General features: G+C 32.5%; 9 protein-coding genes and 1 long non-coding RNA gene across 21 annotated transcripts in view; 5 read left to right on the forward strand and 5 right to left on the reverse strand.

Annotated features, from left to right (window-relative positions):
* Positions 1-1857: 1857 nt before the first annotated feature.
* Positions 1858-56116, forward strand: LOC130903677 (putative uncharacterized protein DDB_G0277255). Its single transcript, XM_057815903.1, has 10 exons — positions 1858-1902; positions 18815-19054; positions 19790-20262; positions 20319-20786; positions 20847-21657; positions 48095-48436; positions 50096-50252; positions 50312-50438; positions 50630-50824; positions 54946-56116. The coding sequence occupies exons 2-10, from the start codon at positions 18897-18899 to the stop codon at positions 55044-55046; spliced, it is 2832 nt and encodes a 943-aa protein (XP_057671886.1). The 5' UTR covers positions 1858-1902; positions 18815-18896; the 3' UTR covers positions 55047-56116.
* A 12460-nt stretch (positions 56117-68576) lies between these two features.
* Positions 68577-75255, reverse strand: LOC130904106 (uncharacterized). Its single transcript, XR_009060814.1, has 3 exons — positions 75141-75255; positions 74945-75034; positions 68577-70579 (listed from the first exon to the last, which is right to left on the reverse strand). It is a non-coding gene; the product is annotated as an uncharacterized LOC130904106 (long non-coding RNA).
* Positions 72781-96698, forward strand: LOC130904104 (ATP-dependent translocase ABCB1-like). Its single transcript, XM_057816664.1, has 20 exons — positions 72781-72860; positions 75481-75551; positions 76660-76720; positions 77682-77981; positions 79348-79448; positions 80514-80685; positions 81046-81360; positions 82776-83000; positions 83701-83826; positions 83974-84348; positions 85003-85260; positions 86374-86544; positions 87049-87153; positions 88000-88161; positions 89331-89534; positions 90211-90449; positions 91509-91668; positions 91797-92195; positions 95232-95378; positions 96397-96698. The coding sequence occupies exons 2-20, from the start codon at positions 75487-75489 to the stop codon at positions 96586-96588; spliced, it is 3777 nt and encodes a 1258-aa protein (XP_057672647.1). The 5' UTR covers positions 72781-72860; positions 75481-75486; the 3' UTR covers positions 96589-96698.
* Positions 96699-100272: 3574 nt separating this feature from the next.
* On the forward strand, positions 100273-129826 carry LOC130904105 (multidrug resistance protein homolog 49-like). 5 transcript variants are annotated; one of them, XM_057816665.1, is made up of 20 exons: positions 100273-100426; positions 103875-103926; positions 106796-106853; positions 106932-107231; positions 111323-111423; positions 111958-112129; positions 114557-114871; positions 115778-116002; positions 117285-117410; positions 117465-117839; positions 118002-118256; positions 118311-118478; positions 118535-118639; positions 118705-118866; positions 119836-120039; positions 122578-122816; positions 122903-123062; positions 126234-126632; positions 129378-129524; positions 129604-129826. In XM_057816665.1, the coding sequence occupies exons 1-20, from the start codon at positions 100420-100422 to the stop codon at positions 129793-129795; spliced, it is 3762 nt and encodes a 1253-aa protein (XP_057672648.1). In that variant the 5' UTR covers positions 100273-100419; the 3' UTR covers positions 129796-129826. The 5 variants fall into 5 exon arrangements, with proteins under 5 accessions (XP_057672648.1, XP_057672653.1, XP_057672650.1 ...); XM_057816667.1 differs by lacking the exon at positions 114557-114871 and having other exon boundaries at positions 100365-100426; XM_057816666.1 differs by lacking the exons at positions 100273-100426; positions 103875-103926 and adding an exon at positions 104064-104244.
* Positions 129827-130154: 328 nt separating this feature from the next.
* Positions 130155-158385, forward strand: LOC130904103 (ATP-dependent translocase ABCB1-like). The gene is made up of 20 exons (XM_057816662.1): positions 130155-130353; positions 130667-130719; positions 132473-132551; positions 132604-132903; positions 136961-137061; positions 137137-137308; positions 137366-137680; positions 139598-139966; positions 142901-143026; positions 143098-143472; positions 144356-144613; positions 145509-145679; positions 145734-145838; positions 148694-148855; positions 150130-150333; positions 151255-151490; positions 151550-151709; positions 154246-154644; positions 157156-157302; positions 158145-158385. Exons 1-20 carry the CDS (start codon positions 130309-130311, stop codon positions 158343-158345), a joined length of 3978 nt encoding a protein of 1325 aa, XP_057672645.1. The 5' UTR covers positions 130155-130308; the 3' UTR covers positions 158346-158385.
* A 1295-nt stretch (positions 158386-159680) lies between these two features.
* Positions 159681-162934, forward strand: LOC130903111 (E3 ubiquitin-protein ligase siah2-like). 3 transcript variants are annotated; one of them, XM_057815377.1, is made up of 3 exons: positions 159681-159877; positions 160419-160741; positions 160790-162934. In XM_057815377.1, exons 2-3 carry the CDS (start codon positions 160423-160425, stop codon positions 161221-161223), a joined length of 753 nt encoding a protein of 250 aa, XP_057671360.1. In that variant the 5' UTR covers positions 159681-159877; positions 160419-160422; the 3' UTR covers positions 161224-162934. The 3 variants fall into 3 exon arrangements, with proteins under 3 accessions (XP_057671360.1, XP_057671354.1, XP_057671358.1); XM_057815371.1 differs by having other exon boundaries at positions 159687-159877; positions 160419-162934; XM_057815375.1 differs by lacking the exon at positions 159681-159877 and adding an exon at positions 159908-160290 and having other exon boundaries at positions 160419-162934.
* Positions 162935-165070: 2136 nt separating this feature from the next.
* LOC130903120 (INO80 complex subunit E) lies at positions 165071-166937 on the reverse strand. Of its 4 annotated transcripts, none has more exons than XM_057815380.1 (5): positions 166705-166937; positions 166456-166640; positions 166268-166400; positions 165836-165996; positions 165071-165179 (listed from the first exon to the last, which is right to left on the reverse strand). In XM_057815380.1, the coding sequence occupies exons 1-5, from the start codon at positions 166837-166839 to the stop codon at positions 165098-165100; spliced, it is 696 nt and encodes a 231-aa protein (XP_057671363.1). In that variant the 5' UTR covers positions 166840-166937; the 3' UTR covers positions 165071-165097. The 4 variants fall into 4 exon arrangements, with proteins under 4 accessions (XP_057671363.1, XP_057671362.1, XP_057671365.1 ...); XM_057815379.1 differs by having other exon boundaries at positions 165836-165999; XM_057815382.1 differs by having other exon boundaries at positions 166268-166397; positions 166705-166916.
* Positions 166938-167800: 863 nt separating this feature from the next.
* LOC130903164 (uncharacterized) lies at positions 167801-205451 on the reverse strand. 3 transcript variants are annotated; one of them, XM_057815383.1, is made up of 8 exons: positions 205117-205451; positions 202724-203823; positions 176103-177129; positions 173852-174085; positions 173318-173482; positions 173185-173256; positions 172920-173120; positions 167801-171727 (listed from the first exon to the last, which is right to left on the reverse strand). In XM_057815383.1, the coding sequence occupies exons 2-8, from the start codon at positions 203800-203802 to the stop codon at positions 171686-171688; spliced, it is 2820 nt and encodes a 939-aa protein (XP_057671366.1). In that variant the 5' UTR covers positions 203803-203823; positions 205117-205451; the 3' UTR covers positions 167801-171685. The 3 variants fall into 3 exon arrangements, with proteins under 3 accessions (XP_057671366.1, XP_057671369.1, XP_057671367.1); XM_057815386.1 differs by lacking the exons at positions 202724-203823; positions 205117-205451 and adding exons at positions 189990-190456; positions 193063-193353; XM_057815384.1 differs by lacking the exons at positions 202724-203823; positions 205117-205451 and adding exons at positions 189990-190436; positions 193063-193318.
* A 921-nt stretch (positions 205452-206372) lies between these two features.
* Positions 206373-208818, reverse strand: LOC130903200 (uncharacterized). Its single transcript, XM_057815387.1, has 2 exons — positions 208179-208818; positions 206373-207509 (listed from the first exon to the last, which is right to left on the reverse strand). The coding sequence occupies exons 1-2, from the start codon at positions 208604-208606 to the stop codon at positions 207446-207448; spliced, it is 492 nt and encodes a 163-aa protein (XP_057671370.1). The 5' UTR covers positions 208607-208818; the 3' UTR covers positions 206373-207445.
* Positions 208819-279604: 70786 nt separating this feature from the next.
* LOC130903924 (putative leucine-rich repeat-containing protein DDB_G0290503) overlaps positions 279605-288358 on the reverse strand; it is an 18834-nt gene continuing 10080 nt past the window's right edge. Inside the window, exon 2 of the mRNA XM_057816317.1 lies at positions 279605-279804. Within this exon, the coding sequence (XP_057672300.1) occupies positions 279747-279804 (58 nt within the window). The 3' untranslated portion in view covers positions 279605-279746. The remainder of the gene's footprint in view (positions 279805-288358) is intronic.

The following is a 288358-nucleotide window of genomic DNA, read 5'->3' on the forward strand; positions in this document are numbered from 1 at the left end:
TATTTGGAGATAGGTCTGGGCTGCAGGGAGGCCATGGCATACCAACTCTGTGAGGTCAAATTATTTTAGAACATTCCTTTAACTGGTGGGATGTATGACAGGTTACGCCGTCTTGGTGCATCCAAGTTCTATTGATGGAACTTTGAAAATGATGTTACTGTTATTGAAAAATCTCTCGTAGCATTTTCACATATTATACAGAGTTAATAGATACTGAATTTCGAAAAAAGTAGGGGTCAATTATGCCCTTTATATTGCCGTCCAAACCGTCACTTTTGAACAATGCAAGAGTTTTTTTGTCCTAAAAAATCTGCTACTTTATTTATTGACAAACACGTCTAACCTAGGATATAGGAGTAAAGTTGAAAAAGTGTTCGGATGTGTATGCTAAATAACATCTCAAAAAACTTTCCAGAAAGGCGCTGGTGTTCACAAATGGTATGGTTTGAATGTTACAGTTGTAGATTAATTGACGTATGCCGAGTTGGAAAATTAAATATCATAGTTTTTTGAAAATTTCAACAACTTGCGTCGTACAAAAGTCTGAAAAGTTTGGGGCTTAAATAATTTGGTGCATCGTTTAAAATCCACCCAGACGTTAATGTGGCGCCAGATTCATTTAACGCATTTGGACGGACACTCTTCCATGTACAGTGTACATTGTACATAGATTATTCTTCTTTTTTTTTCACTCTCCATAGCCAATTCCTTGGATCTAGACAAACTTGGATTGTCTCGCAGATACCAATTTACTTGCCCCGCGGTTTCTTTGCTTCTTCTGATCTGTGGCCGCCCTATTTGTTTTATATTTATAGTCGTGTCGGCTGCTTTAAGGTTTCCAATCCATTATTTAATCAAATTTTAGCTCCGACATTGATTAATATTGTATAATAGGTAATACGAATGGAAGTGTGAGTAAAGGGGTGAGATTAATTGTTTCACACAGAAAGTGTGGAATATAAGCAATCCATTGTGTTTAGATTTCTAAGAAGCAGCTTCGACCTTTTTTCCTCGCAGTTCCAATAAAACTGTATGTAAAAATGTATGACTCATCTTGTGTATATTGAAAAACTGTCCTATTAAATGGTAAACAAACTGCATTAACAGTTTGTCCAGGATTTCGCCGTACTTCACGTTGATGTATATGGAGAGAACAACTGCCTTTTACGTTTTGTATTATCATATAGGAACCATTTTTTGTCTCCAATGATCAAGAAATCTATATATGATTCTGAATAGACTCAAAACACTTGCTCTGCTTATTTTACCAATCAGCTGCACATTTTTTTCGATAGTCGACAAAGGTTGGTTAAGGCCATGAAAGTTTCTCGTTTCGAACTAGGTTTGCTTTCAATTTTCAATCGATAGAAGACAGAGAGATCAAAATTACTGGATCTAAACTTACAGAATCATCTTTGGAGTTTAATGCCTTGGATAAAAAACTTTTGTGCGTTACTAGCTTAGCGAAACTGGCCATTTTTGCTCAAAATTATACACAATAAACTGGCAATCAAATATCAACAGATACAGAAATATTCCAACAGTACGAATGACTAAATATTCATAGTTTGAACCTGCTGTCTTCCATCCACGACGCCTTCCAGCCTCCTTTCTATTCCTAATAACAAAGCTGATTATGTTATTCCAATTTGTTCTAAGGATAATTAGTAGAAATTGATAGTGGGAAGATTATTATAAATTAATCTATAATAACGCGAAAAATTGGGTGTTACAACTTAAAATATATTACCGGTAATTGTTCAATTAGTAACAATGGATTGTCAAGAAAGGTAATTAGCTAATTTGTTCACAGTCATAAAATGGTCTGCTCTTGAATTCAGGATAGTCAGTAGATAGATTTTGAGTAAACGAGTTTGATGATTATGTGAATTAATAATAAAGGTAAATATTTTCTTTATTTGAGTCAGATATGGGCAAATTTTTCTTTAAAGGGGTCGTTAACTATAATTTGCGGGTGATTTTTTACAATAAATTTTTCAAAATTTGATTCATATCAACTTGAGACAATTCTCGAAGATGATCAATTTCATAAATGAAAATATGGATTCACATAAAGACACATTGCAACAATTATTCTAATTGTTATTGATCCATTTCTATTTAGTCAAAACATTACATTGTGACCTTTAACTTTATTTATTTGATTTTTATCTTCATTACCTCTTCTTGCAAGTTTGCTAAATGTGTAGTGCCAAGAAAGTTGCACAGTTGTTGAGTTACATTTTCAATATCGATGTTATCATTAAATGGAGAAGACAAAATGCTGGCGCTGGCAAAATCTTCAAGATTACTTCATATTAAAAACCTTTAGTCAATGTCTTCTTTAAAATCTTCTAATTGTGTAGTAGCGAGACAGTTGATTAGTTTTGTTGTTACACTTTCAATATTCATGTTATCATTAATTGGACAAGACTAAAAACTGGCAAAATCTTCAAGATTACTTCATATTAAAAACCTTTAGTCAATGTCTTCTTTAAAATCTTCTAATTGTGTAGTAGCGAGACAGTTGATTAGTTTTGTTGTTACACTTTCAATATTCATGTTATCATTAATTGGACAAGACTAAAAACTGGCAAAATCTTCAAGATTACTTCATATTAAAAACCTTTAGTCAATGTCTTCTTTAAAATCTTCTAATTGTGTAGTAGCGAGACAGTTGATTAGTTTTGTTGTTACACTTTCAATATTCATGTTATCATTAATTGGACAAGACTAAAAACTGGCAAAATCTTCAAGATTACTTCATATTAAGAACCTTTAGTCAATGTCTTCTTTAAAATCTTCTAATTATGTAGTAGCAAGACAGTTGATTAGTTTTGTTGTTACACTTTCAATATTCATGTTATCATTAATTGGACAAGACTAAAAACTGCCAAAATCTTCAAGATTACTTCATATTAAAAACCTTTAGTCAATGTCTTCTTTAAAATCTTCTAATTATGTAGTAGCAAGACAGTTGATTAGTTTTGTTGTTACACTTTCAATATTCATGTTATCATTAATTGGACAAGACTAAAAACTGGCAAAATCTTCAAGATTACTTCATATTAAAAACCTTTAGTCAATGTCTTCTTTAAAATCTTCTAATTGTGTAGTAGCGAGACAGTTGATTAGTTTTGTTGTTACACTTTCAATATTCATGTTATCATTAATTGGACAAGACTAAAAACTGGCAAAATCTTCAAGATTACTTCATATTAAGAACCTTTAGTCAATGTCTTCTTTAAAATCTTCTAATTATGTAGTAGCAAGACAGTTGATTAGTTTTGTTGTTACACTTTCAATATTCATGTTATCATTAATTGGACAAGACTAAAAACTGCCAAAATTTTCAAGATTACTTCATATTAAAAACCTTTAGTCAATGTCTTCTTTAAAATCTTCTAATTGTGTAGTAGCGAGACAGTTGATTAGTTTTGTTGTTACACTTTCAATATTCATGTTATCATTAATTGGACAAGACTAAAAACTGGCAAAATCTTCAAGATTACTTCATATTAAAAACCTTTGGTCAATGTCTTCTTTAAAATCTTCTAATTGTGTAGTAGCGAGACAGTTGATTAGTTTTGTTGTTACACTTTCAATATTCATGTTATCATTAATTGGACAAGACTAAAAACTGGCAAAATCTTCAAGATTACTTCATATTAAAAACCTTTGGTCAATGTCTTCTTTAAAATCTTCTAATTGTGTAGTAGCGAGACAGTTGATTAGTTTTGTTGTTACACTTTCAATATTCATGTTATCATTAATTGGACAAGACTAAAAACTGGCAAAATCTTCAAGATTACTTCATATTAAAAACCTTTGGTCAATGTCTTCTTTAAAATCTTCTATTTGTGTAGTAGCGAGACAGTTGATTAGTTTTGTTGTTACACTTTCAATATTCATGTTATCATTAATTGGACAAGACTAAAAACTGGCAAAATCTTCAAGATTACTTCATATTAAAAACCTTTAGTCAATATCTTCTTTAAAATCTTCTAATTGTGTAGTAGCGAGACAGTTGATTAGTTTTGTTGTTACACTTTCAATATTCATGTTATCATTAATTGGACAAGACTAAAAACTGGCAAAATCTTCAAGATTACATCATATTAAAAACCTTTAGTCGATGTCTTCTTTAAAAAGTTTCTAAATGTGTAGTAGCAAGACAGTTGATTAGTTTTGTTGTTACACTTTCAATATTCATGTTATCATTAATTGGACAAGACTAAAAACTGGCAAAATCTTCAAGATTACTTCATATTAAAAACCTTTAGTCAATATCTTCTTTAAAATCTTCTAATTGTGTAGTAGCGAGACAGTTGATTAGTTTTGTTGTTACACTTTCAATATTCATGTTATCATTAATTGGACAAGACTAAAAACTGGCAAAATCTTCAAGATTACATCATATTAAAAACCTTTAGTCGATGTCTTCTTTAAAAAGTTTCTAAATGTGTAGTAGCAAGACAGTTGATTAGTTTTGTTGTTACACTTTCAATATTCATGTTATCATTAATTGGACAAGACTAAAAACTGGCAAAATCTTCAAGATTACTTCATATTAAAAACCTTTGGTCAATGTCTTCTTTAAAATCTTCTAATTGTGTAGTAGCGAGACAGTTGATTAGTTTTGTTGTTACACTTTCAATATTCATGTTATCATTAATTGGACAAGACTAAAAACTGGCAAAATCTTCAAGATTACTTCATATTAAAAACCTTTAGTCAATATCTTCTTTAAAATCTTCTAATTGTGTAGTAGCGAGACAGTTGATTAGTTTTGTTGTTACACTTTCAATATTCATGTTATCATTAATTGGACAAGACTAAAAACTGGCAAAATCTTCAAGATTACATCATATTAAAAACCTTTAGTCGATGTCTTCTTTAAAAAGTTTCTAAATGTGTAGTAGCAAGACAGTTGATTAGTTTTGTTGTTACACTTTCAATATTCATGTTATCATTAATTGGACAAGACTAAAAACTGGCAAAATCTTCAAGATTACTTCATATTAAAAACCTTTAGTCAATATCTTCTTTAAAATCTTCTAATTGTGTAGTAGCGAGACAGTTGATTAGTTTTGTTGTTACACTTTCAATATTCATGTTATCATTAATTGGACAAGACTAAAAACTGGCAAAATCTTCAAGATTACATCATATTAAAAACCTTTAGTCGATGTCTTCTTTAAAAAGTTTCTAAATGTGTAGTAGCAAGACAGTTGATTAGTTTTGTTGTTACACTTTCAATATTCATGTTATCATTAATTGGACAAGACTAAAAACTGGCAAAATCTTCAAGATTACTTCATATTAAAAACCTTTAGTCAATATCTTCTTTAAAATCTTCTAATTGTGTAGTAGCGAGACAGTTGATTAGTTTTGTTGTTACACTTTCAATATTCATGTTATCATTAATTGGACAAGACTAAAAACTGGCAAAATCTTCAAGATTACATCATATTAAAAACCTTTAGTCGATGTCTTCTTTAAAAAGTTTCTAAATGTGTAGTAGCAAGACAGTTGATTAGTTTTGTTGTTACACTTTCAATATTCATGTTATCATTAATTGGACAAGACTAAAAACTGGCAAAATCTTCAAGATTACTTCATATTAAAAACCTTTGGTCAATGTCTTCTTTAAAATCTTCTAATTGTGTAGTAGCGAGACAGTTGATTAGTTTTGTTGTTACACTTTCAATATTCATGTTATCATTAATTGGACAAGACTAAAAACTGGCAAAATCTTCAAGATTACTTCATATTAAAAACCTTTAGTCAATATCTTCTTTAAAATCTTCTAATTGTGTAGTAGCGAGACAGTTGATTAGTTTTGTTGTTACACTTTCAATATTCATGTTATCATTAATTGGACAAGACTAAAAACTGGCAAAATCTTCAAGATTACATCATATTAAAAACCTTTAGTCGATGTCTTCTTTAAAAAGTTTCTAAATGTGTAGTAGCAAGACAGTTGATTAGTTTTGTTGTTACACTTTCAATATTCATGTTATCATTAATTGGACAAGACTAAAAACTGGTAAAATCTTCAAGCTTACTTCATATTAAAAACCTTTAGTCGATGTCTTCTTTAAAAAGTTTCTAAATGTGTAGTAGCAAGACAGTTGATTAGTTTTTTTGTTACACTTCCAAAATCGATTTTATCATTAATTGGACAAGACTACAAACTGGCACAATCGTCAAGCTTACTTCATATTAAAAACCTTTAGTCAATGTCTTCTTTAAAATCTTCTAAATGTTTAGTAGCAAGACAGTTGCTTAGTTATTTTGTTTTCACTTTGAGTTTACCAAATATTATAAATCGTTTATCAATATTTTTAATAAGCAAAGCAGATTTTGATAATGTTTCAAATCACGGCATTTTCATTTTATTGCAATTATACTTAGTCTCTTTTCAAATGACCTCAAAATCCTTATCATATCTATGATAGCTTTATCTCCGTTTTTGTAGTATTCTTGATAATTGACGATATATAACAATACTGAAAATTAGATAATACTATTGGATACTGAATAAAACCAGAACTTTTGAATAAATTTAAATAAAAAATGACTCATTTTGTTTGTAAAGAATGAAGGTAACATAAAATATTTAAGATGCCGTTCGTTTTAAATTTTTAATCGGTGCTTTAACAAAAAGTTTTTTCGAAAAAGTGATTTTAATTCTATAACTAAAATCTCCTAATGTATAAGACTGATGATAAATTGTTGATAGAATCATTTGATCCCAATTTCTTTTATTTTTGTTTATTCAATCGACGAATTTCAAGATATTGCAAATTATGAGGCGTTACTTCTTTTACGAGACCACAAAATTTGTGATATGACATTTGCATACTTAATTTTTTGTAGTATAAATATAATTTGAATAAGTGTTTTTGTAATTTCCACTCTTGAAACAATAATTAACCTGCCATACATTTAAATGCGAATCATTTATTTCAAAATCCACCGAGAATGTTATTTCTTCATTTCTGCTAGTTAACAACGGTCTACTTGATTTAAAACGGTTCTAATTAATCAATTGTAAATCAAATGCAACAAAGAAACATACACTGTTCATTAAGAATTGACAGGATGTATTACTAAATCGAATTATTTAAGGTTACGACGAAATATAGAAAAAGAACCCTGTTATCCATTCTACCAGATAAAAAACAATTCGATTTATGTAAATGTTAATTCGAAATGTCCATTGTTGGTAAAACTTTCAGTTATATCTGTAACAAATTGGAGAATATCCATGTCTATCAGTATTTTTGAACTCTAAATTAAATCAAGTGGGAATACATCTAATAAATGGAAAAGAAAGACATGTAGAGAAACGAAGCTAAAGGTTTATGGAACAATATATTGTGGAAGTTAGAGGTTATTCAAGAGGAAATTACACATTTGAAGAGGTTATTAGGATAAACGGCTTCCTAGAACGACACCCAGAGCTCTAAAATAGAAAGCCTGAAAAAACTTCCAGAGCACTGTAACGAAACGGGGGTTTCTGTTGGGCCAAAAACAAATTCAAAGATAATCGCCAAAAGAGGACGGAATCGGGCTGGGAATATAGTTTCAGCAGAATGAAGACAGACGGTAACGGTCAAGATATGCTTCAGTGCAGCTAGAAACTACAGGTTATCTTTCCATTACTCCAGAGCTGATGATGAATTCACAAGCTGGTGCTTGAGGCACATGTGGTGATTCGGACTGGATTATTTCCCAGCTGTTCCTTCAATGGTTTAAGAGATTTGTGATTTTCTGTGGAGCATCTAAAGACCGGTGCCTCTTTTACTGGATGGGCCCAGCACCCACACTCTAATATTGACCTGATTAATGAAGCCAGAGCCCATGGTGTTAGTATCTTATGTTTTCCTCCAGAGATGAAACACTGTTTACAAGTAGCGTTACATCCTGGCTACGTTCTAACCCTGGACTAGTCCTTACTAGCCGCCATGTCTAGTAAATGGATTCCAAAGCAGATTTTTTCACTTTTTTGACAGTTGTACATATTCAAAGTTCAGCTTGTTCACAAACTTTCGAAATGGCCCGGATAAAATTTAGAAATTTTGTGGAATATTCATGAGATTCATATTCATGAAAATTCTCATTGAATTGGGAGACGTGGTTTAATGGAATAGCCACGAAGATCATCAGGCAAAGATCAGAGGATTATGGTAACTAAGGAAAGTTGTATTGATGTTTAGAGGAAAGGATAAAACACAACACAATATTTTATGTTACAATTCAAATATTGTGAATAACACAATTCAAATTCAAATGTATTTATGCATCGGTATTATAAATGACTAATTTCATTTTTAGTTTGTTAGACTATTGTAGCAACGGATCGAATTGGAAATTATAAATTAGATGAATCAAGATTTTTTTGCAGCTTGACCCTGGTAAACTCCACTCGAAGTATTTCTTTACAACTTTTCGGTTAATATCGATTTTCACGAGGTAATTAATTATTTCTTTTCAAGGTGAAGCGTATTTTGTAAATCTTCTCGTATGGTGAAATATAATAAGGGAAACGATTTTCATAAAAAAGTTTTTCTCTAGATATTTTTGTTTCAATTGTGAATATCATTTCACTTTTATTGGTACAGTCAAAATTGTTATTTTAACAATACAGGGTGGTATATTTGAAATAACAAAGTTGATTATTTTTTCGGAAAAAGGAAAGATCCGACAACAATGTACATACCACCATAATACCGGCCGTACAAGCCGATTCCGAGCTAAACTCACTCTGTATTGTAGCAGTTTTTTATTTAAATTTTTGTCTGGCATACCCCGAATAAAAAAATTTCATGTGTTATCCCTTCATAATGTTATTACACCATGAGGGCAGTAATCGTTCATGGAATTGTACATTTCCTTTCATAAAATCCGAATGGATCGTGTGTTTTGGCAAATATTTATAAATATCCCACTCTGCAGGTATATCGTGTCTATAGCACCTTTATCCATTCAATCAAAGTTATATTTTAACAGAAATTACGAGTGCATGTTCACTTGGTCAGCTGACCGACCATTATTCGATTATCTGGTGAACTTCATTGCCAACATGAACTTGCTGATAAAAATGTAGTTCCAAAGAACGGTTTCTTTTATAATGCAGATATCAAGGTTGCTTTAAAAAAGAAAAGAAAAGTAGAAAAAAAAATAAGCAAAAAGAATCAAATATTAATACAATCAGATTCTTAATCTGCTAAACAGATTTACTGTTTTTAGTTTTTTTATTGTTTTACCAGTGTCATCTGTAAACTTAGTCAAGTATGCTCAAACTTGGACCTAGTTGGAAGATATCCTTTGTAAATCGACCATCCATCGCGTCGACGGTCGTCCACTGTATGCTGTATACCTCTGACGCCATTCTAGTTTTACCTTCATCCATCTATTATCTGACAATTTTGCGACTTGCCCAGCCTAGCTCCATTTTAAATGTTGACCCTTTCAATTACATCCGCGTAACTTTTCTTCTTCTACGCAGTTCTTCGTTCCAGTTTCTGTAATATCACTCGTATCATGGACCTCTCCATGGCTCGTTGAGTATGCTACAAGATTCAATATATCCGACATACAGAAGAAAGGTTTGGCAAGAGACAATTATAACAAGAAGTATGTTGAGAGTGCTTGAGGAACATGTGGTGATTCGGACTGGATTATTTCCCAGCTGTTCCTTCAATGGTTTAAGAGATTTGTGATTTTCTGTGGAGCATCTAAAGACCGGTGCCTCTTTTACTGGATGGGCCCAGCACCCACACTCTAATATTGACCTGATTAATGAAGCCAGAGCCCATGGTGTTAGTATCTTATGTTTTCCTCCAGAGATGAAACACTGTTTACAAGTAGCGTTACATCCTGGCTACGTTCTAACCCTGGACTAGTCCTTACTAGCCGGTCGACGGTCGTCCACTGTATGCTGTATACCTCTGACGCCATTCTAGTTTTACCTTCATCCATCTATTATCTGACAATCTTGCGACTTGCCCAGTCTAGCTCCATTTTAAATGTTGACCCTTTCAATTACATCCGCGTAACTTTTCTTCTTCTACGCAGTTCTTCGTTCCAGTTTCTGTAATATCACTCGTATCATGGACCTCTCCATGGCTCGTTGAGTATGCTACAAGATTCAATATATCCGACATACAGAAGAAAGGTTTGGCAAGAGACAATTATAACAAGAAGTATGTTGAGAGTGGTAGATGGGAGAAAAACTAAAAAAGATGAGACCAAACACACAGATATAATGCAGAGAGAGAGAGTTTAAAAGACAGGATCACTTGAAAGAACATCCAAGATATTTCATAACGATTTCATAACAAAAGAATAACAAAATTTTGTGAAACTACAGCTTAAACTAATGATGCACTAAGAGAAATGTTTCACGACCAAGTTTTTTTGTGTTTTTGAATGGTTTTAGTTATAAATCTGTATTCTGTTTGTTTAGAAAATTATAATTTCTTACAAGATCCTCAAGGTTATTTTGGAAAAAGCTTTTTGTCTCATTTTAAGATCGCAGCCCAAATCGTCAAAAGGAAAAGTTGAAAATATCAAAAAATCATTTGACCTCAAGTATTCGTGCGATTGCTGGAACTGTAGAAATTGATGAAGAACAAGGCGTAAGCTCAATCCGCTTTGTTTCTAGCCTAATTAATAGTCCCTCATGCTAGACAATTCAGTTCTTGCTCCGTGCGATTACCATCTGTTTGCTAAGGTGAAATTTTCATTAAACGGATCAAGATTTGAGTCCGTTGAGACTTTTAAATTTAGCAGGTCCCGACAGAAGCTTGCAGAAGAATCATTTTATTATTTATTGTACAATTTTCAAATTTGGATTGTCGTAAAACTGGAGAGCATGTTTCATTCCTTTTTTTAGGTACTTTGGAAATTATTTCTATTAATCTGAAAAGATTTTTCGGAACTGGAAACGTCAAGATTAATTATTATTTTAACACATGTTAAACACAAGCTCTCCAGACATCATTGCCAAATCCTGATAGAATTTAACTTTCAATTGCTACTGCAGTTAAGCGATTATATTTGGGCACTTTCCTTTTAAGGTATTTCAAACCATTTCTAAAGGATTAAACACACAACAATACGTTGGTGGTATGTCCATGAATCTCGTAGATTCTATTAATAACACTGGTTTTACAAATTAAAACTTGAAATTAGAAGGCAAAATATTTGGTAGAAGCTGAGCTTTTTTGAAATTGTGGGCATGAATGTATGCAGCACCATGCAGCGTGTGTTTCAAACTCGCTTTAGTATATCAGTTTCGTGGTAGTATCTCTTTGTATTCTTTCAAGTAAGAATATGTACACTTCAGATTGCTACTTATTTGTAAAAAAACTCAATTCCAATTATTTAACATAACAATGAAACATGTGAAACATTGAACTTTACGTTTTTTGTTAGCAATTAAATCTGTTTCATCGACCAGCAATATGCGCAAATATCAAGGAATTTATCAAACGATCTTATGCAAATGATCATCTTAAAAAGTTTATATTTCCTGACTTCAAAAAGAAATCACAATATGGATAGAAGCGAATGCCAAGTTTCGGGCATATTTATGATACAGGTAACGACTTCCAGGTTACAATGAATAGTGGGAAATAAAATTATACACAGAATAACTTTCGAATTCAGAACGCAACAACTTCCACGAGTACAATGACATATTTAAAGTGACTAGATTTGGAAAATTATGATGCACTCACGACGTGTGTATATTTGTGTCGGAAGAGAAAGTTTTTATAGAGAGGAAGGTTTATTGGCCCTGATTTAGGAGCTGCTCCTCTGCAGGGCTGGGTGTGGTGATAGGTTTGTGATTGCGCTGCTTCAGACTGAAAAAAGAAAGAAAAACGAACGACTACTTGGCTCGAAGAAGAAGCAGAAGAAGAAGAAGTAGAAGAAAAAGTAGAAGAAGTAGAAGAAGAAGAAGATAAAGTTCCAGTCTAAAAAACAAACGGTTCGTTTGAGGTTTAGGGATACAATTTTGTTTTTTTTTCATTGGAAATTTATTATTTGATAGGAAATAGGGGGGGATACAGCTGCGGCTGCATTATTTCCTATCATCGGCCACACAACGAATTGCAAAATGTTTAATTTATGTGTTTTCCCATTTAAATCTTTTTGGTGTTTTCTACCATATTAAAAAAAACTTTGTGACCCGCATTCGTTTCCGTCAACGTACTGTGCTAGTCAATTCTACATTCTCGAAGACAAGTCAAAATAACGAGGTGCAAGATTAGGAAAATAGGGCGGATTAGGGGAATGAGTTGAGATAAGATAATTATTGGGCATAGTTTCGTATCTGCCCTGTCACACGTTAGTTTAGAGTGTCCGAGGTCTTAGAATCCTTTATTTATTGAGGCTCATGATGTCTGGTGTCACTAATAATTGGATTGGTCGATAAATTTTCAGGAAAAGGACGCTTGGCTGAAAAGGGGAAAGAGCTATCGTAAGAAAAAAGTCAAAAATAATTGTTGTTCACTTTTTTTTAATGCAACTGTTCGAATTTGAAGGCGTGCGCCAACTCGTGATTTTATACCTTTCATAAAATTTTAACTTCTTTTATATGTGCCAACTCGTGATCGTGGTTGTCATGAAGATTAGGCAACTCGTGACGGAAGATTATATATTTACAGTGTATTTCATTAAAAATTGTTTTCATTCTATACGCATAAAACAACAATAATCAATATTACATTTTGTATCTATAAGAAACCTGTTTCCCAAATTCATATTGTGTTATTTTAATTGGCAAACTTAACCTAACCTAACCTAACCAATTGCATGTGTTCATTATTATGTTAAATAAAACAAATTCATTCTTTTGCAAATTTTAAAAATTCATTTCTCTATTGTATATTGTTCCTACCTTATGAAACTTATAGGATTTAGAAATTCTAAGTTTTAATTTTTGGATTTTCCAACTTTACAAAGTGGATTCGGCATTAAATTCCATGTAATACTCTTAATGAATCCGTCACGAGTATTATGTATTCGGACTACCTTTTCGTTTACCTGAAATCTCTCCATTCCGAGTTGGCGCATCCTTATCTCATCAGCTCATCTGAATTTGAAACTGAATATATAAAGTGTTTTCCAATAAGAGGTGTTATTTTGAACAGCCCGCTATTTTTTGACATTTTTTGACATTTGACAAGTAGAAACTACGCCATTAATGAAAATGGAACGATACACGCTTCAACAACGCATTGAAATTATTAAAATTCACTATAAAAATTGGGAAAATTTGGCAGAGACGGTTCGTAAAACTAAAACATTTTTGGGTCGACGTGAAGCACCTTCTCGAACCGCAATACAGAAATTGGTGGAAAAATTTGAGCTGTTGGGACAAGTTAGTGATGTAAAGAATATAACCCGTGCACGTCGCTCAAGAACAACTGAGAATATTGCTGCTGTAGCCCAAAGTGTTGAAGAAAACCCAGGTTTGTCCATTCCTCGTCGTTCTTTGGAATTAGCCATTCTACAAACGGCATTACACCGTATTTTGCATAAAGACTTGGGTCTTAAGGCCTATAAAGTTCAGTTAACACAAGAACTCAAGCCGGCTGATCATCAACAACGTCGTCTCTTTGCTGATTGGGTCCTTGAATTGCATGAAAATGATCCGGAATTTCATCGAAAAATCATCTTAACTGATGAGGCCCATTTTCCCCTTGGTGGTTACGTCAATAAACAAAATTGTCGAATCTGGGGCTCGGAAAACCCAAGAGTTATTGTTGAAAATCCTCTCCATCATCAACGCGTGACTGTTTGGTGCGGTTTATGGTCTGGCGGTGTCATTGGACCTTACTTTTTCGAAAATGAGGCTGGAGCAACAGTTACGGTGAATGGATTGCGCTATCGAGAGAGGATTAATGATTTTTTATGGCCGGAATTGGATGGTATTGATTTGGACAACGTTTACTTTCAACAAGACGGCGCTACGTGCCACACAAGCAACGAAACCATCGATCTTTTACGGGAAAAATTTCCGGACCGTGTTATCTCTCGAAGAGGTGATCACAATTGGCCACCGAGATCTTGTGATTTAACACCTTGCGACTTTTTCCTTTGGGGCCACGTGAAAGATAAGGTCTACGCCAACAGTCCAGCATCGATTCAAGACCTCAAAGATGGAAATCGTGAGGCTATCGAGGACATAGGGCAGCCGCTTTGCAATTTGGTTACGGAAAATTTCATGAAAAGGATATGGTCCTGTAAGCGCGGTCGTGGCGGCCATTTGGCTGATGTTGTGTTCCATTATTAACGGCATACCCTCCTCTTTATAATGAAATAAACATCTGATCATTTATCTCAAAAAATGGCATTTTTCTTTGAATATCAAAATAACACCTCTTATTGGAAAACCCGCTATATATATATATATATATATATATATATATATATATATATATATATATATATATATATTGTTGCGCAAGATGAGGAACGGATTCAGTTTTTGATTAGGTTAGTTTTACTTTTGCTAAGGAGAGGTAGGAAAACCCCGAGAAAATATGTGTTTTTCCTTTAAATAAATATATGTTTCCATAATTGAGAACAACTACCATTTTGTGTAATTTATAAATCAAGTTAAAATAGCCGAACCGAAAGTAAATCAATTTAATAATTTGTAAAGCCAGAAGTACAAATTTTTGACATTTTTATTATCTATGATACTGAATTATGTCCCAATAACCTTCGGCGCTTTTGTTGGACTTTTTTTTTAAAGTTGTGTCAAAGTTTAAAGGAAAACAACAGTTTGGTTTGGTCCAGTTCAGTTTCAGTTCAGAAGATAAAATCTTTTCTATTGACCAGAAACAAGATTCGTAAACTTTTTTTGGTAAAACTTATACGTCCCTTTTCCAAGAACATTAATTCACGTTCAACACTGGAATGTTCCCGTTGACTTTCCGTTTCCACGTATTATTCTCAATTACACAAAACCAAGAGGAGAGTCATTGTTATAAAAAGAAACGAAGTGCTGCAGCTTTTAATTGAATGCTTTTATGTATAGTACAACTTTTTAGTTTTTTACATTACAAACATTTTGTTTTTGATATTAACTGAGCACTGGGTTTTTGCTTTTAACTTAATTTCGAACATAAACCGTAACTTATAAATCTATAATTAGTACTAAAACTTTTTTGATGAAACGCGTTTCTTTCATGAAAGAAAAACTGTCATTGCCGTTGAATTCTAGCATAGATATACATAATTAACATCTGCGCATTTCAATAATAAAGTTTTTTGTAAAATGCCACGTTTTAAATCTAGTTCTAGTTCCTGCGAAAGAATCAGAACGTAGTAAAAAGTAATTAGTTAAGTGTAAACAAGTACAATTACTTTAACAGTAAACTTTTATCAAATGAGGGCAAGTTTGTATGGTTAGTAGTTTTATAAAATACTTAATGATGATAGATTGACGGAATGAAGTTTCAAAAACATGAATTTGTAAATAATTATCTTCATAAGGAGTTTACAAAATTGTTAATATTGAAGACAGAAATAAAATTGAAGTTTTAATGAATAGATATAAAAATAGACGATGTTTCCTGAATAACTTGTGCACATATTTAACAATACGAGGGATGTCGAAAAAAACATTTTCCAAAATCATCTGTATTTGTCTTTCTCTTCAAAATACGTCTTTACGTATGCGATAACGTCCTACGTTTTCTTCAAAAAGCTTCAACCGATAGGCAGATCCAGCGAAGCATTTCAAAGTGTCCGCGAATTCTTCTTCAATTACAGCACGGAGTACGTGGTCATCTTGCAAAAACGCGGTCCTTGAGAAGGCTCTACAAGAAGAAATCACACGGTGCTAGGTGATATAACCGTGCATATCATCAAGTACGGACCCACGAGACCCGAATGGATACCTGTCTTTATTCTCACTACACATATATACGCCATATTTCTATTTATTTATGAATTAAATAAATCTCACCAAGCCACGCCACTGTTATCGCAGATTGTCAAGTAGGAATATCTCAAAGAAATTGTGTACCAACAGCTTCGACCAATAGAAATGCATTTATGTTCACGATTCGATGTTTTCATTGGTAAACAGTGGAGATGATTAGTCCACGTGGATTGACGGTTTGTTAGATGTTTGCAAATTAGTTGGTAGTATTTTAATATATGAGTAACTTTATTGATGCCCTGCAATGCTATTTGGTTCGAAAATTTAAATGCTTTTTATGTTTTAAAAATTTTGTTTCCACATTTAGCTTTTAATCCTTTTAAACCTTGAAAATAAGTACGTAAAAAATGTTTGGTTAGAAAATCTGAAATATTTTCTCGGTTAACTGTAAATTTGATAAACAGTGCTGGATGAAGTCTAAACTTTCTACCACCTAATAAAATTTTTCTATTAAAAGAATCATAAAACGTTTAAAATAGCACCTTCAAGTTGAATGTGCTCTGTGGATTAAATTTCATATTTCCATTAATTCGTTTATAGATTGAATTAAAGATTAAAATCAAAAATAAATTATAGTTAAATGACTAAATTCCAAATTTTAAATTCAAGAAAATCTCATCGTTTACTAATCCATTTCGTTGAAATATCCATTTTTATCTATTATCTCTAGATAAAATTAAAAAACAACAGCTTCCTGGTAAATCCAAATCTATTAATAAATATTCGTTTATAGCCCACTTTTTATTACTGGCTGGCGACGAAAAAAGTACATCCTGTAAAGTGTACACAATATGAATCAAGCTCAGACTTAATTTAACTTAAGTGGAAACTCAAGATGTTCCTTTCTGGGATTCTAAAAATACCTAGGTACTAGAATTAGTTTCCGTCATTTTTGGATACGTGGATGACAAATATTACATCTTTCTTGTAGAAATAAGTCTGTTCTACGAGCACGATACAAAGATACAAGCCTTTTAGAACGTATTCGTTAATCTAATAAACGTTTTATTTTACGAGGTGTATTTAAAAAGTTCCGGTATCTTATCGAACGTGGTCAGTGTGAGAAGTAGTATCATTGTGCAATGGAGCAACAAGTGAACATCAATTTTTGTAAAAAATAGAGAAAGACGACTATAGAGCGTGACATAACTACTATTTCCGTTTCCCCGCATTAAAAAGGTCCTAACAGAGCAACTTTTACAGACGTGCTAGCCACAGAACATACTCTAAGAAGAAATGTTGTTATTCAGTGGAAACAACTGGCGGATTTTCGATGCCAGTGCCCTCGATGATGCGTAGCAAAACTAATCTATTTTCGCGGTTAATTTGAATTTACGAAATAGAATATCTACTGTGTTCTATAATATTCATTTCCGCCCAGTTCTTTTTACGCAGTTTCCTGAATTCACGATAGAAAATATCTTAAATCTGGACAAGTTTTATCCTATATAGTTCATCGTTTTGCTGTACCTTGTCTATACATTCAAATGTTCCAATTTCACACATCTTCTTCAACATCTATCCCTTTGTCACTCTTTTTTCAATTTTGATATTTTGGATATTGTATTCCGATGATCTTGATACTTTACCATTTCCCTAGATGTTATATTGTTTTTATTAGTTGCAATTACAGTCAAAAAATCCGATTTTTCTTTGTCAAAACTACTAATTTCCTCTGTAACAAAGGAGTCTGAAAATTCACTTGAAAACTCAAAAGGTTCTTCTATAGGTAAATTGCCAGATGTTAAGACATGAACACTCGGACTATCAACTTAATGCTCTTCGATGATCATATCAGTGTCTAGTATCCGTGTATTTACAGCATGTGAATCTTTTTGTTTATTATACAGTCGGTCATTTCCTATAGAAATTTCTGGAATCACTTTCCAGAAAATGGTTTTCACACAAGCGATAATTGATGTTGAGCACTGAATTTTACAAAATTTTTCACATTTAGGACACACATCAGTAAAGCGTTTGGGAAATTGAAAAAAATGCTTATTCACCTTGACATTTGACATTGACAGTAATGACACATTTTTATTATACTAGCGCCACGATTGGTAAGTGGCAGAAATAAATTTGTGTTGACCAAATTTTTGAGGCTATATGAACGTTGTCAAAAGTATGGTATGCTTATTTTATGGAAGTATGACATGAGAAACAAGCACTTGAACAGTTAAAGAGAAGCCAGAAGTATGGTTTACTTATGATAAGATATGAGAGAGCGTATTAATGTCGATTAAGTGTTCGTACAGATCAAATTCTGTAATAACTCAAAATATACGCATAAATATGCAAATTATTATGTCAAAATGTGAACAAAAATGTTGAAAATACGCAAAAAAATTCTTAAATATTTATATTACAAAAAGTAAACTGTCTTTATTTATAAAAAACAGTAAACCATTGAATGGTTTCCCAAGTTCTCAATTCCCAATAAAAAAATTCTATCTCCAGTCTGATTATAAAAATTTATAAACGGAAAAACTTCTTTCCAAATTAACTGATGCGTTTTTGATGACAAATTTTTAACAGACAACGAAATTTGACAAGTTTATGTATTTAATGTATTGAATATAAAACATGTTTGGATCTATCGATAAAAATAAAATGTATTATATTATTACTTAATGTAAGCACGGATCTGTCTTCAAGAGGAACACCTTTTCGAAGGCGCTGATACCCCTTACTGCACTACAGGCTTCAGTTGGGTCTTCTGTTTTATTTCTTTACTAATATTAGCCACCGAAATTTTTAGAAATGTCTCGTACTAGTGGTGTACGTTGTGAACATCAGCTGTGCAAATTAATTTTACAATTATTGATCATCTTGTTTCAGACGATATTTCAAGTATTATAAACATTGTTGGAATGAAACCAAAAAGATGTCATTTCCAGCTCCCTAAATTTGGTTTAGTAAAATGCGACCACCAGATACTCGCCAAGTTGCGCCACCTAGAGCTGGGAAACAATTCGAAGATGAGCTCCAACTCCACTATTTGGCACCGGGAGCCTTCACCGTATTACCGCCAGATAATAGAGGAAGACCGGATCCTCCGCCCGCACCTGAACAGTACAGGTAAATAATTATATCAAATATAAATTATTGCTGTATAATTTTGCTTAATTGTGTCGTAGATGTCGTTTTGAGGTTTAATCTACTGCATTGTATACACGCTTTTCCTTGAGTATATTTGATAGCTGAAACTTTGGGCGAAACATTTGTCCAAAATCTGTTCTAGAAATATTGAAATTCCGATACGAAATCAAAAAATATTTAGCCCAATCAAATATTTCATATAGCCTTTGCTATGTAGACTTTTGTTAATTATCGAGGTTCTAAATCTTAAGAATAATTTAATTATTAATTTATATGAAATATTAGAAAAGTAACCAATGGATACAATAACTTATTTTTTTTCGAAAATGAAATAGATGGAAGAATAAGAGCCTTGAAAAGAAACTAGAATTTCTTCTATTATCAGAATTTACCTCCAAAAATTCATATCATTTCATATTCAATTCAAATTTTTGCGGAGTAGTTCCTAAAAATAAAAGTTATTTGCTGCAAAATAATAATGATGACTTAACATAATATCGTAGAATTTATTTCTTATTAGTAATTTATTGTTGAGTTTTTAAATATCTCTCATTTAAACACGAATAAATTTCTTACTGCACATATTCACGATTATTTTTCTAATTTAGCTCACGGGAACGTTCAAGGTAAGTATTTTCCAAACAATCTAAACACGAGCAATTTCTCTGAATGAAGCAAGAATTTCTTATTAAGTTGATTCAATGTGATTTCCAGATATGTGCCGAGTCAAAGACGGAACAAGAACCAAGCATTCGCTATCATAGCAGATTCTGATTCAAGTAGGCCCGCGTCGAGAAGCTCATCACCTTCCGGTCGAATAAGTCCTTTTAAAGGACGAGGATTCAATCCAATCGGGTCTAGACATGCTTCACCAATGCACTCTCCCCCTCCGCCACCAGAGGATGTACGACTTAGTCCTCAAACGATGTCTCCGAAACATACCGTTTCCAAAATTCCTCAGCTTAGAAGGAAAAATAGTACAGCGGCTTTCGGCGAGAAAATATTTCATCAGGAAAATCCATCAACATCGAGGATTACCAGGAGGTTAAGTCAGAGTATGTCGAATTTGGATACAACAGAAACGCAACAACAACAACAACAACAACAACGTGGAAGACCACCGCCTAGTCCAAATTCAAGGAAACAGGGTAAACAACCTGCATTTCAGAGACTCTCACCAATTGTAGGTGAGAAAACTTGTACTCTTCCCTAGTACATAGTTCAAATTAAACTTTTATTCCAGGTAGTTCTCCAGAACCAAGCGTTGGAACCCCATCTAGAATACCACGAAGTAAAAGTACCCCTCCGAGTAGAAGAACGTCTCCACAAAGAGCACTGTATAAACGTCCAAGCAAACCTCCTCCATCGAAAACTTCTCTTCTGAGGAGCCAGTCAAAACCCAAACTGAATACTGCCAGCAGGGAACCGAGCCCAACTAAAGACGTTGCCTCACCAACTAGAAACTCTTCAAAAAAATATAGAGACGTTCCAGCTAAAGTTAACTCTTTTAGTAAACCTAAACCAAAAGTGCTTCCTAAACCTCAAGTGCTAAGTGAACAGTCTGAAGATTCCGATGTTCCAAAATATAAAAATAAAACTCCATTAAATAGAAAAGAGAGTGACACTAGAATACGAACTGATTCTCATTCTAATATATTGCCAAAAACAGGAAATATCGTTAATAATACTTACAGTAGTGATAGTTCTACAAGTACAGTAACAAATAAAAATTCTAAAAATATTATTAATAATAATAATAACAATAATATAGTTGATACTTCTGGTAATAATAATACAACTACAGATGATAACGTAACAAATAAAACTGATAATATTAGTGATGTTAATAATAAAACTACGAACGGAGTTTCTTTATCGGATTCAGACAATAACATTGATAATAATGATAGTTCTAATAAACCCCGACATCTTCAAACACCATTTTCAACAAATCAAGTAATTATACCATCAGCTACAACCGTTGTGTCTAATACAACTACAACTGTTACCCAACCTTTGAAGATTGAAACCAATTTGAATAAACTGCCTCATTATTACGAAGAATCCAGAAACATATCACCGATGGTAGATGGAAGGGTTCTTAGTGCCACTAGCGTCACACACGCCATTAACAAAATGAACGATACCGTATTAGATACCCAAACTTTGATAAAAGATAGTGGATTTTCGAAATTATCACCAGCGGCTAGTGCTATAATATCCATGGCTAACGAAAATAGAATCAACAACCCCGCATTGGATACTAAACATGCCACAAATGCTCTACCGACAGTAGAACCTTCATTGAAAACCGTAGAAAACTCTAATCACACCAACCATGTCATGCACGTTATGAGTTCGAGAGAACTGGAAGAAGAAGTACAACGACACATGCATAAATTATTAACTCCCGAACATAAGTTAACGAAACCAGTTGATGATAAAACGAAAGAAGCTAGAACAGTAGTGGCCTCTGATGTTAAACCCATCCGGATAACCGTTAGAGAGAAACCATCAGATAGTGAAGTATTGAGTGGAAATGTCAGAATACCCGCGATAAATGGAATTAGCGAACGACCAGGGTAAGTAATTTTAAACATTTTTTTAAAATAGAAAGTCTAAATAAACGTACCAGGATGGTCCCAGAAGTACTTGGCACAGCAAAGGAAACAAAAATTTTGGAAAAAAACATATTTATTTTTCAACGTAATCTTCTTTTAGCTCCATACACTTCTCCCAGCGATGTTCAATATGTTTTTCACCCCTTTTTTTATTATAAGAATCGTTAAGCTCCTCAAAATAGCCATCACTTCTTCATTGTTGGAAAATCTTCGACCACCAAGCCATAATTCATTAATTTTGGGCATTGCAATAACGGATGTGTGAGCTGGTGCATTGTCTTGATGAAACAACACTTTTTTCTTAGCCAAATGCGGCCGTTTTGACTTGATTTCCTCGCTAAAACTTTTCAATAAGTAAGTATAATACTAGCCGTTGATAGTTTTTTCTCTTTCAAGATAGTCAATGAGAATTTTGCCACGCGCATCATAAAAAACCGACACCATGACCTTGCCTGCAGATGGAACGGTCGTTGTTTTCTTTGGAACCGGTTCTCTCTTTTCATTCCAATATTTTGATTAATCTTTTGTTCCGGGTGTGGAGTGATGGACCCACGTTTCATCCATGGTTATGAAACTGCGCAAAAATTCGGTTTTATTTCTATGAACCATTGCCAAACACTCGATGGAAACATCTTCATGACGCTGTTTTTGTTTCATTGTAAGCAAACGCGGCACCCATCTTTCGCACACCTTTCTCATGTTCAAATTTTCAATTAATATGTCTTGTACCTTACTCTTTGAAATGCTTACTATGTCTTACTATGTCTGTCGACGATCACCCAGCACCGCTTTTTGGATTTTCTTTTTGGAGTCGTCAACTCAATTGGTCAACCACTGCGATATTGGTCTTCACAGGCGGTACCGCCTCGTTTAAACTCTGCTACCCAATATTTTACTGTTGGCAACGAAGGAGCAGTTTCACCTAGAGTAGATTCTAGTTCAACTTTTATATTGGTTGGGCTAAGGCCAATTTTTTCCATGTTTACAAATTCATTGAAAAAGTTCACTATTAATGGTTGTCAAACAAATACTAAACAACGTAGTGTCTTCAAACTTGAAACATATGCTGTATATATTGTGTACTTTCTAACTCAGTGGTATTTTTGAAACAACTACCGCCATCTCTAGGTCAGGCCAGGTACTTGTGGGACCATTTTGAAAATATTATCTACTCTAAATCTTCGGGTTTATGTTGAAACTAAATAAAATACTGCAAACTACAGGGTATCTTGTATAAGTACCTAAGAGAAACAACTCTTGCATTTCTTGGGCATGATATGGATGGATCATCAATGATATCCAAAATAAGTTCTTCATCTAGCGGATTCATTTGAACAGGACGTACTCGATTTACAATATAAAACTTTACTGCTTCTCGAGCCCGTCTATCAACATTAAAAAATGTTTTTTTGTGAATTTAACGGCATTAACTTCATCACCGGCTCTTGATTCTTGTCAAATAAAACGACTTTTTTCTGTATCACTAAAAATTTGATCGGCCGAATCACATCAAGAAAGTGCTAGGAGATAACTTTTTGAGTATTTGGTCAGTAGAGTTAGTTGTTTACTCTAGAATCAAAATGTTTGTGATTCAGTTTTTTTCCCTCGGATATTGCTTTTTTACCTCTTGGGTATTTCCTGTAACGGGAGGTTTTTCTACGATAGCTTGATGCGTTTTTCAATCCGAAAACTCTCGAGCAACATCCACATACATATTATCATTGATTGATTCTTCAACTCGTTGTCAATTAAATGGAACTATATTACAAAAAATAATCTCCTGTAAACCCCTGTCGAAACGTCTCATCTCGAGGAATCATGGAACGTTTTCTGGAGCAGCAACAGGCGATCAAATTTTGTGTAAACCTTAGTTAGGTTAGGTTAGGTTGGTAAAACGGACAAAGAGATTGAAGATATGATGCTGCTATGGCTATATCAGGTGTTTTTGAGTTGCATAAGCTGCTCCGAGATGATAGGCAATGATTGGAAGAGGATAACTGCTCTGAGCCCCCTTCAACAAGCAAGACCAACGAAAATGTGTCATTGTTCAAAACCAAGTTTCGAGAGCGTGACACAAAACTTAGCCATCGACCGGAAACCAATCTGCCAGGATCTTCCTGGCCACACCACACTTTCTCCTATTCCTGAAAATCGACGCTCTACGGCAGGTACTACGGCTCGTTAGAGGTGGTCCAACAGGCCGGGAAATTCGGATCGAGGCTTTCCTGGAAGCTTAAAAAAAGTGGAAAACTCGTTGGCAGCAGTGTGTAGATATTATTTTCAAAATTCTAATTTTTTTTAAGAAAGGAGAAGAATAACAACATTTCAATAGCCAGTAGAGAAAGATAAAGAGTGGTAAATTGATGTTCTTTCTCTTTATTTCAATTGTACAGTTCCACTGAACCTCTCTCTATCTTCAATATTAACTTTATTAAATTGCCAAATAAAGATTTGCTTTTGTAGTCTTCTTATCTTTGTTTATTTACCGTTTTTGTATCGCTCGCATTTACTAATCTTGAAATTTTCTATTTTTTCTGATATTTGCAAGGCACGTTGACGACGTTGTTATCAAAACAATAATCGACCTTCTAAGAATAAGAGTAAAATAACCAAATAGAGCATGATTAAAAAGATTTTACTGCCACGCTATTTTTGTGATTAACAAAAACAAAAAAAAATGTAAATGAATATTTATCCATGATGTTGAAATTTAATTCAGGGAATTAGAGTTCAAAAAACTTCTAATTTTATTGACCTCTATTAGAATAGATGAACAGGATCGTCCATCTTTTCGAAATTTCAAATAGGATGAGTCAAAAAGTGTTTACGAGAATTGTCGGAAAAGTTTCCAGCTTGACAGCCACATTTGTTCCATAATTATTTTTATTTTTCAACATTGTCTCCTTAATTCAGCGATGCTTCTACTTTCTTAAGCCTTCGAAATGATAATAAGCGTCTTTCTTAACAAAAAAGTTTTCGATAATGTCCTCGACTGCTGGACAAACTTCAAGGTAACGAAACAAATGAAATAGCTGGTAACCAATTCGAAATGCAGCTCGCTACGGTTATTACCGACGTGTCAGAGGGTGCGTTGTCCTGATGGAAAAGCACTTTCTTTTCTCATATTATTGTTATACATTTTTGAAGATTGTCGATTAACATAATCCCATAACTATCCCATAAATCTGTCGCTATCAGTTTTCCGGCTGATGAAAATGTTTTTCGGAGTAGGTTTTGCCTTTTGTAATCCATTGTCCTGATTGTTTTCTCGTTCCAGGAGCATAATAGTGGATAAATCTTTCATCTATGCCATCTATTTATAATTCCACCCATTTTGCTTAAGCCGCGCAAATAATAATGTCCATTCGAACGTGGACCTGTATTTAAGAAAAAATGAGGAAACTGATAACACTGGCTTGGATTTTGGAATGAGTTTAGTGAAATTCAGGATGATACAGAATTCTTCAATTTGATAGAAGCAACTGCACCCTATGGTTGAGTTATCTCCCTCATCCAGTGGAGCAAAGAATATATGTCGGTGGTACAACGATGAGTTTGGTTCCTATCAAATTTTGTTGATGAGGGTTCTCTATTTACTTTTGTTTCTTGATATTTCTGTACCCTATTTGTTATATGATAGTTCTTCTCCATGTTTGTATAGGTCTGCTCAATCGTTTCTTCTATTTTCTATTCTGAAGATGTGCTTCAAAGATGTTAATTAACTACTTATCGTGTTTGGTCAAGAAATTTTATTGATGAACGCTTTAAGTTCAAGGAACATCTGTCTATTATATTTCGAAGCTTCAGCCCCATAGAACAGATTTCGCATTGGTCTGAAACCGTCTTAGTTTTGTTGTTCGTGTTGTTGACCATATTTTGTTGTGTCGTAATAACTGGTGTTAAATTCTTATTTAGCCTGTAAGATTTCTCTTGCATGTGATATCTATTTGTTGTTGATATTTACAATCCGTTACAATCCGTTACAGGATTGGCGACAGAACACATCTTTGTCATAACAGTCCTTTGTATTGTATCCTGGCTGTGCAAATTATTCCGTTAGTTTGTATGCTTTAAATATTTTACACATTACTCCCTTGTTTATCGAGTCGAATGGTTCTTAGAAATATATCAAATTTAACCAGCTATGATCTACGATCACTTCTGAATTCAGCTTGGTTTCGCGTAGTTTGTCGCTTAGAGGTTCTCTTATTCTTTCCAGAATGATTCTAGTTGTGATTTTACTCACACGTTCGGTATCGTGATAGGTTGGCAGTAATCTCGATTAGATAAATCCCATTTTGTTCGATAGTTTGATAATTGTTTCTTATTTCCAGTCTTTTGGAATTCTCTCATCATTCCAGAGATTATTGACGAGTAGGTGAAATATTTAGTTGAGCTGTAGTCAAATTTTATTGATATATACTATACTGAAATGCTATTTCGGCATGTAGACGAATAATAATTGTACTTTTCACTTGTATGCTAATAAAAGTTGCAAAAAATCAACTGCATATTATATTTTTCGACAGTTTGGACATTTTAGACTATGATGTAAAACATGAAAATAGCCTACGACGTATTGCGTGACCTTAAGTAATATCATAGAACGAGTCACGTGATTTACCCTGAAACTCGACTGACCCTCAAGATTTCATTAAATCCGCTCTTTTCTCGACCATCATTAGTGAAATATTTCCTCGCGTAAGCGCTGACTAATATCAACATGTTCACGAATTTGTGGATGTGCATGCTTTGGATATTTCCTCACTTCAATATAACTATGCTAATATTAGTGATAGTCCAGGATATTGCCATTGACATAAACACAGAAAATTACGTGGCTTAATGTCTTTACTATGCCCAATCTTTAACTTATGTATGCGTCTTCAACAAGCGCGCAGTTGCAGACTAACAAAATCAAAATGCAACAATCCACACATTTATACATATTAAAGACAGATTTAAAATAATAAATTGAACTAAAGAGCAAGTCCAATTTCAAATGCAGCTTAAAAACAATGGGACAATGAGACACACACTTAAAGAATTAGTTATCCCGAAGAATAAAAAATAAATTAAATCAAGTCCACTTTTTGTCATTTGTGAATTAGTACCGCGATAACAAGCACCTGTGTAATAATGAACCAAGACGTAGTTCTGATAATATCTTAGCAGCAGATTACTACTGAACCATGTCCAGGAGATTTTTGTTGCAGCAACTGTGACAAGTTATTTCAAAAAATCAGTGCTGAAACGGTTGAGAAAAGGATAAGAGTTGGAATAAGTTGCCGCGATAGCCTGGAAGGATACAAAATATGTTTGCGATTTTGATCTTCAAAAGTCATTGGCTTTTCCAAAACTCACAACAGTCTACTGCAAGAGAAATCTTTATGTCTACAACTTTGGTATTCTTTGTTTTGATAAGAGCAATGCAGTATATGCAGGTTTGAGATGAGATTACTGGTGAAAGGTACTCAGAAGATCTAGCTTCATGAAAACAATCGTATGAATATGCCAGGACATTCAAACATGTTTTGCTTTTTGACTCACGCACCAACAAAACAGGAATTTAAAAATTACTTGTTCAATACCCTATGTTGGGTGTGGAAACAATTGGAATGAAATATATGATACCTACCTGATTCCTTCCTAACGATACTGATATCCATAAAATGGAGAGAGCAAGCAAGAAACATGTGCCTGGGTTTTTGAACACAAAACCCCTCGAAGATTCAATCACAAACGGGTAAAAGTCAAATGAATCTTTCAGTGACATTTTGTGCTCCCGAACCTTGGACATTTCGATAAAGACTAGTAGAAAATCTAGGTCCGAAAAGACCAAATCTTGATTACTGTACATCAGGGTCAGCTTTACCCAACCAGAAGACAAATCTTCTTCCTTTTCAACGTATTGTAGAAGACAAATAACTTTCAAAAAAAGGAGGACATGTTATCCATTCTCTGATATCCCTATCTATCATGGATGCTTCAAAAACCTTCAAGTGAATCAGACAAATCGTCAAATGGCAACTGAAGTAAATGAGACCAAAAATGAATTTTTTATGTAAATTTATTTTTCTTTCCATCTAAGAAATGATTTTTTAAATATTTCTAATTGGATCTCTGATCAGATGTGAAAACAAAGTGTAATAACAAAAATTGGAATTCGTTCATTATTTTCCTAAAATTCTTTGGAATATATTTGAATGAACCAAATCCACTATTTTGGATTTTTTGAGGTTATAATATAAAATTTGTCCAATAAAACCAACGTAAATGTTTAAATTACTTTTAAACCGAATATATACTTTTAAAAAATTGTTAAAGGTAGTTTTGTTATAAAACCGCAGCTCAAAAGTATCATTCAAACTATTTATTAGTAGTAGTAATTCCATGAATCTATTAATTCATTTAATAGTTGTGGAGCTCGCAATAGAAAACGAAATTCAAATTTAAATCAATCTTTAGTTGTGCGAAAAATGTAACGGCAACCGTACTAAAATTATTATATGCTCACCTTGATTTGAACCAATTTTGGACATTTATTTGGGTTAGTGGTCCAGTCTGATCCATAATTCAAATGATCGAATTTGTTTTGCGTGAGTACGAATACGGCTAAAAACTTGGGGTGAATACGGTTAAGGCCGTTACGCACTGGATTACTTTCCGTTTTATTTACGAAAAGTTTTCGTAATAGAATTAGTTAATTAATACAAGGTCAACACGATTTCAATATATGAAATATATAAGTATATAAATATCGTGAATGAATTATCTTGATTTTTATTTCTAATTCAATGAATAATTTATTTTTTAAAAGGAAATATTTTGTAGGTTTTGATTAAATTTCGATCTTTATAAATTACATTGACAACTCTGATAACACTATGTAATATCGAAATAATTCATGAAAAACTAAAAAAAAAGTTTTTTAACAATAATCTATCTAAAATGTAAATAATAATTATTTGTATGAGAGTAGGGATATCAGACCCAATAGATTTGAGTCTGATTTCCAATCCTGGGATTGGATTAGTGAAAATTATTAGTATTTCTTTCATGCCATGTCACAACGAATAGATTGTCTTCGAAAAGGATTGGCAACTCGTTTCTTTAAAAGTATCATCCTCCATTGAATGTCTCATTAAAGAAATGGTCCAATTATTTGTCCGCCTAGAATTCCACACCCCTATATTTGAAGAACAACCACCCTAATGTCTTGTATCTAACGGGGATTGGTTTCGGACTAGTAGTGATTAATATGGCGATTTACTCTACCATTACTATGAAACGTAGCTTTATCTGCCCACAAAATTCGTTTAGGACTCTAGTGTCTTCTTCTTCAGGTACAATTTTCATTTAATGAAGGTTGGTGTCTAATTTCGGCATACTTATTACGGTCCTGAGTGGTGCGAATTAAAGATAATGTATTCATACCAGTCCAATCGTGTATGTTTTTTAACCATGAATGTTGTCTGCGACCAGATCCACGTTTTCCTTCGATTTTTTCTTCTATTTTCTATATTTTTAGTAGTCTAGGGAAGATCCACATTTCCAAAGCCTCGAGTGTGTTTATGGTATCCACTTTTAATGTCCATGTTTCTGTTCCATACAAGAGAATTGAGTGCACGAACGCCTTTAAAAAACGGAATCTTAAGTTTAAGGTTTTTCACCTTAGGCTCTAGGTTGTTCTATAAGTGATCTTTCTTTGACGTCAGGGTCTACTCTAATGAAAAAAATATAACACAACATAGTTCATCAGCCTACTAAACTTTTGAAGGAAAATTTCTGCCATTTACATATTTTTAAGACGTCTTGGGATAAAAAAAGATATCGATATGCAATTTTGGAGATTTTAATGTTAATCCAGTTTATTACATCATTCAATAAGTCGTGTGACTGACACAGAGATGGCGATGCCATTGTCAAATTTATATGACGTTTATGAAGTACCAACTTTCAAAAGACTATGCATCATGACATTTCGATAAGTCAGAAAAAAGTGACAGCCACTTAAGTGAAGCTACTTTTGCCTCTTGATGAAGAATATACTGTACAATCTCCAAAAGTGTTATCTGCTCTATGGAAAATAAAATAGGTTTAGTTGAATTTAAACTTGGTCGTACAGAAACCGATGATGGTGTACGTTCTGGTCATACAATTGAGGCAGTTACTCTAGAAAACATAAAAAAATCCATAAATTGATTATATCTACTCGTAAATTGAAATTGCCTGATAGTAGAGGCAGTGTGTTTGCAATTATACATGAACATTTGACTAAAAGAAAGCTTTTTTTTCAAAGTGGGTGCCGCGTTTACTCACAGTCGATTGTAAGCCACGTGTGGCGTGGATGTGAAGGTGGCTTAAGCAAACCAGAAGTCTTGAAAAAGATGGAAGATTTACCATCATCTGCTAAAACAGCACAAGACAGTATAGCTAAAATGTCTTCTAATGTAACATATCTGCCTTATCCCCTTGTTATCGATGCGACATAAAAGACACGGCACAAGTTGCTCTTTTTATGAGATATATGTTTTCCCAAGATCCAAAAGAAGAACTTCTACCATCGCTACCACTCTCTGGACAAATTAGAGGGAAAGACACAGCGAATGCAGTGCAAAAATGCGTTGAAGACAATGGGATTAGTTTAAATAAAACTGACGGAGCCAGAAGTATGAAAGGAAAAAATAAAGGGGCATCAGCGATTCTTCAGAGTAAAATAAATGACGAAATTCTGAAGTTTCAGTGCATAATACACCAAGAAGCACCAAACATTTCCGGCCCAAATAGTTGAGGTTATGAATTTGGTACTCAAAATTGTTAATAGCGTCTTGTCAAAAGCACTATACCATCTCCAGTTTGAAGAATCATTAAACGGAATAGAGACCCCGTATTCCAACCACCTTCTTCATAATAATGAGGTGAGATGGCTTTCCAAGGGTGAAGTTTAGTGTTTGTGGTGGTTTGTGTTTGAATGGAATAAATACATTCCTAAATGAAAAGGGTGTTAATCATCCTGAAGTAAAGAGTGACAAAAAGTTGCGAAAATTTTACTTTATGGTGAATATCACTGCAAAATTAAATGAACTAAATCTAAAATTGCGAGGGAACGGAAACCCAGCCTTTATTTTGGTTTGTTTTGAAGAGAAATAAATTACTTCTTTATAAATTTTTGAAACAATATCACGATGAAACCACTGCAACTGTTGACAAATAGTGATGAATAAGTCAACCAAAGTGTTGAAGACTTCCACATTTTGAATTTAATTTCCAAGTAAACTAGTAAAACTCTTTCTGTAAAGCTGTTTATGCCTTTTTAAGTAGGTACGCTACTACATTTAAAGAATTATATTCCTTTAAATACTGGATTCCTCAGGGAGAAGATTCATTGTCGCTGCAGTTGCAGATTCAACAACGTCTTCTGGTGTGAAGTTTAAACTTTCTTCACTATTACTCTCCATCACAAATAATAATACTACATTCCTCTTAATTAGACACAAATCGATTTTTCTTGAAGGAATATCAAGAAATAAAAGTGTGACAGTTTATCGGAGAAACGAATTGATATAAGAAAGAAAGCGTTCACAGCCCACATTCTTTATGAATGCGAATATATGATAACAGACGTAACGCATGGAATAGTCTTCTAGATTGCTACACTGAGGTGAAGAAGTTGACAATTCGAGTGCTGTAAAAGTAAAGTTGAAGATTGAAAGTTGAAAAAAGTTGTGTGCCAAATTTATCCAAACTTTCTAAAACCATGGAAAGCCAATGCTTCCATTGAATTTGCTCAGGTGTATGTTATTGAAGAACAAGCAAGGAAAATAGAACAAAGAGGAAGACGGCATTAAAATAGAAATACCAAGTGAAGAAGAATTAAAACCTATAAAAGCAGAACAAAAAAAACAACAAGAAACCAGGGGAAAGTGAAATTACAGCTGAAATACTGAAATACGGAGAAGAAAAGTTGCAGAGAGATTTATACGAATTAATCTAAATAATATGGGAAGAAGAGAGCATGCCACAAGAAAGGAGGAAAGCACTAATATGTCCGATTGCAACAAAGGTGATAAACTGCTTTGCGGAAACTATAGGGGAATTGCATTGTTAGATATCTGTTATAAAGTGCTAACGAAAATGATAAAGAACAGATTAGAAGAATATGCCGAGAAAATACTAGGGAAATATCAAGCAGACTATAGAGCTAATAGGTCAACTACGGACCAGATTTTCTCCCTAAAGAAATTACAAACCACCATGTTTATAGATTTTAAGCAGGCATATGACAAAATAAATAGGAACAACATGTACGCAGCATTAAGCAAATTAGGAGTAGCAACAAAAATAATCAGATTAGTTAGACTAGCCTTGGATAAAACATGATAAAAAATGAAGTGATATGGAAAGGGTATAAGTCTGAGGAATTTCATGTCAATAGAGGACTCCGACAAGGTGACCCGCTCTCCACTGTACTATTTAATATGGTTTTTGAAGTAATTATCCAAAATTCTAAATTGAAATGCGATGGGACAATCTTCAATAACGAATCCGAATGTCTAGCTTCCGCAGATGACGTAGCGTTGATAGCAAAATCCAAGAAGCATTTAAAGATAGCAGTAATAAAATTGGAAGAGGAAACCAAAAATTTTGGATTAGAAATAAATCAAGAGAAGACAAAATATATGATCATGGGAGATACACAGAGAGAAACAGAAAATTACTTGTCCTTTAGGACAACCAGACACGAAGAGTACAATTTCGAAAGAGTTTCCATCTTTGTGTATCTAGAAGAAGTAATAGAAGATAAGGGAGTAGAGGAATTAGAACTTAGAAGCCCTGTTGGAAAGATGGAACAGGAAGACACTAAGAGGAATCTACGGAGGAGTACACACAGAAGAGGACTGGAAGAGAAGAACTAATAAAGAATTGGAGGAACTTTGAGGAGAAGCTACAATAAGGTCGTTTATTAAGGGACAGATAGTGAGATGGTTGGGATATGTTGAGAGACTAAATAGATAACGGATGCCAAAATTAGTCCTGCAAAGACTGTGTAATGGAAGACCTAAAAAATAATCATGTTCAGAATTGGAGAGAAAAATCTGTGAACAGGAAGGAATGGAAAAATATTGTGTGGAAAATGCAAAATAGAGAACTTTGTTTTATAGTATATAAAACTATGTAATATTGCCATTCTTGCCCTAGGTCTCTAGAGCATATTAATAATATGTTATTGAAGTACTAGCTAAGGCTGTGAGTAAACGTTTAAATGTTTTATTTTTTTCTTTTACTTAAAATTAAAGGTAATTATCTAACAATTCCATGTATATGTATGTAAATTATCTAATCTGTTGTGAAAAACACTACAAATATATGAAAAAAAAGATTATCAAAAAACTTTATTTATGCGAGTACTACAACAAAAAATTTTGTGCCTCTATACATCGGTTTTAGCGAATAGTGTATAAAAATTATATTATGTAGACATAAAAATCTCGTGCTGAAATTCTTCCTCAAATTAAAATTCAGTCAAACGATGACGCTAACCGATAACATTACAAGTTCTTTTTGCATATACCTAATCGATAAATTTCATAAATATTAATAGTATTTTCTTTGTGTTTTTCAAAGGTAGTGTCTACTCGTCGGCCCTTGGAAATAGATTGAGGAAAATTCATTATATCGAATTTGATGATTAATGATCTCTGCGAAATTTCTGAACGTTTCTCACAACAATAATTACCACTTTGTGGAGTAGAGAGTCGTTTTTTAACACTACTAATGGAATTTCAGTTTTGTATGAAATGAATGAAGATTCGTATGTACCATGACATTGAAAGATTTGTTCGACGTACCTACCTGTGCTTAGGACCATTTCAAGTTAATTGGTTTCTTTTATAACAAAAGCGTTGGATAAAATTCCTTTTTTTGAATCTTATCCACTACCCCAAAGATTTATAAAAAGCAAATAACCGACAATAATTTATTCTATTATAGTTTATGTGGATTTGTTTATTATTATAATTTTGTGTTTGAGCGGTGAATTTAAAGGATTTCAACTTATAATTTCCATCCAATCTTTAGTTATGCAGTATTAGTATCCAATTCACTCTTTCAATTTCATTTATATCTAAAAATATAGATAATTTTTAGGGGTCGAATGAAAACAGAGCCTTAAACTGATAAGTCCGCACTTCCTCGAATTAGAAGTGCAGTAGTCTATTTGAAATTGGCTAACGAGATGCAAAATATGTTGATTTATTGGTATTACCTTCAAAGCAGGTCACTTTCGCATTCTTCCTTAAGATTCTATCGACAGTAAATAGGTTTATAAAAAACTACAAGTCTTTTAAGAAAATGATTTTATTTATGTCATCTGTTGAATGCTGTCTAAAAATTGATGGATGGATTTATTAATCTCATTCCCTGTATGTATCACTATGAAGTATTTCATAACATTTGCAGATTCGCTATAACTCAACTGTAGTCAGAGCTTACTACTTAAGGATAATGGTATTTGAAAATGTGGTGTCGCATCTTTCCTATATTGCTAAAAGTACACAAAAAACTGTCGGTATTATCTTATAATTTGGTCTCAGTACAAAATGAGAAATAAATACAAAAATTTTTTATTTATGTTTCATTATAATTTCCTTTGGGACGTATACGTTTTTTCCAGTAACTTAAAACGTGAAATTTTAATTTTGAAACATTGTAATATGAGGACCGTTTTTATTCAACCTCCGATCACTCCGTGCAGACGCTCCGTGGGCAGAAGAAAGCGGGCATTGGGTATAGGCGACTGCGAAGCTTTCGCACTACACACTCCGCTATTGTTGACATTCAGGTGGCAGTCGGCGTTGTGCTACAGGCTGAAGGCAATAGTGCTGCAGAAATCGATCGGAGAATGAGTCGTCTGGATGGGGAAAAGTTCATGAGTGTTTTGTACGTGAATTGTGTCGAAAGTTTAAAGATGGTAGTAATGATGTACATGATGAAGGGGGCCAAGGAGGCAAATCTGTCGTTTCAGATGACCTGGCTCAACGAGTTAACAGAATGGTTAAAGAAAACCACAGATTAACCATTATCTACGGAATTTCCAGAAGTTTCAAGGTCTGTTTTGTACTTTATTGTTACTGAGCGGTTAGGATTGTCCACAAATATGACAAATGTCTCAATTTATTCGCTGATTATGTCGAAAAGTACCAATCTTTTGGTAATAAAATTATTGTTTTATATGATCTAGTCTTTTATATCGGAGGTTGAAAAAGAACGGCCCTCGTAGTTGATAATACTTATTCGGTTAAGTTATTTAGTAGTTTACAGTCTATAAAACATTATAGATCACAAAGTAACGTTATTCATTGACCCCTGTTGACGCAATAGCTGCTCGTAACCGACCAATCTATTAACTCGACCATTTACTTTTAACAATTATTTGAAACAGTGAAAACTGATCAATGCAAAAAGTGGCAAAGGATTATAGAACAAAGGGCTTTGTTCTCAACCATTATAATAAATTTTTATTTCTCTTTTAAATAGTCATTACCGCCTATATCACTTCTTCGTTGTTGAAAAATCGTTGACCCCTGAACTATTTATGTTAGATTGAAAAGGTATTTATCCAAGGGAATAAAATCAACGGATGAAATAGAAATTCAACGATTTCATTTTATTTAAATGGGATGTTGTACCTTAATTTCTAGTTAATGAGAATTATAACAAAAAAATAAAGCTATGATCTTGCCTACAGATGAAACGGTATCCCCCTATATAGATTCCTTTTCAGTCCTTTATTTTGTTTGGAATATGAAGTGATAGACTCATGTTTCATACACGATTACGGAACGCGAAAATTCAGCTATAAAACACTCAATTTAAACATCTTCACAACATTATTTTTCCTCGAGACTGAGCAAATGCGGCATCCAGCTGGAACGTAGCTTTCTTATGTCTAAATTTTCAGTTAATATGCGAGTTGTCACCTTGTTGGGTCGACCCTAGCTCATATTATATCCTATAACGATGACGAATTTTCTTCATTTTCAAATCCATTTGAAACGTCCACTATTGATGGGGTCAAAACAAATACTAAACAAAGTAGCGTCTTCAAACTTAAAACATATACTTTGCTTATGGCCGGTATACACGGCAACGATAAAGCTGCGCAAACGAACTGCACAGTTTATCTAACGTTGGTAGTAGTCCGTCCACATATCTACGATATCTGCGTCGATCTCGGTAGAAACTCTGAAGGAAGCCTATCGTACGCAGCATTTTTCTTGTTGCGGTCGTGATAATCTTTACTTTTCTTATTCCAGAAGTAAACTTCATCTTTATAGCACTGGATAAACTCTTCCAATAACTCAAGGATTCCACTACAATCTTCTGGAGACATGTTTTAACGTACCTACACTACGATAAAACTGTGCAAACGCGATCGACAACGTTTTATCGAATAAATTTTGAACCTTGCTCCGATGACTTTCACCAACCAAAATATCTGAGCCTATTTTTGTACATACGTTGAACTGTGCAGTTCGTTTGCGGAGTTTTATCGTTGTCGTGTATACCGGCATTTGTAAAAAATTTTCGTAGCACCATCCTCAATTAAGATAAAGAAGATTTATGGATTCTTTGGACAAAAAGGATAGACTTGTGTTTTTTTGGAAACGGAGAATATTTGGAGCTCTTACTCCAATTGAATTTCATTTTATATCTTTATTTTATTATGCTACATACAAGCCATCTAGGACCAAATCCTGGTAATCATTTTCTTCTATTATTTTCTATTTCTTGTCTTAGTTTTCCAGTCCCCTCTCTCTCCATTAGATCTCCTTGTGTCTCCACATTCCAGCACGTTTTAGATCTTCCTTTTTTACGTGTTCCTTCCAGATTTACATCAGTTATTCGTTCTTGTTTCCGGTATTCTTTCTAAATATCCCAGCCATCTTAGTCTTCTGGATCTTATGATTTCTTGATTTCATATACAAGTTCTTCATTTTCTGGTTTGTCCCTCTTCCCCAAATATCTCCCTCCTTTTTCTCTCTTAACTAATTTCCTCTCCCATATATGAAATTTGTTTTTCTCGTTTTATTTAGTACCCTCGTTTCGCTTTCATGAAGTATAATCGTACTGATAACTGTCTGATATAGATGTAACTCAGTTTTTTGAGATATGTTCTTGGAGATTCCATTCTAAGATTTTTCTTTGTTCATTCATTTTCATGAAATTTGCTATCTCCTCGTTTACTGTTAGGTACGCCGCTTCTATCATTTCTATGAAAGCTCTGCACGTATTCTTCAATTCTTTAGCCCTATCTTTGTGTTAAAGCTCTTTGTTTTCAATTTTTTTAAGTGTTTTTGAGTATAATTTTCGATAACTTTATCGGTTTTACTGATTCTTTCAAGTCTTTTATTATTTTGTGGAGATTATCTCTTGTAAATGTGTCACATGTCTTTTTGAAATTGATAAAAATTGCTACTATCGACAAGCTGTTACTGATCTTCTAGATCGAAATCTGCACTCGTATTCTCCAAGCAGAGCTGCTCTATATTCTTCTAGTTTTCAATCTGGTCACTTTGTCATTATTTTGTACACTGCGTCCAAAAGTGTAATATCTCGGTACTTTACACAGTCGTTCTTTTTGGTATCATTATCTCATCTTCCTATATACTTTTAATCAATTGGTGAATTTTTTATTGTTAGAGCGTGACCACCAGATTTTATAAATGGGCATTCGCCGTATTTTTGAATTTGATTATTTTTGTTATTACTTCCTTAGTTGGTTGGTTGGTGCTGAGATATTTTTTTCCTTTTGAGGCATTGAGTTGCTAAGTCTTCTTTATCATTTTCTGTTTCTAGCATTTCCTGGAGCTTCGTTTTCATCTGTTTTGTAGTTAATAACTTTGTCATTTTTTTATACCAGCATCGGTTATTGCTTCATTATCTATCCTAGAAACGGGGTTACCTTATTTTTGAAACTCTGTAGATGTGTAATTACCGTCAGAAGGGGTACTTATGGAATCACCCGGGTAGATACCATTCCAAAATTTTTTAAATTACTTATTAGACAAAACTGGATATTGTATGCAAATTATTGACATTAAGTCGCGTGTATCATACCTTACCGTCATATTACTAATGTTTCGCATCACAAAATAATTTGATGTATTATCTAGCCTCAATTTCCCTCTCCACGATTATTAAATGTGTTTAATTTGGCGCTATTCGAAGTATTCTTTGCGATTTTCTTAATACCCGATTGCGTGATTCAAAATCTGGAGTGGTCAGCAAGTGGAGAATGGCGTGTTGAGATTAGAGACTCATAGGCGTATCTACATTGTATAAAAATGACTTTGATAACCACATATTTGAAAAAAAAATTTTGTAATACATAGTTTTGTTGCAAATAGTATTTAATACTACTAGAGAAGGAGGAGACGTGCCATTATGTTTTAGACCAGACGCGACAACATAAAAGATGAGAAAAAAACATGAAAAGAGATCGTTCGAAGGGATAAAATTCATAATAAAACCTTAATGACAAGAACCAACATTAATGAATCATCAAAATCATGAATAAAAACATGTAAAATGTACAAAACATGCGTATCGTATTCAAGATAGACAAAAAGAATATTGAAATGTAGAAATGTAGAAAACAAAAAAATTGTAGAAAACTAGATAAACATAACCAAAGATAGATACCGATAATGATTATGAGAATCAGATTCACTTATTTATATTTAACAAACTAATAAATCACACACAAAATACCAGTAAATTAATTTTCATTTCCTTGTTCAGTTTTATTTAGAACGAATTGGTTAGGTTAGGTCATCTCTTTACCTGCATTTCGAAAAGTATCGCTACTAAGGACATTTAAATTCATCGCTGGATTTTTCGTGACTACCGACTATACGAGGTCTGGCTATTAAATAACGAGACTGCGCCCCTAGAGGGCGCACTAGACGGGTGGGGTAAAAAACGAATAGTGCGTTGAGTATCTAGATATTTGAAACGTATCAATCACAAATTTCTCATTAAATTGAAAAAAACTCTAGCTTAGTGCTATAAATTGTTGTAAGAGGCCTATGGGGACGATTCTCTATCACGTGCGCGTGTTTTTGCGTGGTGTAAGCGCTTTAGTGAGGGCCGAGAGAGCAAGTCAAAATTCAAGGCAATGTTGATCGTTTTTTTTCGACATAAACGGTACCTTGATGACTGAATAGGTTCCAGAGGGTGTCAGACTGTCAACCAGACTTATTATTTGTCAGTTTTGTGGAAGAACAACTCACGGATTTTGCACCAGGATAACGCATCTGTATTTGGCCAATAAGCGCACTCCAGTGCTCTAACACCACCAGATTTGGCACCGTACGACTTTTTTTTGTTTCCGAAGATAAAATCTGCTTTGAAATTGACCCGATTTGAGTCGATGGAAGCGGTAAAGCAGAGCTTCTAAGGGCATTCACCAAAGAAGACTTCCAGCACTGCTTCGATCAATGGAAAAAACGTATGGAAATATGTGTGGCGAGGGGAGGATAGTACATTGAAGGGGAGCAATCGAATGTAGAATAATTTTTATAATTAAACCCTTTTTCGTAATCAGTCTCGTTATTTAATAGCCAGATTCAATCGATAGCTTAGTTTTTGGTTCACAAATGCTGATGCTAATATCTTTCTTCTAATCTCTCTAGATATATCTTTATTCCTGACTCTTTTCTCCAGAAATATCCTCGCTTTAAAGATTTTATTCAATACTGTTTCTTTCTATTTCTTCAAACAATGCCAAACTGCTTGTCGTTGTTGATTCTGATCGATGATCTACCATAATGTGATCTGAATGCAAGATGTTTAGCTCTTTGCAGTGACTGGCATCAGTATGTTTCTTATTTATTCGTATATAAGTTACACTTGTCCCCCAAAACAAAAATACAACTAGTAGTTAACATATTCCGAGAAATTACCAAATTATTAGAGCCCTCCGCTAGTACTGGAAGGTTTAGAAAAGATTAAATCAACGTATTTGTTGAGAAAATGAGCGAAACTATAAAAATGTACACAAAACAAACGTATTTTCTTTGATTATGCCGACATTTCTAAAACCTCAACATTGTAATGTGTTCGAGATGAAAAAACTATTATTAATAGTAAATAAACTGTAAGTGATATATTTGGATTGTTTTCTGGAGAGCAAATTTGAAACTTGTCCTATAAATGTAAAGAAAACTACGACACCTACAATAAAATTACAAAAAAGGAGGAGCCAATTAGAGATGGACTCAGTAATATAGGAGAATCGTTTTTACCAATTTGATCAGATTCCAAATAGACGCCATCTATTGGAAGAGAATGAAAAATCATATCCTAACGTATATGTTCATTTATCTATGGAAACAGGAAAGAACAACACTATAGAATTGACATATCATCTATGTTTACGCCCGATCACAGACATTGCACTTGAAGAACTGAAAGAAAAGGTGACAAAAGATAATAACAAACTATTGGTCATATATGTAATAACTATTACATATATGCACACAGATATGTCACAAAAAGAACTAGAAGACAAACTATTGACGACAACGATAAATTGTATATTAAGAGGAGAGACTATACAACAGAAGTGGAGGTTTGATTCATTTCGAAACAAATTTCGAAGTGTATTTTTCAATAACCTATTATTTGATTCTTATTTACTGAATCATTCATTCATTTACATCAATTTGAATTTCTAACAGTTAGATAGTCCAAATATTTAATATTTTCGTTGGTGACAACGTACTTTTGTGGATCTTTCTTGTCGAAAGCTGTGTTTCATACAGAGCTACTAATTTACATCTCAAAATCTATATGTGTGACTTGGTCTAAGAAATTATCCGATAAAAATATTTTAAACTATTTTCTAAGCGGTCACACGGTTAAAAACATAAAAAGAAACCGGTCAATATGAATAAAAATAATATAATATTACCGTAGAGATAATAAGTTTTCAAAATGGCTTTGCTTGTTTCATGGAGTATAGATACAATGGTCCAGACGTAATGTTGAAGAAATAGCATCAATTTGAGGGGGCGGACTTTTTACCAGTAGAGAGCGCTACTTTTCAATAAGTACTTGTTCTTTTCTAAAGCATGCGTTAATATTCTTTTATTTAAGATTGAAAAAGGAAACAATATAGAGATTAAAATAAATATTTGGCAAGCGATGAAGACGTGGTTCGTCGGCTCGGCTTCTTCGTCGCCTCGGCCATAAATATCTATCTCGTATCGTACTAAATCACTTCCCGGACTTATAACGTAAATAACCGTTACATACTTCGTGGCTTGGATTCAAGTGGGCGGACATGTTTTATAAAAGATGTTTATTCATTAAATATGGACTTTTATTGTGACATACACAAGGCATCATCCGAGTTAGTTACAGAAATGTAATATGTGAACTATTCAATATTTATTAAGAATGTTAAAAAAAATAACAAATTTCCTTACATTTTCAGAAAAATGGAAGATATGACAACAATGTAAATAATACTATAATTAATCTCTACCATATTATGAAATGGTTACGAACAAATATTTATAAAAATCATACAAACTATTTTCGAAATCATAAAGGTGTTTCATATTCAAAACATATTTTACTAAAGTTAGTAAATAATTTGATGTTGTGTATGTATTATTTTTTATTATAACAGATTCTTGTTTATTTGAAAGCCTTATCCGAATATTGTGTAATCCAGGTTCAGTTTTATGGGACAATTTCAATTATCAAAATGTAATGTGCAAATTGAAAAACTAAAAATTTTTCTTATGAAATTTCCAGACCTGAACGACGGGGCTTAGCTTGTACCAAAGCTGGAAAACTCGGTCTTGGCAAATCAATAATGGCCCAAGCCTGGTTGAGGTCTGGGTAACTTAGCATCGGCCATTCTATAGTCAACCAAGCCTGAGTGAACTCTGGCTGAATTCTTTTATGCATGAATGAGAATCAAAAATAAAATAATAAAAAATAGTATCATTTCTTTATATTTTTAATTATTGAAAATCTATTCTTACAAGCAACCAGCCTGGCCCAGGGCTACAGACCAGTCTTGGGTTTATCTAGTCCCGCCAAGTCTGGGCCAATAATGGCTTCCAAGCTAGGGCTAGAGTTGTATATACTAGGTCCAATACTGGGCCCATCGTAAAATCCTATATAGGTCGCCTTAATTAATGTCTCTTTTGATGGAAAATGAGTTATAAAAAACAGGTAAAAATTGCTGAAATAGATCGAAACTTCAATCCTACCTCTTCTTTTTTCTCTATTCTTAAGACTTGGTGTTGTTTCTTCTACAATTCATCCTCTTGAGAACTAGATATCTAACTTTCGTCCCATTTCTTAGGACGGAAGGTCTTTATTTTTATTTTTTCCTAATTTTCAATTAGAAGAGATCTAAAATCTATTTATCAAGAAAAACATATGAAAAGGTCTAAGAAGAAAAAAAATTAGAGAAACTTCAATAATTTTAACCACTAAAATTGTAGTGTTCACTCTCAATTAAAATATACAATCAATTAATATGTATGAGAAATAGAACAAAGCGAAAATAATCGATATTGAAGCAGTCAGTGTGAAGAAGGTGTCTGAGTACGCCAATGTCTAATGGATAACGTGAGGGTTGGCCGTCGTCCAGCTTTTGTAACGAAAGACTTTTCGACCGCATTGAAGTCGTGAGTGTGAGTGACCATTGACGCGATTTTTGCTTACCAAAAAATAAAAAATCTTTAAACCACAATATACTTTACATTAACAAACAAAAATATTTAATTGATAGTGAGTGTTAAGTGTTGACCTCCCATACTTTTTTAAACTTAAAAATATGACCCTGATATCTGTGAGCGTTATCGACAAATATAAATGGTTTGTTGATGTCATTTAGATGTTTAATTTTGATTAAATGCTGTTTGTCTAGTTAACTGTAAATTTACTATAGATTGTAGATGTCGGTAGATGTCAGCAACGTTTGAGTTTACTTTTAAATTTTAATAACCTAAAAAAAAGTAATTGGGAATCTTGTTTCTTGATTACTTTTAATCTGGGGAAGTTAGTTCAGAAAATCAACTGTTTCCCAAAAGGGAAAACATATTCAGCCACGATCATTTTCCTAAATTAAGCTGGAGCTTCCAAGAACAGCATTCAGCACTTAGAAAATAGAGTCTTTCATTTTGGTTCGCACAAAATGTTGTAGGCATCGAAATAAATATTTTATTCATATATTATAAGTTTAAACTAAAGAGCATTTTTTTTTTCAAAAATTGATTTCAGCTGTAAATTATAAAAGATAGATCTTCAAAAACCATACAATTTGAATTTTTTTCAATACGATCATTAGCAACCGAGATGTCGAAAGTTAAAGTTTGCAGACAGAATACTATGGGGATTTTTGATTTCGTGATTGATTCATTAGACTCGAATTTCGAAAGGACTAAGCAGTACTTGCAAGCTGCATCGCAAGCACGTACAAAATTTGCTAGAGAATTTAGGAATATGATCGTTGGTCGCAATATTTTCGATTGAGGAGGAAAGTTGATGATTATTAAGACTGTCGCTTTCCAATATACAGTTTATTTATTGAATAATCATACAAAAAGGAAACCTCAACATTCGAGTATAGCCTATCGTATTCTATGCTTTTTTAAATCCAATATTTAGCAAGCTTTTTGAAATCTTGATAAAGTAATTCCTTAAGTTTTGTCGCACTGCATTTCCAACATCTCCTTTGGATTCAAAAACTAAATGTTAGGAGTTCAATACTACCAAGTTCTTTGATCTAATTCAGAACAACTTTCGCAGTATATAGCTTAACATTATCTTGTAAGAAAACTAGCTTGAGCTAAACCGATAAACCCCATTCACCGGCATTGATTGCTCAACCAACTGGAATGATTTTGAAGTCCTAAACAACAAGATTCTCCGTTCGAACGGATCTCTCTTTGTCAAGTAGCAATACGTCTAATAGAACTATCATATTTCAGCAGGACAAGGAGTTGTTTTGTGTGGCCATATTCGACAACTTTTATAGATCTTACTTAATGGGTTTGAATGATGTATTATGGTATAGGAGACCGATAAACGACGACTGCTGGTACTAACTTGACTTTTTATAGTGCTTTACTTGTAATCGGAATATCTCACGGACAACTTGAGAGCGAACTATCTTCAAGCATCAAATCTCCATTATTGAAACGATTAAATCAATGCCGTTCCTTCGTTAACAGTGTCCTCCTCTGAACTTCACATATGTTCCTTGCTGCCACGGCTGCTTTAAACTTTTTTCTTCAAATTTTCAATTTATTATAAAAAAGTATTGGATCTTCAATAAACAAAGAATGATTTCAGCAAAACTTTTTTGCTTAACTTAACATGTGGTGACTCAGTTGGTATTATTCGCGTTTCTCTACCTTCTGCTCTATAATTGTTGATTTTTGACAGCGTGGTGCACATTTAAGAATCGATATGCGGTTCATGTATTTGTCTGTAAAAAATTACTTTTCCATTACCGTTACTACAAATGAAAATACAATCTTTTATTTATTGTTTAAGAGCTCTTCAAAATTTGTGATGGTTTCTGTGAAATAAACTTTTTTCGGGTCCTGTATATGCAGTTTTATCAATTTAAGTCGGGAATATAATAAGTCACTTTAATTAGAAACTTCTGTCTAATGTCTATAGCATAAATGAAAATAACTCGAAAGTAGCTGACAGGTTAGAGAAACAAAAAAATTATGTGGGTAAACATTTAACAATTCTCTAATGTCGCGAGTGTGAAAGATAAGAAATAATGTGAAAATGACTTTCATATATGTAATGCCTTTGCATGAAGAGTACAACGGCTACGGAAATATCGAGAATGGCGGGTACGAAATAAAAACCATTTCATGATCCATATATTATTAATATGTAGAGCGTGCTGGTCAAGATGGAGTAAATCTAATATTTCCAAGAATAAAGCGTGCAAAAAATTATATTTACCAACACGAAACTTCATAATAACTATAGAATTTATATAACATTACAAATTATAATTTTTTTTTTCCTCAGAAAACGGAGAATAGTGCATTATGAAAAAAAATTGAAATAATACTTAACGTGATTATGAAAATTACTCAGAATCTCTTAAATTTTCTTGTAGTACAGTGAAATAAGATTTTTGACATGATACACTAAAAATTCGCACACACTTTCTTGATTATAAGTATTTGAATACTTTGTATAACGAAATGCTTAGAAAGAAACTAATATAATTGAGATTATTGAATTTCCTACTAAAATCCTTTTTTTAATACAATTGTTCGTTTACTTAAAAAAACGATTACCTTCTTATTTTGCAGCTGTACGTGAAAACAAACTTTAATAACTTCTTGAAAATCATGGTAGATAAAACATCAAAGTACGTTGGGTTTTCCAAGACCTCTACATTGTTTTCCAAACAAAGATTTTTGGAAACGCCACCGTAGAATTGGTTTTTAATTAGTTTTAAGTAAACTTTCCGTGTTTTTCCAGGTGCATTATTAAAATTGAAGAAATTCTTAATCAAGTTGTATTCACAACTAATGATAACTAGATCATCCTCGAGGATATTGTTAACAAATTAAGCTCGAAGTTCGTTGTTATTACTTACCAGGGATAGAAAAAAATTGAGTTGTACGAATCCCCATTTACTTGAGTCGAATAAATTTCCGCAGTCAAAGTTGAAAATAATTTTTAATATGCGTTTTACGAGGATATAGTGAAAAATACTTAGCCTACTATAGAACCAAACAAAATTTCAATGTGAAAATATTTTATTACTCAACATATTCTTCTCTAAATTGGGTACATTTATTACAGCGAACCTGCAACGTCTTTACACCTTTCAAAGAAAAAATGTTTCTTCTTGTTATGCAACTCAGCCTCCCACAACTTTTATTCACGAACTTTTAAACTTTTTTTCAGTTGAGGAAAGAGATGATAGTCGGACGGAGCCAAATCTGGTAAATAAGGAGGTTGATTTAGTAATTCAAACCCTGAATCACGGATTTTTTGAGGGGCAACATGAGATTTGTGTGCAGGGGTGTTGTCCTGTAAAAACACATCACCTTTGGATAGTTTTCCGCGTCTTTTCTCTTTTATTTTTTTCCGTAGAGTGGTCAGTAATGTTAAATAGTAATCTCCAGTTATTCTTCTACCCTTATGCAAAAAATCAACCATGATTACTCCATGACAATCCCAAAAAACTGAAGCAAGAATTTTAAGGCTGATTTTTGGATACGGAACTTTTTAGGTCTTGGAGAACCAGAGTGTCGCCATTCCATCGATTGTTGCTTTGTTTCTGGATCGTAGAAAACCATACAAGTCTCATCCATAGTAACAATACGGTTTAAGAAGTCTACATCGTTTTCCAATCGAGCAGAGATCGAACGCGATGCTTCTACACTTTTACGCTTTTGGTCAACATTGTCTCTTGTCCAAATTGACGTGAACGCGTTCGTATGGAATATTCAGTGCTTCAGATATTCGTTTTAGCCCGTTTTAGACGGTCGGATAAAATCATGTCATGAACAGCATCGATATTTTCGGGGACTGACACAGAAACTGGCCTTCCCAATCGGTCATCATCTTCAATGATGACCGATGATGAATTTACCTCTTTTGAAGCTTGAAGGACATCGATCACCAAGGGTATTAAGCATATCTTCGTAAATCTGCTTACCTCTTAACCCTTTTAAATACAGGAACTTGACGATGGCTCGATACTCCAATTTTTCGATTTTCGCAATTTCGGTGGACATTTTTTGTCTTTTGATTTAATGCGAAGCTCTGGTTCACTTTTTTGACGTCAAACTTTACACTCGTACATGAAAAGTAAGATAAAATGAATTACAAAAAAACATTTTATTTCAACGGTAACATTTTATAATTTTAAACTGGTATTTATTTAGTAGCAATAAAATATAAATAATAAAAAAACTAATAATAATAATATGTCATATTATTCCGGTTACTCGATAGCTGAAGAGATGGTACTAGAAGAATTATCATTAAGATTGCGGATTGAGCCTGCAGTGATAAGGGTTCTATTATTTACTTTGTCAATAATATATTTATCATATTTGGTTTCATATTCATTCAACATCCTCAAAAGTTTCGATATACTTTTTAAACAAAATCTCTCTTGTAAAAAAAGTAATTTTTCCAGCTTTCTTACAATGGTGATCGCCCGTTTTTTTGACTCAAACACCCATAAGGCGTCGGGGTCAAAACTGGTTTCACTTTCTATGCTGCATACTATCAACGTTTTTTCATTTCCTAGAAGAAGATCAATTTTGTTCTAGTCGAAAGTGACAAAACTGTTTATTTCAGTTTTGGTAGAATTTACATCAATTCAATGATCTGCAAATTATCTTGTTTACAGACATACGCAGTTTGTTGATTGTCTAGTGAGCGAATCAGTAACTATCCTTAACTTACCATTGCTTAATGAAAGGGCTTTTTGAAACCAAGCAATAAATCTCTCCGATTGCTTCAGACCTGGGGTCTTATTGCATGTTTCTGATTTCTTTTCGTTTTCCCACGTTTTCATGACCATAAGTTGATGGTTTTTTAGGAAACCTGAAGGTCGTGGTCTTCTGAAACTAATTCTCCCTGGTTTCTCCAGGTGATCAGCTTGTTCATTACCGTGCACTCCGGTGTGGTTTTTCTTTATAAATTTGTTTCAAAAACAGGTAAAAATTGAGGTGTCCACCTGTTTGAACTTTATCAAAATATTAATTTATTTGGTTTGGGTTTTTTTTATACTTTTTACTGTATTTTCAAGGTATTGTTTTGAATTTGAAATTTTATCCGAAAATAGAATACAAAATTTTGTTAAAAGACGCGTTATGGGGTAGAATCCGCAATGAGGTGATAGAGGATCTTTGATGCGATTTTTAAGCGCGTCGTGAAACTTCTAGCGACTTTTTATTGTATGTATCAACGAAATATGGATTTTAAAACATAATTATTGTATACCATTTAATTTTACGTAAAAGAAATAACAGATAATAATCTTAAAATGCCCATCTTTAGAAACCAGTAAGCCTAGACGTATGAAAGAATTTTTACAATGAACATTCTATTGTATTTTTTCATAACTTGTGAATATTCATTTCATTTTTTGTCTTGATTCTTCATCCTAGTTGGTGTTTAGCGTATTTTATACACCAAGAATCTAATTTTTCAACGTTCTAGGAAGGGTGCAGTATTTAACAATAGTTGCCACAATCTATTTAGTCGTATTTTGAGCGATTTCTTTCGATATAGATAAAACTAACACCCTAGCTATTAAAAAATCACAGTAAAATAGTAAAGTAGCGACTATTTTTCTTTACAGTTTGCCTCCGGGTCAAGCTACACCGCCAAATGAACCTGAAAAGGAACCTCCTCCGAAAAATGCGTGTTCCAGATTCTTCACAAACTGCAGTTCTAAGATGTGCGGTTGCTGTAAAATAAATTCTAAATCAAAGACTGATGCTAGTTGCTTCAATTGCTTTAAGAGGAAACAAGCACCCGCTTCCATTGTTGTTGAAGATGAAACTCAGAAGAAACCTAAACTAATTGAAAGATTTAACTGTTTTAAGAAGCAAAAAGTTGGAGACGCTTCATCGTGCTTTCCAGTTGGAAAGAGGAAAGAAAGTTGGGTGGAGAGAGCTGATAGTCTATCCCATCCAGCAAGGTAACTCATGATTTTGAAATTGTATTAATTCCTCATTTTATCATTCTCCCAGCTAAACCACTCCAATTGTTTCAATAAAATTATGAATTATCAAAAGTAATTTATATTTTTTCTTAGGTATTTGATGACTCTTATTCAAAGATGAAGGATACTGTACCTACCTCTTGTTTTGTTTATTGTTATGCATTTTTTTATTCCTAAAATTATTTAGTCCTTGAAAGTATCTTCAATAATGACTTTTGCAATCTAGTATTCGAAACTTGAAGAGTTGTTTTTTCTATTTTTGAGTTCATTTCAATACAAGGTTTCTGTTTTTTTTTGTTTTCCCTATTTATTAATATTGCCATATTAGACTATTATTTCTTTCTGTAAGAATCTGCATAGGTTAAGATGTAATGACATTGTATTAATGTAATGTACGAGGATGGTTCCAGAAATACCTGACTTAACAAAAAAAATAAAAAAAATGTTGAAAAAATATACTGGTGCATTGTCTTGATGAAACAACACTTTCTTCTTAGTCATACTCGACCGTTTTTGCTTGATTTCTTCGCTCAAATGTTGCAAGAAGTTGGAATAATACTTGCCGTTGAAAGTTTTTCCTCTTTCAAGATAGTCAATGAGAATTATCCCAGGCGCAACCCAAAAAAACCGACGCTATGACTTTGCCTGCAGGTGGAACGGTATTTGTATTCATTGGAACCAGTTTTCTCTTTTTAGTCCATTGTTCTCATCCATGGTTATAAAACGGCTCAAAAATTGGGCTTTCCTAGTGTGAAATATTGTCAAACACTCGATGGAAACATCTTCACAAAGTTGTTTTTGTTCCATTGTGAGCAAACGCGGCACCCATCTTGCGCAAAGCTTTCTCATGTCCAAATTTTCAATTAATATACGATGCACTGCACTTTTTGGAATGTCTACCATGTCTAATAACTCGCGCATTTTCAGTCGACGATCATCCAGTACCGTTTTGTGGATTTCTTCAACATTTATAGAGTCGTCACTTCATTTGGTCGACCACTGCGATGCTGGTAATTGCAGGTCACACGGCCTCGTTTGAACTCTCTCAGCAACACAATATTTTACTGTTGATAACGAAGGAGCAGTCTCACCCAGAGTAGATTCTAGTTCAACTTTTATATTGGTTGGGCTAAGGCCAATTTTTTCCATGTTTACAAACTCACTGAAAACGTTCACTATTGATGGTTGCCAAGCCAAACAAATACTAAACAACGTAGCGTCTTCAAAATTGAAACATATGCTTTATATTTTTTTGTACTTTGTAATACAGTGATACCTATTTTTCAAGCAACAACCGGTCATCTCTAGGTTAGGCTAGGTACCTCTGGAACCATCCTCGTAGGAAATATTTCATTTAGTTCTTTTGCATCCTAATTTTTAACTTCAACTTTTCTTCCAATTATCTCCATTAATCTCAATATTTCCATTTTTTCTGTATTCACTATTAATACTGCCTAGCAATTTGTTTTTTTTTGTATTTGTAATGTGAAATTCTTAGATTCCTTCTATTTTATTCTTTATTTATTAGCAGGTGTTACTTGTAATATTATTTTTTCTTCTTTATTAGTAATTTCTAACATGATACTCTTTTCCCTTCTATTCCTTTCAATCATTGGTATACTAATCTACTTACAGGAATAAATGTTCGAAACAATGTTGCAAGAACTTCATGGCCACAGTATGTTGTATGAATTTGTGCAGAAAAAATAAACCACTCGAAGTGCCCGAAAGAAAAGCTTCCATAATTAGTAAGAAAAAAAGTTTAACACCGACTACTGCTCCTCCTCCGGAGGTAATTGTATACCAGGTTTTTATTAATTATAATCATTTTGCTAACATATTTTTTTTTAGGATGTTCGTCCAAACATAGATTTGAGTTTGGTTGAGCACTCTTCACATATGAAAGGGGCTATCCCAATTCTTCCAATCTGCCTGGCTTGGTTCTGTTTAATTCTCAATTGTATTGGTCCAGGATCAGGTAAAATTAATATTTGATATATTCATTTATTTTGATTTAGGCATCAAAAAATATGGTGAGGTACATTTGTATTAAAATCAACAATAGAGTAGAAAACTTTATCTTGTTGCTGAAATGAATATGTTTCTTTCCTACAAGATTTGTTGCTTCACATTTAGTAATGATGGATAGAATGAAAATCTTTGTTTCAGGAACTATTATCAGCGGAATACTTAATCTATGTATTGGAATACCGAGGTTTTCCCAGAAAGACGGACCCAGGCCAAGAATAGGAGCTTTTATCATCAATCTGATCATAGGCGTCAGCCAGTGTTTCACAGTTCTATTTTGTTTAGTGGGATGGGGATGGTCCATTTGGTGGGGTATAATAATGATTAAAATAGCAAGTAAGCAACTGTTTTGACTACTTTTACAAAACCGGTTAGAAAAGGACTGAATTCCTTTAGCTCCTTATTTTTTTAGGAATTACATAAAACATAATTAGAAACTGATTTTACGAATATATACAGGTCAATAACATATTAACACAACTCTATATCTGACGGTCGCCAAGAAAAGGGACCTAATATTTTTCACTTAAAAAACGTCTTTTGACACTTTATATTTTGTAAAATGACGTGGAAATGTTGAAATTTCTCGTCTAGGTATATACATACGATAAAAACGTACAAATTTGTCTGAAGATTTTTAATAAACGCCGAAAAAAATGTAATAAAACGATTCAAAAGTTGAAAAAACAAAATCAAGATGCTTTTTCTAATCGATAGTTAAGCACCACCTACAAATTCTAATAATTTACCATTTTGTCAGATGTTCAAAATCGTTTTTTCCATTCTATCAAAATTTTATGAAAAAGGGATGAAAAAAAATGGCACAAAATATTCTAAATTGTTAATTTTCATTTTGTTTTTCGAATAAATCAAAAATATGAACATCTACTGATATAAATTTGAAATACAGCTGCTACCAGTGCATGCAGAGGCAATAACTAAAGTTATTGTCACTGAATAAGCGGAAATAAAATTAGGTGAAATAGGAAGTGACGTCATAAAAGTAATATTCATTATCACGAATAAAGCTGAGAAAATAATGAAAATATTGCAAAAATATGAATGTATTTCTGATTTTAACACACCGAATGTCTTTTTTGAGACCATCACATATATTTTTTTCTTATTTTTTGGTGTCTATTAACCATTAATACATATTTTCAAAACGAAAGAGTTGTATATCACCCTGTATATATTTCAATTGTGAAATCACTCTGAAAAAAATGTATTTGTATGTAAATATATTTTTTAATGGAATTTTTTTGGAATCAATTTCATTTATCTCTATTTTAAACAAAGCTAGAAAGAAATTTAAAGCGAAAAATCCAGTACATTGCATACATCTATTTTTTATAACTCATGATCATGCTGTACATAATTACCATGATAAAACAAACTATATATTCTTATCTACGAGGGTTGTTTTTATAAAACATCTCATCGCAGAGAATGATGGCCAGGAATACAGCAGGTGTTTGGTGTAAGTAGCAGGCAATTGCGCTCAAATCACTGGCTATTCCAACAGGTAATTCCCGTTGAGTTTCTATCACATAAGCATGGCCGTGGTTATTATTAGTTTCTTGGAGACAAAAGGGAACAGGGAATTCGTCGAAGAATGAATCCAGTGTTCAGCGAGTTGACCAAGGGAAGCTCGAAGGTTCAGCGTAAGTGTATTATTGAAGCGTTAGTTGGGTCCCAACGGTGTTGACTGACAACCCCAAAACTCCCAAATGAGTGCAGCTTTAGAGTTTTTCGACCACTACAATACTGATGCAGAAGATTTTATTGAAATGAACGAACAATTACTACAAAGGATGCACACAAATTCTCAAACGAGATCCACAAAATACAAACGAACCTTCCTATTCAAAACAAACGAAGAGACATACCATGACTTTTGGAATTGTTCTGATCTGACAATGCTCGTCCTCGAAGCGCTCGTATAATCCAACGACTCCTTTAGAAATTTACACGGGATATTTTCGAACAACCATCATACAGTCCCGACTTAGCACGGAGCGGTTTCCATAGTTTTTTTCCCGAATTTAATCAGTGGAGCTCAAAGAAACCGTCACAACTGACTTCCAATCAAGGCGGCTAATTTTATGAAAAGGATATTGGAAAGCTTCTTCACAGATATGATAAATGACATAATTATCAAGGTGATTATGCGGAGAAATAGAATGATGATAGAATCTTTTTGTATAATCACCCGTTTCTTCTTGACAGCCCATCGGAGGTTAAAATACAAACAACCCTCGTTTAAAAAATTACTAATTGACTTAAAAATTAGTCAAAATAACTAACATGTCCTATAAAAGAAGAAGTTGGTTCGAATAATCCTCTTTTTTTAGAAGACTATCTGTGAATGACTTGTTTTTAAAATATTATCATAATCTCTGAACTATAGGAAAAGCGGCAAATTTGAAAATTGGAAAACCAGAGAGTTCAACTAAAGAAGATTTAGTAGCAAATACAAATGAAACGAAAACTAACGAGGAAAAAATAACTCGACAATATGTAAATAAAGTTACGCTTTTGAGAAAATTTAAGAGGTAGGAGTTTGTCCTAAAACGGTATGGGTATTGACATCAATCACCAATGTTTATTTGAACTACTGATGCACCTAATATTGATCAAATTCAATTGCATGAATTTAGTGATAGAGGATGTTACAGAAATTGTTGGAATGGAGAATGGACTACGATGCATGTTGATTCTAGAAGTACAAATAATGTTTAGTAGAATGCCTAAAATCATTTGGGAAAGTGGCATGTCTACATTTAGTGAATGATCAAAAAAATGAAACCAAAACATATTTTCCACATTATATATATACTAGCGGACCTGACATACGTTGTCCTGCATGATATGTATGAAATGAAAGACAAATAATATGATAATTTCATTATTCTTTATTTTGAAATAACAACTAAAAACAAAATTCGTTCCAATCAATTATGTTTGTTTAATTTTATCTTAATGAGAGTTGATGAACAATATTTTGAGTATAAATGAATAAACTTGACGGTTTTCCAACGCGAGAACACGCCATGTGAAAAGACCGAATTTTCTATATCCAATCCACAAATCGACATTGTGACTTATTGATAGCAAGTGCCAAGCGAATTGGAAATTGCTGACGACTGAATAGAATTTGCCGTTCAAAAACATTGCCCATATTTTTTTATGAATAATCTTGTACCGTTCTATAGCTGGCATTTAAACTCCGAAGCAAAATAATAGTGAGTCAATTTTTAATAGCAAGTTATGTGTTGCATTCCTGGTAAATACAACGAATTGAAAAATTCAACAGGACAGTTGACTGCTTTGTCAGTGTCGATCTATTTGAACAATATCATCCAAAAACCGATCCACTCGTATGCACACAAAATACAACGCTACCTATCGTACTTATTTTAGAATGTAAAAGCTCTCACTTGAATGCATACAGTTATAGTATAGATTAAATAGCCTAGACACTGATTACAGTGCCATCTGATGGGCTGATTTGTGAATCTAATCCAGGACGCCACCCAAACGCATACAAATAAATTCATTCAAATCGGTCCAGCTGTTTAAGAGTTCATTGACATACACACGTACAGGAGAATCATATATGTAGCAATTACAAGAATAATAAAAAAAATTGAATATTAATTATTAAGAAAAATTCAAATTGTTTACTACTTAAGTAATTTTTTGAGATGTGTACAGTTGGTTTGATGTAAAACCATATTCACTTATGAGCGAGAAGCTATGAGCGAGAAGGATGTACCAGTATCTGTTGGATAAAGTTTTTTGGTCAAAAATAATGTAAAATCCGCGGAAATTTATTACTGTAGCGATTCGGAGATAAGTGTCCCTTCAAGACTCAAGTGTATGAATGGTGTTCCACTTTCCGAAAAGGCCGAAAAGTGGTGGCAAACTTATCACTTGCGCTACACCCCTATGAGAATGTCAGCGTTGTAGAAAAACTTTTGGTGACGTAACAATCCGAGAGGGTGTGTCAGGAATCACCCTTGTTTATTCAAGTTTATTCAAGTTTATTCAAGTTTATCCAAGTTTATCCAAGTTTATCCAAGTTTATCCAAGTTTATCCAAGTTTATCCAAGTTTATCCAAGTTTATCCAAGTTTATCCAAGTTTATCCAAGTTTATCCAAGTTTATCCAAGTTTATCCAAGTTTATCCAAGTTTATCCAAGTTTATCCAAGTTTATCCAAGTTTATCCAAGTTTATCCAAGTTTATCCAAGTTTATCCAAGTTTATCCAAGTTTATCCAAGTTTATCCAAGTTTATTAAAGTTTATTCAAGTTTATACAATTTTACTCAAGTTTATTTAAGTTTGTTCAAGTTTATCACAACGTTTTATCGAAATTGTGAGTTAGATTAAAGTGTTTATTTTGTAATTTCAATGTTTCTACCAACTGTGTATGAATAACTTGATTTATTGCAGGAAAACATAAACGTTTCAAGCAACTACAAGCTGTAGAAGAAGCAGCTACAGTACCTGGAACAACTTCAAATCCTCGACAACGGGACCTAACAAAACGTTGAGAAAATCTGGATAAATTTGAACTTAATATATATGCTAGGAAATACCGGTCAAATAGTGTCAAGTCAAAAAAAAATTATCGAGTAATAAGCGTTTGAAATTAATCCTTGACTTGACCCACATAATTACCGCAATAGTAACTATGTACATGACAAAATTTGAGATTAGTTTTCTGGCACTAATTGCACTCTTATTTTTCGACTTATTGACACTAATTGAGCGGAGGTGCGATGTGTAATGAAAGTCAAATAAATGCAATTATACAGTTGATTAATAGTACCACACTGTGGAAACTTCTAAATTACAGGTATTACTGGGTTTTATATATCATCAAAATGGATTCAAGTGGATATGAAATCAGATATTTGGTAGAGTGCGAAATCCGAAGCTATGAATATGAAGATGTTAAATTGATTATACTTAACATTAACATCACATATCCACTCAGTGAGGAAACATTCATGAATACATGAGATAAAAATTCGAATACAAACTAGAAATTACAGAAAATGGTTATAAGAATTATTTTGAACGGATTTCACTGATAAATATTAATTAAGAAAATTTCCAATTGGTAATTTTTAAATAAAAAGAAACTGGAAAATTGGACTCGATGCCTCTAAAGGAGCCAACTTACAGCCTCCAATAGACGTGGCAGATAACACTGGTCTCAATACACCTAAGCTACATATTTCTAGCTTTGAATCTGAAAATTTCGTGGAAAGTATTCTATTCGGTATACTATTAATTGATTCTGAATATCATTCGATTCTCTCAATACAACATAAGATGTTCCATAACCTAACAATTTTGCAGCCTAGGGTAAAACTTGAGATTAAATTAAGGTTTAAATTATGGCTTAAACTTTAGTTTAAACCAATAATAAACATTATTGCTCTATTTCACAACTCACAGTTAAGCAGACATTTTTCTGTCAGTTTTCACTAGCGCCGAAATATAATTAAAGTTTTTCCGATATTTGTTTTAAATTTGTCTTGGTAAAATTGAATAAAGAACAATTTGCAATTTCTCTAACAATGAAGTAGTACTTCGGGTTAACCTTATAAAGAAACACAATGAAATTTAAAAAATAATTTAGAGAATTTGAGGATTTGCTCTAGGACGAATAACTTTTTGGTTTCTCGGCGCGTCGACATTATCAATAACTTCTTCATCATCATCGTTGAGTTCATCAAATATGAAGTGCAAATTTTCATCAAAACTCTTTATAATATCGTAAAAATGTGAGCAATTTGAAAAAGTTAGGTTCGGATCCTCCATTTCTAACTGACCAACGGTGATGTTTAAACCAAAATTTGTCGTTAACCGCCATGTATAAAACGTGAAAAAAAAACAGGATCTGTGATTTAAAGTTACGTTTGAGGTTCAAACCTCACTTGTAAAATTAAGCATTTTAGCTTTATGCAATAATTAAAAGTTTAAGTAGAAGCATTATATATATTAAAATGATATATTTGGTGTCTTTTGGACAAATATTTGAAACTTTTCTTATATTGATGAAATAGTCTGTTTACAACGGTAGTAAACTTTCGAAAATTTATTAGTCGAATTTAATGTCAATTTGCAGGGAAGCTTCAGTAGAATCACAGTTTCATTGATCTTCTTTCTAAAACTAATAAGGATTCTTTAGATACGATACGGTAAAATTTTACACGAGGAATTACACATAACAAAAGTCTGTGCGAAGTTGGTGCCATAAAATCTGACTCCTGACCGAAAGCTCTCGCGTCAACGGGTCTGCTCAGATTTCCTTGAAAGGTCAGAAAAAGATCTGCTTTGAAAAGGGCTCGATTTGAGTCGATGGAAGCGGCGAAGCGAAAAACGGCAAAGCTCCTAAAGGCACTCACCAAAGAAGACTTCCAGCACTGCTTCGATCAATGGAAAAAACGTATGGAAAGGTGTGTGGCGAGGGGAGGGGAGATTATTGAAGGGGAGCATTCGAATGAAGAATAATTTTTATAATTAAACCCTTTTTCGTAACCGGTCAGGTTATTTAATAGCCAGACCTCGTATATCAGAATTTCGTAGCATATATATTTAGTTTTCAGCATTTGAATGTAATACTACATTTTTGCTGGTCAAAAATGACGTTATATTTAAAATTATATTAACTTGTAACAATAGGAACTAACGCAATAATATTTTTTGTAACATGTAGATTTGTAAGTTATCAAATTTGTATAAAATGTAAATAATAACATTTCTTCGATATATTCAGACACTTTTAAGGATTTTTAAAGTTGAATTGTAAGTTGTTTTTATATAAAATATGAGGTTTAAATTCACTGTTTATAGTGATACGTTCAAGTTTTGATTACAAGTATATCGTCGGCTTAATCGGCGAAATGCGTAATAGCCCAGTCATATTAGGTAAAAAAAAGGATCAACCTCGGAATGAAAGATAATAATCTCAAAATTGCTACAAACCTTTGTTTTGTGGTTATAAATATTGTCTCAAAAGTAACCATTACTATCGTGTCCGCGTATTAAGATCAAAGGTCATCAAAATCGGTTTTTTGCAAATATCTCGGTTCATATTGCTCAAATGAGATTAGTATCTATAATATAAGTTGTAGAGTATAAAATTTTCTACAACTTTTGCTTAAACTTTTTTTACATACAATCAACCATTTTTCGTGTGGACCGCAGTAGAGTGCGCAGCGTATAGTCATGACTGCCGTCATCATAGGAAAAGATACTGACTTGATCGTTATTTTAATTGGACGTACTCAATCACATCAACCGGAAATTTTCTTTAAAAAAGTTGGCAAAGGCAATATTGAAACACAAATTTAATCTTCCAAAAGTTTTTGACCAATATCTTCGTACTAAAATGCACACTATACTTCTGCGCTGTTTAAAAAAAAACTGTTTCTAGAGCATTGGAGGAAATTTCCAATTTGGATAAACTGGTGTCTACTATCAAATTCAAACGTGGTTAGGGAAGAATTTAGAACATCAAGAATGGGGCTGGGTACTGGACTTCCAGCATCAGTCGAACTACTTAACATAATATTTTGCAATTGCAAAAATGGTTGTGGATGCAGAAAATTAGGGCTACTATGTTCTTTAGCTTGTGGCAACGGATAAGCTTGCCGTAACGCTCCAATATATCCACGTAATCCTGATGAAGAAAGTACATACGATCCTGAAATTCTGGAGATTAATATGACCGATAATAAGGAAGATGACAATTAATTGAACATTTTCGAGCGACAACAAGAAGAAGACGACGAAGAAGAAGAAGATAATTGACATTGACATTGACAATCAATTTTCATATTTAATCTCACATTTAGTAATATGTCATAGTTTTGGAAAATCATTTTAGGAGGTAAGTTCAGAGTCTAAGAATCGGAAATAATACTTCAATAAAGTGTAGAAGTGTTGGAAAAGTCGTAGGAAAGAAAGATACCAAGCATTGAATGAAGTTTTACTGAATAGGTTAACAAGCATACTACTGTTAAGTTGAGTGACGACAGTAAAAACATCAAATGGAGAGAGGAAACATTTTCAAAGAATTTTGGCAATATACCTTTGCAGAAAAGAAGTTATTTGTTTCAAGAAGATCATACACGAATAAATTTTATTTGGGCAAAGAGAAACTAAGGGTATGTAAGACGATGTTTCTCAATACCACAGGAACACAAGAGTGGGTGATCAAGAAATGGACAAAAATTGATGAGTTAAAGACCACAGACAGAAATATAAATTCTTCAACAAATTCAAATGAAATTCCCAATACCAATACCTCTTTGAGTCTCTACCGAAGATGGAATCATATTATTGTAGAGCTTCTACATCAAAACCTTATCTAGAGCCCGTTTAGGGCTCTAAAGACCATTTGATCAAGTTCTATAAATATGATTACTGAAAGACACACAAAGTTCATGTCTCGATTGCAACATTTCATAAAGAATTCGATCAAAAACGGCTATCTCTGTACAAACCAAAGAAAGATATCTGTGATACGTGTGTAGCTTTTGAAACTAACAAATTATCAGAAGAAAGATATCACATCAAACTGAAACAAGAAATGAGAAAACCAAGGATAAAGAATCAGCAACGGAGGTTGGATGGATCTGCAATCAAGCGTAATCAAGGCTATTGCTATCTTTGGAAGAAACTATCTACAACAATACTATAAAGAGGATCAACGGAAGCAGTTACCAGAACCGTAATATGACATTATCAAATGACCTATTCAATTTCGCTTTGGATACCATAATGCAGAAGTACCTACGAAAAGGCCACACACAAATGGTGATGGATAGTATTTATTCTATCATTGAAAGGAAAATTCGAAACAAAAAAGCCAATATACCAGCAGATTATATATACGTTTGCAAAACAGCGTGCCAGAAAAGTCCGTACAAAGTTAAGTACTTTGCCAAGAAATACGATGGACTTAATTATTTTAAATCGATCCTGTAGAGGCACGTGTGCATCAATGGTAAATTGATTTCTATGATAATTTACCTCATTACTGAACATTTGGTTTTAGAATAAAACAAATATGTATACCTATATAGGTTTATTTTTCAGTTTACAAGAAAATGTTTTTTCATTCTCTTAATAAAGAGTTTTTGAGAAATAAATAACCCGCTTTAATTCATGAGAAAAAATGTTTATCTCAGTTCATTAGGTCCTAATTTTATAAACAGATTGCGTAGCTCCATTTTCTTGGAAAATACGGAAATCAATTCAAAGAAAGTGAAATAACTTCACAATATCATTTTATCTATCCATAAAATCAATCACTTTTTCTCAAATTCAGTATATTTCATTAGAAAACTGTTTTATGTGTGCCCTGAAAAATTTTAGAGAATGAAGTTACGCATTACGCTGATTAAGCCGACGATATGCAATGAGTTCATGAATCGGTTCATAAAGTATTTTATATTTTTGGAGGCCCAATAAAACAACCACTGCTGCAATTTTCTATTTCATTATAGAAAATAAAAGAAACATTCTGGTATTCGGAAAGCTCATGTTTTACTTGGGGCTTCCATTTACGTTATTTACCTATATATATATATATACAATTTGTTTAGTGTGAACCCTTCCCACATATTGTCCTGTTTGTTAATTTGCTTTTTTCGATAAATAATTCATAGATATATCTACATAGTGGAGTGAAAAAACAAAAATTTCAAAATACTATAACACAAATAATAATTTTAATATCAAAACAGTCAGCAAACAACTTGATTTGAGAAGTAAGTGCGAGTAAGAATTCCAGAGCGCCACGAAAAAATTGCTTCAAAAAAAGTCGTCAAAGTTTCCCAAAAATAAAATTTTACAAAGTTTACAAAGCAAAATTTTTACTATATATTCAATAAGACACTCAAGACAAGACAAACACGTCGAATTAATTTTAGTTCATTGGCAAAAAAGATCGTAGAATATCTTTACCAGTTTTGCCAAAGTTTTCGAAAGAAGGAATGCAATAGATTTTTGTTCTTATTTGTTTTTTTCCGCAAAGATGTGAAAAGAAAATAGTATTTGTAGGATTTTAGTTCTGTAATGAATAAATACATTATTGGTTAGTTGGAAAAATGATTGATAAAATATGATGTGTATAAAATCAATACACTTATTAGGTACTTTTCTTCTTCTTTCTAAATTTGAATTATATTTAAAATATGTCAAAAATTCACTTCATACACTTGATTGGGAAGTTTCTAATGAAATTTAACATCATTAACTAATAATACTAATCGATTTCATTGAAATGTCTTTATTGTTGAATAATATAAGCTGACTGGATAATTCTATGTTGATTTTTGATAGTTTTTTTTATTGTGATTTCACTAGTTTCATTACTCTGCTTCTTCTTTGTTTATCTATGCTAGATGTTGAGCTAATTTTTGTTTTAATTTTTTTTGAGTCCTCAATGATACAACAGCTTAAATGTTCTATTCAGTTAAAAATAATGATTCTGAACTCTTGTCGTAGTTTGACTAAAAGCAATATTCTAATATTACCTTATTATTGATATTAAATGTTTATATTAAAAAAATTATTTAACCAAACCAGCAAAATCAAGTTACGTCACTAACTTTTTATAATTTAGTCAGAAAAGCAAATCTTTCTATATTCCATCACACCCAATAAACCATCGGCAAAGTTAAAAGTAGCTACTGTGTTTGAATATTCATATTTTTTGCGGAATACAAGTAACGGGTTCCACTATGACGAATATAAGGGACTCCCGTAGCCTACCCACTAAACCGCCATCTTTTTTCATGTCCGTCCAACCGGGACCTATTGTGATACATCTGGTTGGTAGGTCTGTCCGTGTATGTTGTTTAGTTTGTTAAATTTCTGTATGATGTCATCATACGAGGCAACCGTCTATATTATTTTGCCTAAAAATTCTTTCTGTGTAGATAACAACCGCTTACGACTATTCTACCTTGTGCAGCATCACCTGGACGATATTATCGAGGTTCATGCTACCGACAGCCTTCTCTATTTTCTCTCTCAAACCTCTCTAGTTGTTACACGAACACTAACGTGTGTTCGACGTCATCGTGTTCACAATACGTACACTCAGGTGTTTGTACTTCCTTCATTTTGTGGAAATACCGTCAGTAGCCAAGTCCCGTCAGAAGCTCGATAATGTAGAAATTCACATCTTCAAACATCCTATCGGTCCACCATCTAAAGTCTTCTATTAGTCGTCGCGTCCGTTTTCCTGATTTTTTTTTATGTTCACCGTTGTTGCCACATTTGTATTGTTCTAGTGCGTTCGACAGTTGCCGCATCCTGTCGTGTTATATCTGAGATGCGGGGATTATAGCCGTCACCACTAAGACAACCTCTGCTGAGACAGTCCGGTAGAAGCTGGTGATTCTCAGTGCACCTGGTCTTTTTACCATCGTCATCGCTTTGCAGTATTTCTTTATTTTTAGGGCGTCTGATCAGACCTCAGCCCCACACAGAGGAATTTAGTGAGTCGTCGCCATCAGCAGCCTACGTTTCCCCTTGGTTCGTTAATATTTACCATTAAGCGGCTTAAAGATACTGCCCTCTCGGCCGCCTTTTGAGATGTCTTTCGTATTTTCAAAAAGGTTTTTTATGAACAGAACTCGATTGATATTTATAGTTGCTATCTCTTTCCAATATCATAGGATCGTTCAGCACGTCGTGTCGCACTTGAAATTAACAAACTCACCTTTGACGACACTAGGCAAAGTGTGAGGCTTGCCAAAGTATTTGAACCGCGCCTGTGTGAGTGCTAAGCATTAAAAGATAGCTCGGTCTGCAGTTTCTTCCTTCTCCATGTACCAGCATTATTCCAGGTCGTCCGTGATGCCCATAGTGTGGTGATGGCATAAAAGAGAAAGGAAACTCATCTATTTATGCCTTAGCTTGTCTCTTCACAAGAGTCTATCCATCCCCACAGAGCATACCTTGCAAGCAGACTGTAGTGTAACATTTGGTTACACCAAGAATGGGTCTTGGACAACTATCATTTACCAGTTGTTGACTTTTTTACCTCCAGCACAAGGCTAGAGTTTACCGTTTCAGATGCTCTGGCTTGTATGGTAGCTCTATTGTCGGGCAAGATTGAGATAACCGTGTTCCTAAAGCATCGATTGGGTATATTGTGTCCATATTACATCAAAACGAATATCTCAGCTTAGAAGAGAGTAGCATGTTCCCCTTGGGAAGAGAATTTGCAAATTTTGGAGTATTCCCCGCAAAAGCTTCCGTTTTTCAGTATAGCGAGCGTAGGTCACCAGCTCCTGCGGCTCCAAACTCTTATTATTGACGATCGTAGGCACAATTTGATCACTGCCCATCAAAATAATTAGACATTCACCCGAGGTTGAGATTTTCTCATGGCCAATTGTACCTGCCTGCAGTTTAGTAGGACTTCAAAACCACTGGTAGGGGCTGTAAAATGGAGTCTGTGATACTAAGACACGCAAGGCGCTGAACTCTGTCCAGTCGAACTCTTTTTTTTGCTTTGTATTTAGAGGTACACCACACGAGAGCCACGTACGTTTGTAGGAGTTTGAGTATTGAGGTATATATCCAGTGGGGGATCTTATCACATCATGTACAATCAAAGACCTTTCTCCATGCACAGAGCAAACAAGTAGCTTTTTTACTTTGAAACAAAATGTGTGATAATATGGAAATCAGTTGTTATATTTTTGGTAACAAATTTTTTCTTGATTTTGAGGTGTGATATGTAATGTTTTACCAAAGAAAAATGTTTTTCAAACAACTCCTGTAAGATTTTTCTATAATTTTTGAACAGAAGATAAAACAAGTTTTATTAATCAATCCTAATGTTTCCTTGAAAAGTTTAGTTATAATATTAGGAGGGTATCATAATAATTATTTAGTTTTTAGAAATATTTTGTTTAAACTCTGTTTATCATTTTTATAATAAATATTGGAAAATAATTTTGATGTAACAGAGTTAGATGCACCTCTAGTAATTAGTTTCTCTAAAAGAATTCTTTATATATATATATTGGAAAAAAAATCATTCAAAAATAATTTATTTTCGTTATTCAAACGTTTTGTTATCGTATTCGTTATGGAATGCAATTAACACATATTGGTTGCAAATTAAATATATTTTCGTATAAACCAATAGATATAACTTAGATGATCTATATACGGAGTGACCAGAAAACAATTGACAAACATGTTTTTTTAAAATAAAACTATTTACTGAAATTATACAATTATCGTTGGGAGGTACAAATATTTGGGCTAGCTCTGCATCAAATTTATTAAAATAAAATTGTTCTGTATAAAAAAAATAGCAGATATTTTCTTACCTGTAAATTTGTATACGTATTTTGAATAAAACTTTGAAAAACGAATTCGTTTATTATTGAATCCCAATTTTCAAAATCAATTTAATATGAGATTTAACGGGAATATATTGTTAACAGGTTTATTTTAGGTTTATATCTATCTATGCAGGGTGGAAATTAATTATAACAAAAAAATTAAATTTTGTAATACTGAAATAAATCTTGTCTAAATAAGTACAAAGGTTTCGGAACGTGAAAACCGTAGCTGGAAGTTGCCACGAGGAGGTAGCGACGTATGGACTTTCCACCCTTTAAAAAACATACTTATTATCCTTTTTGGCATCCACCACCTTGGAATGACTGGGAAATCGTGCAAAATCTGGGGCATCTCAATTTCTCCATAGATCAATCGTGACAAGATTGCAGATTCAGTGCCTTTGCAATAATTTATTTATTCGGATACATCAAAATCAAGGTGAGATATTTCAAAGCACCTAACATTTCCATTGGGTTTTGATTTAGTCGCCATAATCCTTTCAAATCTAAGCTTCCATTGCTAGAAGAATATTTTCTGAGATGGCAAAAAACGCATTTCTTTGAATAACTAGATCAACGACGTCTCTATACTGTTTCCTAGTAAAGTTGATGATTTACCACAAATAAATAGCTGCATCCTTGCAAAAAGGTTTCACTTTGATTTCAACCATACACCTTAATAAGAAATTCGGCAAGATTTCGAGAGGGAGACACAATTTTATTTACAGTGCCAACGAGAATGAGCAATCTTTTCTTTTTGCCACGTCTTCGGTTGATACTGGTTGACAAATTTCATTTAAGTACTTCTAGTCAGCACTTAAGTCTTCCTAATCAATTTAAGGCATTATTTATAATTTGGAGTTGGTAGTTTTTCGCAATTTCCAAGTTGTTTGACTATTGGAACAGAAAATCCTCTGTCTTTCTATTAATATATTGAAATAGGCTCAAAGGAAGTTCATTTGCCCGTAGTAGATAGATATTTTTTAATATTTTTATGATTCCAGATTTACCATTCATAGTATAACCGCACTACTCTCATAAAACAAACTTACTGGTCGTATTATCGGGGACTAAGGTCAAACAATTAGGCTGTTTGCAACACTCTATACTTCTTTTGGGTAATTATTTGCAATATATGAATTTATCGATGAGATAGATACAAATAGCTTGAAGATAATTGACAATAAACTTGAGTACTTTTATTATTAAATTTTATCTAATTTTATTGGCCTTAAAAATCATCTTTTACAATTTTGTGATTCGGATATAGATCATTCGGCAGACGTTAATAACTGAAGAAACAGAAATTTTTGATATATATATGCGCAATTAATCGCATACTTATTACCATATAAGGGGTTTTCCAATAAGAGATGTTATTTTGATATTCAAAGAAAAATGCCATTTTTTGAGATAAATGATCGGATGTTTATTTCATTATAAAGAGGAAGGTATGCCGTTAATAATGGAACACAACATCAGCCAAATGGCCGCCACGACTGCGCTTACAGGACCATATTCTTTTCATGAAATTTTCCGTAACCAAACTGCAAAGCGGCTGCCCTATGTCCTCGATAGCCTCACGAATTCCATCTTTCAGGTCTTGAATCGATGCTGGACTGTTGGCGTAGACCTTATCTTTCACGTGGCTTTCCAAAGGAAAAAGTCGCAAGGTGTTAAATCACAAGATCTCGGTGGCCAATTGTGATGACCTCTTCGAGAGATAACGCGATCCGGAAATTTTTCCCGTAAAAGATCGATGGTTTCGTTGCTTGTGTGGCACGTAGCGCCGTCTTGTCGAAAGTAAACGTTGCCCAAACCAATACCATCCAATTTCGGTCATAAAAAATCATTAATCATCTCTCGATAGCGCAATCCATTCACCGTAACTGTTGCTCCAGCCTCATTTTCGAAAAACTAAGGTCCAATGACACCGCCAGACCATAAACCGCACCAAACAGTAACGCGTTGAGAATGGAGAGGATTTTCAACAATAACTCTTGGGTTTTCCGAGCCCCAGATTCGACAATTTTGTTTATTGACGTAACCACCAAGGTGGAAATGGGCCTCATCAGTTAAGATGATTTTTCGATGAAATTCCGGATCATTTTCATGCATTTCAAGGACCCAATCAGCAAAGACACGACATTGTTGATGATCGGCCGGCTTGAGTTCTTGTGTTAACTGAACTTTATAGGCATTAAGACCCAAGTCTTTATGCAAAATACGGTGTAATGACGTTTGTGGAATGGCTAATTCCAAAGAACGACGAGGAATGGAAAAACTTGGGTTTTCTTCAACACTTTGGGCTACAGCAGCAATATTTTCAGTTGTTCTTGAGCGACGTGCACGGGTTTTATTCTTCACATCACTAACTTGTCCCAACAGCTCAAATTTTTCCACCAATTTCTGTATTGCGGTCCGAGAAGGTGCTTCACGTCGACCCAAAACTGTTTTAGTTTTACGAACCGTCTCTGCCAAACTTTCACCATTTTTATAGTGAATTTTAATAATTTCAATGCGTTGTTGAAGCATTGATGGCGTAGTTTCTACTTGTCAAATGTCAAAAAAAGACAGCTTCAAAAGTGACAGGGAAAACTCTTTATTATAGTTTGGAGGGAGATCAATTCCATTAACAGTAATTTTTTCGTATTATGAACATAATTATTCAAGTGCACTCATGAGGAATGTAATTTCTGAATTATTTCTGAAAAAAGCCTGAAAAAAAGTACTATAGTGATTCATTTTTTCACACTTTTGCATTAAAAAAAGCCGTAACGTGTCTTTTTTTAACGAAATTATAAAATTATTGTATTAAAAAATGGGCTTTGAACGCTTTCTTTCTCGTCTCAATTCGTTTCTCCGATAAACTGTCACACTTTTATTTTTTGATAGTCGTTCAAGAAAATCCGTTTTTCATCTAATTAAAAGGAGTGTAGAATTATTATTAGTGATGGTGAGTAATAGTGAAGAAAGTTTAAATTGCACACTAGAAGATGTTGTTGAATCGGCAACTGCAGCGACTATGAATACGAGTGGTTCGCTTTGCGCATGCGCTGCATCTCGGCGGGTACTTTTGAAATAGAATTTGTTCAGGGGCGAAATATTATTATTGATGGATTAATTTCATGTCAATAAAATGTTCCTTCCAACTGTAACACATTTTCATGAAATTGAAATTTACTCGAATATAGTTCAAATTGAGATTTGTTCTAATCTATTTTTTGCATATTATTTAGTTTAATTTTGAAATTAATTAACAATAACATCCTTCGATGACAAGAAACTTCAAAAAATTGGATTTGAATTAGTTGTTTTGTTTCATTATAGTGGTGATACCAAAAATTGATATTTGTTCAGAAAATTTTTTCGATAAAATTTGGATGGACTTTTGTTCTATTCACTATTTTTCTCCTCTTCACAGGAAGAATGTTACTAGCTTACTTTAAAACTAAATCCAAAATGTGGAAGTCTTCAACACTTTGGTCGACTTATCCGAAGCTGAAAGGCACCCTAATGGTAAATAACGACCTAGACATCAGTGAATACTCGAAACTCATTGCATATTTCAAAAATAAATCAGTTGGTTATAGACCCAAAAAAACTATAACATTTGCCCGTGAAGAAATTAATAAGTTTCTGTTGCAAGCTCCAGACCATCATTATTGTTGTAATGTATTTTATTTTTAACATCTTTCAGGCTGCTTTATATATTTGAAATCGCGGGAGCTCTGCTGTGGGAGGAATTATATAAAATGTAGTGTAACGATATTATAGTGCTCAATGGGCTTACAACTCGTGTGACGTACTATACTTTTTCTACGGCGCTCATTAATTTTCTTCCATTAAATAAAAAACAATTATTTAAACTTTATTATAATAGTTAGTAGAGGTTGGGCCACTTGGGACGCCCCCTACCACTCCACATTTACGGTGTAACGTACTAGTGGTTCCTGAGATTGATAACAATACTTAGTTATTATCAGGTTTCGAGGGTGATGTAATCACTCAATGATTTGCTATTTTTTAATCTGTTCGGCTAATAAACCAAAGAATATATTTTTGTGAATCATTGTTTCAAAAAGAAATATATATATTTAAAATTAAAAAATTCTAATAAATCGATTTGATAGTGTATCATCACTCGTCACAAACGGTTTGTTTGCTAGCCGCTATGTTTTAATTCATGATTCTTAACCAAAAAAATACTCTGTTAAAAAATTATGAAATAAATTGAAATAATCATAATTTCTTTATCACAAAACCGCACTCAAACACTACTTTAAAATAGTACAGTAAAAAAATAGACGATAGTACAGTTAAGCTTTAAACGTTAATCGCAAAAAGGATCTCTGGCTTTTAGAAGCTATCTTAAAACTGTAAAACAAAAAAATCCAACGATGCATAAAACGGTTTACGTCACAGCAAGTACAAATGTAGTAAATATGTAATATGATAAAATTATGTGCATGGTATGCACAACATATATTATGTACATATATATTTTTAAATGCGTATGAAAACAAAACAAAAATTCATGTACTATGTAATTTGATTTTATTTAGAACTTATTTGCACTTAAAAAAACCGTCAATTTCGTCAATTTCGAATATTGCTAGATCAACAACCGTCGCGTATTCAAAGTACTGATGCACCGTCTCCAACGCATTTAAAGCTAGCGTGCTTCGTCTTCACTGTCATTTCCAGCAATACAGGTGTTCACACAATTCTTAAAGATATCGTCGTCGCTTTGTTCTCCAGCGGTAGTTACGTCGTCGTCAATTTGAACGAAATCTTCGAAGCTTGGCATTAACATATTGGATTCGTGAGACACAAGCTTAGTCCATTCCTCGTTGTTAGGTCCAACTTCAACATCATTTTCCTCTGGCAGGTCTTGCTCATCTATACTTTTCCAAAATCCAGCTTTTTTGACGGCAACGTCACTGACTAAGTACCAGACTTTTCTAGCAAATTTCATAGCTAGAAGTAGGTTAATATCAGGGCTACTGTTTTCTTCCAGACTCGTAAGAATATGTTTAACGACTTCTCAGCGATAAAAGCGTTTAAAAGTATGAATGATGTCTTGATCTAATGGTTGAAGTTTACTAGTGGTATTAGTAGGTAAAAACATTACTTTTACGTTTGCAAGTGTTGGACGTATGGACAGCACAGTTTGTCAACTTTTTTCAACCAATCTTTAAATAATATTTTGGTAATCCAAGCCTTTGTATTATTGGCATAATCAACGGGTAGAGTCTTGACACCTTTAAAACATCTAGGTCGCTTTGATTTCCTGATGATGAGAAGTGGGAGTTTGTCCGTACTACTCATGTTTACCCACCGGAGAAGTGTAAGGCGTTCCTTGCTTTGATTCCCTCCATTTTTCGCCTTTAAACGTAAATGTTTTATCCGGAAGGCACTTAAAAACAAAGCAGTTTCATCCGCATTGTAAATATAGTCTGGTTCATACCCTTCTAAAAGATTCGGCAGATCTTCAGTCCACTGGTTGCACACACCTTGGTCCACAGATTTACTTTCTCCAGCTGCTTTTTTGAAAGCTATGTCATGACGCCTTTTAAAACCGTCTATCCAGCCGTTGCTAACAGAAAAGTTCTGGATTCCCAGTTTTGTAGCAAACTCTTTTGATTTCTCTTTCAACAAACGTCCATCTATGGGAATATTCTTATCGAGAGTTTGTTTTATCCATTCCAAATTCAGAAACTCTAGCCCTCTTAATATTTCCATGTCCATCAAAGCACTCAGACTTTATGGAGCCTTTTGATTTTATGATTTTATAGGTGGATTCTGGTAAATTAAACTCCCTCTGAATTTCATTTCGCGATTTTCCGGATTCAAACGCATTCACTATTTTAAGTTTATCACTTAATGACAGTACTTTAATTTTTCGTTTTGACTTGATGCAGAACAGAATTTTCCTTCGCAATTGATAACTATAAACTGAGTAAGTCCAACAAACAGGACGATACACAGGCACACGTGTCCATTTGAAAAGAATGCGATAAAATAACAACATTATTCAGTTCCACGAAATAGAATAGGTACAATATTGACGAGAATACAAAAACAATGGTAGGAAGTTCCACGAAAGTTAAGAATGAGTCATAAAATAGAACATGTTAAATTTTTGAGTCCTGGCATTGCTCTCACTTATAGAGTTTTCTCACTTATCCTGGTTTGACTGTATATATTTCTTTTTGAAACAATAATTCACAAAAATATATTATTTGGTTATTAGCCAGACAGATTAAAAAATAGCAAATCATTGAGTGATTACATCAGATTCCTCATAATAACTAAATATTGTTATCAATCTCAGGAATCACTAGTACGTTGCACCGTAAATGTGAAGTGGGTGCCGCTAGCACTAAGCGTAAATGTGGAGTGGTAGGGGGCATTCCAAGTGGCCCAACATCTACTATATTTGTTAATAACAATTATTGTAAACTGATTGTGTCTTATTATTTAATGGTGATTATTTATAATTGTAGTACTGCTGGGTATCTCAGAAGACGAAGATTGATAATTGGTAATTGCTTCCGCTATTCGTAATGCGTTGTCATTTTGATATTTAAGAGATTGATTCCGCTACTGTAGAAGATTGCCAGACACCAAGTTGTTTTAATGATAGCATATCACCTCCTGCATCAACTAACATAGTGGCTGATGATCTCCTGAAACAACGGCCGGTATATTGCTTTGGTTGCAGCAGCCCAAGATATTTCAAGCTCAAGTAATTTTACGTGGTGTATTACCGATTGTGTTTATCCTCACAACCTGTTTTATGCATTTTCCATTTCTGTAAATAAGAAATAAAGGAAGCATTCTCCGAAAAGGATTTAACGTTATGCTTGAGTCTCCAATCCATACATTTTTGATAGGTAATTTCGTACCTTTCTTTGGATTTCAGCGGTAACAAATTATGTGTGGCAGCTTGAGCTTTTTCTAAAATCTCCGGTGGAGTTCCCATAATTTCATCACTTCCACTACTATCAGACATTCTTAGATGAAGTTGAGAAAATGTTTGGATACAATCAAGAAATTGACAATATAAATAACACGACATGGGTGATTCCGTTCTAACTGTGATTTTTTGTATTCAAAATTTCAAGATTTTAAAATTTAACTTTTCTAACTTTTTTATGCATATTATTCATCTATTTTACTGTAAAAATAAAACTCTAAGAGGAATTTACTACAACTTCAAAGTATCACGAGCAAGACACAAATGTCGGATTTTGAGTTCCACGGTACTGACTCATTTATCCACGGTACTGACATGGTAACTTAAGATATTAAACAACAAGTGCATCAATTTTCCTCAGTTTGATCATAAACATTAGAATTTATAAGGTAATTAGTTTAAATCATTTGTTACGACAAAAAAAATTAATAATTTATCGGTAAATTCTAGGAATGGACATGACACGGTACTGACATTCAAGTGATGTAGTATAAGTTTTCTTTAAGTGGCAAGTTATATTGTATAAAAATAATGTTTAAATATCTTAAGAATTATTCAATTAACACAAAATTTTTATTAATTGATTATTAATTAATGACTAGTACAAAAAAACAATACAGGACATTGAATATCACAGTTAGAACGGAATCACCCACATTTATTTTCATAGCATGCTACTTAAGAAAACGTGTCCTATTTTTAAAGAAGTTGCATAATGTGATGCCATGCATCCAAGTTTTTATGTTTTTCAATTGACTAAATAGACCAAATAAAGTCTTACGTAAATAAAAATTTTATTGTAGTTTAATTAAACCAGGAAGTTTAAGTTTTCTTCTCAAAATGCACGTGCATGTTATTGTTAAATGTCATTTACAAGGAATGTAGAAAAAGTTTAAATTATCACAGTACCTGATACAAAACCTCATGTTCAACGTCGATTTACGATTATTGGTGCAATATCTGACAATAGATTAAACTTGGTAAACATTTATAAAAAATATAAAAACCAACGACCCACAAATGTCAAAACAGATCATTTTTTTTTGCAGTATAGAAATGGAAAATGCAAAAGCCAAGCTTTAGTTATCAATACCTTTTCAAAAATTCTCTCGCTTATCGCAACCTATTTGAATCTACGTAATCCAAAAAACTACACTGGGCATACAATTCGACGCTTTTCGGTGTCTCTATAATTCAACTAAAGAAGCACGGTGGGTGGAAATCCAACAAAGTTTCGGAGGGTTACGTAGTCGATTCAATAAAAAACAAAATGGATTCCGCAGTGAAAATTTTAACGGGAACAACTAGTTTAACTTCAAGCAACATTATAAATGTTTACGATCCTACGATCCAATAAGTACTAATACAACTATAGACGATGTTAGTAGTACCAATAGTGATGTAACTTCATCTTCACTTCAAATTAATATTGCTAACAGTTTAACTTTTAATATTGTTATTACAAAGTGAATATAGATAATAGTTTCAAGTCTACGGACGTAGAAAAAATTTTGTATGAAGCTCGTGAGGTCATGCCACCCTACTCGTGAAAAAAAGTACTACTTTACTCATTTGTTGCATAAATAACTAATATAGGGTGTTATTTATATTCTTATTTTTCCAATATGATACAAATGTTACATTTTAATATCGAATACGTACACACTGATGATTAGATAAAAAATATGCTGCGCAAAATCAATGTATTTGCTCAAATAAGAAATTTAATGATTATGATAGTTGTAAAATGAATAATTTTCTATAATAATACAAAAAGTTTTTATCAATTCCATTGTATTGAATGCGCTATCTGTTAATAATTATTATTATCTTCATTGTCAGATTCTGGATAACCGATATCATCCTTGATGAGATAGGATAATATCTGTACGTCTACAAATATTATAAATCATGTTCAGTTTGTATTAGACTTCAATGTCGATCGTCAGATAGTGCATTAATTGTATTTACAAAATTATAGGTATAAAGAAGTAAGTAAATCATAAGTATAACTTAACTAAACTTTGCAAACAGTAAGGGTTTTCCGAAACAAAAACGAATTCCTTTGAAAAAAAAATGGATTTTATGACGTAACTAATCGTATCTTTGTGTTTTCATAGCTCAACTTGACGTGAGTATCAGCCATGGTGATTACTGAAGAGTGAGAATGGAAATACATTTATAGAGAAACTTCACATGCGGTCGCTTTTTTGAAATTTCTCCTGTTATTGTTCTATCTCGTTGAAGTAGGCTCTTTCCTTGCAATCCACTCTATTGTCTGTTTTTTTCCTTTTCAGAAACTTTAGTCGTGGATCTACAATCATAAATCGACTAATTTTGATAAAACCGCGTCAATAATGCCTGGAAAATATTCACTCCAATGAGCTTTTGCTCCGTAAAGAGGAAACGCAGCACCTAACGCGCGAATAGCTTACGCAAACATGTTTATTCAATCAGTATATGGTAAAGGCGTTCTTCTGATATGCTGATAGCCTCTTTGATCATTCTTCCTTTAATACTTCAGATGTCTAGCACCATTTGGTGAACTTTTTCGAAGATACAGCTAGTTTGCTGCAGTTATGGGCCCTTCAGAATGTTTAAATGAGTTATTCTACTTATCAAACAATGATAATAATCCAATCAAAGTAATTCTAGCTTGTTTATCAACAACAGAAGAAAATTTTAATGATACAAAATAAAACATCACCAATCTGATTGTCATTGAACAGTATATTCATATTCTGGTGGCCAATACGATCATATATCTTCAAATAGTTTATCAAACAGATCAGTTTCTTTATGTCTTTGCCTCCAGATGAACTTGTATAAGTAGGAGTTCAACACGTTTCTGCTTGTCCCGTCTTTTTTGTTGCTGCTGCCCACAGTGAGTCGATGATCTGCGTATAGGCACCAGCAACTGGTTCCACAATGTTTTCTGTATGACTAATACTGAGAGATGATATTTTTCATGATGGATCACTTATATGATTATCAAAAAGAGACTAAGTGTTCATATCTTATCAGATAACTCTAGTCGAATGATCGATTTCTGTTTTTTTTTTATTTCTTGTCGTAGAATTATGATATCGATTGGTCTAATGAATGTTTTTGAATTTTTTTGAAAAAGACAAAGCGTGTATAAATACTATCCACTTTGTTTGTCTTCCGAGATTCACGTTATTTCATTTTAAATACGAGGTATATTCACAATGTAAGTTTCGTTACTAGCAATTGGAAGAAATTCACGTCATTTTCAAATCACTGCTGCCTTAATTGAAAACGTCTTCGTGAAATCATATTTCTGATTTGTTCTCTAAATGTAAAGAGAGTTGTACTAGCAAATCGGCAAATTTATGAGGTTTGCGGAATAATATGAGTAATTCTATGATTGAAAAATTTCATTACAATGAAGAATGTGTTCAAGTTTACGATAGATTCCCGTTTTTGGTTACTGCTGAACTGGTTTACGCAATTGAAGACAAGCCAAAGCATAATCATAAATTTACAATCAGTACGCTTGCTATAGAATGTCCACAAACTTGATAATCACTAATTTATGAAAGTGTAATTGAAATTCTTAAAAGTTCGATCACTTTTGTAATTTTTACTGAATAATAAAAAAAACAATGGATGGGCAGTGCACTTCAGTTTTTGACACGCTACAATGAAGAAAATGAGTTTTTTTTTATTTAGTATAGTCATGGGGGATGAAACGACACCCCAAAAACTAAACATCAATAAATGGAATGGAGGCAAACTTCGTCCCCAACGAAAGTGAAGCCTAAGCAAATCTTGACATCTCTCAAATTCATATTCACCGTTTTTTTGGGACAATTTTGAGGATTTCTTACCACGAGGTTCAATAATCAATGCACATGTTGTTCACTCGAGATTGTTAAAAAATATATAACAAACGCCGAGGATAACTGTCAGAAAGTGTTATTCTTTCCTAAGATAATGCACGACCTCACTCTGCGAACGTTACAAAAAAACTCCTACAGGAATTTCGTTGAAACGTGTTTGATCATCCTTCATATAGCCCAGACCTGACTTCCATTTCTTCTTACTTACTTACCTAAAATATTTCATTGGTGGTCAACACTTCAACGATGATGACGAGCTGATGTTACCACATGGTTGAAAAACAGGCGGCCTATAAAAACTTCTGAAGGTACATATGTAGAAAATTAGTTTAACAATTGTAGATTTTTGTAAAATAAATATTTTTCTGTATTTGTTCACTTTTGTTTATAAAACCAAACGGAACTTACTTTGCGGATATACATCGTATTCACAATTATTTCGATTGTATATTATTGCTATTGAACATTTTTGAGTAAAAATAGAACACATGCGTGTTTAATATAAGCAAGTGTTTCATTTACTAAATTAACTTAGAGTGAGAACTGATAGGGAGCCAAAAATGCAGCACGTGGTTTAAGTTGAGCCGACTACTTTCGAAAGTTTTAATTGTTTTTATTGTCAAATGCCGCATTAAGCGGTGAATTTGGATTATGTGCAATTACATATCTACAAATTTGAAACGATCTTCCTTCTTCGATTATTATTTATAAGAAAATGGCAGCAACTTAAATTGAATGTTTATTACAGTTTGCAATGGGGGAGCAGAAGAAATATAATTTAAACGAAACAAATAATAATAAGAAGGATCCACTAGATGTGTGAGTTGAAATTTTCTTTTAAATTTACTTTATTTCATTTATTCTTTACTTTAAATGATAAGATTACAGCACGACGGTGTAAGTGTAAAAAATACTTTGAATCAATTTATTAAAGGCATATTATAAATCTAATAATGAAAAATGGTTTTGATGTCCTGATCGATTTGAAGATATTTAACAGAATATTCAAATCATTTAACAAATTTTAAGTTTGGTTTAAGTCGTTTAAGATCGTATCCAATCCTCTTTCGGCTTTTCGATTATTTAAAGTTGAAATACGTTCGCTCCAACGACTATAAGAGGAAGCTATTTATTGTAGGAGGATGGTCTCAGAAGTACCTGGCCCAACAAAGAAAACACAAGAATTTTGTAAAAAAATATATTTATTTTTAAACGTAATCTCATTTTAGTTCCATACACTCTTCCAGCGATGTTCAATAAGTTCGATACCTTTTTTATAATAAGAATCCTCAAGCTCCTCAAAATAGTCATTAACTTCCAAAATCACCTCTTCATTGTTGACAGATCTTTGACCATCGAGCCATTTTTTCTAGTCTTGGAACAGAAAATAATCGGAGAGAGCTAAATCTGGTGCATGAGGTAGCAATTCAAACTTTGATTCATTAATTTTGGCTTTTGTAATAACGGATGTGTGTCTTGATCAAACACTTTCTTCTTAATTAAATGCGGCCGTTTTTGCTTGATTTCGTCGTCGCTCAAATACTGCAAATAAGTTGATGAAAACATCTTCACGATGCTGTTTCTATTGTGAGCAAACGCGGCACCCATCATGCGTACAACTTTCTCTTGTCCAAATTTTCACTTAGTATACGATGTACCGCACTTTTTGAAATGTCTGCCAGCTCACCCACTTCACGATCATACAGTACCGCTATGATTTTTTTCATTTTTGGAGTCACCTCATTTGGTCTTCGTTTAAACTCTGCTACCCAATATTTCACAGTTGATTGTGTACTTTCTAATACAACGGTACTTTTCAAGAAGTGCCATCTCTAGGTCAGGCCAGGTACTTCTGAGAAAAATACTTCAAATAATTTTGTCTTAATCACATTTTTTATAACAATTGTTGATTCATATACATTTGCAGAAAATTTGTTAAAGGCACAGAAGAACCGACAAAACCAAAAGATGTATCATATCTTCGTATGGTAAGTATTCATATTGTTAAATAAATATAAAGAATTTGATTATCAATCTTTTCTGTCTTGTTATATGGTTGATTTTTCTACTCAATCCACTCAATAAATAAAAGAATCCAATTCCCGGCTGCTCTAGTCGTCAGATTTAATACAAGTAATTAATATTAGTAAAAGAAATATAAATCAAATGGAAAGCATCTAAAAAATATTTCGCGAATTGACTCAATCTAATCATGTTCAGTTATATCCAAACATCCTAAGGACCAAGTCCTCCTAACGTGTCTACTCCTTGGTCATACATCTATTCGATACTAAACGGAAACCAAATACCTACAAATTAACTTTTTCTTCTCTAGAACTCTTCATGCCTCTTCGAGTGTCAAAGCATTGAGATTTTAGATTGCATTTTCTTTTCATCCATTTTTTCCACTCTTCCGATCCAATGCTACTTCATTCATGTGTTATATCATTTTCCCTTGTCTTTCCCTTTCTCATGCTACTTGTAGTCAAATATTCCTAGATCTTCCTTTCCTTCTTGTCTTTTTGTTTTTGTCACTTTTATTATTAGACTTAAGGGTGCTACTGCCATGTGTCCGTACCAGTTTCAGCATCTATTTCGTTTCCTGTTTAAGCTTCTCTAAAATAACTTCATTTCTTATCCTATCCATCCTGGATTTCCCTACTATTTTCCTCAATTGCTGCTACTATTTTACTCTGTATCTTTTTGTTCATTATTCATGTTTCACAACCATACATTAGCGTGGGTAAATACAACATTATCAGCATTAAATATTAAAATTTTTTGAGAGTTGGAATTTCCAAAGTAAACAAATTGCACGCTTTCGTCATCCATGGTGTAGTGTTTATCTTTTATCGAGATTATTGGGTACTATACCAAGTGTTTGTCTAGCTTTTGTTAGTCAAACTTTTACAAATGATTGCATCATTATTGCACTGATGATTTTTTTAGTTCTCATTCGCCAATAAACTTGATAAATGTCTCATGACATTGGGTCTATTGTCTGCTACAGCTACTGGAATAATACAACCTCTTAATACCATCTTGTTTGGTAAGCTAACAGGAGATATTATTGAATATGCTGAAACATTGTACAATATGACTATGACACCGGATGAAAGGAATAAGGCAGAGGAAAAATTTTTCGACGGTATACGGTATTTTGCATCAATGAATTCCTTAATCGGAGTTGGGATGTTCATTTTCAGTTATTTGGCTACGGTGTCATTTAATTACAGCGCCACTAGACAGGTAAGTGATTACAAAAAAACTGATTTCTACGATCGTTTCACAATTAACAGTGTAATTATTAAAATTAAACTTACTGCGTTTTGATAAATTTCATTTTCAACTTTTTTATTATTATATGATCTATATAGAATTGTCTCTTTGCACTCGCAGTAAACTTCACGACGTATTAACATGTTACTGATTACTCCTTTGAGCCCTTATTCCACCTCGCTAAATTCAAACGTCCCAAATCATTCAGTAACTGAATAAGTAAAGATACATAGCGTTTATAAAGTTGGGATACTAATTAGCATCCTAAGGCCGAATACACACGGATCAACTTAAAAGAAACTCATTTCTGACGCAAATCACTAACCAGTTTGCAATGAGTAACAACCTTTGTATTTAAATGGGGAGCTACAGATGGGGCAACTGGTTGCCAACCAGTCGGCAACCGGTTTGAAGAAACGTGACCTGTAGCTGTAGCTGTAGCGTGGTATATAGCTTTTTGGTCTTAAAGAAAGCTAAAAGTCTTTGTGAAGCTGCTTTGGCTAAATAGGCCACGTGACTATGACAGTAAAAATTGGTTTCAAGCCCAATTTGCGCTAACTGTGATATTTTATATCCAGACAGAATCAAATCATGAGCTACAGTGCTAGCCTAGGTCTTTGCTGCGTTAAGTTCTATTAGATTGCTTCCACCCCCACTCCAGAACGGATTTGGGTAGTAGCCGGGTTTGTGAAGCTATAGATTTGCAGTTTTGTCGAGTAGAGTATAGGAGAAAGAGAGTAGGTGACAAGATTTATCACTGGGGAACAACAGCGTTAACCACAAACCTTCTTAAGTATGTCCATGGATAGCGACCTGAATGGATCGGTCTTTTAGAAAGCTACTAAGCCAGTCGATACGTGAGGACGACAAACCGTACGATTTCAATTTATTTATTTATTTGTCATGCCCAACCTTGTCAAAAGCCTTCGATATAACAGTGCGATTGTTCTGGATTCTTCATAGCTTGAGTCCCTACGTTGGTGACATAGGTCAGGAAGTCCCTGATGTTTGCAGAATCAAGATTTGTTAGTTAACGACTTTCTCCATGACCTTGGCAATGGTTTGAACTAAAGCAATCGAACGGTAGTTATTGGGAACCGTCTTTTTTGGTAGAGGTTGAGCCTGAGCAGTTCTCAAATCTGCAGGGAAGTGTTGATAAGGATAAAAATATAATTAACAACCCTTGTATATAATGTAAAATAAAGCGACATGCTTGTTTAATACATTTTCAATGATTGTTGACTACTTTATTGGGGCATAATAAGCATTTATTAATATGGAGAGGGAGAATTTTTTTATTTAATATAATCTCACTTTAATCTATTACTTTTTCTAGATATTTCGAATAAGATCGGCTTATCTTAAAGCTATTCTAAATCAAGATGTCGGTTGGTATGATGTCAATCAAACTGGAGATTTTTCTAGCAGAATTGCTGAGTAAGTTTCTCTATTATAACCTCCTATAAAACGACTAGAAACCCTTACGATAGACTTTTCTGTACAAATATTTAAACTTTCGAAACAAAATTACACGAGCCGCACTTACATTTTTTACCTTGATCGATAAATGTTTGTATAAATAAGTAACAAACAAAAATTATTATTTTAACAAATACTTGATAAACCGAAACAAAAACACAGTGAATAAATTTACAATTAGAAGTGTTATGGCAATGAGCTTCTGTTGGGTCCTTTTTTAGTGTCAAACCGTGACGAGCCAAGTTCCCGAGCTTCCATTTGCCCTGAGAGCGCTCCTCTATCTGCAAAATGCTCTGAAGGAACCTCTTCACATGTTCATCGCTCACAGTTCTCAAACTCCCTGGAAAAATCCAGGTGTGAGTCCAAGAAATGAATCTTGTTGCTACTCAATGCTTGATAAGACATCTCGCTAATAAATTCTTTGTGCTTATCACTATTATTACCTTTAAAATTTGCAATAATGTTTTTAGAAGATATCTTTTATCGGCTCCCTAATTTGAGATCCAACGGAAATACTCTCTTTTATCTTTACGTTAAATATTTTAGAAAATATACAAAAATCCGCATCCACTACTATTCATCGCCTCAACAATTTATTTAATAAGGCCTAATTAATGTGTGTAATGTATAAAATGAACATTGAACGGCTCTTTAAGAGGTTAATATTTCACATTTTTTGTCTACGGTTTTGATATTCGCGTAAACCATACTTTTCCATGATAAGGGTTGCTTTTCTGCCGATTATTCCATTCACAACAAAAAACTGCAGCTAAAATATGAGTAACAGGGCAAGAATATTCACTATATTTGATTTTAATACACTCAATGAAATCTAAGGTCAATCTAAGTTCGTGTTGATGTTATTAATGGCCAAAGATATTCTACCCAGACATTTACGAAAATGAATGCTGAGTCCATAAAGTACGAGGCGTATGAAATGATTTATATTCCACTAAAGCTTTTATTTTGTTTTCAAACTGTAGATTTAATACCACTGTCAACTGTAATTCATATATTTTTTAGTGATCTCTTCAAGTTTGAAGATGGTATTGGAGAAAAAGTACCCATATTTATGACATTTCAGGTGGTATTTATCACATCTTTAATAATAGCTCTCACTAAAGGTTGGGAACTAGCATTGATATGTTTGACCTCGCTACCAGCAACGTTAATAGCTTTAGGTATCGTGGGATTGGTAAGTAAATCAAAAATTTCGTTTCTCCAAGCTTCTATTTTTATATTCTCATATTATCTGCCCTATTTTCGTCTTCCTGTAGTACTTTACGTACTATAAGCAACTTTATATATTAACATTAACTTCATAAAACTTTACGGCTACCTTCGTCTTCTCCCATTTCCTAGATGGACCATCAAGCTGCTTGATCAAACCCTTCAACTTTTATAATCAAGTTCCATTTGACTTTTTTAAAAGATAGACACTTGATTACACTCCACCTAGTCGGACAAAAACTTCGTATCACCACCAAAGCTTAATTTAAGCGTAAAACAATCGTAATTTCAGCTTTTGGTCAATGCGTTACGTTTTATCTTTTAGTTAACAACAAAATTAGCTAAGAATGAATTGGAAGCTTATGGTATAGCGGGATCCATAGCAAACGAAACATTATCATTGATACGAACCGTAACTGCCTTCGGCGGACAACAAAAAGAAATAGAGAGATATAACAAAAATTTAATATTCGCCAGAAAGAATAATATCAGAAGATCTATGTTCGGGGCGATAGGATTCGGTCTTCTTTGGTTGATGATATACTCTAGCTACGCCCTTGCTTTCTGGTATGGTGTAAAATTAGTTTTAAGAGATAGAAATGAATCTGATCCAGTTTATACACCACAAAATATGGTCACGGTAAGCGTTTTAACACTAATTTCAATGTAGCAAGAAAGTTAATTAACAATATGTTTTATAAATGAAATACTTTGTACAGAGTGTCCCATAGCATTAGGATTCCGAAAACTGTTATAGATGTAATCGGATTACAAATATTTTCTTTAAATTTTGAGATGATTGGGAACTAGTGATTTTTTTTTGTATAGAAATATCAGAAAACAGTTGTTATTATTTTTTTATCATCTTCAATATCATGTCATTCAATATTTTATTTTCGGTTTTCCACATTTATCATTAACTCAATAACGATACGAATTTATTTTACTAATTTACGAATCTGTTAGTTCATTGTGACTACCATCACATATAGGTTAAGTTAGCATTTGTTTCGCACCCAAAAAGTCATCATCAATCTTCTAATATAGTCACAGCTGATTGAAATACAAGTTTTTCAAAACTGGGATGTAACGAAATAAAAACAAACTTGTAGATACTGAAAGACATAAGGAATAATTCAAAATTATGATAGCATATCAATAAAAACTAGAAAACATCAAAAACATTTGAAAACCATTTCAGCAAGATCACAAAATTAATATCTTGATACAGCTTTTTACACAATATGCAACTTAACGCCCACAACAGTTGTAACATTCTGAATCTTGTGGTTGTTGTGTTTTTTGCTCCGATTATTTCACTTTTTTATACCTCAGACGGACACATACACCATGAGTTGATACCACACTAAGAAACAAAACCACAATCCCAGCCCTGCAGAGGAAATTTCATCTTATATCAGAGTTATTTCTGAAATTAACTGTATCTTACATAGAAATGTCCCTATCCCTCCCAAAAACTAACCAACATTCGCGAAAAACCTTAGAAATAGTTGTGGACATCAAATTCTTCTTTCTAAAATAGTAACCGATGATATATAAAGTTACTTTTGATTCGAGAAAGGTGACTGAGACGCTATATATTTTGGTATTTAAGTAAAAGTGATATAGCGTCACCCTCCTATACCATTTTCGTGAAAAAGTATGTGACAATTTTCAAATTAAAAGTAACTTAGTACGAGGATTGTCTATTAAGTATTACAAAAAATGAAACAGAAGCAAAAAAGTATTTTATTCACTCTGAAGCTGATATCGACAAAAAATGGTTTTGAAAGTCTTCAATAGCTTCTTGAGGTCATGAATATCGCTCTCCCTGCATCTTTTGTTTGACAGTGGGGAACAAAAAAAGTCATTAGGTAATAAATCGGGTAAATACGAGCAATGAAACATTAATTTGATGTTATTCTCATTCAAATATTCAGTTGTTTGACGTGCTTTATGAGAGCTGGCATGCGGAATCCACGTTAAGTTTTGGTTTGAGCACCGTATATATTCGGTGCGTTTTGTGATATTATTAATAATTAATTTTTATTTTAGGTGTTTTTTAGCGTCATGACAGGTTCGATGAATTTTGGAATAGCGTCACCTTATATAGAAGCTTTCGGAATATCTAAAGCTGCAGCTGCTAAAATATTTAGTGTCATTAATCACGCTCCTACGATTAACGCATCTAAAGGAAAAGGAAAAAAACTTAATTCCCTTCGAGGAAATGTCCAATTCAAGAATGTTAACTTTTCTTATCCTTCAAGAAAAGATGTACCTGTACGTGTCAATATTGTTTGGTTTGTAAAACTTTTATAATTTGGTCTTACTGCATTTGTTCATTAAAAAGAAAAACATTCATCAGGTGGATTGAACAGTTCGTGCCTTGGTAGCAAATAAAAAATATAAAATTGAAGGGCGCGACACATTTTACGTAGTGTAGTGATTTGATGCTGGCGCTCAGGTCATCTACTTTTGTGGGATTTTGAGGATACAAAGGAAACGAGCTCAAAGAACCACAAAATGGCGGAAGTCGGCTCGAACGGAAAGTCTTGTTGTGTGTCTGTTGGAATTATGAAATTTTTCTTGGTGGTCAACTATCAATGCCGAGGTATATGGGGGATAAGTTTATAGAATTAGACAATGGTAAACTACTTACTAAGAAGGTTACGCCGAATGGTAGTATTAGTAGTAATATGGAACTCCGACCACATCTGGGATTTAGTCCGGACCTTCAATCATCAGATTACTATTCATTTAGATCCATTGCAAAATTTTTGCATGGGAAAATATATGATTCCAAAGAGATATTGAACATGAGATGCGACAATTTTTTTAATCTGATGACAAAGAATTGTTTTACCAAGGGCTCGATACGTTGGGTTAAATCCAAGAGTACGGTGAACTTTTCATTCCACCTATTATGGATAGAATCTTGTAAATTATTAATTTATCAGTTGACAATATACTTATATTTAAGATCTTCAAACAACTGTCTCTTAATATTGATGCTGGTGAAACCGTGGCACTCGTTGGTACTTCTGGTTGCGGAAAATCCACAGTAATTCAGCTCATTCAACGACTCTATGACGCAGATTCTGGAGAGGTACGTATGACATTTCTAACAGTTGCAGAAGGAATTTAGCTCCCAATAAAATATGCTGCTAAAAGCTCCAAAGCGGTGGAAATTCTTCAACTGTACCAATAACATTTACAGCTTCTAAATATATATCTAAGTAATAATACTTTTTAGGTTATGATAGATGGTACACCGATCAAAGATTTCGATTTAACATGGTTGAGAAGTCAAATGGGTGTTGTGGGTCAAGAACCGGTTCTTTTCGGTACTACAATCTCGGAAAACATTAAATACGGAAAAGAAGGAGCGACAGATGATGAAGTTGTAACAGCAGCGAAAAAGGCGAACGCTCACAACTTTATTCAATTGTTACCGAATGGATACAATACCTTGGTAGGAGAAAAGGGTGCCCAACTTTCTGGTGGACAAAAACAGAGAATAGCTATCGCCAGAGCTTTGATACGTGAACCCACTTTATTACTATTGGACGAAGCTACTTCGGCTTTGGATAATACCAGCGAAGCTAAAGTTCAAGCCGCTTTAGATGCTGTAAGTAAAATTTTATTGCAATTTAGTATATTTTAGAAATATTCGTCGAAATAGAACTGTAGCAGTAATGACATTTGACGTATTGATACTATAGAATATATGTTTCTACTTTTTATTTCCTGATGAAGATTCTCCAGCCGGGAGAGAAGGTTTCAATTATTTGCCATCAAAATAACATGATTTTTTTAAGAAATGAACAATTTTTTTCTGTATTATTCAGTGAATATTTTTTATATATTTGACATTGCATATTGTAATGTTAATACAGTCCACTTCAGTCAAGGAAATAAATTTAAAAAATTGAAAATTTCTGAGCCGTAAGATGGATTAAACACATTGCATTCGATTTGGGAGAGCATCAAGAATTATTATTGGTGATAAGTTCCACTATTCGGAGGATTTCGAGGTCGCTGAACACGAATATTATGACAGAATGGGTCTACGAGGTATCTGGTGGCCGACATCTACGTCGTCTCCTGCAGAAAATCTATTACGAAATTGGCTGAGAGAATATCCTGGAAGTTTTCGAGATATCTGAACACGAATACCACGACTGCTCATAAATTACTAAGATTTGCTTTTTTTGGGCTTTATTTCTTTGACTAATAACTTGTTTAGATATCTATAACAAGATATAGCAATATTCTTTTTTAGGCAAGTGTCGAATGTACAACCATAATAGTAGCACACAGATTGTCAACTATTAGAGGTGCCAATAAAATTATAGTTCTTGAAAATGGAAGTGTAGTAGAACAGGGAAATCACGATGAACTAATGGCACTACAGAAGGAATATTACAAACTTGTCATGGCGCAAGTAAAATCTACAGAGCAATTTGGTGTTTCCCATCAGAATAAAACAGATTCTTCAATCTTACAAAATGAAGACGAAGTGAAAACTCCTAACCAAAATGTGAGTACCTGAAATATTTATTAATATCTTCGTCTCAGGGGTAGATGGGGAATTCTCAAAGGTGACAAAGGCAAAAAATTACGTCAATCTGAAAAAATTATTAATTGAAGCACATTAGCCTTTCTAATTACCCATAGTTAATACGTACAATATTTAGAATTTTAAAATATTCGATACAATAGAAGTTCCGTCTTTCTATTATGTGCAATGGGAAATATATATATATATATATATATATATATATATATATATATATATATATATATATATATATATATCTAGTTTTCCACAGCTCTTTGCTTCATCCGCCAATAGTTCTACTGAAGTATAATGTATTCATAATATGCTTTTGGTGAACTTCCAAAATCTTTCATATGATTATAAACATCGATTTCTTAGAGGCGAGTGACTGTTGAAGTAAAATGTGTTGATAATATGCTTTTGGTGAACCTTTAAATCCTTCCCAATTATTGTAAACATCAATTTTAATTTTTTTAAAGCGAGGGTCTATCGAAGGAAAATTTTTTCAAAATATTCTTTTGGTGGACATTTAAATTATTACCAACTGTTACAAACATCAATTTCTTGAAGCGAGTGACTGTTGAAGTAAAACGTGTTGATAATATGCTTTTGGTGAACCTTTAAATCCTTCCCAATTATTGTAAACATCAATTTTTTTAAAGCGAGGGTCTATCGAAGGAAAATTTTTTCAAAATATTCTTTTGGTGGATATTTAAATTATTACCAACTGTTACAAACATCAATTTCTTGAAGCGAGTGACTGTTGAAGTAAAACGTGTTGATAATATGCTTTTGGTGAACCTTTAAATCCTTCCCAATTATTGTAAACATCAATTTTTTTAAAGCGAGGGTCTATCGAAGTAAAATTGTTTCAAAATATTCTTTTGGTGAACTTTTAAATCATTTCCAACGTATTATTCTATTATTATTTTATAAATGTTTTTATGCAGTTTTAAACGCGATTTTATTATATTTTATGCATACCTGTCCCACCATAGCGCCACCATAAATGCATTCACATAAAATTCGGAAAAACCTTTCCCAGCGATTTCGGATTTATGATGTTGTACTGTATTGATTTAACTCTTTTAGGAGAAATATAAAGAAATAGATGACTTTTTGGTCGATAACTCTGTATCGATATGGGAGATAGTAAAAATGAACGCTCCGGAATGGCCGTATATTCTTTTAGCCTGTGCTGGATCCATTGTAGTGGGATGCGGAATGCCAGTGTTTGCTGTATTATTTGGGAGCATCTTAGGAGTAAATATATAATTTTTATTAAAATACCTCATGCACTGAAGCTCCATAAAGTTAAATTATAAAATAAAAAATAGTCGATATACAAAAACAACCTTCCGCTACGGAGACCTTAATAATACATTTTTTTACTCACTACTGCTTAAAGTATGTTTCTTCACGCATTGGTGCGTAATGTTTGATGCACTAGAAAGTGTGTCTAAAGTACTTCACGCAGGGTGGTAGAAAACAGTAGTAAATAGATGTATTTTCTTTATTTAAAACGCCTAAAAACTGAAATCAAAATTCGGTATGTTTTAATAACGAGAGAATTGGTATTTTTGAAACAGTTAGTGATTCCCATACTGAACACACTCATTGACAACAATTACAATGTCTAACATACATGTCAATAATTAAATTATCATCTTATAAACTGTACACTTGAAGAGTTTTCCAGAGAGGTGTTGTTTTTGTTAACTTAATTTCAGGTTTTTATGTTTATAATTTGTTTCTATTCACTTCTAGACACTAGCAATTGCTGATGAAGATACTGTAAGGACTGAAACTTATAAATATTGTTTATATTTCGTCTTCGGTGGAATTGCTACCATGATATCCGTTTTTATACAGGTGAGAAATTGCCATTTGGAATATAATTCATATAACATAATATATTTATAAGAAACGACATGAGAAGAATAAAATTCTTTTTGAGTTTCTTACATAACATTTATGGCAGATCATTATTATTTAATAGTAACACTAAAACAGTTTCTTCGTACTATATGAGAAATTTTTAAGAAACTGGCAACACTACTAGCAATATGGCAACGTTATGCCTACCAGTTCGTTCATCACCTCAAGTCCTTCAGTTCAATTTTTTTGGCAGACTGTGCCATCAGTGAAGGGGTGATTCTCTTGAGTAGTACTAAAATGAATCATCTGACTTTAGCCTCTTGTACTAAACAATAAATTGTTGGATACCCAAGTATATGTTGAAAAAACCTAGTTCAGGGAAACAGTCAACCTGACATATACGATGAACTTGTGAAGGTTCTTATGAAGAATTATTAAAAAGTACATCAAATTTTGGACATGTGAAAGATTAGAGTCTAAAGGGAGCAGAGAAACAATCGGAAAAACTAATTTTGTTGAGATAATTTCCAATAACCTAATTTGGGACGATGTCTCTTAAAGTCGATTTGGAAATTTGAAAACCCATGTCAGTCCGAAACATTCATAGAAGTAGCACAAGAGTAGAAACAACTACTCCACAGTCATAGCATTGTTTGGAAAAAAAACTTCTGTAAATGGAAAATCAGTCTCACTACTTTTCTCGTATTTAGTATAACAAAAAAAAAATAAGGTTGAATGTCGAGAAACTACGCTAGAACGAAATAATATCTACTGGTTACTAACATATACTATTTTCAGTTTCCTTCAAATTAATGGATTGTTATTATTTTTGTATTATAGATGTACATGTTAGGTATTGCGGGTGAAAAACTGACTGAAAGAGTTCGTAGTAACTTATTTAAAGCGATGATATCACAAGAAATTGGATTCTTTGATAAGGAAGCAAATGGAGTAGGAGCTCTGTGCTCAAAATTGTCTACCGATGCAGCAAACATACAAGGAGTAAGTGGAACCACTATCATTTATTTATACCAATATAGTATATTGCTCTCAATTACAAATAAACACCTAAAATAGTTGATATGGTAGATTCTCTCTATTTCATTTAGCTATCAATCATACTGATTTTTATTTTAGTCCTCTTACGATTAATGGCATCGATAGCTGACATAAACTTTCAAGATTTCCTACGCATCTTTAATATTCAAATTTATTTTTAAGTACATACAGCCATGCCATTGACGTGATCTTAAACACACACCAAAATCTAGCTGCAGACGCTAGGAACTCTGTTTGGTGATACTGGTATGTAGCTTGGCACCCTTTCTCCCAGTTTTCCCCCCAAAGCGTAACCAAAAAATGATTTAAAAGTCTTAGCAATAGACACGGAACAGCTGGATATGAGCTGTGGATAAGCGGAACATCAAAAATGATTAAGCGTGTACTAAATATACTGGCAAGAGATCGGGGACTGACTCTACGATTGATGGCGAGGAATTGCAAAACGGCCTAGATATTTCATCACTATGTGTACTAACAATCGTTACAAGGGAAGAAACATGGTGCTATTTTTTCGATTGGTAATCGATAATGGCGTTCACCATCTTCCTTTCGACCCAACCACCTCCGTCGAAAATGATGGAATCATCCTTCAGAAATTCGTTCCTGAGGATCGAACCGTAAACGCCACATTCTACAAGAACAATTTAAAGCGATTACGCGACGGAAACCAGGACTAGATAGTGTACACTCATGCGCAAATTTTTGGTTCAGCGTGGTATAACTGATCTCGAATATATCCACTGTACTCCTCTGATCTGGCACTAGGGGATTTATTTTTATTTCCCCGCATGAAAGATGTCTTGAACAAGGCACAAGCTATCGCTATCGTACGACATTCGTTCTGCAATCGATTCTAAAAGAAACATTTTCTGACAGTATTCAGAAGGTTTGATATTTACAATGGCGCGTCCATTGAAGGTATTTTGTATCGTTTTTAATTCCTTCGATCGAATTTTCTGGACACATCCCGTTTTCTATTGAATGCAAAGTCATTTCCGAAATTGACCTGATCTTCCATGGCTTGTCATTTCACCTAATATATTAAAAATATCTACTTATACACTATAATCATTCAACATTAATGATTAAATTTTTTATAAATATTTTAGGCAACTGGTCAACGTGTTGGTACGATATTGCAATCAATATCCACGTTCTGTCTTGCTATTGGTCTCTCAATGTACTACGAATGGAAATTGGGATTAGTTACTGCAGCTTTTACACCAATTATATTGGTAGCAATGTTCTTTGAAAGGAGAAATACATCAGGTCAAAGTGATTCTCGAGATAAAGCATTACAAACATCAACACGGGTAATATTTTTAGTACCTTACAAAATTAAAGATTTATACGTGAAAGCTCTCTTGATTTGTTCCTCTAATCTGCATAATTATTTCCTTCATGAACCTTCTGGTAAGTCCGTCGTGACTCGCTTGAAGCTACCAAAGGCCAATGACTGCGTCTTAGATTGCCGGGTCCGGTTAAAAGACCAGTCACTAGTCAAATTAACCGCTCTTTCCTCCCAACGATGAGGGAGACAGAAGACCCATCTATATGTGTCTTAGCTTGTCAAGAGCTCCCATCCATTTCCTCCTTACGAGCAAATTGCTGAGAGACCTCACACTTTTGGCTACATCAAGATTAGGTACCTAAACGAGCTGCACCTTCAAGTCGACGATGACTTTTTTGAACTTCAACCACACACCTACATAACTTAATCTCTAATCATTATAAATGAAGTTAGTTATTTAACAGCAGTGATGGAACTACCATGCGTCAATTATGTGTCACCTAATATGACACTCGACCAATTACGATTATTGACACGCTTTCAAATTTCCCCGCCTATTAAAAATTGTAGTGACAAAATTAGAGATTTATCATGAGAAAGTTATTTTATTCTAAAAATATTCAAATACTTGTATGATTTCCCAAATTCGCAATGTCAACCATGTTTAGTATAAAATTACCATTGTTTACCATTATCAGGTAGCCGTGGAAGCTGTTGGAAATGTTAGAACTGTTGCAGCTTTAGGTTTGGAGGACAAATTCCATCGCATTTACATATCAGAGCTTCTACCTAATTATAAATCGTCTTTAAAAAAAGTTCATTGGAGAGCTATTGTATTTGGTCTATCCAAAAGTCTACTATTCTTCGCGTATGCCACAGCTATGTATTATGGAGGGTATCTCATACGGGATGGTTTATCTTACGAAAAAGTGTTTAAGTAAGTATAACTCGATCATCCTATCTTGGCACTCGACCACTCAAACTTATACAAGAATAGTATTTATATCTACAGTTTTAAATTATTAATTCGGCAGTTGAAATGTTAAGTTCAATGTTACGTTAACCTATATTTGAAAAATGTTAATCTTTGCTTCTTACGGTAAGATCTTCTGTGTAAGTAACCGGTATGGAATCGTGGGCATTTTTATTTCTTTTCAGTACAATTAACATCCCAAATCAAGCTCCTCGGATTTATATAGTGTTGCAAGTAGCTATATCGCCGAAAATAAATTTCTTACTCCTTCGCAGGCACTTTAAAGTCTATTTTATCACTTGAACATCCCGAGCGAAGCGCGGTGTGGCATCTTGGCATCATAATATACCAAAAACAAAGAGCTGCTTGGGAAGGGCGAGCGCCGCATCGCTGCAGAAGCCGTTAGATCAGGTGTGGTGAAGTGTTGGCATCGTATTGCATCGTATTGCAGTGAGATTATTTATATTTGTCTGTTGCGTAATTTTTTTAATGATGTCTGACTCGGAGACAGATGATGAAGTTGTTGAAATTAGCTATACTACACGTTAGAAAAAAGCTAAAGCGCTTCATTTTAACGCTAGCGAAACACTAATGATGAATATTTATAAGAAGAAATGCAAGACTATTGATGACTTTATTTCCAAGTGTCATTCGAATCGTTAGTGAGTACAGCTAATCATTTATTGGCCAACTCAAAAAAGTATTAACTTGATAAAGCATGGGTGAACGCTGGACATACTAAGGATAAGGTTCGGTACAATCCTCAAGCCAAACATTCTCGGTGCTACCAATAAGATACTATATATAATCATAGACCCGAGGGCGGTCCTGTTACATGCCTGGCTTTGGCGTTTTCAAACCTGAACGAGTGCACTATGCGTGAATATGTTTTGGTTTACTATTTTTCTTCGATAAATAGACTTTAGTCTTCGAGTGTTTTGTTCGCATATTTCGACAATGTATCTTAAATTAATATCCAACTGCAATTATTATGTTCTAAACGTCAATATCATTTATTTTCAGAGTATCACAAGCACAGATAATGGGTACAGTATCAATTGCTAACTCATTAGCGTTCTCACCAAACGTTTCTAAAGGGATAACAGCTGCGAGGAAAGTTAGAACGTTCCTTTCTAGAATTCCTTTAATAAGAGATAAAATTAATGCAAAAAATATGAACGAGGTAAATTAATTGATCTACGTCTCCAATTCACATTGGTCCGGTTATATTAAAGCTTCTAGAATTGTTTTATCTACAGATATCTTCATCTATCTACTAGTAATAATGTTAGTAATATTTGTTTTTTTAAGGTACAAGGAAAATTGAACTTTGAAAGTATAGAGTTCACTTATCCCACTAGACCGAACGTACTAATTCTAAAAGGTCTCGACTTGAATATCCTACAGGGCAAAACTATCGCCTTGGTAGGCGAAAGTGGTTGCGGAAAATCGACGATCATCCAATTAATCGAAAGATTTTATGATCCTTCTTCAGGTGAAGTTCATTTAGACGGAGTAAATCTCAAAGACGTAGCTTTAGGTTCATTACGATCGCATATGGGGATCGTTGCTCAAGAACCTAATTTATTTAATAAATCCATCGCTGATAATATAGCTTATGGAGATAACTCCAGGGATGTACCGATGGATGAAATCATTCAAGCAGCGAAAAATGCGAATATTCATAATTTTATAACTGGTTTGCCTCAAGTAAGTTCCATCAGCTTCTCTCTAAAAATTAACGATATGAAATATTCAATATAGGTTGAACAAGCTAATGCAACAGGAACTAAAACATTTTTATCTTTAACGGGTCCTTTAATAAACTCTGTTGTATTATAAGAGATGACGCTATTCGGTTTAGTTTTCTCAAAGTGGTACTACAAGTGTAGCACCAAAAGACATTCACTGGCGATTGTTAAGGACACGTCACAAGTGGACAAAAAATGTTTGTTCATATGTTTATGGGTAGTTCTTGGTATAAAAATTATTTTTCGACAATATTTTCTTTATTAAAAAGTTGGGGGACTAATTTAGAAGGTGAATAAACTATAAATTCAACATGCTGCACATGTTTCCAAATAGGAAAGATTTGATTCCTAAAACAATGAAGCAAGAGTGGATACATCGAAAAAAAAACGAGTAAAAACCAAGGAATTTTTATGATTTAAAAATAATCGTTGGTATAAGAATATTTGAAAAGTTTTGGAGAGAAAAAAAATTATAATTGCGGATGTGGTGGAGGTGAACGGTCATTATTTTGAATCCGAGAAAGGGGTGGTGTAGGTCAAGAAATCGGCCAAAAATTTTGCTCATTATTTACCTCTACAAAACCCAAATGCAGCAAATTACCGTCATATTTTAAATCGACAAGATAAAAATAATTTTTATACATATATAACCGCAACCACATAGTGGTTTGTGGTCTAATTTTACAGTTTTGTATAGTACAAATCAAATAAGAAAAATATACAGCGTAATTACTGTCGATCTCACTTTAACATATGAACAGACAGACCAGTGGCGTATCAAATTCAAACAGTTGATTGTTAACAGTATACTTAAGACAATGTCAACTTTATTTATTAATTTATTTGTAATACCCAAGTCCACTAAAATTAGTTCTAGATTATGACCAAAGCGGATAACCAAATTAACAAATTACAACTCGCAATCTTACCAATGTTTAAACACTATTACTTTATATTTTTAAAAAGTATTGTTTAGTTTAAGATGAGAAAATCATTTTTTTTTTCTCTTAATAGCTTTTTCATTATATTAAATCAATTATTTATTACAAAAAATCAGAAGTAGAGGAAAGAGAAAAACAATCTAGATCATCATCATCCTCTGACAAATTCTCGCTACCTTCACTTTCGTCTGAGGACCCAGTAGGGCGTCATCAAATAGATTCTCTTTTTGTATAAGTTCATCCTCATATTTTTTTGTATGTCTACAAATACTAGACCATTTCTGTGCCGTCACAACCGCAAATGTTTTGCCTATCCAACGCATCTGCATCCGCCAACCTAAATGTTGTGTTGTGCGCCGCTACCCAGTTTTTTACTAACGCCCAAACTTTTTCTATGGAGTTAAGTTCAGGGTGGTAAGGTGGTAAGTGAAATACACACTAGCCAAGTTCGTCCAACCGGAATTTATCATCTTTATATATTTTAAGCAATTTAGGTTTGGTTAGCTTGGCATTTGCTGGCAAATCATTTTCTGATAACCAATTTATAATGTCTTGTTTCCTTGAAACCGTTGTAATATTTTTTGTTATACGTACATTGTGATATGCTGCATTGTCGACTACAAGAACGGACCTTTCAGGCAAATTTGGCAATAATTGGTTTTCAACCAGAGAGAGAGAGAGAGAATGTAATGAGATACCTACCTACCTAATTCAAAATTTATGAGACCTCATAAAATTGAAATTACCTGATTTAAATATTAGCAGCCCGTTCTCTATAAATCCGTTTTCTCCACCAGCATGTACTATTATTAGGCGTTGACCTTTGGAAATAGGCTTCTTTATACCTTTCAGTGTTTCGTCATACCAGCCCTTTTGTTTAAACATGACTGCTGTGTATGTATGTTTCGTCCGTGTTAATTATGTTTCGACCTTCATTACGATACTCTAATAATTTTTTTTATAAAGTTACTAATGTTATGTACAATTTCCAAATTCTCGTCTCTGGCTATGTACAACAACACCTTGTTTTCCGACTGTTTTCAGCGACATTATTTAATTAAAAGATATTATTACAGTATCCTAAAAATTTTTTTTAAACAAATGGTTACTTATATTAGCACGACACAAAACACAAACTCTAAACAACTACAAATAGTACTAATAATTGAAACCGAATAACAGGACGAGTAAACTACTTGCAATATATATATTTACCCCTTTCCGACTTCATGAGTGATATCGGCAACATCGGAAAAAGACTGCCAATAATGAAGTATCGATGTAAACGAGACCGCTTCGGTTCAACTTCTAATTCCAACCATGCATAAACCGCGCACGTTGCCAATTCATTTAGGAAAACATGTTATACACAATAAGAATTCGGAAAACTTGTAAAAACCTCAATGTAGTAAAAATACAGTGAAATAAAGGGATGAGGATATTCTCACGCCTGTGTTTTTCTTATTTGATTCGTACTTTACTATATACAAATTTGTTTCATTATTTTCTATTATTGTGCTGTTATTTTTGCTTCTTTTCATTTTGTATTTGAATTTTCTCGCCTTTTCAATCCTACGTCCACCATTTGTTATTTGAGTGTCATTACTGCAGTTTTTTCTACATTTATTCTCACGCCAAACTGCTTTAGTGTGTCGTTCCGAATGTCAAAGTTTTTCTGTACATCTTGGTTGTTTTCTGCAATAAGAACTATGTCATCAGCATATGCTCCTTCAGATATTTTCACTATTCTCCTTCTATGGTTAGGAAAGCCTCAGAATTTAGGTTTCGACATCTATTTTTCTTCTTTCTAAACTTTTCCATATTTTTAACCTCGGTACTCTATCTAAAGCTTTCTCCATATCAATAAATCCAAATAAAGCATCTTTTCTCTAGACTTACTACTTCTGTCTTCTATTTTTTTTTTTCGGGAATTGGATGTATGAGATTGTTGAAGCTCATAGTTTATTTATCGAACAACAAATGTTATGGTACGATTAGTATTTGCATGAGAGTTTAGTTTTAACTCAGATGTTTATCAAAATTATCTTTGATAGGGCTACAATACTGAACTAGGAGAAAAAGCAGTTCGATTATCAGGTGGTCAAAAACAAAGAATCGCTATAGCAAGAGCCTTGGTAAGAAACCCAAAAATTTTACTACTAGATGAAGCAACGTCCGCACTAGATACCGAAAGTGAAAAGGTAAGATTCAAAAATACATAATTCCCTTTTCATCGAACGATTCAAATTAGCTAAAAAGACAAAGAATCGTAAACTAAGCAATACGAATCTCTCTTGTAAGCCTGGAAGCCGCGCTTAGTTTATTGCAGTTTTTATATGATTTTTTTAAAGTTTTTTTCACGAACTTATAATAACTGATGGGTCATTAACAAATATAATTATTCCTTATATTATGTTAAGCTGATTTTATGAGTGTTCAAACTCCAAATCTACCTCTTCTCGACAGACCTTAGCCCCATTGGCGTAACATGTTTCTCATTTATCTCAAATAGAGTATTACGAAAATAATAGAGCGTAAGCAGGTGCAAGCCTGCCCTATTTGGCTGCTTTATTTTCAATGACTATTACACGCTGACGCTTTCGTTGGCGTAACGTTCGACTTCGCGTTCTCTTGGCGTTGGAACGCGAACGCGGGCTTCCGTTTTTATAAATCAAACTTTGTAATATGTTTAGTTTATATTGAACGAAAACGAGAGCGCCAACACGGGCGCGAGCGTAAAAGTTTACAAATTGACCTTTAGACCACGAATCTTAGAACCTCCGTTAAGAGGAAATTGTCAGAAATATTAGGACTAACGTTTGGAGGTTATAGAGAAGGAGAATAATGAAAAATGTGTTAAATAAAGGTGGCGCTACATTAGCAACAGGATAAACTTCTTTTAGGTTATGTTCACTAGATTATTTCTTACAACGCAAGAAGAAATTTTCGGTATATAACTGCTTGAATCAAATATAAGAAATTTCTCAACTCGCCATACTTCAATTCATCTAGTGGGATTGTATCAAGTCGCTTTTTTTAAAACGGGAGTTTAAGCTTTCAAAAATCTATTCCGTGTTATGTCTTCCTATTCTTTTTGAATATTAACTCAACAATTGTCTAAACTTTCACACTTATCAGTGTTTTTGTTTTGTATGAAAATCGTTTTTTAGGAATATGTATACTGTTTTCATATATATGAATTCCTTTTTTGTTTATCAGGTTGTACAAGAAGCTCTTGATACAGCTAAGAAAGGGAGAACTTGCGTCACGATAGCACATAGATTAACGACGATCCAAGATGCAGATTTAATTTGTGTAGTCCAAAATGGTGTAATTGCGGAATCAGGAACACATGAAGAATTAATAAAGAAAAACGGATTGTATTATAAATTGTATACTCAGAAGAAATAACGAGCTTTTTGTGATTAGGTAGACAAATTTATTTCTCAATTGTGGTATCCAGATTTTTTTTAAACTGAATGTATGTGTAAGTGAATGAATAATAAATATTTTGAAAATAATGGAGTTTTTTTTATAACGACGAGTTAAAACTAACTGTATATGGCAAAATACGTTTGGATTTTCGGACAGGATCTTTTTAACTAAAATATTTTCAAAGATGGCCAACTTCCGGTTCTACCAGAAGTCGACTGTAACTTTGTTATTTTGATTAGAACACCCTGTATATTGATACACTTTTGAAATCCACGTAAAATTTTAGTATACTTTTGTCTAAGAACTTTTTTTCAAAAATGCATACTTTTTGAGTAACTAATTTTTTTGTAAAAAATTTGACTATTTCAAACCCAAACCAAAATTATTTTTTTACGAGGATACCCTTGAAGATATGAAGATGATTTCCCTTCAATTGCTTTTAGCAAGGTCAGACGTATTTATATCCATGTCGAAAAATTTTTCATTTTATACAGGGTGTGTATAAGAAGTGTTCAAATTTTAACTTCATAAATATAAAATTTCTTCATTTTTTTAAGTAGAACTACCCAGTTTTTTCTATTTCAATGCATTCAGGGGTAAAAAATAAGGCAAATTCATGTATACTTTCCTATACCTAAACTTTAGCAGATATTTAATATTTTCTGTAAATTTTTAAAGAAGCAGCTATGGTCCAAATTTTATTTATTCGTTATTAAATTGAGAACCGGCCATTTTAATGATTTTCGCAAGTATCAACAATTGACTAATTTATTACAAAGCCTACTAAAAGTATACATAAAAAATTAAAACTTGTTAAAAAATAAAATAAAAAGTTGGAATAGGATTTGATTTGATTTTTTTTACAGACCTTGACAAGATAAATAAAAATACTTTTTTATTTCTTAGTGTTTGTATCAACGGGTCAAAATAAAATTTAGACTACACCTGCAAATCTAAAAATTTACAGAAAACATTTAATATCTGGACAACGATAAGGTTTAGGTATAGGAAAGTATACATGAATTATTTTTTACCCCTAAATGCATTAAAATAGAAAAATCCGGGTAGTTCTATTTAAAAAAATAAAGAAATTTGATATTTACGAAGTTAAAATTTGAACACTTTTCATACACACCTTGTATATGATAAATTTTGTCAACATAGATTCAAATGCATTTGACATTGCTAAAAGCAACCGAAGAGAAACCATCTTCATATCTTCAAGGGTATCCTAGTAAAAAAATAATTTAAAAGGGTCTGAAATGGTCCAATTTCTTACAAAAAAATTAATAACTTAGAAAGTATGCAATACACAGGATGTTCTATTTAAAATAACAAAGTTACAGTTGACTTTCGGTATAACCGGAAGTCGGTAGTCTTTGAAAATATTTTAGTTAAAAAGATCAAGTCCGAAAACCCAAACCTTCATGATTTTACTATAAGTATTTTACCAAATACAGATAGTTTTAACCCGTTGTAGGACACCCTGTATAATATCCTAAAATACTCTTATTAATCTGTGATTGGAAATATTTTATTTCATTGTTTACGTAACTTCCAGTTGTCCGATAACTCAATAGATGAAAAATAATTTATAAACAAGGAGAGGCAAAAAAGCAAAAATTGGATTGAAGACATTGTTAATTAATATAACGACGACGACATTATTGAACATTTTCGGCTAAATAAAATGCTAACAAATTGCTAAACGTTCCAAAGAAAGTCATGTATTCAAACAACAAAGTGCACGCAATTATAAAATTAGTGTTTTTCGCTGTGCTCATATTTTCTTTTGTTTTCTGAACACAAGAAAAAGATTTGATGCAAAACTTCGGAACTGAGTAAATGACGTGAAAATAACGCTATGGCATAAAAATAATTTCACATACGACGGTTTCTGAATTATAGGCCTTTAAAGTTACGAAATCCGAACATATATTTAAGTATATTTTCTAAATTATACATTCGAACATTATGAATTTTCAATAGACGATTAAGTATTTTCATCTAGTGTGTTTAACGGAATAAATAATTCTACAGTGCCTCTGAAGGCTCAGGACTGTTAATACCCAACCTCTGAAGGCTCAGGACTGTTAATACCCAATGATTATCAATCCGCAACTTTAACAGGGACAACCTGTACAATCTAAAGTTAGCAAAAATGAAATTTTCAATCAATTTATTGACAAAAAGGTATTCTTTACGATTTAGGAGGTATCTAGACTCACGCCAAGGAAACCGTTCGCCATAAAGAGACATTCTGAAAAAAATTATCATACATTGTGAATATTTATTGAAAATATTAAAAGTTGGTATTATAACGTTCTCATTGAAACATTTCTATGTCCTCAAGGGAACTACTCGACGCAAAAAGGGCTTTTACATTTCATTCCTTCACTTTGCGCACTTGACCTTCACTTTGCACAGCTCGAGGAGTGCTTGAGATCGTTGTCATGATGGAAGATGAATTTTCTGCCGATCAAGCACTGGCCAAATTCACCTAATTTTTCTTTAATATTTTTTATATACTTCTTTTCTCAAAATTTCTTCAATTTCTACTAAATCTCCAATCGCCCTTCCTCCAAAGCATCCTCCGCCATGTTTAACAGTCGGGATTACACATGGATCTAACATCCGATTCATCAAACCACAAAACTCTTTCCCACTCTTCATGCGTCCAATTTTTATGTTCTCTAGCCCACTGCAATCTCTTTAATTTTATTTTCAAGTTTTGAAAAAGGTTTCTCCACTGTCACCTTTCCAAAAAGGCCAGCTTCTCTCAACCTCCTTTTCAATGTAAAGCTACTGAAAGGCAGGTCCCTAGATTCATTGATCTGAGCTACGATCTCTAGGCTCGTTTACTGATGAATACAAGTCGATCTGAACCTTTTCTATCGCCAAAGCTCCTGGTGGATGGATATTTTTTAACGTTGTAGTTCACGTTACGTTGAGGTATTTTCAATTCGGCGGCAATGGTACAACTTCTGCCTAAACTATGAAGACTTTTAATGATAAGCAAACGAATTTCAATCGGTATTTCTTTAGTTTTACAAATTTTAAACTTACAAGACTGAATTTGCGTAAACGAACCTCACAAAAAGACTAAACTACAATCATAAATACTGAAGATTTAATGTATGTAAATTTTCTTTACTGACACTGTGCTATCTTAGTTGCTTCCTTTTTCTTAATTCTTCTATTGGTGCAGCTTTCAAATCTTGTCTTGTATGCGAGTTTCTATGTTTATCATTTCTACTGACTCCTTCCAATCTTCCAAGGTATTTCTTCTCTGCTGCTCTAACTTTAAATTCAAAAACCACCAACTAACGCTTCAAACCAACCATCATAACAGTTTCGATAAATGATAAATAAATTTATTGACAAAACGACTATAGAATATTACATTTCAGTGAAATCTATCAACTATCACTTCAGTTTTGTCACTTTATTAATCTGATTACGTGACCACTATGTGAGAAGCTCAACTATCTTCTGTTCCGTGGTTAACCAGTGGTTTCAACACCGCTTGGTTAACTTACCGTGTATAATATTTAACTTTTTATGCAGTTTTTTTATTAATTTTTGCATTTAGTGGTTATCTCAAGTAGATAAATATCGTTTACAAATATATTTGAATATTTATATGATCGACAAAATAGAGGCTACTTAATCAATAATTTTTAGATAAACAAAGATTCAAATTCAGATGCATTTATATTATCTATAGTTAAACGATCACTAACATAGACAACATATTAAATATTTTGTGCCAAATCCCGTGCGTATTTATTAAACAGAATCTGAAGAATGGAAAGTGAGTTTTTTCGATTTTTTGTGATAATTATATGGTAATGTAATTTTACGAAATTCCTCAATACATTGTTTTTTTGCATATATGTATGAAATATCAACTTCAACCGTTCTGGTTATACTTTTATACCAATACAAATGATGACGCGATGTTCGTTACGATCTTTGCAGAGACCTCCACCGTGTTTACCAGTCCTTTTCATGTCTTTCTATTCATAGCATTTTTTTCCATTATTTTCAAATTAATCTCAACCTCATCCATCCTCCTGTTCCACCCTGAGTCCAACTTACCATCTTACTTGTCCCAGCTTCCGGTACAGCTCTTCATATATGTCCCTCTATTTTTTATTATCTTCACCACATTCTCTCCCTCCAGTTTCTTATATTGATTCATTATTTTCTACTGAATACGTCATTTTCTTTTTTCAGTCCCATTATAATAAATCGCTTATAACAAATTGCACTCATTTAAAAACTTTCTAGATCATTCCATAACTTCCTAGAAAATTTTAAATAGCTTATAATATATTACAATCATTTTAGAATTTTCAAGATCATTCCAGATATTTCTAGAGCTTTCTCGAACATTCTGGATGGATCAAAATAAATTTCGCTCATTTTGGAACTATCCAAATCATGTTGGAAAATGTGTGAAACGTTCTCGAACAATTCAATCATAATAAATTGTATATTCCATAATATTCTTCATCGATTATTATAGTATGTACTCATTTTAGAATTTTCCAGATAATTCTAGAAATTTTTAGAACTTCCTAGAACATTCTAAAACGATTATTATAGTCTGCACTCATTTAAGACCTTTCCAGATCATCTCAGAAACTTTCAGAACTCCCCAGAACATTCTAAATTGATTATTATGGTGTGCACTCATTTTAAAACTTTACAGAATCTTTCAGGACTTTCTAGAACATTCTAAATCGATTATTATAGTGTGCACTCATATTAAAACTTTTCAGATCATTTCAGAACTTCCTAGAACATTCTAAATCGATTATTATAGTGTGCACTCATTTTAGAACTTTTCAGAAACTTCCAGGACTTTCTAGGACATTCTAAATCGATTATTATAGTCTGCACTCATTTTAGATGATTTCAGATCATTTCAAAAACTTTCAGAACTTCCCAGAACATTTTTAATCGATTATTATGGTGTGCACTAATTCTAGAACTTTTCATATCATTCCAGAAACTTTCAGGACTTCCTAGAACATTCTAAATCGATTATTATAGTGTCCACTCATCTTAGAACTTTCCAGATCATCCCAGAAACTTTCAGAACTGCCAAGAACATTCTAAATCGATTATTATATTGCGCACTAATTCTAGAACTTTCCATATCATTCCAGAAACTTTCAGGACTTCCTAGAACATTCTAAATCGATTATTATAGTGTACACTCATCTTAGAACTTTTCAGATCATTTCCGAACTTCCTAGAACATTCTAAATCAATTATTATAATGTGCACTCATTTTAGAACTTTTCAGAAACTTCCAGGACTTTCTAGGACATTCTAAATCGATTATTATAGTCTGCACTCATTTTAGATGATTTCAGATCATTTCAAAAACTTTCAGAACTTCCCAGAACATTTTTAATCGATTATTAGGGTGTGCACTAATTCTAGAACTTTCCATATCATTCCAGAAACTTTCAGGACTTCCTAGAACATTCTAAATCGATTATTACAGTGTCCACTCTTCTTAGAACTTTCCAGATCATCCCAGAAACTTTCAAAACTTCCCAGAACATTCTGAATCGATTATTATGGTGTGCACTAATTCTAGAACTTTCCCTATCATTCCAGAAACTTTCAGAACTTCCTAGAACATTCTAAATCGATTATTATAGGGTGCACTCATCTAAAAAATTTTCAGATCATTTCAGAACTTCCTAGAACATTCTAAATCAATTATTATAGCGTGCACTCATTTTAAAACTTTACAGAATCTTTCAGGACTTTCTAGAACATTCTAAATCGATTATTATAGTGTGCACTCATATTAAAACTTTTCAGATCATTTCAGAACTTCCTAGAACATTCTAAATCAATTATTATAGTGTGCACTCATTTTAGAACTTTTCAGAAACTTCCAGGACTTTCTAGGACATTCTAAATCGATTATTATAGTCTGCACTCATTTTAGATGATTTCAGATCATTTCAAAAACTTTCAGAACTTCCCAGAACATTTTTAATCGATTATTATGGTGTGCACTAATTCTAGAACTTTTCATATCATTCCAGAAACTTTCAGGACTTCCTAGAACATTCTAAATCGATTATTATAGTGTCCACTCATCTTAGAACTTTCCAGATCATCCCAGAAACTTTCAGAACTGCCAAGAACATTCTAAATCGATTATTATATTGCGCACTAATTCTAGAACTTTCCATATCATTCCAGAAACTTTCAGGACTTCCTAGAACATTCTAAATCGATTATTATAGTGTACACTCATCTTAGAACTTTTCAGATCATTTCCGAACTTCCTAGAACATTCTAAATCAATTATTATAATGTGCACTCATTTTAGAACTTTTCAGAAACTTCCAGGACTTTCTAGGACATTCTAAATCGATTATTATAGTCTGCACTCATTTTAGATAATTTCAGATCATTTCAAAAACTTTCAGAACTTCCCAGAACATTTTTAATCGATTATTAGGGTGTGCACTAATTCTAGAACTTTCCATATCATTCCAGAAACTTTCAGGACTTCCTAGAACATTCTAAATCGATTATTACAGTGTCCACTTTTCTTAGAACTTTCCAGATCATCCCAGAAACTTTCAGAACTGCCAAGAACATTCTAAATCGATTATTATATTGCGCACTAATTCTAGAACTTTCCATATCATTCCAGAAACTTTCAGGACTTCCTAGAACATTCTAAATCGATTATTATAGTGTACACTCATCTTAGAACTTTTCAGATCATTTCCGAACTTCCTAGAACATTCTAAATCAATTATTATAATGTGCACTCATTTTAGAACTTTTCAGAAACTTCCAGGACTTTCTAGGACATTCTAAATCGATTATTATAGTCTGCACTCATTTTGGATGATTTCAGATCATTTCAAAAACTTTTAGAACTTCCCAGAACATTTTTAATCGATTATTATGGTGTGCACTAATTCTAGAACTTTTCATATCATTCCAGAAACTTTCAGGACTTCCTAGAACATTCTAAATCGATTATTATGGTGTGCACTAATTCTAGAACTTTCCAGATCATCCCAGAAACTTTCAAAACTTCCCAGAACATTCTAAATCGATTATTATAGTATGCACTCATTTTAGAACATTGCACATTGTAAATAAATTAATGTAATTTTTAACAATACATTATTTCAATCGGGAAATTTGGTTTATTTATTTAATTCTCTCTCATTCTCTCATTCATATTTTATAACTAACATTTTTAGGAATGGTAAATGAAAAAATTGATAATGAGGGAAAACGACATCCATTTGAATCGTAAGTATTTGCTGGAAGTCTTAACTGTTATTAAGAATATTAAATAAAGCCAAACGATTATTATTTCATACATTCTAAAATAATTACTGAAATAAGAATAGAATGCATTATTGAAATATTTATTTAAGTTGGTTTATTTGCTCTGATTTTAAATTGAGATGTTACAATTATTTTTTTACAACATTAAGTAGGTGAAAGTAGTCATATTAACAATTGTTGAATTAGTTTTTTGAGTTTATTACTTAAAGTTTCTTTGAAAAATTCTCATTTTAAAATGACCAAGGTGATCCATGCCAGTGAGGAAGATGAATTATTGAGGTGAGGCAAGAATATTTTGAAATTATACATCATGTGTGAACCACAAATTCGTTTTAAATAATGTGAACTTTCTATATATACAGGGTGTCCCACTACGAGTTAAAATTATTTGTATTTGGCAGTGAAATCATGTTTCTACGTTTGGGTTTTCGGATACGATCTTTTTAACTGAAATATTTTCCGGTTCTACCGGAAGTCTACTGTAACTTTGTTATTTTAAATGGAACAATTCAATAACGAAGATTATGTAAATAGCAGCAAATAAAGTACATGTTCTTGTAACAATTTTGTCACATTCACCATGTCTCAATAGCAAATTTACATAATTTTCGTTATTAAATTGAGAACGAGCCATTTGAACGATTTCTGAAAGTATCAACAATTGACTAATGACAATTTAAAATCTCAAATATTTCGGGAACGACTAAAAGATGGAATAGGATTAGAAAATATAATTTGATTTGATTGTTTCTACAGACCTTGACAAGATGAAGAAAAATACTTTTTATTTGTTAGTGCTTGTATGAACGTGTCAAAATAAAATTTAGACCACACCTGCATCTCTGAAAATTTACAGAAAACATTTAATATCTGGATAACGTAAACATGAATTTGCCTTATTTGTTACCTCTGAATGTATTAAAATAGAAAAAACCGGGTGGTTCTTATTAAAAAAATAAAGAAATTTTATATTTATGAAGTTAAACTTTAAGCACTTTTTATACGCACCCTGTAAAAAATAAAGAAATTTTCAATATAGTTTCAAAGACTTCAGACCTTGCTAAAAGCAACCAAACAAAAACCATTTTTATATCTTTAAGGGTATCCTCGTGAAAAAATAGTTTATAAGGGTCTGCAACGGTCAAATTTTTTACAAAAATATCAATAACTCAAATCGTATGCATTTTTCGAAAAAAATTTCTGAACAAAATTAAACTAAAATTTTATGTACATTTCAAAAATGTATTAATATATAGGGTGTTATGTTTAAAATAAAAAAGTTATGGTCAACTTCCGGTAGAACCGGAAATCAGCAATCTCCGAAAATATTTTGGTTAAAAAGATCGTATCCGAAAACCCAAACGTAGAAATTTTCATGATTTTACGATAAGTATTTTGCCATATATAGATAGTTTTAACTCGTCGTGGGACACCCTGTATAGATCTTACACTAAAAAAATTAAATAAGACTATAAAATCGCATTTGAACGACGTTGTCAGGTTTTAAGACTAGATCCTTATTGAGGAAATGTAAAATAAGGATTCTAACATACACTACTGGTCAAAAGTTTCTGCCCACCCCATAATCCATTCATTAAATTTCAAAATAATACAATTTAAAAAATTTCCCGTTCAAATTGTCAAGCGAATGTCGAAACGGTGTCTTATTTATTGACTTGAAACTTGAATGATTTCTTCGGTGTTTATAATTGTAGTTATAAATCCTAGGTAGGCCCGTGAGACACAGATCGTGCTGAGATTTATACTTTTTGGACCAAGACATCTTTTTGTGAAGTTCGTATACCAATTATTTTTGTTCTCGCAAATTCAGACTTGTAAGTTTCACAATGGGTGAGACTCGTACATTAATAGAAAGACTTCATAGTCTAGGCAAAAGTAACTGCACCAGTGCCACCGATTTGAAAGTACCTCTACGTACCGCGGACTACAACGTGAAGAAATATGCATCCAAAAGGAGCTTCTACAGTGAAAAAAAAAATAGAAAGATGCTGGCTATTTTGGGAAGGTGACAATGAAGAAACCCTTTTTAAGACTTCAAAATAGAGGGCTAAAGAATATAAAAATTGAACGCATGGAGAGTGGGAGAAAGTTTTATGAAGTTTGAGATCTTTGGGTCTAAGAGAAGAGTGTTTATGCACAGGTCAAAAGAAGTACGGATGTTAGGTCCATGTGTGAAAACTATGAAAATATTACAGGAAAATACGTTTCTAAGTATTGCTCGAAGCTGTGTAAAGAGTATTAGAAATCATTGGAAAGAAAGAATTTACTGATAGTAATGATTTGTAGTCACAATCGCTCGACATCGACAATCCGATTGGGTTGTTGTGGGACAAACTGGACAGGGAAGTCAGAAAGCAATATCCTTCTCCCACTTTAAATTTTTGAATATCCTCAAAAACGAATGGAACCAAATAGACGACGATTATTTGTCGAAATAGTTACAGAAAATGCCAAAATTGTGCACAGAAATAATCAATATAAAAGGGTATCACATCGATTCATCAAAAATTTGAATATGTGTGTATTATTACTATATTGTTATCTATAGGTTATCGTTTTGTTTTTATTAATTATCTATCTCAGACTATAGATTGGTCAAAATCTTTTGACCCATAGTGTATAAAAGCAACCCTTGTCATCTGGTATAGCCTCTGGCAGAATGAGCAACCATATATTGACCAAGCCATCATGTATCTATAACTCTATTGGACCACATTGTGTTTTCCAATTTCTGCTAGTAACAAAAATTATTGTGTAAGCAACTTATCAACAAGTTTCTAAATATTCGTATTTGATTTATTTTTTCTAGAAAAATATCCCACAATCCGAAGAATGACTTAATACAACCCGTTTCCTTTTTCGGAATGGTAAATATGTTTCAAAATAACTTTGATCATGGTGTAAAACAATTATTAGTACCACAAATATATTGAAAAACTTTTCAGTTTAGATATGCGACTCAAAGGGACAAATTCCTGATGTTCATTGGCATAGTTTCATCCGCAATTACCGGTATCCTGCAACCTTTAAGTATTATCCTGTTCGGACGCGTTGCTGGAGATTCGATTGATTACGCTCAATCTTTGATGAATGACAATTTAACACCAGCGGAGAAATTAGAAGCGGAAAATATTTTTCTCGATGGTGTTAAATTTTTTGCCACATGGAATAGTCTTATTGGAATAGGAATGTTATTTTTTTGTTATATCGCTACCGTGACGTTCAACTATTCGGCAATGGAACAGGTAAAAGATGATAAAAAAAGAAGAGTAAGATTATTAAGTTTAACGCATTCAGTTAGTTTAGTTAGTGTTTATTCGATACAAATAAAGAGCAGTACCATTAATTAAAGCCTAAAATGTGCAAAAGAAGAATTGGTTTAATGAAAAATCATCCTACAGACTGCGCCAATTTATGAACGTATAACATAAAAACAAAAGTCTTAATCCGTTCAAGTTAAATTTTAATCATGAATAATTACGTTAAAAATGCGATATATAACAATTTCTGTACTATATACATATGATAAGCATCTAGAATGGTATATCATTTGAAATAATCGAAAATTTATTCAAGAATTTTTTTTTCAAAAGTCCATCTCTGTGGTATACAGACAGATCTTACTGACTGCGCCTTACGAAAATATTCAAAGTGACATTTTATTTGACCTTTAATCAAGATTTATCATGATTCGAAATGTATTAATGTATGAATAGTATGAATAATGAGAAATTAGCTTATTATTAACCAAATAAAAGATTTCCTTGGTATATATGTACACAATTAAAAATCCTGCTAACTGCGCCATACATAAACGAAATCTTCCGTTATTTTTTTGTTGGGGCATTATTTTGAAGAGACATTCGAAACAGGACGTATTGATATCAATAGATTTCGATAGCATTGCACTTCGTCAATCCAAGTTTCTTTTCTCGTCAGCAATCTTTAAGTCCTCAAAAGACTAGCATCAAGTCATCATTCATTTAGGTTGGTTATATGTTGGGTTAGAAATTTGGTTTCAATGGGTTGTCAGTTGGACAGTTTGCAGACAGCAAGATCTCTAGTTCGAATATGCAGCCTATACAACTGCAAGTTTTACTCAGGATGGTTTGAGATATGTGTTAATGATTTTAATAGGAACGAGGATGTTTGCACATCGATAATGAGGTATTTGAAGTCCTCCGCCTATTCCTCTAGAATACTCTAGATCTTCGGTAATCCGGAGAAGAGTGGAGAACGTGGTCTGAGGTATCATCACCTAAAGAGAATTCGTCCTCTGTCTGTGCAGATAAGATTATCGACAAAGTAAAAACCCAGTTGATTCACGATTATTGGACTTGGCTTTCAATCCCAGATAAGGAAAGAAAAAGTATTGGCGAGAATTTTGTTATATAACCAAAAAAGATATTCCGAGAATTGAAGTTCCCCATGATAATGGCTCTAGGAATAGTGAATACGTATTCAAGAAAGCCGCTAGAAAATATTTGAAGTGGGTGTTTGTATTAGGAGAAGATGGTGATGGTCTCGTTATTCAACGAGATATCGATGCAGTCCAGAATCGTAAGATTCATTTGATTTGGACCTGATATAGGAATTGCTCCCCTGCTCTTCTGACGTTCCCAAGGCACGTTTCAATGAATAAATCGGGTGCGATTGTCTTCTTTGGTCGTGACGATTATTATTCCTATTTTCTGCTAAAATTGGATGCATGCTTAGAGTTTTCTACGGCTTCTCTGTATAGTCTGGTGTGATGAGGCTAAGATAAATTTTTTCTTTGGTATTGGAAAATGCAGAGTATTATGTTGCAAAATGAGTTGTTCACACTATAATAACTTTTCCATTTAAAAATCTATCTTCCAAATTGTAGGTAGGGAAAGCTGTAATTTCGGTTATCTGGCGGCAACCTTAAGTATACAACGAGGACGAATGTGGTTTACTATGAATTTTATTATCAAGGAGTATCATTTGATTTTTGCTCAAAGCTTAACTTCATGTCGACTTTTCCTGTAAAACAGAGAATATCGAAAAATATGGACCCACCAAAAATCAATAGAGTTTATGAAAAACTATGTGTCGGCTTTTATGAGAAAACTTGGCCAGGGCGAATACTCAAAAAATGAGCAAACTTTGGTCAAGATGGTTATTATATATGCCTTCAATTAAATTTAGAGTAATCTGAAGGAAAATAATTATACCTGTATATTTTGATAACATATAAAATTAACTTGTTAACTTCAATGCAAGAGCAGCAAACGGAAAAAAAAAAGTCATTTAGAAATTGAAAAAATCACTCAGCAAATAAAATCCTTGTAATTTTCTGAGGACAATTTTTTATTTTTAGCAGGTTTTCGAATCGGATATTCCTTCATCTGAAATATGAATGGAGAAAAGTGATTCCCATTCCTTAAAAAAGGTTTTTCGAATCGAATCCTTCACCAAATCTTCACGCGATTATTATATCGAAACTCGAAAACTCTATATTCAAAAAACTCCTCAAAGCAACGCTACAATGCACAGGTACTTTTTTACTTTCTTCCACAACTAAGACTAAGACGGAAGGAAAAAAGCATTTTTTCTGTTCCTTGGAACCTTCTTCGATAGAAGACTGTCACCTCTTTCCCACCACAAACAAAAATCATTTCTTTTGACCAATGTCCTCCAATTCTATACAAAGTTGCCTTTAAGAAGAACCCATTTACCAAATCAATTCCCACTTCTATTCCGAGGTTCTTAAAATTTTTGGTCTGCTTTTGTTAATAGTAATAAATTTTTTAAGAATGTAGAAAATTTAATTTATTTAAGTGAAAAAAAAATCATTTCTATAAGGTGTTATATATTATAATTAGTTTGGTTCATGTTTTTTATTTACTTTTCGTTAACAATGTTATCAGAAAACGATAAAATATTAATAACGGGTTTTCCTATTTTACACGACAAATATTATCAACTATATTATTATTTAGATAAAATATCTACCTTTGATTCAATGAAATATATCAATAAAATCATTTAATATATTTCGATTGAAAATGAATCATAAAAAAAGAAACTTTTGGAGCTACATGACCTACTGGATCTTTAATTAGGTCTAAACCTCTTCAAGTTCGAAATTTTGGCAACGCTGTGAATCATGGAATAAGTAATTTAGTCGTGATGATTAATAGTAAGGCCGCAAAGACATTATTATTGAAAAATTAATTCCAAGTCATATTCATTTGGAGTAGCTTTCTTTTTTTCCATCTTTCTCCAAGAAAGTTGAACGGTTCGTCATATGTTAAACACCCACAGGTTTTCATTGAGCTCCTGTCATGTTATTTGGTGACAGTCACACAACGAGTCCTCAAAATTATATAGTCACAATTAAAATAATAATATGAGTATTTCGCCTGAAAAAACCGTATGCGAAAAGCTCATTAAATTCAAATTAAAACTAGAAGGTCAAATAGTACAACAGAGAATGAAATTTAAGTATCTAGAAATTGCTACAACCAGTTATGGAGACGTAGGAGAGGTATAGAGACAAGTAGCCAGAGCAAATAACTTAGTATGGCAAAAAAAAAACACTTAAGACAAGAAACAAAGACACGAAGCAACAATCAGACCTATAATATACATCAAAAACAAGACTAGAAACATTAAAATTGAAACAACTCTTTGAGACCACAGAAATAAAAATTCTTATGCCTAGGGAGAAGCGAAAACATCAGATGATTTAGTGACCTAGATGACATTAATGAATGGGTATCACAAGTGCAAAAAATATGGCACAAAGCTCCCTACGTTTTTCCACAATCATACTATTTGTCATTCATTATTGTTTTGTTTTTTAATATGATGTTTTTAAAAAGCGTGTTTTTTTGGTTTTTTTCAACATGCAATTATTCAATTGATTCTACCCTCGTATATTGGCTTCGCTGCTTATATACCTACATCTCGTCGAAACTTGTATCGAGCCGTAGCGGTGTAGTTGGTAAGGTTGTCGAAGTGCTTAATTTCAAACGCGGAGATCGGAGATTCGAATCATCTGTCGAACAAAATTAAATAAGTTTCTTAGTCCAAACGAGAGTTTCAAAAAAATAAACCCACATACAGATAAAGCTAATATAAGCGTTAAAATAGCAAAGTACAGTTAGAGTAGAGATCGACCGTGTAAGAGAAAAGATATCGAAGAAGAAACAGGCGATAGACCTATTAAGTAAAAAAGAAGAAGAATTAAGAGAATTCAAGAAAAAAATAACTTTTACCCGATTATGCCTCAAAATTCAATCATTTTTATCAAATTCTAATAAGCAATTCATGATTAGATATATAAATAGAGGGTGTGCATTTGTTTCAGACTTTTAGAATACGATCGAAATATTTGAAATCTATTTTAAATCAAGATATATCTTGGTATGACCAAAACCAAACTGGAGATTTTGCAAGTAGAATGTCCGAGTAAGTAATCTATTCATAATATACTATTTTGTGAAAATTTTGTAACCTCGACAAATCTGTTAGTTTGACAATTTTGTGATACAGTGGAGCAATTACTTGTTTTATTGTTCTATAAAGTGAATCTTAACATTTGATTGAAAAAAAGAATACGATTAGAAAGATTAAAATGTGCTTTCCCACTTCCATTAACGATGCCACGTCGCTTTTTGCCGGTTATGTTCATGTGCTGATCACGCACTGATCATTGTTTTGATTTACTATATTTCTTCGATAAATAGACTTTAGTAAGGAAAATCCGAATTGTTTTTGGTGACGCCTCAATGCTCTTCAAATATTGAATAATTCTGTGATTAGTTTTAACAAGATTGTAAAGATACAAATTGTAAATTGTATTTTTGAATGCATTTTAAATGAAGTGAAGTTTTTAAGAAATGTTTTTACTTTACTTTTACTTTTTATTTCATTTTATCTCTAATTTTAATGTATGTTTGAACTGAATGTTCTCTAAGTTATTTCCATTTATTTATATTTTAGTGATTTGTATAAATTTGAGGATGGAATCGGAGAAAAAGTACCAATATTTCTACAATATCAAGTCCTATTAGTGACCGCTGTGGTTGTTGCATTCATAAAAGGTTGGCAACTAGCACTTGTCTCTGTGATATCAATACCAGCCAGCGTAATCTCATTCAGTTTCATAAATGTGGTAAATATATATTTGTTATAATATGCTTCTTATTTATATCGTATTCCTAACGGTTCAAATGGAATTTTAGTTGTGTACTTTGATATAATAAAAATACTTCATCATTAGGTAAACTTAAAACAAAATAATGATTTTGAGGTTAACAGATTGTGCGCGTATGACTGTATCGACTGTACTTAGTTTCATGTGATATTTGGGAAATCATATCTCAACCCACTAGCTAGGCAACAAACAATGCTGCTATACTTAACATTAAAATCTGCTTCATTTATCGAATCGAAAAGTATACAAGTTATGGAAAAACACAATTTTGCTAAAATGTAAGTCCTCTATTGTTGTACACATGTTTCTTTCATCATTACTTGTATATTTCAGACATACAGAGTTTAGCTGAATTATGGAACAAATCCATTATTTTGCTAATAACTTATTTCATACACTCGTCTTTTCATCAGATACTAAGTAAAAAGGTGACAGCTTTGTAAGCTTACACGTATATTGAGCTGTTTACCTCGCATATTTGAAATCAGTGCCTGCCTTGAAAATTAAAACTGGCCAGTATACTGGTTATCGTTCTTCCCACAGCGTTACTTTCCCTACCCATCAATATTTCCTCAACTTTTCCCCTCTCCCATTTTGTTTTCACAAACACTTCTTCCTCCCATTCTTCTTTTCCCACTATTTTCCATTCTTCTTATTCCCCCCTTTGTCCAACTCCTCCTTAATTTTTTGTTTTTTCCCTTTTTATTTGTTTTTTTTTCCTCATCTTGACACCCCTACATTCAATTGTTGTTTTCCTCTTCTCCCCTTCTTTATTTTTTGATTCATTTTTTTATTTTTTGTTTTCCCGAATTCTTCTAACATTCTATGTTTTAATATGATCACTATTGTCCTCCTCCTTCGTCTCTTCTTCTAAAATCGTAGACTGTTTGTCGATCATCTCCCCGCTCCTGTTCACCCTCTTATTCTTCTTCTGAGGTTCCATCAGCTCCTCCTCGAATTTTCTGCGCTTTTCCTCTTCCTCTTCCTCTTCCTCTTCCTCTTCCTCTTCCTCTTCCTCTTCCTCTTCCTCTTCCTCTTCCTCTTCCTCTTCCTCTTCCTCTTCCTCTTCCTCTTCCTCTTCCTCTTCCTCTTCCTCTTCCTCTTCCTCTTCCTCTTCCTCTTCCTCTTCCTCTTCCTCTTCCTCTTCCTCTTCCTCTTCCTCTTCCTCTTCCTCTTCCTCTTCCTCTTCCTCTTCCTCTTCCTCTTCCTCTTCCTCTTCCTCTTCCTCTTCCTCTTCCTCTTCCTCTTCCTCTTCCTCTTCCTCTTCCTCTTCCTCTTCCTCTTCCTCTTCCTCTTCCTCTTCCTCTTCCTCTTCCTCTTCCTCTTCCTCTTCCTCTTCCTCTTCCTCTTCCTCTTCCTCTTCCTCTTCCTCTTCCTCTTCCTCTTCCTCTTCCTCTTCCTCTTCCTCTTCCTCTTCCTCTTCCTCTTCCTCTTCCTCTTCCTCTTCCTCTTCCTATTCCTCTTCCTCTTCCTCTTCCTCTTCCTCTTCCTCTTCCTCTTCCTCTTCCTCTTCCTCTTCCTCTTCCTCTTCCTCTTCCTCTTCCTCTTCCTCTTCCTCTTCCTCTTCCTCTTCCTCTTCCTCTTCCTCTTCCTCTTCCTCTTCCTCTTCCTCTTCCTCTTCCTCTTCCTCTTCCTCTTCCTCTTCCTCTTCCTCTTCCTCTTCCTCTTCCTCTTCCTCTTCCTCTTCCTCTTCCTCTTCCTCTTCCTCTTCCTCTTCCTCTTCCTCTTCCTCTTCCTCTTCCTCTTCCTCTTCCTCTTCCTCTTCCTCTTCCTCTTCCTCTTCCTCTTCCTCTTCCTCTTCCTCTTCCTCTTCCTCTTCCTCTTCCTCTTCCTCTTCCTCTTCCTCTTCCTCTTCCTCTTCCTCTTCCTCTTCCTCTTCCTCTTCCTCTTCCTCTTCCTCTTCCTCTTCCTCTTCCTCTTCCTTTCTCCTTACCTCCTCTTCTACTGTTCTCCTTATACCTAAGTTTTTGATTGTTTTGATTTTGATCCATTCAGATCCCACAAGTTGGGACGTGTGATAGGTCCGGCAGGGCAGTGCGCCCTTACCCCGCTAGGGCAGATTACTCTGGGAGGTCGCCAAGTATCCCAGACTTCCTTTTCCATACTTATTACTTCATTGAAATAGAACCGTATCCGATCAAGTAAACCGTTGTTATGAATCACATCTTCAGCATTTCCTCTCTATTTTCTCCCGAATTTCTTGTTGTATCTACTTTTCCTATATTTGCTACTGTATAAACACTCACCAATCCAATCAACTTCTCTTCCACGTGACACAGTTTATGTGCTGAGCTGCCCTGACTATGTCTAAATATGAAGGGACGTTCAAGCTGTATAAATTTCTCAAGACTATCATAGTTGACTGACTTTTTATTTGATTTCTAGCTAACTACTCGATTAGCTAAAAACGAAATGGAAGCTTACGGAGCTTCGGCTTCTATAGCAGACGAAGTTTTTTCCTTAATACGAACGGTAACTGCTTTTGGTGGACAAGATAAAGAAACGAAACGTTATCAAAAAAATTTAATGTTTGCTAGAAAAAATAATATTAGAAGGTCATCACTTTTTGGAATAGGATTAGGTTTGATGTACCTTCTTTTATATAGCAGTTATGCGTTAACTTTTTGGTATGGAGTAAAATTAGTTTTGAGAGATAGAGGCGATCCAAATGCAACTTATACTCCTGAAAATATGCTTACCGTAAGTAAAAAAGGTTCTTATCTCGTTTTTCTTTATCACAACTTGTCTTAGATGACCGAGATCGATTAAAATACCAGTGACTAGTCGAATTTCGTACACGTTTAAGAGTAAGTAGTTGTTTGGTTAGAGGGGAGGGTTCATCTATATTTTCTTTAGCGTATCTCATACCAAGTGCTTCAATCCACATTCACAGAGTTTGTTATGTGAGCAGGTTACATAGATATGTAGCAACACTTCTAGTTACAACAATGAGTTGTATACCCATTGGATGATTTGCTAATTCCAATTCGAAGCAGCCTCAACGTTGCTGAAAAGAGATTTTATTATCTACCTAGCAGAATCTAAACGTTCCATCCTCTATTAAACTTATTATCTTCAGGTGTCACTCCTGTTAATATTTGCAAATAGGTTGGTACATTCAATAGATCTTTCCCAGAAATATCTTATTTGTCAACCCCTGTAGATTTGCTCAGTAGCTAATTTGTTCACTATTTATCTTTTTCTATTATACTTTAGCCGATTCTATAGGATTCAGGTCCTACAAAGCGCTTATTCAACTCTGTTTCAACAAATCTTTCTGCTATTTAATTTCCCTCCACTCCAGTAAGTCCCATTCCTAAACAGCTTGATTCTTATTGCTCTCGCCCTCTCAAAATGTTTCATTCTTGACTATACCTTCTGTTTTAAAGCCATCCATACCCTTTGACGTTTATTTCTAATATGATGTTTATTCCGTTTGTCCCATTTACTTCTACAACTTAGTTTTGAGGTACATGTTTTCTCAAATCCAAACTTTTTCGGTATACCTTCCTGAAGCATGTCACAGTTATAGTTTCCTGTACATTTTTCTTGCGTTTATAAGTCACATAGCCTGAAACCACTGACAGTTTCTTAAATATTTTGCAGATATTCTTCAATATTATGTCAGCTTCATTGAATTTTGGTTCAGCATCTTCGTTCATCGAAATCTTTGGAATAGCAAAAGCTGCGGCAGCCAAGATATTTACTGTGATTGAAAATGAACCTGATATTAATTTATCAAAAGGAAAGGGAGAAAAATTGGAATCTCTGAAAGGAATAATTAAGTTTAAAGATGTAAAATTCCATTATCCTTCCAGACCAGACGTTCCAGTAAGTAGTCAAAATATAAGTTAAAATTTAATGAGAAATGTGGTGAAATTAAATACCATAGTGTACTAACTCTAATATATTTCGATCTTACGAATACTAGAGTACTCATCGTCTGGGAAATCATTAGTCAAGAATTACGGCTGTTTAAAATTGGTTATTTCTTTCAAACAAACATTAAATTCATCGATTTCAAAAATCTATGTTCAAATTGACGTTTACAAACGTTGAGATTATTGATTATCAATGACTTATATGGTTCTATATGGAACGATTGCGAAACGATGTGTTAAGAAGGAGACCTCGAAAATAGACCAACAAAGTTCCGTCAACATCCACATTAGTCACCAGACTTACTTCAATTCCCAAGAGAAAGATTTCGACACCATTCGTGACCTTAAGGATGCCGCAGATGAAAGTCATTTCGAAATAAAACATCTAGAAATTCATCGTTGGAAGAAGTACATTGCTAGGACAGTATTTTGAAGAAGATAAACTCAAATTTCATGTTGCCTCTATCACCACGTATTTATGATATTGATGGTGGTACTATTTTTTGGTAATCCTGAATTCAGATATAAAAGGAAAATTAACATTCTGAATAGAAAATTAAATGAGAAACCAAATATGTTGACACAAAAAAAGAAAGAGTTTTATTCGTCATCAATTACAGCATTAGTTGTATCGCCATACAATAAAAGTAGTACTGGAAATCCTCTTGGGTCAGCTGGTGGAAATCTCGGCCCGTGGCTTTAAATGCTTCCTTCTGCGTTTTCTTGACATCAGGAAGGGAAAAAGTGGGTGAGATCGGACGAATAAGATGGATGCTTCCATCATCATATTTTGTGACGTACGCCTCCACAGACAAGGCAGAATTGGCTGGTGGATTGCTTAGATAATATATGTTATCATCCATCAATTGGTTCGTAGCCTTCTCACCTACCCACGTACTGCAGTGGAAGCTCGGCGCTGATTAATTCACCAATATTTTTGACTACTTTGACTTCGAGAATCGTCGCCATCATTAAATCACTTTAAAACAGTGATACATGGGATAAATATTCATTGATATAGGTTTTGTTTCGACGCTTCCTAATGCGTAGACTAATTTATTCCATTACTCATTTCAATCTAAGCAGCCGGCTGGCTTATTCAGTTATCGTAAGCTTCTGAAAAGATCAACAGTTAAAATTTGTTCAAACAAATCGTGGTTGCTAGTAGTTTACTAGAAGCAATATAAGTCGCTTGATGCTTTATCTTGTATGTACTTTTGAAAATTTTACAGATTCTACAAGGACTTAATTTAGAAATTAAATCTGGTGATACGGTGGCTTTAGTTGGAAGTTCGGGATGTGGTAAATCGACAGTGATTCAACTTATTCAACGATTTTACAATGCAATATCTGGAGAGGTAATGTTACTAGTTTAGAAAATTAGTTTTGTTTTAAAGTGAATGATTCTATAGATTACAATTGATGATACCAATATCAATAAATTCGATTTGACATGGCTTAGAAATAGAATCGGCGTAGTTGGCCAAGAACCTATCTTATTCGGTACTACCATAATGGAAAACATAAAATATGGAAAACAAGGTGCAACTGATGATGAAGCTTTAGCTGCTGCTAAGAAAGCTAATGCTCATGATTTTATCAAACGTTTACCTCGCGGTTATAATACGTTAGTAGGAGAACGAGGTACTCAGCTTTCGGGTGGACAGAAGCAAAGGATAGCAATAGCCAGGGCCTTGATTCGTAAACCAAATATAATGCTTTTGGATGAAGCTACTTCTGCTTTAGATAACGCAAGCGAAGCTAAAGTCCAGGCTGCTTTAGACTTGGTAAAGTAACTTTCTAAATTATTGACAGGTAATTTTATTGTTTTATAATCAGTTGTAACGTTACTCCACTTGATTTATTCTACCTATCCGCAACCTCTTCTTCAAATTGGTGTAGATGTTACTGCAGGATGAGATAATGTATTTAATTAAATGCCTTTTCAGGCAAGTGAGGAATGTACAACTATAATAGTAGCACACAGATTATCGACTATACAAGGAGCAAATAAAATTATCGTATTATCACAAGGAGTGGTAGTAGAAGAAGGAACACACGATCAGTTGATGGCTTTGAAAAATGAATATTACAAACTTGTAACAGCTCAAGTGACAACTACTAATGAAAAAGATGATTCTAACAAAAAAACAGTCGATAAGGAGGAAATAGAAGATGTGGATGTTGAGGGAAACGAATTAGATGTAAAAAATGGTAACAGTAGTTGAACCATATTTTGAAATCGTTTTTATTTCCAGGTGGAAGACAAGGAAATCAATGATTTCAAGAAATCGAAAGTTTCTTTGATCCAAATAATAAAGTTGAATGCACCGGAATGGCCTTATATTCTGGTAGCTGGTATAGCAGCCACGGTTGTAGGTTGTGGTTTACCAGCTTTTTCCGTTTTATATGGTAGTATTTTAGGGGTAAATTAGTTACAATGTCGATCGAATCGTTCTGCTTTATCATACATTATTTTCAGACATTAGCTAATTCAGATTCTAATATCATCCAATCGAAAACAAATAATTATTGTTTATATATTGTTGGAGCTGGAGTAATATGTTTGATCACGGCATATTTCCAAGTAAGAATTTAGAATATAATCACAAATTGAATATACAATTGAACTTATTCCATATTGAATTCTAGCTCTATCTCTTAGGAATTGCTGGTGAAAAGATGACTGAAAGAATAAGAGCGCAGATGTTTAAAGCTATCATATCACAAGATATGGAATTCTTCGATAAAAAATCTAATGGTGTCGGATCATTGTGCGCCAGACTTTCTGGAGATCCTGCACAAGTTCAAGGAGTGAGTGAGCCTTATTATTCTTAGAACCAAATACACATGAAAAAGCCTTTTTACAAATTCTTTTCTCAGTTATTGAATTATAGCACAATAGTCAACAATAAAAAAATATTGCAAAGATTATTAAGTATATTTCGTAGGCTGTGGAAAGTCGCAAATGAATTATTTATGATTTTTTTCATTGATTGGATATGCTGCTCTCCATTATGGAGATCCAAAGAGGCTGTTGTACACCGATGTTCAAAATTCAAAATACGATCCCCTCTGGAAGGATCAGAGGTAACCATTTTGTCCCGAAAACCATTCCAGAGGACTTCAATATGTTGCTAAAGCCACCTTATAACTGGTATTAAACATTTTTTTTTATTAATTGGATATACTCCTCTATCATGGAGCTCCAAAGAGGATGTAGCAGAACGTGTTTCTAAATCCCGTTCGGAAGAATCAGAAGTAACCATTAGATCCCAATGATATTCTATCAGACTTAAATATGTTGCTGATTCCGCCTATTAACCATTACCAAACTTTTTTCTCATTAATTGATTATGCTCTCCTCCACTATGGAGCTCTAGTGGGGTTGTTGTATACCAAGTTTCAGAATCCCCTCTGGGAGAATTAGAGGTGACCATTTGATCCCGAAACGCAGTCCAGCAGGATTTAATATCTCGCTGAAGCAACCTGTTAACTATTAACAAACATTTTTGTTTTTATACGATGTGTGATATACGGTGCTATTTAAAAGTACATTGGTCAATAAATTTTAAGAAAAAAATAATACATCCCAAGAAATATTTGCTTGCGTGACTCTTAGTTTCCAATACTGTATAAATACCTATATGAGATATCATAAAACGTAATTTAGAAGTTTCATTTTGATTCAAATGTTATTTCTAACACACAGAATCGTAACCACGTATGGGATATATAATTTTTTTTTTATTTATTTAATTATAAGATAAAAATTTGTTTCAGGCTACTGGTCAACGTGTAGGTCAAATTTTGCAATCGTTGGCAACATTGGTTGTAGCAATTGGTCTTTCATTATATTACGAATGGAAATTGGCACTGGTTACTGCAGCGTTTTTACCAGTAATGGCTCTAGCTTTATTTGTCGAACGTCGTAATACTGCTGGCATAAATGATACCAGGGATCAATCATTAGAAAAATCGACAAAGGTCAGCGTAATGACTTGAAATTTTGCTTTATTGGTGCAATACTTGATGGAATTAGAAAATTGTGGAAATATTTGATAGTATCACGTGAATTAATGTGTGACAGAAAGTTATAGAGCTTCCGCTTTAAAATTTCATTTATAGGTGGCGCTATAAGAAACATACAAGATCTATAATTAAATTTAGACTTGAGAAAAATCTTCAATTATATTAATAGCATCGATTGATTTGAATATTTGTCACTACGAATTTAAAAAATCATTTTTTTTCTTAAAATTTGTACAATTGATCTTTAAAATTAATTTAGATGCCGATAATGACAAAGTTGAAAAAATATATTGTGGACACGTAAGGTTTTCTTGTTATATTTATAGGACCATATTCATTGGTAAAATATTTGATATTTGTTAAAAAAATAATATCACGTTTTTTAAATCATATAAATTGACAATATTTTTAGTTTACATCTAATAAATATGCCTCAAATATATCGAGAACAAAACTTTAAAAAACATCACTTTAAATATCAATTGGCCCTACTTTTTCTTTTGAAAAACCAACAGTAACCACCCATCATGGCCGAATCCCATCGTCCTTGATACCGAATTTCCATTGTTCTGATATCTTGTAGGCGTCTAGAAGTTCATCAACAAACTGTTTGTAGTTTGGATCCATTTTGTTGTCCAAAAATCCCCTCACTACACTAACAATGCCTTCTATGCTCTAAGTCTGGAGAGCTTTTTTGCAAAATTGTCATCGTCCGGGAATAAAAAGACTTCTCTAAGGTATTTGAATCCATCACCCTCTTCATCCATAGCTTTTACAAAGTTTTTCATCAATCCAAGTTTAATATGAAGGGGAGGCAGAAGGATATTTTTGGGATCTACAAGGGGTATAAACTTAACATTTTGAGACCCCGGTTGAAACTCACTTCTTGCTAGCCAATTTTTTTTTACATAGTATTGATCTACTGCCCGACTGTCCCTTAGACAAAGAAGACATCAATGTTTCGTAAACCCTCCCCGAAGTTCCATTAAAATTCCAATCACCTCCAGGTCCCCACATATCTGCCACTTTACTTGTTGTGGTTAATTTTGTCTAAAAGCAAGCGAATATTTTCATAAGTTTCTTTCATCTTCACAGAATGAGCAACTGATATAGACGGTTTCAAATTTCCATTGTATAATAACACTGCTTCTAAACTGTATTTAGACGAGTCAATAAATAGGCGCCAATCATTGGGATTATGCTCAATATCAAGTTCCTTCATTAGACCGTAAATATTCGTACACGCACAGAACGAATTTTCCATTCTGTAGAATACAGAAAAGGTAGCATTTCTTTTTCTAAAGTTCGTAATTTTTGTCTCTTTGGCTAACAAGTTCACTTTGAACAATCAAATGTGGTTTTCATATCAAACTGTTGATATGCGGTAGAGTCGATGAGGATGTGCTTAACAGACACAGGAACTTGACAACTTTGGCAGACAGGACGACTTTCTGACGACATCAAATAGCCGTGAGTAAGTTTCGTGTGGTTGATGCAAAGGCTTCTTATTGTCACAGCTTCTCTACTATTCAAAAAGTTTAGGGAAAGGTGAGAAGTAGATAAGTGGATATTATATAATGCTGTAGTATTCTTGCTCCATATATCGCGCCAAGATTTTTGAATGAGGTGTTTGAAGTTAGTCTTCAGACCATTGGTGACAAGGTGACACTTAACTGCCCGACGGAAATGAGGAAAATCGTGGAGTTTCTTAAAGCCACCAAGCTGTATGAGAAAATTAAATTAATTTTCGAGTATTGTAATAGATTTTGTAACTTATGTATCTTATGATTGTTTTTGTGTGCCAATGACCAGCGCTGTCGAGGCACGTTAAACTAAAATAAAAAAAATCATTTATGTGGTATAATACAATCTTTATTTATTGCGCTATCGTACACAAACGACTTTTTCACCATCATTATTACCAGAACCATCATCGCCAATCTCTAAAGCTGATACGATCGGTTCATGATAGCTGTAGTAAGAAATGAACAGTTTTGATTCTAACCTATTCAAATGTCTGATAAAGACCGCATAAATAGTAGTTTTGTATTTCGTTGTGTTATGCCGCGCCGCGCCGGCTGTTTACTCTCCATCCGTCTTACGAATTTTCGATCAGGTCACGTGTCCTGACGCGAGTTTAACATTTTTTACCCATTACAAAAAAAGTGTGCAGCGCCGCTAAAGAAGTTTTCACTTCAAAAATCAAATGTGGCTCGTCGGAACTGGTACTTGGAGTTAAAATAGGGTCGGTGCTTCCTGATGATACGTTGTCTTCAATATCTTCTAAAACAATATTTTCCGGATCTAAATGCGCAATCGGTACTGGTAAATCATCGTTATGATAATAATCTGCTTATTGCAGCGAGACTTAGGTACTTTGAAGGACAACAAACCACCAGAAAAGTAACTTCGTTTTTGAAGAATAACAATGAGGAGACTTCTCAAACAATTTATTTAAACTGTAGATGTAAAGTTACATTTTTTTATTTCAAGATCGCTGTGGAAGCCATTGGTAATATTCGAACAGTTGCTTCGCTCGTAGCCGAGGATATGTTTCATAGAAATTACATAAACGAACTCACACCACATTACAAATTATCTTTGCGTAGTTTACATTCGAGGGGAATAATATTTGGGATGTCGAGGAGTATTTCATTTTTTGCTTATGCTGCGTCGCTCTATTATGGTGGTTTTCTCATAATAGATGGATTATATTACGACAGGGTATTTAAGTGAGTACAAATTTTTAATACTAAACAGAAAATTTGATGGGGGTTTGGTAGTAGACGTTTATTCAAAACGAAACATTCTATTTTAGAGTAGCGCAAATTCAATTAATGGGCATTGTTTCTGTTGCCAACTCGTTCGCATTTTCACCGAATCTCATGAAAGGGATAAACGCAGCTAGAAGAATAATAACTTTCATGTCTAAAATTCCTCAAATCAGAGATGGTCCAAATTCAATAGAAATAAAAGACGTAAGGCAAAGTATATTTTATTTATACAACCAATGATACTGTATAATATTGTATCGTTTTTCGCGTAAAGGCTCAAGGATAATTTCACACTTGAAACTTTATCAAATCACTTACAACACATTACCAACACTGTAATAACTAACAATGTATTAACCCTTAAACGGTATATATATGATACCATATTTTTTTTAAAAATCGGCGGTAAAACTTTGGACCTGGTTCTTTCCCTCGGGGAATTTCATTGTGAATGTATTGGTCACACTGTTTTACGTCCAACGAAAGTTATAACAACATTTATCAACTGAAAAACTGTATTTTTTGGAATGCGGTAAGTTGTCTTAGCTTCATAATATTGTATTGAATGCAATTATGGAAAAGAAAAATCGCGATAACTGGTTTTCTGTTTTAGAAAATGCATATTTGATACTTTGCGCGTTTATGGTAAAAGTTAAAATGCCTTGTTTTAAACAAACTTTTGATAACTAAATTGTTTATTGATATTTATTATATTATTTTGCGTTTTATCACATATATAAATTGTTATTTTTAATAAGATTATTTTGAGCTAAGATGCGTTATTGTCTTAATTCTTTGTTCTCATCTAACTGATATGATTGAATGGCCATGGGGCTTGTTTTACCATTATTTAAACAAAAATTCTGTTATATAAATGAAACTAATTACTATCTAAATTTAATGGCTTGGGCAAAAATTATTCATATTTATTTTGAGCCGATAGAGAGCTTATGTCATCTTTGTATGGTAATTTGAAGAAAAAAATTAAAAAGACTGTCTAAATGTAAAAAAAGGAAGCAAGAAATGTGATTTCAGCTTAATTCTAGGAATTTTTAGCTATATAAATATAAATATCAGTGCTTTCTAAACCGGCAAGGTATCATATCATATGATACCTCATTGGAACATGGTTAAAAAATTGAAAAAAATTTTTTCTGACATCTTACTTGAGGTATAAATGATAGAAAATTATGAAAATAAGAAAAAAAGTCAATGGTTAGTATCTTGCCAGTTTAAAGGTTAATATATCATTTCTTTGCAGCCCTAACTAACTCTACTATGACCCTCTGCCTTTTAATAATTCTAGAACATTGTAGATTTTCTGAAGTGCTGCCTAGTTACAGTTAACTTATTTTATGAAACATCATGAACAATAAGAAGATTGCGCGCAGCCGTGTACCTGTGACATTATAATTTCCACAGAAACTATATTATAGCCAGGGCCGATAAGTGGCGTGCGGATATCTACCCGTCACATTATCGTTTATATATAACTGTGATGCTAATATGTAAGCTTGTCGAAACTTGGCGAACGTCCAGAAGCACTAATGCCCGATTTCACCAACTAATTCTTAAAGTTAAGTAATGCCTAAACCGGATTTAGGAATTCCTAAATGAAATTTACGTTGCACCACCAAGTAATACTTAACAGTTGTAAGAAATACCTAACTTTAGGACAGCTGACAACCTTGCCTAAAGTTTTTAGGTAATACTTAACCTCAAAAGTTCGTTTGTTTTGTTTGTAGTCGTTGTTGAGTTGAGTGTCTTAAAATTATTTTGTCTTTGGCTTATTGGGTTCCCAAACCAACACCTGCTCTCCCGATCAAATACAACACCTCCTCCAAAATGGTATTTTCTTTCTCCTCACTTGACCCACCTCCTGTGCCCATTATGTTATTCCTAAATTTTCTTTTGTATGTTTTTGCTTAACCAAAATCACTAAACCAAAACCAAGAAAGAACCACACCTTAAAACTTTTGATAACCACAATAAACTAATAAACATCCAGAGTACAGTTGTTTAATAGCTAGGGTATGTCAATCTTCTTTTTGCCCTTTTTTTAAGGTCTACTTTATTCAGTCAGCATCCCAATTACAACATTATACCAAATGTACATATGGAATTTGACAAGTCAAATTTTTATCTAAGTATTTGTTAGCTAAGTACTTCTTAGGTTAGTGCAATTCGATTCTGTTAGGTATTGGATTTAGGTAATTTCTAGCTTAAGAAATACTTATGTAGGTAATGCATAACAACATGTTGGTGAAATCGGGCATTATGCCATTACAAAAGTTTGGATGCGATTCAACTGCATTGAGTGTGTTGAAGACAAGCGAGCTGTGCGAGTAAACATGGACGTTAACGTAAATCAAAAACAAAGGAAGTGGCAAGTGCGACAGGGAAGATTATTAATCAACTACCAGAACCGGAATCTCCAATATTAATATATCGATATAAAACTATTTACTTTCGCGTGGTGCTTACCAGACCTAGGGTACTAAAAGCTAATATTTGACCTTGAACATTTGGGTACATCAAATATAGAATAGTTAAACTGTAATTTAAGTTCCAAGTATTCATTTTAATCAATTATTGGAATCCTTGTTTATACATGGAGTGAAGCGTTATAAGTCTCGTAGAATTCTCCCGCTTGGCATTGCAACTAACGTGTGACAAACGTCTTTAGGTCTTCGTCGTAGTCGAAAGGCTCACCGAAGGACAGACATTTTTGAGGAGCAACAAAACGTGAAAATCGCTGGGGGTAAGATCAGGTCTATAGAGTGGACGATCGAATATCTCTCAGCTAAATTCCGTTAATATAAAAGTTGTACGTGGAGTCGTATATGTAAGCGAGGACTATCAAATGGAAAAACACGACACTTGTAGTAAGCATTCCACGCATGTTATTTTGAATGGCATATTCTATTGTCTGGTTTTCCCACCTAGCACACTCGCGGCCTCTGCTGCTAATCGTGGTGCACTGCAAACAAGTTAAAGAAGATTTTTATTGTTGAGGGAGGGTCGCTCACTGCGTTCTTCATCATGGACACTTTGACGACCTCAGTAGAAGGAATAAAAGCTTATATTTCAGCTATTGGTAAAGTTGGGACATGTACGGCAGGCATATATCTGTTACACATCCGCAATTGACACTGCTACTTACGTCTACTTCAAAAGGAAACATCCTAGACGCGCTTCGTATATAAAAAAGAATGAGATGTATGTAGAATAAGGCAGTAATAATAATTACAGTTCTTCGATATTATGTTAAATCGTTGTGAAAGATTTCAATAGTCCATAAACATTTGGTCATTGAAATATGTAGTTTTCCGAGTTTTTCTCATGTTTCTATTTATATTAACTATTTTTCTGTAGGTTAAAGGAGATATAAAGTTTTCCTCTGTAAATTTTTCCTATCCCACCAGATCTAAAACTCAAATTTTACGAGGTCTGGACTTAAATATACTCAACGGCAAAACTGTAGCACTAGTTGGTGAAAGCGGCTGCGGAAAATCGACAATTATCCAATTGATTGAAAGATTTTATGATCCTACATCTGGAAACGTACAACTAGATGACTTTGATATAAAAAGTTTCACATTATCGTCGTTAAGATCGCACTTAGGAATTGTATCACAAGAACCAAATTTATTTAATAAAACGATAGGAGAAAATATAGCGTACGGTGACAATTCTAGAGTGGTTCCTATGGATGAAATTATACACGCTGCCAAATGTGCCAACATCCATAATTTCGTATCATCTTTGCCTAAGGTAAGATAATTTTTACCTCAAATCTATAAAGATAAATGGTTATATTATTTAACTCATTCGTTAGCTATAAAATTGAGTTGGGACCATTTTAAACAGTTTCAGATACCTTTCCAGGTGTCGAGCATAAAATTATGTAGTTGTAATCATTCCTCTTCGCTCTTAATGAGTTTTTCGAAGTGTTTTCGTCGGAATTCTTAGACTAATAACTAAAAATTTCACACCAGAATTTCCAAGCACATATTTAGTTCACGTGTTGATGAAATTGCTGGAAAACATTACGAGAATATGTTTTCTGTGAAGAGATGTAATAAAAATAGTTTTTTTTCTTCTTTGACTCGCTAGTAATGAACTATAAATGTCCAATCTTATTTTTTTTTTTCAACAACAAACAGTTGTTTTGAACATGGTAATGCTTCGAAAGATAGGAAACTACAGACTACGTCGTCGGTGAGTACCTAGCTGTCACACGCGCGAAATTCAAACACTACCATTGGTTTAGTGAGGCTCAAGACAAAGTACTTGATTAGCTTTTCAAAGGACATCGGCCTTTATTAGTTTAAAGTGGTACACGACTGGCATACGCAACAGTTAATAACCACTTACTGTTATAACTATGATTTATGAATGGGTTTGTGTTTTCTATTAGTTTGGCAATTTTATCGATTTCTCATGACCCTGAGACAGAATAGTGCAGGCATTCAAGCTCAAAATGGTGTCAAGCCTCCAGATTTAGAATTAAGCTAATCTTACACTCTATATGAGGGTGTGCAAATTGTTTTTAAGGGGTGAAAACCCCCCTTTATCGAAAAATACCAATATTATGATTTTTCCATTTTTTTTTTAAATTCAAATGTTTTTCGTTTATGCAGCATAAATATCTTAACATATTGTATAATAGAAAATTTATATATTTTGAAGTATTAACCCCTAAAAAGCTTCAAAAACTACCCTTCTGATGAAAATAATGTAGGGAAAAATCTTTTAACGATTTAAAACATTGCAATTTCATTTTTACTGTTTGAAATCAACCATTAGAAATTACCCCTTTGCAGAGAATGAAATAAAAATAAATCTAATGACTGCCAGCTTCTAGATTTTGCATTCTTTTTGGTATTAAAGTTTCTTGTCTCTACTTGAGTAGATTATATGGCAACTTAGCATCAACAGAAAAAATTCGTCAAAATTTGAAACTTTTTAATATAATATAATTCTTAGAAAAAAATTTCGAATTCTTATTTTTTATGTAACTCCGTTAATTTTGAAGCTATCACATCCTACAAACAAACATTTTAAAGATAATTTTCAGGGCTACAAGCCTATGTATGTTAGAAGGGCTTGAGACCCTCCACATTTTATTAATAAAGGGCCAAAGGGCTGTGGATAAGCAATCCTCGCATTATAGTGACATATTAATTTGGTTACAACTCCGCCAATTTTTATGCTACAAAAAAAATAAAACAAAAACAAAATAATCGTCATAAAAAATGCTTCAATTTGATTTTTAGTTTGTTTTTGTATCTCTTATAGTTATGGAGAAAAATGAGCAAAAAAATTTTTTTTAAAAATCATAAAAAGTATTATTCAATGCTCATTTTTTCAAAAATAATGCATTTCTAGTCAGCCAAACTTTCAGATGTCGTAAATAACATCCAAATAAAGTATTTGGTACAAGGAATAAGTTTAATTTTCAATGAAATGGCATTAGTTTTAGTGCAATTTTTTTCAGCTTTAACTATTTTACATCATACCTCACTGAAATTTCAGTCGAAACGACTTTTATAAGTAGTCATTTGGAAGGTATTTTTAAGCTATTTGAAAAGTATTCAATGACTTTCTGTTGAAAAATGTACCCTTTTCCCGTTATTTGAGGTTAAATGCTCAATTACGTAAAACAAAAGCTATTCAACTATCTGTAACTTGCTTTAGGTAGAATATTAAGATCTTAAAATATAGCTTAATTTCTCTATTTTTTTATAAGCTTCATTTTTGTTCATTACACTTTTTTCGATAAAATGCATCATTGCAGAGTTATACGTAAAAAACTATTGAAAAACGCGGGTTTTTTGACTAAAAATCGTTTTCAATTGCGAATATCTCAAAAACTATTGATCTGGCGAAAAAACTTTATATGACATTTTTTTCTTTAAAGTTGCTGATCTTTTGATTTCTGGGATTATTTTGGGTGAAATACACACCGATCATCTGTCAAAATTTCAAATAAATCGGTGCTGCATTAAAGAATTCGGAGGGAAAATGCTTGAATACCTGGCCTAGAAATATTTTTTTCTCACGATATTTGGTTGATTTTCAAATGCTATCTCAGCTGTATCCATGAGAAAAAGGTAACCTAAACCTAGAAAACATATTTTTTCTTTTCATATCACATTCAACAGTATTCAAAAAACTTTAAAAAGTTTATATCTTCCAATTTTAAAAAATTCTTTGGATTTCAAAGAATTTTTCACAATACATTTATACATTATGAGTCTATAAATCTCTTTTCATAATATCTTCTTTGAATGAAGATTCTTTTGCTCAATAATTAAATTATGAATCTGTTAATATCTTCAGTCAAGCTTTTGAAGCCTTATTCTACTGATGTTTCCCCTGTAAAATAACATCCATGATTTTGACTTAATTAATCTTAAGACAGATGTGTTGATATTTGGCAATTTGTTCTCTAAATATAGAGATAATTAGGACTCTGATCATTGTCGTTACAAAGATTATTTATAACCATTTTAGGGATACGATACTAAATTAGGAGAAAAGGCAGTTCAATTATCAGGAGGACAAAAACAAAGGATTGCAATAGCTAGAGCATTAGTGAGAAATCCAAAGATTCTACTTTTAGATGAAGCTACATCAGCGCTAGACACTGAAAGTGAGAAAGTAAGTAATTTATACAAATCGCTCTGGTTGGAATCCAAGTAATTCCTGCCAAATATTCTAATAATTGATTTATTTTAAGATTGTACAAGAAGCTTTAGACGGAGCTAAGAAAGGAAGAACTTGTATTACGATAGCGCACAGATTAACGACAATACAAGACGCTGATCTGATATGTGTCGTTGACAATGGAGCAATTGTTGAATCGGGAACCCACAAAGAGTTGTTGAACATCAATGGTATTTATCATAAATTGTATACACATAACCGTTGATTCCTTAATAAAATTTTTATACAGGACAAAAGTTTTTTATTTCGAGATATGAGTCATTACATCACCTACAAACTGAGATCAATCCATAACCCAGAAGTTGTGTAAATACAAACGAAGCTTATAAAGGGATGAAGCACGAGGAACCAGAATTTTACCTTAAAAATAATAGAAAGAACAAACCAACGACATCTTCTTTTTTGGTGCTTTCCTAATTGATTAGTTATCTTATTGCCGCAACTTTTGTATGTCTGGAGTTCTGTGCATTATCTTCAATATATACTAAATACATTTTATCCAAAATGTATTAAAAAAATCATTGTTGATAGGTCGAAATTAAGAAATTTTCACGACAAGGTTCAATTCTGATTATTTTATCAAACCGATATATTTAATCTTATGAAATTTCTCACTTCCTTTAGATATAACTCACGAAATTAGTATCGGAGAAAATAAAAGTTATAATTAGAGAGTTATAACAATTTTTTTCGTAAATTTAACATTTCATAAAACAAAATGCAATGCTGTGGGAAACACCAATGCTATGGAAGAAGCACAAAGGTAAGTAATAGAAATTTAATCTCAAATTGCAAATTGGGAAACTGGGAATCGAATACCTCTGAAACAAAGTTTTCTTATTAGTAAAAAAGTATTTTTGGTTCTTTTTTTTTTATAAAATTGTCGATATTGTCAAATATGGTTACATTTGATGCTTGGGATCACATAGAACTTTTTATAAATTTTTTTTTTTGAAAACTTACCACCAACTTACCTATACACACTGTATATAGTCAGACTAATGCTACCCTAAGAATGATAAATATTTCTGTGATAAAAAAACGCTTTATAGACAATGTATTTTTCTTTTTTACAGGTCAAGGACGGAATAGACAAAGCCGAAGACTTCGATTTAGATTCCTTTGACTTGTGAGTAAAAATTTTTCATTATTAAATATTTCTGAAAACACGAATTTGTTACATTCATATCATAGTTTCTTGTGTATCCTCTCATTTTTCTTAATAAATTGTTCTTATTGAATATAATAAATCGTTGAAAGAACAAAATGAATTGAATCTGATTTGACTTGATATTGTTTGTACGCGTACAAACTACACTCATGCTACTAATTTTAATTTTCAAAATTAAGAAAAATTATATCACTAATATCAAAATTTTAACACTATTTAACCAATCTTGAACCAAAGACAGGAGTAATACTAAAAGTACTTAGTTAACTATCAGTTCGACAGTATAAATCCCAGTCGGATTACTAAAAAATCTTCAGAAGTTTACCTTTATTTAGTTCTATTTTCTATATCCAATCAATTTGGTTTCTTGATCCAAGCTTTTGTTTTGGTTTACCTACATCCACCATTTTTCTGGCTGGTACGCCATATTTTAATTTATTCTCACGAATTGAACAAAATATTTGTTTTCACTGTATAAATGTTGCTTGGAATATAGGCCAGTGAAAAGGGCTAGGAACTTCAATTTAAATTGCTCCTGCGATATTTTTTTTTAAATTGTAGGTCGTAACGTGCACATCACTTATGAAGAATCTTATCAGCCCCTAAGGGGGGTGCGACTCCCCCAAAATGCGCGTCAAACTTGTTTTTTGCAGTTATTTCAGAATATCTCAGAAAGTGATTGTCTTATCAAAAAAAAACTGTAGATTCAGAAAGGGCAAAAAATTTTACAAAAAAAAGGACATTACAACAATTTTGCTTTGTATTCCTGAAAAAACTTGTTGAAGGTAAGCGTTTTCGCGATTTGCATGGCGCGCGGCAAACTGCATTTTTTATATAAAAATCCATAACTCCCGATAAAAATGTCCGATTTTGACGAATCTTACGTCATTTTGAAGATAAATATTTCAGCTTTCTATTGACATATTATTATCTCTCATACGCAAAGTGAACAGCAGCAAAATTGCAGGTTAAGCTCTCGTTACACTACTATTTCTAACTGCGTGAAATAATGTTCGAGATCACTGAAATCTTGTCTCTATTTTTGTAACGAGTAAAATTAGAGTTGAGCTTCTTTTTTTGGGTTATAAAATCTTGAAAAAGTTGATACCTAAGATTGTTGGTAATCATTTAAGTTGAACTTTTGAGATAAAAATTGCTCTATTTACTGGCCTATTAGTGATTTCTGTTATGAAAGTTATTATTTAATATATAAATTCTTTCTTTCGAAAATTAAAGATTTCATAAATAATTAGAACTACAAACAATTGGCAGAATTAAATGAGGCATCTCAAAAAATATATATTATGCAACTTCCAGGAGAAAGTGAACTATATATAATAAGAAATAAATAAGTAGTAAGATCTAAGTAAAAAGCTGAATGTGTAAATAAATAATTGTGCGAGGGTATTTTATGTATAATTAAATTTTTCTTCTTCATAATTTTGAATTATAATTTAATATTTCCTTTCATTGGATGTTATTAGTAGTAGATATGTTAGAAGAATGTTCACATTTGGAACATAATTTTTTGTAAACTCAAGTCGATTAGATGAGAATATATGAGTTATATAATTGGGATTCCCTTGTCGTAAAATCCTAAAATAATCAAATCTTTGAGGGTACTTGAGTCTGCCCTTAATTGATGTTGACGTTTACTAATTGAACTGTATGTACTCTAACAGATCATCTAAGGGAACTATCATTTTTCCAGATCCGAACCAGGATGCTCTTGCTACAGAGGTGATGGAAAAAATAATGGAAACAGAACATCTGTATCCTTTTTGGAATTGGTAAAAATTATATATCAACCACCATAATGAACATTATCAATTTTTTTTTAAGTTCCAGTTCTCATCTGCATCCGGAAAAGTCCTAATGTGCTTAGGTATCTTGTCATCAATAGCTTCTGGAATTTTGCAGCCCCTCAATACCGTTCTTTATGGAACACTCACAGGTGATGCTATTACTTACGCCATGGCTCAAAGAAATGTTGCTTTAACTGATGAAGAAAAACAGGCGGCTGAAAAAGTATTTTTGGAAGCTACTGTAAGATTTACAAAATTGAATCTTTCGTTGGCTTTTGGTATGTTACTTTTGAGCTATTTTTCAACATTCAGCTTCAACTATACTTCTATGAAGCAGGTAAGTACACAGAAGCATAGTTTATTGAAAGATCCTACTCCTTTATGAAAGTTGAATTTCCTAGAACTGATTAGCTACGAGTATTTAATGCCCAATGATGAATTATTATTATTGAGGTAAAGAAAATGCATGTTTTTGGAAAAAATTCACTAAAAATTACTAGTGACTAAGTGATACAAGTCACAAAAACAGGTTTTAATAATGGAAGAATGAAAAGATTGTTACTCAAATTATGGAGCACCAGAAACAATTGCAATGGTGACACCTACTGGGGAAGTATCTTAAATAGACTTTCCTTCGACCAACAACTGCGACACTCGGGCGATTTGATTTCAAACGTTTGATTTAAAACTTGTACAATTTTTCCTACGAGTCTTTTCACTATCAGCGTCAACTGTGTTAACAGTAAATATGTGGACTTAGTTCATCTATTAACCTTTCCTGATAATGAACAAAATCTAGTCATCAGAAATTTGTTTAGAGGATATTTATTATGTCTTATCACTTCCACATTTTTGTCAAAGTATGGCTAAATCTATAGCATTCAAAATGATGATGAAAGGTTTAAATTTCATTCCAACTGCAAACCAGTTTAATTTTTATTCATTACCAATGTTTGACCACAATCTGCAATTTCGGGATCTCATGTAATATCAAGTATTGTCTATGTTGAGATTTTATTTCATTCTAAGGTAACCACCAACAATTGTAAAAATAAACTACTACATTTAATTACTAAATCCATTATTTCACCCTCATCTTAAGAAGAATTCCTTAAATAACTTGGTCCTAGTATATCTTGAGCTAAACCATTACACATAACCTTACACTACTCAAAATCACATTTTTAAACTTTTTAATCTAGAGTCTGTGCCGCCATCTAATTTCAGGTTTCACAATTTACCATTTATTTCATATCCATACTGTTTTCTATTTTCTAATAGTCCAAAATAATTTATGAAAAATTTTAAACTAGTTTCCAAAATATGGATAATCCTTGTAATAGAATCACTATAAATATTTTTTTAGCTCGACTACAGTTCATTTTCCTTTTTTGTTATTTTTTGTCTTCTCTTCTTATTATATATTTATTTCGGTTGTCTTAGGGTCCTATAAATAATAGACAACGATACAATTTTTATGTTTGTTATTGTCAAAAGCCCATCCGTCGACCATCGAGATTCTCCCTGCCTCTCCATATTGTTTTAAATCAAAACTAACATAGCAATTTCTGTTTCCTATACTTCATCTCAATCACACGTCCAATTACGTCGTTCCTTAATTTATCTAGTCTGTTCACCATTCAATTTTTCTCAGTATCTTCATTTCACACGTTATTTTTTCCTGCTTCGATCTGTTGGTTATCACCCAGATTTGGAACCATAGATCGGCATTGGTAAACTACGTTTTCTTATCTCTTTTTTGCTCAAAAAAACTCTATACAGTTTATTTTCCCCTTTGTCAATTCTTCCATCTGGTTTTGCAATTGTCAATTGATACTTAAGCTTATTAACTCTTTCCATGTTCTTGTATTTACACGGTGATTTATTATTTTTGTTTTTGTGTTTATCTGTAGTACATCCACTTCTTTATTCTGTTTCGTATCTCTTTCTTGCTATTAGTAAATAAATCATCTGCGTACATTAGTTCGTTTATGTAAATTGGTCTCAATCTATTTTATCCTATATGTGTTTCCTCTTTGTTTTTTCTCACTTTTTTACCTACTTCGTCATTTTTAATAGCATTATAGGTATTATCACGTTTTCTTATCTCTTTTTTGCTCAAAAAAACTCTATGCAGTTTATTTTCCCTTTTGCCAATTCTTCCATCTGGTTTTGCAAATTGGTCTCAATCTATTTTATCCTGTGTGTGTTTTCTCTTTTTTCATTTCTGACTTTTTTACCTTCTTCGTCATTTTTAATAGCATTATAGGTATTATCACGTTTTCTTATCTCTTTTTTGCTCAAAAAAACTCTATGCAGTTTATTTTCCCTTTTGCCAATTCTTCCATCTGGTTTTGCAAATTGGTCTCAATCTATTTTATCCTGTGTGTGTTTTCTCTTTTTTCTTTGCTGACTTTTTTACCTTCTTCGTCATTTTTAATAGCATTATTGGTATTACCACGTTTTCTTATCTCTTTTTTGCTCAAAAAAACTCTATGCAGTTTATTTTCCCTTTTGCCAATTCTTCCATCTGGTTTTGCAAATTGGTCTCAATCTATTTTATCCTGTGTGTGTTTTCTCTTTTTTCTTTGCTGACTTTTTTACCTTCTTCGTCATTTTTAATAGCATTATTGGTATTACCACGTTTTCTTATCTCTTTTTTGCTCAAAAAAACTCTATGCAGTTTATTTTCCCTTTTGCCAATTCTTCCATCTGGTTTTGCAAATTGGTCTCAATCTATTTTATCCTGTGTGTGTTTTCTCTTTTTTCTTTGCTGACTTTTTTACCTTCTTCGTCATTTTTAATAGCATTATTGGTATTACCACGTTTTCTTATCTCTTTTTTGCTCAAAAAAACTCTATACAGTTTATTTTCCCCTTTGTCAATTCTTCCATCTGGTTTTGCAATTGTCAATTGATACTTAAGCTTATTAACTCTTTCCATGTTCTTGTATTTACACGGTGATTTATTATTTTTGTTTTTGTGTTTATCTGTAGTACATCCACTTCTTTATTCTGTTTCGTATCTCTTTCTTGCTATTAGTAAATAAATCATCTGCGTACATTAGTTCGTTTATGTAAATTGGTCTCAATCTATTTTATCCTATATGTGTTTCCTCTTTGTTTTTTCTCACTTTTTTACCTACTTCGTCATTTTTAATAGCATTATAGGTATTATCACGTTTTCTTATCTCTTTTTTGCTCAAAAAAACTCTATGCAGTTTATTTTCCCTTTTGCCAATTCTTCCATCTGGTTTTGCAAATTGGTCTCAATCTATTTTATCCTGTGTGTGTTTTCTCTTTTTTCATTTCTGACTTTTTTACCTTCTTCGTCATTTTTAATAGCATTATAGGTATTATCACGTTTTCTTATCTCTTTTTTGCTCAAAAAAACTCTATGCAGTTTATTTTCCCTTTTGCCAATTCTTCCATCTGGTTTTGCAAATTGGTCTCAATCTATTTTATCCTGTGTGTGTTTTCTCTTTTTTCTTTGCTGACTTTTTTACCTTCTTCGTCATTTTTAATAGCATTATTGGTATTACCACGTTTTCTTATCTCTTTTTTGCTCAAAAAAACTCTATGCAGTTTATTTTCCCTTTTGCCAATTCTTCCATCTGGTTTTGCAAATTGGTCTCAATCTATTTTATCCTGTGTGTGTTTTCTCTTTTTTCTTTGCTGACTTTTTTACCTTTTTCGTCATTATTAATAGGAACAATAGGATTGAATCGCCTTCTTGTTTTACTCCTTTGTCTTTTACGAAACTACTTGTCATTATCCCGCTAACTTGTACAACATTCTCTGTTTCCTTAATATATATTTTTGACTAAATTTATTAATCGTTTACTAATTTCTCTATTCCTTATTATTTTTTCTCTGTTGATACTATCAAAGATTTTCTATAAACCAACAGCTTCATTGTCTTTATCTGTTGGTTGTCTCAAAGTGAATATCTCGCATTGATCAGTTACCTGTGTGATAAAATGGAAAACAAGTTTTTTTGTTTCTTTTTTTTTCTGTTAATTCATTTAATATATCAAAATCTCTACTTCTCATTTATAAAAGTTGGAGGTTTTGGATGTTGGAGTCAGTTTTTCATATTGAAAAATGTTAATTTCTAATTTAATTTTGACGTGTTTCGAGATTTTTTATAATTTATTTATTTATTTACATACATAAGAGTTGAAATTGAATATTACAAAAATTGGTACTTTTAGATGAATTGTTAATAAGATATACAAAGAGATACGAAAAAAGTAAGCATGATATATCTGCTGGACCCGAATAATGATACGAATAATTACAATGTACAATAACTGATGTAATAAATTAATTCAATTCGATTTTTACATACTGTGAGAAGATATGAAGTTTTTATTTTGTTTAAACGCGTTTCAGGTTTTTGTGATACGGTGTAAATATCTGAAATCAATGTTAAATCAAGATGTCTCATGGTACGACACAAACCAAACAGGGGATTTCGCTAGTAGAATGTCTGAGTGAGTAGAAAGAGTTGACACTTTTTTATCTATTCCGTTTTATTTTGAGCCAAACACAACGCGTTCATTTTACAGGGATTTGTGTAAATTTGAAGATGGAATAGGAGAAAAAGTACCAATATTCCTACAGAACTTTTTCATATTGATTACAGCCGTACTTATTTCTTTGATTAAAGGATGGGAATTGGCACTTATTTCTTTAGTGGCTATACCAGCAACTATAATACCTTTCAGCATCATGAACAAGGTGAGTTTTTCAATACAAATTCATGTTTGTAATTATATGTAAGTATTAATCTTCTAGTTAAACGCGAAATATGCAAAGAATGAGATGCAGGCCTATGCTGATTCAGGTGCTGTAGCCGAAGAAGTGATATCATTGATACCTACAGTGACTGCTTTCGGAGGGCAGCAAAAAGAACTAGAAAGATACTCTAAGAATCTGGTGATCGCTAAAAAAAATAATATAAAACGGGCGATTTTTAATGCTCTTGGATTTGGTTCAATGTATACGCTATTATTTAGCAGCTATGCTCTAGCTTTTTGGTATGGTGTTGATTTGGTGTTGAAAGATAGAAAAAATCCGAATCCTACCTATACCCCCGGGAATATGGTCACAGTAAGTAAATATATAATTTCTCTGTTCTCATAAAAATATTTTTCTAGGGAAATCTATCTAATTTTAAAAGTATTAGTCTCAATTACCATTCTCTCTATTCACCATTGCTCTAGTGGTAAACACCAGATTTAACAGCTTAGTTCTTTTGTACTTGTTCAGTGTACTACAATGACTACTATGTCCCAACTAAGAAAATACAAAAATTCCGGGAAATCTTTGACCACTTAGCCTTGTTTTCAAGTGAATCTTGCGAATAGGGTGCATCAGGTAGCAATTCAAACTTAAATTCATTTATTTTGGCCGTTTTTGCTCGATTTCTTCGCTCAATAAGTTCGCATAATACTCGCCGTTGATAGTTTTTCAGTTTTCAATATAGTCAATGAAAATTTATCCACGCGCATCTAAAAAAAACGTGATAGACTCATGTTTCATCCGTGGTTATGAAACGGTGCAAAAATTCGGCTTGATTTCTGTGAAACATTGCCAAACACAGTTTCACCAAGAGTAGAATCTAGTTCTGCTTTTATATTGGTTGGGCTGAAGCTTTTCTTATAACAGTATTGTATCACATAACGTGGTATCTTCAAACTTGAAACAAATGCTGTATAGATTGTGTACTTTTTAATACAGTGGAATATTTCAAGCAACTACCGTCATCTCTAGGTCAGGCACTTGTTGGACCTTCCTCGTATAATGGTTAAGTGATCTTGGATGTTTCACAGCTTATTTTTACCGTTTTAAATTTATAGACTCACCAATTTATTTTTACTGTCCTAAAATGGAAGTTAATGCAGGTACTGCTATACAGGGTGTTTGGAGGGTGAGTAGCCATAGGAAAATGGTCGATAGGTGATGGTGTTGGCTACGTGTTGCGCCTACTTAAACAACATTTTGCCTTAAGTTTAATGAGTAATAATTTTTTTTCTATTTTTCTAGAAAATCTCCATTTTTTTGTATAAAAACTTTAATTATTTTTTTAATAACCGCTGAAATGTTAAAAAAATGATGTCATTTGTTAGTGTAGTCTTACCTTATTCAGATTTAATCATAATTTCATACAAACTATTCAAAAAGAAATAACAGTGAAGTATCAAACTTTCATAAATCGAAAAAAAATCATCCTTATGTCAACTTCAGATGGTAATAATAAAAAAAAATACAGTGTATGGCATTTACAAATGTTTTTAAAAACTTCTCTAGTTAATATTCTTTCGAACGGTATGTAACATGTATCATAACTAACCAGGTAACTCAACAAAAACCGGTTTGTCGTCACGAATGCATTAAAAGGGTGAAAACCTAAACTATTCAATTGAGCATGTAAAAGGTTTTGTCTCATTGTAACACAGCTAAAAGTTTTGTGCTATCTCTTTCATCGGTTGACTATTATGCTCCCTTTGGCCCTTGCGCATCCTGTCGGGTGCATTTAGTCGACACCATAGATAAAGGATAGTGGGAGTCGACACTTGTCGTTCTTTGCTACTACACGTGTTGTACTTCACAACTCCGCTCTGCGCATTATTTTTGTTTTCGTTTATTGTTGTTAAGTTTTGTTGTTACTGTTATTTTTAATGGCTGCTTTTACTAACGAGGAATACGCTGATATGTTGATGGCTTACGGCAAAGCTGATGGAAATGGAAGAGAAGCAAAAAGAATTTATGAAGAGCGTTTTCCCAATAGACGTCAACCTAATCGTCATACTTTTGAAACATTTAGATGCTTAAGGGAAACTGGCAATCTAAATCGCCGTGAACCTGGAGTTGCCAGACAACGTATATTTTAGAAGATTAATCCTCTATCTTCAGAATAACTGTACCTGTCACTTGATATGATTTAATATTAATCTTGAATTGACTGAATATCCACTTTCTATGGAAACCTTGTGTTTTTTTAACTATTTCGCGTATATATTTTAGGTATTTACAAGTGTGATGCTAGCTTCTCTAAACTTCGGTTCAGTATTTCCTTTCATAGAAATATTTGGAATTGCAAAAGCAGCTGCAGTGAAAATATTCAACGTTATTGAAACTCAACCAACGATTAATTCAAAGGGAAACCACAATCAACCCATTGAGGAAGAATCAGGAACCAAAGAAACTTTTTTACCTATCGATAGTGAAGGGAATCAAGCAAAAACTGAATTTTTAATTCAAAAGCGATCAATTGGTAATGAGAGTATACCATTATTAGATATACTCAAACAAAACATTATACTTGATTCTTTTCGAGGAAGTATTCAATTTAGGAATGTTAAGTTTCACTATCCGTCAAGATCTAGTGTAACGGTAAGTTATAACTTTATGTGAGATTTCACATAGCTTTTTAAATTCATTATAATAACTTATGTTAATACTATTTGTTGCCATGCATACCTCCATTTCTTTCTTATTCCTTGGTTACACCTTTGAGTGTCTTTGTCTCAATTTCATTCTTGTTGCTTTTGCATCAGTGTTTACTGTTATTTTTTGGACTAAAATTATATCTTCTTTCTTTCATGTCCTTTCGGTAGTATTTGACTAAACAGTTCGGATAAAATTTCCAGTTATTTTGCTAGGGTTAAAATAAATATAGTTACAGATTCTTCAAAGTCTTGAAATTGTTCTTCCAGCCATTTAAATGTTGTATTCAATTATTTAATAATTTTTTCTTAAGCCTTGATCTTTTCGTTCAAGTCTCTTCTGCCTTTACAAGTCACTTTTATGAGCCTCATTATTGTCTCAATTAATTTTCCACAATGGTATCAACATTAAATTCATACTAAGAATTTTAATGCAAAGAATTCACGATTAGTAAAAAGTTTCTCATTTCTTATATACGGCAATCCAAAACCATGAACTGGGCAAGACTAATATGGCCATTAGACTAAGTGTAATTTAGTTTTGAGAGAAATTATTTATTATTTCGACAAAACGTGTTGTTGCCCTGGGATTTTTTCTGTTTCGATTGAGGTACCTCCAGCTTGTAATTTGAATGCATCAACTGCTTCTTCAAGTATAGAAAAACGTTGACCTCGTAATTTATTCTTGATACGCGGGAAAAAGAAGAAATCATTTGATACCAAACAAGTAGTACCCATCAGATGTTTTGTTTTACGACCTCTTCTGGTAAACAAATGCTGGTGTACCATTAAAAATTCACCGTTCTACGTTGCTCTAATAGAACGCTGGAGACATTTCCAGTTATTCCGAAAAAACAAGCGACCATTTGTTTCTTAGTTCTTCATACACCAACAGCTTTTATTCAATTTAATATATTTATTTAAGAGCACCTTTTTTCTAGGCTGTTTTAAAGCCTAGTTTACACGAGGCCATCGCTGGCGCACGCATCTAGACGCATTACGCCTGTCACTGTCAATGTCCGTATCATGTGTGTGTCTTTGTTTTTGTTTAAACGAGAAAATTAAACAAAGAGGATACTCAAAATTCGTAAAACTTTGTGTAAAGTACTCAAATCTTTTCTTGATAAAGTAGAGATGTTCTTTAAACATTTCTTTTTCAACAGACTGCCGCCATTTCATTATTTTTTAATCTTATCACAACCGTGTGCACATCCAAAGAAAAATCCGTGAATGAGTGGCCTCGTCTAAACAACAGGGGCCAGGCCAGAGCTTGCTTGTCTGCAGTACTGGCGTCAAAATTACTGGCTTCGTATAAACTCTTTTTAAAGCACTTAACAGGTTACTATTAACACGCACGTACCAGAAATGAAGTGATTGGAACATACTCTTGTATTAGTCCGGGAGCCGGCAATCTCAAAAGACCCGTGATCGCGAAATTGCTAAATTTTTATGTAAATCGACAGCTATTAACTAGAGCGTCGATTAATTTTTTCCCGTCATCTAAGATTTCGATAAAAACGGTATATTCGATAGGAAATTTTGTGAATTAATGAAAAAAAATCGGCTTACCAATTTTTTCCAGCCGGAAGGGCCCGTCTTACCTATTTAAAGGGTGTGATTGGGGGATAAAATTTCAGCCTGCAATTACATCATTTCACTTTGTAATAAGCGTCCATAAAAAATGTTTATATATTAAATTTAAAGCTGTAAAAGGATGAATAGAATCGAAGAAAATATAGGAAATTCTTTTTCGAGTTCATTTTTTATTTCAGATGATTAAAATATCGTAATCAATTTATTAATTTAAGATAATAGAATAAACAATTGTTTATACTAAAGTAGAACAAAATTATTATCATTCATCTAAACTATTATCATCACAATTATAATGTTTCTCATCCTCCGATTCGTCACATTCTTTATTATTTCCATGTTGACTCAGGTGGTGCCACTTGGCCGTTTAACCAAAATGGTTCGAGTTTATGATTTTCAGTGAATTGTCATCCACATTCGGTTGTATCAATTCATTGATAAAAATTGAAGAGTATCAAAATATTTTTGAGCATTAAACAGATCCACAAGACATTAATAATAAAGAAAAAACAGATAGTGATGTAAATGCTGCAAGATTTGAATTATTTTTGAAGTTCTCTGCAAGTACAAGTGACAGAGAAGAATTTTATAAAGGCATGATGACAGAACCAAAATGCATTTCATATAATCCAATCGAACGTTGATGGCAATTCACGAAAATCATAGCTGATAGCTCATAGCTGCACCACCTGAGTCAACATGAAAATAATGAAGAATGTGACGAATCAGAGAATGAAAAACATTATAATTGTGATGATGATGGTTTAGATGAATGATAATAATTATGTTCTGCTTTAGTATAAACAAATGCTTTTTGTATTTTCTTAAATTATTAAATTGATTACGATATTTTATTCAACCGAAATAAAAAAGGAACTCGAAAAAAATTTCCTATATTTCCTTCCATTTTTAATCGAAATCCGCGATGACGGTAAAACATTTTTGTTTTATTTTGAATAATTAATAGCTGTCGATTTATATAAAAGTTTAGCAATTCCGCGATCACGGGTCTTTTGAGACTGCCGGCTCCCGGACTATATATAATCCGCTTTTTCTATTCTTTTTATAGCATTTGGTTAAGATGCTGTTTATTTTGAAAGTACTGCGAGTCAATTATAAAGTTATAAACCTTGATTTCTAGAATAAATAATTGAGCCCCGTAGTGTCAACGGAGTAAATTAATTTTTAATATCAAATCTTATCAATTGAAAAGCATCATTTCAAGAGTCGCTCGAATATATTATTCAACATAAGTTTATTTACTTATCAAAAAAATTTCATATTTCAGGTTTTAAAAGGGATAAGTTTCAATATTAACCCCGGAGAAACTGTAGCAATAGTAGGAAGTTCAGGTTGTGGAAAATCAACAATTGTACAATTACTCGAAAGATTTTATGATCCAATTTCTGGAGAGGTAACATATTGACGAAATCTATTTTATAAAAATAAAATAATTATCGAAAATACTAGTTTCCACTTTTTTAGATATACGTCGACGGCGTAAATATCAAGAAATTGGATACGAAATGGTTCAGGAACCAAACCGGATTGGTTGGACAAGAACCTGTTCTTTTCGATACTACCATAATGGAAAATATTAAATACGGTAAAGAAGGATCGACCGATGAAGAAGCTATAGCTGTAGCTAAAACGGCCTACGCCCATGATTTTATCATGAAACTACCAGACGGTTACAAGACAGTAGTAGGTCAAAAAGGAATGTTGCTATCCGGTGGCCAGAAACAAAGAATAGCAATTGCCAGAGCTTTAATTAGAAAACCCAAATTGTTGCTACTTGATGAAGCTACTTCAGCTTTTGATAATACTACTGAGGCGAAAGTTTTAGCTGCTCTAAATATGGTAAGAAGCTTTAATATTCACATTCATCATAATATATTAAACAACAAAGTTAGTCTTCTAATTGTTCATTTGACATATGTATATTTATGGATGTGATTAAGGGTGTCATATACAGTGTGACTCAAAGAATCCGTTGTGTCCCCTTTCTTGCTGTAGCGCTGAAGGATGCTCAGTGTTTATAACTGATGTATTGATTCTTCTCCAGTTAATGATCCGGAGTATCTAATATATCTACCAGCAAAGTAAATTTCAAAGTTTTTTATTCAACAAGCTTCTCTAAACCATACACATGGTCAATAAACTAGTTTAAATTTCTTATTTCTTAGACCTTTTGATATATTAATACATTAAGACACGTCCACCTTCATCAAAATGTAGCAGCGAACTGCGTCTCAACTTGCACCCGGCCTAAAGGCTGTACTATATGTAGTTATTTCTAGATTATCTAAAATTCTTTCAATTTTTGACATGGTACATTTATCATCTATTGTATTTTCGTTAAAATTTTGGTAATCGATTATCATTAAAAAATTTTTTTGACTGGATGAATCGCCTAACCAATCTACACGGGTGCAAAATAAGGAGATGTAGAAAATCTAATGATATTATTTCCAATTTTTTGTACTTATATCCTAAAATTTGAACAGTGTAAATGTGCTATTACACAAGCAAAGTTTTCAACCTACTTTAATAGAAAATTTTGCAACACTAACTTTGGGTATCTTCAACTGATTAATGGACATAGAATCGCGAACGGTAAAAATATCTGGAATACATATAAATACAGTATATCTATCACTATACCCAGATTAAGACAATAAACCATTTTGATCAAGAAGTAGGGCAATTTACTTGTTTATAGATATGATTTCAACCTTTTTAGGCAACTGTTGATTGTACGACGATAATTGTAGCCCACAGATTATCCACAGTTAGAAACGCAAATAAGATTATAGTACTCTCAGAGGGAACAGCCGTAGAAGAAGGCACACACGTTGAACTAATGGCTTTAGGGGGCACTTATTTCAAACTTGTCAATGCACAAGTTTCCACTGATATCGATGATTCAACTGAAGCGATATATAACGAAGGAAGTATTGATGAGGTAGATGAAGAGATAATTATTGAAGAACAAGTTGAAGTAAGTATTCTAAAAGCTGAATATGTGTGATATATATGAAGATAAGCACTTCTCAATATTCTTTAACCAAGATTCTATATGTACTGGTAAGAGGCAACAATCTATTGAACAATTCAGAACAGATCAATTGCTTTTAATACACTGTAATACTCATATACAAGTATTACTTTGACATTAATCTTTTGTATTATTTTCACACTTAAAATTTGGTATTGAAGACTTGAATCAATATTTATCTCCTCCAATAGCTGGCCGAATGGATCCATTCCCAAAGTCATTCCTTTTTAACAGTTAGTTTTCAAATGCTTCCATGATTTAGGAGCCTCGGTCTTGTAAACCTAGTTCATCCCCAGGATCTTGTCCATCGCTGTGGATTTCGATGCCTGAAGCTACGTGTTTCTTGATTAGAATCACTATAACGCTTAGTCGATAGCCCCCTTTTGTGTCAGCCGTACCAAGGATCAATTTGTCTTTTCGACCTCAAATCTAAACTAGTTGACCACCATAACCACTACACCACAAGCCTCTAGGAACTAACTGGTTAAAAAAATATTTTTTCTCTGGTCAGTCAGATTTAGTGCGCATTCGAATGACGATTGGGATCCAAGTGACCCCACCTATAGCTAATATAGAGCCATATTATGGCGATAACAGACATGTAACTAAGAGAGATGAGCCAATGAGGAGTATATATGGACTCCTTATAGGTCCAAGGTTATCAATATACTTCTGGTGTATCTGAGTTATGAAGTTGTGCCTCAACAATCACAAAACACACTTGAAGCAAACAGAATGGAACATCAATAAGCATTTGTTTGCAAATAACCAATTTTTTTGTATATTTATATATCTTTTTTGACAATTTGAAATTATTTTTGATCTTATGTTTTCCTAGGATGAAGAAATTGATGTAAATGAAGTCAATATAAAAACGGGATTCAAATTTTGCGAAGTATTGAAATTGAACTCGCCTGAATGGTTTTATATTTTGATCGCTTCGTTGGCATCCATAGTATCGGGTGCAGGAATTTCAACTTTCGGTGTTATATTTGGTAGTATTTTGGGAGTGAGTAGTTCATAACAAAAGGGATAATTGTTTTCTAATGGAACATTATTTTAGGCCTTGTCTCTAGTTGATCCCTGTTGTATTCGGATCTACACAAAGCATTATTGTTGGTATTTTGTAATAGCTGGAGCAATAATGACAGTGTCTGTTTTTATCCAGGTAAATATTCATCAGTTTTGTGTCATATTTTGCATTATTTTTTTTTTTTTTCTAATTTGAATTGAATTGAATACAGTAATACCTATCGGCTCTCTCGCTCCGCCCTCTCAGTGTTCAGTTTGCGACAGGTTTAAACGTGTTCCGGATGGAATTGTTTTACACGCGCAGTGCGTTTTACTTATAATCTCTAATTATGTTATCTAAGAGAACGAAAAATGAGTCATTGGAGCCTAACAAGAAAAGAAAAACACTGTCTTTGGAGTGTAGCCTGAATATAATTAAATACTTTGAAGCAAAAATTAAAATTTGTGAATTGGCAAAGAAATTTGACCTACCGGAATCAACAGCCCGACAAGTTGTGAAAGACTCTCAGTCTCATGGTGTGATAATCAAGTAAGAGTGAAAAATTATCCTGTCGATCAAAATACAATGTGCTTTCAAGCAAAGCAGATTTTTGAAAAACTAAAAGAAGAAGCTGGGTAGGCGGCTAAAAATGAAGTGTTTAATGATATATGAAGGTGGCTACACTAGCCAAACCATTTTCAACGTGGATGAAACCGGTCTTTGGACGAAAATACCTAAAAGAACTTTTATTGCACATGAAGAGAAAACTTTTTCAGGTTTTAAAGCCGCCAAGAATCGATTGACACTAATGGTTGGTCCGAATGCAGCTGGAGATTGTAAATCAAAACCTCTCTTAGTTTATCGCTCAGAGAATCCAAGAGCCTTGAAAAATAAAACCAAAGCTGGTTTGTCTGTCATTTAGAAGTCTAATACGAAAGCTTGGGTGACAGCTTCTCTTTTTGAAGACTGTTTTGGCCACCATTTATTCCTGAAGTCGAACGTTACTGTTAATTAAATGAAATCCCATTTAAAGTGATGCTACTAATTGATAATGCACCAGCTTGCTTCAACCAATGGACCAGGGAGTCATTAAAACATTTAAAGCTTACTACACAAGGCGGTCATTTGCACATCTACATGAAGCTATGAGACAAAACAATGAGCTTTCTGTTAAAGACTTTAGAAGTAATTACTGGACAATCCTGGAATGAGGTTTCACAAAAAACTCTCCATGGTGCTTGGAAAAAATTGTGTCCATTTTTTTTCACAACTGAAACCCAAGGAGAATCAGTTTCAGATCCTAAACAAATCGATAGCATAATAGAAGAAGTAATCGATATCACCAAACAATTAAATTTAGAGGTCGATAAAGATGACGTTCAAGAATTGCTAGATTCGCTCAATCAAGAGCTAACAATTAACGAGGTTATAGAAATGCGTAAGTATGAGCAAGACATTGAACAAACTGATTCGCTAGAACCAGTTGAATCGGTAAACCAAATGACAATTTCAAACTTAACAGAAGGACTTAATTCAATTGAAAATGGGTTACAAAGTTTACAAAAAATTGATTCTAATGGAGAATGCGTTTTTACTACAAAACGGGAAATAAAGTATTTTTATTTACAATAAACGACTTATAATTTCTACAGAAAATAACTTTACAGATAAATCAATATTTTAACAATGAATAGTAACAAAACAATGAATGAACTTATATTTATTTGATACGTAGTTTGGAATCTGCCGACTATGTGAATATTGTTTATTGCACTTTGGAATCCGCTGGTCGTGTGGCAGTGTCGGGGACTTTTCACATTTCTATATAAGCCTTCGACATCAAAATAAATTCAGTTTAGGTTACTTTATTCATAACAATGTAAATTGTTTTATTAACTTACAAATTATTAAATATTTTTCTTCTAAATTATTGTTTTCTTTACACTCCGGTCCCAATTGAACATACTTTATATGCAAAGTTGAACCCCGACTTAACGCGAATTCGACTTACACGGCAAACGCTCGGACCCACCTACGACTGGAGCGCCATCTTAACATAATTCAGCGGCAAATGTAAGGCCTCAAAACGCTGAAAAAATCACTATAATTCATTCAATGATTGCTTAATTATATTATTAAATTAAATTGGTGAATTATTCTGATAAATGAATATATATTATATCGTTAAAGTTATTGATAAAATAGAATGAAATATTTTTCTTTTAGTTCATTGCAAAACATTAATAAGCAGCTCATAATACAATACAGATTAAGATTTGTTACTTTAATACGATTAATTATTGTGCAATAATAGATTTTAATTTTTTTTATTAAGTATTGAATTATATTTAAAACAAAGAGAAACTTTTCTAAACTCAAATTTAATTATTAACTTGAATCGATATTGGAATTATAACTACAAAAGTTCTTAAAGGAAAATCTAGTATCTACCCCGCGAGGATTTATTGGACTTTTTGGAATATTTTTTAAGTGTTAGTTATTTTTGTACTTTTCATAAAAATATATGTCTTCATGTCACAAAAAAACCTGAGATCGCAATTTTTTTCCATTGATATATTATTGTTTGGTGACCATGGTACTTTCAAAATTTAGTATAAGTTTTCGTGTGATAAAAAAATTGTTGACCAGTATAATAAGCTTTATTTTTGTTAATGTTTTTTCACAACTCAGTACCGTCTCTTAAAAAATAATTTTCAGCTAGTTGTAATTATTTCAATGCTTTCAATGTCCCAAAATGAGTAATTTTCTAATCTCGCGAAAATAAAAAGTCCCAATGACTCAAGTAGGGTTAATAAAGTGACGAAGGGGCTACACGAACGTTTTTACTAGTCAAAAGCTTATTTATTGAACCACACTATAGTGGAACAATATACAGCTGTTCTTCATGTTTGGTATCGTTCATCATTCTAACAGCTAGCGGACAATCAGAATGCCGTTAAATTGTAGAATTCACAGAAACGTAAAAATCATATTTAACCGAGTTTTTTTAGACATCCTTCCTTGGTATCGCCGGAGAAAGAATGACGGAAAGAATACGAATAAAAATGTTTAAAACGATCTTATTCAAAGAAATGAGCTTCTTCGACAGAAAATCTAATGGAGTTGGAGCTCTGTGTGCAAGACTATCTGGAGATGCTGCTAGAATTCAAGGAGTGAGTATCCAGAGTATTTATAATTTATGTCTTTATTATTTCTCATGCAATAAAAGGGCGTAAATTAAAGGAATGGTAGATCATTAAAAAGTATTTGAAATACCTAAATTTCTCACGTTTAAAGTTTTTTATGAGCTCTTTTTAAAACACACCGACTTATCTGGGAGTTATTAAACTTTCAATGTGCCATATCTTGAAATATCTTGTAATTTTTCTCGTATAAAAGGAAGTTTCTATTGAACTCATTAAAGTATCCCTTTATTTCTAGATTTTTGATTTTTCTAATATTATTTTTACAACTAACAATTTGCGACTATGTGTTTTGATAGAGGCCAAAAATTGAGGGCAAATAATTATAATTCAAAACTCGACTCAGTGTGCTCACACATATTGTGATGCAATTGGCAAGTGTGGTGGTAAAGCTCCCAGTTACTTACAATGAGTATATAAATTGAGTTACGATGTTTTCCCAGATGACCGTTAGTCTAAAAATTGCGCATCGAAATCACCTTCTTGACTAGTATTCGAAAGGCTCCTTACTAGTCCCCCTTTTATACATAAAACGACACCACGACACCCCCAAAAAATTCAATTATTTTCTTACTTAACATTTGATCCCCAAACAATTCTCGAATTGGCTCCGAAACTATAAAATGACTCTCAATACTCAACCCAGCAGACAGTTGCATATTTACTTGAAAAAAAAAATGTAACAGTAATTAAATACCCACTTCATTCGCATGTTTCCTGTGCAAGTTCTTTTTTAATTAGTATTTCTGCGAACAAACTAAACAATTACTCTATGATAATAGTTTATTTAAATACAAAATCATTTATTGTAGTAAAAAAAATTTGGGTCTTTTAAATATATGATTTGGTTTAGTTCATCCTTTCGTTCCACATTTAGTACTACTAATGTACGAACGAAAAGTATACCATTTTATGAGAAAACACATAAACTTCTTCTATAACCTGTAAATATCTAAACTGATTGCATTTATAGTAATATTGCACTCTAACCATAACATGAAAGGTTAAAAAACATTCACATATAATATTAAGAATTATAGTGAAGAATTGTAGACAGTGGCTATCAAATTACAGGGTATTCCAAGTAGATGATATGATAAAAATTCCCATATTACACTAGAAACTTGAAACAAAAGTTTCAAAAGATCAGATAGTGTTGAATGTCAAGGTCAAATTGATATTGATAAACAAATATTCTATAAAATTGATAGTCTTCGATTATTTCTTAAATTCAACTATTCTAGGCAACTGGACAACGTATAGGACAAATTTTCCAATCTTTAGCTGCATTTAGTGTAGCTCTTGGTATATCCGCCTACTTCCAGTGGAGGCTAGCGCTAGTAGCAGCATGCTTCATTCCCTTTATGGTGTTCGCAATTTTCATAGAAAAACGTAACAGTGCGGGAATGAATGATACTAGAGGCGTATCCCTGGAGCAATCGACAAAGGTAAATAGGAATATTCTGGAAGTTTATCATAAATATGTTTTTTATACTTTTTTTCTCCCGTGAACGGTTAATGTTATCACTGAAAATAGATTAAAGAAAGTCACTTTTTCAATGTGATACTTTTTAAACGAGAATAGATAATGTAATTTGCCTACCCAGTACGCCCCACCTTAAGAGCAACCGCGAGAAACAAAGAAAAGAAGAAGAAAACTTTTCAGAATATAGGTTAACACAATCTAAATATAGTATAGACAAGAACCAGTATACGAGAGTAGTTGGCGCTTATGTAAACAAAAGGTATGATTGATATAAGTAGAGCTTAAAAATAAAAGGGTTAAAATTATTAGCTATTCGTTAAAAATGTACCCTGATGCTAATATAGCGCCTTGCTTAACACATTTCGACGGACACCGTTCATACATAAAGATTAATCTTCTTCTCTCTGCCCTCCATAATCCAATAAACTGCCACGTTTTTTAAATATGGCTTCTGTGGGCAAAAAGACAACAGTGAAGTATTGAAAGCTTTTAAATTATTTTGTGAGTAAACAGCAGTTATTTTTTTTTTATTTCATAGACTTAATAGATAAAACAAGTGAAAATACAGAGAACAATTTGTATATTTGTATAGAAATACAAGTTTGACAAAATAAAATAACAAAACTCCTTTATGTGTTTCGATACTTAATATACTATTTACACTACCACTCCTCCAAAACTCAGTTACACCATCCAAGGCGCGTTTCGATAACCAAATTATCGTCTTCAGAGACTGAATGTAAATTAAAATTTGAACTAGCTATTTTAAACTAAACATTGGCATTTTAAAAAACTCTTGTACAGTTTTATTTTGATTCCTCAACCCGCAACACCATTCGAATTTCGAATATATTGTTGAAATGTAAATTTGATGATATTTCAGTTGGCAGTTGAAGCAGTGAGTAATATAAGAACTATAGCGGCACTCGGTTTGGAAAATAAATTTTGCAAGAACTACATTTTGGGTATTTTATCCTACTATAGTGCAACAAAACCTTTACATTTACGAGGACTAGTATTCGGTCTATCGAAAAGCTTATCTATAGTTGCCCAGTCGGCGACATTGTATTACGGAAGTTTCCTTGTTATCCAAGGTTTAGCGTACGAAAAAATGTTTATGTAAGTAAAAAGATGACAAAACTTCAAGGTCGAGTTGTATAAACATTTGTGTGTTTCAGGGTAGCGCAAATGAATCTAATGGCAACCATTGCTGTAGCTAATTCTCTAGCATTTTCACCCAATTTAATGAAAGGTATACAAGCAGCATTACGGGTTATAAACTTTACAACCAAAAGATCCACCGGTAGAAGTCTACCAGATTTAGTTAATTTAAAAGAGGTGAGAATTAATATTAAAAAAATAAAACTATATGGAAAACACGGTACCCTATAGTTTTAAAGGTAACACAATTTAAAATTTCGGGAATTAACCGGTTAAAACTAGAATTTTCTAACGTTGTTTGGACAAAACAAAACAGTAGTCAATGCGATTCAAATCGCGTAAATTGAGACTCAAATTCATGCTTTATGAATTCTGCCCAATATAATGAGTTTTTGGAATCTACAAAAGTAGCAAAAGAAAGCAAATCTGAATCGGTACTACAGTATCGACGATTAAAAAGGTTTGATATTTGTGTAGTTGGTGGTATTGAAAGGCTTATTATTGGATGTAGGAGAAGAAGGCCTGTACCGCCTGGATATGTAGTTACCAAAGTAATTTCAAATTCTCAAGAGTATGCATCCTTTAGACAAAGGTAGTGGGACCTGAATAGATATCTTCACAGCAAATCAACAATCAACGTCCGGAGGTCAGAGATATAAAAGATGTCAGTATAAAGCAAATGTGTCACGCTTAAGAACCGCTGTTATCGGCAGGTGTTTTATCCAATTCAAAATGTCATTCCAGCCTACCTTGTGCAATAAATAATTTTTATAGGTCGAATAAAATATACCCAAAAATAACCAAAAATTATTTTTTAAATGCTATATATTCGCAAATATTTACAAAACAACCATATCCCCTTCAAAATACTCTCCATTACAAGTAATACATTTGTCCCAACGGTGCTTCCACTGTTCGAAACATTGTTTGAACTCATCTTTAGGGATGGTTGCAAACTCCTGTCTCGTTATTTTCTTGATGTCTTCAATGTTTTCAAGTGGCTGTCCTTTCAAACCCCTTTTCATGCGTGGAAACAAGAAAAAGACGCACGGAGCCAGGTCAGGCGAGTAAGGTGCATTAGGCAGCGGAACCATGTTATTTTTAACCAAAAACTGGCTAACAGTGATGGCTGAGTGTGCAGGTGCGTTGTCATGGTGGAAGAACCAGTCACTTATTTGCTGAACCGAGCTCCAAGATATTCCACTGATTTCAGACAGTTGATCAATTATCTGTCGACGGTCTGTGCGCACAAAATCTCGAATTCTTTCAACATGTTCATCGATTCGGGCAGTTGATGGACGTCCAAAGCGAGGTTTGTCATCAATCGACATGTCGCCATTTTTAAATCGAGAAAACCACTCGTACACTTGAGTTTTGTAAGCAGTTTTCAGCATTAAAACAGTTTCGGCAGCGTTTTTACCGAGTAGAAAATAAAATTTCACAGCGGCACGTTGTTCACTTAAATTTGCCATCATAAAAAACCAAGCAGCAGTGAAACAGCACTAACAAAAACGGTCACTAATGACGAAAAGAACGTGGCAAGTCAACGGCCCGCGCGGCACTGATCTGGCGACGAGTTGGGCTAGGCAGGCCCTAGCGGCAGAAATCAGTACTACAAAAGCTTCACCTATGACAATGCTATTCCGATTACTTTTGGGTTCCCCTCGTAAGTAGTGTTGTTTACCTCTTTTTACAGTTGTAAACTTGTTTGCAGAAATACATTCGTTTTAAAATCAATTCTTTGATATTCTACATGGAAAAAGTAAAAATTGGTTGCGTCTTAACTTTTAATTAGTCTCCTCCTCTTAATTTAGCCATATCTCCTTGGCTAAATCAAGGATTAACCGTATAGTGCAAGAAATCACTGGATCATTCGCGTATTTTCCAGAGAGTTTGGATGATACGCAAAATATCTGGTTAAAGCTACCATTATCCAATTTAAGGCTTTATTCGTAACATATACATACATATTGGAAATTTTTGACTTCCACTTGGCTTCCACTTTGAAGCTATTTTTAAGAGAAGGCGGGAGATGATATGATGATTATATATACATTAATCTAGAAAGTGTTTTGATTCTGTGGTCTTAATTTGCCTACTTCACACGACCAAGGTCTCAATATGCCAATAACTTGAAATTATATTGGAAAAACAAAAATAGAAATAACAACAATACAAGGAAATGGATGGTCTATGAACACACTATTGGCACCTTGTGTGTATATAAAGGTTTTATCTTTTTGGCGCATTTAAGAAATAAATTATTTACGGAATTGGTAACAAATGTAAGAAGTTTTTTTTTCATAAAGTTTTAAGGGGAAAATTATTGCTGGTAGAGGTTGAGCTAGCATTGAAAAGGGGAGGAGGGAGATTATAATTCCAGATTGATGTTAATCTTTAATTTTTATGTATTAAATAGTTTGGATGTCTATCTACATCAACAGCTTCTCAAATCATTCTAGACTTCAAGTTTGAGAGATAATTCTGTTGTCTACATTCTTCCATATATGACGAAGAATCAAAGATGGGTGGTTTCAAGGGGTACACTTCCCAAAATACACCCTTATATCCTACTAATTATTGTTCTTACCTTAAATAATCACTTAAATGACCGTGGCATAATGTAATATCCAAATATGGTGGTTCATAATGAGTTTAATAAAATAATTTATAACAAACATTACAATGATATTTTTTCTTGTACAATATCTAGATAAATGGTAACATCAACTTTTCGGAAGTACAATTTTCATATCCGACTAGACCCAATAATAAGATACTGCGTGGTCTCAATTTGAATGTACTCAATGGTAAAACAGTAGCATTAGTTGGAGAAAGCGGTTGTGGAAAATCTACAATTACCAAAATCATTGCTAGATTTTATGATCCAACTTCTGGAACAGTACAAATAGATGACGTGAATATAGAAAAAATACATGTTCCGTTCTTGAGATCAAAATTAGGTATTGTATCACAAGAACCGAATTTATTTAACAAAACCATTCGTGAAAATATAGCTTACGGAGACAATTATAGAAAAGTTCCTATGGAAGAAATCATACAGGTTGCAAAGATGGCTAATATTCATAACTTCATTGCCGGATTACCAAGGGTAAGTATAAATCTTTCATTTTTTATGATTTGGTTTCACAAAGTATGAATTTAGGGTAAAAGCTAAGTCTTGTTAGATATAATTTAAAGTTTGACACAAGTAGCCGCTTCATCACACTTTTGTAGTGAGGTCTCTTTATATTATGTCTAAACAGGCAGTGTATTAAAGTCAGATTATCATGTCCCTCGCTGAAAAGTCTTCTTCAGTAATTAGTAAAATAAACTACAGACCGTTTCTCACGTAACTTATCTGGGTAATCTTACATGTGGTTCTTTTAAAGACGGTTAACATTATATACTTGAAGATAAAGAGTAAAATGTTCTTGTCTAAAATCAGTTGAACGAACCAAAGTTAAAAGGAAAAATGTTATAAATTAATCAGTAACATGATTATCTAGGCTCTAATTGATTATTTTGAAGGCTGAAATTCATTTTTCACAGAAATTATCAAGTATTGGGTTTTGGAAATATGTAATATGTACCAAGAAGTTTTTCAGAATTTTTTTGGTTCACAATTTATTTAAATATTTTGAGTAGTTTTTAATTCAATAGTATTTCATTTATTAAAAAAATATTTAGTTTTCCCTCAAACCCACAACATCTCTTGGGTTCATTAAAAGTCCTTTTCAAAATTGTTTCATTTGTCTCATTTTTAAAAAATATTTTCCTTGGCAATCTTCAGCTTTTGAGTATGACCATCTATTAATCTGGTAGATAAATATTTAAATAACATCTACCCCAAAATTTAAGTCTCTACTTTTTAAATTTCAATCTACTTCATTTGAGCATACTCTGTTAAATTTTGAGACAAATTCAAAACATTTTTATCTAAAAGAATTAAATCTGTTGATGGTCCCAGAAGTACGCGGTCTGACCTAGAGTCGGCGTTAGTCGCTTGAAAAATATGTTTCATATTTGAAGTCGCCAAGTTGTTTAGTATTTGTTTGGTAGCCATCAATAGTGACTTTGTAAACATGGAAAAAATTGGTGATACGATACTTTTATTTGAAAGGCATTAGCTCAATCAATATAAAAGCTGAACTAGATTCTACTCTAAGTGAGACTGCTCCACAAGTGATCGTCAACTGAAAGTGGGTGACCTAGCACACATAGTAGGCATTTCAAAAAGTGCGGTACATCGCATAAATGAAAATTTGGATATAAGAAAGCGGTGCGCAAGACGGGTGCTGCGTTTGCTCACAATAAAACAAAAACAAAGTGATAAATCTTTTCATAGAGTGTTTGGCAATGTTTCACAGAAATAAAGCCGAATTTTTACGCCGTTTCATAAACATAGATGGAACGTAGGCCTATTACTTCACACCCGAAACAAAAAACAATCTTCTGAAAAGAGAGAACCGGCTCCAAAGAAGGCAAAGACCGGTCCAATTGCAGACAAGATCCTGGCGTCGGGTTTTTTTGGGATGCACGTGAGATAATTTTCATTGATTATTATTGAAAAAAGAAAAACCATCAACGGCGAATATTATGCGATTTCAATGGCCAAAATTAATGAATTAAAGTTTAAATTGTTACCTCATGCACCAGATTTAGCTCCCTCGGATTATTTTCTGTTCCCAGACTAGAAAAAATGGCTCGGTACTCAAAGATTTTTCAACAACGAAGAGTTGATTTCGGCAGTTAATGGCTATTTCGAGGAGCTTGACTATTTTTATTAAAAAATGCTATCGATTTTAATGAACATCGCTGGGAAAAATATATGGAGCTAGAAGGAGTTTTCTTTGTTGGGCTAGGTACTTCTGATATCATCCTCGTAGTCTTTCATTTGAAACAATATATTACTCTGCCTACATGTGAGACTTACTTTACAAAACCGTATTCAATATTCCCCTAAAAAGTTACTATCAGTAACTTCCCCTTTCAATTGTAAATTCTGCCAATAATCTTCCTTTTTAAAAGTTATTTTTGGCTTTGTACCAAGCCATTATGTTTAGAGCCACCAAGAGTCCTATTCCTATCAAAGTGACTACCAATAATTTCCATTTTTAAAGGTAAATTCTGCAGTAACGTTTTGTAGTTTTTTAAATAATTCAGCAGAATATATTTCTGCCCAATATTAAATGCAGCAACTTACATTTTTTTATTATGAATATAAACCTATTCAATACAAAAATCTTTGAAAATAAAAAGTGAGTGAATTAAGGTTAATGATACTAATTACTCTTTTCTATGGTAAAATTCACTCACTTATGGTTACACTTTCCCTAATGATCGACATAACTTTATAAATACCACATATAAGAAGCGAAAAAAAAATACGCTGATACTAAAAAAAAAACAAAACTTACCACTGAACCTGAAAAAGTATACCCATGGGATGATTTAATCCATTTATTATATTATTGTTGTACCTCTAGGAAGTAATATAACAAAAACAACCTAAAAATGAAATTTCTCAACGTAATTAGACCCGAATCGAAATGGGGAGTCGATAAATAAACTTCTTTAAGTTGTCGCGCAAGTTATTAGTAATGTTATTTTATTATTTCAGGGATATGATACAAAACTTGGTGAGAAAACAATTCAATTGTCAGGAGGACAAAAGCAGAGAATAGCTATAGCACGAGCATTGATTGGAAACCCAAAAATGCTTCTTTTGGATGAAGCTACATCAGCGCTAGACGCGGAAAACGAAAAGGTACTTACACAAAAACACAATTTACACCCTGATTAGCATTCTAATTACTGGAACACTACATTAATAAGAGCAATTATATCCGATGCCAGATAGGAGTAGTAGTGAAAAGTGTATTCAGTAACAATTTGTGTAAAATCTTTCCCCTTCTTCTTCCTTCTTGTATGGCCGTTTCTTCTTCAGTTTCAGCCTTCTGAATCCAGATTGACACACCATCTCTTTCTCGCACTAGTCTTTCTCTTGTCATTCTCCTAATGTGACTATTCTATTCTTGTTTCCAAGGAGATTCCAGGACAAGGTGATGCACATCAATGTCAACGCTCCCAGATATGTACCACATAGTATTATAGGTAGAGACATTCCAATTAAATCAATCAAAAAAGTGATTGTGCAATTTAGTGACAAATACCGCAATTATTCTTATTACATTTGAAATCATTAGAAACAAAACTGCAGGTTATCGTGCTAATAACACTTTATAAATTATAGTGCAGCTTGCAAATTTGATCAAGTTGTAGTTCATCCAAATTTCTTAGTGCGATATATGGAGCTAGAGCATTCACAACATCCATCCATCTACCTATCACTTCTTCTCAAACTTTTTAAGTAAAAAAGTAGCTATGAAAATAAACTTTGAATTAACCATACCAAACTTTGACACAGTTATTTTATGTTTTTTACTTGTCATAATTATCATGTTACTATGAGTGTTAACCACTGATTACAGACAATACTCCATCACACACCAACAATTTGATCTGAAGCCTAACTTTAAAGAAACAACTGTCTCACAAAGTTCCCAATCATTTCTATAATTGACAGTATATTTTACAATTCTTTTTTAGATTGTACAAGAAGCCCTGGATCTAGCTAAACAAGGAAGAACTTGTATTATGATTGCCCACAGGCTTACGACCATTCAAGATGCAGATTTAATATGCGTGATTCATAAGGGAGTTATTGTTGAATCTGGAACTCATAAGGAATTATTAGATCAAAAAGGTCTTTATTATAAACTATATAATCAAAAAAATGTAGACAATTAATTATAAAAAATTTTAATAAACGTTTTGTTTTATAAACTTCTTTTTGGCTTTGTGTTTATTTAATCATAAAAATGAATAGTGTACATCCTACTGTAGGCTATTTTACACAGGGCAAAATTAAAGCAAGATCTACAATAAAAATTGTTGGTTGTCAGTAATTGATAATATACAAACATCAATTTTTTTTTATTTCCTTTGTATAATCTGAAAAAGGCGATACACAATGTTCGATTGAAATTCTACCTGAAAAAGTTTCTGTGTGGCTTGTATAATTATTTGTTGGATTCTAGACTTTATCTGCTATTTGTATCGTACACTATAGCGAGCAAACACTTTTACTGCGGAAGCCTTTATTATATAAGTCTTAAATACAAAAGGGCATGAAACTTATATATCTACAATCTAACCTTAAAGCTAGTAATACACAAGGAAACTCCCGTGATTTGTCACATCATCTTCTTTTTTATTAATCTATGTTATTTTAGCGATTTTCACAACATTTTTCCAATATTATTTCGAAAGGGCTTCTTAAATAGTTGCTACTTGAGGAAATACGAAACTTCTATTATGGAACATTTTTTATTTAAAAATAAATTATATTTCATCACAGTCTCGCCGAACTAGTTTGATTGAAAAATTATGGCATACCTAATATAACTTTTTTCTAGAATTCTACTAGAAAAAAAAATATGTCATCACTAATGTTTAGTTATATTCAGTAATATGTGAAATCAACCTTCGCGCGAGTAGTCACTTCCATCATATGTTTTTAATGACACGTTAGAACTTCGGAAATTATAAGCAGAGTTAAGATAGATCACCTATCAGTTGATTAAGGGTCCTAGCCCAGAACGATCACGGTTTCCGAACGTCATGTTCAATTTTTGGTTTTGATTTTTATTACTTTTTCATGCGTTAATTCTTCCAAGATATTTATTTGGTTGTATAATAGATTCTAGATATTTAATATTTGTTATTGAGTAGTTATCAACATTTAATACGAATAAGCTATTTTTATGCTGAAATACCGAAAGTATAAAAACGGCAAAGCTCGGTAACGTGGTTGATAATTATGTGATTCTGGTCCGATCTTCTGTTAGTTCTGTTATCACATGACCACAGATCCCCTTTGTTGTCTATCTCGGCTTCTTGATAAATTTCTTCACACTGAAGCCAAAGTTTAAAAAATAATTCAACTAGTTGACAGTAAAAATGTATTATATCGTACAGGTCGACGTTTGAGGTCTAATTAATGAATGTAGTTCATTTAAATTGATTAACCATTGATGAATTACATAAATTGTAACTAAGAAAAATATGATTAATGAAATCTTTGGTTAATGTAACTATAAGAATACATATATGTCATGAATTTTCATGAATGTGGCAACACTGTTTATAGTTTTAAATCTGTATGAAAATATTTATTGTGCCATACTGTTGTGATTCATAATACGTCCATATTTAATTTAATCTACTGTGATTTTGTTTGATAGTTCTATTTATCGTCACAACTAATATTTGACGTTCAGGTAAATATATTAGTATTTTCTTTTTCAACAAAAATAGGTGGTATTATTACCATTTATAAAGATTTTCCTAAACATGGGTTTCCCCTATTGAGTAATTGAACATTATTATTGCTTTTTCATGTGATTTGTATACCCTCTTTAAAAAAAATAATGATTTTCATAGAAAATTTAAGTTTTGTTAGTCCATTTTATGAAACACTCGATACTAGAAATGAGTCAATAGATTTCCCACTTTGTGACTGGTGCCATTCATGAAAGAATATTCCAAGATAAAAAAATGAATGTGTTCTTGATATTATCATATTATATATAATGACTGAGGAACAATAGTTTTTTTCAAAACTGAATGTTATTTGTGTAGGATTTATTTTCATTTCCTTGTCCAAACTTTTAAGGTTTAAGAGGTGTTAGAGGTGAGCTATCCCAGTTGCTTGATCTTTGTAACTGGATAAAGTGATTGTATTTTATGTTGTAGGGAGAACTAATAATTTTTTGTAAATTATAGTGTTGTAATAGTAATTATTAATTATTTTTTTTATAGAAAAATGTCTGTTCCTTCTCCAGAAGATATAATGAAATGTCCTATCTGCTTAGAAACCATGCAGCCTCCAATAATACAATGTAAGGTTGGGCATAGCATGTGTAAATCATGTATTACTGGCTGCCGTATATCAAACTGCCCAACATGTAGATCCCAGCTAACAGAAACCCGAAATTATCAATTGGAACAATTAATAGAAGGTCTCAAAAAAGTCCTTAAATTACAATGTGTTTATTATTATAAAGGTTGCAAATATGATTTAACACAACAGGATAAACAAACCCATGAATTGGAATGCAAATATCGAAAATTCCACTGCGAAGGTAATAAATTTGCAAATTTGAATTGTGATTGGAAGGGAGAATTTGCAGGAATATACAAACACTTCAAAGATTCTCATCCTAATAGTACTAGAATGGAATACAAAACTGATGCCACAATGAAAATAAGTTTGAATAGAGATTTCAAAGATGTTCAGATAATATCTTTTTTCAACGGACAACAATATTTTTATTATAAACACCAAATCGATGTTACAAAACAAAAAGCTTATTGGCACTTCCAACTAATCGGTTTAAAATCACAAGCAGAAAATTATTATTATGAATTTGAAATACATAATAACAGTTTGAGAAAGTTTAAAGTTACTGAGTTTTGTACAAGTGATACAACTGATATAAACACCACATTTGCTCAAGAAAAATGTGTTGTAGTATCCTTCACTGGTATTAAGAATTATCTGAACGAGTTTGGAGAACTACATTTCAAGTTTCGAATTATGGCAAATAAAAAGACTCGTCATTAATATTAATTAACATGTACAGAGTGGAGTAAGGAAATTTCCTGATATGTCACCTACATAATATAAATCAGTGTGAAAGGCACAACTTGTTGCATTAGTTTATAGTCTTTCATGAGTTATTTGTGTAGGTCCTCAGAAATTTTTGAGGAAATTGGAAATTTCATCAAATTCTATCTCTTAACTGCACATATATTATTATTTTTAAATGTTATTATTATATGTTAAAAATTGTTTTTACCAATTGTAAGACTACTTTGGCCAAAAATTTGCTTTTCTAAATTTAATCAATTCCGAATTTTCTTATTATATCTGTTGTAAAACTTATTTTTGTTAAAAATTGGCTGCTCTAAGTCTGTTTTTGGTCAAAAAAGGATTTTTATTTGGTCAAACAATAGTTTTTTCAACTTCAATTTTGTAAAGAATGTTTTTTTTCAGTTTAATTTAGTGAAAATCATTTTTACATTTCTCATTTTATAGTTAATGATAATTAACTGCAATATAGTAATAAAATAATTGTTGAAAATTGATTTTTCCATTTATTTTTTAATAAAAGGTTTCTGAATTTAGAAAAATCAGCATTGATTAAAATAATTCTCGATTTTCAAATATCGTACCCCTATTTTAATGGTATCATGAGCTCATAAATGCTAATTTTACAGGAAGGCCAAAACAAAAATGATTGTAAATGAAATGTTTTTGTAATCAGTTACTTCGGTTCTTAGATGTACCAAATTCAGTGTACATACAGATATCTCTACTGATTAGCGATGTAAAATGTAATTGAGAATCTAAAGATAATTTAAAAAAAAATTCTTAATGATACGACACTACTTTTGATTTTATTTAGACTTATTGAGTGAGGACTTAGAGCAAATAAAACGAAATATGACATTATTTCTATTGTAGTTTGTTGTAAGGAAATAACATGAAAATATCAAATTCAAAACTAAAACTCGTCCACAAAAATTGTGTTCAAAATAAATCTCCGTTAAATGTAAGAAATAACAACATCAACATTGATTTGCTTCAAATAAAGAAAAGTCTTTCTTTTTGTATTCGTCAATCTTTGGCTTAGATCAGAATTAAACTAAAGTTATTTTTTCTTCCTCTTTTTCTTATAACCACTCTTCACTCTCATAGGAAGTTTTCATTGGAAATGAAAAGGATCTTGTATCTGACGACTTTCATAATAAAACTTCTATTTATGTCTATTCTTTATATTATAAAAATCAGTGTGGGTTTATTGCACTACAAATTAAATTATGTAAGATCTCTTACATAGAAGTGAGGTTATGGCACAGCTCATGGTGGGTGCAGACTCTAGTAACTCTATGTAATAGTGATACTTAGCGCCTCACGCGGAATCTTTTAGTACTAATGCTATAGCACTGTCAAATATACATTGGACGGAAAATGTCAGTTTCAAATTTAACTATTTAAATAGGAGTAAGATATCTAAAAAAATAATCAATATAATATTGATACAGCGATATTAGTTGGACCATATTCCAGATTTTCATGTACCAGTAACTGATATTGTCTTTACTCACTGTTTGAATCGAATGAAAGATACAAACTTCTGCTGTGAATTTAGCTGTTTTCATTCATTTAAAAAAAAGAGGGCCAAATATACAAAATGGATCCTAGTTATTTATAATTGAAAATTTGTGTACTTTAATCATGATGATATGTCAATAAAATAACCAAATTTTAATGGAATATTCTTTCAACATCTTCTAACCTTCTCTCATTTAGTTCATATCCACTACCTACAAGAAATGTCTAATATTTTGCACTATGAACTAGCATAGAAAGTTGTGCTGCTCCCAGATTGTATGTTAATATTTGATAACTAATCAGGGAGCAAGATGTTATCTACAATTTTCTGCGCTTATGTGAATTATTAAAACGCTGTAAATGTATATGTTGGATACACTCCAACAACCATGCCAAAGTTGGCAACATCGCAAAGTTTCAGTCTCTTCTTGTTTCAACATGGGTGAGGTTCGCGGGAAAAGTGTAGTCTCCTCCAACTTTTTTATAAAAATTTGTTGATTCAAGTAAAAAAATGAAGATACAGTCCAAAAAAAGACATTTTCTTTATATAGTTAAAACCTATACATAAATTTGGTCCTTCGAGTCGGATGTATTTACCAATAATAGAGCACCATTTAACTCTAAACGAGGCATTGTTGTGTCTTCGTTTATAAGCGTAATTCTTGACTTGGAGCACAAAATGTTTGATTAAGCGTTACTTTCAAAAACCGTTCTAGCATATAGTGTACATAAGCGATGCATCACTGTACCCTACCAATTCTATTTTTAGTGCACTGGAAAAATGCAGATGCCGCTCAATTTTTAATATGAGCATGCTACTTAGACTACTTTGAAATTGGTCCCATAATTGCTTTAAGTCTTCAGGTACAATGTCATCCCAACCTAACTTTCTGGCCCAACTTTTACATAATGGTCTTTACCCTTACTAGTAGAGATCCTCCAACCCCATAGGATCGTAAAATTTGCAAATGCTACTTAAAATTTGTCTTTTCGCTATACATGGGTTATTTTCATTTTTTGGAGAAAATATTTTGAAGCAATTATTTTTTATATCATAGGACAAGGTTTTTATTATGCTATTATTTTTAGTAATGTCAATTTTATCTATTTTTAAGATAAATTAATTGTCTGAGGCCCATTTATGTAACTCAAAGAAGGCTAATTTCAACAAATCAATTAATTGAGATTTTAATTCAAAGACATCTTGTAAGGAATCTGCTCCTGCAAGAATGTCATCAATGTATGTGGAATTTTGGTAAAGCCCTTTCTGCTAAAGGATATTTTTCTGTTTAAATCTGCTTAAGCACCTAGTGGCAAGAAAGGTTGAGCTTTTCAGACCATAAGTGACCGTTTGAAGTTGCAAACATCTAATTTTTTCATTTGGACTTTCTCTCCATAAAATATTGAGTAGGGGCTTATGCTCTGGATGAAATAGAATCATTCTAAAGATTTTCTTTATATCTGCTAGAAGAGTATATGTGTTTGTTCGGAAAATTATTAATATATCAAAAAGTTCATTTTGTACCAATTCACCATTATAAAGAAAATCATTTATAGTTTTTATTTTTGGTATGCATTGACCCGTCAAACACTACCTTCAATTTTGTCGTCTTTTCTTCTTTATTTATGACAGGATGATGCGCCATGAAGTAGGTAGGAAAATTACCACTTTCATATTATTTGATAATAATTATTTTGCATGACCTAAACTAATGTATTCATCAATGAAATTTTTGTATTTATTGAATAAATCGGGATTTGATTGAAACCTTGTTTCTAAATTCTGCATTTATATGCAACTGAAAAGGAATCTCCTAGATCCATCTCTGACAAATCTAGCTTGAGAGATACGCCTCATGCTCACTTTTATATTCTTGAAATAGCTCGGTCACCTTTTCAGTGTCCAAAATTGCAAGATTATATTTTCAATTTTTTCTTTCTGAACCAAAGTATGACATGGTACAAACGATAAGTTGCTAAGGTAAGTGTGGCTGTTTAAACAAAGGTTCGAACATTTGGAAATTGTCCCTGAGACTAAATAACCAAATGTAGTGTTTTTAGAACAATACCATTTTTTGAATTTATTTTACCTTCTTGCAAAATTTCAGATACCATATCTACTGATTATAGGATGTCAATGTTTTTTGGAAGATGAAATTCATCAGTATGCAAGAACGGAAACGGGATATATCTTTTGAATATTGTGGATCTGTTTCAGTGTGTAATGCAAAATTATTTCCTTTTATAAAAAAGTCTGTTTCGAAAAGATTTATTGTTAATACAAATAACTCAATTACAAATTCCAATACTCATTTTATTATCACTCTACAATCATATCAATACTAATTTCTTCGCCTATATTGCTCGGTGAAGTTTCTAGCTCTCCAACATCATTGGACTCGCTAAAAAAAATATATATACAATAATGTCAAAAATTGTGTGCATTGATTTTTAGAGCTGTGCTTATAAATAAGGGTTCTCTTCTTAATCCACATTTTTTTACTCAATTTAACTCATATACTAGGGTTGCTACTAAAGTTTTGAGATAGACAAATATTTATAATTGGATATGGATTTATTGTTTTTCAAAATATTCTCCAACAGGATCAATTTAAATTTGTAAATCGAAGCATTTTTTTCCATTCTGAACACTTCCAAAGCATCTGATTTGAACGAATCAACCACTTCTTTAAGTGTAGAAAAACGTTCACCTTCACAAATCATTTCGGATCTGCAGAAATAAGAAGAAATCATTTGGTACCAAACAAATACTGTACGGTGGATGACCCATCAATTCAATGAATGATTCGTCATCTGCGATTAGTTTCCCTGATTTTTTTTTAATACTTCTAGCATACAAATGCTAGTGTAACATTCAGAATTGACCGTTCTACATCTTGAAAGACCCATACTGTCAATTGTTGTTTAGTTTCGGGTTCATATGCATATATCCATGATTCGTCGCTTGTCACTGAGTATAGTTGCAAAAAAGAATGAAACACAAAAGAATTTCTAACTCAATAATAGAGTTACTAACAAAACTTCTAAAATGCATTACCTATCCAATGAGGGTTCATTGCTAAACATTTCTGTTGGAACAGTAGGTGGTGCCCTTTCTGGTAGAAATTCCATAAAACTTTGTGCCTGAAGATGACGTTCTACTTCTTCTGGAGTCATGTGACCATCAGATAAGGCACTACTGCTTGGAGGCATCTGTAACTGCTACAAAATGAGATTTTCACTGCAACTTCTAATAAAACTAGACAAAAATCATGATAATGAAAAAATTGTGCCAGTAATTTCAATTTGATAATAGCTCGAAAAAGAAGTACATGAAGAAAACAGAACAAAATAATCTAGACCGACTCAAAGTTTAACACATTCTATCTACAACCATTAATAAATAAATACAAGGCTTTAAGTGTTATATCTATGCAATAATTACATAAAATTGAATGCATTATAGATTTTTTTGTATAAGAACAGTTACCATTGTCTGAGGTATTTGTTGTTTTGGTGGTCGAGGTACAGGTGGCTTTTTCTTTTTGGCTATTGATAACACTTTACCGGAATTTGCATGATGTATATTTGTATGAGAGCTGTGAGAACTAACATCTCTTCTTCTGAAACAGATAGTTGATAAAAATACCACTTGTAAAATAAATACTCTTTTTTTACTTTTTTAAAGGTTCTGGTTTTGCAATTTCTCCATCATCTGATGATTCAGTATCGTCAGATTCTGAGGTGCTATGTTCAACTTTTTCATGCATAAGCAGTCTGTCTAATAAGAAGGTTCTATCTCTTGTCACAAGAAGGAGACGTTTTTGAGCTAACCTAAGCGCTTGTTGAAACGATTCATTTTCCTGGTAACACAGTGGTTAAAATTATATAATAAATTTAAAATAACTGTTTTAAATGGTAACTTACAAAAATTAAATTCTGAAACTTTCTTTTTAGGTATTTATATTCTTTTTTAAATTTTGATTCTTCCAAAACTCTCTCTTCCTCCTCGGCTGCTGCGGCCTCATCGGCAATAGATCGACTATACCACCCTTCCAACATGTTCGAATCTTTACATTGTTTTACTTACAACAAGAACCAAATAATAAAAACTTTAACATACAAAAATCAAAATATAAACAAAGTGATTAATGACAGTGACATTTGATACTTCTTTTTTATAGCTTTTGGACTTGATCGATAAGTTCACTAGGCCATATTTCAAATAAATTGATAATGGATTAATGCTACTCAAACGACTCCACGGTTTAATTTTGAACTTAAACGATATTGTGATGTTTCTTTTTATCTTAGTATAAAAATCTCATACGAATAATATATAAAATGAAATTATTTTATAATGCACAGTTTCATTTTGTTAACAAATTTGATATAAAAATGAATTAAATCACTGTTTTATATTAGTTAATTCTAAAAGATACTAAATTGGTCGTGTATTATTTAATTTTTTCTCTATAAACTTATAATGTTTGTAAATTGAGCTACAGTTACTTTATCATAAAAAGTGGAAGGGTAAATGATGGCTAATTCTAGAAATTTTATATATGTAATAGTTTTTCATTTTTCTACGTATAAAAACGTTTGAAACATAGTTATAAGATGGCGTTAATACTTGAGTCAACACCTCTTATTTAATATTACAACAAAATGTTGATTGTAATACATAATATTCTCAAACTCAAAGAATGTCAACTAGTTGGCGTTGGAGTTCGATCATGTATAAGTATTATATATATGAGAAATTAGTCTCTTCTTTAATTAGATCTGAGTTTAACCAAAGTACATTATTGTGGTGAGTAGATTTTTCTAAAATTATATATTATACACATTACGAAAAGGTTTTTCTCAATTTTCACGCCAATACTTACCAGATTAACAACTTAGACTGAAACTCAGAAGAATAAAGTGGTAATAGAGAATATACCTTCCAATGATACATGGAAAATTGAGCCAATCAAGAATTAACCAGCATGCAAGGGCGTTTAAAATGAAACTAACATAATAAAAATTATAACTAATTTATTTTAAGTAGCATTAACCTTACATATTTTATCACAGGACTGCATCTTACATTATTTTATTGTGGATACAAAATATTTCAATGGCACTTCAACAACACAACACATTCTGAAAATAATTACACAACTACAGGTAACTTTAGAAAATTAATGACTAGGATTTATATAAAAACAAACTATGCACTAAACAGTTACATTTTTCAGGAAAAATAAATTTAATTAATACACTACAAAAACATGTAAAATTTAATAATAGTCCCACATACACAACAAATATGTATATAAACTAAAAGCATATCATTGCATATTTTTAATACATGAATCTATATGAAGGGAATGTATACAGAGTGTCCAAAATTTCCCTACTAAACTCAAACTATGTAATTAAACTTTCTAGCTAAAGTCTATTTATCGAAGAAATAAGTACGAAACAGGGCGCCGTATCTTATTGATGAAATTGTTGACATTAGCTATACTACTACTTTCTGAAACGGCAAATATTTCGGAGTATCTTCTTCAAGTGTCTACCGATTCGTTCAAGAGTACAGAACTAATCATTCAGTGGCCAACCCAAAAAAAGTATCGATCAAGAAAAATAATTAACATTTCAATTGAAAATTTCGATAAGAGAGCCATCAAAAGAATTGTCTTTCAGAATGAATTCCCTACAGTGGATAAAGTTCTGAGAGTCGGATTTTAAAAGATGAATATTTTATTAAAAGGAATGGAATTTTGATACCAAAAACGTGGAAGGAACAGTTTATTAATTGAAAAAGCAAAAATAATTGTGTAGAGGCGAGAATACCTTGGAAAAATTGAGAAATTTTGTGAAAAAAAAATAGAAAAATTTACTACCTGGATGAAACATGGGTAAAGATGGACATATTAAGGATAAGATTCAGGTGGACTCTTCCATACAATCCTCAAGGCAAGCATTTTTGGATAAGCTTTCCACCGGATTAAAAAAACCATCAGGTAAGTAATAATTCAAAAAACTATTTTGCAAGCTTTTATTTAGTGTCACCTGTCTGTAATTAAATCTAGGAAGTTCATTTTGAGCTACCTCCTAAAAATATGAAACATGAATGAATTTCCTTGTCTTTATTTATAATTTCTCTCTTAATTGTCTAATTCTAAAGTGATTTGAGTTTCTTCCTTTTTTAAAGCCACATTGTGAGTCCTCTAAAATTTCCTCCAAATAAAAGCTTGTTTCTGAAAAGATTTTTTTACTATTACTTATTATTCAATTAATTCAGTTTGATTGTATATATGTTCTATAGGAAAACTTCAATTTTATAAAAATGACAGAGACTAATAATTTGTTACATCGGTAGTGGTTTTCTGCCAGAAGCTTCATGAGTATCTGAATTAAAAAAAATTCCAGAGACTATGACTAGGAAATGGACGAGACAATTGTTCTCGAAAACTCTATTTTACCCAGCGAAAAAGCATATCCATTAGGAAAAATTCCAATAAATATTAAAAATATTGTTGCTGTTCAATATAGTATTAGAATGGATAGTATGCGAAATCGGTTTGAACAGAACAGGGAGACTAAAAAGGATGGAGAATTATGGTTGAGAAGAACAAATAACGAAATAAGGAATCTATTTGGAGAAGCAGAACTAAGGATGCAAAAGTATAGAGTGGCTGGGTAACATACAGAGACTGCCATTTTAGAGCAGCAAAAAAAATAATGGACTAATGGACATAGAACAAGGACAAGAAAGAGAGAGAGAGAGAGAGAGAGAGGAATTCAGGACTGGAAAACGAAAGTATAAAATAGAAAAGAGTGTAAGGGGATCACTTCCATGCCTAAAATGCCTGCTTGAAGCACCTATATATATATATATATATATATATATATATATATATATATATATATATATATATATATCCTGTGGTCTACGTCAGAAAATGATGATGAGGAGGGAGTAGTTGATTCGTAAGCATATGCTGATTATTTTTTTGAATTAAACACAAATTATCCAATACATAATCTTTTACTAGTTCAACACTTTTGATGCCATTTTTTTCAAAAATGTAAACATTTTTTATTGTTCAACATGTAAACGAGTGCCTATTTAATATTTTCAAAACAAACATTATGTAACCTTGAATTTGTTTTCAATATTTAGTTTTTTACCTCTCCTGAAAAGTTTGGTCTCATGATCTTTCAAAAATACCTGATCCAATTAGTATGAATCGAGTCTACATGGATATGATTCACAAACATTAGATTCTTATAGATTAAATTAGATTCATATAGATTTGCATAGATGGGATGGATTCATTTAAATTTGGCATGGGTACATTCATTCGGTGGGCTCTTACATATTGCATTCAAGATAAAAAAAAATGGATTTTTGTAACAGTTTTTGATATTTGATATTATTTTTTTGATTATGCTTTCAGTTTTACTAATCATAATAAAATGTAGAAACATTTCTTGTAATACAATTGGGGCTTTCACTCACTATCTACTATGCTATTTTGAAAATAAAAACAGTGGTATTTGGGATTTTTTGAAAATTTTAGTCCAATATCGTTTGTTTGACTAATTACACAAAAATACATAAATTACTAAGCCTACACTTATTTTAGTAAAAAATATTGTGAAACTTTGGGAATCTTTGGTAGAACTATTCAAAATATACAATATTAATTTAGTTTATTAAAGATTGGGCATTTGGAGGTATGCAAGTTAAAAAATATCCATTAAATAGTATAATTGTTACAGTAAAAATGATAAATTGGTGATAATATAAAATTGCCCGCTGATTATTAATCATCACTGAATTTAGTAAATTATTTCATATTTATCAAATTTACCAGTTAGTTTATAAAATCCCCAACTCTTAATGGGGCATTTGATAAATTCGGATTATTTTGTAAGAACAAACCAAACCCATATTCTATGGGTAACAAATCATTTATTTGCATTTACACGTAAGTTTACTTCTTTAGTCGTATTAGATTGTTTTAAAATTACAAAGCTTCCCGGATATTTTACATTTGCACTTATCATCATAATCAACACTAACTTGTAATGGGGAATGTGATAAATATCATGACTTATTGACAGCGTTCGTGATTTTTTTGATATAAATCGGATTTTGTTAACAAGTCTTCAAATTTATAGTTATTCATCGGTAAAATATAATTGAAGTAAATTTCATACTATGAGCTACGCCTTTCATAATTATAACATCATTTTAAACACTAATGGATAATCAGATTTAAATCAACGAACCCTGCTTATTGGGCCAGTAGAATAGAGTGCAGGTTTTTTGAGTAGTTACTACCTAACCTAACCTAACCACTGTTTGTTTTCTTAGTATTAATAATATTAAGTAATTTGGAATTAAAACGCTCAAGCATACCAGCCATCATTCCATGTTTTATTTTTCACGAGTGTCACGTCTACATGGAACAAAATTATAACTACTTCTGAAATCACGTGGTTGTCACGTGCCAAGAAGTTGCGCAAATTGAACGAATTTTCGTAAAGTTGGGGACTTTTGTCACATTCCCCATTACGAGTTGGGGATTTTATAAACTAACCGGTAAATTTGATAGCTATGAAATAATTTACCATATTCACCAAATTCAGTGGTGATTTTATATAATCAACGAATTTATTACTTTTACCGTAACATCATTGGAAAAATTATCATATTCGGTCCAATAGATCACAGGATACAAAATCGGAATATTTTATAGTTCATTTTGATTGTAGTATATGTTCGTATTACAAATACCTCTGGGGAACACCATCTTTACGTACTTAGTACTTAACTTAGTAGATATAAAATATTTATTAAATATACAATATATTCGAAGCGATTTCAGACTGATTTCATTACTGTTCAACCAGAACAAACCTCAGAATGTTCGTCCCAAGCAGAAACCTGAAACAAATTGATTATTATGAACAAACAAAAACGGTAGTTCAAATTTGCATTATATATTTATTGAAAATCAGCCCCATAAGTAAAACTTTAATCTTAATTAAAGACTGAAATAAGTCGAAACGTCAAAATTTTAATATCTATCTTTCAAATATTATTAAAAAAAACTAACATTCAAATTTTAACGACATCAGAGAGGTGTAACTTAATCTAGATAATTACCAAATATTTTTTATTAACGAGTGTTCTTTATGTGGTGGTACTTTAACTAGTTCTTTTTTAAAGAATTACAATGTGTGTAATTCAAAACTAAATTATGCGAATAATTCATGAAGCTCTAATTCATTTCATCTTCTTTTCCGAATTCAATCATTAGAATAAACTAAGAAGGCTACGACTTAATGTTTGATCACAGAATACAGTTGATTTCCAGTGTCATTTTCAACTCTGTTGATTTATTATGCGCAGTAAACTATAAAAAGTTTATGTGGCAAATTTCCGATGTCACTTTAAATCCTGTGGCTAATTTCCAGTGGCGTTGCCATATTACTTGGCTCACAAAAAGGTTTTACCAAATTCTTTTGCTTCTTATGTTTAAGGGTACTTCACTTCAAACGGAAGGATTGGTCAGGACGTCAGTCACTTCATTTTGGAAAACACAATCTGGCTCTTCATGTAAAACTAGGCTGTAGTGAGAAACTTTGTTAAAATATTTATCTACAATATTTCCATTTCTCAGTATAGCAAAAATAAAAGAGATTTTCCATGGCCCACAGATAGAAAAACTGTTTAAGGATAAACATTTAAAAATTATTCTCCAAGAAAACGAGGAGTTAGCTTGGGATTCTTTTGTCCACTGATGATTATAAGGATCTTCTGTAAAATCTTTTGCAGTGCTAGATTAGTATTTATCTAATTCAAAGTTAATTTGCTTGCTTTCACACGTTGAACTTCTTTCCTAAAAATGATGGTGCTGTTAGGACGAACAAGGTGGATGCTTCCACCAAGATATTTCGGATTTGGAAATGAGATACCGAAGAAATTCTGAAAAACTTCAATAACTATAAGGCAAGAACTAAATTTGCATCTTCATTATCATTTCCAAGTTCAGCACCTTTAAAAACTATTTTCATTAATGTTATAGAAAAGTAATTTAACAAAATTTAGTAGATGCTTCTATTTTTATTATTACCTGACAGTCTCGACTGCAGTACCATTGATTTCCGCATCCAGCACAAACAAACTGTGCGGATTTTTGATTACAACCTTGGCAAAGTGGTACTTCATCTCCACCATCGGAATTATTGTCAGAATTATTCTGTTTTTTGCTGTCAGTATCATTATTCTCATCTATGACTAGTCTATCTGCACTATCTTCAGTTTCATCTTCTTCCTATAAAATATATGAAATAATTAACCATGACTAGAAGCGACTACCTCCCATATGTAATAATTACCATTGATTTTCCTTTTGTTGCCGTAGAATCATATTGGGTATCTACTGGTGTTATTGTAATTTCATTGCATGCCTAAAATGTATTTATTTGTATAGCATAAGATTAATACAATTTTTTTTTGTTTAAAACTCACCTTACTGGTTGATAATATTTCTGAAATGGACATGTTGGAAGGGTGAACAGTACTATTAGATATCGGCGTTGATATGGCCATCGCACTGCTATTTCTTTCAGGAGCTGTCAGAAGTCGAGCCAATGTTGGACTGAAAGATGATTTGCTATTTTGTTTCGTAGGCGACTGGAACAAAATGTTAACTTAAGTTTTGAGATAATGTTTTTGTCGATAAACTAATACCAACTTAAAATCTTGAATGAATGTTCTTAATTTGAAATTACTACTTAGATATGATTCAATAGATTATCTATCGTATGAATACCAGAATTCGATTTCTTGTAACCATAATATACTGTTTTTAATTGTTAAAATTTTAGTTTTGAAATACGAAAAAAACTGCATCAAGAATTATAAATTGCTTAGATTTTTTTATCATTGACAAATTTCTCATTTTTATACACTTTTGAGGAAAAAGTCTAGCGAAATTTTGGAATCTCAAAGCCATCTTTTGACATTTATTTAATACCACATACAAAGTACAATATTCCTTACCTTTGTTAAAATTCCATGTAGTAGAGAATTCGTTGGTGGTGGCGTGGACGTTGGTACAGGATGAACTGTAACTTCTGGATAAGGTGGCGGCGGTTTAATTGCGTTTTGAATCAGTTCGTTTCTCTCATTTTGGGATAGTTTCGCAAATTGCAGTAGCATATCTTTGAATGATACTGTGTCTTGTAAATTAGCAGTTTCCGTGATGGGTAATTTGTTAGCTGTTTCGTGTCTACTCTGATTGACAAAAAAGTAAAGTTTATTTTACAAAAAACAAAATCATTTATGGAAAATAGCGTGAAGATGCTTGCTTTAAGACGTAATCTGAAATGCGTGATTATTTCCCAACATATTCCTGGATTGTTATACTGAATTTCTTCACTGATTCTTCATCTCAACTGATAAAAATTTCTTGGTGGCATGCTGTATGAGGGGGGTTAATTATCTGATCTACTTGGTGGCCAGTCGATATCCTCTTCCAAGAAAAATGATATTGTCTACTTCAATAAAAAGGTTTGCAATATGTGATATAACTCAATCTTGTTGAAACCAAGTCTTCCCGTCAATTCCAGCAAAATTATTAAACTATGTTCTTAGAAAATTGTCCCTGTATCAAACAGCAGTATCCATAAGTTTAGTACCGTTAGCATTTTGGGAAAAATAAGGACCGATAAACCCATTGCAACTAATACCGTCACTTTAGGAGAGTGCATTGGTTCTCATTGTTTTTGTTGGTGGTTTTTAAGGGACCAGTAATGGCAGATTTTCTTATTTACAAAGTCTTCTAAATGAAGAAGATAAGATATAGTCGAAAGTGTTATGTGGATAATCCTCATCTTCGAAAATCTATACCAAATGAATTTGATAAGGATGTAGCTCTAAATATTTGATTTGAATTTGAAACTACTCTATATTTTCTGGATTATTGCAGTCCTTGGACGATCTAGAGGCTTCGAGTGATTGATGGTGCCTTCTTATTCAAATTTAGCAACCTAATATCTGATCAACTTTGCCGAAGGTGATAATGAGCTTAATATAGAAGACGTAATGTTACAAAGAAATGAATGTTGTGGGAAAGCATTGAACACACATTGAACACGTTATTCATCTGCAAATCCCTCTATTCTAACTGATTCTTAAGTCGTTACCTTGACTCTCAATGTTTACCAACTCCCCTACTTTCAAGAGGAAAAAATCTTGCAGATTACAGATTCGTTAATACAGGTACACTTTCATTCTGTACATTTTTCAACCTTCGACCGTTTTCCTAAACAACTTCCTCAATAAAACCATAATCCTTCAAACTCTGACTTACTGATACCGGAACCAGGGAAAACCAGGTTACCTTTTTTTGGAAATTTCAAGTTAACTTTTTTTATAACCTTTTTAAAGTCCTCTTAAAATGCAATAAACTTAATCCTCTCCGATATACCTGGGCACGTTTTACCTTCATTCCTTTACATTGTTTGATAGCGTCCCCTTCTATTCCTTACTTTCACGATCTCATTCTTCCTCGGGATAGCAAAGCGAACAGATCTCGAACTCCTAGATCTCAATGGAGCTACGGTGCTTCCTCTGATTCGGCACGGGCGACTTAGTTTAATTATGTGTTTTGTATATATTTTTGTGCAAACTGTTTCATTGGTATATACAGTAAGTAGTTATAGTACATTGATTATTGTGCTACCTCTTCGCCATCCTCGACCCTAAGGCAGTACCTGAGATTAGACTGCTCGCAAGATAAGAGGAGTCTTTTTAAGGAGATGGTTGGGTAAGGTGCAGCAGCCGTTTGCTCTATAGATATTCGATTATGGAATGGATATATGGAATTTTCCTCTGAGAGACTTAATAAGACAGACTTGTTTCCAGAGCATCATCCAGATCGGCTATTCAACTGAGAATGTGAGTGAATCATATTTCCAAATAGATGACTTCTATGCCTATCGGAATTTTAAGTCGTACGCTCCGGGTATTGGGATACTTGAAGACTCACTCTCCATCTTCTGCAGTAATCCCTTTTCCAAGTGGTCACGAGCGGTTAGGGTATCATACTTATGAATGATTTCTCGTCTGTTCGGCGAGGCAAATGTACAAAAAAATACACAAGGATTCATTTGTCAGATGAAAAGGGAATGTCCCCGATGTATTCGCGTAATCCCTCGAGAACGCGTTCCGTTTTATGCGAAAATATAGTGTTAATAGAATGAAAAAAAAACTTGGTTGGTTACAAACTATCAAAGGCAAATGAACTTACCATGTTAATACTATTTAATAGAATTCCAAGATCGTTGTTAACATCTCCCTGTCTAACTTGAGCTCCGCTTCCCAGTGCCATCGACGAAAAGTTCATAATACTGTTGGAAAGTTTATTAGAATCGTTTGGAGAACACCTGATTCTTCTTCCTCTACGAGGCACAGTTTCGGGATGTCTTTGTCTATAATCGGCAATGATGGATTGTACATCAAGAGTGAGTTTCTTTCCTTGCTTGTCGACGGAACTCATAAGGTCGATGTTGTTTTGCGTTTTGGGAACGTTCAATTTCTGTTTATATAAATTACCGTTTGGGCTAGAATTGGTCGAGTAAGTCTTGGAATTGGGGTAATTTGATCTTAAAACACTTTGAGGTAACGTCCGTAGTCTTTCGTCAATGTTGCCGTTTTGAGATTCGCTCAACTGTTCGGCGTAATCAGTTTTTTCGCTGAGCATTAAAACTTGTTTTTTTCTTTGCATTCTAAGAAGTAATTCTTCTTTTAGTTTTTTCAAGTGGATTATATTGTTCCACTCTCGTTCTTTTTCTTTAGCGAATTCATTAAGCGTTTTTATTTCAGCTAAAAGCTGTTCGCTAAACGAATTGATTTGATCGAAATTATTACAATCCGCCATTTCGATAAAATCGTTTATAATTTTGTCTCTCGAATGGAAATTTTCTTGTATTTCCGATCTTAATTTTTTAATAGGATATTCTTCGGTTTCTGATTTTCTTTTATTATTGTCTGCCGTAGGTGAGCTGCTATTACTGTAATTGTCATCGTGTATATCGCTAGAATCTGGTTCTTCTTTAACTCCGTTCGATATATTGTCAGATTTACTCTTTCCCCTATTATCTTCGATATCTTTATTGTCGGTGTCATTGTCTGTAATTGGTTTGTTATCAGTTTCTTCTATTACGCTTTCGGATTTTATTTTAACGTCTTGATCTCGTTCCTCGGCATGTCCCGGTGATGAAGGTTGGACGTTGCAGCCTTCGACAACGTTTTCCATAATCTGCATTTTATTTAAGCTGAAACAAAAGGATATAATAAATATACACATTGGTAAATTAAGAAAGTTTCCGAAATAATAAAGAAACTAGATATTTTTCCTTAGTCATTCTTATTTTTCAACATAGTTTCCTTTAGAGTCTGTACATTTAGTCCAGCGATGCTTTTTAAATCTGTTTTCTTCTCTAAATAGACGTATGGGGCCCAAATCTGGAGACTACAGGTTCGTTGTTCCGATAGAAAAGCACTTTTTCCTTCAAATGCGGTTTTTAAATTTGTCCTTTACCTTATAAAGCAATCCTATCACTTTTCCAGCCGGTGGAACCTCTTCGCCTTTGCTCTTGACTGTTTTTTCTTTCAGGAGTGTAATGACGGATCCAGTTTTGTCGGCGTAAAAACTCCAACTTATTTTAATCAAACAGCATCAATACGGCTTGGCAAATATTCATTCGAATGAGCTTTTGATCCAAAGAGATCTCGTAGATAGCTTACGCATGCATAATTCTTCATTTAGTACCAATATGCCGATAGCCTCTTCTATCTCTCTAACCTCAATCCTACGTCAAGTTCCATTTTGTGAATTTTTTCGATGATATCACTGTTGGTTGCAGTGATTGGCAGCCCTGAACGCTCGTCGCTAGTCAAGTTAATACAGTCACGTTTGAATTTGACATTTGACATTTCCGGACACAGTGTCTAAAGCCTCTGACATTTGCATAAAAACGTAAACTAGTTAATGGCGATTCTATGGTTAATGACGAATGATGTATAATTCATCGTGAATGTATTTGTTTCAATTTTATTCACATGTAAACATTCACATTAATTTTATTACACATTTTCATTTTTGCGGTGTTTCTTCTGGTTTCTAATAAAGCAGCACCTCAAAAAACATCTTTAATTGAGACAAAAAATATGGTCTCAATGAAAAGTCTAGTAAAAACGCCGATTAAATTAAATAAGAATGTTTATTCATGTTAATAAATAATTGTAATAAAAAAATAAAGTGATAGGAATAAGTAATAAGTAAAACTACTTTTTTGATAGCGTAGTTAGTAATTAGAATGGTGTTCTGGGGTTAATTCTATTTTTTTATTCTTTACGCATTAACTCGATGATATCATTGATAATTTTATCACCCTATATTTGGTAATAGCCAAACCTGTCTACTTCCGAATCAACATCAAAAAATTTCACACGAATTTAGAATTGATAAGTCACTTTCCGGAATGCTTTTCTAGTTATTCACTGTATAGATAACATTATTATTTTATTTATAATATCTCAAATGAATGACTATGACCTAATAGGTATTTTTAAGGAAAATTGTTATCTTTTAAGCACATTCCAAGAATAGGAACATAATTTTGAACAGCACATTCACTATCGATCTATATATAATATTAAAAATAATATATTTAATACGAAACGGACAGAAATGTTTTCTTAATTGTAGATTAGTTTCTAGAAAGTTTAAATTCGTGTGAAATGACTTCATTTAGTTACTAGTTATGGTAGGAACAAAATAAAATTGGTTATTTATTGATAAAATTTAAAGAAATGTTACCGAAGTTGATTCCACTAATAGAAATTACACTTTTTTCTGAAACTAACGCATAATCCACGGATCACTAAAAGAAATGACAAGTAACGACAGTTCATACTCTTGTCAATTGAATAATATTGACAATTCCATGGAATATTATTCTAATGTCAAAATTCTAGGTAATTACGAGGGTTGTTTCCAACTTCAACCAGAAGAGGTTAGCTTAGCATTGTAAGTTGGGAAGTTATTTAATTCCGTTATCAAATGTGACACTTTAAGTCACTCCTTGACATTAGGAGACGTCACATTTTTCATAAACTTGATATATCAGTTACGAAAGGTAGTTATCTAAAAACGTAACTGCTCAAGTTTGAAAAATAATTTATTAACTACGTTAAAAGTCATTTCATTAATTAAACTGACAATTAAGTCAAGTACGTCCATTTTCTAGGTGAATATTCTCTTGAACTTCTTGTCTAATGTTTTCTGAAATTCTTCTCTTATTCTCTAATGACCTCTTGACATAGCCTTCGGCTACACAGGATTTCCATCCTCCGTGTTGCTTTATTTTCAGAATGTCTGCACCTGAGTCTGCCGGAAGTGACGCTGACAAGCGTCTGAAACAATGTCCTGTGTATCCTTTAACATTAGGTAGACCCAGGTATTGAGCAATCTTTGCTAGTTATTTTCTATTATAAATAATATGGGACATAAAGTCTGTCGTGCTTTACAGCAGGAGGTCTAATAATTCTATACTTGATGAGGTCAGCAAGATTAAAACCAGCAATATTTCCCGCAGTGACCTAAAATTCGCGAAAAAAATGTGTATTTTGCTTCTTGGAATTGTAATTTTAAGAAAGGTGCCTTCATTAAATACGTCTCCTTCTCAAACAATCTATGAAATTTTGGGAAAGTTTAGAAGTTTGTAGAATATTCAGACACGTTCTTCGAAATGTTCCCAGCGTTCTACTAGTTTTTTTTTTCAATAAAATTCAAACAATCTTTGAAATTATGGGAATCTCCTGGACCTATATGTTTCAAACAGTTCTAGAGTGTTCAGTAACTGCATAACCAAATAGACAAAGCACAGGGGAAAAGAAGAATAATCTAACCAACCGAACAATCGATCCAACAATATTTTATATAAAAAATTTTTAAAAGTCATGCAAAGTTCTGGATCTACTTGTATAATTAGCGAAATTGTTGAACCTTCAACCTTTTTTGTAGAAAATTCCATCTTCAAAATTTTGGTAAAATTCTGAAAGATTTGGATAACTAAATTGAATCTGCAGACGTTTTTAGAGTTAAAACAATCTATAAAATATTGGGACACAATTCACACTCAATCCTCGAAATTTTAGCACGGTTCTAACTTTCTAGAAAATTCGAAATTTTGACAATGTCCTGGACCTTCAAGAGAAAATTACTAAACTTTTTCGAAATCTCAAACTTTTTTAGAAAATGTAAACGATTTCTGAAATTTCTAGAATATTCAGACTCATTTTTCGAAATGTTCCCAGCGTTTCTTTTAAAAATAAGAGAAATTTTGTCACCACTTTTCAAGAAAATTAAAACAATCTTTGAAATTATGGGAATGTCTTGGACTTATATGTTTCAAACAGTTCCGGAGTATTAAGTAACTGCGTAATCAAATAGACAAAGCACAAGGGAAAAGAAGAATAATCTAACCAACCGAACAATCGATCCAACGATATTTTATATAAACGTCAGTAGATTGTTTTATCGAAAATATTTTTTTGGTTTAAAGCAGAGTACAAAGCAAATATATTTATTGAAGAAAAGAAAATATTTATATACCGTGCTCCACGACGTGCTTTACTAATAGGAGTTTTTGTAAAAATGTTTTGATTAACTTAACCTTGAAGAAATTTTATTTTTCCATATTATTATTGCTCCCGACCTTTGTATCGTATTCAAGTTACCTGAACGCATATTTTTTTATTAAACTCTAATTTATATGTCAGAGTTTTTAAGAAAGTAATCGAATAATCAACAGTCCAATGATTTTTTAAATTCTCCTGGAAAATTCGAGACTTTTTGGAAAATTTGGTTAAACATTAGTACTATTTAGGGAAGTTTGCGAAAGTATTTGGTGAAGTCTGGGATCTGTCTCGAATATTAGAGAAATTTTTTTAGTTTCAGGATCTTTTTAGAGATTAAAGAAATGTTTTGGTGTAGTACTTGACTTCTTGGAACATCAAGGAAGTTCCATCTTCGAAATTTTGCAAAATTCTTAACGTTTTTGGAAAATTGGATAAGTAAATTTATTATGCAGACATTTTTGGAAAATTCACATTCTATGAAAGTTTAGACAATTCAGACACAATCCTCGAAATTTTAGCAGGGTTCTGGACATTTTTAGACACTAGAGAAATTTGTCGATCCATTTATAGAAAATTGTTTTGACGATCTACGAAATTTTGAGAATGCCCAGAAGTTTCTAGAAACTCCAGACCCTCTCTTCGAAATTTTGGCTTTTTTGGGAAATTGGAGAAATATTGAGAATACTTGTCGAAACCTAAAACTTTTTTAGAGCATTCAAATGATTTTCAAAAACCCAGAAGTTTCTAGAAAATTGAAACACCCTACGAAATTTTGAGTTCCTGGGCTTTTTTGGAAAATTAGAGAAATATTGAGAATGTTCAGAACTTTCTCGAAAATTCGAAATTTTGACAAAGTTCTGGATTTTCTTAGAAAATTGGAAAATTTTTGCAAAACCTCAAACTTTTTTACAGCAATCAGATGATTTTCAGAATTTTCGGAATGCCCAGAAGTTTCTAGAAAATTTAGACATTCTCTTCGAAATTTTGGCTAAGCCCTAGGCTTTTCTTGTAAAATTAGAGAATGCTTTCTCGAATATTCGAAATTTTGACAACGTTCTGGAGCTTCTTAGAGAATTGGAAAACTTTTTCGAAACCTAAAGCTTTTAGATGATTTTTGACATTTTGGGAATGTTTAGAAGATTCTAGAATATTCACACACAATCTTCGAAATGTTTCTAGCTTTCTACACTTATTTTTTGAAAATAAAAGCAATTTTTTAGCCTTTTTGTAAACATTCATTAAGAAAAAGTCTAGAATCTAGATCGTCCTAAGAGATTTTTTCAAACTCTTGGCAAAATAGTGGATGATTTATGAAAATTTGAGGAACTTTTTAAAAAAATTAAAACAATCCTCGAAATATTGGCAACTACAGAAATTTTTTAATTGTTCAGTAAACGTATTTTGGCCCTTTATTGATAATTTGACATTTCATAAGATTTTTGACCAATGTTTACACTTTTGAGAAAAACTGGAGAAATTTTTCGAAAAAACGTAACTTTTTTTCAATTTCAGGATTTGCCAAGTTTCAACAGTTTTTTGCATAATAATAATTCCATAATGTGTATATTCTATGTGTAAACAAAGTCAATGAAAGTAGATAATATTCTCCCACAGAAATTTTTCAAAGAAAAACAATCGCGTGCGTCTCGGCGTTTTACCATTTACTTAATGAAATTAATTTGAAAAAGGTCATATATTTTCCAGTAAACATATTGATATTGAACTGCACCTACCTTGAACGATCTTTATCAGTTTTATATCTTTCCATCCAAATTTTCATTCAAGCTATACTCATATATTTTTATACTTTTCAATCTACCTAAACTCGCAATATGATTTCCTAATTAAGCAAAAAGATTCCTCCCCCTGAATGATAAATTTCCAGTGTTGCCAGATCGTTTTTATATACAAAGCGGAAAATGATAAATAATTTTCAATAATTCCCGTAGCTTAAAAAAAAAACAAAGTAGAAATAAACTATATAATAAAACAAATATTAATTTAATACCAAATTCAGAGGAATAGTTAAGAGATTTAACACAGCATCGAATATTTTTCACCTTTCACTTTCACCCAAATAATTCTTCATGTACACGAAAAAAATGTATGAAATAATAGGAAAGATATGTTACAATTTATGTACGGAGGAAAGAGAATGGGAATCTGAACTGTAAATTTCATTTATTTCTATTTAAAATCTATTGTACCCAAACCTCAACACATTCGCCAATTAAGGAATTCGACGCCATTTTAGTACAAGTTAGCAATTAACAGTTTAATTTGACTTCAATTATTTTGTTATTATATATATTCTTGACCTAGAAATGTTTGATTTATTTATCATACACACTTCGATTGCCTAACTCCTGCATTGTATTAACATTTAATTAGATCATATTTAAATTTTTGTTCGTATTCGTTTTTGAAATATGTATTGATTTCTATTTGAAGGTTGTCTGATTGCCTTCCATATATCTATAATATGATGAACAGATATGTAAATTGATTAACTTAATCAATCTAATAGGTAGTACCTATTTTGATTTTCATCCATAGAATTCCAACCTCACTTTTTTGGGTTAAAGAATTTTGTGCAACAATATGTACATACCTTGTATAAACATATTTCTATTATCCATTATAATCTGATTTTTATTTGGTATTTAACAGAGAAGTAGCATTCAAAAAAGTATAGGTATTTATTCAAGGTTTATTAGGCCGCTACAAATAACAAACACAACAAAATAACTTAAAACTTAAATACCTTTTTATCTAAATCCTTATTTGAAGTATGTAACAACACATTACTAAACACTACGATGCAACAACACTGATTACATATATCTATTTCGTAAAATTCACATGGTATAAATCGCGCGAAAGAGAAAATAAAAAACAACAAATTGATAGTCGATCCGTGTTGCAAACACGTGTACTGTACGTAGACGTTTGTTGTACGTGCGCTGCGGGTGCCGATATTCGGTAAAAAATACTCGACGCGACGTTGCCAACCTAATATAATCGTCGAAACTAATCACCAAATCATTTAAGTGCGAAATCGATAAAAAAATTTATTTTTCCTTATTTTAAATGGAACGGAAACTAATATATTTATCAAAAATTATAATTAAATTAAGACAAGACTTTATCAATAAGTTTGCATTACATTTTTATTCATATATAACCTCAAATGTCTCTAGTTATGAATGTGTAATTAACAATTCTTCACAAACACAATTTTAGTTTTATTCCAGGATGCGCATTAGTTTTTTATTTATTTTTTGTTTTAAAAATAACTACGTTATTAATCGAAAGGGAAGCGGTTAAATTGTACACATCATACAAATAGGATTTCGCGCATTTTCCAAGTCATCGACCTTTACGAACGCTGTTTGGATTCAGCAAAACATTAACTAATCGACAATGAAAGTATCGATGTCATATTAATCTTTTTTTAAATAATTTCAAATAAAAAGAATTCAACGTTTTTAATTGAAGTGAAAATATTCGTATATAACGTTGATAATTATTTAGATATTATTCATTTTGTTTTATAGTATTTACTTATACGAGGGCAGGTAAAAAAACGACTGTAAGACAATCGGAAATTGGGAATCTAGCTCGCATTAGCGATTATTTTACAAAAAATTCATGAGCTTTAGATAATCATAAAGACAAAAAAAAAGAACGAGAGAACTGTTTGGAAAATAGTAGGTAATTTGTCATTGAATAAATATCTTTCCCTACGATTTCGTTAAATCACGCCACAGACATTTGAAAATTGTTGAAAAACTTATTATTATTACACAAATTATTGTTATAAAAGTAGAAAGTAGACCAAGAACCAGTGACAACACTTTAGGTAGTATACAGCTTCGCAGACGATCGAAGAAAAGTCCAAAAAAGGAGGAGAACGGTAATTTTTCAAATTTCATTTATTGTCAGTATAGGGCTGAATATTTTATGAATTTCCATACATATAATATTTACATTTCATAATAAAAAAAAAATCATAAACATTTCCTTTATATTTGTTAAAATAATATAATTTATCAAAATTTGTCGGGATAAACTATCCAAAATTATCGATATATAAATCTGACCTCATAATTTACTTTGTTTTAATGCGGATATCGGAAACTCATTAATAAGAACAGTTCTACTTGAAACACTCACAAACTCTCGGTACCTATTTTCAACAATTTTTCTTCTAATCTTATAAAACAGGAAATTATAATTAGATATGGCAACGGTGTCGACGCGGGAGAGGCAGCAAAGCATCGGTGGCGTCGGTGACTTGCAGTGCGGAGATCGGAGACGGGCGACAACTAGGTCGATGAACAAATAATAACAAAACCCTAGGAGAAATGAACCGTACACCAGTGGCGGAGTTCGTGATTAAATTAACGCGACCTTTGGTACAGGGAGATTTTTAAAGGTTATTTTATCATTGTCACTAATACAATCAAAATCACAATGGAATACGAGTAGATATCATTACATGGTTATTTGAGAACTATAGTTTTGAAATGCGTACTTTTTGTAGAGCTCATATTTTATTTTTACTGTTTAACTGCGATACATTTACTTTATTGCCTAGGTAAATCTGATATACCAGGGCAAATAAGAGTTTTGAACTAGTTCGAAGGGGTATTTTAAAGGGAGGGAGACACATTAATTATACATATTGAATGTCAATAAAAAACAAAGATTAGAACCTAATCTAACCAACCCCTTCTATTGTGTCAAATTTTGAACTGGTAGCTCTGATGAGAATTTTTCGCCGAGTGTGGCGTGTTTATATGTCAAAATATGGCCGCCGTGATTGCACGTGATATGATGCCAAAATATGGCTGCCGTGATTATTACATGGATGGTTACATCGCGGAATTTCTGTTTAGGCGCTGTTATGTAATTGTTAATTATTTTGTGATTGTTGATACTACATGATAATAAACAAAATAACCTCTTATGGATGTATGAAGAAATCATAAAACAGTAAAATAAAATTATGTTAAAAATGAAATATATTTTTTTTTTCGATCACCTCTTAAAAAAATGTTTCCCCCACCTAAACATAGCTTATCTTATTTTTGGTTTGGGACGAAGCCCCACTTCTCAATATTTACCAAAGATTTAAGCACACACTCTGATTATTTGAAATTTAAAATTGAAAATATACAGGGCGTTTCAAAAAAAGGTAACCCAGATATAAAACTGAAAAATATTTCGGGTTTCCTTAATAAAAATGTTTATATTGACACTAAAGGGCGTTGAGGAAAAAATAAACACACATTTTTAGGAATATGTAGCAGAAAAAATGCTCTAAGTAATAATAATATCACTAATAAATAGTTGATGTTTTCTAAAATGATATTATAGGCCATTTATTTACCAAAGAAAATTGCCATGCTAAAGAGAACTATCTCAGAAATCGATTTACTGTAATATACTTTTGTAGTAGCACCTCTTCATCAGAAAATGGTCAAGCCAGTCTGATAGAAAGATTATATGGAGATGAGCAGTTGAATGATCGCCAAATCCAGACGATCTCTATTGGTTAAAGTGGATTTTTATCAAGTATTACAAGAAAGGACAGTCCCCAATCCAAAGTTTACCTTTACATGACAAGGTACATAAATGTCAAACTCCAATGCACACGAGGATCCACGAATTGAAACCAACCCTCATAGAAAGTTGATGTTTTAAATTTAAATTTTAATTGTCTCACACATTCGCATCAACTAGTTCGACCATCTGGAATGATTTAAACCTTAATAACACGGATAAACAAGACTTTCCGCTCAAAAAACAAATGTGGCTGATTCTGGTAATTGTTCTTTACGTAACCACTGATTTTCCATGTTCGGGTTGTATAGATACACTCATTTTCATCGCAAATAATGCCTCTATGTATGTACGTATGTATGGATTTGAGATATATTGAGTGGCCCTTTCTTGCTGCGATACTGGAGAAGCCAGTGTTTACAACTAAACCATTAATCCCACTCCTTTTAAAAAGTCTATATTATGGTATGTCTTTAATTACCAGAGATCTTCGTCTTCTATTTCATACGCAGTCAGGTGTAGTTCCTTAGAGTTTCACACTTCGAGAGAATGTGGATAGACGTTTCGTCTTCTATGCAACAAAATCTGCACGCCGCATTATCTGCTAAGTCTAGCGCCTTCAGGTGTTTGTTGAGGCGACAGTTCCCCGATAGGCCTCCTATTAGTATTCGTAGATAGTTCTTATTTAGGTTGATACATTCAGCAGATCTATCTGGTTATAGTTTCCCGGGAAAGTCTTTGCCTGTCTCAGCTCCTGTAGGTTGTCCCAATAATTGGTTTTGCACCTATCTATCTTCTTTTCCAGTGATTTTTCCTGTAGCTAGTACCACAGAAGATTTCGGGTCCCATAAAGGGTTAGTCTGCTTTAGCGAGCTTATCAGCTATTTCATTTCTCTTCGCTTCGATATGTCCCGGAATCTATTGTAGGGTAATTTTATTTTTCTTGCCTAGCTCGTTGAATTTTCCTAGGCAATCCCAAACGAGTTTGGATTTTATGATATTGGAACTTAGAGCTCTAATAGCTGCTTGACTATTGGACAGATTGATGATCTCTCTAATTTTTCAATTGCATAAATATCTGCTTGGTGCGCTGCCCGGGCGTTCAGAGTGTTTGGTTTTGGGCTCCTACACTCCTATTCCTGCTGTTTTTGATACATCCTAATACCATTTAATGGCATTTCTGTTCTTTTCTTGTATAGTGTTTTGATCCTATTTGCTTTTACAGTTTATTATTAAGGTGGAGGTCTTTTCAAGTCTACTAAAAACGATCTTTCATAGTAGAGCTGTTCATATACACAAAAGAGAATAATTTAAAAAAAAAAGCAATTGTACTCTCAACTTGTTGATAATTTGAAACTTCTGAGAGGATACGGGAAACTGATGACAAATTTTAATAAAAGGGAACGGTCGGTATCTGTATACGTCTATAGAGGTTAACGACCTCTTTGTCTGGATATAAGTTCAATGTCCATGTTTCTCTAGGGATTAGTGATTATAACAATACGTTAATTGGGGTGGAGACTGAATAATATTTTAATTGAATGTGGTGATTAAAAATAGAAATGATTCTAGCTAATTTATACGATGCGTTTTTGAAAATTAAGACACAAATTATTACATATTTTGCATATTCCATATGAATACGTTGAAATACTTAAATTATTATACTGGAGTTATACAGTTTTTATGGAAAACAATTGGAGAAAATGTTAAATTTTATTTCTTCATTGTAAAAAGTACAATAATAATTTATAATATACGGGGGTTGTCTGAAAAGTTTTCGACCTTAACATTATGATAATTCAAAACTTTAATATAAGTAAATAACTTTTGTTCTGTTTCCTAATTTCAAAATTTTGCCTGCAGAAGAGACATTTTTATCAAACGAGGACGTTATCGAATACGTAAATGCTTAATTTGAGCAGAAAGACGGCGACCATTATTTAAAAGGGTTAATAGTATATTATCCACTAGTGAAGGTTATTATTCTCGAAGTTTATCGCCACGAGCAATAGCTAGTGAAATAAATCAGCGAGTAGAATACTATAATTTATCAACGACTACTAAATATTTTTGTCGAAACTCGTAACTTCTACATGCACCCATTATCCCAATTATTAAAGCAATAAATGTAATAAAATAACCATATGACAGATTTATTTAATACCCTACCTTTGTTGCAATGTGGAAAATTTTGGAAAAAAGGAATTTATTTTTCAACGTAATCTTACTTTCCCCAGCGATTTTCTATAAGTTCGATACCCTTTTTATAATAAGCCATTAACTTCTGACATCACCTCTTCATTGTTGGAAAATTTTTTAGAGTCTGGAAACAGAAAATAATAACACTTTCTTCCCCCTAGCCAAATGCGGCCGTTTATGCTTGATTTCTTTGCTCAAACTTTGTAATAAGTTCGCATAATACTCGCCGTTGGTAGTTTACCCTTTTTCAAAATAGTCAATGGGAATTATCCCAAAAAAAACTACGTCATGACTTTGCCTGCAGATGGAAAGGTCTTTGCCTTCTTTGGTGTATGTTTTTCCTTTTCAGTCCATTGTTATGATTGTTCTTTTATTTCGAGTGTCAAGTGATTCAGTCGACGAATCATCTTGTACCGCTTTTTGGATTTTCTTCAATATTTCGCCACCTCATTTGATTGACCACTGCGATGCTTGTCTTTGCAGGTCCTGCGGTCTGGTTTAAACTCTACTGCCTAATATTTTACTGTTGGAAACGAAGGGGCAATCTCACCACAGTAGAATCTAGTACAGCTTTTATATTGGTTGAGCTAATGCCTTTCAAATAAAAGTATTGAATCGCATACACACATGTTTGCACATTCACTATTGATTATTGCCAAGCAAATTCGAAACAACACGACGTCTTCAAATTTAAAACATATGCTGTATAGATTGTGGTATTTTTCAAACAACTACCGCCATCTCAAGGTCAGAACAATTACTTCTGGGACCATTCTCGTATTTAACATCAGATGCTTTGGTTAAAAAAAATTGATATCTTCGATTAGAGAAAATTTTCAGTTTTTTAAGCTGAAAACCTGCTTTCCGTCTTAGAATTCTCCTGATTTTTTATAATTTTTTAACTTCATACCTCGTAATATAATTATATTTTGCAGATAATACAGTGAGGTATACTAATAAAGACGATTCATGAAATGTAGTGGTTTTATTTTCCTTTTTCCACTTCAAAAAAGATTCATACGCTATATTATATACTTTCATGAACTTTTCCAACGATAAATTTAATGAAGCAACTTCAGCACCATCTAATTTCTAGTGGTGTTGAGAAAGAGTCATTTTATTTTTTTACATCCATTTTTAGTCGATTTTCTATTTGAATTCATCACAAAATATAATAAACATTGAGAAATCTACGCTTACAAACAATAATATTGATAGGTTTCAGTCAAATTTATTTTGTTTTTAAAGCTACTTCGATTTATACATTTTTTCAGTTGAGAAACAGATCTACGACTTCCATATTTCAATTAAACGCTTCGAGTATTCCAACGGCAGAATCCCGGGTTCGATTCTGGTACAGGAAAATTCATTTTTTGAAATTTTTTATAGTAAAACAATATTATAACTAAAACAACGAAGCATCTGAGAGCTGTGAATAATGGATTCATCAATAATTGCTATTAATAATGGATATTATTTAAGTCGAGCAAATAGACAATCTCATGACTTTCCAAACCTCTTAGGTACAAAACGATAATAGGACCAGCACTAAGCAGAACGTGGATATTCCATATACTAACAAAAATTTGATATAAGATAGAAAGAAAAAGATATTAGGGAGGACTTAGGACTTATTAAAAAGATACTGAACAAAAGTGTTAGAAACCCGATATTTTCAATCTAAAACTATCGTTTTTTTACCAAATTCTTTAATACTTACTCTTCAGGAAGACCTCCTGATATTTTTGTAGGCTGCTTAACGGTAGGAACTAAACCAACTGCTAATAGAACAGCGATAGCACTATCTTCGACTGTTTCTTCCTCTTTCAAAAAATCTGTCGGTAAGTTTTTCAGTGGCACCGCCCCCTTTTTCAAACGACACCGACTCGGCAATCCCAATATTTCGTGTTGGACGTCTCTTTCGTAGCTGTCGTCGTCGAAATGTCGCGAACAAATCCTAGCAGTCGCACAATTGTTCAAATGTTTACCGCAAGCTTGGATCCAGCTTGCGCGTATCTTGGAATCACCGGGGAAACGGTGGTAACGAATCGAACCACCTTTCGTTTTTCTGTGGGTACTATTACAACCCACTACTGCACATTGAGGCATATCTCAAGTTCATTTGGAATGTGATTTTTTTTTGGTTATTACAGTTTTCGAAAAAATGCTAAAGACCCATTTTGTTTGCTGTTTAAAAAAATACGTCAAAATAAAATTGTAGAGCTTAAAATTCTCTACAGAAATAGTCCCTATAATTTTTTCTCCAAGTATCATCGAAGTTAATTGTCGTTATGGTTTGTTTTTGATGGCTATAGTAACACGACAAAGAATATTAAAACTACAGAACAACTTCGTCGAACTACTAGAGTTCCGACAAGATCTTTGAAGTATTTAGGACAGTTTTTCCAAAACAACACTTCCATGTTAAGGGACAAATTAACAGCTGAAAATATTAAAGTAAAACAAGCTGATGTCATTATAATTGGAACAGCAACAGAAGAATTCAATGCAACAAACACAACAATTGTACGGCGTGAAGATGTTAATTTGCTGATACTACTTACTGCAAGGACTCGGTTTAATAAAATTATTTAGTTTCTGAAACCTGGAAAGGCTTAACAGCGAACAGAAACATAGGGGCAAAACTTCAGTGATAAAATGCTATCAAGTTTAACATGACAAGGGATCAACTGGACCCTGAAGACTGGGGGTGGAAATTAATACATAATACTTTGCAATCGATTCAAACTTTCCTCTACACTTTTTGACGCAATTTCAAGATAGGTTGTAGTGCCAAATCGGCTGTAGAAAAGTACCAATTGCCAATGTCAGTCTTGTTCAAATGTCCAATTGAATACAACAACTGATTCATCTTCATTTGAACAACTTATGAACATCCAGCAAGAGAAGGAAGAAAAAGAAATCGAAAAAGGAAGTTTAAGTTGACTATGAAGAGTATGATTCAGATTAAAATTGGAATTAATAACCAAAATCAATATCGTTTCTAAAAATTACGATATAGAGGTTCGTGGAACAGACGTAACGGGGAAACAAAGTTTAAACGCGTTGGGTATACAGGTGGTGTGGAGATGTGTGCTTATTATGGAAGGAAGGAACGATTATACGGAGAAAAAATTATGTAGACCACTACAACTTTGGTTTGAGGAATTTTTCACACCTTTAACTTCAAATCACTTTTAGGGCAAATCCAATATTAGGCCTTGTCGGAATTTTTGTTATTTTAATTGTATAGATTGACCTAACAATGAAACAAGGAATTGTTTTTGTTTGAGATCAATTAAATTTTTTTTGTGAATAAAATAAAATTCAATTTCATGAATCTTCATTCTGTATTCTATATTGATAGAGGTGTACACTAAATTTCTTGTTTATTCTTTTCAAATGTTACACACTAGTTCAAGATAATGTGTATAGTAATCATGAAAAATACGAAAACGAAATTATCTGATTGAAAAATATCTTTTAACTGGAGAACGTGTATATTCAATGACCTACTATTGCTTATCTTCTATATTTACTTTTAAAACAAACAAACTATTCGACTATAACATTTCGTAACCTCGTTTAAGTGATAACTATAGTTACGGTGGATAAAATGACCTTAGAATTAATGATGAAATAATTTTGAATAACACTTGAATACGTTTGCTTACTACAATTCATGAAATATTTCTTATATCGTATCATTTATTTATTACAATTTATATATATACGAGATAATTAAGTAACGAAAATTTTGTTTTCTTTGCGATTTTTCCAACAACTTTGTCGCCGGGTTTCAGAGTCATATTGGAAGATGCAATCATACACTAAAATCCTCATCCAGTTCCGTCTATCGGCTCGAATGCACTTCAGACCCAGCTCTGTTTGTTCAGTGGCGAAAATACCCATGACCAAAAAGGCGAATAGGATAGATGTTCAATGGCTTACATACAAAGTGGTCCCCGTAGTATTTGGATAGTGAAAATATATTTTTATCCAAATGTGTTAGTTTTGAAGTACTTACAATTTAGAAAAAAAATCCCATCTTCATGAAATATATGAATTTGTACTTCATTTTTGTGATCTCCATGACTATAATTCGCGAATTGCATTTTGGATAGGTTAACTACCCACCTTTTTCACCAGACATAGCTCCTAGTGATTTATCTTGTTTCTCTTCACGTTTATAAGGTTAGATCAGATTAAAAAAGTGTATTACACTGAAATTGCGTTAAAAAATCAAACTGATTGAGGAGTGTCTTTTTTTGTTGGGTCGGTAAATCATTCCACACAACCCTCGTATAAAAAACCATTTGTTTCAGATGTCTAACCTGGATTGATATTTTGGAAAAAAAATAACTATCCAATTAATATCGTAGGGTAATTAGATTATTTGTATTATTAGAGATAATAAATACTTGAAAGCTATTTTTAGTTTTGTTTTTCGCAGAATGGTTAAAATGTTTTGATTTAAATATAGGTACATCGACAATATGCTAATGGAACTGTTCATATTTTGACCCCCCCTAGTAATGAAGCAGTACCAGAACGTCATAATATATATATATATATATATATATATATATATATATATATATATATATATATAAACATTTTATATTTCCATAATATTGTGTATGTTTTCACCAGTTAATTTTCATTTATTATAAAATAGAATAGCATCATTACTCTCAGCGTAATTATTTTAATTTTGCAACACATTATAAACAATTTTTTTTATCAATTCCATCCAAATAGAATTTTAAACAGCAAACAAATCAAGTCCTTACATTTGTGCACAAGACTTTATGCACTTTCTAATGTATCCATCCCATATGAAACAATTAATAAAAGAGATTCACACGTGTTAGGCAACAAAGTCCAAGGAAACATACAATCACACGCGTATAATACAAACACAACACTTTTTCAATAATATAAAAAACATAAACAGACTAGAAATGTTCGGATGCAAGCTACAGGAGACCTAGACCGCGTTACTTCGTATTGCGACAAATGGTCCAAAAGCCGCACCCCACCATACAGTTGAGCACCGGTGACGTCACTAACGACAACTCCACATAGACGGTGTTGCCGGATCTGCGGAAATCACCGAACAACCGCAAGATAGTGTGCAGGAAATTCCAGTCTATATGCGGATCGATTCGATTAGAGTGCAATACACTTTTTAGAAATATTCAAGATTATAACGTATAGAAGCAGGTATAAAAATATTCGACTCTGTTTTCAGCCTTGTATTTCGATACGTCTATATGTGTTATATATTTATAAAACATTCAATATACAGTGTGGTTTTGTTTATACTGACACTTCCTTATCCATTTATAATTATAATCATTAAATGGTATGAATAATCTGCATAATTTTGGTAGTACTAGAAAGTAGAGGCAAGTGACAATGTACATATGGCTGAGGTGTACAAAATGGAGAACAAACCCATTTTCTTCATTTCCGTTTAATTACCATTAAACGACATTTACCAACGATGTTGGTAATTTTAATTTTTGGTGAATATTTTGTTGGTTCTCGAGTATTCCAAGGTCAGAGAGTTTGAAAAAATGGATGTCGGGACAGAGCTACACAAGTCAAAATGCAAGAAAATTAATGATTGGACAATGGGAGAAAAAGGAGCAAGAAACATTTTTTACTTTGCCTTTGTTATAGGGTTACCTAAGGAATATATGTGAATCCTTTCCAATATAAAAAAAAAGAGGAAGAAGAATGACATATTATAGTTGCTTTTTCCTTAAAAATATAAATATTCAGAATTAAAATAAATAAAGGTTAAATTTTATGAATCATCTTTGTCGGTTACACTAGTAATATCAATACATCTGACAACGTTACTATTGCATTGCTCATCGATTGGTATAATTACATCCAGAGGGATAAGAGTTATAACATGGACTTGAGCGTTCCCTAGAATGGGAGCTGTACATCTAACGATAAAAGATGCGTCATCCATATATCCGGTAAAGTTATATGTACCGGGTAAGATATTTAGATAGAATTTTTGCTGATGACACTGACCTTGGTCAGCTCATGTTTCAGGAAGTGACATATCAATTCTTGGTAAAGAATGGAGCGACAGTGCACGTCTAATTTTTAATAATTTTAAGTAATTTGAGTGATTACTCGTTAAGGATGGTTAAATACTGAAGTTATGTGTCATTAGCAGGCCCGGATCAAATAGGTGCGGGGCCCCCTCTTTACATATTTAATATAATTCAAATTCAATATATATATATATATATATATATATATATATATATATATATAAAAGGAGTTTTCATTGTGGGATTGTGGCAAAATACCAAACAGTACTAACTCTAATATATTCTCAAGCACATGATTACTTATGTTTCATTTGATAATCAATAAACTTAATTTTTCTATGGAGCGTCTTTACTTTTTAAAAATAAAGGAAATTTGAAAGGCCGCTGTTCTTAACTAATTATTGTTTAGACGATGAATACATAAATATTCGAAAGGTCGGAAATATATTAGAGTTAGTACACTTTGTTGTTTAATTTTGCCACTATCCCACTACGAAAACATTGATGATATCTAGCTGGCAAAGACTTCGTTCCAATTTAAATATATATATATATATATATATATATATATATATATTTATTTAAAAAGCGTTTTCGTATGGGGAATGTGGTAAAATTAAAAAATTAAACACCAAAGTGTACTTACTTTAATATATTCCGAGCTTTCGAAGATTCTTTATCTGGGAAATAATTATTTGAAATTCGGTGGTTTTTAATTGCGTTTATTGTAATGCGTAGTTGTTTGTAAAAACATAAAATTCATGGATTTCAAAATTCAATATTCAAAGCGTCAATTTGAATGTTTTGTGAATGTTCATACGAAGAAAATATAGAGAAAAAAGCCCGTTACCAAATATTATTAAAAATAAAACTGTAGGAGAAGGAAAAAGAAACTTTAATCAAGGTATTGATGCCAAAAATGATTTCCAAAAGCCATAAACGTATCGAAGAATAGGTATATACGAGGTATGTCAGAGAAGTTATTGAAATAACAAAGATTCAGTTTGGGATAATCCTTATCATCTCGTAGCGCTGCTGTTGCAATTAATCGAGACTGAAGTTGAACTCACTTTACCTTCAGTCTCTGAAGACGATAACATGGTTATCGAAACACGCCTCAGACAGTGTAATCGTGAGTGTTGGTGTAGTGGTGGTGAATTCAGAATGATTTGGTTGTTAAAATGTATCAACGTTTCTCGTTGTATAAGCTTCATATAAGTACAGTTTTAAAACGTACCTTACCTTACTAATGTTGTACATGATGCAACTTGTTTAAAATAATGTATTAAGGTGTTTGCTTTGAACATAACCAACGGTCTTACATGAACCCTTGGTTTCCAAATGATAATATTGGGATTTTTTTGATAAGAAATTTAATTTGAATAATTGTTTTATTGAAGTAGCCAACTTAGTGTAAATATGGTTTTTTGAACACTATGTATATCTATAATATATAATAAGTGGCATTATCACGTAACGAAAAAATATCATATATTAAAAGCAACGTAACTATATACGATTTATATAAAATTTTGACAGATAACATGAGAAATATAGCGGAAATTAAGAAAATGATGAAAGTTATGAGAAAAGTGTCGTTTATTTTTGGGTCACACTATGTAGTTAATGAAACCTTATCTTTAAAGTTGTTTAAAATTAGAAATAAATTGAAGGTCTTATGCATACACAACTGCATAATACATGGAGGTCATTTCCTAGAAAAATTAGTATAATATAAAAACACAATATAAACAGATTGTCCATGAAAACTTGCTACTTTATGAAAAGCACAGTTGATATTGTTGTTTACGACTCAGTATTTTGGAATGCGCATGGTATAAAATTAATCGCCTATGTCAAAAAGGAAAAAACTATAAACAGCGACTATTCCGTAGCCATATTGGAGTATTTGAAAGATGAAATCGCGAAAAAACGGCCCAAATCGAAGAAGAAGGTGATGTTTCATCAAGGCAATCAAGGCAAATGGAAATGGTGGCAAAGTTGCATGAATTGGGTTTTCGCTCACCCCGTATTCTCCGGATATGGCTTTCAGTGACTTTTTTCTATTCTTAGATGTCAAAAATAAGGAAGACGGTGGCAAATTTATATATATAAACAATTTTTGAGCATTTCAATCATACGAGTATCTTGCATGCACTTGAAAAAGCTTTTCCACACACTTCATTTTCGAATGCTCCTTAATTGTGAGCATCTTTTATCCTGGATAGTAAGTTCTCCGTTCTAATAGTGTAAAACACAATACAGCTTCCTTCGGCAAAATCTCCAAATTATTTCTCCATATTTGGAAAATGTAAAATTTTCTTAGCAAAATTCTCCCATGTTAACTCGGGGTATATATGCCCAATAACCATTCATCTATTCCGTGCCTACAGATGCAGATATGTAGTCTAGAAAATTCGAATTGCAGATATTACATTGGCGACCAATTTACATCCGTCCAAAACCTCTTAATATGGAAACAAGATTTGAATGAAAAATCCAAGACTGTTCCTCTTAATCCGACATGGTTGGTCATCCATCAACACGTGGTTTCAAAAGACAAGAGACTTGAAAAAAGTTACGTCAAATACTATTAATATTGACTAAAACGTTTTAATGACTGTTACCGTTCATTGAACCATAGACTTTAACGAAAAAGCTTAACTCAAGAGAAAGGTTGCAGGAAGAAATCAACGAGGCCATTGGGAAGCATGAGTAAATGTAATATGTTTCAGAATACAATACAAACAATCAAAACGATATTTCTGGGTCACTTAATAGGAACATACAACAAATAACATAACACTCAATAAGTCTTGTGACTAACTACAAAAAATACATTTTTTGCCAAAAACCCATTTTATTCATAAACGTAATCTCATTCAAGAGCAATCCAATCATTCCAACGACTCAAAATAGGATTCAGCTTCAGCAATTGCTTCTTCATTTGAACTGAATTTCTTTATTTTGGCGAGAATTTTTTTGAGATCAACGAATAGCCAGTAGTCACTGGGACCAGATCATAATTCGTTAAATTTAACCATCGTTACCATAGACTTGTGCATCGGTGAAAGAGTGTTTGTTTTTCGACATATGAGGCCGATTTTCTTTGATTTTTGCATTCGAACGATCTAACAACTCTATGTAGTATTCGCTAATGATTGTATCTTCCTTTTGGAGCTTTTCGATGAATAAAATTCCATGTGCATCCCACAATACTGTAGCCATAACCTTCCCAGCTGACTGTTGCGCCTTTGGAAGCTTTGGACGTGGTTCACCGACTGTAATTTAGTCAGATGATGATCGTTTTGGATCCGAAGTGAAGTGATAGATCCATGTTTCATCTATTGTCACATATCGATGCAAATAATCTGATTTATTACGTGTAAACATGGCCAAACACTGCTCCAAATCATCAACACGATCGACTGTGAGTATACGCAGCACCCACTTTGAAAAAACTTTCTAATGGTCAAATGTTCATGCATAATTGTAAACATACATCCTTCTGATATTTTTACGGCCTCAGATATCTCACGCAATTTCCATTTACGATTAGATATAACCAATTTGTGGATTTCCGGATGACACTTTTGAAGCCATTACTGAGCTTGTGCACTATTTTTTTCATCAAGAAGTAATGATAAATTAACACACGAAAGTAGCTTCACCATCACTTTTTTCTGACTAATCGAAAAGTCATTAAATTTTACACATAGTCTTTGGAAAGTTGGTACTTTATAAACGTCATATGGATTTGACAATGACAGCGCCATCTGCGTGTCAGTCACACGACTTATTGAGTGATGTTATATGTACGATATGGAATTATTTTGTCGTTGACGAAGAATTTTAATTATTGTTATGAATGATTGAACTTATAAAGTGTTATATTGGACGACCAGAACGTTTACCATCATCTGTACGACCACTTTTAAATTCAACAAACCAATAACAAATGGTTCTTTCCGACGAAGTAGGACTTTTTTGATATTTTCTGGAGTAACAAACTCAAATGGACGACCAGAACGTTCATCATCATCGGTGTTTGTACGTTTAAATTCTCAGTGGTTCTTTTCGATGGAGCAGAGTCCGGATAACACTTTTGAAATCATTGCTGAGCTTGTACGGTACTTTTTTTATCAAGAAGCAATGATAAATTAACACACGAAATTGTTTTAAAGTCATTATTTTGAAAATAACAAAAATAGCATCACTTAATTGGCTGTCACTTTTTTCTGACTAATCGAAATTTCACACGTCTTTTGAAAGTTGGTACTTTATAAACGTCATATGGATTTGACAATGGCAACGCCATCTGTGTGTCAGTTACACGATTTATTGAGTAATGTTATATGTACAGTTCTCGTGTCGACTTTTGGTAGAACCGAGTTTTATTTGAGCATTAATATGATGTTTTTCCGGTATTTCTTTTTGTTTTCTTTATAGTTACTTAAAAAGACTTATATTTATATTTCTTGACCTGTGATCATTTTTTCAATTCGTAAATGTTAAATATAATCCTTGCTTAGTAAAGATTGGCATGTTCCCAATTCTTTTTCGTTCTAGTTTTCTTTCGATTCTTCGAAATAGTCATGACGTACTATCTTAATAGAGTGGACACTAAACTTTGTTTTTCTTTTCTTCGCCGTTTAATACTAAAATTGTTCGACGCGTTCAAATCGAGATCCTGATAAACACTAATCTAAATTGGTATATCTTCCATCCATAAACTGTGGCTATCACCTTCAAAGTATAATCACAATGCCGCTCATCGCCTTACGCTGGAAGTAGAAGGGCGACTTAAGGTAGTCGTCACGTAAAGCGTACCGAAGTATTAACAAGTATTATTTGATGTTTCGCCATACTATTGAAATACGTGGAATAAATTCCACACTGTAATATTTGCATTGTTCAACAAGAGAAGTTTTCTATTAACTTTATAGCTTTTTTAGTGTTTTCAGAGTCCTCCAAAATCACACGGACAAATTAATAAACAAACGCAAAGGTCATTTGGAGGTCAAAATTGCTTTGCCGAACGAAATATTATGCGGTTCGGTATGTATTTGGCCTCGTGCCACTTCTGCTGTGAACGCCACGGCGAGGCGGGTTCAAGGTTCCAATTGAAAATTGTGCCCTGCTAAAAGAACCTTGGAAAACTGAAATATTTTTATGTCTGCATTATCGGTTTACTATACTTGTTTCGTTTTAACGTTAGTAAATTATTATTTTAATCAAGAACAATGGAAACGGAGTTTAATACAGTATACAGGGAACACGGAAGTTTAAGAAATAAATTCTTCCATAGGAATTGAACGATCTGAAGTTTAATGAATTAGTCAGCTATATACAAATAATTCTAGACCAAGCGATAGTGGTAAAGTGATCTGAATTGTTCAAAATTCGAATATTACTTGTGTTTTTTAACACTCTAATTCTATGTTTGATTTTTTCATGAATAGAAAATTGTGTGTTATGACAAGGTGTCATCATGCATGTCGGTCATATCTCAGGAATGGTATATTACAGTTTCAGGGAAAAACTATAACCAAAGAATTACATGGAAATTATTTTCAGAATTTTAGGTGCACCACTAGAGGTCGTGTTTAAAATTATTGATTTAAAAACGCGGAATTTTCCAAAATTAACTCAATAAGTGGATTTTATATACGATAATCGAATTCTTCAACAAATTTTGCGCATTTTCCATTTCACAAGTTTTAGTCTATCTCCTCAAATAACAGGTGGAGGAGAGCGGGAACCTTGTTAGCTTAGCCGATTTTTATAAACTTGATGTTGTCTGAAGAAGTTTTTGTCCAGCAATACAAAATATATATTCTAAGCAATTTAATTGATAATGTAATTTTAGAGGCCGTTGTTTCATTTGGAGTATTAAAGTATTAAAGTGAGTCCTCTAAAAGTAATCTGAATTATCATTAAAATAGCGGTAACCTCATGTCGTCTATTAGGCTGGTTTACACATATTTAATTCCGGACATGTTGCATACTGGTTTAATTTTTGCTATGGACTAATTATCGCCTATTAGTTATTTTTATGTTTGTTTTTCAGTTTTTACAAGCTTTTGTCTACAGATTTAACAAGTTTTTGACAATAAAGCATTTCTCTCTCACTCAAAAAGAAATTTATTGTGGAAGAAAAGTTTTCGGCATAACCTACCTGCAGTGATTTAAATAATAATCATATTATTGTTGCTAGATGGCTAATATTACTAACAATGCGAAAAAATCATTAAGTTAACCATGTAACAAATTTAACAATTAACGGATTTGGTAACCAACTGGTTAATTAGTGGTGTCCTAGGTGTTCATAATTTGCTATACCTGAAATCATTAGCTGACGGGTGGATAGGACAGCAGTTTCAATTTCTGCCATTGAAATATTTCGTATTGTTTGTCGTATTCTTTCAATCATGTCATCTCTTGTCTCTTGGTGGAAATACAATCTTTTATTTGGTTCCTCAAAAACATATGCAAGTTAGGTCTGTGGATCTGGGTGGCCAAATAAATGAATTTCCACGTCTTATCCACATATGCTGTTTGTCCCACCGTGTAGGTAAAAAATGAAAACTTTTCAGGAGAGTAAACAAACTTCTTTTTTATTTATCGCGATCATATGACATATTCTTTTGAAAATTTATAACATAGATCGATCAGTTGTCTGGAGGTGCATCTTTGGATTTTCTATTGAATGACATTCACTGATCGAAAAAGAGATTTTTTGAATGCTGTGTTAGAACCTAAGCGACGATATAACATTTTTAAATAATAAAAAAAACTCACTTCGTAAACCTACTAGACATTTGAGAAAAATTCCCGCCTTTCACACATTTCTTAAAATATCTTAAAACACAAAAGAGATATCGATATGTGGTTTTCGCGATTTTAATGTTAATATAGTTTACATCTCAAAGATCTACTTCAACTTTTATTTCCTGGAGCTTTAAGTGCCATTTGAATCTCGAACGATTTGTCTTCTTTAATAACTATACGAAGATGGTCCTAGAGGTACCTGGCCTGACCTAGAGACGGCGGTAGTTGCTTGTAAAGAAAGTACACAATCTAAACAGCATATGTTTTAAGTTTGAAGACGCCACGTTGTTTGGCAGCTATCAATAGTGAACGTTTTCAGTGAATTTATAAACATGTGTGTATTTGATTCAATAATTTTATTTGAAAGCCCTGCAATGACCAGCATCGCAGTGGTCGACCAAATGAAGTGAAATGCTGAAGAAAATCCACAAAGTTGTCCTGGATGATCGCCGACTGAGAGTAAGCAAGATGAGTGCCGCGTTTGCTCACAATGGAACACAAACAGTGTCATGAAGATCGAGGGTCTGGCAATACTTCGCAGGTAATAACCATGGATGAAACGTGGGTCCATCACTGCACACCCGAAATAAAAACCAATCAAAACAATGGACTGAAAAGGAAGAACCGGCTCCAAAGAAGAAAAAGACCGTTCCATCTACTGGCTACTGGCAAAATCATGACGTCGGTTTTTTGGGAAGCGCGTGGGATAATTTTCTTTAACTATCTTGATAAAGGAAAAACTATCAACGGCGAGTATTATGCGAACTTATTGCAAGAAATCAAGCAAAAACGGCCGCATTTGGCCAAGAAGAAAGTGTTGTTTCATCAAGACAATGCACCATTTCACACATCCGTTATTTCAATTGCCAAAATTAATGAATTAAGTTTGAATTGATACCTATTCGCCAGATTTAGTTATCTCGGATTATTTTCTATTTCTAGTCTCGAAAAAATGGTTCAGTGGTCAAAGATTTTTCAATAATGAAGAGGTGATGTCGACAGTTAATAGTTATTTTAAGGAACTTGACGATTCTTATTATAAAAAGGTTATCGAACTTATTGAACATTGCTGGAAACAGGGTATGGATCTAAAAGGAGAATACGTTGAAAAATAAATAAATTTTTTTTTTCTCTTCCATCTCAAAAGATTAAATTTTAAAATGACGAAACCTAAAGCCTGATTCTCATTATTGCTGTCCAGTAATCAATTCCAATGCTGAACTGGATCATATTGGCCTAATTATTCCACTCATTCAAAAGCGGTAACACAGATTTTTTACATGGCGAATAGGCTCATGTCTTGGTGTATAAAATTCCATGCCCCAAACACATATTCTCGGTACAAAGAAATAAAATGAAGAGTTGACTGGTTTTCAGTTAACTAACTGAAATTGTACATTCCAGTACAGGTTTACATTATTCTAGTAGCATTCCAGCACTAAACTGGAATAAAGTGAGCCGGGCTTGAGCTAAATTCATTTCATCGTGAATCTGGATTCCTTCCACAATTCTACATTAAAATGACAGAAACAAGTTGACTTACCTGAGATTGCTCAAGTCCTTATCAGCTATTTCTTCGAAAAATTTATCTAAATCGATAACTTCGTGATTGTTTTTCTCATGTTTAAGTTCTAATTTGGCCATAAATTTTAGTTTATCCGTAAATCGTTCGCCTTTATTACATTCTTTCATATTGTTGATTTTTTCGGTAAACGAATCACTCAAACTTTCGATAGATTTCTTTTTCGCAATTCTAATACTCGACCGCATTGGTCTTCTAATTTTATTTATATTTTCCTCTTTAATTTTTTTTAGTTTCGGAATTTTATCGATATGTTTTCTGTTATCCACTACCTCACTCGTATCATCGGATTGTATATTTTCTTTTGTTTGATATTTACTCTTTAGTTTTTTTGTATTTGTTTCGTCACTATTCCCTTCTGATTTATACTTTCTTTTCGTATAATTTCCTGTTGAATTATTTGCAGATTCTGTTTTATCGGTATCAACAGGTATCGTAACAACATCATTAACTGTGTCGTTTTTATCATTTGAAACTTTCCTTAATATAACCATTCTCTCTTTCTTTTTAAATTTCCCCGTATGTTTAGGAATATCATTTTTAGTAGTTACAGCTACTGCTTCAATATTAATACCTTCAAGAAAACTAACTTGTTCTTTTAATTTTTTCAATAAACTCTCCTTTTGTTTGGTATCAACATTTGACGATATATTTTCATAATTCTTGGTATTGGTAATCTTTTTACCTTTAGTTTTTCTAATTTCAACTTGATTTTGACAATCGACATCTTTTAATACCTGCTTTTTGTGTTTAACATTTTTTGAAGGCAAATTTAAATCTGGAATAGCTCCGAATTTCAATTTTCTTCGAAGAGGTAAACCGAGCAACTCGTGTTGTAGATCTCTCTGATAGCAATTCTCGGAAAAATGTTCACTACATACTCTAGCGTGAGGTGGTGGCGGTTCTTTACCAGTACGGCAAACTTTTATCCATTTTGAAAGCAATTCGGTATCGGTTGGTATCATGTGATAAATAATTTTACTGTTTCCTCGCGTTTTACCGTAATAATTTGAACAAGAAGAAACGTAGCACTGCGGCATTTTTTCTTTCTGGACACTGCACTGAAAGATTCGAAGTACTGGTTAATACGATTCAAAATATAATAAATGTCAACAATTTTGAAGAACGTAGCTACCTATTCACGTCAAGACTCATAATAACTGTCTATAATGTGAATAAACTGATAAGAAAGATCGAGGGAATTACGAATTTAGCTCTCAACTCATAGCAAATTATGGTAGAGATTATAAGTAAAACTAGAAGCGACATACTTTGAAAGGGCTTTGAATAAAGGGGAATCAATAGTTGGTATTGGTAGAAAAGAGGTTGGCCAAGCGTTAGAGGGTGTTTTTACCCCAATTGAAATGAGTGTCTTTTTCAATAGAACCAAATTGGACATTCTTTAAAGAATCTGAAGAGAACCAGGTAGTTACATAAACTTGATTTTTCTCCAACAACTTTTCTTTATCAAAATTTATTACACGCGTCATCTATGTCATAAGACAAAACCTAGTGTTTATGGACGGCAACGCTCGACCACATCACGGGCGAAGTATTCAGGACGTACGAGAAGAAGGACATTCCAGGAGATTGTTTTGGCCAGCGAACTCTCTTGATATGAATCCAATTGAAAACATGTGGGATTACTAGATCCAATCACTCTTGTATGACAATGCATCTCTTTAAATTAACAGAGTTGCTAGAGAATTTATGGCAAAAAACAGAGAGTTTTTGAATCGTTCAATCAAACAATTGTCGAAATATTTGAATTATTTTGATACGAGTGTACAAACTAGGCGCTAGGCTACAAGATCCAACCCAATATATAAGGAAGCAACTGTAAACTAGGAAGCTATTACGATCTGTACTTACTAAATTCAACCACCTTTAAGAAAACTGTTACTATAAATTGTTACTTTTTATATGTTTTTCTTGATAAATCGTTTGTTTTTTCGGTTTCCTTTGATAGAAAATAGAGTGTTACCAATGTTGAATTCATCGGACACACTGTATGTATATAATATTATATACAATTCCATTAACAGTTTTTGTAATCATTTGCCACTACATAGGTACATATTACAATCTTCAAAATTATTGAACATTTTATTTTATTCTAGTAAAGATATTTAAAAGAGAAAAAAACAAAATTTTACATTAATTTCTTTGAAAACTTTTTTGTTATATGTTGTTAAAGTGATAAAGCAAAAATTCCTAAATAAATTGAACAAAATAAAATTCTTTAAATACGAATCATTGATAGCAAATAATTTACAAGTAATTAGATCGATAGCCAATCAGTAAATAACAAATAAAAATCGTTAGTAATAATTGTTAACATAATAATGACTTACCTAATGAGAAAATTCACCAAAAACCAAAATTTTTAAATAACTACATGTAAACACATACACTTCCACTATTGACAGACGCTGCATTTACACAGAATGCATAGGCAAAGATTACTAAACAATACAGGGATGCATAGAAACGATGGTGCACAATGCGTGCGTTGCACCATTCTGACCCTTAATTGTAGATAATATTAGAAAGAGATCATAAATACTTTCTAAAGCTAGGGATTATGCCCCTCGGTTCGTCCACCCCCTTTCAATTCTTTACCCTCTCCCAGCTTGAGTGTGAACCGCTCTGACGTCAACCGGGTATGAATTCTACGAATTAAAACGTTTGGACGAGCTGGTAAACAATCAATCCGATAAGTTTAGGTAGAAAAATAACATTTTGTTCTACCTGTTACCTGCCGGAGACTGATACAAAAAAATAATTAATACTTAATCATTTGAAAGGTATTGACGCGAATTTATATTAAATTCAAGTTCCTTAATCCATTTTAACGATAATTTTACCCTCATTGACAGGGATCATACAGGGTTTGTCAATATTACAGAAAACTTTGTTTAATATATAGGTTATCAAAAAAAAAAATGTTATTGAGTAAAATAATAGGTATCTATAATGCCCATATTTTGAAATTATCTCCAGATATGAATATGGCAATTAAAGTTTATTTCACAGTATTGCCAACTTCTTCTTTCATTGTCTCATCCGTTGCGAACATTAGCTATTAACAGATAAACAGATGATACCTCAAACCACTGGTTGTGCAACCCTAGTACCGTCATACTATCAAATTTGCCATGGACAATCAACTGCAATATTCGTCATCATTTGTCTTAGTATGAATTCGTTCTCTTTCCTTAGTCTCTCCATAACTTCCATGTTGGTAATGTACTCCGTCGAGGATATATCCACATGCTTATATTAACTTACCTGTATGTGAGTTTGTTTGTGGGCAAGTTTTATCTTTCCTTTGGACTAAGAGCAAGTGGTTTATTTAATAAAAAAAAACCGTTCGACTGAGTATTCAAACCTCCGATCTCCATGTGTGAAATTAAGCACTTCGACAACCTTACCAACTACACCATTACGGCTCGATACAAGTTACGACGAGATGTAGATATATAAGAAGCGAAGCTATTATACGAGGGTGGTATCAATTAAAAAATATAGTTTAAAGAAGCTAAGAAATCAAATTAAAAATTATAAAGCCTCATTTATCATTATTGTTTTAAGCTTATTTTAAAAATTATTTTTATTTTTTTAGTTTGATGTGCTTTAAAAGCGTGTTTTTCAGTTTGTGGTCCTAGCCTCTACACAGCAGAACAAAAAAGAAAATATGTAGCACTTTACCAGTATTAATTTTAGTTATAGAGAAATATCTTTGCTAGTATATAGTTTCTTCATATTGTTAAAACGCATCTCGAGCTCCCTCTATCCGAAATCGTATTTCTGATGGTTTGTCTGCGGTACGGCAAACTTCAGTATATGGGTAATTGGGTAAAATAATAAGTGTCTTTAAGATCCAGATTTTTAAATTATCTCGAGCTATGAATATATCAACTAAAGTTTACTTCACATTATTGCCAACTACTGCTATACTTTACTTGACTAATGGTTCGTAGTTGGAAGTGAAGATGGAGCCCCATAGCGGCTGTTAGAGGATGTTTAACTCAAAGAACCAAATAGCAAGAAAAAGCGATAATTCAGATACAACAAATAAAAATTCTTTCATAAAAAAATAAGTACTATAGGGTAATTAGTCCCAAGACGATTTTTTTTTCTGAAAAATTTAAATAATAATAAACAGCAAACAAATAATATTAATTTTACAATAGAATATAAAATGACATTATATATTTCCTCATTAGAGCATTTTCAGATACTCTGTATAAGGGGTTTCGACCCAATTAGCGTGAACCCATCTGGATATAAAAAAAACCAAAATGAACATTTTTTTTAATGTAAGAAAATCTTTTCCTATCTTATTTTTTAGTAGGGTAAATTAATACAGGCGTAAATCATATCATAATAAATTAATTTCCAAATTTCACACTTAGACAATTTATACATTCAATTCCTGTGTGGGCCTATTTGAATAATTTTTCAAAAAAAATATTTATGTTATTCTATAATACTTGATAACGATGGCCCCATAGTGAAACCATAATTTTTTTTTATTCTATTCTCAAATTTAATCTACATTCAAGTGAGGGTTAATCCTACAGATTTAAATTAATGATTTGAACCAGAGCGTTTTAGCATTGTGCAAATGTTAGAAATCATTTTAATGAAAAAACAATATTTACGAAAAGAGACTTAAAATCAAGAACAAATATGCAAAAAACCATGGAATTGTTTAGATTGGTTCTTAAATTGGTATGATTTCCTAGAAGAAAAAAGAAAAAAATAATATGATACATCTTTTGTGAGTAAAATCTCATTAACATTGTTTGTTTATTTTTCATTTACTGATTTATCAAAATAGAGGGCAGAAATTGGCATTATATAGGCTATTGTTTTTCTCTTTTAACTCATTTTGTTTTTATGATTAGGCAGTTACCAAACATTCTAGAAGTGTTTTAGTACTGACTGACCAATGAGGATATTCAAGAGAATTAAATTGGTTATAAAAGCAATACACCACAAGCAGGAGGTGGATGTTAATAATAATAAAAAAAAGCATTTACTTTTTGACATTAAAATTTTCATAATCATCGACTTCTACAAAATTTCTTTTTACAACATATTCAAATCTATAGTATGCGGTTTAAAAATGATATACACAGAAGTAGGGCTATTTATTCAACTTTTGATGGTGTACTCTCGTCAACAAGGTTCAATGAATACTGAAGAAGGTAAATATAATACTACACATTATTTAACAGCGAATTTCTAAGCTTATATATGTATCTAAAATAGCCAATACAGTTAAAAGTAGAATTCCATACTTCAATCAAAACTTAATGTTCATTTAATAAAAAGAAATACAACTTTCCTTCCTATACTATGTAAATAAACAAGTAAATTAATATGAAAAATGTCATTTATGACTTACCACTTAATACTCCTTTTTTTCAAACTCCTAACAACATAGCTACTTCCAACAGTACGTTTTGTTTGATCCTTAGCAATATCTTTTTTACTTCGAATCACGTCTTCTTCTGTAGTTTCGTATTCGTTGTTGATTTCAAGTACATTTTCCGATTTGAAAGAAATTCCTTCTTCACTATTATCCGCACAAGGTAGAAACTCTTCATTGAAATCAGTCTTTTCATTTCCCGCCAAATATTCTTCAACAGCCTCCTCTTGCGTAGAAATATCGGAACTATTAAAAATACCATCCAGGAATTTTGTTGTTATCGTTTTCTGATCCGCGAGGCAACTTGCTTTTGTATTTTCGTTAATTTTAACCTCGACACACTTGCTATTAATAAATTCACAATTGTTTTTGATTGCTACTATCGTATTATCCGCCATTTTCATTGTAAGTTTTTTTTAATTTGGTATTTGATATATTTACCGGTTAGACATTTTGGACAATTAATCAGGTATTTTACACTTTGGCACTCAATTTTAAACAAGACAGGTAAATCGATTCGATTATATCTACGTTGAACGAACACTAGATTTTCTTCGTCTGAATATTCACAGAATGAAAATATTTATCGATTAAATTGGGCTATTTACATTTTCATAGCTGCTGTGCAACGTTCTACGTAATATTTTATTTTTCTGCACACTTGCGCCATCTAGTTTGTTTGTTAATATACCTTATACTTAATCGTAGAGAAATTCTGTAATATCGATATTAGTTAATATTTATTTGAAAAGGTGGCACTAGTGTATCTGATTGGAAATGTGTGTAGATCAATTTTAAGATTTACATACAATATAGAGACAAAAGCGATTTGAATAAAATGTTGAGAATGTAATTTCTATTATAATCAATATAGATATATATAGTGTATGTAACTCAATTTTGCTTATAAACTATTTATGTGATATAGTCATTAGTATAATTCGTAATAATGTTCTAAATTTTGTACTACCAATATAAGCAGACCTTGGCCTCGTTTATTTTGAGCTCACCTCTACTTTTTTATATACCTCATAGACCTTTGTATTATCAATTAGTACGCTCTTATACAGGATGATTCATGATGATTTTATTGTTATATTCCGATATTAATTGGTTTCAAAATATTTTTGTATGTAAAAACGATTAAAAATAATTTATCGGGTGCCAAATCAGAGCTGTATGTTACGTTACTTTTTTTAAAAATGGTTGTATACCATTAGGAGTTGACTATCTCTTACAATTCATTGTTGCCACATAATCGGAAATATCAATGAAACAGGCTACTTTTTGTAGTACTCCGATGTGTTTCAAGAATTGACCGCATTTCCTTCTGAACTTTAATGGATTGAAATTCAATATGTTAGTAGTGAAAATAAGTAGAATTTTTTTTATATTCTTTTATACGCGTGTTATAAATATTCAACAATTGTTATCGTCTCTGAGCCAACAACTTGGCGTGTTGTGTTTATTTATCCTTGGGGTAAATATTTTACAGAGATAAAGATCACCGTTCCCTAATTGTTCTTCTAAATTCTAAATATAATTAATTGTGTAATCGGTAAATAATGAAAAATGAATTATAGGTAGGTTCATAAAAGGATATACATATTTCCATTCCCCAAACTTTTTTGTCTCATGCAGCACTTGTACTTCAAATACGATGAGAAATCAATATTTATGAAAATTAGGTAAATAAATATTTCCAGAAAGATTCCTACAAAAAAGGAGTCGCTTTAAATTATGACAAATTAATAGTAATTCCGTATTATTGTGTGTTTAATCCAAAAGAAATGGTTTGGAGTACTTCAATACAAAAACTATGCAAAAATAATCGTTTATCTTTTTTGATGTGGTAATTGAAAATATACTTACCACGCTTTTATTTATAATATAATTAAGGTGTGAAGTTTTAGTGTTAAAAATATATAATTAACATCACTCAATAACTGAGAAACTAAGAAAAACACGTCAATGAAATCTCTTTCAAGAGCAATACAATCATTCCAACGCTTCTCTAACTTCTCGATGCTGTTCTTGTAGAAGGATTCGTCTTTTGCCTCAAAATAGGCTTCAGTTTCAGCAATTGCTTCTTCATTTCAACCAGTAGTCACTGGAGGCCAAAACTGGACTATACGGTGGATGAGGAAACAATTCGAAGTGTAATTCGTTCAATTTAACCATCGTAACCATCGACTTGTGAATCGGTGTATTGTCTTGGTGAAATTCTTCGACATATGAGGCCGTTTCTTCTTGATTTTTGGATTCAAACAATCCAACAACTCTATGTAGTATTCGCTATTGATTGTCTCTCCATTTTGGAGATTGTCGATGAACAAAGTTCCATGCGCATTCCAAAATACTGAAGCCATAACCTTCCCAGCTGGCTATTGTGCCTTTGGACGCTTCGGACGTGGTTCACTGGCTGCAGTTCAGTCAGATGATGATCGCTTTGGTTCCGAAGTGAAGTGATATATCGACGGAAAAATCGGATTTATTACGTGAAAACAAAGCCAAACACTGCTCTGAATCATCAACACGTAGTTGTTTTTGATCGACTGTAAGTAAACGCGACACCCACTTTTAAAAAAGCTTTCTAATGGTCAAATGCACAGCCTTCTAATATTTTTACGGCCTCAGAGATCTCACGCAACTTCAATTTACGATTAAATATAACCAATTTGTGGACTTTTTTGATGTTTTCTGGAGTAACCAACTCAAATGGGCGACCAGAACGTTCATCATCATCGGTGTTTGTACGTTTAAATTCTCAGTGGTTCTTTTCGATGGAGCAGAGTCCGGATAACACTTTTGAAGTGATTGCTGAGCTTGTACAGTACTTTTTTTATCAAGAAGCAATGATAAATTAACACACGAAAGTAGCTTCACTATCACTTTTTTCTGACTAATCGAAATGTCAGGACATTTGACACATAGTCTTTTGAAAGTTGGTACTTTATAAGCGTCATATGGATTTGACAATGACAGCGCCATCTGCGTGTCAGTCACACGACTTATTGAGTGATGTTATATGTACGATTTGCAATTATTTTGTTGTAGACGAATAATTTTAATTATTGTTATGAATGAATGAACTTATAAAGTGTTATATTTATTAGAGTTGGTTTATTTCAACTTTTTATTTCATTCTATTAACAAATAATAAAAGTTTGTTTTTAAAAGAGGTTTTTGTTTCTTTAATTTTATTTACATTATATTTCGATAATAATTTTAGTCTTTGATGATGAATACATTCCAAATTAAGTAAAATTAGTAAATAGAGTTCACTTTGGTGTACCCACAATAATGAAGTTAATAAACTATATGGCGAAGACATTAACAGAGATGTATAAAAAATTATAAGCACAAAAGGCAACTAAAAGATCAAGCTAGAGAATAAAAATATCATTAAAAATTTTACGGAAAATATTTAAGAACTGAATAAAACGTCTTTAAGGCCTATATAAAGTTAATTTATTCAGTAGAGAATTATAAAAATCGCAGCTTTGCATGTTTTAAACTATGCAATTTTTTTATCGTCTTTTGAAAATCTTGTTCCGCCGATTTAATTCACGTCGGGGCTGCCATAGCAATAGGCAGGTGAATATTCCACCACATTTATGACCTAATTTATTTTGAAAATGGTCGCATTAAGTGTCGCTAAAAGCACTGAATTATTCGAATCTATTACTGACTTATTGGGGCAAAAAACTAGGTCAATTTAGGTTAAAAGGCGTTATGAGTATTTTACGGCTAACTCTGACATTTCATTAATGAAATAATGGAGATTTGATATTGTTTTATGCTATGGGATTGGAGTCGTTTGGAAAATAAATTAATAGGATATCTAAAATGAATCAATTTGTTTCATCCAGTTTTATATTTATGAGATGTTAAACATTTTGTAATGCACTTTCCTCTATTTTGACATTTTTGTTTTGTATTTTTAGTAGCTTCTAGTAAACGCAAAGTAAACAGTAGATCCTGCCAATTTTCGCAGATCAACGAGCTCTATGAAAAGTGTTCTCTTTTATTTTTTCTTGTTTGTCATAATCTTCATAATCCCTCAGCTGAATATTGAGATACTCATATTCTCAATGGATGTATCACTTAGTGTGCGTTCACATTGGCGACGCTCAAGCGGTGAACGTCGAAAGATGTCATCGCGCGCGTTGACTTGTTCAAATTGGTTAAGCGTCGTTTTAGTTATTTTCCAATCAAAAGGACGTAATGAATTGGTATCCAAACGATTATTACTTATAGAAAGAACACGAGTGCGAAGGCTAATTTTAAAGAAAAGCGAAAAAATACAAAGCGTTCATGAACTTTATAGAAACAGACTTTCTTATGGCGAATTCCATCACCTTTATTATGAACTTCGCAGTGATCCAATGAGATTTTTTCAGTTTTTACGAATGTCAGTGGAAACGTTTGATTACATTCTGGGAAAAATCAAGCATCAACACCACTGGAGCGGCATCGCTCGACGCTTACCGCTTGAGCGTTGCCAGTGTGAACGCACACTTAGTGTCTTACTATACTAACGGTTTGCGAGCGGCCGCGAGGCGCAGCGGGCGCGCAACGAATACGTCGCGAACACGCCGCGGTTGCACAGCAACGACGTGGCGGACGTGTGGCAGAAATGCGAAGTTTTCGTCGAGTGTTTGTAGCACATAATACACTCATTAACAAAAAGGATTCCGAGGAGGTATCACTACTGATGGCTTCGTTACTTCGAAGACGCCGGGGATGAAAACGAAAGCATCGACGAATTTGGCAGGACCCATTATCAATTAATCGAATGGAAGAGTTGTTTTGCGAAGTAATCCAAAAAAGTTTCGTACTTACCTGCGAATGTCAAGACCTTTTATGAGTTGTTGCATCTGATACAAACTGACTTAAGACATGAAGACACAGATTTAAGATTATCAGTGACACCTGAAGAAACGCTCGTTATTACTATAAGGTATACTTTTAATATTAAATAAGTTCACAGTACAAAATGGCTTGAAGCATCTTCAGTACTCTCCTGGCTACGCCCTTAATTGTAGTTATGTTTTGGGGTATTATTGTTTTCGGCTAATGATTACCTTTTATCTGAAGTCATTGTCTTTTTGAGACACACACGACTAGCAACAACAAATTGCACGATGAAAAGGCAGAAAGCTGCCTACATCTATTCCAGTTCGGTTGTGGCAGTGTTGAGCTCTGGAATTTCCATTTTTCAGGCAGTTGAACACCGGCTTTGTCTAGGCTCTGAAATATCAGGTTTCTTTCATTTTGAATAAAGACACGATCGAAGGCTTTACTGATAGCAAAGAAGATAAAAGGACGTATAATTTTATACAATTCCATCTTCTACAAATATGAAAAACATTATAAATCAGACGTTTTTTTTGTAATTTTCCCAGGATAATCATCCGAGTGACATGTTCGAAATGTTTTTTACTATAAACAGTCTTCTGATTGCTCTCTTAATTTAGAAATTACAAACACCAAAAAACAAACAACGAGTTTTTTTTTAATAATAATTTTCGACATCTATTCATGTATAGATCAATTTTTTTTAATGATTTTCCAATCGTTTTGCTGCTAATATGTCGTAAAAACGTTTTACAGCTCGGCCTATAGTTATTCAACGACACATACTTCGCCTTGACTGTATATGTATTTCAACATTAAAGCAATTCTTGTGCAGCCTTGACCACGAGACGCACAACAAATATTAAAGTCAGATTGTATCTCAAACCACTCAAGGTCTACGAGGGAGTGGTAGAGATATCCTCTGTAGGGCTGCATAAGGGTGATTTTCTTTCACATACAACATCATACATTTAATTCCGCTAAGACTCGAATGGTCAGTGACGGATTCTAAAGTTACCGCAAAATTTTATTTCCGAAAACTGTGATTGGAACAAAGCAACAACAAAAAGTGCATCATCTTCCCGTCTTCGAACTGTCATTATGAATGTTTGTGAAGATTTAACATATCTCAAAGAAAGATTAGAAGAAACATTTCACAATTTTTAATACTAAAGAATAATAGAAAGCAAATATATAAAGAATACATGTAAACTGAAACACAAAAAGATAAAGACGTACATTACTAGAAAGAGAATTAACACGTATAAACACGATACAGGGCCGAATTTATAAGATTTCTAAGGCCCGAGGCTAAAATAATGACGGGGCCTCCTTAAGGAATTAGGAAACCCGGAAAAATTGACAAAACAATACGTTAGATTTGTGGTATCAACACATCAAAAAATACAGAATGATTTCCAAATGATGGGGCCCTCTTGGACCTGGGGCCCGGGGCTAAAGCCCCCCAAGCCCCTAGCTTAATCCGGCCCTGACACGATAAAATGGAGACAAATAAAACAAATATAAAAACATGGGAAAAATATCACGCCAACATTAGATAGAAATAGAGAGGAGGAGATAAAAGAAGAAGAATTTGAAAATGCACTAGTTGAATTGAAAACGGCAAAAGGTTACGGAAAGGTGGAAATAGTATCGGAAATTAAAATATGAATTGGAAGAGAAGGAGAGAAAGTCCAACAAGAAAATGGATTAATCACATAGAGGAAGTAGGTTACAATTAGAAAACAACCCTTGAGATAATGAAAGTACTTGGCAGAGACAGGGTATAGGAAATGAGAAAAAAAAAAGAAAACAGTTTTCCAAGACTACTACCGGAAAAGCATAAGTATTAGACAAGTAGAAAGAAATATTGTACACACAGATGAATATCGAATATTTTTGAAGAAACGACGACTGACAGATAAAAGAATCCCAAAACTAGCGCGATGTAAGAAACTATAACTATAACTATAACTGACTAAAGAAAATTTATGACAAATAAAAGTAGTCATGCAGATTTCAGAAGACACTTTTTTTTTTAAATCAAATACTCTGCTCTGTTCGTTGAGATACTCGGGGCTAACATAAAACAACATTAAATGAACAAAAAGCTTCGGCGTCCAGCTATAAACCGATTCAGTCAACATCTCAATGATGATGATGCATATAAATGAGTAAAGAGATTAAGAAAGAGAATTGCTGTACTATAAATAAAATTTATTGTCTCTAAATAAGGTATCTAAACGAAGTGGTTTTATTTGAAAAATTTATCATTATATAGATTATTTTCATCATCTTAAGCCGGTTAATTATGCAATGAACTTATTTTATTGTGAATGGGAATACAAACGAAGTATTATTATTTGCCAAATACTTTTCTAATAGTGGTGAGTAAGAGTGGTGTAAGCGGGTTTAGTGAGTATCGAGAGAGTAAATCAAATTCTAAAGCAATGTTGATAGTTTTTTTCGACATTAACGGTATCGTGATGACTGAATGGGTTCCAGAGGGTCAGACTGTCAAACAAACTTACTATTTGTCAATTTTGGCAACACCGCGAGGACGAGTCCGTAAAAAACGATCCGAGTAGTGGAAGAACAGCTCGTGGATTTTGCATCAGGACTGTGAAGCAGTATTTGGACAGTAAGCGCACTCCAGTGCTCGAACACCCGCCGTATTCACCAGATTTGGCACTGTGAGACTTTTTTTGTTTCCGAAGATAAAATCTGCTTTGAAAGGGACCCGATTTGAGTCGATGGAAGCGGTAAAGCAGAGCACTTACCAAAGAAGAGTTCCAGCACTGCTTCGATCAATGGAAAAAACGTATGGAAAGGTATGTGGCGAGGGGAGGGTAGTATATTGAAGGGGAGCATTCGAATGTAGAATAATTTTTATAATAAAACCCTTTTTCGTAACCAGTCTGATATATTTCACAACAATTAAAATATTTGTCTTTTCAAGTTTATCCTCAATAAAATCGCATTCAAGAAACTAGTGAAGGTTTGATACAAGTGGATGAATGTCAAACGGGTCCGTTCCTCCTTGTTCGCTTTGAGCAGCATGCGCTACGTCTCGGCGGGTACTTTTGAAATAGTATTTCAAATTTCGCGAGGTTAAAAAGTGCGGCGTTCTTGGGCTCAAAACTGATGATCGATATATACAATGAATATAAGAATTTTTAAATGAATGTTAATCCTGTGTGCTAAATGTCCCTCTAAAATATATTTAATGTTAACATATTAATAAATTGTACGGATATAGTGATACATTGTTTATTATTTTATAAATAATTTTATTCATTCATTCATTCATTTTATTTATATAAAACATCCTCTGACAATATCTAAAGAACCGAGAAGATGTAAACTAGCGATCTACGATCAGAGTGTAGAACAAGTGATGTCCTACAAATATCTAGGGACAAACATAACAAGCGATAGAAATCTAAAGAAAGAAGTAAAAGCACAAACAACGAAGGCAGCATTAATATCAGGATACCTTAGAGATTTAATTTGGCGAAATAAATACATGAGCACAAAATGTAAAATTAGAATATATAAAACTTGCGTAAGGCAATAAATAATAATAGAAATTAGAGCGGAGAACACAACCACTAAACGGCTCCTAAGAACAACAGAAATGCGAACTCTGAGATCAAAAACAGGACATACGTTACTCGATCGGAAGAAAAATGAAGAAATAAGGGACATGTGCGATATTCAGGATGTAGTAAGATGGGCAAGGAGCCGCAAAAATTGCAAAGGAAAAGAAACCAGACACAACTCGACCTCCTGGACGACCATCTATAAGGTGGTATGAAAGCTGGTCTTCAGCATCCCAACTACTCCTGGCAAACCCTTGATGAAAATACAGGACCTAGTCCTAACGTAAGAAGAAGAAGAAGAAGAATATAAAACGTCCGATGACACTCGGAACAATTAAATAATCCAGTCTTCAATTCCTCTTCATTCTTACTTTCCATAATAAATAATTCAAATTTCAGTTCTTCTCCATAATCTACTTTGAGGTTATAAAAAATTATATTTTAGTTAAGTACTTCAATGATTTACCTATCAACACAAAATATATTTACACGTAAAATATCAACGCAAATTGTTTGATGGTTGAGAAAGAAATCAAGTACAAAGTTTCTACCAGGGGCGTTTGGACCCGTTTGACATTTATCCACTCGTAGGTTTGGTCAATAAATTAATTTATCCTTATTATTGACATATTTTAAACAAAATGAATCCTGGATCCACCACAACACTCTTGAAACAATAAAACAGTCCAGGGTGGAAGCTGCTTCAAAAAATGTAAAGGCGATTTCAAGAGTCGGAAAAAAGATGGCGACCGTTTTTGTGATGCCATTGTGTTCAACGACTATTTTAAAAATATGTAAAATAAAAATAGAAGACTATTATGATCATTGTTTCATAATGTAGAAGAAGAAATAGCAAAAAAGCGATCGCACTTGAAAAAAAAAGAAAGAAAGTTCAACATAACTTATGAATCTCTATGTCATGTTCTATGTCATAGTTTGTATGGCGTCTCCGGTAGATCTCTTCTAAAACCCTGTTGAGTATAATAAGGCATAATTTATCTGTAGTTGGTACATAACAGATTTTCCCTTCTTTTAGAAATTGGAATTCAATGTTCCAATCTCCATTTTTCCGATATACCTTCAATAAGTTCATGGATCTTTTCCAATAGTTAATCTCCTCACAAATTTGTTGTGTGGTCCTGTAGTTCCATAGATTTTAGAAGTGTTACGATGGGCATTTCATCGTCTGCTGTTGATTTGTATAGGTCTTTGAAATCTTAGATTGGTACTTTTTAGTTCTGTTCTGCGTCTTTATGAGTTCAAACAACTCCCTGTTTTCTCTGTTGTTTGAAATCGTCTGAGTACTTTAATTGTTTTTGCTCTTTTTTCTTCATAATTACCCAGTAGTGACTTTTTCTTGTATTTTAAAGATTAGAGTATCGTTGAACTGAGTGTATAACTTCACAGACCAGAGCATTTTCATGTCATTAAGAATAAGTGTCATGTTTTCTGAAGCATAAAAATTCCGACGTAATTATTAAGTTTAAATTCATTTACAATGTTTTCTTTGTCGCCCTTATTCGTAATTCATTCAAATGATTTATTATCACATAATATAATTATGTATAATTAAATTATGTAATAGTAATTTCGGACTCTTCTTTTTCATAATTACATGTAAACATTTTTTCATTCGATATGATGCACTGGAGCGTGTAGCAGTCATTATTCTGTTGGATACTTTCTTTCAATACTACATTAAATTTAACAAACACTTAGAACAAGTCTTCAAGCCCGACCCCTTAAAGAACAACTTCAACATCGAGGCCGAAGTCAAAAATTTTCTGGAATCTTTATATCAACTAGAAGAATTTACCGTGAACCTGGTCAAAAAACAATGCAGCAATTGAATACCGAAAAATCTCATCAATATGACCTAATTAGTGCCAAAATCCTTAAGGAACTGGCTTGAAGTTTTTAACACAATTATATAACGGATTATTTCCCCATTTTAGAGTAGGTAGTCTTAATTATATTAATCCATAAGTCAGAGAAACCTCTTAAGGACACTACACCTTATAGACCAATTAATTTATTACCCGTTGTGTCGAAACTTCTAGAAAAATTACTGATTGAGAAAAAAGAACTTATTCTGAAAACCAGCAGACTAATACATAACATCCAGAGTCACAAAAAAGTGTACCAAGTGTACCTTTTGAATACTGTACTGCTGTCTTTTTAGATATCGTCCAGGCATTCGACAAGGTCTGGCCTGACGGTCTACTATACAAGATCAGGAGAAACCTTTTCCAAATCCTAAAATTGTACCTACAAAACAGACACTTTCAACTCAAAACTCTAGACTACATCACAACTTCATATTCAATTATGTCTGGAGTTCCACAGGGAAGTGCACTTCGGCCGATCCTCTATTCTAAGTACACAGCTGTTATTCCCATATACAACAACGTAGCTGTCGTAAAAAATGCTATTTTCTGGTGACTAAAATCTTGGAGAATAAAAGTGAATGAAAATAAATCTGTTCATGTGACCTATACCCAACGGAGAGGAACTTGTCCAGCTGTAATATCGAACAAGTATCTTATACAGTAAAAAGGGTGTGCAACAAGCTCCTAATATACAAAGTCACACCAAAACCCATCTGGAGTTATGGTAATCAATTATGGGGCACTGCATTTAACTCGAATATATCAATTCTAGAGTTTAGTCAAAAGTACTCAGAATTATTGCTTGTGACTTTCAAATAAGGTCAGTTAAAGAAAAAAAATATCAAATATCTCCTAAAAATATTCACACCGTATTTACCCAACCTGTAATAACACCTCCCATCCAGCGAAGGCTTAGAAGGCATCTTCAGGTGTGATCTGCCTGACAGACTTTAGTGTCATAGTGATGTGTTGCATAATTATCCCAATCAAACTTTTTTTTCTACAATAGTGCGTAAAGTACGTAATTTAGGCACATTTTCGAGTGCTTGAAATTTCACTTTAAGCAGTAGTGCTTGAAGAAAACTATTTTTAAAGTCTCCGTAGCGTAGTGGCTAGAGTACAAGTCCCAGGTTCAAGTCGCGGTTTTTCCAATTTTTTTTTTCTATATATATAATAATAATTGGCAAATTTAATAACAGCACGAAGTACCTTTTCAATATTAGTATTGTTACTAATTGAATTCGTTGTTAATTTGTTCTTATCTTGATTAAAATCTGAAAAATATTTATAAATATATAATATATTTTATAGTATGTAAAGAAACATACTTTACGCAATAGTCCGTGATGGAAATTACCATTAAACTTCTTTTTTGATAATATTTTTGTAAGAAGAAAAAATATTGTGTGCAATTCGTGTGTAAAGGCATTTTTTCGACTCATGTGATTGTACTTTTCGTACAAAATTGTTGTTAAAAAAAGTAATTGTATCGTTTAAACCCTACAGTTCCAATGACCTTGAAAATTTAGTATGTTGTACAGTTTTTATGCTGAACAAGAATTTATATATATATATATATATATATATATATATATATATATATATATATATATATATGTTGGGCGCGGAAACGATATCTTCACATAGTTTTTTAGGTTTGAAAATTGAAATTTTGATATCGTATATATATATATCTGATTTACCCTTCGAATCATTCGTCATTAAACAGTATATAGATGATATAATTTTATCCCTTCCATATAATGAAATTGATAATTTACTATTTTACTTCAATAGTTTCGATCCATATAAACAATTTACTATAGAAAAAGAAGAATACTGAAAAATCGTTACCTTTTCTTGATATTAAATTTATAAGAAACGAAAATAACAAAATTTTAATAGGAAACCATTAAGTTCTGGAAGATATATTAATTATCTTTCATATCACCTACGTAACACTAAAATTAATTTAATCGAACAATGAAATATAGAGTTTTCAAAATTTCTGATCGAATATTTCATAAAAAGAATCTTACAAGACTTTTTTGATATGAAGGATATGAAAACTCATATCCTCCATATATTTCGAAACGAATTTTGTATAACACATCTGACACTGACTTAAACATTGAATCATCATTTTCAAACCTCATTTCTAACATTTCTACTCCAAATATTTATACACCTTCACCGTATATAATATCACTTACTCTTGAACTTTCTGGAATCTTTAAATAACACAATATTAAAATAACGTACCGTCAAACCCTTAATATTTAATCTATTCTTATTGAAGCTAAAAGATAAAACACCAATCAATAAATTGCTTAGTATATGAAAAACCTAATTTAAATTGTGACAAAAAGTACATTGGTCAGTCAAAAAGGTTACATCAATCGGATAACTTCCCACAAGAGCGGTAGCATAGATGTTCATTATATAGCGAATCACGTCTATCATGAAGGACACAACTTGAATTATGAATCTACCAAAGTTTTGACAATTAAAAAAAACTACAAAAAACGTCTATGAAACAACATATATTGCCCAAAATGATCAATGCAATAATAAGAAAACTGATTTAAATAACAAATTCTATAAAAATTCAACACCATAAACATACAACTAACTAACCTATAAAGTTCAACTTCACTTATAACGACCTAGCCTATTAAAATTTAATATTATCCATAAATTAACCAATCAATATTGAACATCATTTACTACAACTTATCCTTATCTAACCTATAAACATTCAACGTCATTCATAATCTAACCAATTAAAAATTAATAAAAATTCCTATAGTAACCAGAATCAATATTTCTACAAACGTCAATTTGAATATTGAATTTTGAATCCCATGAATTTTAAAATTTTTACAAGAATTAATACGATTCAAAATCACCTATAATCTTCATTAATTATTGTGAGTAAAAATTTTATTATTTTTATACATTTATACATATTTCTTATATTGTATTTGACCATAATTTCAGTCCCAGACGTTGAATACATAAGTATTCGAAAGTTTGGAAAATATATTAAAGTTAGTTCACTTTGGTGTTTCATTGCCACGTTCCCGATAAGAAAACGCTCATAATATAGCTGGCAATAAAAGTTCAGCATAAAAAACTGTACTACATACTAATTTTTAAGGTGATCAAGCTGTGAGGGTTAAACGATACAATTACCAAAAAAATTATCAAAAAATACCAGATTATTAACTTTTGAAGTTATAACTAATCCAAATAATTCTTTTCATGCTGTCCTGGTGTACGTGTCAAGGATACTGATACGAGTTTATGAAAGACCCTGAGATATTGTGATTTATTGTAGGGGAATTGTTTGAAAAGGGTTCAAAAATAAAACAACACATTTCAATTTAGTAATTTTATTACTTGCTAGAGGTCATTAATAAGCTACAGTCTAAAACTATATATTTCTTTGGTTCAAATTAATATCCCTTCACTTAGCTAATTGAAAAATCAATAAATAATACATTAAAGTATACAATTTATTCAATATACAACAACTATTTTAATATAACAGCCCGGAATAAGGGCTCAAACACCATATTTTTTTCTTTTCCTACTCAAAAAACAAAAAACACAAAGTGTTCAATCATTATTGTCTATATATTTAATACTTTCTGAAAGTAAAACGTAGAATATATACATATACAACTGAAATTATATTTTTTCATTCGATATGTTTGTATAACATCCACGGGATGCGTCACAGTTTTACATTATATTTTAGTATATTTTCAATAGTCGCGTCAATCGAGACATAAAACATACAATCTTCAGCTACAACTCCGTTTGTAACATAATTATTTTTTATACTAATCAAAATCACGAAGCTTTTGCAGAGATAATGAAATGATAGATTTTATATAAACAACATCCATGATATTAAAGTGAACTTTGTACACGTTAACATTACACGTATTTATTTCTATTTCACGTTTTCCGCATTATACAGTGTGTTTATCAAGTTCGTAGCAAATGGAAAACTTATTTTTCATTATCAATATTACGAAAGTTCTTACTATGTACAGGGTCGTTCACGACATGCTGACATGATAAACATTTTTGCAACGTTTAAGCGTCAAACTGTTTTCATTGTTTGTTTTGTTAGCTTTTTTTTTGGTCGCTCCAGACAACCGACAATTAGAAATCATGTTTCTACAAAGCCCGCTAATTCGAGATATATGAAGTTACTAACGAAGTCATCTTAATTTAAAGCGTAGAATCCAATGGTAAAGAGAAAAATGGGGGTTGCTATTTGAAAAAATTAAGTTTTTAGATAGCGAAATTCAGCACTATTTTCTGAACACCCTATATAAATTTTTGTCAAGGTTTTCACAGATTTTGAAAGCTGTAAGTGTTATTTGTCCAAATCCCAAAAATATTAAACCTGACTCACTTAAACTTAGAATTATAATTTTTTTAGTGTAGGGCGGCATGAGTCCAAAAATTTCGAAAATGTGAAATAATTAAAAAATGGTGTACTTTAGACATACTATGCTTTATATAAAGTTATATTGAAATTTCTTGTAGATTACAAAAATTTAATAAAAACCATAGCATTTCGTTTAAAATTGGGTCCAAACAAGTTTCAGAAAACTGAAATTATTTTAACTGAAATGAGCATTTCGGAAAACCCATTCAAGCAAATTTTCAGAACACTAGTCCCAGTACTTTCCCATATAATTATTGATTTTTAATGTGCTTAAAAGGTCGTTGTGCTTGACAAGTGATAGTTCCAAATTACTCCCTTTTCGAATGTAACTGCTTCATAAAAAAATGAAATCAAGGCCAACATAAGAGGCATCACACGATAATGACTGTACTACAAGAACTTGGCAAATGAGCGGGTTGTCGTCCATGACTAGTCCTCATTTTATAAACAGGATGTTCCGGAAGTAAGTAGATGACGTGACATAAGAAAAATTTCTGAAACGACCCCTTGTTTCTGAGTTATAGGCTATTAAAGCTGCGAAATTAGATCTTTATTTAATTATAATTTTTAAATTATACATTCGAATATTATGAAATGTTTAAGGATGATTACGTATGTCCATGTAGTCTATTTGACGGAATAAATAATTTTACATTACTATCTGAAGGCCTGTACACTCTAAAAATACCAATAATGAATTTTTCAATCGATTTTTTAACAAAAACGTACTCAATTAAATTTAAGACCGTTCGTAATACGAAACATTATCATATATTGTAATTATTTATTAAAACACAATCAAACATTTCTAATTTAAGTGCATACTATCGAACATTGTGCTACTTATATAAGGAAAACATTGAAATATAGAAAAATTTAGTTATCAAATAAATAAAACTATAATTAATTTTCGAAGTGGACATCTTGCACTTCTACACACTTTCGGAGGAGGAGTTCTGATTTCTCATCTTTATAGGCCTACAACTCAGAAACGAGGAGTAGTATCAAGTAGCGAGGCACCCTGTATACATGCTGATTAAAACTTTGGAGTTATACGGTCGAAAAGATAGCTCGAAGTAGGTACTTGAATAGTCAAACCGCGTAGATGTGTCTTGATGTAACCAAAAGCACGTTTTTTGCTTTTGATTTTATCAAAAATTTCCTTCTAAATTATCTAAATAAGAAAAAGCTCTGTTTAGCTGTCTAGTAAAACAGATTTTTCAATAGTTGAGTATCGCGTACTTCAGTAATTGATACGGTTTATTTTATATGCAAAACTACCTGTTGTTTACAGTGTTGACCAATCCTCCAGCCATCACTTTGATTTCTGGTGATTAGGATGTCATTTGGACAAAACTCAAAATATATAGTGCTAAGGCTTATACCCTACAGTTACATGGAATGCTACTTTTGCCGAGAAAGTGGCATCTTTGGACAATTCCTTTAGCTGATTTTAAAGACTCCAAATGAATCGAAAATACTTTTACGATTCGATCATTAGTTTTCATTCTTTTCAGAGAATTGAAAACAATTTTTGAAGGATCATTAATAATTTTTACGTTTATAAGAAAGCGAATTGGAAATCACCACTAGTTGACTGTAGTCCTAAAAGACGTTTTGTCACTTTTGCTAAGAATAATGTAACTATGAACGATGAAGTTAAGGTATCGGCAAAAACAAGAAATATCGAATGGAGGAGACTTTTGAGGTGGTACAACCTCGTAATGAGACTCCACATGCGCCTTAAACCTGCAAGGGTAGAAAAACTTAGGGTTAATTGAGGAAGTAACTACTTATGTCATTCAAAACAGTGACAAAATTCGTTATTTCCAATTTAGAGAGGAAAAAAACTGATAGTTGGTAAGCTGTAAGGAAATCAAGTAAGTATTGATATATTATTGATTTGAGGTGCATAAAATATAACTATAGTTGGATATCTACATATATTTTTGCCCCATGGAAAGTTCTGCATAATTAATAACTGTGCATAGGAGCGGAAAGTCTGGTATGATTCGAAATAATCAATTGGAAAGATGGGATCTCCATTGGTTTAGGTTTTAGCTAAAATTTAAAAAGTTTAACAATTAAGAAAGCTAACATCATAAATATTGTTTGATTAATATCAATCATTCCATTTCGAATGTTATGAAATAATAAAAAAAAAACGATTTTATGAAAAGAAAATCATCAAAATCGAAGTTGTTTCAGAAGATTTCTAACATCGACGCGATTATTATGTTTTAATATTATTATATGAATACATTTAATTTATAATAGGAACAAATCGCAAATAGATAATTTAGCTAAACTTAACTGGTCTGAATTATTCATAGCTTATAATATCAGAATGTCCATAAACTTTATTTTCTTCAGTTTTTTAGATCAGAAATTCTAACTTGGAAAAATATAAATAATATAAGTATACTAACCGATAGTTTACTACAAAGTTATTGTTTATATTTTGACTTGTTATCGGGTTTATTCTATGTAAAATTTTTGTTCATACTTGTTCAGATTCAAAAAATTTAGAGCGTTAAGACTCGGATGATAAGCAAAATGCATATTTTTGAAAATTAAGGATATTTCAGGCATTTTTGGATTGGTTTTTTGTATATATTAGCGTAGTTGATATATTTTTAAAATTTCACTGCTAATTTACTCAAATTTATAGTTACTATTGTTTTTATTTCATGGTTTTTATTGAATATATATGATACTTCTTAGTTTACGTTTATTTTTCAACGTGACGCTTTTTGAGATTTCATCCTTATAAATCAGTTTCCCTAAAACCTATTACCTACCCAATCTAATTCCTTTCTCAAGCAGGATATTTCCTAGTTGTGAGAGGGCTAGAAGATTTCAATGGTTTTGCAAAATGGTCATTCACATTTATAGTTATTTTACATACAAATTTGTGACAGAGTTTGAGTGTTGGAGTTCAAAAAGTGTTAAAAAATTCTCGTTGACGCTCAGATGATAAGCAAAATGCATATTTTGAACATTGAGCATATTTTAGGCATTTTTGGATTTGTTTTTTGCATATATTAGCGTAGTGGGTATATTTTTGAAATTTGACGGCAAATTTTCTCAAATTTATGGTTACTTTTGTGTTTTTTTTTCCAGTTTTTATTCATATTCACTCAAAGCAGAATATTTTCAAGTTGTGATCATTCCAGTTGTGAGAAGGGATCAAAGAATCTTCTTGAATAAGAGTTAGTTAAAACAAATATGTAACTGTTAGTAGATATATTAAGGAAAGTTTGATCTACCATTTTATAAAGTTGTGTTGGTGCTAACTGATGTTGCTAAATACATGCTTAAAGTATTTTATCCTAATTTAAATAACCGCATGCTTAGAGGATCACCAAATAAGTAAGAAATCAGTTCCCTCTGGTTAATCATTTAATTAACAACATTTAAGGGTGCAGGCACTTGTAAATTGCACATCTTCAAAGTAGCCTCAATTCTAATAGGTTACATGTAAGACTTATCTCAAGAGAGGATTAGGATCTTACCTTCTTAGCTTTCGATATAAATAAGTGTCCGTTTTTTCTGCTTTTGTTTGTATTTAAAATTGTACTTTATAGTAGAACTTTATTCATGGCACTAACTTTTGATAAAAATGTGATATTTAATCGATTCTAACCCACCATAAACCGATTGTTTTATTAGAAATCAGTGGTAATTTTTTTGAAATTTTACTAGTATATTAATAAACTATAGTTTTTGGACACTCTGCATATAAACACAGACATACAAAAAGTAAATTTGGGATATAAATACGATTAATAGGATTTGCCTAATTTAAATTCGTTGATATTAAAAATATTTTTATTACTCCTCGTATAACAATAGATATATAGGTATATATATAAAAATTAAATGGTGAGAATTTCGTGATAACCACAAATCAATTTATCTAATATCTTATAACTAATTTCAGATTTAGTTTTGCGAACTTTTATTTTTTCAATCCAAACTCTGTAATATCTATGAAAAGATATATACAAAAACTAGATACAATAATGGGTGAAATTGTGACCTATCGTACAGGATCTTGATTCTTTACTTAATAATAATAAGAGCCACCGGGAGGAGCTGGTTTTGTCAAGAATCCATTCAGAACAACGACAGTGACAAAGTTGATATGTTGATAATAGTTATTTATTAAATTAATGTTTCAGGTACCATTTTATTCACTCGAGAATAAATAGTTATTTGTATGCCAAGGACTGAAAGTGCTACTTTGTTGGACGAGCAAAGCGAGGCGAGCAACACACGATTCCAACGAAGTAGACGACGCTTAAGAATGTAACAAGAATTTTATTAAATTTTCTCTGGTTAAAGTTTTTGATTTTTTGCAGCGTATAATGTTGTTTTGTTTCTTCAGGAAATTGATGAGTTTTGGATATTTGTTGATGTGAACATCTTGTTTTATTGCGAGAGTACTTTTAATCATCGAGAATGTAGACAATAAAGTAGAAGTTTCCCAGATTTTAGATTTTTCTGAAAAATAAGCGAGCATTACGTTTTCCGTTGGATTTTTCGCCTTTTTCTAGTGACACCACTTCATAAACGGCTCGTACTGTTTTTCGTACTTTGCACGAGATTTATCCGGAAACGAATTGAGAACGGCCGCATTGCTTTCTTCGGTGAGTTCAGGTGGCGTGGATTCGAGTAACTCTTCATCGCCGATGTTTTCTTTTTCATCATCATTCATTGCTATTCATTAATTTAGACAAAACTTCGGATAAAACAAATAATTTCAGAAAATTAAAAATTTAAGGTTATGCAAAATCATCGAAGTGAAACTGTCAACTGTCAACTGTCAACATTGAAGTGGCTTAAGTCATATTTAAGGCTGTTAAATCTGTTTACTCCAGAGCGTCCCGAAAGTGTTTTGCAGTGCGGAACTGTCACTTTCGCTACATGGAACACTCGGAACGCAACTTTCGGTATGTAAATGAATGCAGAACAGAACAGCTTTCAGATGGCGTCGTCTAAAAAAGTATTAAAAACAAAGATGTGTAATTTTCAAAATAACGCTCATTGAAAACAATAATCTCGTCAAAAGTTATGTGACCTTTATGAATCAGTCATTGAACATTCACCCTAGTCGCCTGTTTTAGCTATGGTCATTATATCACATAAAAAAAGATTCACGTAATCGAGTTTGATAATGGAAGATGAGATAAATGAAGGAATTCATCAATTTTTTGAAACATTCCAAGTGGTTTGAACATTTTCAGTTGTGGAAGCTTTAGTATAAAGTCAAAGTCGAATATAATAAAGCAAAGAACGAAATCTATAATAAATGTATAAAATGCTTTGTTAATACGTAAAGACATGGTCTTCTCTATCGCCACCAACCCCAATCAACTTTCCGTTGGGGTACTGAATACTCTATGTATACCACCACTACACCAACACTCAAAATTACACTGTCTTAATAGTCAAGGAATGAATGTGAAGGGGAGGTTTTTCCCGCTGGAATTATTTTTCGCGGGAGAAGGTTTATTGGTGGGAAAATTTAATATAAAACAGGTAAGTCAAGTGGGTCAAGCCATTACATTTTAGTTTACCTTCAGTCTCTGAAGACGACAACTTGGTTATCGAAACGCGCGTCAGACAATGTAATCGTGAGTGTTGGTGTAAACAGTGTGTTCAGTATGAATATCACCAACGGTTCCAGAAATTCCAACTTAATTCCCGTTGAGGTAGTGAATACCTCTTGGTCTCCAGGTCATAGTAAGGAAGTTTGATCGCGGTGGGTGGATGTGGGTGTTTGTGGGTGGTTGTGAAAACATATGTCTGTTCTTTTCTTACGTATGAGGTCTTCGAAATGATCTCAAAAGCTCTGGAATGGTCTAGAAAGTTCTAAAAATTTCTGGAATGATCTGGAAAGTTGCAAAATGAGTACAATTTTTTATGATCGATTTGGAATGTTCGGAAAAGTTCTAGAAATTTATAAAATGATCCAGAAAATTGTAAAATTAGTGCAATTTATTATAAGCGATTTAAAATGTTCTGAATATTTTTGGATTGATCTGGAAATTTCGGATTCGAAGTGATGTACATCTAAAAATTTTGGTGTCTGATGGTATAAAAAACGAAATTCAGTTCAAAAATGTATCCTCATATATTTTCTACACCATTAAAAATTGTAATATTAATATTGCATTCCATTATTTTACTAGTGAATTGGGTGGTACTTCATACGTTTCTTAATTGTAAATAAAACTTCAATTAGAAGGTGAAATAAATAACTATTATCTCGTCTAAAACAATAAATAAATACTGCACCGAATACTTTGTCTGAGACAGTTGATTTTATTTATCAACATTTCAATATAAATTTCTTCAATTTCTCATTTCTTAGACCTCTTTTATATAGATTTTTTGATAAATTATGTTGATTTTAAGTTTCTAACAATTAAAATTTCGGTTAAAATCATATAATATTGACGTTTCGACTACTTTATAAAATATTATATGCTTTTAAACGAAATTTTTAATTGATGGAGACCTAAAATCAAGATAATCTATTAAAACAATCATATAAATATATTGTATCATTCAAATACGAATTATTTATGACTTATTAAACAAGAATAAATACAAATTGTTGTTGTATATAATAATCTAATATGTAGGCATTTTAGAAGAAAATAGATTAAATTGTACTAATTTATTTTATTATCAAATTTATTTACACAATTTGCAAATTTAGATGAAGGTGATAATTGGATTCACGATGTTTTATAATGGATATTACATAAACATGAATTTACAACATATAATTTGAAATACGTGAGTCAGTACTAGAAATCTAAATATCAAATTTGTTAATATGATGAGTATTGTCAATATTTTGAATAAGTTGATAAAGAAGATACGCGGTAGGAGATACCATGTGCTGCAAGTAATAGTAGTGAAAATACATGGCAAAAGTAGCCCAAGAAGAAGAAGCTTTTTATTGCCAAATAAAAAAATTATTCCAGATCCAAATCAAGTAAGTGAAAACGGCGACAAAAGAAGAAAGAAAACGAACCGAAACTGTTTGTTAATTTTTAAAATACTATTTAATTAATACCAAAACACAGCATAGGAATTTCATAGACTCATTTCCAACTCATTAATAAATATTTCAATTGAATGTAGCGATAAATTGACAAACTCTCCTATTCCAATCTATCTTATTAGAATCGAAATTGATCAGTAATAATATAAGGGCTCAGAATATTTTGGCGTGGGTATTTCGTATGGTTGTAGTTGAAACTTTATTGGTTTTGTAGAGATTCAAGTTTTACACAACATAAATTTATCACACATCCAAGGATAGCAAGTTGATTTCCAGCCCGTAGTCAAAGGCAATCGATACCTACTTTTCCTCTGCAGCATAACCTTTTTTTTAAGTAGAAAATTATAATAAAGTAACAATTATTACTTTCACGTCTGTATTAAATCTAGCTATATATGAAACCTTACTACGAGGATGGTCCCAGAAATACCTCTGGCCTGAGCTAGAGATGACGGTAGCTGCTTGAAATATACCACCGTATTAGAAAGTTTGTTTGGAAGTCATCAATAGTGAACGTTTTCAGTAAAGTCGTTGTTATGTGATTCAGTACTTTTATTTGAAAGACGTTAGCCCAACCAATATAAAAGATGAACTAGATTCTACTCTAGTTATCAACATTAAAATATTGGCTAGTGGAATTTAAGCGAGGCCGTATTTGTTGCTGCGAAGAAGACCAGCATCGCAGAGGTCGACCAAATGAGGTAACGACTCCAGAAATGTTGAAGAAAATCCACAAAGTGGTACTGGAAGATCGTCGATTGAAATTGCGCGAGCTAGCAGACATGACAACGTCGTGATGATGTTTATATCAAGTGTTTGGCAATGATTCACAAAAATGGAGCTGAATTTTTTCAATTTCATAATCATAGATGAAACGTGGGTCCATTACTGCACACCTGAAACAATCAAAACAATGGACTGAAAAGGGAAAACCGGCTCCAAAAAACACAAAGACGGTTCCATCTGCAGACAAGGTCATAGCGTCGGTTTTTGGGATGCTCGTGGGATAATTTTCCTTGACTATGCTGAAAAAGAGAAACTATCTACGAAGAGTAGGTATTATGAACTTATTGCAACGTTTGAGCGAAGAAATCAAGCGAAAGCAGCCGCAATTGACTAAGAAGAAAGTGTTTCATCAAGACAATGCACCAGCTCACACATTGCAATGACCAAAATTAATGGATTAAAGTTTGAATAGCTACCTCATACACCCTATTCGCCAGATTTATCCCCTTAGATTATTTTCTGTCAAAGGTTTTGCAACAGTGAAGTGATGATGTCGGCAGTTAATGGCTATTTTGAGAAGCTTGACAGATTCTTATTATAAAAAGGCTATCGAACCCATTGAATATCTCAAAATGTTTGTCTTTTCTTTGTTGGGCCAGGTGCTTCTGGGACCATCCACATATATTGCGGGTGTATCGAGGGTTTTCATTTGGAAGATAAACTTTTTACGTAGTTAGTCGCTTAACTTTAGAAAGTCACATATAACATGCCGTGCATGAAGACCGGATTCAAAAATTTGCCCTTCGGAATCGACGACAGTCATGGCAAATGCAGATTTAACAGGAAATTGGTGACGCTGCATAATGCATCCCAGTTGTGCTTTTGAAGAGTTAAGCGTTATCCTTGCTGTTAGTGCACTTCATTTATTAGCACGTGGTGCTACAAGTAGACATCTTCACCTAGTACCATTAATATTTTACCAAAAGGAAGATGCGAAGTTGCAATGTTGATAACCATATTTTGGAAGCATCGGAGGTTAATCCATAAGAAAAATATCTATTTCTACTAATTTTCTTACATAAAAAGAATTAGATTTGATACTTATCACTGAATCTGGTACTTTTAGTCCAAAAGTTTTATGAAAAGTATGTCTATTAGGCAATAATATGGAAGCAATACCGATAAAAGCCATACATTTTACTCTGTATCGTTTTAAATATAAATGTCTTCCCAATACCGTTGAAGTTGATTATTGAAAATCCCAATAAAACTTCATTTTCTGTAAATGAATCCTAGCTGAAGCGATTTATCGCCCCGAAAAACCCTGTATACTAAATTGGATGAAAAACGTTTTCCAGATTTGTTGATTTTATTAAAAAATTGTTTCGATCACATTGAAATGTTTCTTTTTACTCATTGTGAGTTAGTAATTTCCCAATACAATCACAACAATAGTAGAAATGTCAACATCCTGTACACAAACAGTGCGTTGTAAAACGGAACAATAAATCTATTCTTGTGCAAATTGGTTTAGTTCTTCATTGGTGCCCATCTAAAATGACTACATAATGACATAACATACAAACATATTGCACAATTAAATGTGTACTTGAAGATAAAGAAAAAAACAATGCTAGTAAAACGTTGTAACAAAAAAAATAAATATTTTAGTCAATCGCTATAATTCAACATTAAAATCCATCTGATAATTTCTCGAAGAAGACATTTTCTCTGATAGTTTCCACCAAATGCTAAAAAAACATATTTTCATCTAATATTTCAAAGATAGAATGGTCCCAAGATAACAAAAACTTGAATGTTAATATCCCATATATATACCAGAAAAAGAAGATTAAACCATCAGTTTAACGTCGTATACCCTAAAATATAAATAGTAATTGTAGCTACTGAGTAAGTTGAATGTTTAAAATTTGATAATGACACTATACAATAAACACAGATGATGAAATATTTAGTGGAATTATAAAAAATATTACCGATTGTAAAGATTTATGAGGCAGAATGTAGAGAAGTATCACAAAAAAACAAGCTACCGATAAAAAAATCGGTAAAATAGTGAAGGAAATTGCCGTCCAAGATGAAGGTGGCCACTACTGCAAGTTTGGTTCACAGATCCGAGGAAAAAGGAAGTTAGAGATTAGTGAGAATTCTACATAAAATCCAAATACCAAATGATAGCCAAAGCAATGAATGTACGCACTCCCAGAAAAAAATTCAAGCAAAGTTTGATCAAGAAAAGACGTGGTTTTTCCATTTCATGGAACTGGGATAATAATAAAAAGAAAAAGAGAAACTACCACCTCCTTGTTCTGATTAATCTGATTTATAGCAATACACGCAGTGCTAATTTGACAAAAAAACTTACTTACAATTGAAGTGGGATGTCTTTGACTTGCCACGTTACAGTCTTGATCTGACACTTTGTGATTATCATCTCTTTGGAAAAATTAAGATGTTGTAAGATGGATAGCGCTGTAAGGACCTACCTGAATTCACTGGCGGTAATCTTTGCAGAGGGAAAGGTAGGCAAGCCTCTCGTTATAAAAAATGGCTCAATCTCCATGGTGATCTTGGAGGATGATTGTACAAATCTTTTGGTGGTAATAGATTCATCTGGTCTAACGGAAACGACACGCGCCTGTAGGTATATTTAGAAACGAAGCAAACCGATGAGAATAGATATGAATCAATAACTGAAAAAATGGGTAAGAGAAAATACTATTTCCACAGACAAACATTCAAAATTATATCAGTAAATTCATTGGATAAATAATTGGATTCTAAAAATGTTCAATTGAATAGAATAGAAATTTACGATTATACTTTGATAGTTTGAACAAAGAATGAAGTGAAAAAAGCATTTTGTGGATAAGAAGATGCAAAAAATTGAAGAAGAGGACAGAAAATATATAATAGAAATAGTTTATGCATTCGAATACGTGGAAGGATCACAGACGAATGAAAATAAAGAAAGTAGTTAAATAAATGTAGGTTTAATGAGTAAGTTAATAAGATAACAAGTTACATAAAAGCTGTAATAGTGAAAAGGTTAGGACACACTAAAAGAATGCCTGAAAATAGATTTGCAAAGAGGGTTATTGAAGAAAAGGAAAGAGGTACAAGAAGAAGAGGAAGGCCAACGAAAAAATGATAATAGAGATATTAGAAAGATGGAAGTAACCTGTAAAGATGGGTTGAAGACTGATGAATGAACAAAAATAAGTCAAGTGCCTTAAAGGCCTATAGTGTTATGAATATGTATATAAGTATATTAGCGTGGGTCACATTTGAATTTACTGTACATTTTGAATACATATGAAACTACTGAGTGAAATAAACAAGAAGAAAATATTGTTATTAGTGAAATTGATGAACTCCCATTGTTTAAATCGAATGTCGAAACGACAAAACCCTTAGTTATATATTGAGATATATATTTACACGATTGATACAATCGAAAAATTAACTAAGATATGCAAAAATACATATCCTTCAATTCCTTACACTAGTATATAATAAAAGCGGTATTTTCTTAAAACTATCTTTAAAAAATAAATGAAACTTAAAAAGTACATATATTTTCTCAAGATGTAATTTTTATTATTCACAATATACTTCAAAATACAGTCAAGTGTACATTGAATATCTACCGAGTTAATTGCTGAGTTTAACCTTTAACAGAGAGGCCTATACTATTAAATATCAGACATAGCGTCACGAATTATCAGTAATTACTTATTTGTAACTAAACCAAATTTTTATACATCAAAATCAAAATTTCATATAATAGTAAAAACCAACAAACAAATCCTATTGCCCAAATCCTTATTAGACGTTCATATAAAGGCCGATTCATAAACTTGAGTTTCCGTTTGCCGTTCCCGTTGAAGTTTGCTGTTACAAAATTAAAAACATTGAAATGCATAAAGGCCGTTTGACAAGATGCCAGACAATGTGCAAGAAATTGCATGCATGATGCAATATAACGTGCAATCCAATGAAAGTCGTAATATTTCTTGATGAAAAGCGTGCGCAGATGAAGTTCGGCTGATTGTTTCATCCGCGATCTCCCAATTGCGATATTTTCGATGTGGTGCCATTTTTATTGCGTGAAAGCTGCAATTCTAGGGAGAAATCTAGTTACTTTTGGCTGAACCAATCAAATGTAAATATTAGAGCAGCTGACATCCGGAAAACTAAACATTTCGACCTCGTGGTGTATTTAACCTTATTTCGATTTTGGTTTTGCTCATGTTCGTTAACAAGGTCGAAATAATTAGTTTTACGAAAGTCAGCTGATCTAAGACTGACATTTGGTTGATTGTTATGCCAAAAGTAACTTGATTTTTTCCTAGAATTGCAACTTGCACGCAATAAAAATGACACAATGTATGCATTGCACGTTGTATTGCGTCTATGCAATATTTTGATCTTGCAAGACATTCCATGCAAGTTCTTGCACGTTGCATTGTATCATGTCAAGCGGCCTTAAGACCATTCATATAATATTATCTCTTTCTATCGGCCGTTCGTAGCAACTTCGGTAGCAAAATAAAAGAGCTAATTACATCCGTTTGCTTTTGTCACGTGATTTTGCCTAATGATCCCAATAAAAAAGCTCTTATTTTCGATAATAGCGTTCATAAATACCGAATTACTAACAAAAACCCAAAAATATTACGAAAACAAAAAGCAATACACAGTACAGTACAAAAGTATAATTTTTAGGTTAACAGCAGCAACGTCAAGTTTATAAATAGGATTAATAGATGTCAAACAGCAAACGTCACCTGCGAACGGCAACGACAAACGTCAAGTTTAGGAATCGACCTTAATTCAGACGAAGTATATTGTTATTAAATCTGTTGCTTCGTCTAAATAGTTAAGAACAAATTATAACGGGATAAAAATAACTGCTGTAGAGGCCATTTTGTGTAGATAACTTTACATTTATTCAATGAACAGTTCATATTGAGTATTATATTTCATTTTAGGCGACATAAAGTGATCGAAATTAGGATAAAGGTTTTTTTAATTTTGTCAATTGCGAACATGAACCACTAAACGCAATTAAAACCAAAGTCAACTTTCTTATCGAAAATGTATCGTTACTGTAAAAAATATTACATATAAACGTCAAAATATTGACTCAAATTTATTACAACTCCCTCGTATTATTTCCAATTTAAGGGCCAAATTATGTTTAATGTAAATTAGAAAAATTAAATCAGAGAGTTCTTTTTTAATGTTGGAATATTTGTTATTGCAAATCGTCGTTTTTTTACCTTTTTTTTTACACACGTAAGTAATATTTAAAACAACAATATTTTTTTACTCATATTTCCAGTAATCTAATGTTGGTTTGAAGCCCAATGTTTTGCGTTATTGTGAATATAATATACAATCAATCTCACAATTTTATTCGTTTTACTAAATATTTTGAGTTTTAGTGTCCGTGATCTTTTAATTGAATTGAGGAATGGGAAAAATCATGTGAAGCGCTTTCACAATCTTAACAATGTTACCTACATGGAAACTAGAATTTAATTTAATTATTATTTGACGTCTAAAATATAAATAATTAATTTCATTAATTTCTTAGTTCTTAGACCTTTTGATATGTTTATATTTCTAAATCATTTTGATTTTAGGTCTCTTCTCTTTTAAAATTAGTTTTTTTTGATAATTTTTAAAAGATAGATAAAAATTGGCTTTTCTTTAAGTCCTTATCAACATATGATATTGACACTGACAATTTGCGTATTTATATTCATCATGAATATCAAAATAAGAATAAAATCAAACTAGTACTTCAAAGTAAAATTTATAGATGTATTTTGTAAATTCTAATAAAACTACAAATAATTTAATTGATTACTGCTATACATTTGAGATGTAAAGACCAAGGAAAAATCAATTTTTCTCATTAGAACAAAGTTCTAAATTGATTTTATCTATATTTTGATATTCATTTTGAAGGAGCAAATTGCCAGTGTCATATTTTGATAAAGACTTAAAGAAAAGTCGAAACGTCAATTTTTATCTATCTTTTAAAAATGATCAAAAGAAAACTAATTTTAAAACAGAAGAGACCTAAAATCAAAAACATTTAGAAACATAAATATAAATAATATTTAGTAATTTTTGGAATTCAGTGACAATGTTTTCGCTATATTGGAAACTAATAAAATCTAATAAGCTTCAATAATATCATAGTAAAATAACTGATATTCCTCTGAAGCTATATCTAAAATCATGTATCATAACTAAAAAACAAGAACATTTATACATAAAAACATTTACAAAGTCTTACATTTAGTATATACACATCATTCGAATAAAGTGTAATTTTACAATCAGGAACATTTTTTAATAATAAGCGTGTGGAAAGTTAACGATTATGCAATAGATTTTTATTTTCTCCATAATTTTCGTAAACGTAAAGGTCTATTTACTTAAAGCTAAGAATAAAAGGGATAAACTTCGGAATGAAACTTTTGTATAAATCATTTTTTGAGTACTTTAAATTTTGCCTCAAAAGTTGAGAGGGTATTTAAAGTGAAATGTCGCAAAGATCTATTTTGTTTTGAACATATCGTTTCTTTTGCCTTTAATCGTATTTAATGGTATATTACATAACGTTATCGAAAAGTAATTAACATACGAGTGAGTGTTATGTACAATACTTTTTCCACGATCCCCAACTTTATTTTAAATTTACAAATTTTCAAATTAACAATTTATTTCATATTAGCTAGATACTCACTATGAATCTTGTTATTTGTGAATTTATAGTGATATGATTTGTAAAATGAATGAACAAGTAGCAGATTCACTGTTTTATCTCATAAAGCTTCTGATTCCACAAAAGTCCTAAAACATTTCGTTCCCTGCTCGCAAAAATTTTATTTGCCACTTTGTTCGCTAATGATTCATCTAGCTCTGTAAAGAAATCGATAAAGGAATGAAAATACTAAAATGAAAGGATAATGATGCTTTCACCAAAGTATGTTGATGAGATAATAAGCATTGACAGACGATCAGGAATGGTTGTGAAGCCTAAAGCCGTGGCAAAGTTAGGTTAGGTAGCAAAGAAATTACTAATGAAAGAAACTGCGGCTGTTGCTGATTAAAAGACGCCGAAACCAAACAAACCTTTTGCCTAGTGAAGAAAGAAGGTCCAAGTCACAAGGTAAGAAGAGATTGTGCAGGGTAAAGTAAAAAATCATGAAAAAAACAAAAGGACCAAGTGTAAGGTAATGTTTCAAGAATCAGGACGGTTCAACCAAACTGTAAAACACATTAACGGCCCGTAGGACCGCTCTGGGCAGTAGGAAAAGCACAGTTGCTGGCCTATGGACGTGGGGCTGCAAAATGATCTCAATTTTTCATTTGTTTTCAACAAATTTTTCGTTACGGCGCGAGATTTGACTTCATAAGGACTCAGTTATGGCTAGAGCCGTTCTTTTGACGGTCGACCACTTCTTCTTCTACTGCGTTGCACTTACAGCGTTTATAGCGGCATGCCACAACTCATCAATGTTATTGATGCCAGTCCAGTGATTTATATTACGTAGCCATGACTTTGTTTTAGGCCTACGTCTCTCTTTCCTTCGATCTTTTCTTGTATGATCAATTGGGGTATTGTATATCTCTAAGAACGTGACCTAAGCATCCAACGTTTCGCACCATGACCATGATCTCTTTCAGTCCCCGCTCTTCTTAGTACATCCTCGCTCCTCACTCTGTCTGTCCTTGGTATACGCAACATTCTTTGAAGGATTCACATTTCGAAGGCTTCTATTTTATAGATGTACGATATGTACGATATCTTTAATGGTCTACCACTACCTAACTTATATATTAGAACCTCATGTAATGCCAAAGAACTCATTTGCAAGAAATGATATGGTTATATCAAGATAATACATACCTACAAATAGTTATCTCGGTACAAAATCATCTTCAAGAACCACATATCCACCCTTTGGATTAACCACTGTTAAACTTGATCATTGAAGGCACTTATAGCATCTACCTAGAGGTCTAAATGTACTATTATTAAGACTAATATGGATCAATAAAATCAATTGGGTTAACTTGTAATCAAGAATCTAGTATGCCAAGAAGATGTGCAGCAATAATCCTTCCCATCCAGCCCATCCAGTATACTTATTAAAAGTTGAAGTTTCTTCACCTGTCATCTTATAAGTAATACTGCTTGTAGTAGTGGTACTTGTAATATAATTATCACTTTATATGATACAGTTATTCTTGTTAATTACTTGCACAAATTATCTTTCTTGTCTAACTTATTATTTATATTGTAGTCGATGTAACTTTCGCTAACTGCGGCTAATTTCCGCCCTCCTAGTTTTTTCACACCACAGAAGTTGTTGCCGATGTAAATTTCAGGATTTCTATGTCTTAGAAACATATCAATTCGTTTGTTTATAGCAGTCAATGTTTAGTGTTTTTACTGTAAGAGTACGAACTGTCATATGTGTTCATTTTTCGACATTTTAAATACATTGTATATTACTTTAGAATCAATAGTCATTATATATCAACTTTTCTTTTGACATAATAAGGTTTATTTCGTTTCATTCCGACGTAAAACCCCTAAAGTGACTGTACTATAACAAAAATCACACTTCTAGTAACTGATTTCATCTCTCCCTACATTCTCATTTATATATTAAAGAAAATAGGTCTTGTTACATAAAATTCAGAAAATATAAAGTAATTTTTTATTTAAATTATGTTTTTAAATAAAAATTGATTCGTTATATTTTGAGTTTTATTTCATTGCAGCTAACCTTATTTGTGCCAACAGGTTTGTTTTTGGTAGCTGCACTGGCGGAGCTATTTAAGGAAGTGTACACTAAAGCGTTCTTTGTAACAGAAACAGCGCTAGTGTCGCCGTTCTTAGTAGCAGTGCAAGAGAACTAGTTCACCCAGTTCAGTGTACTGCTTGTACTGGATCTTGAATCAGTTTAGCCAGCGCATTTCATTATTCTTAATACTACAAGGCCTGAATCACATCAAGTAACTTCAAATACAACAATCAACAAATTCTATACACTCATGAACTGGCTTGCACTGGTCTAGTTCAGTACAGTTCCAGTGCAGCTACCAAGAACAAACCTAATAGTTTCACAGTTGGCGAATAATCAGCGCATTAACAGTTAGATGAGGGAGATTAAACTAATTTGATCAACATTCTGTAACTCAAATCAAAAGATATATAAACTTTATAAAACAAAAAGTATTAATACAAAACAGTCTAGTAAAAATATAACATACGTACAACTATGCACTTTAACATTTGGGGTGTTCCAGGACTTGATGCAAAAAATTCGGGAGTTAGAAGATGACGTTAAAATAATGCTGTGACATACAAAATATTTTGTCTTACGACTACTCGTTTCTGAGTTATTATATTTAAGTATATTTTCTATATTATACATTCGAACATTATGAATTTTTAATTGATAAATACGTATGTCCATGTAGTGACGTAATAAATAATTTTTTACTGCTATCTGAAGGCCAGAGGCGGCTTGTGCTCAATAGTTAACAATCCGTAACTTTTACAGGGACAACCTGTACAATCTAAAGATAGCCAGGGGTTTTTAACCAAAAAGGTTTGCTTAATTCGATAAAATTTATGGTTTGGAAGATATTTAGGAAACTGTTCGCCATAACGAGATATTCTGAAGAAAATGATCATGAATTGTAATTATTCATCAAAAAATCTTGTTTCACAGCTTTAGGTAAGGGCTTATAACTCAGAAACGAGGGGTCGTATGACAAAATTTTTTGTATGTGACAGCATTATTTTCACGTCATATACTTACTTATATAATTTTCAATTAATATGAAATATTTATAATTACTAATAATTTGAAATTTTGACATTTCAATTGAATTTTATACTTGAAAAAAGTAGCTGTATATTGACTCCTAACAATACATTTTTAGATAAATATAGTTCAAATAGTACTGGACATGCTTTCGTTTGCAAAATTGTTTTAATTCGTAATTTTTTTTCAAGTTCGGGAGCTGTTCCTGTTTGTAAAAGTGTAAGATGACATTATTTAAACAACGAAAAAAGTAAATAAATCAGAAAAAATGCATTTTTTGTAAACAATTAATTTTTTTAATATTCTTTCTAATATTTCGAATAAAAAAGTTCTTACACTCACTGTCGTATCCCCAACCCATTAATTGTTATCAATTTTTTATAATTGAAAATTACCAAAAATCCTAATTTTTTTGAATTAAATAATATACCGAAAAAATCGAAATGCTATAATTTTGAGTTTTTTTATAGAATGCTTAAACTGTATTAAGGAAAATAACCTAAATAGATTTGAAACATTTTGTTTTCTTATATGTTTTATTCACATTATAACAATATGCTTCCTTCGGGAGTATTTCTATCATCATCACTGTCATCTCTATGTATAATATGAATCTGAGAAAGGCCCATGACGCGCTTAAAAAATTATTTGCTTGAATAATAATTATTAAACAATAACGTCAAATTATCAAATGTTGTATTACAACTCCCGGACTTTCTTAAAAAAAAAATACGAATAAAAACAATTTTGTAAACGAATACTCTTGGGTCTAAAATAAAATTTGATTTAGAAATCAGAATTTATAATCAATTGATTCTCGATTTTTTCCATTGATAATGCAATCAATGTACTTAACAATGAAGGAGTCATATTAAATTTTTACCTTCGATAATTTGTCACAAAAAAGGAAATATTTTCACTGGTTTCATAGAAAAAAGTCGGCAAAGGATTTATTTGTAATGGAGTTTAGATAAATGAGAAAATATGTTCATTCAAACTTCATTACAAATAGAGGAGACATAATCATTTTTCATACTAGGTATTTATCATAATTACAAAAGGAAACCGGAAAGTAATGTCGGTTACTAAAAATTAAATTCAAACGAATACATCTATACAAATTTGTGTTTTCGTAATCACTCTCGTTATCAGTAATATTTTGTCATTTAGTATGCAGCTTTTGAATGCCGGACTGATGATGATCAACTAGTTTTTAAGTCAAATATCTTGTGATGGTATTTTGGATATATTTTCAAATTTTTACATACAATACCGGAATGCCAGATACGCCAGTATTTGGCCTGCCATTTCACCCCAAATTAAAAAAATCTAGTACTTAATTCTGTAGAAGTAAACAAGTCACAATGTCCTCAAAATGTCTTTGATAACACTAACAATTGACAAATATCGATATGCACAAATAAGACATTCCGCCCCTCCTAAGAGTTATCATCCACATAAACAAACTAAGAACTTAAATTATGCACATTGGGGGTTAGTCTTATGACAGGTCACTCGTCAAATATCACCTTCAGACGATAGTCATGGCTGCAGATTCTGCGAGCAAGCTTAGCATCGACTCTGCGAATGATCTGTCCATTTTAGCAAAAGGTTTAAGTATCTTGTGAATTAGGACAAGTACCCCCCGAAAAATAGCTTAAGAAAACGTACAATATGCTACTAGTACAATACAATACAATCGATTGTTTTTAAAGATAAACAGGCTGGAAGCTTTGCCCTCTAGATATTTCAAGAACTGTTCGGAGCATTAGAGATCATTCAACATTATGATTCCCGTACATGGAGACGGTTCTCGATTTTACCCAAATCGCGTGCTTTTGAAAATATACGGGTTAGAAACTACGTCTTCTAGAAACTATTTAACGTTCGAATGTTGTGGAATGAACGTTAAAAATAAACAGACCAGTCGAAGAGTGCGGATCACCGTTCGCAATGAACGAGAATGAGCAAGCACACAAACCAAATAATAACGAAATGAACGAATCACTTATCCTGGTCTCCCAGCTAGTGATATAATGCTGACTTTTTATTTGTAACTTGTTAATTATCTGCTTCCCGATCGTAAATTTTTTTTATAACTCCCCATAAAATGAAATATCAGGAATTGATTAGTTTTTATAGCGAAATAGCATTCAAATGATTTTTAATAGAAATATAAAATGTCTTCGCATAAATATTTCCTCGTCGTAAATTTCGTCTCGGATAAATCATTAACTCCGTGGAATCAGTTGTCATGGTAACCAGTCGTTGGAATTATCGACGGATATTGTTTTTTCAATTCTTGACGATTCGTTCGGTATTAGACTGTAATTTGATTAAACGTAGAAAAATTCGATGAATCGGCAGGCGGTAAATGAAAAATAATTTCTCATATTTTATACTCGTGACGTTTTAAGTCCCTTTTTTGTATAATTAAACATATTTCTTAATCACCCCCCGTACTTTTTGTGTTGTTCTTATTCAATTAAATCTGCTTTTGTTTTTCATTCGATTTTCGTTTAAAACTGAAAAAATATTCTCAACAATTTCTATTCCACTTTGGAATAATTATATTTGATGCTAGAGGAGATACAACTACTGAAACGCCATGATGGTTGGCGATCTACTACTGTAGTTGAAGAAAAGATTGATGATTCTGAAATCAATAAGACAAATTCAGTAACATTTGTTTTTTCTCAATCGGTACAACTTTTTTTGATGTTTATGTGAAGTTTGAACACTAAATCTCAATTAGTATGTATATGGTAGAGGTTTGTTAACTAATTTATCTCGTGATATTGTTTATAGAAAAAAAGCAACGAGTTAACTTGAAATTTTCAATTTCTAATGAAATTTCGACTACAGAAGCGTTGAAAATATTGTTGAAGTGTTTTGTGAAATTCATCTAACGTAAATACAAGTATTTGAGTGGCACGAAGCATTTAGAGAGAGTAGTGAAGTCGTCGAAAGCTTGACTCATACGAGTAGTTAATCCACATCGGTTAACATCCAAAAAATCGAGGAAATGGTGTTCGAAAATCATCATGTCGGCTTTTGAAGGAGATTTCTACTCGGTAGTCTGATTTTATTTCAATGCATTCAGGAAACATTCAATTTCCAACGTGTTGGGTGTAAAGCAATGCTAAACTCGTACCAAAATACATATCGAAAATAATGTCGAATTAAGATTGCAAAAGAGATGTTCAAGAATGAAGCTGAGGACCCTAGATTAAGCAAAAGCTTCGTTACTGGTGATGAGACGTGTGTTTATGAATATAACGTCAAAAATCGAGAAGATGCTTACTATGAATTCGTTCCAGAAAGTCTAACGGCCAAAAGGGAGTATTACTAGGTTGTTTTGAGGCGTCAGCGTGGATCAATTCGTCTTAAATGATCGGATGTATGGGCAGACAGTCCGTTTTTCACTCAAATACAAAATGAGTGATTGTATTCGCCAGATTCGTCCCCCTGAGACTTTTTCCTATTCTCGAATTTAATAAATCTGCTTCAAAGAACGTGTCATTAAAGCCATAGAAAATTTTTCGCTCAAGGTACTGAAGGCCATTCCAGCCGAAGTGTATGGAAAATTGGTATTGAAAAAGTAATTTTGTTTGTCAGTCCGGATCAAAATTGATATGCAAGAAACACAAAAAGAAACTATAAAATAAAATAAAGCGGCTTAATGAAATTGAACATAACTCTTACTCTGGAAATTTTGATGTTATTTGTTCAAAGTTTAGTCAAACAGTATGTTATGAAGAAGACTATATCTTTAAAAAAAACTGAACCAAGGATCTAGTTATATGAAGAGCACCAATTATAGCAAAAATATTTAATGATGCGAAGGTGTATATCCAGGAAAATCTTTATTAACAAAAACAACCTCTTTAATATCGAAGGATTCCAGGTTTTTCTTAAGACGAAAGTATACATACTTGACTTTAAACGAATGTTTGTGTCACTGGCATCAACTACTTAAGGTAGATTCATAAAATTGATTTTCCGTTTGCCGTTGCCGTTCGCGGGTGACGTTTGCCGTTTGAAGTTAGTAGTTAGTAAACTTGACGTTGCTGTCGTTAACCTAAAAATGTTGTTATTATTTTTGACGTGTGTACTGCTTTTTGTTTGCGTGATATTTTTGTTTGGAATCAGCTATTTATGGTCGATATTATGGAAAATTTGTTTTTACGAGTATTAGGACTTATCGTGTGTATAATGGCAATAACAAAACTTAAAATCTAAAAGAAAATAAGAAGGTTCAATGTGAGACCAATAAACAGAAACGGGAAAAGATAAAATTCGTTTATGTTGAAAGTCACCAACGGCAGGCAGCGACGTCAAACGGCAACTATGAACGTTCTTATGCATTTCAATGTTTTTAATTTTGAAACAACAAACGTCAACGGCAACAGCAAACGGAAATTGTAAATGGTAAAGTGACGATTCATATACTTAGATTCTTGTTTCAAATAACAATACGATGTATTATTAATTAGTAATTTTTTGAAACAAATGGTTTTAAAGAACAATTTGAAAAGGAAATAAGGTAGAAGAAAGCATTTTTCATTTGTCATTTTCCACAATTCTATAACTACTGAGCCACTCACTTCTTAATTGATTCCAAAAACACTTCAGAATATCAACTTCCCTCTTTGCCCTCGACAATTTTCCTTGGGGTTTTAATATCTTACATAATACATATGCACTAAGACAATCATCGGCATACTTATTAGCCAAAGAGCCAAACATTAGGCATCACAACAATTTAAAAAAAATGGGAATCAAATCTGCTTGTTCATTACACTAAATAAAACCAAATTTATACTTAATAAATATTTATTATTGGATGGTATGTCTATGGAAAGTTTGAGTAAGTCATTTGTTTTTAATTTTAGACATTATTCCAAGCTCTTATCAATAAGACGATGTATCAGTTTACTCTTGATAATGTTCTTGTTTGATAAAATTTTTTCGCTCTTCACAGAGTCAGGAATACCATTCCAAGCTTAGCAAATAATCATGTCTTCTTTCTCCAAAGCATTCAAAGCAGACACTTGTGTTGTGAACTAAGATCACATTTTGTCTTTTCCAATATTTCCAATTCAACACAAAGAAATTCGAATTTAGAGCACCATATCTTCTTGTTTTCAAATTCAGCAATTCTGCAATGCTTAAGTTTCTCTGTGTAAACCTCCTGAGAAATGCTTCCATCATATTGTATTGTTTCAAAATGGCGTTTATTAATAGAGAAATTATTTTCTTGGTGATGTTTCAGCAGGATCGGAAAGTTAAACGATATTATTATTCTTCTTCTAACATCGAGAAAATTGAGTTTCCTTTCGTGTATATTTGTGCCAGAGTCGCACTGAAGGAGCCATAGAGCCACATTCGGCCCTGGAGCCGCACTCTGACGACCACTGCACTAAGGCACTCAACTACCAACTACTCCAAGGAAAGGCTCGAAGCACTTGAACACTTTTCTATTATTTTATAACTTTACATATCTTTTATTTTTTTTTCGCGTACTGAGATTCTATAACTTGTTATTGAAGCATTGTAGGTACTCTGAAATTTCCAGTCTCATTTTAAAAGACTTGTTATTTTCATTGTTCATTTTTTCTCTTATTCCAATGAAGGCCACATCTTAATTTATTACGATAACAACGCTGGTTAGACAGTTTGATATACCTGACTATTATGAAATGAATTTATTGACTGTTTTAAAAAGTCACATGGTAAAGTTCATGGAAGTGAATTCTTATTGTCCTACTTTATTTGGTGTAATCATAATCAGATTATCTCGCATCTTATGAAGAATGTAAAATCATTTTTAGTCTCACAAATATTCATATAGTCAATTATATACTTTTCTTTCATCTCTACTTGAAGGAGTGTTCAGTTACAGACAAGTCAATGTCTATTCTTTCATTTTTTTTTTCATCTCTATAACGAATACTTGGTCTATATAAAGAATGTCCGTTTAACACTTCATTCCTCAGTTTTATTTATAATAAAACCAATTATTTTTCATGATATAAAGTTTGTCGATCCATCGTTTCTGGGATATAAAGTGTAGAAGTTAGTCTCTGCTTCTGCTTACCAATATATTTTGGGTGTATTATCAAAATCCAAAAGGCTGAGGATGGAGTTGATAAAAAATCCATTGGAAAGAGTTCGAGACTTCATTCCCATTTGTTTCTGAAAAACTCAATTTGTTGCAATGGTAAAAAGAGAGGAGGTAGGCTACAAAAAGTTGGATTGTTCTGTTCTTTGGCAGGTACTAATGTTAAATCAACACCAGAAGAGGATTTGGATTACTTGGATTGCACCCAGGAGGAAAGGAGACGCAATCAGTACACTGCCTTCTAGATGGCGAGGAAAAGTGCGTTTATTATGAAAATTACAAAATTTAGTTTCGTTATATCTCAGAAATGGTGGCTCTAAAAAGCACGGGATCCTCGTTTTTAGAATATTTGAGTAAAAATAAAGTAAATGATCGATAGGACCTTTGTGGTATACATTTACTTATAACTGTGTTCCAAATATTGATTTTTACCTCTATGTGAATTTTTGTAGCCTTTCATGTCTAAATTAAACGAACTACAACCCGTCAAGTAATGTCATGAACAACTTACACAGATTGATCACTTACAATAAGTTGAGGGATTATTCAGAAACCTAAGATATGCCTCCGGAGTTGCACCTAATTCAATCAAAAAATTGATAATTACAAGAAATATGCCACGATTATCGGTGTAGTATCATTTTCATAAAACCCGCGAAGAGCTAATTCAAATAAAACAATTTTTTCTATAAGTATACTTGATAAAGCTCTTCCGTTTTTGAAACTCTTTTCTTCGTATCGGTTTTTACAACATCTCTTGGTATTTATTGATCTAACTTCCACAGTACACAAAATCAAACTATCTCTGTTATAGTATATTGTCATTCATAGTCTTTAACAAATAGTCAGTTTCGGAAAGTTGTATTTTAAGACATGTAATGAAGATGCCCTAAATAATTCTGTGTATTAGGTTGTTTGTGTTTCTTCATTTTTAAAATGTAGGCATACAAACTCCAAAAAGTTGCTAAATATATGTCCATTCCAATATTTTTAAACGCAACGATTGTTATGAACTACAAAAGATGTTGATTTGTTTGTACTCATTCAATTTATTATTATTATTATTATTATGAAGGATTATTTTCAATAATTCGTTCTGTAGACAATGAATGTGATCAATGGATGACTGATTAGAACAAACAGCACGTTCTTTTGTTCTGTTTTTGGAGAATGTTAGCCAATCAGATAGCAACATCATCAAATCCGTGTGCTGATAAAGAGGATGTACGTGCTTTGGGTATAAATTAACGCTCCGAATGTTACACAAGGCTTATAAATTATTATTCTCGATAACATACTCAATTTCAAATATAGATTTTTGATAGGACAAGCTGTATAGAATAAGTCTGTCTCAGAACGCGCGCATTTTCTCTGTGTGTCTACAGAACGTACTACTTTAAGTATCGTGGCCTGTTAATCTAAATTTCGTATTCTGCAAACTTTCAAAGGTCATTCGACCGTATACTACGTAGGAGGATAAAAAGAAATCATTTCACAATTATCTATTTCTATGACACAAATTTTCGGCATGTTACGATTTAATAATTTCACGAGAGATTCTAGTAAATAAATGGATGAATATTAAAAAATTGTTAAGTTCAACGTAGGTATTTGTTACCTGAAGGATTGAATGATTTTATAAAAAAATATCTATGAGCAGGGACTGAATTTGAAGCTATTATTTATCGACTTTAAAAGAGAGAGAGAAATGGTATATTGTCAAAAAATTGCTACAATTTGTAAACAAAAGCTTGTAAAAACTAAAAAACAATCATAAAAATAACTAAATAAAGATACAAGTAAAATAAAATTTCAATATCCAGAAGAAAACCACGATTAATAACAAAATTATGGGCAATAGTAATAGTCCAAAGCAAAGAAGGCACTTTTCAGTAAATATGTCCTCAAATTATTGCGAAATGGGGGAAACGATGATATCGATTTGATTCCAATTGGCAAATGATTGTGCATTTTTATGCTTTGTAACATATTGAGCACTTATCTAATTCTGAACGTGGATAGGTAGGTGAAGGTCGTGCTTTCTACAACGATCTTTCTGAAATAGGTGAAGCGTGCTTACGAATTGGGCAAACGGATTCAAACATGAATAAGGAAGGAATAGTCAGAATTTTCAATCCTTTGAAGAAGTCCCAGCAATGAGCCCTGCTGATTAGACCGAGTAAATATCTAACAGCTTTCGTTTGAAGATGAAAGATTCGCTGAAATTGAGTGTGTTTCAATATTGAAAAAACACCTATACCAAGTCTAGAAAAATTTGGAATACTTAAGAAATTAATAAGATTAGTGAAAATGATACTAAACAAATAAGATAGTAGCCAAAGAAGGAAACTTATCTGAAAAAATTCGAAATAAAACAAGTGTTGTTTCATTTCCTATTAGAGGTGAATCTCAGGGGTACTGAAATACGATCCCAAGCAACGAAAACACAGCCAAAAATATGGCCTACCTATCAACGAAGATAAGGCCAAGTATATGGAAATGGGTAACGAATTTTTAAGTGACAATCAATTAAAAATCCCAACAGAGCAAAACAATGAGTTCCGGCTCGATAGAGTACAAGACTTTGAATACCTGAGAGTGCCGGTAACAAGTAATAGGGACGAAATTAAAGAATTCGACAAGAGTGTGGCAAGAGGCAATCAAACAGTTGGAGCTCTAGGAAACCTATTAAGGTCCAAAGAGGGTAGCGAAGCTAAGAATTTACAGAAAGAATAAGAAAGAGGAAAACAGGCTAGATGCATGAGAGAAAAGAGTGTTAAGAAAATTTTTTGGATGGATACGAGTGGAACAAGATGAATGAATGCCGAGATTAAAACGTCTCAGGCAGAGTTTGTCTCAACAAGTAGTTGAAAAGAGACACGTGTAGAAGGCGCACGAAGGAAATAATTGATGCATAGATGCATATAAGGAAGACTTACAGAAGCTAGGGATAGCGATTTGACGCAATGCAGCCGCGAACAAAAGGAATTGGAGACAAGCAGTAGAGAGGAAAAACGAAAGTAAACTTATTATCACTTAAGGAATACTAAGTGAGTAGTCACACTCTTTAAACTGCCCTTGTATAAGCCATTACCTACAGTATATATATAGTTTTATTCCAAATTTTCTTTTTCTGATATATAAACGTCAGTGTTCAAAAAAATTGAATTGATATATGATATTTACTTCGTCATGCTTAATAGTTAATATACGATGTCGAATGTCGGATAATCAGGTCATGGTAAGAGACATTAATCAATATCAACTTGTAACGGTGTAATTTTAGCTTTAAAATCGATAAAAGATAAAACCAGATGTGCGGCGAATCATTCTCTTATTATTTATTGAATAAAATGAATCAACAGATCGATGCTAATTAGAAAAACTTATATGGGGTTAGCGTTCCATCATATTATTTTATTGGTATAAAAATAGGTGATGGAAAAATATGTGTCTTATCGGAAACATGAAGAGAAAATCACTGCAATGGATCAAATAACTATAGCAGGCACTCGAGTCGAGTAAGTTATACAACTTATTAAAAAATTACTATACGAAGATGGTTCCAGAAGACTGACGTAGAGATGGCGGTAGTTGCTTGAAAAATACCACTGTATTAAGAAACTACACAATCTTTATACCATATGTTTTAAGTTTGAAAACGCCACGTTATTTAGTGTTTTTTTGGCAGCCATCGAGAGTGAACGTTTTCAGTGGATTTGTAAACATTGTTATTTGATAATATTTTTTTTAACGCCTTAGCCCAATCAATATGAAAGCTGCACAAGATTCTATTCTTGGTGAGATTGATCCTTCGTTATCAAGAGTATAATATTGCGTAGCAGAGTTTGAACGAGGCCGTACGACCTGCGAAAACCAGCATACCAGTGGTTGACCAAATGAGGTGACGAATCCAGAAGAGAACTCACAAAGCTGTACTCGATGATCGTTGACTGAAAGTGCGCGAGCTAGCAGACATGGTAGACATTTCAACAAGTGCGGTAAATCACACTTCAACTGAAAATTTGAACATGAGAAAGAAGTGCGCAAGTTGGGTGCTGCGTTTGCTGACAATGGATCAAAAACAGCGTTTCCATCGAGTGTTTGGCAATATTTCAAAGGAGTAAAGGCCAATTTACGTCGTTTCATAACCATCACTGCAAACCCGAATCAATAGAATAATGAAAATAATGGACTGAAAAGACCTGAGTTCAAAACAAATTTTTCATTTCAGACGTTCGTTCGATTCCGTGTTGAATTTTTTGCAATTTAAAATTTTCATTAAGGAATATATCATATTTTATAGTGGTTGTCGGTAAAAATTTTTATACGGGCGTCAGTGACAAGTCTCACAAGCTTCACACAAGTAGAGGTCTAACGACCTCTTAGTCAAGTTGTTTTGAAAACTATCTCAAATTCAGTTATGCGAAATTTTTTACTAAAAGAAGTATTAACACCAACACAAATCAAAAACAAAACGGAGAATGTTTACGATGACTTGTGTCCATCATTTTTATCAGTAAAAAATTGGTCTAAGTTGTTTCGCTGGGGACGAGAATCATTAGAAGATGACCCACGTGTGGACGGTGAGTACTTCAGAAAACATTGCCTACTTAGGCAGCTGCGTTAAGAAATTATCAGAAAAAAAAGAGTCAAAATCAGCTGAGATGTGCGTTTGCTCCATGACAAAGCTTCCGCTTTCCAAGGCAACTGTACACGAATCCGGCCTCACATATAACTCTGATCTGACCCCGTCAGACTTTTTTTTTAATCTATAAGCTGAAGACCGAGTTAAGGGATGAAAGATTTAACGATGACGACGATGAAATTGAACAAGCGATGTACGAACATTTTTGGCATAGAAGCTTTAGTCAGACATTCTGAAAAGTGTATAGAAATGAAGGGAGAATATATTAAAAATAGATAGAGTTTTTTTATATATGATCTTTTTTCTATGTAAAGCTAAGAACTTATGGCCCGCACTAGGTAAATAGTGGATTTAAATCAAATATCATTCCTTGATCAATTCTCATATTAACATCAAAATATTGTTTGTTTGTTTGGTTGCTTGATGGCATTCCTCAATGAATCAATTAACGTGACAACAAATGGATGAAGTTTCTTGAAAATGAATCGAAATTTCCATTCACCTAATGCATTCCACAGGAAGCGTTTCATCCAATCAACTGTACACGACACGGGATCGCAGTAATAACTGTTGATTATCAACTTCCAACTCAAATTAACTCACTTCCTATTTAATTTTAGATGTTAATTTCAAACTTTTGCTCAACTATCAAATTATACCGGAAAATTCGCACCTGCGGCGACCTGTTAAAAGCGAAAATTGAAAAGTAGGCGCATAAAAAAAGTAATATATTCATGAGTGTCTTCAAGTTATTGAAATAGGAAAATGTTTTATTACATTCATTTTACTTCAAGCCGAGTCTTATAAATGATTTATTTTAGTGGTAGTCGTAATTTTTACATTAAAACACAAACATCCATCATCAATCTCTTTCATTTGCCTTGTATGCTATCCATAAGGATTAATGAGGAAGATATTCAATTAGATCTTTATTGTATTTGAAACCAAAGTTAAATTGTTTTGCATCTAGGGATACGGCACTTATTTCAATAGTTGATGTTTACCTCATTTCAAATAGACTTTTATAGAAATAAGAGAGTTCTAACATAAAAAGTCTTCCCATTAACGAATTTGAAGGTTATTCAAATTAAGTATTTAAACATAATAGCTGACTAGATAATCCATAGTTTTTATCAATCAATAATAATCTGAATTATATGGAAGACGCTTTTTATTTTTTGCTAATTGTTATTGTCAATTTCAACATTCGATTAGGACTTAGTTATAGTTCCCGATGAGTCCCGATAACATTATTGGTTATCTAAATTTTGCAGTAAAAAAATTTCGAATAAAAAAAGCCGCCAATCTGGGAATTATTGATTAGTCTCTTCTGCAAATGTTATTTTAAATCATCTGGAGTTAGAATCTATTTGACGTTGATGGCCAGAATTGCCGTTTTTCGATCAGAAATCGGAATTTTTCAAAAACTAGCTGCTGAAGAAAGACAATTATTCTGAAAAGCAACAGAATGATATAAAACATGATGAAGTCAGAATTTCGGCGAAGATGGCATAAAGCAAACAAGTTCAAACAATCATTGTTAACCTTATTCATCTTCGTTGGAAGGATCATTTCAATTACCTTAAGTATCTATGTCTAGATGTTGACCCCAGAAATGATTCGAAAGCGAAAGAAACAAGACAAGAAAAACGGAAGAAGTACTGAGATCTTTTCTTATCCAACCCAAATCCAATCATATGCCTCTGGAGAAGGACATGCTTTTCTGGTGGCTGAAGAAATCATTCAAGTTTCACGGCAAGCAACTAAATATAAAAAACTATTGTCGGATGATAGGATCTTCATGAAAATATCAACTATGCAGGCGTTATCTATGTTTCTAGTAATAAATCTGTTAAGAAGAAAAACTTAGCTGCTATCCAAATTAGAATTCCTATCGAGTCGCGCATTATCAAGTCCAGTTACAGTTTGTAATCAACCATACTGATAAAAATAGGAGAAACATTGAGTGATGAGAAACGTACGTCACTTGCTGATATACAAATGGGAATGTGAGTGTTTCCAACAAAGAGAATACAAACAAAAGTCTAAAAATAACATTTACTTAGGTATCAACATTTTACAAAGATCGTCTATCCCCGATTTGTCGACTAATACTGATAACTCGTAATCTCCATTATGTAAATCATGGTGGATGGCAAAATTTACAATGCCGCAAGTGATACAAACTCAGTGCTGAAATACTTCATAAGCAGAGCTATTTCAAAAGATTTCAACAATCTAGTCCAACCTAACGACATGGAGAGGAAACACTCAGGTTTAGAGTATCTACACTCCACTGCACCTAGCTTACGAGCTGTCTGTTAAGAGATGGACAATTTAGTCTGAAGAGAAAAGTCTTAATAAAAAAACGACCAAGGGAATCCAGGAAGATTTTAGGCTCATAATGGGTTCAATTATGGACGTTCCCAAACCTAGATATGGAAACACCAATGAAGGAAACAAAAGTTGGAGGTTCTTTGCTGATCCACATCTTGTCGCAGAATTGACAAGCACAAATATTACTTGAATTTCCGTTTTAAGATGACTTTGGAGCAATTTCAAATGGACATAGCATGGATACCATAAGATTTGTCGCTTATACGATGGAAACTGCCAGGGTGAGACAATAAAGAAAGTGCACTCTTTCCAATTAGTCAGGTTTTTAAAGAAGCAGCACAAACATTTGAAGCTATACCTAACTAACTTCGCTTGAAAATTTGTAAGAGAATTTTGTAACATATCTTGAATAGATTGATTCCAAGTTCCGATCCACTTTTATCTGCTATGAGGCCAGTACCAAAAAAAGAAACAAACCATTTATGAGTGAGACTTATTTCTGCTGAGCCCACCAATCCAGAGACTTCTGGAATTGGACAACCATGAAAGTTTTGAATCCACTAGATGATTAATTAAGAAGCGTGTTATAGCTTACCGAATATTTTATTATATAAGGTCAATAAATGATTTATAAGATGAATAATTGTATCAATTTTTATTTATTTTGAAAACAAAATTTAGAAAATCGTGTCATTATAAATGTTGATTGAAAACTTTTAGAAGCTTAGAAGTTTGGTGAAATGATCAAATTATCGGAACGATTGATTATTATGTCATAAACTTGAGGATATTTGTTTTTAAAAATCGATAGGCTAAGTTTGATAGAATTTGGTAATGAAATATTTTTGACTGGCTACCTCTATGCGTCCCCCGCTACCTTGCCCTTTTGATGTCCTTTCATTTCCTCCTACCGGATACCAAAATGTCTAGCAACCTACAAAATTTCATATAGTAGTTGTTGCCCGGTGATACAGATTTGTACCGCCGACCAGAGTGAGTCAAGACCTTGCCAGTAATCGAAGCAGTTGCATCTTTAACCCATCTGTATACCAAACAAGCCCTTTTGTATCTAGGAAATGGTTTGCTCATGTGAGATATTTCGAGATATTCATAATAAAATCTAGTGCGAATCCAAATAAAAAGGTTTCAATATTTATAATTTTTCTGTTTCACAATCGTGTATATAGACCTCTGGCATACAAATTTCGTATCAACTAAAGAGTAAAAATCAACATCAACTGCATTTCCAACAATTCGACACCAGTTATAAAGGTTGTAATTGAAAAAATACCAAACCTTATTTGTTTGAAACGTATTTATTACATTATGTACAAATATGGAAACTTTTACGCGGATAAATTAAAAACTTTTATACAATTTACAATTGGCTAGTTTATACCATTGTTAAAATTAAATATTTTTAATTAAGAAAATATTTACAATAGTAACTTCACTCGCTTAATTATAAATTGTTCAATATTACAATATTCAGACTCATGTGTAGCCTCGATGTCCGGGTGAAGAGCTTATCTCACGAAGCACCCTTCATAGATTGCACGAGGCAGACCGTCCAGAAGCCCTCGAGTATTGAAAATGATGAAATGTACAAACCGCAGTCCACATCGAGGTCACACGAGCTCTGTCCAAACAAGTTTTCTGTTCTTATCAATTTTTAAGTTTCTTTTTCCATTCGTAGCACCAAGACATTAATTTTTCCAATATTGCTACGCCGGAATCTATAATTTTTTATTATCTAAATCAACTTACTATATAAAAATCGATATTGATTTCAGAAAGTAGTAAATTGCACAAAGTAAACAGATTTTACTTTTAAAACAAAACGATTTCGTCTTTGTGCCGTATTTTCAATTAAATAGATACAAAGCATAAAAAATTTAATGATTCAATAATAATGAATGCAGTGAGGAAAATAAAAAAAAATTATATAGGAGTGTAGTGATTGATAAAAATATTTATTAACGTCAATTCTACAGTTAGGAATGAGAAGCTGTTTGATTGTTCCAGTAATATGTAAAAAATTGAAAAAAAGTAATGATAATTGACTTCAAAGTTTACGAAATCGTATCTCATGATTTTGTGTCTAACTAAAAAAAAATAACTAACGACAGTTTTAAAAATTAGATTCATAACAAGGATATTTGTAACAACTGTTAGGAGTTTTAGATTACAAAACCTTTATTCCTATAAAAAATTAACATATTTATACCTAAGGTACTATTTAAGAGAAATACGTCAATTTATATCCCACTTAGACCACCTTAGTTCACAGCTAACGACATACAAAACACACAATTATTTTCTTTTCGTTTAATACCCACAATCGGAAAACTCCGTCATTCTACAGTGTTTCGAGCCAAAAAATTAATAGAATAGACAAATTAAGATATCCTAAATAACCTTCTGGTTAGTTCTGATTACAAATCTAAGACCAAACTTCTCAATTAAAAATTTTATCACCAAAAAACTATTTTCCATCATCACAAATTCTTTCTTGTTCAAGATGAAGTGCACAAAGAGGATGATGACGAAGATGATTTTTTAGAGTGTGAAGTGCTCCATTAGTGGATGAATTGACTGGAACTGAAAGAGGCTTTTCAATACAAATACAAAGAAAATATTTGAATTTCATTGTTTAAGCTTTAAGAAAACTGTATTATAATTCAATGTCCATAAAATCTTATTTTTTATTTCAACTGATGCCACATATGTTCAATTAGGTTGACAATAGTATTGAGGCCATTCTTAATGTCTATTATTTTTAGCAATAACTTATTTTTTTTCAGTATTAAAAGCTGCTTATAAAAAAAATGTTAATTCTTGTCCTATTGACTGCTGTACTTACCAGTCGGCTGTTCTTGTCGTACTTTTTCTCTTATTATAACTTGTATATCTCCTCTAAATTCTTCTAAGCCTTAATTATTTAGTATCACTTCATTCTTTTGAATAATATTTCTTTTAGTGGTGTTTTTACTCCTTAAACTGCGTTTCGAAATCTGAATAAACGTTTTTTTACAATCAATTGTGCACTAAGCGTTAAAAGCACTGCTTCATTACCAAACTGTTGCTCCAAATTATTCACGAGGTTTATCGAAAAACTAAGAACAGGTTACTTATAAAACATTACAGATTGTCTCGAAAAACTTTACTTTTTCAATCCGTTACATTATACATTAAACATTTGTTAAAACTTTTTAGAGACTTCAGTATGCCTAAGCCTGCTTATTCGATCTCGTCATATGTAGCGAAGCGCTAATAAATATCAGTCGACGCCAAGTCTGGACTGTATTGTAGATATCTAATAAATCAGATCAGACTTTAGAAGACCACATCGCGTTGTTTATTAAGAGTAGTCCAGTATTGATAATGTTGTGTAACGTTGAGACACTGAGGCTTTGTAAGAAACACACGTTTCGTCCTTTGTACCTGCATATTTTCGGTTCTTAAGGTTTTGATAGCCCTGCGGCACTGCAGCGCTTATGCACTAGTCGGCACTGCACAGCAATAACCAAGTGAAAGTGGTCGACATAAACGCGGTTCATTATTAACAGTTTCCCGTTGGTTCCTCAAAGGTTTATGTTGCTACAAAGAACGTTTGGATCGTATATGTTACTTGTACAGTATTTTACAGACGGTAGGTTGGTAGCCATTTCAAATTTTCAACTTGATCTACAAGAACTTTTGATTTTCATTACTTTTTTGGGCGTTTATTCTTCCATGATATTTATTTAGTTCTATAATGGATTCTAGATGTATAATAATTCCAGTTATAATTTATTTATACCATCACACGAATTTTGCACTAAAGTTTAATAGTAATAAGCTAGTAAGTATAGAAACAGTAAACCTTAGTAACCTATCATTGACACTGCTTGTGAGAATTAATAGTAGACAGCCATTTTCGAGGAAAAACCATAGATAAATGAAACAATCCGTCAGCTGATCGCATTTCCCTAATTATGACTACGACCCGATTAACTTGATCAATTTCCGAACAATAATGAACGTGATCAGGTTTATTTTCCGAACATTCCGAAAAGTACTTTTGAAGTACATTGTAACATGGCGTCGTTTGACATGTCAGTAATGATTCTTAAAAGAATGTTAATGTTTGTTATTAAACTGAACATCTGCTACATTTAAAATTGAAATTTTTCTAATTAACTTGAATAATTTCAATTAATACTTATACGATTTTGTCTTTGTTCAAGGAATGAATTGTTCTCAAATATCTATTATCTGTGAAATAAGACGTAATTACATTTTACACTTCGGCTGGTTAACCATAAAATCAACGCTCCAGTCAACAACCTCATAAAAAGACCTCCTCCTCTATTGTGGTTCCTTTGTTTTAGAAAATATTGTAGATAAAGAAAACTCTGTTTTAAATGGTATTTTTTCATTCTAATTCTATTCGGAATTAATTTGATTTGTATTTTCCTGATTTTATAACATCAGAGCTTGGAAAATATTAAATTTAAGAGAGGTAGTTAACATCAAGTGAAGAAGTTGATAGAATCGTTTGTCTGTGCCCTTTTTACGATTATATAGCGAATAATTTTGAAATTATCAATGTAAAATGTTGAATTTGTTATCGTTTTGTTGTTATTTTGTGAGACTAGCGGTGGATGGATGCTTCCATGTAAGTTTTGAATACGCATTCAGAGATTTAGATAATGATGCTTATTATTCAAGTTATTTCTTGTAAGTTTGATTCCAAGCGTGTCATTTACTTTGTATCTAGCAGCTGTTCATCTACTTAAATGAGTTATATCTACATTTGCCGATCAATAATAATCAGAGGACGTACTGGACATTGACCTATAGATTCATTCTTCGGTGTCGACCATTTAATCTTTTATCACCATAACTTCTGTTTCAAATACTCATATAAAAAATGCTATGTCTTCTCACAAGCATATCAATGCTACAATATAACGTATGTCGCAAAAGTTTTTGTACAAAATTTATGAGTTTAAAAATATACACCCCACAAAAATTATCGCATCACTGGTATTTTAGGATATTTTTAATACTTAATTTTAGTTTTTTGAGACAATCTGTATATGTATCAACTTAATAGATATTTCTGGTTTCTTATCATGGACAAAAAAATTTCTTACAAATTTTTTTGGAAGTAAAAATGCTCGAGTAAATCATTTCTGTCTTGGAGAATGCATTGAGATCGGGAACTTTCTAAGCAAATTGTATTATTTTATAGTGAAAATTTGTATTTATTTCGTTAATTATGGATGTGCTTCACTGTTTAACAAGACATGTGACGAATGATGAAGCCTCTAGAATCATCGCCCTCATACAAGATGGCCGCAGTCAAAGATACGTTGCCGGTGTAATTGGAGTTCAACAAAGCACCGTATCCAGACTTGTTATTCGCTACCAAGAAACAGGGCAGCTAACCAGAAGACCCGGACAATGCCGCGGAATAGTAACTTCGGTAGTAGATGATTTTTATTTGAGGTTAACGGCGTTAAGAATTAGGCATACCACCGCTCGAAGGCTGCAAACAGATCTGTTGGCAGCTCGTAATGTCTTAATAAGCCTACAAACAGTTCGAAATAAGCTGAGAGAAGCAGGTATACCAGCCAGAATACCAGCTAGAGGTCCACGTCTTACCAGAGAACATCGAGTAGCTTTGGTGGTGGCTCTATCATGGTTTGGGGAGGAATTTATTTCGAGGGTCGCACGGAGTGATTGATGGAAGACTAAATGTTGTCAGGTTGATAACCGATATCCTAGAACCCCATGTAGTGCCCTATATGCCTCGTATCGGTGACAACTCTGTGCTAGAGTGGTTCGGCAGTATTTAGAAGAGGTCGAAATACCCACCCTGAATTGGTCTGTACGTAGCTCGGATCTTAACCCAATAGAGCATGTCTGGGACTATCTAGGATGGCAAATTCAGCAACATCCGGCACCAATAAGAACACTAGATGATCTTGAAAATTTTCTTTTTAACTTCTGGGAAAACATGCCGCAAGGATACGTCCAGAACCTGTTTAGAAGCCTTCCAAGAAGCTGGAAGCTGTAATTAGAGCGAGGAGCGGCAATATACGCTATTAGAAATTCATTAGCTGGTTTTAGTTTAAGCACCGTTAATTTTTTTGTATAGATTTGAAATATTTAAAAAATAATGAGTAATGCGATAATTTTTGTGGGGTGTATATATTGTAATAGTAAAATATCAAAATAAACAAAAAATGGTTTATTTTCTTGACATTATTTTGACAAGTTATTTTTTATACAGTTGTAATAGAATGTCTCATAAGTTGAAAATAAGAAAAGGCGTTTATAATTGGGTTGAACATATCTCTAAGCCCGACAATGTTAACATTTTTCTTTCAAAACCAAAATATTTCACGTAAAAGCATTTACCGGAAGAGAAGAGGAATTACCATGTCAGAACATCAAAAAACGAGTAAAACCAAGAATATTTCTCCGAGAAAGAGCAAAAAGACGGGTAAGAAAAGCAAAAGATAGAGTCATGAATACCATACTGTATATAAAGAGTACCGAAGTAGAAAAATACCGAAAAGAATGACTTCTAACTAATTAGCACAGATACCAAGATCCAGATTTGCGAATAAGACAATGAAATTACTTCACACTTGCTAGAAATAAAACTCATTCTTCGGTGTCAAATATTTAAACTTTTATCGCCGTAATTTTTGCAATCCTTTTTGAAATGTTCATATAAACAAAAGGCTATTTCTTTTCCAAGCCACACCAATGCCACAACACAATGCCGAGTCTTGTCTTTTCAAAACATACATCTTCAAATGGTTTTAGTTCTTCGTTGAAATATTAAACTGTTGATTCGAAAGTTTAGAAGAAATATTCCAAATTGTTTTCACTGTACTTTATATACACGCACGTTTCATGTTGTACGCCATCTATTTCAGTAAATCTTTTAATTTTTCATTCAGTTTAAAAATGTAAATAGAACATGGGTAGATAAAGACATAACTTCCAATTTAGACAGGCTTTTCAATGGTGGACTAAGATATCCTTCCGAAGATGGTTTTGTCCTTGATGCGTTGTTGTTCTTCGAATCAAAACAGATTGTTGATTACCATCACCAAGGTTTTTGGAAATTGGTTCGAAAAGTTATTTATACGTTCGGAAGAAAAAAATGTTGTAATGGACTCTCACCATTATAAATGAATGGATAAATGTATTAATCTGTAAATCAAGAATTGTTATTTTGAATAGAATTGAATATATTATGGAAAAAGAACTTTTAATTTGAGTTGAATCTAGTAAAGCAACAGTGAAAGATGTAGATAAAATGGTTGCACTTATACAACATTTGTCATCTTACCATTATGAATATTTTATAAATAAATTGTTAAGTTTGACTTGTTCTTCCTAAAGATTCTAATACACAACTCTATGACTTTCAGAATAAGCAATAGTGGTAGCAAAAAATATGTGTAAACAATGAAAAACTTCGAATTTATGCATAGTAATTTCACAAGATATCAAAAAATTCAATAAAACTGTTTTCAATATTTTGCTGTCAGTACGAAAATATCAGCTGGCAAGACAAGTGAAATTGGAAAAAAACGTCACCCCAAGGATTAATAATTTCTCCCGCACGTGTATACCATCCAAAATATATTTACATAAAATATACAGAACGAAAATGTGAGGAAGGGAAGTCACGACATTTCATTTACTTTCAAGAACAAAGACAGTCGCTTTATGTATTTATATCTATTGTCAACTTAAGAATCGATTGAAATGATGTCTTCAGGAGACCTTTTGAAATTTTAATTGAGTATTCTGAATAAAGAATATTCAACATTTAACTTTGTATGAAAACGGTGTTGATTTTAATTTGAATAGAAGTTACAGAAATATATAGGTTTTGATGCAATCCAAAATATGTTTTTTTTTATTACAAGTATAAATAAATACATGATAGAAACTATCACAATGATACACACTGATTGATAAACAATAAAAATTATTCGTAACTCTACAGGAGCGAAGTTTACTTTTAAGAGATAGAAAGAAAACTCAGCTGTTGCAAGTTTGCCATAGGAACATACTTTTGCGTTAAAACAAACTATATGTGAAAAATAGTGACTGCCATAATGGATTTTTCAATTAAATGAAATAGCTTATACCAGATTATAAATTTTTTAGACTTCTAGATTAACTTAATTATAGGGAAAAGTGAAGAAATTACTTTACACTGATTGCAGGATGGTCACGAAAAATAAAATACCCGAAATGGAAATGAAAATTTAAAAAACACTAGACTTTGGGGACAAGGAGGGAATGTGTAAAGTAGTTACACGCATATTGATTTGAAACCTCAATAGGTTACTGATAGATCAACCGTGTTCAAAACTAGAGATCTAAAGAGACTGGGAATGTTCAAAATTGTCCTAGAGAAAAAATTACACTCCATAAAATACAATACAATGAAGAACTTATAGAAAATGACCCAGAGTGTATTTTTGTGGATTAATAAAGGAGAAGAAAAACGTTGAAAACAAAAATTTTTGATGAGGCCGGTTTTAGTCTAGGTAAAGGAAGGCTCATATTGTGCCAATCACATTTTCCCATCCGATCCTATGTTACTTTTGATGACATATGGCATCAACATAATGATATTTCTACTCTTTACACCAGGATTGTACAAAAAAAATTAGATACAGAGTTTATGAATTTCGCTACAGAGAAGAACTTATTGAAGATGACCCAGATTTCAGTTTTTTGAGGCTTATTTTCACTTCGGATCTTGATGGAAGTTTCTATATATATAATACTTGGAGTATGTTTGAGTTATTAATCGAATTTGATCCTGCGGAAACTACAAATAGCTGAGATATAAAAAATTGAATTTCAGAAGTTCTTCCAATCCACATCCATACCGGTTCGGACTACGTTGATTCGAGGAAGGCATGGACGGCCGTGGTCAGCCCTGCCAATCTGCATTCATTCCGATTCAATACAATTGTTGTGATAAAAACCAGCAGGTTTGGTAAAGTTAGGTTGGAGTAGGTTAGTTTAGATTAGATTATATTAGGTTAGGATAGTGTAGGGTAGGTTAGGTTGGTCTTGTGTCTTCCTTGTCTTATCCGTTGCCTCCTTTCGGTGTTCTATCCCATAGTGAAGCACCCCATCGTATCATTATCATTAAAAAAAGCCATTTTCTACATCCCCTTTCTCCTATAAAAGACTTTGCATGTCCATATCTCCACAAAACTAAAATCACATTGCTGTTTGAATTTGATATCATCAAGAAAAGAAATTCATTTAATGCTATTACGCTTTTTGGAACGTATCGTTTAATTAAACATTTTAATATCTTCTTAACGGTTAAGGAATTGTTTATTTGTATAATACGCAAAAACACGTACTCAAATATTATCATAAGATAATTATGAATATTATAATTTTGGATTCGCCTTTTGCATGTCTACAATTTGCACCTCCCCTTTTCGTCACGCTTCGAAAAACCATGATGTTTTCATTCATGCTTTAACTTATTAAAGACGAAATTTCTCCCTAACCCCAATTAGGGTAGTCTTGAAGTGGTTGCAATCACAGAATTACTTTTATACGATATAACCAACCCTTTTAATCTTAGAAATTATAGTTATTGCAGCTGTTTTTACTATAATTTGGTCTTTCCATTCCTGTCGTGTCCGTCATGTCCTTATATTCTGTCTTTATTCCTTTCTATGTATAATATTTTTTATGTTTATGACATAACCAACGTAGTTATGTATTTCTAATTATCGTATTTGTAGGCTTAATTTATAGTTTAGCTGTTCCTCCATTCTAATTTGGTCTCTTTTTGGAATTCCTCTTGATCTTCTCAAAAATCTCATTTGTGTAGAAATCATTTTATTTTTTTAGAATCCAATAGTCTCTTTTTTGTCAAAAATTTGGAGTTTATGAAGAATCTTCCAGCTTCCATAATTCTATGTTTTATTCAGTTTTCCTCAGTGGAATTGGAAGTCTTTACCAGCTAGATTATTAGTGTACTAACTCTAATATATTCCGAGCAATCGAATACTTAAGAATGCATCGTCTGGGAATTAATTATTCAATTGCGGTGTCATAAATTTTGTAATATTCAAAAAAAAAAACATTATATTCATCATCAACTTCAATAACGATTTCTATAGTAACCAGAAACAATACGATTAATATTTTTATGAAGCGTCAATTTGAATATTGAATTGTTTAAGTTTTAATGTTTTCTAAAATATATTATAAAATTTATGACACCACAATTATTAAGTAATTAATTCCCAGAGGATGGAAACATAAGTAATGAAAAGCTCGGAATATATTAGTGTTAGTACATTTCGATGTTTAATTTTACCACAATCCCACTACGAAGACGTTATTTTTTGTTCTGAATTCTGTAGACTTCACATTATGTGTTCAGATTTTATTTGTGTTGTCTCTAAATAGTATTTCTCTCCACACAATACGAATCATCGGAGCTATCTTTTTTCCTTTCGTCTCTAATTTTTCTCCTATTAGTCTCAGTGTCTCAAGATTAAATCTTGCGTGCTTATAACTCAACTTTCTCTCTATGTCTGTTTTTTTATGATTCTGACAAAAACTTTACTAGATTTTTATTGACATGATTTTGTTTCTTTGCAAATTCGTCAGCATTTCTTTTGAATTTAACATTCCAGGTAACTTTGCTTCAATATTTTCTCCTTTGTAGTTTATTATTCCAGATGCGGTATCAACATCTTCTTCTTGGGAAGATACTTCTTCTTGGTTTGTATCAATTTGTTAATTATACAAAGTATTTCTGCCTCTTGTTTATTATTTTATTATCTAGTAGATTCTTCAGTAAAGAAGAAAACTTTTGACGGTAGTTTTCTTTCTTTTTCTCTTAAATTATTCCTAGTTTTTCACATAGAGTTTTGTTTGAAAAGAAAGCAGTGAGAAAATTATTCAATTGTGATAATTCTAGCAGTTTATTTCTATCTTTTAGAGTAAGAATATTTGTATCGAATCCCTTTTTCTCTGGCATCAACAAAACAAAGAATGTTAGAGAGAAGAGATGATCACTGGGGAAACATTCATTCAAGTACGAAGCTCGTAATACCGGTTATGATATGTATTTGTGTTTATGTATGATTTTAGAACGCGTCAGTGATGATTTGTTATTCAAATTGGCTTTGAACTATGGGCTTTTGTACACAATGGGAAGTGTTAAACCCACCAAATTCATTTTAATAATGTATATATATATATATATATATATATATATATATATATATATATATATATATATATATATATATAGTGGAGTTATTTGAGGAGGTTATCGAAATGAAAACAAAAAATTTTCGATGAATTTTTCATATATTCATATTTGGATAACAGAAAATCCTTTACAATTTACAACATAAAACATAATCCTTTCGATATCATTTGAAAGAAAATATAATAATAAATAAAAACGAAAATCAAAAGTTGGAATGCAGTAAAATACAAAGTAAAGAAATGAAATATTTAAAGAAAATAATGGAATAAAATACAGAAAGATAAGTATAAGTTAAAAGCAATTCAGAAGAAAATCGAGGAAGGACAACTAGGATAAGAAAGCAGAAAAGAAAAATCGAAGCGGAGCTGAACAGAAGAAATAACCTTAGCAGATGGCAAACGTGGGATGAGATGGTAACAAATGGATTGAAAATACAAGATAGGAGAGAATTTTTCGGATTTTTGAGTTAAATGGGCCGGGGATATGTGGTTTAAGCAAATTAGAACTTCCAAACACTAATATTCATCGTAAAACGTTTTGAAAAATTGCTTATATGTAGTTCACTAATATATGCTAAAAGTACATATTTTTGTAAGCTTTTCAATTTATTATTTTGTACATCCTTAGTTGTGTAAATGAATATCGTGGAAAATCTATCAGATTTCGAAATATCTTCTAATGGGGATCTGCTTAATATAGGAGTTCAACCAAAACATTTCAATGGCACAAGTCCTATGATTTTACTGTATTTTATACATTTCATTTAGATTTGTGAGATGAAAGGGCCGGGCGGTAGTTGATACTACATTAGTAATACTAAATTTAGAATTTCATGATGGAAAAAATCAATATTTTCTACAGAAAAAAGCTTGATTTTATTATTCTTGGGTTTTTTGTATAAATTCTACAGTTTTTCAATTATTGATAAAAAAGAAAAGAAAATGATGTTTTTTTAAAAATTTATGATTTCAAAACTGGCTAAATTTCTTTATAACACTTTGTTGTAACATTAAAACACTTATTCTTTAATGTGCAATATTAAATTTTCATAAGTTTTGATTTTTTCTTGGGAACAGATAATCATTTTATTGTCATTATAGCTCTGTCAATTTTTATGCAAAAAACTTATAGCTTATTTTGAAGATTTTCTCTTTTTTTAAGCTCAGATTTTCTTCAAAAAATTTTTCTTTAACGATGCACTAATCGGTAATTATTGCCGCTATTAAATTAAAAAAACCCAACAAAAGTCTTCGCTAATTCAATAAATAATTTTTTTCCTAAAAATCATCATAGTTTGTATGTTTTTTATTGAGAACTTTTTTCTTAAAATTTATTTTATTCATCCATTTCTGAGGTTGGTTTGCATGTATCTCCACTTCCAAGAAGGGATGGCTTAAACTCCCAGGTTAAAAACACATATCGGCATAATATAACTTTGAGGTACTTCATGATAATCGGTATGGTTCGAAATAATTGGTGAATGGACTGTTTAAATTGCTTTTTTTCAATACCTAGATTATTCAATTCCTCAGAATCCTCCTCACAACTTCAACAAAAAATGAGATGTCTGGTTCATTAATACATTGTACATTTACTATTTGTTTCTAATAAGTTTAAACATCTCTTCTGTTTAACTAAATTCGATTTGAATAATTCGGAAATTAAAAGCTGACTAATGTCTGACAGATCACTAATTGTATCCAGTTATAGCATGCAGATATTTTAATCAATATGGTTCTCCCGTCCTAGACGTCACATACAAAATCTTCTCACCAATTTTGTACGGAAGAAAAATTGTTAGGATACTACCAAGGAGGGTTTGGAAAAGGTGGAGGAACATTCGATCAAATTTTTATAATAAAACAGATGATTACTGGTTGATCCTTTTTGATGATTTCAAAAGTGCTTATGGTAGTGTGAACAGAAAAAAGTTAATCCAAATATTACGAAAATTAGAAATCCCAAACAAACTAATTCGACTCGTTAAAATAACATTAGAAGACACAACCAATATAATAAAAATTAATGACAAGAAAAGTTAACTTTTCAAAAGATTAAGACAAGGGGATCCTCTTTCAAAGGTCCTATTTGATTTAGCTTTGGAAGGTATAAAAAGAAGAGACAATATCGACAGAAATGGCATGATATTTAACAGAAGTCACCAATGCTTAGCTTATGCCATTGATGTGGCGTTTATAGCAAGAAACAGAAGAAAGCTTGAAGAAACCACAAAACAACTAATAACAACAGCAGCAGAGATAGGCCTATACTTCAATAATGACAAAACAAAGTTTATGGAAATGAAGAATTAATGTGGAAGTAAGACAAAAAACAATTTTAAAGTACATAAACATAATGAAACCCTAACAGAATTGGAGGAGGTAGAAAAAGCAAGGGATCGAAAGAAGTGGAGAGAAATTACAAGGCTATGGACTTAAATGGTGTACATATAAGCCTATATATATATATATATATATATATATATATATATATATATATATATATATATATATATATATATATATATATATATATGGTTCACCCGTCTTGCCATTATTTAATGTCAAAGAAGACCTAATCTTTGCTACTATTCGTGAATTAAATGTTTCACTTGTTAAAAAATCATTATATAAATATAAAATTTTCATTCAACTCTAATAATACTTAAAATTCGATGACATTCGTTTGCATAAAAACGAAACAATTCATTTGTTTAGAAAATTTCAACTAATGATTATATAACAAATGATTACCTAATCCTCCGTACTATATGTTTGCAATACTCCCTACAACGCAAAATAGAGTTAAATATAGAATCTCTGTCGGTTCGGAGTTGCGCTGAACTCGTGACCCTGCTCCTGCCTTCGGCCTGCTAGGGTCTCTACTTCCATCCGTTTTCAAACAGGACGTTGTTAATTCTCCTGCTGCCGAAATCAATGCAACGAACGATTCAAGAAGAGATAAAATACCGTCAAGTATTAGTAACAGAATTTTTTATATCTGATGAAGGGGATACGTGGTCTTATTCTAATAGTTTATTATCTTGAAGAGGGAAGGATTCAAGACAGCTCTTGATGCAATACGCTAAAATAAATAATATACCTAAACCAAGGGGTTTTTATATATTTTTATATAAAACTGAATGAATCGTGAAAATTAGTTAATAATTAATAAAAATTTTTAGATTTTGATTACAAAAATATTGGGCAAACAAGTAGTTCGATTCCAAAAAGAATGAACGATCATGAATACGTATAAACGGAGGTTGCATAGTCAAAACCAAAATAAGAACGAAAGTTGACGTGCTGAATAAAATCTACATCGAAAAATATATCAAATACCATTTTGTCACGAGATTTCATAATATTTTATGTCAACTATAGATGAGTTCAATTTATTTCTATGTCTCATAATAGAATAACTAACGTTAAGATAATTTGATCAAAAAGCTTACATTAGACAAACAGCTTGTTCGGTTCTAAAACGAATAAACGAACATAAATACGTATAAACAGAGTTTTTGCAGTGAAAACCAAAATAAGATGAGTTAAGTAAAATCTACATCAGGAAAGGAACAAAATCTGTTTCAAATACCATTCTTTAGTTTACCTCAACTTCAGATGAGTTCAATTTGGATTTCTATGTCAAGATAATTTGATCAGAAAGCTTTTAACATATATTGGGCAAACAGGTAGTTCGATTATAAAAAGAATTAACCAACATTAATACGTATAAATGAAATTTACGCGGTCAAAACCAAAATTATGAGAAAAGCCACAGTATTAAGTGAAATCTACATCAGAAAAAGAATAAAAACGGTCTTAAATATCATTCCGTTGTATAAATCTTGGAATATTTTATATTATTTTACCTCAACTTCAGATGAGTTCAATCTAGCTTTCCATGTTTCACAATAGAGAGAGCATCGTTAAAATTTTTTAAGCACAAAAGTTTTTGAGGACTAAACAATATAACGTCGATGCTGATCTACAAGATGGAGTCACAAAACATTAAGTAGAAGTAATCAGAGCTAAGCTCAATGAGGAATTTTTCAAATTGCTAGATATTTAAAAATAAAAACCTTCCAGATGACTTTCTATAAAAATAGTGCAACAGCTGATGAAAAACTATTCTTCGAAAGCAAGGTATGAATGTAGAAACTCAACAGCAAATTTATATCTGCAGGAATGACAACAATAACGTACAAACCACGACAATATAGTCTCACAAGATGGACTATCTCACAACTAAACAAAGAAACATGATGGCGAGAAAAATAATTCAATTGAGAGGGAAGCTTTGCCCAAGATTTGACAATTGATATTTTGAGGAAAGTCCAGTAGAATAGTCTCTATCACGTCATTTTTTAAACTTCGAAGCAATCAGCAGAAAACTGTGATTTACATTGAATGATTTGTATTTACCGAATTTCCATTTTTAAATCAAATATGAAAAACAAAGAAGTTGTATAATAAACGATTATTTACCACTATATTAACACTCACAATTATATTCTTTGTCGCGTGCTTCGATATCCAAGTTATCGTCGTCAGTGACAGTATACTTTCAGTTAGAATTGTTGCTGTAGTTGAAGTACAAAATTTTGTTCCAACCAAACTTTATATAGTGACATGAAAGTAAGTTTCCTCTAAAGTAACAATAAATTTGAAATTTTAAGCATATTCCATGAATTTTTCTATTTTTTGTTGATAAATCGTCGTGATTTTATGATTACGGAACGAAATAGGGCGAAACGTCAATTAATCTTATTGAAGCGCTTAATACTCTAATTACAAAATGCTTACTTTGATGTTCGATAGTCTATTTGATCATGGCTTTCCTAGCTTTCATTTCGTTCAGACGAGTTTGGCCATTTGTGCTACGTTGTAAAGTTTTCAGTGAAATCGACAATCTACTGAAAGAACTGTCAGTTGTTGAAACTGTAACTGGGATAATACAGAAAAGTCTTATAGCTTTGGGATGGAGGTTTTTCTCGTATATTGAATTAAGAAGCTTCAACGGGTCCATTTCTGGCTGAAACACTGTTACAAATACATTTCTCGTATGGACAGTTTCTTCAAATAGAGCGGCTGAATCAGCAAAATCTGAAGTGCCAATCTAACAAGATTGGCAGTTCTAAGCTTCAGTTCCTCGTTGTCTAGACCCATGAACACTAGAACTGGAGCAAACAGGTTACAGATTTCTTCACACCTTACAAATCTGGTTTTCAAATCATCCATGAGGAAATCCAAAACAGGAAAGACAACAAAAGATTTGGAATCCTGTGAAGCTTGTTGCTGAAGTTGCTAGGTCGTATTTTCAACACTAGATTTCTTTTAGAGTCAGAATTCTGGTATAATGCCAAATGCATCGGCGATTAAATTCCTTTTCTTCTGTATGATCTCATTTCTTTGATCAATAGAGACCATGATCTTGTACCAAAACGATGATGTCAAGAGGTCTTTAAAAGATCAGGCGGGAAAAGTAAGAGTGGGTAGGCACCTGGTAGAGGGAGTGTGTGAGGCCCGAATTAAATAGCAACTTAGCTAGAATCTAGAATTTACATTAATTTACTTTGAAATTGTCATAATTGGATGTTTGAATTTTAATCTAAGATCCACGATAAAATATTCTGCAAGTAAAAGTAAAATAGCCCTGTGACCAGAGTTGTACCAGCCGCACCCTTGTGGGAAACATGCAATTTTTACCTGTTATTTGAAACTGATTTTCTGCCAAAAGACAAAAAGATCAAGACGATTTATGAAGGAAAATATAAAAACGTCTAAGGAGTAAAAAATTAAAGACATTTTTATAATAAAATCAATATCGTATGTGTTTCAAATCCCTCATTTCCTACAGAAACGCCTTTATACAAAGCAATAGTGTGCTCAATTTACGATTGTTCGTCTCGCCTCTTTACTTTTACGTTGTTGTCTATTGATTTTCTCATCGGGTCGATATCTCCTTACCGTCTTCTCCAAGTTGAAATTTAGTACATCCATCTTGATGGCCTCTCGTAACAAAATATTCTTTATTCACGATTGCCGACGTTTCTGAATCTGACATCAATTTGATTAGTACTACTTATTAACTAGATTATTTCTGCTTGGCGTGTTTGTCGAGGATGTCGTTCTCAAACAGCAATAGTTTCTTTGAACCTTTCATTAGTATAAGGTATTCAACGCAGTTTCGCTAATTACAACTAGAAAATTGTGTTAGTAGAGGTGCCTAAAGAATAAATTGTTAATTTATCGAAAAATGAGAGAAATAAAACTGGCAGTTTTAAGTCGGAGCATACTTGAAAAACAGAATTTTTGTCACATATAAGACAATTTGTTGAATAAACGATGTGTAGGCGATAGAAAAATTAACAATTTTATCGACAACATTCGTAAAGAGGTAGAAAATATGTCGTGGAACTTTAATTTAGATCGTTGGACATGCCGAGTAAACCATTCGCCATAAAGAGACATTCTGAAGAAAACTATCATAAATTGTAATTATTTGTTGAAAATACTAACAGGAAGTATTAAAAAAGAATCAAACATTTCTTGGAAAACTAATGTTTGATTAAATAAGTATTTGTACTACATATTATCGAAGATCATATTATCATGAGGAGAAACTTGAAAGAGATTAATAATTATTTTTCATCCAATAGTTTACTGTCAAATGAACTACTGTCTGAATGGTCAGCGGCACTTAGAATTTTTCCAAAATGATTTCCCACCCATGTAATTCCAATAAATAAAAAATTATGATAATTTTCTTCAGAATGTTTCTTCATAGCGAACGGTTTTCTTGGCATGTACAATGATCTAAAAATCTACAAATCTCTTAAACCATAAATTTCATCGAGTTGAAAGTTACAGATTGTTAACCCTGGCCTTTCGATAGTAGTGTAGAATTATTTATTTCGTCAGACACTACATGGACATACGTAATCATCCATTAAAAAGTCATAATGTTCAAATGTATAGCGAAGGGTCGTATGAAAAAATTTTTTCCTGCCACGGCATTATTTCCACGTCAACTACTCACTCTCAAATTTTTTGCATCAAGTCCTGGAGCATCATGAATTTACTTATTGAAATTGTCAAATCTTATAAATACTATTTTGACTCAAAATTGACAAAACGACCATAGAATCGTTTCTACAAAATAATCACACAGATTGATAAACTGATTTTATGTTCTGATTTCAAAAAATTACCAGAAATAAACAACATATTCAAACGTTGAGAATATTTCTGTACAACGACTGTACAACATTCTTTGGTTAATTTTAATAATACAAAGAAGAAAATAAATTGTCAAAAAGTCTTTTCGGGCTACTGGATTTTACTCCAAATAATCTCAACATAAACCAATCTTGCAAATACACTGAATTTGTCCCAAAGTGTCATTTCGAGACTGCTTAGATGGTTCCAGGAAACTGGAACTGTTGATGAAAGAGCGAGAACTAGAAGACGGAGCGTAGCAACCGTCATAGTTAACCATTACCTAGGATTTCCGGCTTGTACAGATACCCACAAAATCGTAGAAAGGAGACTTTTAATGCTATAGATGATTCTGTATCGATCTCAAGGAAAAGAATTAGTAATGCTAATTCAAGATCCAGAAGACTTTATTCTTGGAACTACGAATAGATAAATTCAGGTATATGGGGACTACTTCATGTCGCTGTAGGTCTCCAGTTCGTTTTTATTGATAATGATGCGAAACCACATCAATTTGCTATGGTTTTAGAAGTAATAGATTATCAAGGTTTTCTTTATCTATTGCTTCTACTCAGGTAGCCTCAAAGGAGACTTCAATCAGTTACAAGAAGTCATTAACACCCGCAATATACGACCAGAAACCGTATAATAAATCGCACAAAATTCATTGGACAATTTGGTTGCAAGCATGCCATTAAGATGTATTGTCGTAATACGAGAGGGTCACACAGAATATTTATTATTCTATTTTTGCATTTTATTCAATTTTGAGAATTATAAGATGTGAAAAAATATTTTATTTTTCGTTTTTGGCAGGCAACAGTTAACATTAAATTGTTCTTGTTTATAAAATCAACATGTTTAATTCCCAAGCTTCAATTGAAGCTATTAAATAAGTATCAGAGATCATTACAATAGGCTCATCTGTGAAACTTAACAATAAAGTTTTCTTCTGGTTCACCAAGTAATGGAAGTGAAACTTTACCACTGGAACGGCACATTCCAACAGTTTCATCTTTCCATTTAAAAGCATCGCAATATTGTCATTTTTCATTCATTGATCCAATAACAATCAAAGGATGATTATGATATTAAATTGAAGAATCATATTGAAACCTAGTATCATTAAATACCGACCAATCCTTACGCATGAAATTACGACGGCGTGTAGTCTGCTTTTCTGCATTATCAATTCTTCTTGCCTGCGATTGTTCTGGCGTTTCTATCGCTCTTCTAGCTGCCTACAGCGTAGCTTGTCTTTCTGACAAACTCGTACCTGAAGATGAGTTTCAGCTGCTCTCAAAACACTTTGTCAGTCTGCTTGCTGTTGTCTTCTCATCTCTGCGTGAACCGAAGATTTTTTATTTAGTGCAACTTTTGCTGCACGAGGCTTCTGCTTCCGAGGCATTTTTAAAGAAGAATAGAGTAAGAATTGAAAAAAAAAAGAGTAAGATCTAAAATAATGAATAGCAAGTAACCACAGAAATGACACCTAAGCTCATAAATTCAAATAGTTCAATACTGCACATATAATGACAGAGAAAAATAACAATAAATAAAAAAAAATCCAAACAGCTGAAACTATAGTCAATTGGATTGGATTTTGACGTGACCGTTGGTTGGTAGAGCACTCAGGGCTGGAACTCCATTACGGGATGCTAGATGGCTTTGAGGAAGCTAGATTTTGACAATTTTGACAAAACATTGTTTCATAAAAAGTATTATATGTTGGGGGGTCCCAAATACATCCGCGTTCTCCTGATCAAATCCTAAACAAGACTTGTGCTTAGTACCTTCGAAGCTTTAAAATAAATGAAAGGAAACACAAGAAGCGCGCTTTTGAAGACGATCAAATGAGCTATAATGTCTCATTGTGAGAAGTTTGGAACATTTTCAAGATCCAACAAAAGCAAATCTAGATACAAGATCAGGAGTAAGCCTGCTGTTAGTGATTATACCTTTCTAACCTATTTATAATTCTGGCTTTCTATACTGGTGGAAGTAAAATTAGTTCAACAATATTTGCAGTCTCCAAAAATGACTCTGGATACAGAAATCACCAAAGTAAAAGCCTTGAATAAGTATTTAGTGACTGAACCAACCACGATTGTAGACAACGCTGGAACTTTTGGTATAAAAAAATGCAATGACATGGATATGTGAGAGGAGTTTTAGGCCAAGAGCCGTTTTTTTTGTAAAAATGGGGGTCATGGTGGGGTTTTATTAAATATCTCGCGAACCGCGCATTGTACGACAAAAATTGTAGAGATCATTATTGTAGATAATAATATTTACCATCTTTTTTATTTGAAACTTTTCTTTGTGTAGCACATAGATTTCCAATGAAATTTATAGAAAATTTTATGCTCTACAATTCAGTTACTACTATTTTCAATGCATCATTGACCATTAACTAAATATTTAGCAAAAAGCATATTGAAAAATTTTGGAGCGCTATAATTAGAAACCTACGCGTTATACAAAAAAAAGTTTCGAATAAAAAAGATGGCAAATATTATTATCTAAAATAATGATTTCCACAATTATTGTCGTACGATGCGTGGTTCGCGAGATATTTAATAGAACGTGTTTTTCAAGATGGTGGCTGAAGTAAAGCCCCCTGCATGACGCCCGCTTGGATTTACATTCAAAAAAATTACCTGTTCCCGAACGTTTTTTAAGAACCTACTTTTTTGGTTGGGTTTTTATTTTTCGAAACTTAAACTGATTAAAAATTATCTTTGATCTACAAGGGTCAAGAACGGCTGTCTAATTTATCCATGGTTTCAATAGAAAGAAAAATTTCAAAAGAAATCGATTTCACAGAAGTTATTGAGGAGTTCAGTAAATTCAGGCACATATAAAACGCTACAAAAAATACAAAAAACTATCTTTGATTTATTTTATCTAATTTTTTTTTGTCGATCTATTCGTATTTTATTTTCTTCACCCATATCCATTCCAGATTGTAGTTATATATGTTTATTTAGCCTAAATAATTTAAGTCGAATTTAAATTTCACTTGCCAGATTTTAATAGAATAATCATAAACAATTATTTATACATACAAATGTGAACTGAATAAAAAGCTTGTAAAACTACAGCGGGGGGCCTCATTCCGCTTTGCCGGCCCGAGCCTCTGACGGGTTTAGTCCGCCACTGCCTATGTTATTTCTAATACCTCTAATAAACAATAGTGGACAGACTACTTATTAGTGAAAATATTTCGTATTACCTATTTTAGTACTTATTTTTGAGATCTGTACGGACCCCACGTTCCGTACGTATAACATTTGCGACGGAAGACAAATGGAAAAACAAAATGCCTTAAGTATGGTGTACGAAAGAACCACGAAACCATCATGACGACTGCTGTTTTTGTCTTGTTAATTTCAATCTAACAACTAAAACCAATAGACACAAATGTAGACTCTAGGTCAGGGTATACCCGAGACGACCCGCATATACTTTTTTGAACTCTCAGAAAATAATACAGAAACATTGCGGAAGTTTCAAGATTTCAATCTGATAATGGCGGCGAATTTTAATAAGATTTAAAATCTCGGCAAATTTGAACGTTCTGATACTTGTAATCAGATTACAAGAAAAGAACCTTCTTGATCCAATTGAAAATAATATAATAATTAGGATGCTGAAAATTAATTGGAACAGTTGAAAATTAGTTGGTACCAAAATGCCTTTTAGCATGTGTCAGTACCAACAGTTAATCGTCAAACTCGACCAACAAAGTATTTTATTGGGTTTATGAAATCGTTCAAGAATTTGTGGGCAAAAGCATTATTGAAATAAATTACACAAATGTTAATAAAGTTTAGTTATATTGAAGGAAATTGTAGGCTCAGTTGTTACAATAGTTTTGTTTCACATTTACTTTTAATTATTTTCCTCAAAAGTGATTACCAATTAAAACAACTGTACTAATAAAAATCTGAATGTTTCTTTATACTCTGACATTGGTGACTATTTCGAAATAGTTTATGTTGAGATTTATAATAATAATTTGGATTATAATGGTTCATATATTTTTATCAAATCTGAAGTGTTTTTACAAGTAATTTTAGTGACAAGACCTTTTTTCATTTATCAACAGTACGTAAAATATTAGAAACACAACAAACAAAGAGGGATTGATATGAACATTTCCACGATTTAATTTAATAAAATACTGTTTTCATTTGTTTGTGTTTCTAATATATTTGATCATAGTGATAAAGTGGCAACTAACGACAATTTTTCAATTTCTTTTCTACCTAAAAACTATCATATTAGACATCTTTTCATATTTTTCGTTTATCTCATTCTAACTTTTTTACGTTCTACCTTTCAATTTATATAATTAAAATAATATTAATGAATAACCAATTTTAAATTTGCAACCAGGACCAAACTTGAGTAACACACTAAAAATGAAATTCCTCAGCTACATGTTCATTACATAATATGTTTTTTAGTGAAATAGTGAAAATTTTATTCAAATTTCGAAGGTTGTCTCAAGTTCATTCAATAAAGATGAAACCCCAAGCCACGATAAGCAATTAGTTGCAAAAAAGAAATAGTGTGTCACATTATTTTAAAAGCTTTGTTCGCGGTAGAACATATTCTATCATCAGATTCATACGCACTTTGAAATTGTTCCTTCGCAGTGCTAATAAATAAATTTTTGAATTCGTAGGTGGGCCAGGTTGAAAATAAAAAAAAAATTAACTGAATTATTATAACATTTCATTTATTAAATTATATAAGTATATAACATACGGTTGTTAAAAAATATATCAAAGTTATAAAAGATGGTACGTTGAGTTCGAGGATCCAGATACTTGACTACTCTTGTTTTTGATATGCTCATTGATGAATGACATGGTCCATTTTTAAATGATTGGATACCAATGATTCCTGATGAATCCCACAAAATTCCCCGATGTTTTCTGTTTTAATTTAGTTACAATGCCCGAATATTTGCCAGCCATTGCAGGGGCGCCATCCGTAGTTGTACTGCTAAGTATTTTCCAGTAAAGTTCATTTCCTGCTATCAAAGGCTCTATAGCAGAATAAATATCATTTGCTGTTGTAGTACCTATCAATGGAACGTACTTTAATCGTTCTAAAGTTATTTCAAAGTTACTGTTAATAATTAAAAACAGCTGTATCAACAGTATCAAAGCTCTCGTCAACAGCCAGTGAACCAAATTTTAAGATAAATCATTTATTCTTCAGGCAACAGTGTTTTTTGAGAGCGAAATATTTTGAATTATTGACTTTTGAGATGGAAATGAAACATCGGCAACTTTTAACATACAGTCTTTAATAAAATCACCATCACTGAAAGGTTTTAATCTTTTCGCGATTTCTAATGCAATAATACTAAAACTTGATTTCAGGGCCTCCCTCTGTATTAGCTTTAGTAAACATCGATTATTGACCTTGAAGTGAACAATCAAATTTTGACTTATGATACAAATCACACACGGTGGTTTAACTTTCCATTCTATGAAAAAATATGCAATTTCCCATTTAGACTGAAAAACAATCGTAATAATTATGAAACTCGTCACAAAAATTATGGATATTGCACGCGCACGACACAAACAAATGCACAGTAAGTCCAATTTCCAACCATATTGCTTCGATTACTCGACTCAACTGATTCACGTCGCGCCGATGCACTCGTTTTGTATGGTTAAGGACGGTTCTAGTCTAGACTCGAAGCGCGTAGAAGATTCTATCGTTCAACAAAAATAATAGGATATTTCCACTTGTTGCTAATAAATGGCGATACTGTCTTTCTCTCTCGCTTCTCTAGGCAAAGTGCTGCTCTTGAAATTATTTATAAACATCCGTAGATATGAGAAGACGAGTATTTAAAACATCCGTAAAGGAATCGAATGAAATCTAATAGCTCTAAAAAACGTGAGCTCGCGGGCCGTATCTTTGACATAACTATCCTAACGTGTTTTGGATACGTTCAAGTATCCTCGGATCTGGGTAAAGATTTTTAATCTGGCGTATGTGCATTTATTAAAGTACGTGGTTGTTCACATTATACCAAAAAATATCAAAAATATATCTTCGGTCAGTTTCTCACTAACTTGTTTTCAATTCAAATTAAAATTGTAGATCACTAGATGTTCATAAATCGTTCGTGGAGGAATGTGTTCAAATTATCTATTGCGAACAAAGCTAAAATTTAAAAACATTTGCTAAGGAACCAGAGCGTTGCAAACTGGCTGATCAAAAAAATAAGAAAGAATAAGATTTTCACAGAAGCACAGAAGTACTCGTCATGAATTGAAGACAATGACACGTTAACTTTGTTCTGATGAGTTTATAACAATGCAAAAAGAGAAATTTAGGCAGTACATACAGTCTAAGCCGACCAAGTACATATAAAATGATGTTATGATAGGAAGATTTTCACAGGAGAGTTAAGTAGTTATGAAAGAATGTGCACGTCTGCTATCTATGGAATTTTACGTTAAACGGATCGTTGTGGTAAGCTTCAGGTTCTTCAAATACATCAACAAAAGTATTAGAACACTTTTGAAAAGTATCGTTTGATACAACCATCATGAGCAGGTGGAAAATTGTTCTTGAATGTTCGACAGGTTGCTAAGATCATGTAATGGATGATACTTCATATCGTAAACATTTTAAACAGACCAGAAGCTACGTAATTCAGTACCTGACTAATTTCATTTTTATTTTGTTAGACAATACCAGATTACACGTCTGAAGGCGACGGAAATTTCTGTAGGTACGTAAAAAAGTTATAAATCGATAGAGTACGAAAAAACAAAATAGAATAGTATTTCAATCAGTTACCAGCACCTCAAGTAGCGAATCCAAGTCTCTCCAAAAAGAATTTAAAAACAAATAGTCTTTATATTTCTGTTAATATGTTCGTTCTGTTTTAGATAGCATCAACTGAAATAAAATTTCACGCTTTTTACTAGATTTCAATTACCCAAATCCAAAATTATTCAATAATGGCGTTGTTTTAACAAAAATAATTGTCTCCAAAATGAAAAATTTTCACTTTTTTTGTTCTTCGTAAGTAGGTTTCTTTCAATAGATGTATTTGGTTCTTCTAGAAGATAATTTTGGAATGAGGATAATGCGTTTTGAGCACTCAGCTTCTAAATAGGATATTAATTTTGTACTTTGTTGAACAAACATCCACAATATCAAAATAATACTAATTTACAAGCAAACTTTCTGGAGAGTGATCCAAACGACAAAAAAAAACAAGAAATTTCCTAATAATTGTGTATTTCTTACTTTGAAAATAAGTCAAAGTCTAACCCTGTGAAAGAGGCATCTAAGTTATTGACACCTTGATGGTATTGGTATGAAGAATTCGACCTCCAGTTCTGATGTGGAGGTTGAGGCCTGTGTTATTCTCCAGTAGCGGTCACTGTTGTCCAATTCCAAGGGCTCGTGTATCCTTTTTGGCTGTAAAAAAGTAGAAGTACCGATTAATAAATTTGGGAAAAAATAAAACACCAAAGATACTTATTATACATTGCCCAGACCGCAAACCATTCTTGGAATCATTTATTAACTAACTTAACCAGTACATTGAATTAAGTATGAATGTTCTAGGGAAGGACATAATATTAGAATATAATAATATAATAATAATCAAAGATTGAAGTAACTTTGGGAAAATGACAATGATCGCCTTCAGAAACTCGTCATGAATTTGTCCAATTAGACAAAAAGTGGTGTAGGTGGACCCCCAGGGGTCCACGGGAGACTCGAAGTTGTGCGTGGAAAAAAATGTGGGTCCACAATCATGAGAATTCATTTGCTTTCGATAGTGAAAAACTGTTGGCTGAACCAATATAGGTAGATAATATTTTAAGAACCTCGGTGACTGTAAATTCGCCAGACGTGCAAATTAAGTCGACTTTTGGTGTATGTGCTTGCAATCTTGCATGAACTTGTTTGATTCTTTTGGAATTTCATAAAGAAAAGTGAATCGGTATTAGTGTTGGCCAGTGACGGAATTTGGTTTCAGAATTTCGAAAAGAAACGTAAAGTGAATCGATATTAGTGATTGCCTGTTTCGGAAAAGTAAGTACCTACCTGTCTATTTGTAATATGCATATAGTTTTATTTGTTCCAAAAATTTGATAGTATTTAATAAATTTAAAAAAACAAACAGTGCAAACAGAGGAAAATATTCAGTTTTCAAACTTATCGCGGATAGAATTCGTTGATAAATATATTCAGACATACGTTCAACATTTGATTGCACTGCGAGATGGAAATGGAAATACCACCGGGGATCATAAATCCATTTGATGAAACGGAAGTAGAGAATTTCATATTACATGCGGAGTTACGCGTGCTTAGCGCTAATGAGAAGCTGAAAGTGAAATTTGAAAGAGGATATCAAAAATTTTGGCTGCAGGTAGAAATTCTTCGAAAAATATCGGGGACTGTGGGAATTGTGTATAAGCTTCTGATCGCGTTTCCCTCGTTGTATCTTGCCGGAAAAAGTTTTAGTGCTGTCACAAACTTATTAACAAGCAGATTGAATATAATACATGGGGGGACCTAACCAAATATTGATAATGTGATAATCCATCAAGTACATCTCTCACATTGAAATTATATTTTTCTTGGTGAAAATTGATTGGTTTTTATGCTGAAGGTTACTGTAAATTTCAAAAAAATAAAGTTGGATGTGTCATTTTTTCGACTGTTTAACTTTGCTTTTTTGATAATCATTTACATCAACTAAAATTTAATTGAAAATTTGTGATTCTATTATCAAATAATTAACCCTAACTAGCAATCAATTTTAGTTTTTTTTTTTCGAAAACTGTTAATTCGTCGTTGAAACTCACAACACAAGTTTTAATAGATAGATCTAACCTTTACTTTTTGTCGAAATTTGGAAATTGATGGTAATGTAGCTGCCACTGTCCACCACATCCAACAAAATTTGGAAAGTAGCCTATGTAAGTATATAAAATGTTGTACTCAGCAATAAACCTAGCGAATCGTGAAAAAACTGTGTAAACCTTTATTTATATTCTCTTAAATGTATTATTATTCATTTTTCTTGGAGATAAAAAGTACTGCTCTCCTGCATTCTTGGATGTGAGCCAGGCTTTTGACAAAGTCTGGCACATTGGACTGTTGTATAGGATTAAGAAGCTGTTTCTTCTTAACCTCTTCCTCATCCTAAAATCCTATTTAACTGATCGACAATTTCCTATTTAACGCCAACATGAACACTCGAAGCTCCATTCCATAAAAACTAGAGTTCCACAGGGAAGTGTACAGGGTTCTCTTCTGTACTTACTATACACGTCGGAATTGCCTACTTCTAACAACGCTTCAACGGCCACATTTGCCGACGATACCTCCGATTTATCTTCGCACGAAGACCCTCAAATAGCATCCCAACTTTTATAATCAAACCTGGATAGTTTGTCCAAAATTGTGGGGAATAAAAGTCAGTAAAACAAAATCGGTACTATAACATTCACAAAAAGAAGAGGAAATAGCCAACCAATAGAAAAGGTAAAATACCTCGGAAGTCACTTGAACCGAAGACTAACGTGGAAAAAACACATCTTCACTAAAAGGAAACAACTTGGCCTCAAGCTGCATAAACTGGATTATCGGACGAAATTCCAAACTATTTCTTGAGAACAAGGACTTGATGTTCAAAGTTGTTCTCAAACCAATCTGGTTATACGGAGTGCAGCTCTGGGGATCGGCATCAAACTCGAATATAGGAATTATTGAAAGGTTTCAAGCAAAAACTCTTAGAGTAATTACCGGTTTACCGCTTCTTGGTTTGTGCCTAATAATGCTATCGCTCGTGATATGAATGTTAACTCGGTTAAAAAATAAATAAAAAAGTTAAGTGAAATAAACTTAAAAGGCATTTTAACAGCTAAAAACCTAGCGCCGCAACTAATTCTAAGACGTAGTCTGAAATCATTTACTTAAAACGATTATTTTAGCCTGTCAAAACTTGTCTTGTCCCTAGTTCTTAAGTAGTTGCGGCTATAGCTCAATAGGGAATAACTACTAGGTTATTATTTCTACATGTCTAACTAGTAATCAAAATATTTACTTATTGTTCTGTAAATTAAAAAGAAAATAAAAAAAAATCATTCCATCATCCATACATATCAACAGTACATCTAATTTATACATTTATTTATACACAATCGATTTTTACGAGGGGTCATATCCTCCCCTTTTCAAAAACCATCAGTAATGGCTGAATATCATCGCCCTTAGTACCGAATTTCCATTCATCTGATATCTTGGTGGATATCTTCACCCTGGTCATCACTGACAGCTCCAAACTTCTCTAGAATATGGTTTGCATCTGTATTATTTTCCAAGAACCCTTCACGAATGAGTTCCAAGCTCTAAATCTGGAACTGATGGAAAATGTTTTCGAGTCTGCCCGATTAAATATTAAATCACATTACCACTTTAATTAACGTTTCATTTCAAAATGACACTTTTCCCAATTGCTCTAAGACGACTTCAATTATACTTCTGCATAAAGGAGGATATAAAAATCAAGCATCTAATTATCGCCCAATTGAAGAAGAAGCTTTTATCATTTCTGTTTAAATATAAAATACTTACTACACATCAATTTGGGTTTTTAAGTAACAAATGCACCTTCCTTTCGAAATAATGTCTACTCTAGCCTAAACAGCCATCACACAACTGCAACAACTTTTTGTGATCTTTCTAAGGCTTTCGACTTTGTTAATCGTAATATTTTAATTAACAAATTGCAGTACTACGGAACACATATCGCATTGTTTAAGTCATACCTCACCAAGAGAAGTCAGCTTGTAAGGGTTGATACATAAATGTCTTTTTGCAAGCCAATAGAATGTGGAGTGCCTCAAGGCTAAGTAGTAGGCCTTATTTTGTTTCTCTTGAAGCAACCCTCACCTCGCGGCACTTCATAGGACCATATCTAGTAACCTAATCACTCTTAAATCATGGTGCGATTCTAATCTTCTCTGTTTCAACGTTTTTAAACCCAAATTTTCATCATATAAAAATATACTGCTGCTTTTTTATTAAAAAACACCACCAATGACGTCTTTGAATCTGTAAAATTCTTTGTTGTGGACCATTCCTTGAAATTGGAGATACATATTGTCGCTTAAATAAAAAATTAAGTTCCTGTTTTGCACCGAGATCAGTTTCCAAAGAACTGAACTTGACCACCTTCTTGACAGTCTATTATGCCCTTATTGAGTCGAATCTCCGATATGCCTTTCCTTTCTGCGGAATCTCCTGTGCGACTTAATTTGAGCGCATCTTCAAACTACAAAACTTATTAGATATTTACTCCAAACTAAACAGCAGGGCTCGCTGCACGGAATTCTTTAGAAGATTGAAAATTATGACTATTCCTTCCTTGTTCATCTTTGAATCCGTTTGCCTAGTTCGTAAGCACGCTTCACCAGTTTCAGAAAGATGGTTGCAGAAAGCACGACCTTCACCTACTTATTCCACGTTCAGAATTAGTTAAGTGCTCAATATTTTACAATGCAAAAAATACACAATCACTTGCCAATTTATATCAGAACGATTTCTCTTTTTTTTTCCGCATTTCGCAATAATTTGAGGGCATAATTACTGGAAAGTGCCTTCTACTCTGTAAACGACTTCTATTCTGATAATAATATTTAATTTCGGGCATATTGCAGACTTAAATACCAATTATTACCTTTTACCATTACCTATAATTTTGTTACTCATTGTGGTTTTCTTTTGTATATTGAAATAGTTTTGTTCATGTTTGTTTTTCAGTTTTTACAAACTTTTGTCTACAAATTGTGACAATTTTTTGACAATAAAGCATTTCCCTCTCTCTAAGTTCTTGCATAGTAAGCTTATCTATGAAATTAATATCGTCCTACAACTTTCTAAATCCCCTTTTTCAACCCTCCCCGGCTCGTAACAGGGGAAAGTCTAAGGCATTTAAATCTTTTATCCTCTTTATTTAGAGTCTTTAAAAGATTTCCATAAGGATATTTTCTTCCAAATTTTGCCTCATTCGCTGCTCGATTGTCCAAGAAACAATTCTCTCCTTGAATTTCCACTAAACTTTAGAATTTGCATATTTTGGTAATTTCTTTAATTGTCAGTGCTTGATGAAATTTCTGCATTAAACCATCGATATCGGAACAGGCGTATAAAGAATTTTCTGAATTGTAAAATGTGGAAAATGCGGCGTTCTTCTTCTAAAAGCTCGTTTCTATGGTAAGTAAGTTTCATTTTTCAAAACGGGAACCAAAGAAGTTTTGACTGTTGCTTTTACTACCCGAAATCAGTGCTGTGTAGTAAATTTTGCAATTCTTTCCGAACAATTAAATGTGTCTAGATGGAAATGGAACTAGACGTGAATGTAGGAGCTTTTTGAAGACCCGTTATTATTATAATTGAATATTCCACATTTGCACTGATTACAAATAACACATGTACTAGTTTGATAGCATTTCCACATGTAGTAACACTATATGTTTTTATACACATTATTAATATGCAAGAATGTATGTACATATTATGGTAATTTATTAATTAAAGATACGATAAATTTAAATGCTAATCACATGTTGATAATTAATTAACATTGCTTGAATTTGCATCATCGGTTACAGTAGCTATAAAAAAGTATGAAATAAACTACAAAATAAAAAAAAGATACAAGACGAACAAAAAAATATTTATTAACGTGCTCACGACTTTTTAATAAACGAAGTTCATTCAATTATTTATCCTAAGTAATTATTTCTAACGGAAATCAAGTATCTATCCATTGAATTGGGTCTACACGAAGTTTTTTCACATTATTTTAAGCTGGAAAAATATTCCCCTGGATCTCGCAAACAAGAAATAGTCACTCGGTGCTACATCTGGAGTCCAGATTTTTCGTTTGAGACGTAGCGATAAATCCTGCGATGTTTTAAGGGCCTGGAGGAATACACTCAATTTACCTATCCGGTAATATTGTCCAAATTACACAATAACGATCTGATGGTCCAGCTACACTCCAGTATAACATTGTTATCATAACTTTAGCGGCAAGAAGTTAACCTCAAATTGATTTTTCATCTAGGCTTCAGGTGGTTTCCACTTCCTAGTGGCTCTTTCGCTAGTTATAAGGCCGAGTTTCATTTTCTGTAACGATTTTATCGATGAAATAGCACGTCGCCATCTAATGAGATTTAAGTTACCAGTCGATCATTCTGAATCATTACATCAACTCGTATAGCATTGATTTGTAACATTAAAGAACATTGTCCTTTTCGACATTATAATATATTTGATAAAAATGAGCGATCCATTTTGTCTTTTGACAATAAACGACATTTCAACTTTCTAAGAGCCTTGTCATTTGAATAATCTTGAAAAGTCTTAGAATTTTCACTTCCCATCCGCACACCAGCTAATGACACAGTATATAGAGTGAGTTTCATCAATTTTTGTGCGCAAGGGTCTTGTAATACGACCAGTATTATGGTGGTATCTACATTGTTGTCAGATCTTTCCTTATTACGGAAAAATAATAAACTTTGTTATTTCAATTGGATCACCCTATATATTTTAGAAATACTGATTATTTTTCATATAATATTCTTTATACCTCTATGACATAATTTCGGAGTTATAACAACATTTACATTATCTCCACAAAAGCTACTATAAATTTTGTACATCTAGATGACTACGATTGAATAACATTTGAATATTCTTTAATAATTTATGTGATAATACAAATCTCGTAACAAGGTACAGTGTCAGCAAGTTTAACGAAATTGGTGCAGTAAAATATTTATCCAAATCACGACGCAGAAAACTTACAACTGAAGTGTTGGAAGTGAAGTAGAAAAATTACGGATTTTAAAAAACATACAGTAAATGCGATGCTTAAAATGCAGTCCATTTACTTCAATATAACAAGCCATGCGATTTTTGAAACTTTGCAATACATTTTGCAAGATCCCTGACTGCTCAATTCATCTTATCTCTGTGGTAATCATATCTTTTAATTCCTGAATATTGGCATGGCAAAATCCATTTACTGCCTGCAACTAACGCTATATAAAACCGGATTTTAAATATATGGAATCGATGAGGTTTTCTTCAGATCAATGGATTATAACAGATGGAACTGTTAAAAGAGATGATGACAGAGAAATCAGAGCCAAACATCACGATATATAGTTAATCATAAGTGAATACACGATGTCCATAGTTATTTCGTCAAGGAACAACTGAACAAATGAGATTTATGAAACTTTAAATCCAGATTTATCACTTTTGTTGTACTATTAGAACGAGACTTTAGAAATGAGAAGTGATATCACCTATTGCAAAGAGTTTAAAAGAGAAAAGGAGAGAATTTACACCACATTCTGCGATTAGTTGACTGTGATTTCTATTATCCAAAAACTCCTCTATTTCCTCAAGACTACTTAATTTCGGATTCGCATACGACTGTATATTATGGATAAAGCAACTTTCAATGGTCCACTTTCCATATTTGACCAGTATGTGTTCCGCTGCGTCTTCTTCGAGTCTTTCCAATTCTTTTTGCATTTGTTCTGAAGCATCCATGCGCTGTTGGTGCCTGAGTTAACTGAAAGTTTGTCTTCCTACGATCGTAGTCATAATATTCACCTACGTTTTGTACGAGATTTCTAGTCAATACAGCTACATCCGTTCTATCCAATATCTCTCAATAACTTATCATAAGAGATCAATTGGAATGAGACTGCTGATAACATACAGTGTCTCCGTCGATGCGGTGACATAGAGAGTTCAACGGAGAAGAACAGAGGATGGAGCATGTGCCGTGCCGTTACGGAAAAACGACGTCAAATTCTGAAAGACGACACAATAGATTGTCTTGAAGAAATAGATTTAGAAATAGGACAAGTGAAAAAATTCATTCTGTGTGGAAAATACTCGTTAACTTTGGACAATATAGGGTAACACCAAAAGCCTGAGGCATCTGGCCAATCTAGAACGAAGCATTTACTGAGGTAAGTTCAATAAAGTCTCATTTTTAATGCTAATTTTAAGCATCTAAATATTAAATAAACTATTGATGAGTGAAAACGTATTTACTAATAAATAAAATTAAATTGTACAGCCAGACTCCACTGAAATTATTTTCTTCCGGTATACAAAATATTTCAACCTTGAAAAAGTTCATTACACGAAACATTGAACTAAACAAACATATTTTTTACTGTTAAAGCCAATTTACAGTAGAAATATCCATCGATTTGAAACAACCGTTCGTTTTTTTTTATTTGCATCTAATTTCTGCATTTGATCGCTTTTGTGTTAACATTGAAACAGATCGAAACGACAATATGACCCCAGGTGACAGCTACATTCATAGAAAACTGATTCAGATTTAATGCGTGAATCAAACAAACATTACAATTGATTACCGTTACTATTATCTCGGTTTTTTGTTGTACCTAGTGTCCGCCGTGAAGGTATACTACTTTGTTTATAATTTTTGATTAAATAAAAGAGAATGAATCTTATATTGATAAATATTTTATTTAATTTCGATAATTATGTATGGAATACAATATCAGTTAAATGTCCACCTCTGTTAGCCTCACAAATGCGAGCCCTTTTGAACACATTTTTCATTACATTCTCACATATTTCACGCGGTATTTCATTAATTTCTTCACGAATATTTTATTTGAGTTGCTGCTGCGTTTCTGGTACGTTTGCATAAACCTTGCGGATATCGCCACAAAAACAAGTCCGGAGCAGTCAAATCAGGCGACCGTGGAGGCCAATCAACATCACCATTTCTTGAAATAACTAGTTGTGGAAAGAGTTCTCGCAGTAATTCCATTGTAATTCTGGCTGTATGCGATGTGGCACCGTCTTGATGATGCAATTTTTATACATGAATAGTTAACAAATTTGATAACACAAATTCGTCTATTGTTTTCTTAATTTA

Source organism: Diorhabda carinulata, chromosome 2, assembly GCF_026250575.1.
Source record: "Diorhabda carinulata isolate Delta chromosome 2, icDioCari1.1, whole genome shotgun sequence".
Taxonomy (NCBI): Eukaryota; Metazoa; Arthropoda; class Insecta; order Coleoptera; family Chrysomelidae; genus Diorhabda; species Diorhabda carinulata.

Bases quoted from the DNA above. Each gene is read 5' to 3' on its own strand.
- LOC130903200 (XM_057815387.1), bottom strand. From the start codon at position 208,606: ATGAAAATGGCGGATAATACGATAGTAGCAATCAAAAACAATTGTGAA. The intron at 207,510-208,178 runs GTAAGTCATAAA...TTTTTCTTCTAG, and splicing joins AAAAAAAGGAGTATTAAGTG to GAAATCATACCAATTTAAGA.
- LOC130904105 (XM_057816665.1), top strand. The intron at 117,840-118,001 runs GTAAAGTAACTT...ATGCCTTTTCAG, and splicing joins TCCAGGCTGCTTTAGACTTG to GCAAGTGAGGAATGTACAAC. The intron at 122,817-122,902 runs GTGAGTACAAAT...ATTCTATTTTAG, and splicing joins TATTACGACAGGGTATTTAA to AGTAGCGCAAATTCAATTAA.
- LOC130904103 (XM_057816662.1), top strand. From the start codon at position 130,309: ATGCAATGCTGTGGGAAACACCAATGCTATGGAAGAAGCACAAAG. The intron at 130,354-130,666 runs GTAAGTAATAGA...TCTTTTTTACAG, and splicing joins GCTATGGAAGAAGCACAAAG to GTCAAGGACGGAATAGACAA. The intron at 154,645-157,155 runs GTAAGTATAAAT...TTATTATTTCAG, and splicing joins TCATTGCCGGATTACCAAGG to GGATATGATACAAAACTTGG.
- LOC130903164 (XM_057815383.1), bottom strand. From the start codon at position 203,802: ATGCCGCAGTGCTACGTTTCTTCTTGTTCAAATTATTACGGTAAAACG. The intron at 173,257-173,317 runs GTGAGTTTTAAA...AATACATTTTAG, and splicing joins AAATATTATCAACCAGTAAG to GCATGCAATGAAATTACAAT. The intron at 171,728-172,919 runs GTAATAATAAAA...AATTTGTTTCAG, and splicing joins ACTGCAGTCGAGACTGTCAG to GTTTCTGCTTGGGACGAACA.
- LOC130903111 (XM_057815371.1), top strand. From the start codon at position 160,423: ATGTCTGTTCCTTCTCCAGAAGATATAATGAAATGTCCTATCTGCTTA.
- LOC130903677 (XM_057815903.1), top strand. From the start codon at position 18,897: ATGCGACCACCAGATACTCGCCAAGTTGCGCCACCTAGAGCTGGGAAA. The intron at 20,263-20,318 runs GTGAGAAAACTT...CTTTTATTCCAG, and splicing joins GAGACTCTCACCAATTGTAG to GTAGTTCTCCAGAACCAAGC. The intron at 50,825-54,945 runs GTAAGCAACTGT...GATTTATTGCAG, and splicing joins AATAATGATTAAAATAGCAA to GAAAACATAAACGTTTCAAG.
- LOC130904104 (XM_057816664.1), top strand. From the start codon at position 75,487: ATGGGGGAGCAGAAGAAATATAATTTAAACGAAACAAATAATAATAAG. The intron at 77,982-79,347 runs GTAAGTGATTAC...TACTTTTTCTAG, and splicing joins ATTACAGCGCCACTAGACAG to ATATTTCGAATAAGATCGGC. The intron at 85,261-86,373 runs GTGAGTACCTGA...TAACTCTTTTAG, and splicing joins TGAAAACTCCTAACCAAAAT to GAGAAATATAAAGAAATAGA.
- LOC130903120 (XM_057815379.1), bottom strand. From the start codon at position 166,839: ATGTTGGAAGGGTGGTATAGTCGATCTATTGCCGATGAGGCCGCAGCA. The intron at 166,401-166,455 runs GTAAAAAAAGAG...TATCTGTTTCAG, and splicing joins AAACCAGAACCTTTAAAAAA to AAGAAGAGATGTTAGTTCTC. The intron at 166,000-166,267 runs GTAACTGTTCTT...CTCATTTTGTAG, and splicing joins AACAAATACCTCAGACAATG to CAGTTACAGATGCCTCCAAG.